Consider the following 235,225-nt stretch of genomic DNA (forward strand, 5'->3'; position numbering starts at 1 on the left):
TGAGAACTACTCTTTGGAAACAGCCAACCAGTTATTCGCCTGCCTTATAATAACCCCATGTAGGTTGTATTTCCCTAACCTGTTTATAAGAAGGTCCTGTGAGACTATATCGAATGCAGGTATGCTATATCTATCACTTTCTCCTTAGCCACAAGACTTGCTATCCTATCAAAGAAAGTTATCAGGTTGGTTTGACATGTTTTGTTCTTTACAAATCCATGTTGTTACTTATCACCTTATTATCTTCCAGATGTTGGCAAATGGATTCATTCCTTTATCCATTGTCTTTCTTGGCACAGATGTTAAAATCATTGGTTTGTAGTTTCTTAAAGTATTTATTTCCCTTTTTTTTCTTTTCATAAATGAGTACTATGTCCTTTTTAAGTTTTGTGGGATCTCTGACTTCTTCCTTGGCTTTTCAAAGATGATAGATAGTGTATCACATATTTCTGCTATCAGCTCCTTGAGTTTTCAGGCCCTGGGGACTTGAAAACATCTAAATTTTCTAAGTTATTTTAACTTGTTCTTTTCTTATTTTAGTTTCCAAACCTACTTACCTCCTTTCTTCCAGTATTCATTATGCTAGGCATCAAATCACCACCAACCTTGATGATGAAAACCAAAATAAAAGTCATTAAACATCTCCACTATTTCTACATTTACCTGAGCAAGGTCTGTGTAAGTATCGAGGGGTTAATTCTGGCACCTTTTAGTTATGTTGAATAATCTCTTGTTTATGCATGTGGTCCCATGCAGTGTATCCACAGTGTAAGCTACTACCTGCTGCAGGGAAAGGTATAAAAATAGGTACACCAGGATCAGGGTGTAATTCTCCTCTCATTTATCCCAGTTTTACACTGGTGTAATTCTGTTGATGGTGTTATTCTAGATTTACACCTGTGTAATTGAGAAAATCAAGCTCAACACTTTTAACACTCATTCACACACACTTTTGAATACTGAAACATACCTTCAGTTTTGAGATCTGGAGCTATTTGCCATGTGTGAGGAAGGACAGTCAGTGGATTGTTTGATCCTCTAGATTTGTTTTGCGTTCTTTACTTGTTCTGTACAGGCAGCTAGGGCTGTGCAGTGTATAATGTTAAGGTGTCTTTTTTCCATCACTCAGGCTATGCAGTTGTTGCCTAACTTAATTTTTACAGCTGTGCTGCATAAAATAGTTTCTAAGGTGCCATATGGCTGCTTGTTAATTATTAAAGAAGTATCTGTTGAATATTATTGACATTTTGTATCTCTATATTTTCTTTCTCTTTTGTAAATATCTCATTAACAAACATATCTCTGAATTAAGAGATGGCTGGGTATCTTAAAAAGGACTACAAAATAGGTCATCAATAAAAGAAAAGAAACATAGATAAATTGAGACATTTACCCAACCAGTGTCAGAAGATCAAAGCATATTGGCATACTACAAATAAATGAGGAAATATTGCTTAACAACAAACAGCAACATGTCAGATCAAAGCATCTCAGAATGCATATCATATTCAGATTTACTGACCATCTTTGATCAGGCATCTTCACTTTGAAATGAACTTTCCCATCTCCATCACATAGCTGTTTCGGTTTAACACCACAATTTGCATGCTGTTGCAAGGATCTTTCATCAGTTGAAAGTGGAATAATAAACTGCCCCTAAATATTATTTAAATTCTTGAGTAATGGATCAGCATGGATAGGCCTTCAAAGAAAAGGTTTGATTTTGTTTGCTTTCTGTTCAGGTCCATCACAGAGATAAATTTTGATTTATCTTCATTTTTGTTGCATGCTGTGAATACAACAGTCTTTCAAACTGGCATGTGCAGTGAGGTCTCAGATACCTGTAGCCCACATGCTTCATCTTATTAAATTCATATTGAGTTTCTTTTTAAGATGAACTAATTATTTTTATAGTGTTGTGGTCTCCTATATGCCTTGGCAAGTAGGTGTTATTATTGCCATTATTACAGGTGAGCAAACTAAGGCAAAGGTTAAGGGCTTGTTTTAAACAAATGCTGCGCCACCGGTACATCCTTTTAAATTAAACAGGAATTGCAGGTGCTCAAGAGTTCTTAGTATGTGGTCTCATGTGACTTGCCCAAGGCCTTTGGAAGTGTCAGTGTCCAAGTTCATGTCTCCCCGTTCTGTGCCTTGATCTCTGGATTATGCCTTTTTCAAAACTTTTGCTGAAATCTTTATGAAGAACTTGAAGATTTGTACAGTTCATTTTAAAGGGAAAGCAGTACATTCCATTTTTCTGCCAGTTCCTGTGTTTTCACTGAAATGGTCACTAATATCACAAAACACTTAAACCAGAAGAAGGAGCTGTTACTTCATGTGCCATCAGCATATAATGCTAGTGCCAACATAAGAATCATGAAGGCAGATCCTAGCAGGTACATAAAGAGGAAATTGATTTACGGAAATTCTGTTTGAGCTTGCATTTGTTTGTAATTTCTAAGACTACACATATATTTTGCCATTGCTGTAGGATTTTAAGCTATTATTTTTAAGCTTTGAAGTTTACCTATAACTCTTCTGCTCAGTCATTTTAGTTATCAGTCCTAATTTGTATAGGACTCACCCCCTAATGAATATAATGTTCCAGTTTGTTCTTTTACAGATACAGTAGTCCCTCGGGTTATGTGAGGGTTGCGTCCCCACACACCCTCACGTAACTCAAATTTCACGTAAGTTGGGGCTGGGGGAGGGCTTTTCTTCCCCAGTGGAATGCACATTCTGCAGCCGGGGAAGCAGGAGCACCTGTAGCTCCTTTTGAAAGGTAAGTCTTGGGGTTGCAGCGGGGGTGGTGGGAGGGGCAGTTAGGGAGGATTAAGCCTAGCGGTGGGTTGGAGCCATAGGTGGGGGCTGGCGCTGCGCAGCCCTCTGGGGCGTTGAGCCGGAGCCATGCACAGGGGGTGGGGTGTTGAACTGGTGCTGCCAGGGGTCGTGAGGGGTATTTGAACTGGGGCCGCGGGGGAGTAGGATTTTGAATTGCGCTTAAGTCGTGTTAATGTAAATTAAGCACAGCTCAAAATCTTGCATTTTGAGGGATTACTGGCACATGGGAGTGCTTTGGAGCTTAACAAACTATTGGGAAGGTGCCCTGTTTTCCTATTATGGATGCTACTGTGCATTGGCTAGAAAGAAAACTGCAATAGGTGCCCCTGAAAGTAGCACCATAACTCTATGTAGCTACAGTAAATGTGTTTCAAGGCATGAACCAGTTATTTTCTGTCTGGGATGATAGAGAAATTTCACCTGTGGGTAGGTTATTCTGTGATTGTCCATTATAAGCTTTTTTCACCTTTCTCTGAAATATCTAGCACCGTCCACTGTCTGATATCTCCATTCTTCACAGCCATGTTCGAGGACACAAGCCTAACTCCGACCATAACTAATTTAAGATTTGGGAGGCATACTGTTATTTTAAAAGTCTAGCCCAACAGGTGAGGTGTAAGAGGGTAGAGTGTCCTTCTGTAACTGGGGGACTGGATGTGTGCATCATGATGCACTGTATCCTGGCACTGAAGGAGGGTTTATTGTACAGATGACACATATATAACTATTTGGGTATAGTGGGGTTTGGTTGGTAACGTGAATTGTTGTTGTCTTGGGTATCAATTTTGCCTTACCTGGTGGTAATCTTTTCCTTTAAGGCTTAAATAACCTTTTACTCCAGTGTAAGGTTTGGTGAGGGGGAGAAGGTATGAGTTGAAAAGAATAAAATACCCCAGTTCTCCCTGTACATAAAGCAGTGTTGAGAAAATTCTGAACCTTTGTGACACAGGCCTGATTTTTGTATGTTTCTGCCTCAATGTGCTGCTCTGTACATGACTGCTGTTATGGCAAACAAAGAGAAAAGAGTGTAAACCTGTACTGACTCTATAGAAGTTCAGCTTCAGCAATGGAAATACCATCTGCAGCGAGTACTCTTCTATTGCACAAAGTGCTTTACAATGTCTTTGTTTCTCTGGGAGCCTGTCTCCATTTTATCTTTGGAGTGGTCTCAGAGGGTCTTGGAAAAGCAGATTGTTCCAATGGGGTTGGGCTAATGTAGCTACTATGTGTGGTGATGCTTCTGCAAAAACATGCAATAGTGCCAGAGGGTCACCTTTTTACCCCAGAACTGTGCAGTAAGATCAACATTATAAATTCAATCCTAAATTTAAGATTCTCTCTCTCTCTCTCTCTCTCTCTCTCTCTCAAAAGCTTGTATTTGGCAGTATTGCATGCTGGGATGTTTTTGCAGCAGCATCCTCACATACGAAGTTGTTTTTTTCTCTTTGTAAGCTTGGTCACGTGCTGTAAGTAGCTTAAATCTAGATAGATAATGCCTATGTAATATTAGGTGATAGGCATACTGAAACATATACATGGTAATACATATGCACACAAACACACAATCATGTGGAAATTGTATACATAATACAGTAAACCCTTGATTTAACAGACCCCAATATAACATACTTCAGAAATAATGAATACTGTCTGCCAGCCCCCACTCCCCACCTGCAAATAAATGCTGGAGACTCACCAGAGCCATGGCTGGGGCTCGAGGGGCCACTGCAGCAGCTGAGGCCACAGGGGCCAGAGGAACTGGGGGAAGGGGGAGTCTGTAGCAGGCCTCAGGAGCTCTCCTCCCCCCAGCCCTGTACGTGTGGAGCATGTCAGCACCCAGCCACCACTGCCTGCAATGACGCTGAGCAACAGCCATGGTGTTGGAGGCTGCTGCCCACTGGCCGGCTGGGGCCAGCCATGCTCTACATTCACATGGGCAGCTCGGAGCCAGGAGTTGGAGGAGCCACGGTGCTGAGAGCTGCAGGAAATGGAAGGAGACGGGCCAACATTCAGCTCCTCACCTGGTAATAGGGAGATGGCGGTGTGAGGGGAAGAATGGAGAAGGAGGCGGGAAGGGGAAAGCGGAGGCCGTTGGGCAGGAGTGAGTGATGGGCTGGGAAGGTCAGTGCATCATGATACAGTGTAACCATTCGGCTATAACAGACTTTCAGCATTAACAGACATGCCTTCCCCCTACTAGTCAGTTAAATCGGGGGTTTACTGTAGTAGGAAATCATAGAATTCTAGAACTGGAAGGGACCTAGTTAGTCACTAACACCTCCTTTTTAAAAATGCTTTTAACAGAGAGGCATTGCAGATGAAAGAATCAGAGCAGACTTCATCTTCTCTCGAGTAACAGACAGGGCTATCCTTAGCCATATATAGAATATGCAGCCACCTAGGGCACCCCAGAAGTTTGGGGCACCACTGGAGCTTAATGTCCATCCATCCACTTCTTCATATACCTGTTCTGTGTCTCTGCTTCCTCCAGAGAAGGTCTAGTTAACTTAAAAGTGAAGAAGCCTTGCCAGAGCTGTTAGCAGAGATTGCCAAGTGGTACTGATGCTATTTAACAGACATTTGCCAACCCCCGGTATATACTGTCAGTTTCTGAATTTCCTTAAGTTAATCAACAGGATCTTTGTTTAAAATTTGCTTTAAAATATTTCATTGGTGTGTTGCTGAAGTTTATAAAATCACATCTCAAAAATATCACCACTTCACCAGCTGCCTTTGGGCATAGGGGCACTAGCAGGGCACATAAATCTTAAGGATGATCCTTGTAACAGTTCTAAACACAAGAGGCCAGTAACTGCATATTGATGGCACTTGGGAAGTGGAGGAGAAATACCTTTACATGGGATAAAACAATGTGTACAACAGACTAGCAGAGGCAGCACTGGGCCATAGATTGGAATGTATACAAAAAGGAGTAAGACAAACACCTCTTAGTAAAGAGGTGTCAACTCTATATGACAGACAGATAAGATTACATCAGAGTTACTGCCTTCCAGCTGCAAATAGTACTCTCATGATAGTAATCCACTAGGTGTCAGATTTGCTTCACATTTATAGATCTCAATTAGCAGAAGCAATTGCTTCTTTGTACAAGGCTGTAGGTCCAGTTCCAGGCAATTCACTGTGTGATATGCCTGTGGTCAAAGAGGAACATTTACAAGCTTCATGCAGTTTCCATTCACCAACCTGTGGACACTCAGGAAAATAAAGTATCTGGCACCTTAACCCTGGTGAACCAGGTCTGGCCCGTGTGCCACTTATTGCCCACCCTTGCTTTGAAATCTAAATTGAGACAATAGATACAGGATGGTGTAGTGAGGCATATACCACATGTTGGCAAATAAAGAATTAACAAGGAATTTGAGGGGCCCAACTAACCCTTTCAGTGGCTTGCGCGGTGAGGTCTCCAAAGGCAGGAAAGATGTTCAGGGGCTTGCTACCACCAGGGGGAAGTCTCTCCCAGTGCCAAGAATTTCAGGGGCTTGCTGCCGCCTGGGGGAAGTCTTCCCCTGTGGCTAGGATTTTTGGGGGCTTCCTCCCCACCCACTTGAACAACACTGAAGGGACCAGCTGAACTGGCCCTTCATCCACTCATTCCCCAAAACCATGCCCAAATGGGAAGGAGGGGGCAGACAGTCAGTCGGGGCTGGCCCCTGCCTGAGCAACTCCGCTTGTTGAAATTTGGCGAGCCTCATCCCCCTTGTTGGACAAATCTGTGTATTGTAGTGGGAAGCCAAAAATCTTTTTTCCTAACCTTTTCTATCCTTCTCTTTCCTCAAGTTTTGGCAAATTCCTTAAGGCAAGGGAAAGTGGCTGGAGGGCCAGTTGAGAAGACACAGACACCTGCTGCTTTTTGTAAAATCTCTGATATTTCAGTTATGAAAACAAGAAATTTCAGTTAATTTGGCAGTCGTTGATGCTTTCCTTCCAATCTTCGTTTCTTTTGGCAAATTTCTTTTCAAATGGCCCCCTTAAGACAGGGAAAAGTGGCTGGAGAGCCAGTTGAAGAAACACAGACACCTGCTGTTTTTTGTAAAATCTTTGATATTTCAATTTATTAAAAGCAATTCAGCTATAGACACAAGAAATTTCAGTTAATATGATGATCTTTCTTGATGCCCTCCTTTTCCTTTTTTCCTTCTGGAAAAATGGCTGTTTGCTTTCCACAGGAGGGCAATGCAATATGGGAAGGTGACATTACATAACCACAACCACTTGTGGGGGGCATTTTTTTCCCATGCCCACCAGCAAAAATATCCAGAATGCTACGGGGCTGAAGGAACAGTGGGATAGGTTCCCACAATGCACTGCTGCAGCATTTGATGATTGAGTGTGGCAGCAATAAGTTGAGTTTGTGGGGAGGTGAGAATACTCAAATTCGAATTTATAAAACCCAGTGTTACAAAATTAATTTTAATAAATTCAAATTTATCTCATAGTGTAGACACAGCCTAGGATAGGAGGAGGTTTTTATGAACAACCAATTGTGTGGGGCACAGAAAATCCATTTAAAAACTGGAGAATATACTTCTAGTGTCTGTGGGTCCCTGCAGGTATGTCTACAAAGCAGCCTTATTCCAGCATAGCTATTTTGAAAAAAAGCTGCTACACGCAGAAATGCATTTTGAAATAGCACTTAGCAGTTGGAAAATGCATTGTCTGCACACATAGTACCTATTTCGAAATATCTATTTCTAAATAGGCTCTGTTAAAACAGGGAATAGCACTTATTTTGAATTAGCTATTTCAAATAGGTGCTATCCATCATGGAATAAGAGTTACCAATTTCAAAATAACTCAACTGCTATTTTGAAACTATTTCAAAATACTGGTTGTGTCATGTAGATGCTAGGATAGTTGTTTCGAAGTAACAGCTCTTTTTTCAAAATAACTATGCTATGTAGACATAGTCTGCATGACCTGTTTTGTGCTGGCTAGCATAGTCATCCCAAGCCAAAGACGCCAATCTCTTGTGTGCCACTGGTATCTTATGATAACAGGATATGGCCAAAATACATCTTTCATTCTAACCTCCCTCTACCACCCCATTTATCAGTTGCTCAGAACTTCCTCAACAACGTTCCTTTAAGGCTGAAATTTTTCACACTTAAACTGAACTCTCACTGAAGGTGAATTTTGGAAACCTCGTTGATATTTTCCATGGTTGATCAGAACTGACAAGGCATCTTTCAACTTCCATCAGCCTTTGTTTGAGTTCTGCATGTGTATACAAATAATAGGAAAAGCACCTAGTCCAAAGGGGATGTAATCTGGTGTAGCTGCTAATGCAAAGTAGGAGTTTGTGCATGGCAATAAGGAGAAGGAAAGGCTGGTTTACAGCAGTTGAGGATCTGGCTTACAGTTTAAACTTGGCTTCTTCGTGACCTGTCTGTCTCCCATTTTGAGTGTCACAATACAGCACCTGCAGAGTAGTGGTACTGCTCCTCAGACGGTTTGATTAGATGAATGATGATAACTTACCACTCACTAACACTCTGCCTGAGTGACTTCATGTCAATAGCTACTGGTACTTCCACAGCCAAGGTACATAAATCCAGCCACTTCTAGTGTCTCAGCCATCCCCAGGGGAAAGATTGCCACATTGGTAGCTTAATGGTCTCTTTGAAGGGTCGAGGAAGGGGCTAGAGTACTTTGGAAAGAGGAAACATCTGTGCTTTGCAAACTGTGTAGCCAGATGGCAAGAAAAACTTTATTTAGCAACTGGAGGTAGGTCCTTTGCAGAAGAAATTGATATAATAGCGGTACGCTTTGTTATAGCTGCTTGCTTCCTTTCTGAAACACAGGACTGCTGTCCGGTCACATTCGCACACTTGCTGTGCACATGTGGAGTGATTTGTATTCCCTGAAAGAGCAAAAGTGTTTCTCACACTACAACCCTCATGCAGTAACTAAAAGGTGAGGAACCCACTTGGAGGCCAGGCATTGAGCAGCTCATTCCTCCCCTGACCTTCAGTGCTCCAGATGTCTTGATGTGGTTCAGTAAAAGAGGAAAGAGACAGTCCTGACACTGTAACGCTGCCAAGGACATTGTGGAACTGCTGTGGGTGTGGCAGCAGCTGGGAGCACTGTAATAGTGCGGTGGGCCTTGCATCTGCTGCTCCCATGTCTTTGCAAATCAGCAATACTGCTTGCTTCCTAGAGCTCCCTGGTTACGGGCCCCTCCTCTGTGTCAAACCCCAAAGGCTGTGTTGTTACCGCTCTGACTGCAGAGCTTTAGCTCAAGCTGTAGCAGCTCATGGCTCTTACTCTGGGGGTCCCTGGCTCTGTTCCCACTCAGCAGCTGAAACAGGTGCCCCTGGTGCAGTCACCCCCACTTAGCCATTCTGGGTATAAAAGGCTAGCAAATCAAAACGGCAGCATTTTATACCCCTCTTCATAGTCATGAGACCCAGGGGCTCTGGCATTGCAGCACTGGAACTAACAGTGCTGCTGCTCCGTCACAGCTGCCTGCACTGGAATTGATAGTCACTATTTAGAGGGTCCTTAACCGTTGTCCTTCCACTTGTACTGCAGAACCCTAGCTGCCTTGGAGGTATAATAGGTGGGGGAGGGATGAAGCAGAAGGACCTGAAGTACTTCATTGACCCCCAAATTTAGCTATCTTGTAGGTACTCTGCTTCTTTCCAAAAGACCCACTGAAACGAATAGCTCCCAGAGAGAAAATCCAAGTCACTGTAAAAGTTTCAAGCAGGAGAATAAGGTCTTAGCTAAATCACCAAGGCATCCACAAGCAATTTAGCCATGCAGAAAATACTACTCACAGCAGATAACGTCTTCATTGATGATGGAGTATTGATAACGATCAAGAAATGGGTGCCATCTCTGGTTGTTTAACTTCTTATAGCAGCAGTCATGGGTGTGACAGCACCTTCAGGGAGATGGAAATGCAGGAATAGGGTAAGAAATGCAGCTAGGTGAGGTAATGACCCGTATCTCCACTACTAGAGGAGAGAGGTGGGTGAGTCTCCCAAGGAACAGTGTGGGCTTAGTTTGGAAAAGCGCCCTGGACACAGTGTTCCCTGTAAGCTGAGTGTTTGGGTGCCTGTCCAGGAGAGATTCAGGTGCTGCCCAGCTGATTAGCAAAGCGCTCACAATGGGCAGCGTGTATTTCTATTGGTGGTGTACACTCACACACCTTGGTGCCCTCATATACCTTCAGTTTGCCCATGGATGGAAAAAATTAGAGGGAACACTGCCGGCAGGCCAGATGTTTATCCCAAATGATGTTCTTTTCTTAGCTCTGCTGTGTGCGTCAAATCCAGCTCTTGTCCAGAGCTGGGTGAAACTTTCTGAACAAAACTTTTTTCAGCAATAAGTGCAAATGTGAGTTGACTGGAATACTCTGTGAATTCATGCTGCATTTGCTGAATAGCTTTGGTTGAGGCAGAGTCTTCAAAACTATTTAGGAAAAATTGAATCATTGCACTTCAGAATGAACTGTTTTGACTTTTTTATTCAAAACTGTTTCAAAATGTCCTCTCATTCTAATTTTAGAAACCCAAAAAATGCCAAAAATAAAATCTAAACAAAACACTTAGCTCAACCTAAAAATTTTCTTTTCTTTTTAATCAGCTAAACTTTAAAATTTATTCTGGGGGAAGGCTGAATGATGGGGTCTGCATAGGTTGTTTTTGAGAGTGAGGAGGAAGTGAACCAAAAAATCCATTAGACTGAAAACTCACTGGGGAAGAGCCTGTGTTTTATTTTGTGTATGTACAGCACGTAGCACAAAAGAGCCCATTATGAACCAGGACCTTCTAAAAGTAGAAATAAATAATACTAATTACCCAGTTGTATGGGCCCTTTGAAGATTCTGGGGGTGAATCAGCCTTGTGTGCCTTCACTACAAAGGAATTTTTCCTTTCATGCTATAAACTGGAGAGTTGACACACTGCACTCCATGTTGCTAAAGGGGTTAGTGCCATTGCAATCCCAGATTTAGATGAGGGTTTTCAAGCCCAGATCATTAAATTAGTGCATTGCTAAAATTACTACTGATACCAGCCATGCATCAAAACTTACCAGTCTGTCTTATCCAACGGTTTCCCTCTCCCGCCCAGCCCACAGTGGCATCCATATCCATTGTAGGAAAGGAGCGTGCTTTTCCTAGTAATTTTCAGGATCATAAGTTTGAAGTCAAGGAGGCTACCAAGAGTCATGGTCAAAACTGCAAAAGAGCAGAGGGGACTTCTCAGGACTTTCGAAGGTGACATCTTGCTGTCATGGAGAACCATTTTCCCTAGTCCCTCCTCTGGCATATGGAGGGGAGGACACTGTCCTCTGCTCCCTGGAGCACTGCATTGCTTGGCTGAGTGAACCTGGCTGGGCCAGAGTACTCGGCTTCCCGCTACTGGAGTGAAGCAGAGCAACCTGGTTGGGAGAAGGCAGTAGAGTGGCGCAAACTTCTGGGTCACTCCACTTCCTGGTCTCCTGCCACCACAGTACCTGCAGGGGAACAGTGCACCCCTGCTGCCAGTGCTGACCCCACTAATCCTCCAGGCCATGTTGGTTGGGGGGAGAGGTGGTGAGGTGGCAGGGAGAAAGTGGAATAGGGTTGTCCTGCACCTTTCCCAGTCTCGGGGGGTCACATGGCTGGTGACCCCCTGGGTTTCCCTTGACTAGTTGCTTCTGGGTCCCTGTTTGTATCAGGGTGGTCCTAGTTCTCTCCTTCCTCACATGAAAGGACAGAGCTACCTGGATACCAGAATAATATGGGCTTTGCAAGTAGGTCCTCTGCCTTGGCCCTCTTTTGTGCCTGTGCCTGAAATATTCTCACGTGATCAAGGGGACTAGTCAGGTGCAGCTCGGAAGCTAAAATAGTTGTGGCCCAAACTGTGATGCCCCCAGATATGGGGTGGGGGGAGGCAGGGGTTGACCTGTAAATACATGGGCTTGTTTTGAGGGTCTGTGGTGCCTTCTGCTGTACACAGTACAGTCAAGTTGGCTCCATCAGCCATGACACAGTTCCCAGGCATCTGGTGATAGAAAAAAAAGCATTTATATTGATAGGCACCAGTGCAGAGTGGGGGAGGAAAAATGTAATGACAGACCACTGTCTGCAAGGTGGCACTTGAACCTTAACCACAAAGGAGGAGCTCAGCAACATTGTTTCTTCCACAGTTCATTATATGGATGGGCCAGAATCTGTTCTGAACAGCCCTGAATTGTGGACAGGTTTGAAAGCCTAATATGGATTTGGAGTTCACTACTGGGTCCAACTCATAGTGAATTTGGAACCTTCAAAATATGAACTGGTAGGTTGAGTTGACCTGCTCTGTAGCCTTTGGCAAGACAGTGGTCGGTTGATTGGTGGGTGCCACTCGGGTTTCCACTGGGAGTGGTGTTGGAGGGGACTGTGGGGCATTCCAGTACTCATTGCTGTCTGCCAGTATTGCCATTAGGAAGAGTTTCCCCATGTCCATATAGAACCTAAGGAAGAAATAGACTGGGGTCACATCTGGAGCCAAGTGGCAGTTTTCAGGTGAGTAACTTCTTTTTCCAAAAGAAATCATGTATTTGCAAATTTGATCCAAATTGAGAGAGAGGTTTGGTTTGAAATCAAAACTGAGGTGGGGACAGGAGGTCTCATTGGTTCATTTGGACATTTGCTGAACTGTAGCTAGATTGACTAAATATATATTTTTACAGTAATTTGGGGGCAAACAGCATATTTTGTGTGACCAAAAATGACTAATTTTTTTTCAATTCACTAGCCCAAAGGTGGGAAATAATCCGTTATTCACTCCACTCTAATCATGTTACAGCTACTGCAGCTGCAAAACAACCCACCATCTGCAAAGCAGAGACTGCATGATCCTGAGAAGAAGTTCCTGGAATAATTCCAGACTGAGGCTTCAAATGCACCCATTAACAGAGATAGTGCGAGCATGTCCTCAGCCACTTAGTGGTGATGTCCTTTCCTTTATGCAGATCTGATGCCTTAGGGATGCATCTCTGACAGCCCCTGCTGCAGTCAGAAAGCTGTTGACTTAAGGGAATTTTTCAGCTAAGTGTGATAATTCAGAGCATCCCTAGACCTTGTGAGTTCTTCCTCTCCCTGGAATCTACTGGGCCTGTGATGGTTGCAGTTCTGTAATGAGCAGAGGGTGTTGACAAACACTGGAACTGCCCCTGTGGAGTGGGAGGGAGGGAAAAGACAGGAACACAATTGGACATTCAAGGGGCCCCAAAAGCTGATCAGTCCCTCCTTTCTATGCTGCTTCATAAAGTGAGAACAAGGATCCTGCCAGTGAAATCAAAGGAGTGTGCATTTTGAACCTGCAAAAGGAGTGATCGTACAGCCTACAAGCGACATGTGGAACTCACTGCTGCTGGAAATCAGTAAGTGAAATGCCAAGAACAGATTTTCAAAAGGTCTGGATAACTGTGTGACCATAGTTAACGTTTGCATCTATGAAAACCAAGGCTAATGATTGTGTTTCAGGGTGCACACTGGTCTCTGACAGGGCTCAGGATAATGCAGCAAGGCACAACTGGTCATAATAAACATTCAAGGGATAGAATCACCTTTCAAGGGGAAAGTGACAGCCTGACACTACGTCAGCACAGTGAGATCCCGCATGCGGATGTGTGTGTACTTGCCCAGTAACCTCAAGGCAGCAGTTCTGAGTGGCAGTGAAGCTGGATCTCCAGTGCCACCCATCACCCCAGTGATGAAGTGCACAGCAAACAACCCAAAACCCAGCTCCCCTTCACTCCAGTCCCCCATCACCATCCCCTCCAGGGCTCAATTTCCCTTTTCCTTTCCAGTACTCCCTCATCATGACCCACCTCAGTCCCTCGCTAAAGTAATTCTCTGTCCATGTCTCCAGCCATTGTTCTCGCTGCATTCTAGCAACCTTTGCCCCCATTATTTCCCTCACCATTCCAAAGCCTCTTGTTTCTCTTCTATTCTGAACCCTATCATTCCTATAGACTCCTGCACTCTCTGCATGAGAAGGAGACACATGCATACATGCGTGTTGCTTTGCTCAAACATGAATAGAAATATCTGAACCTGGACACATTGCAGGGCTCCTGGGTGGACTGTTAGCATTGCTGTCCATGTAGCCAGCGTTTCATTCCTAAAGTTTCTCAGAATCTGAGCCAGAACCAATGGAAGTCTTCAATCAAGTCTTCAAGTCAATGGAAATACTTCAATCAGGACTTGATCTCAAAGGTTAAGTTGTTTTGCTTGTTGGCTGTAATGAGTTATATTTTTCTTGGTCTGTTCTGTTGTATTATCTTGATGAATGCATTTATCAGACCCAGGGCTTTGGATGGGCACTTTGCAGTTAGAAAACAAATATCAATAAATATTAAAATTCTGAGCATGAGTGCCAAAGAATTCATGTATGGCACAAAGCTGGAGAGAGCTGCCTTTCTACTGATTTATATATTTAAAAAAGAACGTTGTGTGTGCAGCAAGAGATCATCTTACCTGTTGGTAAATCCTTCTTGGCTAGAGCAATAATGCAGAAGAGCCCAAGAGGACACCTGTGGCAGCTACAGGAGCTGGAGTTTTGGGACAGCTGTTAATAGGTGTGGATCTTCCCTTTGAGGAAGCCAGGAGCTATGGCTAAAATGTGCAATGTGATTGACTGAAGTGTCGCTCAGACCATATCTGCATTCTGGTTGATTTCTCAAGTAAGATGATATCCCAGTCATGTAAAGGAAAGACAATCCTATCTGGGGTCTTCTCTCCAGGCACCGTCTTTCCTGCTTTGCTGAAGATCACTTTCAGCAGCATAGAAAAATAGTGCATAAAAGCAAAGAGCAAAACTATCTAGATGGTTTGTCTTGCTGCAGCAGGTAATGGGGTCATATTTTGGTTCTGTTCTTCAATTTCCCCACTCCATGGCTTCTTCCACCTCCTTATGGGGCTGGAAAGACTCACTGTGCCATAAATATCATCAGAATGTGTTAATATTTGGTGTTCAGTAGTGGGAGTGAGTCTCTTGAGGGCTGAAATGCCAAGCAAAAAAAGGCTATTTTGTCATTCCTTTTTCTTTCACGAGCAACTTTGGAGGTTGTGGAATGACATCTGAGGAACTTGACTGTATACATACATTCTCAGTGATAGGCAGTAGCTGATTGCCAAAAAGGACTTGGACAAATGAGCTGCTCAAATCTCCATCTTGGAGTATACTCTTATGCAAAGAGAAAAATGGAATTCCCTCCAAAGAGGAAAGGTATAAAGGGACCCAGGGGTTCTTCAGCCTGCCTTGGAAATTGCCTGACACACCCAAAGAAAGACAGAAAATGTTACTGGAGACCCAAATCAGGATAAGATCATTTCTGACCTGAAGATTTCACCTGGTTCTCTGCATAAGGTAGTGGTTGCTGTGTGGTAGCTCCTGCCCATGGGTCAGTGGAGGAGGGTTTGCCTAGGTCATTTCCATTTCAACTGTCCCATGTATCATCTTGCAGCTTTCCTAGGGCTACCTTTTCCATTTCTGCTCCATTTCTGATGGCGTTAAAAAACGTCAGCAGTCTGTTGCTTTGCAACAGGGGATGGCACATTTTTCCCCCTTTTGCAAGTTCCTAACAGCTATTTTCAATCAATTAAAGGAGGAAAATTTTATCTGTTTGGAATGATTGCTGCCCTTAGCACTTTCCAGTAATTTACTGACTCTGTTACTTCCTTTCTCTCTCTGATCTTTCCCATCACATGAGAGGTGGGTAGCATGGTATATTTGCTAAGACATCTCACTGCCTGTTCCATCATTTGCAAAGTTCTGTACTTTTTGCTTTTGTTACTATTCTTTAGAGCTTCAGTTTCTATCGTTGCTTTATATATGCCAGTCCAAGTTTCCCACTTTCTTTTTTAAATTCATAAGGACCTCCCTGGCTGGCAATCCAATGGGTTTATGTTTCATCAAGCTCTGTAGGGATTTTAAGGGAGGGGTTATACAGGGGATTCCCTAGCTCCAAGTTTTCTGCCATGTTAGATCATGAATCCTGTGGAGGACAGCTAGCTCACTTACCAGATCAGCAGTCAGGGTCACCAGTGTTGTTGAGCATCTTTACTGGAATGGTGCTCAGACATCCAGTCTGCTCCCTTTGATGTTAATCACTTTGGCCGCGTGCGTGTGCTCTCTTTGGACAACAGCGTAGACCCTGCAGTTAGATGACACTGTAGATCTCAGAGAGCCCCCAAGGACCGCAAATCAATGGAGGTACGAAGGCACTGGAACCATGTTTATTGTCATTGACATATTGTCTCCAACGCCCTCCTGAGTCTTCAGTGTGACTCAACAGTTTACATTGGTACAAGCATACGCTGTGACAATGGACGCAGCTCAGTTGATGGCAAGGTGGCTCCGTCATCCCCTAGATTGCTTGACACAGCCCCTGTTACACACACTTTTACACACAGGTATAAACAAGTTACATATCCTGGCACAACCCCTTCATTATAATACATCGACGCCCCCTCACTGTAATTAGATCTACCCATTAACTTGGGGAATAGTGGTGGTACCATCAAAACAACACTATCCATCATGCTGTCATTATAACCTGTTTCTGAAACTTGGGTTAGAACATACCTGGTGCTAAGCTGTTGTCTATGGGGAGCATCTGGAGAGTGCATGATACCAAGCAGGATATGTTTATGTGTATCACTAAATGCTTGGCTCTGTGTGCTTTTAGGTGGTTTTATGTACTTTTAGGCCCTGTAACTTATCAGCTCTCTCTCTCGCTGCATTCCTGTGGGCAGAATCTACCTAGTTCACAGTTTTTGGTTTAATCCGCCATTGTTCAGGCTTGAGGCCTGTAGCTTTGCTGTATGTTAACAAACCATTTACTGTTGTTCTAGGCCTTTAGTCTTACACCAAGCCTCTCATTGCTACAAAGAGCTCGTGTGAATAGAATTAGCTGTGCATTTTCTCTTTTGTTTGATTTGGTAACTCAATTTGAGCTGCTTGTTCTCATTTATAACCACTTAAATCCTACTGTTTTGCTTCATAAAAAATCTTTTACAATCATGCCCAGTGCAAATTGTTATTACTTTGTGAGAACTACCTCTGTGCTTATCTCCCTTTTGTTAATGAAGGGAGCTTATCTAATGAGCTCTTCCTGTGAAAATCTTTTGCAGAGAGAGACAAATTTATTTGGGGTTTTGATCCCTTCTGGGAGTTGATTTCCTGGGTGCTGGGCCCTAGAATTGCATCCACCCAGAGCTGTGGTTAAACAGTATCTGCATTGCTTTGCAGGGGAAGGTAACGCCAACTCTGTGCCTTGGCTGGGGGAGACCAGATGATCTGGCTCAGCAGGTCAGAGGGGTGGGGGAGCCCCAGAGGGTGAGATGGTGGGTATCAGTGGCATGATCAGCACACTGGGAAACATCCCAAGGGCTCTTCTGTGACCGCACCCTGTGACAGGAGGATCAGAGGGCTTCTGCTAATGTTTTTCTTGTCATCAGAAATTGCAGGGTTTGACCAAGCTGGAGGACCTCGGGGATTGCTGGAGACCCTGAAATGGAACATCGTGTCTACAGTCTTACCCTCAGCTAGGATTAAGTGTCTCCTCCCCACTCAACTTGGGGTTGAAGTGTCTGCACATCAGGTGTCAGCTTCCAGGTGTAATGTAAGAACATAAGCATGGCCATACTGGATCGGACCAAAGGCCCATCGGCTTCTTACAGTGGCCAATGCCAGGTGCCCCAAAGCGAAAGAACAGAACAGGTAATCATCAGGTGATCCATTTCCAGTTGTTCATTCCCAGCTTCTGACAAATAGAGGCTATGGACACCCTCCACTTCCCATCCTGCCTAATAGCCATTCATGGAGCTAACCTCAATGAATGTAGCTCTTTTTTGAGCCCTGTTATAGTCTTGAGCTTCACAAAGTATTTGCCATATTTCAGGTCCTCCCCAGATTAGCACAGGCCATCAGGGAAAACTAAGTCAGCACCAGTGTTGCTTGTAACCTGTGCGGTTGTGCATCTACTCAGGAGACATTCAGATGCCACCCAGCTGAGTAGCAGAGCACCAACAGCTAGGTCTTCATTTCTACTGGTGGGTCACACTTACACTTGCCTTGGTGCACATAAAAATTATTCCGCACATGGATGGAAAAGATTAGAGGGAATGTTGGTCAGCACCTTCTATTTCTTATGTTTAAAAAAACAGATAAAAGTTTTTGAGGCTCTCGCTGGGTATCTTAAGGCTGCACTTCTGCAAATGCTTCCAGGTGCTTAGCTTTATGACTAAAGTGGGGGTGTCCCACTGAAGTTAATGGAACGGCTCAAAAAGCAAAGCACTTGCATGATCCAGGCCTAACGGCTCAATAAAAGACAACCAAATGATTTAGCTTGGCAGTGCCCATCAATGGCATCAGAGCCATCAACACTTGTTACTGCCACAGTTCTGTTGTAACTGGACTGTGGACAGAGGGGTAGAAAGGATTTGGTAGCTGTGGCAAATAGCTATCAAAAGACTAGATGTGCAGCCCTTATTTATGGTATTGAATATTTCCTTGTGTGAGTAAAGATGCATCACATCCCTTTCAGTGGGGCTACATCTACACAAGAAGCCTCTGTTGATTGAAGTCACTGTTGGACGGGATTTCCTGGCAAAACTTCTGTTGGCAGATTGTGTCTACATATAAAAGCAGATTGAAAGAGCAATCCTCTCTGTTGACAGAGAGCAGCCAGGCTGGCCGGCCCTCTCTTGACAGAGTGGCTAACCGGAAGCTTTGCAAACAGAGCTGCCCAGTGAACCAGAAGCCCTGTCTGTCAACAAAAGGGCCCCAGAGTGTCTACACAGCTATTTTGTTGACAGAACACTGTTGAGAGAGGCATTATACCTGAATGGGGAGAGGTATAATGCTGTCAGCAGATGTGCTGGGTTTTGTCTACAAACTACGACAAAGCACATGTGTGTAGATGCTTCATGGTTTTTCCCAACAAAAGCACAGTTTTGCCAGGAAAAGCCTTTCATGTAGATGTAACCTGGAAGTTGGATTGAGATCTGACATAACAGAGCCCTGTGAAACCATCCAGAAAAGCTATCCAAAAGACCTTGTGGTCCTTTCATCATTCTTTTAATGGGGGCTCTTAGGGCATTAGAGAATTTCATGCTGAAAACTAGAATGCTGTAATCTGTCTCAACACCTACCAGAGTTGTGAGCTGTCTTCCCAATGCTGCAAAGGACTAGTTTCAGAGTTATTACACAAAGCCATCATAGTAATCGTCTTTTCTCCGGCCAAATGGATTTTACAGGTAAAGGTGCTGGGCTACATTAATTCCAGGTGTAACCGAAATGCAATCACACCATAGATAGTGTGATAGGGTATGTAAAGAGTCATCCTGGCTTGAAAAGGATGGGCCCTAGAAGCCAGTAAACCCACCTGACTGCACCTAGAAGGTTGGCGAGCCCCATTTGGGTGAGGAGCTGAGTGGTTGCTATAAAAGCAGGAAATCTGAATCACATCACTACATTAGAAAATGAAATATGAGTTGCAACTCTTTAATCTGGAACATGCTGGTCCATTAACATCCGTGATCCAGCATGATTTTCATTAGCTAGATCTCTTATTATGATGGATGTGACCAAGTTTCCCAGGGTTCCATAAAGTTTGTTTACAACCACCAAACCTGGCTGTCAGTATTGTGTGCTATTATTTAGCTCTGATTTATCCTTAAATATCTTCTAAGAGCCCAGTAAGCAATGAAAGTGTTGGTAATACTGCTAGACAATATTGACCTCCCATGGTTTGGCAAATTCTCTCATCCAGCACCAGTCAGGTCACAGGGTCATCAGACTAGAGAGGTTCAACCTATACAAACAAGTGTAAGGCACGCAAGCTTTGTGATAGCCTTCTTTCTAGATATTGAGGTGTGTGGTATGCTATGAAGGGAAGGCTTGTTCTACAAAGTAAATGCACTAGGGATAAGAGGAAGAACTAGAGTATTTCTGAGTGAAAGGACCAGTGGTGGTAGAAAAGCTATGTCAAATATATATATAATGTTTAAAATTGTATACAGGCACCAGTTATCAGCTTAACCTTGTTTAATTCTTTGCAGTTCATGTCAAAAGCATCAGATGATCTCCCCAAATGAATGAGTGGCAAGGTAGGTCTCCTTCTATTTGCAGATGATTGTGCTCTGTGGGTTAGGAGAAGGAATATTGATAGTGGCAGAAAAGAGACTCAAGTAATTGTTACAGGAGACCTCAGACTGTGGAAATATATGGGGCTTCAATTTGCTAAAGAAAGCCAAAGGATTGGTCTTTACAAGAAGGAAAGTTACAAAGAAATGTAATCTGCATCTCTATGGAGAAAAAACAGACATAGTTAAAAGGTTTAAATTCCTAAGGGATATTTGATACTAAATTACTTGGGAAAGATCATATAGACTAAGTTAAAGATAAATGTACAGGAAGGAGTAACTTGCTTAAAAGTCTTGCTGAGACTGCTTGCGGGGTGGGTAAGAAGACAATGCTCGTGGCATCCAGAGTCATGATCAGACCAGTTATCGACTATGGCTGCCAGCTTTTGGGTCAGCATCAAAATTTTAGACATTAGATTTAATACAAACCCTTGCACTATAAGTTGTGTGCATTTATTGCAATGCTTATATATGCACTACAGCTGGCTTTTAAGGAAATGCATGTTATACTACAAACAAAACTTCTGGACCAAACTTTCTGGGCTAAAATTAATGGAAATTACAATGATGAAAGTGACAAGCAAATTTATAGTTGGGAATTTGATAGGCAGACTGTAGTGCACAATGTTAGAGCTCCATTTTCCAGTTGAGTTAATGTGCACATGGAAGAGGAAAGAGAGAAAAGCTAAATGTAATCAAAATGTTTAGTCTTGGAAAAATTAGTTACGGAAGGAAAGTTGCAGTCCCAAAGGTGGACACAGGTTTATTTTGTATATTTAAAGGTGGATGGAAAAGGACAGTAGGTGTTAAAAATTAAGCATGCCTATAATTTGGACAAATGGAGTCCGTTTTATCAAATACATATAGTTGGTCTCAAATGGAAAGAGGCATATTTACATACCAACACTTGGAATTAGTTCGTCTAAAATAATATCCATTCTTCTTTGCATGATGTCCCCATGGGTGCTCCACTGTAGGTGCTGGGCTCATCCCGGCACCGCAGATCGGAGACTGTTCTAGCTGTATGCAGCTGGTCTTGGCATGCGCTGCTGCCGCGTCTCTCCATTTGTGCTCTTTTGATCACGTGCGCATACTGGCTCAAGCCAATACCTTCTCAGCTGCCCCAGGCTGCAGACAGAGCTAACTGCTTCTCCACGTTAAAGTTGTGAGAGTTAGAAAATGTCTATTTTTCTCCATAGTTCTTGTTGTTCTCTTTTCAGTTCTTTGTTGTTTTTGCTTCCCCCCCCCTCCAAAAAAAGAAAACAAAGACAATCCGTTATCACTTGAAGTTGTTCTCTAATACCCACAAAACAAAGCAGCAGAAATGTAGCACTTTAAAGACTAACAAAATGATTTATTCAGTGATGAGCTTTCATGGGACAGACCCACTCCTTCACTGACATCACAGTGAAAACTGGCACTTCTGGCACCACCTCTCTGAATTCTAAGGCAACTGGGAGTGACAAACCATCCAAGCCCATGCCGACAGCACGGAAACCTTCAGGCCCAAAGGCCCCGAACCAAGGGGGCAGACAACTTTTCCCAAGCGCCTGGTGCCTAATGTGCCCACACTGTCGGCATCCTTGGCACTGACTGGTGTCCCAGCTCTGACACCAGTGTCAGCTACAGTACTGTCACCGGGCCCCCCAACGACCACAGCTAGTGCTGGTCTTGCCATGCCAGTCTCAGGCCTGTCAGTAGGTAGACTGTCAGCACCAGAGGTCCTGCTTGACATGGCACCAAGGAAGGCACCAACCAAATCACGGCACCATAATGTTAGCCTTCGGTCGCCATTGCTGGCCTTCTCTCCGGCCCCTTCATCTTTGGACGTGTGGGCACTGAGGTCATCTCCCCCATTTCTTCACAAAGGGCAAAGTCGTAGTGAGCTACACCGGCTGCCGTCCCACTTCTGACCTCAACCTATGAATATGGGGCATGCTGCAGATACAGGTTGCCCTCCCTGTCGCTGTTATCCAGGATGTCAGCATTTTCTGCTCGTTGTAAAGACTTGTCCTGGTACTGGCATAGGTGACCATGTGACTCACCACGCTAGCTACTCTCGCTATCAAGACCATCACTATTATTACTCCTCCTGTAAATAGTCTCCTAGGAAGGGGTCTCCCAGCAAGTCTCAATCACAGGCCCCTTCCATGGTGGGTTACACCTCTTCCCAAATGTCATCAGCTCTGATCCTGTCCCCGCCAATGCAATCCCCATCACCCCAGCATCTGGAATCGGGGATTGCACTGTCAGATGCAGAGGACCCAGAGTCCCAATCTTCCTCATCCCCGATGATGCAGTTATCCCTCTCTGGATGACTTAAAGACTTTTAATGACCTGTTTAAGAGGGTGGCTATCAGCCAGGACATTCATCTGGCTGAAGGGCAGGAGAAAAGACATAGGCTTTTAAAGACGCTGCTCATTCATCCAGGTTAGCCATCCCAATGGAAGACACATTATGGAGGCAGCTGATGATATCTGACAGACCTCTGCCTCTGTTCCCCCACCCATAAGAGGCTCGACATGAAATACTTTATCCCTCCTAAGGGAATGGAGTTCTTGTTTACACACCTTACAACCAAATTCACAGGTGGCGGATGCCACATTGCATAGATCACCCCCTACCCCCCACGATAAGGGAGCAACATCGGATAAAGAGGCTAAACACTTAGATATTTTTAGCAGAAAATTGTACTCCTTGACGACCTTGCTTCTTTGCATAGTGAACGTGCAGCTCTGCTCTGCAACCACAATTTTGATATCTACGCCAAGTTGATGCCACTTTTAGACTATCAGAGTCTAAGAGGCCGATTCCAAAGCTGGTAATTAAGGAGGGCTACACCATAACCAGAACAGCGGTCAAGCTGGCCTTAGACATAGTGGATACAGTAGCAAGGACCACAGCCACCACAGTGGTTCTGCTGCAGGCCTCATACCTACAAGCATCTGCTATACCCAAAGAGCTACAGGCAAAGGTCGAAAATCTACCCTTTGATAAAAACAAACTATTTGCTGAAAATACCGATGTGCTCCTTCACTCAAGCAAGGATTCACAGACTGCTCTAAGCACCCTGGGCATGTATACCCCTCCCTATAGGAGGTGTCATTACCACCCATACCAGAGGTGTTATGATGCAGGCTTTTACAGGCCAGAATTTCAACAATCCTCCAGACCCGTAAAATCAGTCCCACCCTCAACAGTGACACATGCCTCAAACTCATGGGCCATATGGCAGCCACAAGATTTGTTGTGCAACATGCCAGACTCCACCTATGATCCCTACAGCATTGGGTGGCGACAATTTACGACAATGCACACTGCAGTCTCCACCGCTCAGTGACACTTCCACGTGCGGTCCTCTCCTCTCTTCACTGGTGGCAGAGCGACTAGAATCTGTTATCTGGGGTCCCATTTCACCCCAGGCAACCCTCTCAACTCATCACTACAGAAGCTTCCCTACTGGGTTGGGGAGCCCACATGGATACTCTGTCCAGGGGCATTGGTCCACCCAGGAGCACCTCTTACGCATTAACTTGTTGCAGCTCAGAGCCATCCTTTGGGCTTGCCAACATTTGCAACGGAATATCTAGGGTTGCACAGTCAAAATACTGACAGAGAATATGGCAACAATGTACTATATCAATCTCCAGGGAGGAATCCAATCACACTCCCTCTGTGTGGAGTCAGTCCTACTCTGGAACTAGTGCATTTGCAATGACACCACCAGTGTGGCATCTTACTTACCTGGATTCATCAATGTATCTGCAGATTCCTTGAGCAAACACTTTGCACTAAATCACAAATGGGAGTTACACAACAGAGTGGTCTGTTCCCTGTTCCATCATTGGGGCATCCCCCTTGTCAATCTCTTTGCTACCTGTCACAACAAGAAGTGTTGTCAATATTGTTCCAGGGCAGGAGTCAGGTGCGGATCATTGGGCAACGCGTTCTTGCTAACATGGAAGGGCCCTCTGTTCTTTGCCTTTCTCACCAAGGTGCTCATCCCCAAAGTGCTGCACAAAGTCAAGACCAATGACACCACCATGATTCTGGTGTTCCCTGCATGGGCTTGACAACATTGGTTCCCTCTCCTACAGTGAATGTCGCCTTACACCCCGGTTCCCCTGCTCCTCCTGCCAGATCATCTTACTCAGAACCAAGGAACCCTGCAGCACCCGCAGGCACAGATATTACGCCTCACAGCCTGGTTCCTGATTGGTTCCATGGGCATGAACTCAGGACTCTGTGCAAGTCAGAGACATCTTAATGTGCAGTAGAAGACAAACTACCAGAGTCACTTACCTTCCAAGTGGTGCAGGTTTAAGGTCTGGTGCTCCTGGGCATCGTATGGACCCACCGTTATCTCTCCTCAAGACCATCCAAGATTTCATGGTACATCTAAGAGACTAGGGATTAGTGTTACCTTCCCAGTGAGTGCATCTGGCAGCCATTACGCCATTTAGGGGTCATGTTGAGGGGTTTTCAGTATTCACCCATCCAGTTACCAAAAGATTTCTCAAAGGGCTTATGAATATGTATCCCCCACATAAACCAACTCCTCCTTCTTGCAATCTGGATGTAGTCCTCCAGGTCTTAATGAAGCCACCCTTCGAACCACTGGCCACCACGTCTCTTAAGTTCCTTACCACAAAGGTAGCACTCATGTTTGCAATAATGTCTGCCCATCGAGAGAGCGAGTTGTCAGCGCTCATGGTGGGGCCTTTTTACGCTATCTTCATTAAGGACGGAGTGACCCTCAGATATCACCCGATTTTCATCCTGAAAGTTTGTTCGGACTTTCATGTTAACGAACCAGTCCTACTTGCCTTCTATCCCACGCAACACACATCGCCATAGGATGTGGCGCTGCATACGTTGGACGTGTGCAGGGCATTTGCCTTTTACATTGACCGAACCAAACTTTGGCAAAAAACAGACTAACTGCTAGTCTCCCTAGCAGAATACTCCAAGGATGAATGCTACTTATCCCAACGCATAGCATGTATCATCACGGCGTGCAATGTCCAGTTCTACGCTTCCAGTGGGGCGCCACTCCCAATTCAGCCCCGAGCCGACTCCATGAGAGCAGTGGCAGCTGCTACAGCCTTCTTGCAGGGAGTTCCCCGAGAGACCTCTGCAGAACGGCCACCTGGGCATCCCACATCACATTTGTGAGGCATTATGCGATCCAGACCCGATGGGCCGTGGACACCTCCCTGGCCTCAGCGGTCCTCTCCGTGTCAATTGCACAGTGACTCCTTCACCCCCTCCTAGTCAGTGGGGAACTGCTTGTCAGTGACCTACAGTGGAGCAGCCCCGGGGACATCACTCAAAGAAAAAAGCGAAGTTACTCACCTTGGTGCAACAACTGTCATTCTTCGAGATGTGTGTCCCCGTGGATGCTCCAGTACCTGCCTTCCTCCCTGCTTCAGAGTCTGCCTTACCGTCTATTTTTCAGATTCTGGAGCAGTTCTGAGGAACGGGCTTGAGCCAGTCTACATATGTGATCAAAAGAGCATGAACGGAGAGATGCAGCAGCAGCAGCACATACATAGGCTGGCTGGATACAGCTAGAAAAGTCTCTGATCTGTGGCGCCGGTACGAAACTAGCACCTAGAGTGGAGCACCCGTGGAGACACACATCTCAAAGAACGATAATTACTGTGCCAAGGTGAGTAACTTCACTATTTCATAGCAGTTATGGCAGCCAAACTAGTCGCAGTAATGCTAGCATGAAATTTTTATCCAGGATGTACATCCAACAGCAGTGTTCATTTAAAAAATAACCAAAACAATCTCAGGCCTTATGGCAATACAAAATGGTGTCTTACTTTGCAGAAGTGGTGTAATTAATGATATTATATTTCTTAGACCAGAGTTAGAACAGTGGGGATACATGTAGCACTAACGCAGATCCCTGTGATTACTGGGTTAATAAAGAGCAAAAAGGAGAGCTAAGTAGTAGTAGCATCCTTCAGCCTACGTAGATTATGGATCACGCCCTCCGTAGTTCCATTTGGGATCATCATTTGCAGCGTCGACTGTGACTGTGAAGGCCCACACGAGAGCAACAGTCCTTGCTGCATCTGTTGCATGTATAGTGGGTGTCTGGCAGGCCCTTACTGTGCTTTCTGCGCGCTCGCTTTTCCTCTGCCAGCTGTCTGATCCTCATCTCAGCCTTCTGAAGGCCCTTGTGTAGTTCCTGCCTCCATCTGCTGCAATCGTCTGCCAGCTCCTCCCAGCTGTCTGGCTCGATGTCTACCTCCCTGAGGTCCCTCTTGCAAACATCTTTATAGCGCAACTGGGGGCATCCGGGAGGTCTTTTGCCAGAGGCTAGCTCGCCATACAGGATGTCTTTTGGGATCCTTCCATCATTCATCCTGTGGACGTGGCCGAGCCAGCGGAGCCACCACTGCCTGAGGAGGGTGTGCATGGTTGGGATTCCAGCTTGCTCAAGGACGACGGTGTTAGGCACTCTGTCCTTCCATGATATTCCAAGGATGCGCCTGAGTCAGCGCAAACGGAAGACGTTCAGCCTCTTTTCCTGGCAGGCATACAGGGTCGAAGACTCGCTGCCATAAAGGAGGGTGCTGAGGATGCAGGCTCTGTAGACTTGCATTTTAGCGTGGGTGTACAACTTGACGTTATTCCACACTCTCTCGCTGAGTCTGGACAGAGTTGTGGCTGCTTTTCTGATCCTCCTATTTAGCTCAGTCTCCAATGACAGGGTGTCAGTGATGGTGGACCCGAGGTAAACGAACTCGTGGACGACCTCTAACGAATAGTTCTCAGTGCTGATTGATGGAGGTTCAGCAACGTCCTGACCAAGTACGTTTGTCTTCTTTAGGCTGGTGGAAAGCCCGAAGTCCTTGCATGTTTTGGAGAACTGATCCAGCAGTTTCTGAAGCTGGTCTTCTGTGTGTGACACTACAGCAGTGTCATCTGCAAACAGCATATCTATGATGAGGACTTCCCACACCTTAGACTTAGCTTTCAGCCTTGCAAGATTAAACAGTTTCCCATCACATCTTGTGTGCAAAAGGATGCCCTCTGTTGAAGATCCAAAGGCATGCTTCAGGAGGAGTGCGAAGAAGATCCCGAACAATGTCGGAGCAAGGACGCACCCTTGTTTGACACCACTCCTGATGCTGAAAACATCCGATAATGTGCCTCCATATTGGATGGTTCCTCTCATGTCTTCGTGGAAAGACTGGATCATCTTGAGTCGAAGGCCTTGGTCAGGTCGATGAAGGCAATATAGAGTGGCTTCCCCTGCTCCCTGCTTTTCTCCTGCAGCTGCCTCAGAGAGAAGACCATAGAATCATAGAAGAGTAGGACTGGAAGGGACCTCGAGAGGCCATCAAGTCCAGCCCCCTGCCCTCATGGCAGGACCAAGCATTTTCTAGACCATCCCTGAAAGCCATCTATCTAACCTCTTCTTAAATAGCTCCAGTGATGGAGATTCTACCACCTCCCTTGGCAATTTGTTCCAGTGTTTGATCACCCTGACAGTTAGGAACTTTTTCCTAATGTCCAACCTGAACCTCCCTTGCTGCAATTTCAGTCCATTGCCTCTTGTTCTATCCTCAGAGGCAAGGAAGAACAAGTTCCCTCCCTCTGCCTTATGACACCCTTTTAAATACCTAAAAACTGCTATCATGTCCCCCCTCAATCTTCTCTTTTCCAAACTAAACAAGCCCAGTTCTTTCAGCCTTTCTTCATAGGTCATGTTCTCTAGACCTTTGATCATTCTCGTTGCTCTCTTCTGGACCCTCTCCAATTTCTCCACATCCTTCCTGAACTGCGGTGCCCAGAACTGGACACAATACTCCAGCTGAGGCCTAACCAGCGCAGAGTAGAGTGGGAGAATGACTTCTCATGTCTTGTTCATGACACACCTGTTAATGCATCCTAGAATCATGTTTGCCTTTTTCGCAACAGCATCACACTGTTGGCTCATATTTAGCTTGTGGTCCACTATAACCCCCAGATCCCTTTCTGCTGTACTCCTTCCTTTGCAGTCCTTTCCCATTCTGTATGTGTGGCACTGATTATTTCTTCCTAAGTGGAGCACTTTGCATTTGTCCTTATTAAACTTCATCCTGTTTGCCTCAGACCATTTCTCCAGTTTATCCAGATCCTTTTGAATTATGACCCTGTCCTCCAAAGAAGTTGCAACCTCTCCCAGCTTGGTATCAACTGCAAACTTAATAAGTGTACTTTCTATGTCAGTATCTAAATCGTTAATGAAGATATTGAACAGAACCGGTCCTAAAACAGACCCCTGCGGAACCCCACTAGTTACACTTTTCCAGCCTGATTGAAAACCATTAATAACTACTCTCTGGGTACGGTTATCCAGCCAGTTGTTCACCCACCTTATAGTAGCCCCATCTAAGTTGTATTTGCATAGTTTATTGATAAGTATATTATGTGAGACCGTGTCAAATGCTTTACTGAAGTCTAGGTATACCACATCCACCGCTTCTCCCTTATCCACAAGACTCATTATTCTATCAAAGAAAGCTATTAGATTGGTTTGACATGATCTGTTTTTAACAAAGCCATGCTGGCTGTTCCCTAGCACCTTACCACCTTCCAAATGCTTGCAGATGATTTCTTTAATTACCTGCTCCATTATTTTTCCTGGCACAGAAGTTAAGCTGACTGGCCTGTAGTTTCCCGGGTTATTCTTGTTCCCCTTTTTATAAATGGGTACTATATTTGCCCTTTTCCAGTCTTCTGGAATCTCTCCCGTCTCCCACGATTTACCAAAAATGATTGCTAAAGGTTCAGATACCTCTTCTATAAGCTCCTTGAGGATTCTAGGATGCATTTCATCAGGCCCTGGTGATTTGCAGACATCTAATTTTTCTAAGTAAATTTTAATTTGTTCTTTTCTTATTTCAACTTCTAAGCCTACCCTTTTTCACTAGCATTCTCTATGTCAGGCATTCCTTCAGATTTCTCAGTGAAGACCGAAACAAAGAAATCATTAAACATTTCTGCCATTTCCAAATTCCCTGTAACTGTTCCTCCCTCCTCACTGACCAATGGCCCTACCCTCTCCTTAGTCTTCCTCTTGTTACCAATGTATTTGTAAAAAGCCTTCTTGTTTCCCTTTATGCTTGTAGCTAGCTTGAGCTCATTTTGTGCCTTAGCCTTTCTAATCTTGCTCCTGCACGCTCGTGTTGTTTGCCTATATTCATCCTTTGTAATTTGTCCTAGTTTCCATTTCTTATAAGATTCCTTGTTTATTTTGAGATCATGCCAGATCTCCTGGTTAAGCCAAGGCAGTCTTTTGCCATGTTTACTATCTTTCCTACGCAGCGGGATAGCTTGCTTTTGGGCCTTTAATAATGTCCCTTTGAAAAACTGCCAACTTTCCTCAGCCGTTTTTCCCCTCAGTTTAGCTTCCCATGGGACCTTACCTACCAGCTGTCTGAGTTTACCAAAATCTGCCTTCCTGAAATCCATTATCTCTATTGTACTGTTTTCCCTTCTACCCTTCCTTAGAATTGTGAACTCTATGATTTCATGATCCTTTCACCCAAGCATCCTTCCACTTTCAAATTCTCAATAATTTCCTATTTGTTAAAATTAAATCTAGAACAGCTTCTCCTCTGGTAGCTTTTTCAACCTTTTGGAATAAAAAGTTGTCTGCAATGCAATCCAAGAATTTGTTGGACAGTCTGTCCCCTGCTGTATTAGTTTCCCAACATATACCTGGATAGTTGAAGTCCCCCATCACCACCAAATTCTGGGCCCTGGATGATTTTGTTAGCTGTTTAAAGAAAGCCTCATCCACCTCTTCCACCTGGCTAGGGGGCCTGTAGTAGACTCCTAGTAGGACCTCATCCTTGTTTTTTACTCCTCTTAGTCTAACCCAGAGACTTTCAACCCGTCCATCTCCTTCGTCCATCTCCACCTCTGTCCAAGTGTGTATACTTTTAATATACAAGGCAACACCTCCTCCCTGCTTTCTCTGTCTGTCCTTCCTAAGCAGGCTGTACCCTTCAATACCAACATTCCAATCATGAGTATTATCCCACCAAGTTTCTGTGATGCCAATGATATCATAGCTGTATTCATTTATTAGTACTTCCAATTCTTCTTGCTTATTTCCCATACTTCTTGCATTTGTATATAGGCATCTCAGACATTGATTTGGTCTTGCCTCCCAGTTTTGCCCTGGCCCTATTTTTACTCTCCCAGTGTAGCCCATACTCCCTCCCATTTCAAATTCATCTCCCATGTAGTCATGCTGTCCACTTACCTGCAGGCTTTGCTCCCCTGCCCCCGTTGAACCTAGTTTTGTCAATGGTAGATCTATCTGCGCGGAATCTGCACCGTGATTCAGGATACACCCTCTCATCAATCTTCTGGAGTCTGCTGAGGATGACGCGAGCGAACAGTTTACCAGTGATGCTTAGGAGGGAGATTCCACGGTAGTTGTTGCAGTCGCTTCTGTCTCCTTTGTTCTTATACAAGGTTACGATGTTAGCATCACACATATCCTGTGGAAACTCTCCCTCTCTCCAGCACAGGCACAGTAGCTCATGTAGGGGTTCCAGGAGGGTGTCTCTGGCACACTTGATTACCTCTGGTGGTATACCATCCTGGCCTGGGGCCTTTCCTATCGCAATGCTGTCGATGGCTTTCTTCAGTTCATCCACAGTTGGTTCCTGATCCAGTTCATCCATTACTGGTAGGAGCTCGACGGCATTGAGGGCTGTATCAACCACAGTGTTCTCGCGTGAGTACAGCTCAGAGCAGTGCTTGAGCCAGCACTCCACCTGTTTGGCTTTGTCAGTGATGACTTCACCAGATTTGGATTTCTGAGGTGCCATCTTGTTCTGGGTGGGTCCTAATGCCTTCTTGATGCCCTTGCACATTCCCCTGAGATTACCAGAGTCAACACTGGTTTGGATGCTGCTGCATAGCTCGAGCCAGTAGTAGTTGGCACAGCGCCTGGCTGTCTGCTGTACTGTTTCTCTGGCTGCTCTGAGTGCTTGCAGGGTACTCTGGCTCGGTGAGTGTTTGTGCTCCAGGAGTGCAGCGTGCTTCTTTTCAATGGCTGGAATCATCTCATAGGAGTTAGCTTCGAACCAGTCATTTGTGTTTCTAGCTCTTCTTCCAAACACCGACAAGGCCGAGTTGTAAATTGTATCCCTCAGATGCTGCCATCTGGATGTCACATCGGCACCCCCAGGGCTCCTGCGCAGATTCTCCTCAAGGGTCTCTCTGAACTTTTCTGCTCTCTCTGAGTTTGCTGTCCTTCTAGCATCAGTGCGGGGCCTTCCAGTTGGTTTAGAGCGATACAGCTTTCTGGGTCTCACCTTGATTTTGGAGCAAACTAGCGAGTGATCTGTATCGCAGTCAGCACTATGATAGCCGCGTGTCAGAAGGTTTTCACATCTAGTGATGGCCACGTCTAGTTGATGCTAGTTTTTCGAGTGTGGGTGTCTCCATGACACTCTGTGCTGTGGCTTGGTTTGGAAAAATGTGTTTGTGATGCACAGATTGTGGCACGTGCAAAGTTCGAGAAGACGCTGTCCATTTTCATTCATTTTTCCCACACCGAAGTGGCCTAAGCAGGAAGGCCATGAGTCACGATCGGCTCCAACTCTTGCACTGAAGTCACCCAAAATGTACAATTGTTCGCAAGCAGGTATTTGCACTATGGCAGCACTAAGCACATCATAGAACTTGTCTTTTTCTTCTGGTGTGGCGTACAGGGTTGGAGCGTAAGCACTGATCAGGTGGACAGGACCGGTGCAAGTTTGAAGTATGACCTGAAGGAGTCTTTCTGATCTGCCCATGACTAATTCCACCGTTTGTAGAAGGGTGTTTCTGATGGCAAAGCCAACACGATGCTCCCTGGGTTCTTCTTGGGCTTTACCCTGCCAGAAAAAGGTGTAGTCCTTTTCCTTTAGGGATCCCGAATCTGCGAGTTGCATCTCTTGCAGAGCAGCAATGTCAACTTGGACCCTCTTCAGTTCCTCATTGATGACAGCGGTCTTTCGGGTGTCGCTGATGTCCTGAAGATCTTCAGTCAAACCGGTCAGCATGGTCCACACATTCCAGCAAGCAAGCTTAAAACTTTGATGGTTTCCTTTTCCTGTTGATTTTCTTATTGGTTTGCCTGGTGCTCAAATTTCAGTCATTTGTCAGGTTTGGGAGCCTTAAGCCTCACGCACCCTGTGAGGTAGGTGAACTGTGGCGGGACAGTACCCGACTGGCTGGGGGCTGCCCAGCTTGAGGCGGGCGGTGACTGTCCAGTGAGATGCGATGATCTCTCCCACCGTCGAAGGCAACCCCTGGCGCTCGCTCTCTACGCCAGTTGAGCAAGAGCTTATAACCGGTATCTGTTACCTCCCGTATTGGTTCAACGCTGTTAAGCGATGCTGGAGTACCTCTCCAGGCATGAGCCTGGGCAGTTTTTTTTTTTTGGAACCCTGGGCTGCCCAGATGCCAGTGTCTCCCTCTCAGCTTTACTGATATAGTCCAAAGGAGAGGATAACCTCTACGTCTGGTACCAGCTCAGCTGCAGGAGTTGCCGGGTCAATGCCAGAAGTTGGCACAGAACCGCCTTAGGACTCCCCTCTGGATTTTCTGTCAGGGTTTACTCCCTTAGCCTTGCTCCTTCCCAGGATGACCCACAAGGCAGTGGGGCGGAGAACTAAGACTGCTCTCAGAAATGAGGATGTTGAAATAGAAGTATCCCAAGCAAACAGGAACTCAGTGGTAATGACTAACTTTGGATTAACCAAAAAGAAAATAGGGAAGATGGTATTTTGTTTTGAATTGTGCCCTAGAGATAATGATAGCAACATACTTCTGGGCCTGATCAGGAAAAGTGAAGTCATTTTGTTTCAAGAACTGACCATTTGCTGCTTAATCAAAAATATTTCTTAGAATAAATTACAACCCAGATGGCCTATGTTAGCCCTGTTAGCCCAGTTGATCACCTTTCTCTGGGTGTCTAGGAGCTTTGATTTAAAAAAATGGAAGAGCTTTCCAATGAATTCAAATGTCTTAAGATAGCAAAAGTAATGTTACTTAATAAAAAGTATCCAGGATGTGCGGTGTGATGGGTTGAATCACAGAAATCCCCTTGAGACTGTCACACAATGTGCTGATCATACAACTGAGACCATCTCCCCATTCTCTGGGGTGCCTGTACCTCCCTGTCCCTTTGGGTCAGAAGCTCTGGTCTCCCCCAGCAAAGGTACAGAGTTGGGTAACAGCCCTGCTTAGAGCAACACAGATGCTGATAACAGCTCAGCTTTGGGAGGCCTCAGCAAGAGGACTTGTCAGCACCCAGGAGCACAGCCCCAAATAAGACCCAAATCCCAAATAAATCCATCTTACTCTGTTGAATAGTAACAGAGAGTAAGTCGTGCTAGTCTGTACACTATCAAAACAAAAAGCAGTCAAGCGGGTCTGTCCCACGAAAGCTCACCTAATAAACTATTTTGCTAGTCTTTAAAGTGCTACTTGACTGCTTTTTATCTTACTCTGTGTAATAGTTTTTCATGGAGAAAGCTTGTAAATTCTCTCTATCAAAGAAAGACCAGCTGACTTGGTCACATGCTTTTGTAGGCCCAACCACAGTTTAGGCTTAGAGAAAAAACAAAACGTGAGTCTAGGTAAGAGGATTTCGTTATTTTAGTCCACTTCCTGATAACAAATTCATCCTGTAGACAGTGGATTCTGTCTCTTGTTCTGTGCTACCCAGGTGTGTGGTGTTTACTTCAGTACAAATGTACATTCACATCGCCCAGGCTGGAATTTCCCAGACCAGGGAAACAATGCTGCTATGGGAGTGAACATCAGGGGAAAGCCAACACAGAGGAATCAAAGAAAGAGACAGATGCACAGTTGTTATTCTCCCCTCCCCTCAGCCTGCAGGTAACAATTATTTACACTGGGTTTGATACTAAAACAAAAGTGATTTTATTTAGCATAGAAGATAGGCTTTAAATGGTTGCAAGTGGTGACGGAGAGATCAAAGTAAGTTACCCAGCTAAACTAAACAAAACGCAGCAGCTAATCCTAATACACTAAAGCTACATCTGCACTAGAGAGTTTTTTTGTCAACAAAACTTGCGGAGTGTCCACACTAAAAATGTGTTCTGTCAATTGCAACTCGACAGAATGCGTCACTTCTGTCGACAGCCTTTCGCCTCTCCCCCACGAGGTAGAATGCCTTATTTGCCAGAGTCTTTGACAAGAAAGCTGTGTGGATGCTCTCTGGGGCCCTCCGTTAACAGACAAGGCTTCTGGGTCACCGGGCAGCCCTGTCTGCTGTGCTTCCAGTTGGCCATCCTGTTGTGAGAGCAGCCGGGCTGTCTGCCAACAGAGCATATAGCTTTTGCGATCCGCTCTGCTCTCTGGCTGCAATCTGTCAACAGAAGTTTTGTCAGAAGTTATCTTCCATCAGTAACTTCTGTTGACAGATTGCTCTAGTGTAGACATAGCCTAAAAGAAAATGTTGCAAAACACAATTTCTCACCATAATCGTTATTTCAGGTAAAATTCTTCCCTGAGCCCAGCATTGCACCTCCACCTCGTTACAGTTCTCTTCCCCCCCAACATCCCCAGATGTTCTTGTGTATCCTCTTAGTTGAGGATGCAGTTTCAAAAGTCAGCTGAAATGATCATTCTTTGTTTCCCATCCCTTAAATAGAATTTTTTTGGGGCAAGAATACTTTGTTCAGTTCCCCTCATCCATCTCCGGAAACATACCAAATTCAAGATGGCTTCCAGCACTAGCTGACTTGGTCACATGCTTTTGTAGGCCCAACCACAGTTTAGGCTTAGAGGAAAAACAAAACGTGAGTCTGGGTAAGAGGATTTCATTATTTTAGTCCACTTCCTGATTACAAATTCATCCTGTAGACAGTGGATTCTGTCTCTTGTTCTGTGCTACCCAGGTGTGTGGTGTTTACTTCAGTACAAATGTACATTCACATCACCCAGGCTGGAATTTCCCAGACCAGGGAAACAATGCTGCTTTGGGAGTGAACATCAGGGGAAAGCCAACATGGAGGAATCTAAACTGAAGATTGGGGAAACAGCCAAGTGCTGAAACCTATGTCTCTGTGGTAAAGTTCCCAACCCAGGGAGATTGTGCTTCTGCTTGAAGATGGGCAAAACGCTCTTGGTTCCACAGCAAAGAGCCCAATCTGACTCCCATTGGGAGTCTTGATTTTGACTGTATTAGAAGCTGGATTGGGTGGTAGCACATCCTTCTAAAACAAAAGCTCTGTAACCTAGGCCAGGAGGGGCTGTGACCTGGGGCAGGTGACTGGGGTGCAGGATTTGGGAGATGAAATGGTTGCAGGAAAGGGTCCAATCTGGAGGAGAGGTGCAGGGTCTGGGAGGGGGTTGTGACCTGGGGCCAGGCATACAGGAGAGGGTGCATGGATTTGGATTGTGACCTGGGGCAGGGGACTAGGGTGCAAGGTTTGGGAGGGGTTAGAGGGCTTGGGTTATGTGGGTAGAGATGCAGGGGGGATTGGAGAGACAGAGGAGGTGGGGTGCCATAGGCAGGCCATGGTGGGGAAGCACTTACTTAGGTGGCTCCTAGCCAGCAGCCCAGCAAGTGCTTCAGGCAGGCTCCCTGCTTTCCGTGACTGTGCACACTACTCCAAGTGGCCGGCTGTGGGGGCCATGTGCTCTCCGCATCCTGCAGCCTGGGGGATGGGGGTACTTGGTGCACTGCCTGCCCTGCTAACGCTGCAAGACTGTGCTGGGGTCCAGGGCAGCCCAAGAAGCCTCTTCCTCAACACCCCTCCAGGCTCATGGCACTCAAAAAAGCACGTGGCCCTCACTAATGGCTGCTCTGGGGCAGGACCTCTGCCTGAGTCTCCCACTGGGCCGCAGGACAGATCCAGCAGCTTGGTGGTCTGGACCTGGGCTGCAGGCCATCTTTTGCCTGCTCTTGCTGTACGTACCGTAGCAGGCTTGTGGCTTTTTTGATCTGTGGCCCATTGTTGGCCCATTCTGTGTTTGGAATGGGCTGTAGGGAGTTTGTTCTGCTCCTTCTGGGGGTGTAGGGGGGATTTACCTGATTTCTGACTATTATGCTTGGAGTTGTTCTGTAGTAAGGAAGGCTGATCTTGAGTTGAAAGCACTGAACTGGGCTCAGGAGATCTGGCTTTTGTTCCCTGTTGTGCAGCCTCCCTGTGTGACTTTGGAGAAAAATCTTGAAAATCTGGATCTGATTCTTTGAGACTCCCTTTCCCATCTGGGGCTGAAGTACTTCCGTGTCTGTTTTTGGGCAGAAAGTCTCTTACTAGATATTTGTACAGCAGGTAGCATAAGGTTGTTACTGTGAATGACAGAATGCAAGTCTGGATGCTTGGGCATTCAAATGTAGTTGTATACACACATTCCAACTCGCCTACCGCTTTTATCCAAGCTGTTCTGGAAAGGGGAGCTGCAGCCCCATCCCATGTTTCCTATAGTAGGACACTGTCTCCTGCCTTTCCTTTAGCCAGGAGTGAGCAGAACACAGGCAGCTTTCTTTACTTACACCTCTCTCTCTGCCCCCTTTTGCTCACCAGAAGGAAAGGAACAATGGTTCATCTGACAGAGCAAAAGGCCCAAGTACCTGTGCTAAACTGCTGCTTGGCTTTTGTCTGAAATCAGGAGCAGCTGGGTTAGACTCAGCACTCCTGAGATACTGGCTGCATTATTGTCAAGAATAGGACTGCAGCTGCAAGCACAAACCACAAAAATCACACTGATGGCTTGCCTCCCTCTCATTCTCCTCCCCTCACTAGCCAGCCAAATGCTACCTGTGCTGCTGTTCCTCCACAGGCTCTTACCGAAACACTGAGCCACATGGACTGAAAAGGTGATTCAACTCTTTTCTCCTACCACCCTCCTCCAGCTCACCCCAGCTGCCTATTCGTTGCTCTATCAACAGGAATGCCAAGGTGTATCTGGTGGATCCAATAGTGGGGCTGGGAGCTGTGCAGCACTTTTTTCAAATTCATGGAGCCCAGCAGGCTGAGGAGTGATGGCTGGGGAAGGAGTCTCTGCAGATGATTGCTGCAGATTTCATAAGGATCTGTCCTCAGGTTGCTATATTAAAAAGACTGGGAAGAGCAAGCCCCTTTTGATGTCAGCAGACGCAGAGCTGCTCAGGCAGGGGTGGGGGCTACTGTCTCAGGCACATTGAAGTTAGCCCAGCTTTGGATGTTTCAGTGCTTCATTGCAAGAGCCGCAGAGCTAAAGAAGGGTCACCTGGGATCTTTCCCTGATGTCAATACACAGACGTGAGCTGTCAGACCACACACATTGATTAAATTACACTGAAAACTTCCCATTTTATTTCCAGTTTTGGAGGGAATGGCAATACCCCAGAGTGGCCATTTCTTCTTCCATTTAGTCCCACTTGTTTACAAGGATCTTCCTTTGACAACAACTAGAAGTCCTGTGGTACCGTATAGACTAACAGATATTTTGGAGCATAAGCTTTCATGGGCAAAGACCCACGAAGATACAGGCTAACTCAGCTACCCCTCTGATACTCGTTTCTTTTGACTGTACGGGTTACCAAGTGGAGCCCATACAGCCTGTTACATGCAAATGCTTCTCGGCAGAGTTGCAATTGCGCTTTTTAACTCTAGGAGTTTTCCCCAAAACACCTGCTGGTCTTTTATATGTGCAGATACAAAGCAAATACCCTAAGCAGCCAGATGCGTTATAACTGTGTATCTTCTGATTTTACTCTATTTCCTTTTTTTCAGCTGCATGGAAAGCTTAGAAATTGCAATAACTCCTCCTACCCTTAGCAGCATAGATATCCTGCCATTTAATTATACTCTTGATAGTGGTTCGTGGGCAAAAAAAATTTAAACATCTGATGAAGCGGGTCTTTGTAGATACTCCTCCTACCCTTGTTTGGTAAAAAGAGGCCAAATAATGATAGTTATAAAAAAATGAGGGTGGGAGAAAGTATAGTAATTTCTGAGTTTTCCATGTAATTGGGGAAAAAAAGGAAATAAGGTAAAATCAGTTACCCACTGTTTTATTTTTTTCTTCATACTGGTCAGATTATTTTTGTTTCATTAATTGCATGAGTACTCACTGTCTCATTGAATGGTACTACAGTGTTGCCTTAGAAAAATATTTAAAGTAATGCAAATATAGCAATAAAAGAAAATTTACACTTTTCCTTTTATGTCTCTTTAATTGGGATTAGTTATTGTTTTCTTTATATGAAAATTAGGAGCACTGTTCCTATCAGTTAATATCAATATTATCAACATGCAAAAAATCCAGGAGTTTTCAGGTGCCTAAGTAGCCCTGAATCATGGTTAAAGCTCCTTTCACACACACCCCCAAATCTGAAACGGTGCTGTTGCATTCTGGGCCATAGGGTGCTTTCCACTGTTCAGTTTTGTCTGCCTTCAATTTACCCATCCAGCACAGCAAAAGGGAAGTCTGAACTTTGTACCAGGCCAAGGGATACTTCCGCAGCCCAACATATCTGCAATAGAGCTTTTAAACATTTCTCTAAGTCTGGGAACCCCCTGGCTTGTCTGTAACCACACAGAGAATGGGAAGCCTTTTGTGTTACCAGAAATTACATACTTTTGCCGACTCAGCTACTTGAGCTCAATTACCCAGGACTCCATGTACCTCCACAGAAGTCTTCTCCTGATAGCACCTGTGTGAGATGTAAAGTTTTCAACATAAAGGCCTACAGAGAACAACTCTTAAAAACCAATAGCCCCTGGAGGTGAGTGCATAATACCATCATCACAAAGATATGCTAATGAGGTGCTGCATATTCATGATTGCGGTTCATTAACATCTGCCTAAGTGCCTCATTACCATGCCCCCTCTGAAAGGAGGGGGCTAGTGTGGCCACAGCCTCAGGGAGAAATCAAATGTCATGTTTTAGGGCATAAGCTGGAAAAAAGGAGAATGAAGAAGGAATTATGCCACATTTCTTGCAAAAGTACCATGTGATTCACGGATGAGTATGGGATTTGCAAGTGAAAAGTAGAAGCAATAGAAGCCTAACATTACTAGCAAGACAGCTATTCATGATCTACCCTTTTCAGGTTCAGGTTCAGCTTTTTATATCTTGAGAGATCTGACAAAACTGCCTTTCAAGCCCATGGTCAGACTCTGACACCAGCTAGTGTTAGTTTAGGTGCTAGGTGAACTCAGAATTATGCATGTATTCATCCATTATGCCTGATTACTGATTATCAACATCCTGTTTGCAGCATGGCCTCATCAGTGACCCAGCCCTTCGTGGGAAATATTCTTCATGCCTTAAAGTGGGGAAGAACAGAAACTTCATGTGACAGAGAAACCACACAGTAGAAGTTCTGGAAACTCTGAATATTTGACCACGCCTGTGCTGACTCTGTTATCTGTGAGTTCCAAAGGGAGGTACAATGTCCTATATAACATAAATATGTCACCGTCAGAGATTAGGAGTCAGTCCTGAGCTGCAGATACTTTTCCAAGCCCAGAAAAGGTAAGTTGAGACCAATCCATGATATTTTAATCATTATTATGTCCAACAGTTAAACCATCCACAAGGCCATGATGGAGATTGGAAGACACGTGCATTGCTAGTGGCCTTGAGCCAGCCTCATCCCTTGTTTAGCCCAGGGTGAAGGTCAATGGGGATAAGCCTAGAATGTGTCTGATCTGATGTATCGAACACATGGCCATGGACAAAAGCGCATAATTAACAGGGCTCCCTTCCCAGTGGCTGCATCTGCTGTGTGTGTGACCCAAGATTCCATCTGGAGCCCTTGGGATTCCCACTTGCATCACTATCTCAGGGGCATGTGATTATGCCACATGTTGCTTCTGGGCTGAGGAGCAGCAGCAGCAGTGTGAGGCACACCAGGGCAGAGGTGAGTGAGCATCTCAAGGGGGGACTGTCATGGCACCTGGGATCTGCAGATAGTACTGGCTCCAGGGAGCATCTCTGGCTGGTGCCAGGCTCAGGCAGGAGTGCATCAGGGCCCAGCGCAGAGCTCAGAGCTGTGCTGCCCATCTTCCTTGGGGAGAACTCATCTCTGCAGAGGCAAGACAAGGAGGGCAGGCAGGCAGTGCCCCAAATCCCACAGTATGGTGAGCCAGGGGCCTGACAGGTCCAGACAGCTCCTACCAGCTTTCAACCCATCAGCTCCTGGCAGCAGATAAAGATTTTCAAAGCACAGGGCACATCCTCTCTTAGGGTGCAAGCCCCCAAATTTGAAAACTGCTGTGCTAAACAGAACCCAAAAATCTACTGGGGGAGGGAACGCTGCCCCGTTTCCCCAATTCCATGGCTTTGCATCCTGGGCAGCTGCTCTGCTTTGGTTATGGCCCTGGTCCTTGCTGCAAACGGAGTGAAAGTGAGGTGAACATTGCCCTTTCCCTGCTCCAAGACAGAGTAGCAGATGAGGATCTGGGGCAAGAAGTCTCCCTGCTGATCCACAGTTGTTACTGAGCAGCAGTTCCCATCTCCTGGTTTGCAGATAAGGGTTACTGACCTGTAGCAAGCCACCTGGCTCCCTGCTGAGCTATTCTTTAGGTATGCAGAGTACCAAGCCCCAGCTGATCGTGGGGTGGTAGCTACTTCTCTCAGAGAGCTTCAGGATGGAAGAGAACTGATCAGTACAACTCAGGCTACTAACCACTCCCCAGCCACCCCAACCCCATGCCTCACAATCAGAACCAGCCCAAAGTAAAACAGCTCTTAGGAGACTAAATTACTCTGTGCCTCAGGCAGATAACAGGAGGGACCGAGATGCACAAATACCCCAGGCTTCTGCAGTGCAAGGAATTGCCTGAGAGATCTTCCGTTTCAGTGCTCTCCCTCTCTGCTTTCCTTCCCTGTCCCCTTCTCTGGTTGCTGCTCTGCCCCCTCTGTTTCTTTTCAGTGGCTCTTGTTTGAGCCACAAACCAAAACAACCCTGCTGGGCATCTTTGGTGGCTAGAAGAGCTGACCGACCTGTTTCCGTTGCTAGTCGGTTGTGAACAACTGCAGCCTGTGACCCTGACGGAGCAGTCTGCTTCCAAGTCCTCGCCTCTGCCAGGTGTTCTGTGCCCCCAGGTGAAACAAATGCTGTATGTGGGAACAAGGCAGAGAAACCACTTGTTGTGACTAGGGTCCTTCAAACTGAGGTCAGACACTAACTCCCATTGCCAGTGAAATCTCACTGGAGTCACTAGTGTTAGAGTGCATGAAGCAGGATGAATTGTGCCCCCTTTCTGAAGGAGGCATCAGTCTCTGAGCTCTGGTGTTGGCTTCCTACCAGCCAATACAACAATGCACAATGAGCAGATGGGGGAGAACAGAGTCTGACCCAGTTAGAATTGCAGGATGAAATTCAGCCCTGTGCAGAGCCTAAAATATGCCCAGGAGCTAGAGAGGACTTCAGTGATGCAGTGGCTTCCAGGGGTATGCCTGCACGATGCTGAGTCCAAGCCCAAGCACAGATGGATTTGTGCTAGCAGGACTTGGGTTTGCACACTTAAAACTAGCAGTGTGGATGGAGAAGCTCTTGGGGAGACTTCGTCTGGGTGTGCTTGAGCCCAAAATACAACCTCCGCAGAGATATTCTTAGCACGCTAGCTTGCTCCTGCTAACATGAATCTGCCTCCCTAGCCTGAAAGGGTCACTCCCAGCTGCAGTGTAGGCATGTGGCTAGGGCCCTGCCGCACATAGCTGGATTTCACCCATGTTCTCATTTTTTTGTTTCCAGACCTGGCAAGAAGATGAAGAATCTGTTGGTATTTGCTGTGCTGTTTGCTTGTGGTAAGTGCAGTACATTCACTGATCTTACTGACACTTCTGAGTCTATCAGTATGAATAATACAAGGGCATTAAACTAGTGTATCAGAACCAGACTCATTAATTCCCTAATTTTTTCCAATTACTTGGGCTGGGAGGTGTAAACTGGCTTGACCAGTGTGCTGATAACTTGCTACAAAACTTGCCTCCAAATTCCACACATCTGGATCTCCTTCACTTTCCAGCTGCATCAGTACAATGTCATTAAAATCAATGGGGATGCACCAGTTTAAAGGCAGGGAGAGTTGGACTGACAAGCTGAAATTTGTGGGTCTGGCTGCAAGGGAATTCACACCTGTGTCCTTGGAGAAGATCCACAAGAGATCTGCAAGGTCCATAAATGGGGATTTGGCCTCAACCAATCGCGGGAAAAGTCAGTGCAAAAGTAGGATGACTGACATAAGTTACTACAGAAGTAACAAGCAGCCCTGTAGGACCTTAGAGACTAATAATTTTATTAGATCATCAGCTTTTGTGGGTAAGACCCAACTTCTTCCAATGACTGGAGCAGAAAAATAGAATCCAGGGTTTATAGTCTATTTTTATTCTCCAATCTCCAGAAGAAGTTGGGGTCTTAACCACAAAAGTCCACAACATAATAAATTTGCTAGTCTGTAAGGTGCTGCAGGACTGCTTGTTGTTTGTGAAGCTACAGACCAACACAGCTACCCCTCTGAGATAAGTTACTATAAGAAACAAATCACAAGCTGGTGTGCGTGTGAGCAGAATTAACACTCAGCAAAAACCTGCATGTCAGGAGGATGAGAGAGAAATTAGAGCTGGTTAAAATGTCTCAAAGTTTGAAATTTGAAGCGAAATTTGGAAAATAGTGATGAGACTTTTGCATTATTGTTATCCCTGTGTGCATATAGGGGGCTTGTTTGGGTTGTTGTTTTTTGTAACCAACTAAAGAGCTGGCTGCAATGTTTGGAGATCCCGAACCATTTAGAAAAATTCCAAAAGTCCAATTTTATTTAAAGAGGGGAAGAAAATTTTATTCCTCCACACCTACTTCTTAAAAGCAGTGGTAATACAGTCCTGCCAGTAGCTGCCTAACCACTGAAGGATCATCCCTTCTATTAGTGGTTCTATATACATGCCTCTTGTCAGTAATAAGCTTCTTATCTCTGAATCACTCCATGGCATGATATATAAGACCTCATTTATCTGGGATTACCAGTACACGCTTGAATATCTGAATTGTTCCTGCACATCTCTTCTGTATATATTAGAGTTTTTACCAACATGCTACACTTAGGGCTTAGGGCTCTGCCTGCATTTACAAGACTATATTCATGCAGTATCCCAACATTTCCAAACTGCAATAAACAGTCTGAGATACACACCTCACATATCATCTTATGTGTTCCATGACGTATTTGTTATCTCCCCTTGTACTTTCCTCCTGGTATTTCAGGCAAAATGTTTCTAGTCACCACTTGTCATTGTACTTCCACACCCGAGGTTTCAGACAAAGTATCACTATTCCTCACTTTTGTCAAACTATTTTATCTTGGGCTAGTTTGGGGTGTCCTTGGGCTGTGCTGGTGGAATGTGTTGATGTGCTCTGTGAGTTTCAACGGTGCGAAAAATACTGATAACAAGTTGGTGTCCCAAATATCAACTTACAGGCAAACATCTGCTTTTGACAGACCCTGCATGTTACTCATAGCAAGGCTTGTGGTGTCTTGGTTCAGGCATCTAGCCCAGGCTTCAGGCTCTTTCTGCTACAACATCTGGTTACTCTACAGGACAAGTGCACAAAAGCATCTTCCTAAAAGCACAGGAATAAGTGTAATTTCTCCCAGAGTTGGATTCCCTTTGGCTGTTTTCCAGGTGCAGCTCTGACACAGGGGAGTCTCTGGGAGCTTCAAACGATGATTAAGAAAGTAACCCGGAAAAATGCCATACCGAATTATTACAACTACGGCTGTTACTGCGGCTGGGGTGGTGCGGGGACACCAAAGGATGGCACTGATGAGTAAGTTGCTGTCTTAAAAAACCTGCCAGCAATATCAGTCAGGTAACGCTTGAAAAGAGCCTGAAGGGCAGATTTTCAAAAGCATGTAAGTTCCCACAGAGGCACCTCTAGTGGAATTTTAAAAGGTTCCACTGCCTAATTCCTATGGAAATCAATCAGATTTAAGCACAAGGGTATCTGAGGATTTTCGGAAGTCCTTTCTGCTTCTTTAGGCACCCAAATACTTCAGAAAATCTGGTGCTCTGGGCCTAACTTGCTTTTGAAAATAGAACGTGAGCTCCTGAGGCCCTGAAGCACCTCTGAAAATTTTGCCCCAAGTCCCTATTTACCCAGGAAGCTCTCCACCAAGTAAGGCCAGTTGGCCAGCAAATCAGCATGTGTAAACTGGCGTTGCTCTCTCCGAGTCTAACCAAATGCACAAAAGAGGTGGATATGAGTTATGAAGGAGCCAGGATTCCTAAAGAGAGCTTCTTTCACCCGTCCATCCAAGAAGGTAGCTGAATCTACCCATCCATATTTCCTAGAAAGGGGTGCCCAAGCTGTTTTGGACTTAGGAGGAACACTACCACCTTTCTTTAGGCTTAAACACAGAGACACTTTCCCCCCTCTGGGATTGAAGAGGTGAGTAATCTGAGCCATACCACACCACTGGAGGTGGGTTCAAGAGGAGCCTCCCATTGTTCTGAGATATTTCTGTTTAAGGGTGAATGGCACAACACAGTCCCTAAGAAATGTACCTATGGAAAAGGCCTATTAGATCACATAGATCAATAGCAGGTGAGATACGGCTTGCGGGCGGCATCTGGCCCACCAAGCCTTTTAATCCAGCCAGCCTCTGCAGCACAAAGTAACACCTCTTACAGGTGCTGGCTGCTCCCTGTGCTGCAAGGGAGCAAGAGGGTACTTCACGCACTGCCCCTACCCCTAGCAAAAAGGTTTTGCTGGGAGCGAGGGAGTGCGGCACAATTTCTCAGGTCTGGTTGCTGGTTTCTGGCCAATAGGCTTTGAGAGATTTAGTTGGCAGAGGCCGGGGGGTGGGTATCACGCACAGCCTCCCCCCATACAGCATAGAGAGCCACGTGGAACAGCTAGCTGCTTTGAGCCATCTGGGGCTTCTGACAAGCAGGGAAGCCTGCTTGAGAGTGCTGCTGGCCCGGTAGCTGCTTAGGGTAAGTGCCTCCCAGCCTGAGCCTGCCTCTGGCAACTCAGTGTCTTCTGTACCCCAGCTCCCTCCCAGACTCTGCACCCCCTCCAGCCCCCTTCCCAAGTCAGAATGCTTTCCTGCACCCTTAACCCCACTTAATCCGCTGCCCCAGGTAACAACCTCTTCCTTCACCCAAAATCTCTCTGACCATACACCATCTCCTGCACCCCAGTCCCACACCCCAATTTCCTTTCTACAGCCAGTCCCCATCCCAGACCCTGCACCTCCTCCATACAAAAGGGCAGCCCTTGACCTCTCAGTGAAAATCTTGCAGTGCCCCCCATCAAAAATTATTGCCCACCCATGCCAAAGGTCCTGAGAGCATAGCTGTTTCCCATTTTGAATGTAATTACATGCCATCCCGTGGAGTTTTAAATCTCTCCCTGGCTGGACTAGGAAGAATAGAGCTTGTGGCATCTTTTTCATCCCAACCACAGAATGAAGAATTAAGAGAATGCTGCAAACATTAGGAAAATCTGGCTCCAGCTGCTACCCTGTCTTTGTGAAACTTGTTTTATGTGTTGAGGTCAGAGTCCCGTGAGCTGTTCCAACCATGACTTTCAAGAGCTTCCTGTGCAGACCAGAGAAGATGCTTGAAAGCTGCTCATTGGCTTGTCTGAAGGCCAGTAAAGGAAGCAAACTTGCCACCTATGCTTTCTCCAGGCTGCTTAGATCAGTTACCCGCTGCCTTCTACCCACCCACCATGTAATCTGTATAGATGGAAAACAAACGGAGCGCCTCTCTCCCTGATATGGCCAGTGGTATGACTCCTGATTTACACCAGTGTAAGTTAGAGGAAAGTCTGGTCCACAGTGTCTCTCTGATGTGCACTAGTAAAGTGTTGATGGGGATTTATCTGCTTGTGTTTTACACCTCCAATATGTGTTTCACTGCTGAGTTCTTCCTTTCCCCCAAGGTGCTGCCGCATGCATGACTGCTGCTATGCCAGGCTTGAGGAGCTTGGCTGTAATGCCATAATAAACACGTACACCTACTTCTACCTGGGTGGAGAGATATACTGTGGTGAGTCAGCTCGCGGACAGCGGGACAGGGATTGGGTTTGATTTCTGCTGAATCGGCAGAGTGTTTTTCCTCTGGGCTTTTAACAGCTGTCCCCTGAGCCCAGTCCACTGGAGTTTTTGTTCTTAGAGTACATCTACACTCATGGGAAAAGCGATCCCTAGAGGCAACGTGCTAAATCCAACTGTCACGCCGCCGCCGCCATCAGGCTGGCTACTCCTGGCAGTTGCGAGGCATAAGGGAAGTTGACAAGAGAGTTTTCTCCCACTGACCTCCCGCTGTAGAGACAGTGGCAAAAATTGATTTTGGGGCAATTCTCGTCACTGGAGTTGTGTGTCTAAAATTGATTTTTTTCCTCCTGCGGTAGGCCAGGCCTCAGACATAAGAGACAGGACAGGAGACCCAGAGTCTCTGGCAGAACCTGGGGTTCTGGGCCCTGAATCCTGCAAACACTTAAGTATGTGCTTATATGCTGTTCAAAACGGTAATTTTTTCCCCGACCCTAGGCTTCACAGATTACAAAGAGATGTTGTCTTAGCTCCTACTTTCAGCTAGGGGTCCTCAGCACCAGTGGGCAAGGCTGGGAGTGAAAGGCCAACCAGCCCCCGAGCTCCATCTCCAACAGGAAGAGGGCAGATGTGGGGGAAACCAAAAGGAATTTCATTTGCTTCCCATTGTGACAGAGGTGGAGAGCTGAGAAATTAACAGGGTGAATTCAGAGGGGAGACTAATTGGAGTGATGTGGCAGTGACTCATGCCCAGTTACTCCTATAAGCATACGCTAGCGTCATTTAGATCTTCAAGGCCTTTTCGGGTGTGCTGTGCCATCTGGGATTTCTTGGCACTCATTAGATTCATGTCTCTTACTAACATATAACTTACACACCCATTTCTGACTCAGTAACTTTACTGAATCATTGTCAGAGATGGGCCCTTGCAGAAGAGATGATTGGCTACAGCAGGTGCTGCTGCCTTTAAGTAGATTAACACCAAGTTATAAGAGTCACAGTGCTCAAGCCTACAGACTGGGGCTCATGATACAATGCTAAAAATAGCTTGTAGGGTTGGGCTCTGAAACCCACCCCACTTCAGAGTCTCAGGACATGTCTATACTTATGCGAAAATTGATGTTTCAGAGGTTGATCTTCTGGGGATTGATTTAGCACGTTTAAGAGAGATAAGCTAAACTGAATGTTGAGGATGCTCCTGCTGACTCTGGTACGCCTCACAGTTGTGAGGAGTAAGGGACGTCGACAGGAGAGTTTCTCCCCACAGCAGGGCTGTGCCAGAAATTTGAATTAAGATACGTCAACTCCAGCTACACGCTTGTCATCGCTGGAGTTGCATATCTTAAGTTGAATTTCTTTTGTAATGTAGACCTGTCTTCGGCTCCATCCTGAGCCTGAACATCCAACACAGCTACTCTTAGTGCCATAGCACAAGCCTCACAAGGCAGGGGATGTAGGTCCATGCCCCAACATACGTGGCCATGGGTTCTCTTTGCCTTGCAGGCAGGGTTACCATATAAACAGGAGGACATCCGGAAGAGGGAATGTATCTGTATCAGTATCCACCAACTGATGTTGTATTAATGTGTTATAGTCTATATAGCAAAGGAGTACAGCAGGAGTTAATAGATACTAATACAGATACACTCCCTCTCAAGAGCGTCCTCTGTTTCGAAAAGACATATATGGTAACTCTACCTGCAGGCCTACCCTAATGTACTTAAGGCTCAGTCCTAGTCAGCAACAACAAGCACGCAATACTGACAGACAACAAACTATGGTTGGGTAAAAGAAAGAAAACCCCTGACATTCTAATGGGAATCCTTTATGTGGAAAGAACAAGCAGGCTACTGGGTGAGGCTCTTCCTTCATCCCCAGAACAGAATATGGGATCCATTCAAGGTGAATCCTTTTACCCATTTTATTATTCGTAGAACACTAGAACTAGAAGGGACCCCAAGAGGTCATTGAATCCAGTCCCCTGCTCTCGCAGCAGGACCAAGCACCATCTAGACCATTGCTGATAGATGTCTGTCTAACCTGCTCTTAAATATCTCCAGTGATGGGAGATTCCACAATCTCCGTAGGAAATTTATTCCACTGTTTAACCACTTTGACAGTTAGGAAGCTTTTACTAATGTCCAACCTAAACCTCCCTTGCGGCAGTTAAGCTCACTGCTTCTTGTCCTATCCTCAGACTCAAAAGAGAACACTTCTTCTCCCTGCTCCTTATAACACTCTGTTAGGTACTTGAAAACTGCGATCATGTCCCTTCTAAGTCTCCTCTTCTCTAAACTAAACAAGCCCAGTTCTTTCAGTCTTCCCTTATAGTTGCTCTTCTCTGGACCTTCTCCAGTTCCTTCACATCTTTCTTGAAGTGTGGTGCCCAGAACTGGACACAGTACTCCAACTGAAGCCTAATGAGCACTGAGTAGAGCAGAAGAATGACTTCTTGTGTCTTGCATCCCAGAATCATGTTTCCTTTTTTTTCAACAGCAGCACACTGTTGATTCATATTTAGCTTATGGTCCACTATGACTATTTCTTGTTTGTGTTATGGCAACAAGCAGAGGGCAGGCAATGTAAAGATATAACTTGGTATTTACAATGCAGAGGAACCTTACTGGCTGGCTGAAGGGTTGGATGCAGCTGTGCTGCTGTCTTCTAGACGTGGGGCTATCCTGTGTCTGTGTGTCATGACCATTTGCTTTATTAGGTGCTTCCCTGTTCATGCGTCTCAATCCCCTATGCTAGGAAGCTGGTTGCTGGGCTGAGAGCTACTCTGTAAGGCTGTGGTGTCCAACGTGCTGCCACTAGTTACAGGCTGGTTGAGAGTGGCTGGCTGGCTTGAGCAATAAATATATTTTCAGAATCATGTGACTATTTTGCTATTTGCTTCAGAAATGTTAGCCACCGTGGCTCTAAGGCATTGTCTGATGGGGAAATTCTATTGTGTTAGAACACCCGCCCTGTGGAGTGGATAAATAAATGGTCTGTGCGGTGAGTGCTAGATCATGTCTGACACTGCATCAGTTACCAGTGTGCCACAAGGCCGAGTTATAACATGATGGAGTGTCACACTGTAGACCAGCTCTTAGGTGTCAGCATGTGCTATGTGGGGGTAGACTACACTGCATTCACGAGGAGCGACTGCAGGTCATGTAGACATACGTGAGATAGCAGTTATCTAGTTAACTCAGGCCCTGAGAGCACTAATATTACATCCATGTGCACTTCAGTGCAGGATTCTTGTATGGCCCATGCTGAAGTGTTACTCTTTGGCTTCACTTCTTCAGGACCAAGTGAGCTAGGTTAAAGCTATCTTGGGTGGTTCACAGCCTGGCATTATAATCTAGTCATGTGGTCCCCATCACCATCTTAGCAGCCCATGTCATTGGTCTTTCTTCTTCTCCCCAGTGTCCTCTTCTCAAACGCACACCCTGTTACTCTTTCTCCTCAGGCTTGGGGAGCAGCTGCCAAAAGAAGAGCTGCCAGTGTGACAAGGAGTTTGTGCTCTGCTTAAAGAAACACTTGAGGAGCTACAACAAGGCTTATCGCTCCTATCCCAAGAGCAGCTGTGGGAATAAAAAGCCCACATGTAGAAAAGTTGCACAGAGATTTGCTGTACTTTCTATTAGCCCAAGGTAAAAGTAATACAATGTGCTTTTTGATTAGAATGTCTGTTTATTACCTACATAAATTTACAGAGAAAGAAATTTGCATGGAAGGATTAACTCTGCAGAGCGTAATGTATTTTCATAATGGTTTAGGCTTGGATCGTTTTCATGCTGATCCCATTTATATGCAACAATGTTTTTTGCTGAATTTATTTAAAAAAAATAAAATGAAAACCAAAGATATTGCATGCCTGATTGGCAAATCAAATGATTTTGTGATTTCATTACTGCTTTTGACAGAAATCTCAAGAACTGCTTGTGAATACCAACGCGATTTAAGCCACATCATGAACTGGGGACTTAACAAGCCTGATTTAACTACATTATACATCAAGAGTAACTCCATGGAAGTCCATGGAGTTACTGGGCCAAAGTGTCCTCTTACACCAGGGCAAATCTGGCATAAATGTAGTGATGAAGTGCTTTGCATTTACACTGGTGTAAATGGTAGCAGAATGTATTCCACTGTAGTAATAACAGTAAAATCAAGTTCCTGAATTATCTGCTTTCTTATTTGCATATAAGTCCCCCTCTTGCAATATTGGATAGTGTAATCTTAGTTGAAACTTCCCATCTCAGCTTCTCTGATGCCCTGTGGTTTCTTGCCTAGTTGTCAGTACAATTCACAAACTTCTCCAAAAAGGCACAGGCACCCCGCTGTGCAGTTTGTATTAGCCAGGTGTTGAAAGATATAGAGTATTTGGGGTAAGGAGAAGTTGAAGGTGGAGAGTTATGGATTAATATTAAAAATTGAGATGGAAGAGTAACAGAACAGCTCCCCTGAGGAGAAACTGGATTTTCTGCCAGATCACTGGAAAAGTGGAGAATTCTCTCTTTCTAGTATATTGTGAAACTCAGCTGTGTGTAGTAGCAGTCTCCTGGGAGCAGGCAAGTGGGCGACCAACAGAAGTCACAGCACAAGGAACTGTTCCAGCTGTGGAGACATTCCCAAGCCCAGTGACAATGAGAATTACTGGTCATCTACACTGTCCTCCTATTCTTGCACTATTTTACCAAGCTGTATCTGAGGAGCAGCTGATGTCTGAGTTAAAAGCTGGTGTGTCTCTCTCATCTGGGGGGTGGACAGAGTGAATGCATGAGGAGTCTTCTAAAACAGGAGTGTGCAAAGTGGGGAATGGGCCCCCTTGGAGAGCATGAGATTTTGTAAGGGGGGCACAGCATGATTGGCTGCTGGGTCTCAGGCTCATCCGTCTCGTTAAAATGTTGAAATCTGTTACTGTTTTTATGTCTGTGCATTCACATTTACATACTGATTACTCAACGTTCTGGACTCATTTTCTTACGTGTGCCAATGGTTTGTTTGGTTTTTTTCATATGAGCATAACCGAAAAGTCCATTGGTTTGGATTACGTTAGACAGGTTGGAGTGGGGGGCCCTGCTAACTGCAGAGATGAAAAGTGGGGCCCGACATGAAAAGTTTGCTGACCCCTGCTCTAGAAGGCGTAAGGTTTTTTATTATTATACTATTACGCCTTGTCTACACATAAAACTTCGGCTTTCCCTCTCTGATGTTAGTTACCTAAACAGCTTTACCAGGGTGTCTTATTGCCACACAGGAAGTGGACCAATCTTCTGTTACCTTATACCGTAGAACCCTAAGATACGTGCACTCAAGCTGCACATTTCATGGTTTAACATGACTCAAGGTGGTGAGGAGCTGGCGTCAGGCTCCAGCTCCCACCACTCACAGGAGCGGGGAAACTGACTAGCTCTGCTGCGCTGGTTGGTTTCCTGGCTCCCCTGAGTAACATGAAATTTGACTTACATTGGGTTGTGCAAGAATGCAAACTCCATGTAAGTCGGGAGTCTACTGTTCATACATTAGTGCTTATCCTGGTATAACTATTTCAGTAAATAGCATTCACATAGGCCCTTTGTTGGGCTTTGTTTGGTCACTGAGGAGGAGTTTTTGGGCAGCTAGATCCAGTGGTCTTGATTTTCCTCCCCTTTACCCAAATGTACACTGTCAACAACTGGACTGGCTGCGCTCCCTTGAATTTTAGGCAGTTGTGGAAAGAAGAAGTTACATGGCACATTAGAAATGTCCAGGCCTGTGTCTTGTTTTATGCAAAGGCTGCTTTGCCCCATAGGTGCTGGAACTAGGGCATGGAAGGGGCCACAGTGCCCCCTGGCTTCAACTGGGTTCCATTACACACACTACCAATTTGATACAACACCTGTCAGCACCTCCACTCTAAAAATTGCTCCAGCCCCCCCAGCTGTGTAAAAACCCTGACTGGAACTTGTTATATTTAAAATTAAATTCAGATGTGATTTACTCCTACTTTTTCCCATCCTGAGACATGCCAAGCAGTCATATGGTACGTCTGCACCAGAGTCATTCCCTCCAGCTGACTGCTAAGCAACTCCAGGTAGGAAGCGCATTGCAAATGCTCATATGAAGTCTTTTGAACCATGTGCTCCCTGCTGCCCACATTTGAGTGTAAACTAAAAGCTTATGTAGTCTAGAACACAGGGCTCGGCAGCGTCCAGGTGACTTACATACTTAAAGCCTTATACTCCGGGTGGAGCATAGGTCTACAAGTCTCCTCCACTTCACTCTGTCTCGGGACAAACTTCTAGCAGACTGCAGGAGTAGCCCAGGTGTTGTCCTTAAGTCTCAGTAGAGCTTCTTCACATTGTCTGAGGCCTTCCTCTTCTGCCTTTCCTTGCGGGTTTCATGTGAGAGCTTGACGGACAATGCTTTATGATGGTTTTCTGAGATTGTAGACTATAGACCACCGCACAGTAACTCTAAACCTGGAACCAGTCCCAGCAACAAACCACGCTGCCAACTCTTCTCACATATCTACACCAGCGACATCATCACAGGCCCTAACATCAACCATACCATCCGGGGCTCATTCACCTGCACATCCACTAATATAATATATGCTATCATGTGCCAGCAATGCTGCACTACAATTTACATTGGCCAAACTGGACAGTCTCTATGTAAAAGAATAAATGGACAGAAATCAAACATCAGGAACAGTAACATACAAAAACCTGTAGGAGAACATATCAATCTCCCTGGACACTCAGTAACAGATTTACAAGTAGCAGTCCTACAACAAAAAATTTCAAAAATAAAATGGAGAGAGAAATTTCTGAGCTGCAATTCATTTGCAAATTTGACTCCATCAACCAAGGATTAAGCAGAGACTGTGTGTGGTTGGCCCGTTACAAAAGCAGTTTCTGTGCTCTTGATGTTCACAACTCCACAAGGGGCCACATCCCCCTTGACTGAACTGACTCGTTTTCTCCTTTCTTGATGTTCACTACTCCACATTAACTACCAATAATGGGCCATTTCCACCCTGATTGAATAGACCTTGTCAGTTCTGGCCCTCCCCTTTACTGAGACCCCCCCTCTTTAAATCCTCCTCTGAACTCCCACCCCCTGCCCCCACTCATGCATCTGATGGAAGCAGGTCTTTGCCCACGAAAGCTTATGCTCCAAAATATCTGTTAGTCTATAAGGTGCCACAGGACTTCTTTTTGGCCACATCAGCACTGGAATGTCACTTCAGCTGCCTCAGTGAAGCTGGTGTAGATGCTGTCTCTTTGCAGGTAGCACGCTTTTGATTTCTGAATGTGTCCACTGACCAGGGTTGGATACTCCAGGAGAACGTTCTTCCAGGAGGCTTGGAGTGGAGCCAGGGTTTGCAGCAAGCCAAAGTGAAGAGTTGGCTGATCCCGGAGAAGGTTGTCTGGGGCAGCTAACAGACGGGTGACGGCTCCTGGTCACTCAACTTTGCATCAGTAAGTCTCTTGCTGACGCAGAAGGGTGACGCCAACTACTCACTCTCTTTCACTAGTGCAGTGCCCGGGAAGTAGGCAGCAGAGATGCTTACATGCCTGGTTGTGGGAGACGCCAGTGTTGGTTCTCTGTCTCCATACTCCATCCATTGTGTTGTCAAAGGGATTCCTGTCGGGAGAAGGGAAGCTAGCTAAATCTGGAGCCAATCAACTCTTCTCCAATCACAGACAGTGCATTGGACAAGATGCAATGGCCAGCTGGCCCTGAGGAAGGGCTAGAACAGAAAACAGAGATGGGGAGAGGAGAAACGAGGATGAATTGTGTCCCAATGCACAGGTGGCAAAGGCTTCTTCTTTTGAACCCCACTATTGTCCATTAGCTCTACCAGAGCAGTACAACTCCATATCAGTGCTTGCAAACTGGCTATTTAAACTAACAGGCTTCTCTGAAGATACCCCTGATTTAATCACGGAGTTCGTTGACAATACCCTGTGCAGAATGGCTCTCATGAATTCCTGCTAGAAAACCCAGCTTCTATTTGCTCTCTGCTTAACAGAAGGTGAATCTTCAGGGTATACCAGGCCAAACTCCTGGGAATGCGTGAAAGAAGATATTTAACTAGACCAATGCAATGTTACTAGTGGGAAGAGCTAAAGTGAACTATTTAACACAGCAACATATGGCAATGTTATGGAAATGACAAGTCCTGTGGCACCTTATAGACTAACAGATTTATTTGAGTATAAACTTTAGGGGGCAAAGACCCACTTTGTGCATCTGACAAAGTGTGTCTTTGCCCACAAAAGCTTATGCTCCAATAAATCTGTTAGTCTATAAGGTGCCACAGGACTTCTCGTTGTTTTAGTGGATACAGACTAACACGACTCCCCTTCTGACACTTGTTATAGAAATGGAGATCCTCATGAAACATAGCAGAGGAAGTTGAGAGATGCTTTGTAAGACTAGAAGGCTTCACATGAATGTCATTGCCAGGCAGCAAAGCTGTTAGCCAGGAAACTTCAACCTGTGAAGGAAATGAGGTTGTACAAAATTAATCAAAGAGGTTACATCATCCTGAAATCTTCATAAAGACCACAGAGCCATGTATGGCAAAATAAGGAAGTTCTGGGTAGGTGTACCTCAATTGCTTAAACTTTTGACATTTTGAAAGCAGAACTTAGACTTCAAGTGTAAGTGTCTTGAGACATCTGCCGTCTTTTGTGATAAAACCACAATAACAACATGCAATTACAACTGGGAAATTGCCAGTACAAGGCACCTGGAATGTACAAAAGCAGTGAATACAGCACTGTCTCTATACTGAGTGGTCATCACTGTTTTTTTTCAAAATGGAACCAATCAAATTACTGTTCAGAGAGCATGTCCAAACATGGACTCATCCCTCCCCACGCTTCCTCTCCTCGCTCCAGAATAAGTATGCTTACTCATCCGTTTGCTTCCCCAAAGCCAACAAGTCTTGGACAGGTACGCTGGACCCATAGGCTGGTTCCTAAGGACAGGTAAAAAGCTAAGACTTACAGATAAAAGGCAGAGTTAATAATATTTTTAAGACAGCAATGTTAGTAGAATAAGTCTTGCAGTACTACTGGCTGAGATCCACTGGCCCACGGCACGCAGGAGGTCAGACTAGAGAACAACAAGAAGTCTTGTGGCACCTTATAGACTGACAGATATTTTGGAGCAGAACAGACTAGGTCGTCACAGTGATCCCTTCTTTGGGTAAAATCTGTGACTACTACTTCTTCTTCAACTCTTGTACTCCTACTTGACTTACTTGACTTAAACCCTTGTACTCTGAATGGAGCATAGATCATTTACAGGTCTTCTCCGCTTCACTGTCTTGGGACAAAACTTCTAGCTGACTACAGGAGTAGCCCAGTTATTGTCTTGCAATCTCAGTAGATCTTCTCCACATTGTCTGAGGTCTTTCTCTTTTGGGGTTTCCTTGTGGGTTCCATTTGAAAGCTTGATGGACTCTGCGGGATGATGGCTTTCTAAGTGTGGCCTAGCCATCCCCACTTTCTTCTCTTGATTTTAATGTCATGGTTTCTTGGCCTGCTCTGTTCCAAAGCTCCTCATTTGTGATGAAGTCTTGCCATTTGACGCAAAGGATGTACCTCAGATTGACATTGAACCAGGCTGCTGGTGAACTGACGAGTTCACTTTCATTGTCTCCATTTGACAAATAACAAGGACTTTTATGTGTATGTTTCTCTTCAGCTACATGGATGTTTGGCTAGTCTAAGTTCAGTGTTTGAGCTGTAAAGCTTGTAAATAGTTTACTTATCTGCTGCCATGGAGGGGCAATTTGTACAATTTTTATAATGGGGGTGCTGAGAGATATTGACCCAAAGTGTAAACCCTGTATGTGATGAAAACCACTTGTTCCAGCACCTATGGCCTGTCTTGATCCTGTTGAACTCAAGGGAAGTTTTGCCACTGATTTCAATGGGGTGAGATTTCGGCATTGGTCCATTATGGGTGTTGTGTTGTGTCCCTAACAAGTTTCATCCTAGATGCAGTGATTTCTGTGGTTTGTTTTTTGTTGTTGTTGTTTTTGGGGGTTTTTTGTTTGTTTGTTTTTGTTTTTGTTTTTTAAAAAAAGGAGCCAGTACTCAGTTGGCTGTCCTCCATCCCCTTCTGCCAGGGTTCCCACGGCTAGGGCTGCCAAGGTGCCAGTACTCAGAACCAGCAAGTACCAACAGAAAAAAAGCACTGCCTACATGTCTGGTGATTTGAAGTCCTTTTGTTTTATTTGAACTCCCTAAGCCAGATCCTTAGCTAGCATCAATCAGCATTGTTCCATTCAATTCAGTGGTGCTCCACTGATATAGACTCACTAAAGTTATGGCCCCCGGGATAAATTTATGCATTTCAGCTCTCTACGGGCTACAGTATGACCAGGTATATTGTACTGCCAGTAAGTGCTCACTTCACTTTAAGTTCTTTTTGGATTAGTTCCTGAAACCACACTTTAAGCACAAAAGCTCATGGGAAACTCACTGTGGATAACTGGCTACTTACAGTTGTTTAACCCCTGTGCGCTTTATACTGTATCTGTCTTTTCAAAGGGCACCCACCCCTGATTAACAAAGGGTCTCACGTGCCTATGGTGGAAACATTCATGAAATTTGCTTCTTTTTCCATGGGCCTGGATCTGCACTGCAGTAGAAAGCTCCTTCAGTGCAATTGGAGTTTGCCTGACTCCTTGGCAATGATTCCAGCATGGAGCCATATGGAGTAGCCTATTTTTTAAGCCTACTGGACTGATGGGCTGCTCCTCTTGAATAGAAGACCCAGGTGGGTTTCTTTCTTTTTCAGGTCCTGATGAGAAGAAGATGAAGCTCCTCTTGGGATTGGTTGTGCTGTTCTCCTGCAGTAAGTGCAACCATTTTGCAAACCCTCTCACATATGGTAATGATCCCGGGCCTGAGGCTGATCTTGTTTCCATTGGAATAGATTACATGTGCCTCTGTTGAAGTCAGGGGAGTTCTCTCAGTGTAAACCTAGTGTGAGTGTGGAACCCAGGGATGCTGCATGGCTGGTGCTGCCAGCTGGGTGAGGATTGCCACATGACATGAGAACTGTGGCAGTCTCCTGCTAGCTGTTGATGTATGCTACCAGCCTTCTGACCTTCTATTTCAGACCCTTGTTAGAGTAGCTGGGGGACCATCCTTGACTGCAGCCAGCCTAGGAGTGGGTGAGGTCTGAAGGTGTTTGCATCTTCCATTGCACACACGCCTTCCAGGGCCATGCTGTGCTCTCATTAACTGCTGTTTAGTATTGGGGTGTGGTGTCTGGGGGAGCATCCACACTAGTGAGGGGTTCTGTCCCTGCCGCCTTGTAACTTGGGTGCCTGAATCAGGCTTACTGTGGTTCAGAGTCATGGCCGCAAACATAAAGGTCTCACCCTGGCTTCCACGTAGCTATTTATTCCTCCAATAGTCTTTACCTTCCCACATCTCCCCAGATCCATCCAAGTCCTCAAATACTACTGGGTCATCCTGCTGAAGGTGTGAAAACAGACCCCATTTCTCCCCTCTCTTTGGCATAGAGCTTCCATGCCATTTGCACCTCAGAGACTGGCATGGGGTACAAAATAAAAACAAAAAAATGTATTTAACAGAGAAAAATCACAGCTTTGAAGATGACATAGACCAGAAAAGCAACACCTACAAGTTGCACAGAAAACAAACCCGAAGACACAGCTTCAGGTGTTGCACTTCTATATTAAATCCCATTTCAAATCTAAGTTAACTGTTGTCTCTGAACAGTCTCCCAGCGCGCCTCCTTTTGCAGAGGGGATCCAGCATTTCGTGGACAGCTTCCCACTTAGAGACTGACCTTCTGTTTTTGGAGGAAAACTGTAGTTGCAATTTTCTCTTGTCAACCTCCTCCCCCATCGCCCCCATACACATAATCTCAAAAAACTAGGTGTCTGGGCAACAAAATTAATAGGTAGCAAGTTTAAAAGTAAAAAGCAAGTATTTCTTCACGCAATACCCAGTCAACCTGCAGAACTCCCTGCCAGAGGATGTTACAAGGTTCAAGATTATAACAAGATTCAAAAAAGAGCTAGATAAAGTCACAGGCTACAGCTACACTACAACAATCTGTCAACAGAAGTTACTGTTGGAAGAGATTTTTTTCGGCAAAACTGTTGATGGATCTCGTCTACATGCAAAAGTGGTTTGAAAAAGCTATCCACTCCATGGGCAGAGAGCAGCCAGGATGCCCGGCCGCTCTGTCTCGACAGAACAGCCAACCGGAAGCGCAGCAGACAGGGCTGCCCAGTGACCCGGAAGCCCTGTCTGTCGCCAGGGAGGGCCCCTGGGGCATTCACATGGCCTTTCTGTTGACAGATTCTGTCAAGAAAAGGGTTCTGCCTCCTGGGGGAGAGGCAGGGCACTGTCAGCAGAAGTGCTGAGTTTTGGCGACAGACTGTTGACAAAACGCATTTTGTGTGTCGACACTCCACAAGTTCTGTTGACAAAACCACATGCTCGTGTAGACGTAGCCACAGAGGCTAGACTCATCAGTGGCTATGAGCCAGGATGGGCAGGAACGGCGTCCCTGGCCCCTGTTTGTGAGAAACTGGGAATGAGTGACAAGGGATAAATCACTGGATGACTGCCTGTTCTGTTCATTCCCTCTGAGGCACTTGGCATTGGCCACTGTCAGAAGACAGGATGCTGGGCTAGGTGGGCCTTTTGCCCGACCCAGTCTGGCTGTTTTTATGTTTGTTCCTGGCATGGCTGGATTACAGGCACCGAGAGCCTGAACTATGAGGTAACTCTCTGCTCTTATTTTGCAGGTGAATTCATGGCACATGGGAGTCTCTGGGAGTTTCAAAAGATGATCAAACAAGTAACTGGGAAAAGTGCACTGCCGAGTTATGCCTTCTATGGGTGCCACTGTGGTGTGGGAGGCAGAGGGATGCCTAAGGATGCAACTGATTGGTACAGCACTTATTGATTCTGCTATTCTAAATGCTCCAGCAACACTAGTGAATTCCTCTTCAATAATTCATGCTCTAGGTGCCATGCGATGAGCGTGCTGAATGTCAGCGATCCCCATGCCCACTGACAGGGGTTGCAAAGGGGACAATTGCCCTGGGGCCCAGCAATTCAAAGAGGCCCTGAGCTCCCAGACACTGTCACTGCTAGTGCGGCAGCAGTAGTGGCCAGAGCGCTGGGCCCTTTAAATTGCCACCAGAGCCCCAGCACTGGGCAGGTGTGGTGGGGGAGTGATGGGATCCTGGCAGTGCTGAGGGCCAGCTGCTCTGGCCCTGCCCCTTCTTCCTGAGGTCCCCCTCTTCCAGGAGCACAGAACTGGTCTCCCCACACCTTGCCCAGGAGCCCAGGTGCATCCCAATAAGCTTCACAGAGTGAAACACAGGTACAGGAAATAGAAAGGTTTCAGAGGTAGCTGTGTTAGTCTGTTTTGGAAAAATCCACAAAGAATCCAGTGGCACCTTAAAAACTGACAATTTTATTATGGTCCAAGTTTTCATGAGCTCATTTCCTCAGAGGAAATAGAAATCAAAAGCAGAAGGACAAAGCACCAAAAAAAGTTTAAGCCAGGGAAAAAGGGTGGGATCTAATTCCTCCTTACTATAACTCTGGTGAAGTCAACTGAGTTATTTATGGATGCATTTAGCCTGATATGTGCTTGTGTGAGTTTTGAAAGAAGACTGTGCTCCAGACCCCCAACTGAGATAAATGAAAATAACTCTGTCAAGCTACCCTGATTGACAGGAGCTGCGGACCAGGCCCTAAGAATGGAAGAATTGCAAAGGAACAGTGAATCTGTTCCAGATGCCAGGAGATGCAGGAGAGAAGGTTCTCACACAAAAATCAGAGAAGGATGTTAGTAGAGGGGAACGCAGAAAGTAGAGGAAACACAGAAAGTAGTAAAATATCATGATATCCTAAATGGGCTTAAACTGCAGCAAGAGAGTTTAGGCTGGATATTAGGAAATCTTCCTCACTGTCAAGATAGTTAAACACCGGAATAAATTGCCTAGGGATGTTGTGTTGTTTCCATCACTGGAGATATTTAAGAGCAGGTTAGACAGACACCTCTCAGGGATGGTCTAGATCAGTGTTTCCCAATTTTATTTGGCTACAGAGCCCCTTTAAACTTGAAAGAAGTTTGCAGAACCCCATTCCCAGGCTTTACCCCCTTGTCCCCCAAACCTGCCCGCCATCTCCAGACTTTGCCCATCTCAGCATCCAAATCCAACCCCCATCTCCAGCTTTGCCCCCGCCACCTCACAAGCCTTCCCCCGCATCCCCAGGCTTAACCCCTCAGTCTCAAACCCACCCCTCAACACAAGGATTAACTTGCCTCAGCCCCAAACTGGCCCTCAAGTCGAACCCATCTGTAGCACCGGCTGGGGAGCCCATGCCAGGCAGCCACATGCGCCCAGCAGAAGGAAGGCTGGCGTGGAGGTTTTCCACTAGTGGGAGTGAGTTGAGCCATGCCCACCGGAGGGGTGTGGCCACTCAGATAGTGGAGTGAGTAAGGGGCTCTCTGCAGCTCCCTGTCCTGCCACCACTGAAATAACGAAACTAAATTCAGTTGGTTTAACAACTGGATCCCTCCCAATGCCCTGCCAGCTGTTAAACCAATTCAATTTAGTTCTACTGTCTGAAGAAGGGAAGCAGTATAGACTAATTATGAACATAAATAAAACAACAACAATGGCATTTGGAGATAAGGAAATAGGAAGGAAGATCAGCGTAGACAGGATCGAACTAGAGAACGTAGAAAAGTTCACATATCTGGGGAGCAACATAACGTATGCGCTAGACTGTAAGAAGAAAATAGTGACTAGAATAGCGAAAGCAAGAGCAAGTTTGAAGGTGATGGATAAGATCTGGAAAAGCAAAGCAATTAACTTAGGACTGAAGCTGAGCATCTAGAAAATGTGTGTGTTCAGCAGCATATTGTATGGATGTGAGACGTGGGTGGTAACGAAAGATTCTAAGAGAAGAATACTGGTGTTTGAGAGGAGTTGTTATAGAAAAATCCTGAGAATAGGATGGATGCAGAAGGTCACCAATGAGGAATTACATAGGAAGATGCAGCCAAAAGAGAACCTACTGAAGAAGGTTTTACAACGGAAGTTAAAGCTATTCGGCCATAGTTGCAGAATGAGTGACAAATGAAAATTCAAGGCCCTGGTATTCGGCATAATGGACAGTTCAGATAGGAGAGGCAGATCCCACAGAGAATGGGTACATGATATAGCAGATTGGTGCACAGCTAGTCCACAGAAACTAAGCAACTCCACACTGGACAGAGAAAGATGGAAGGAAATAGAGAGGCATCAGACGTCAATGGGCGCTGAGCCCATTGTTGATGCTGATGATGATGTGTGGTGGCAGGGCAGAGAGCCGCAGAGGAATTTTCTTGTGGAACTCTTATTTTCACTTCACAGAACCCCGGGGGTTCCACAGAACACCATTTGGGAAACACTGGTCTAGATGGTAATTGGTCCTGCCTCTTGAGGTCCCTTCCAGTTCTAGTGTTCTATGATTCTATGAAAGAGTACGTCCATGGAAGATTTAGTGAGAGGAGATTTAAGTCCATTGACTTCAGTGAGACTATTTGTCTGAGTAAGTTTTCCTAACTGCTTAAGTCTGCTTAGTTATGAGGCTGTAGGATCTGCTTGTCTTACATAATTCAGAAACCCCTTGTTTTGTTTTTCCACATATATACTATGCGCCTGCTTCAGTCTTATTCTCTCTACAGGTGCTGCCTGCATCATGACTGCTGTTACTCACGGCTGATGGCCAGCAAATGTCGCGTCATAACCAACAAATACTACTATACCTACAGGAGAGGCGTTGTAACATGTGGTGAGTATCCCTGCACACAGAAAGATGGGCCCTTCCTTTCACTCTGCTCCCAAATCAGCTCATTGCTTTGCTGTGCCACTTCTAAAAAAGTTTGTGAGGTCAGAAACACAGATGGAGAGCTTGGAGTTCAGTTGTGCTAGGCCAGCTTCCCTCAACAGAGCCAAAGGAAAATAAGGTAAATAAAATGGAAGTGATAGGCCTCATCTGCTACTGATGAGGTGGTGAGCAAGACATGAGAAGTCATTCTTCCAGTCCACTCAGCACTGATTAGGCCTCAATTGGAGTATTGTGTCCAGTTCTGGGCACCACGTTTCAAGAAAGATATGGAGAAATCAGAAAAGGTCCAGAGAACAGCAACAAGACTGATTAAAGGTCTAGAGAACATGAGCTATGAGGAAAGACTGAAAGAACTGGGCTTGTTTCGTTTAGGAAAGAGGAGACTTGGAGAGGACATGATAGCAGTGTTCACATACCTAAAAGTGTGTTATAAGGAACGGGGAGAAAAAATTGTTCTTCTTGGCCTCTGAGGACAGGACAAGGAGCAATGAGCTTAAACTGCAGCAAGGAAGGTTTAGATTAGACGTTAGGAAAAACTTCCTAACTGTCAGGGTGGTCAAACACTGGAATAAATTGCCTAGGGAGGTTGTGGAATCTCCATCACTGAAAATTTTTACAAGCTGGTGAGATAGCTATCAGGGATGGTCTAGAGACACTTGGACGGGGCTTGGTCCTGCTGTGAAGACAGGGGAGTTGACCTGATGACCTCTCAAGATCCCTTCCAGTTCTAGTGTTCTGTGGTTCTGTGATTCTATCTGTACTGGAATTTCAGACCAGCAGAGAGAAGGAGAGACAAATTCATCCTGCTAGTGTCTGCAACCCCTTTTCTCTGCATTCTGCAAACAGCTTCCTGTGCTGAAGTGCTGTTTGCATGGATGTCTGCAGAAAAGGAAGGTGTCACAATTACTCATGAGCATGTACTGTGGCCAGGATTTTGCACCAGTGTTCACTATGGGAATGTTTGCATGCCATCTCAAGCTTTCTGTAGCTGTAGGCTCCCCCCAGTTGGAGCAGAAACAACACTGGGCCAGGTAGATGGCCCATGAGAATTGGGAACAGTAAATACAGGCACCCAACGTTATATCCAATTGGTAGGGAGCAGACCCTGGGTTGGAATGTGTTGAAGAAACAACTCGCTAGCTACTCTGGAACAATGAATATCTAAACCTTGTGGACAAAAGGGGGTGGGCTGGAGATGGGCTTTTCAATAGCCCCCGGGATCGGTCTACAACACTGCCCACTGACGCCATTGAGCAGAATTAATCCAATGCTGAATGCTTTTGGAAATAATGTCTCAGTGGCTGGCTGGCTGCAAACTAGTCCCCCAGCTATGATTCTCATGGAGTTCATGCTTCTTCCCAGGCCCAGGCCACTCATGTCAAAGGAGCATCTGTGAGTGTGACAAGGCCGCGGTGTTGTGCATGAAGCAAAATTTAAGGAGCTACAATGAGAAGTATCGTTTCTACCCCAACATCAAGTGCAGAGGGAGAAAGCCAAGTTGCTAAGCAACGGCTCCCAGACCATCAGGCTTCTTAGAAATGATCCTTAAGCCATCACCTGGTCTCTTGCATTCAACACTTCCATGCTGTTATGCAATCAAGTGCTTGAACTGGGATTGGGAGTTGCTCTTATCCAGCAATTCTTGGCAGCTCTTTCCCTAGACTCTTGTAAGGCAGAAGCCAAGGAACTGCTCTTAAATGGCATCGTTACACACAGGGTCAGAAGAGAAATGCTTTGGGGGGAGAAAGCAACACGGGTCACATTTTTTGCTAGAAATACTAGGGACAACTGGCCCGTGTCCTCTGCCATAGTTCAGTAATGGTGGGTGTCAGGGAGTCTCTCTTGTCTCCAGTAGTCTTTGGCTCTGGGCCTAAGACAGGGGTCAGCAACCAAAATAGCAAGAAGAGCCATTTTATTTTCAAATTTGGTCAAAACTCAACAATTCAAGACCTGCAATGCATTCAAATACGAGATGGTCCTTAATAAATAACATCAAACCACACTTTTTGTAACCCCTCTTTTAAGAGCAGTGCACACACAATGGTTTGTAATGCAGTACATATGTACTGCAGGACGTTCACAAACATCTTACATCTTCTACTATTTCCTCACACTTCAAATGTGTGTGTTTGTACCCCTGTCTTCCTGACTTTCACTCCCAATCTCACTTTAATTATGCCCAGGAGACAGGTTGCCTTTTGTGGATTTCTGGCAGCTTGGACTTGGGCACCTCCCTCTAGCAGAGGGGCAGAGGATAAGGCACATCCCTATCATAGAATAAAAGAACTGGAAGAGACCTTGAGGGGTCATCAAGTCCAGTCCTCTGCACTCCCAGCAGGACCAAGCACCATCTAGATCATCCATGAGAGGTGTTTGTCCAACCTGCTCCTGAATATCTCCAGTGATGGAAATTCTACAACCACTCTAGGCAACTTACTTCTGCACTAAACCACCCTGACAGTTCAGAAGTTTTTCCTAAAGTACAACCTAACCTCCCTTGCTGTGAGTTAAGCCCATTGCTCCTCATCCTGCCCTCAGAGGTTAAGGGGAATAATTTTTCTCCTTCTTCTTAGTAACACCCTTTTAGGTACTTGAAAACCATTATCATGTCCTCTCTCCATCTTCTCTTTTCAAAACTAAACAAGCCTGTTCTTTCATTTGTCCCTCATAGCTCATGTTTTCTGGATCTTTAATCATTTTTGTTGCTTTTCTCTAGCCCTCCTCCAGTTTTTCCATGCCTTTCCTGAAACGTGCATCAGCATTTCTCCTTGCCATGCTGACGTGCACTGGTTTTGAGGCATCACCATTTAAGGTGCCTATTTCTGCCCACACCCAGTCTAGGACCCTAGGCGCCTCACTCAGGTTTGGTAGCCTGCAGTGTTGCTCCTATGAGTTTCTAGGCACTACGATGGTAAGTACTGCAGCACCTCAGTCCCTTTGTGGAGCCCAACACCACACAAGAACTCTGGGACAGAATAGGGAGCTGAACCCAAGTGTCCAAGCCTGGCTGACACCTTTAAGAGGGATTGGTGATCAAGTGCACCTGTGACTGATCAGCTGCTGCCCCACTCATCTTAAGGGAAGGCACCTGGACCTTTTAAAGGGGGAAACAGCTGCAGGAGGAGGCAGATAATCCCCTGGCCTCTTTCAGCATGAAGTATGGGGCAGAGGAGAGAACATGAATGAATCAGGGTGTCGGCAGAGACTGCTGTGAGCAGGAGATCCTAAGTAACCAGGAGTGCAGCAGAGGGGCTTTGCCTCCTGGCCTTTCAGAGCCAGAGAGAGCTGAAGAAAACTGAGCCCCCTGGGGAACAGGGCTAGGAGTGTCTGCTTGGTGGAAAGCTGCCTAGTACAGGAGAACAGTGCTTTGAGCGTTGGCCTGCTGAACTCATTCTGAGCTCATTCCTTGAGGGGGCCATTTAGCAATCGGGGGCAAGTAGATTTTTTTTTAAAAGGGAGGGTGCTTGGTCCTGCCAAGAGGTCAGGGGACTAGACTTGATAACCTCCTGAGGTCCCTTCCAGCTCTATGAGATGTACTCCAGGAGTGGGTCAAGATAATGGAGTTGAATAGGGAGTTTTTCCATAGCGGTGATGAACTTGGGTCGGGGGGCACCTCTTAGGGTTGACTTGAACTGTTTCCTGTGCTTAACTAGCCCATGACAACAAGCCTGGCATTGGCCTGGAGAGATCCTCTGCTGAGTTTATTAAGGAGCCTTGAGAGAAGGCCAGCCTAAAGCCAGCCTCCATAGAGCTACCTGTGGCAGGGTGAGGGGGGCTACAAGGCCAGCAGACTCTTAACACCACCTTTTGGAAGTCCTAAGTCAGTGTCCTAGGTGGCCTTCATACAGCAGAGAGCACCAGGTCAACATGCACCTGCCACTTCCTTCTCCTCCTCCAGCCTCTGGAGTGGTGTTTTATATATACATTTTTTTAATTAAAGAACAAGTGGCACATGTTCAGCTGACCTCTCTAACTGCATCTGTAAAATTGCTTTCAAAGCTTGTCCGTTTACATGCAACTGCCCATTCAGCTGCATTATCTCCTGCCTAATAAGACTGTCCATCACACAGGTCCTCTGTGGGTTCAGTGAGAAGGAAGTAACAGCTTTAGTAGTGAGTTTAAGGCTTCCTATATCCTGCAACAAGGGGCTAATGTGTCAGCTCCTCAGCGGTGGGGCACCTGGCTCTAGGTGCCTGGAGATGTAAGTTAGTGCAGTTAGTGTAAATTAGTTAGATCCTTATCAGAGCCAAATCTTTAGCAGCATGAGATTAGTCTCAGAATAACTCCAGTGTTCTGGGATGGCACAGGGCTGTTGTCAATCTGCCCTTGATAACCTGGAAAAGAGCCTTGGCTGAGATTCTTTCGCTTCTCTCTGGGCTAGCTGGGGAGATTTGTCAACTGTTTGTGCTTGTGTACAATGAACAACCGCCACTCAGTATAGTCAGGCTAACTCTGAGGGACATGCAGCCTCAGTCAAGACTCTCAGAGAGCAGCACTGCCCCCAAACAAAGCAAAACACATAGCTTCCAGCTAATAGGCTGCACTAATCACTGACATGCCTAAATACCCACCATCTACGCCAACACCGCACCTGCATCGTAGATCCCTGGCCTCTGAGCACAAAACTAACACCTAGTCACTCACCTGCACCTGTAGCAAGGCAATCAAAGGTGGGGAAGCTGAGGGAGGCCTCCCCCTCCTTCTGTAGCTTTTAAATACCAGGTGCAATTTTTCCTGCCCTATAGAGGATTTCAGACTCAGGCTGAATCAAAATGAACCGGGTAACCTATATGCAGGGCTGCCAGCAGTGGCATGAGGGAGGCATTGGGGGAAGTTGCCCCGGGGCCTGCTGATTTAAAAAGGCCTGGGGCTTTGGGCTGCCACTACTTCAGTGGAGGATGGGGTCTGGGACCCTTTAAATCACCACTGGAGCCCCACAAAGCATTTTCCAGGCAGCACTGGGGGCTGACTGTCTCTAGCCTTGCCTCTGCCACCTGAGGGCCCCAGAGCCAAGCCCTGCTCCCCATGACACTTTCCAAGGCTCAGCAAGGTCTGTTGCTAGCCCTGCTCACGTGCTGTTGGTGGTGAGTCGTAACTGGTTAACAGATTCCATTCCAAAGATGCATGTAGCAAAACCTCACAGCCTCAGTCTAACCAGGGCTGTCCCAGACCCTGGGCCTCTCCATGCCCCCATCTCTGGACAGACACCTGCCCTCCAGGCCCAATGGTGAGAGGAGGGGACAGAGGGGGTAGTTGCCCCGGGGTCTGGCCTGTCCAGGGGGCCCAGAACTCCAGCCATGGCTGCTGGTACCCTCCGAAGCGCCGGTAGTGCTGCTCTGCTGCTCTACGTGGCCGTGGGGGCCCAGCAGCACTAAGGGCCACCGCCTTTAGCCCCTCCCCTTCTGGGGCGTGGAGCGAGCCCCCACTCCTGCATTTGCCCCTGGGCCTGCAGTGGCTGTCAGCCCAGCTGCTCCCCTCACCCTGATTTGCCCCACAAATGACCAACATGAGTTACACCCCTCCCTGCATCAGGGTGCTGAGAGCCATGAAACCGCACTGCAGGGAACGGAAACCCCTTCAAGCCAGGACAGCACACCTGAGCGCGTGCCCTTTTCCTTCCCGAATGCTCTGCCCCGTGCGGCCTTCACCGTCTCCCTTCTGCCTGCCCGAAGCTCCCTCTGCTTTCCCTCCCGTTTCTCCTCCTCACCCCCTCGGGCCCATCTTTAGATAGCCCTAGGACCTGAGCCAAGGCTTGCCAGTCCTAGTGCAACCCACACAGCTGCTGGGTGTAGGCCACTGACCCATACAGGGGCATCTAGACCACTTACAGTGGGCAGGAACAAATCTCCTCTACAGCCTTAGCTGAGAGCTTGTTGCTCACACTGTGGTGGCTCCTGCACTGAGCTCCACAGGGCCCAGGTTCCAGGCTGCCTATGGGTTACACTGGGGAGCAGGCAGCTGTGATCAAACCTGTCCTAAGCTATTATGGGTATGGCTGCTACTGCACAACTGATGGCAGAGGGGAACCAAAGGATGCAACCGACTGGTAAATTGCCAATGGATTTTTTAAAAATATCACTCCTCCAGCAGCACTGCCATTTCCCTGGGACTGGTCAAATGCACCTTTGCAAAACTGCCACCAAATAAAACACTCCCAAGCAGCCAAGGATATGGGCTCAGCCTATGTTGAGTACTGGGGGGGCAGCCATGGAGTTCTGAGCAAGAGCCTAAGTTTGTGGAAGCTCCTGGGCTCTTTGTCCTTTTCCAGCCTCCATGTTCTGCCTTCTTCCCCTCGTCTGCTCCCCATTATCTTCTACTCACCCAAAAAGTTGTTTTTCTCTCTCTTGCTGCCTCGTCTTGCAGCCCCCTGGGAATTCTCACTTGTCCTCCCCATATTTTTTTCCCCTTTCTCCTCTACCCTCCATTTCCCACCCCACCACTTCTAGCCAATGAGTCCATCCTTACCCACCATGGTGCCACTTCTCAGAGCCTGATTTTCCAGGGCCTCTCCTGTAAGCCGCCCTTGGCGATGCAACGAAAGAGGCTGCACTTGCTGCTGGCTCTCTTGATTGCATTCGATGGCAGTGTATTTTTGCTGGAAGCTGAGTCTGTAAACGGAGGTGCAGTTAGTGTCTCAGTCATGTTTGTTCTAAAAACCAGCTGAGGTGTGTGTGGGGGGGTAGGTGTAATATAATCTGGCAGCTCAGGTTCAAACACAAACCCTCACACCACCCCCAGCACCCAGCCAAGCAGCTGTGATAGAGCAGGTCTAATACTACCCCTAGGAGCACAGAGTTCTTTCGTTCCTTCACGTGGCAGGTTGGCTGGAAATCTTTGTCTAACCGTCGCTGCCTCAAAGGAGTTCCAGGCCTTCTATCACAAGGGAAGTGCACATGGAACCTCTCCTGGATCCTGGGAAAACTCCATTCCCAGAGAAAGTAGATGGTAAAATTAGCTCTCCTGTCCCCAACTGGGTCAGTGTTCCCCGTAAGCTGAGCGCATGGGCAGCTTCCCACTAGAGATTCAGTTGCTGCCCAGCTGATTAGCAGAGTGCCCATCTACAGTGGTGCTCTTGGTGGTGCACATCCAGACATGATTTGGTGCACCTCACAAAATGTATTCTACTCATGGATGGAAAAACTGGAACACTGAGCTGGGTGTTTGTGCTGGGTGGGCAACTTCAGATCACAATAGAGGCACTAAAAGAGCCATGTTGGGAAGCGGCTACTCATTGGATACTCTCAACTGACACCTCACCTGGTCCCATCCCGTTCCAAAAGGTACCACTTTCTTTCTACCCAGCTTCCCAGCACAAGAGAAGTCCTGGGCACTTTGTTACATCACCTTACCCAGCCTGTCTGCCTTAGAGGCCGTTCCACATCGTGTTCCATGTGCCTGATGGACACAAGAGCAGTGCTCCCCCGCTCGCTGCAGTGAAAGTGTGAACTCTTGGACCTACTTTAATTGTACGGTTAGCCCCAAGCATTGTTAACAAGCACTGAAGCAAAAAACCTGGGGGACAGAAAGGCTGAGTGACTGGGTTCTCCAGCTGGCAACATATCCTGATGCATGCTTATGCCATTCTCATTTAATTAGTGAACGCTACTAGCATGCTCTGCAGTTCCCAGACGTAAAAGCTGACCTATACCCACTTCATGGAGCTTGCTTTCTATACAAGACAATGTTGCTTGTGCGCCCAGCACCTGTGCTGCAGGGTTTTACCCACGAAAGCTGATGACCTAATCAATGCGTTCGGCTGTTAGGTGTACCTAGGACTGCTTGTTATTGGTGAAGCTACAGACAAACCCAGCTACCCCTCTGAGACTGCCAGACTGAAGGTGGAGGAGAGTTTTGTTGGTTTTTAATGACAGCTGCGCAATATCTGAGGCGGAAAATTCTGGATCTGATCCAAACAACTCAAATCATCACCACTGGGAAGCGCCAGCCACACAGTTCTGCCCAGACTGTGAGTCCAGCTCCAGGTCTCACGGACGTCAAGGGGAATTTGATGGCACCAAGAATTGTTACAAAGGGCATTCAATGTATAATATTTCCATCCAGTGCCAGCAAAACCCCAGATTTACATCCAACCTTAATCTCAGTTACAAGCATTGTTGGGACCCACCAGAGCTGAGCGACCTTGAGAATGAAGTTTGAAAGAGCTGCTGATCCCTTGCAGCTCACCTGTGGTGTGATGCAGCTAAATCAGGACTCAGGACGGGCTTGCACCAGAGCTTACAGATGTTGGCACCTAACTATTGACCTGAACTCTTCTCAATTTGTCTGCTCAGAAGTTGTCGGCAGGTACTTGCTGCCAGGGCTTCCTAGTGTCCATTAGGATAGGATTCTCCATCCCAGGTTGTGTGCTCAGTTAGCATAGTCAGCAGCAAAAATCAGGAGTTGTCATAGGCATGGGAACGGATGATGAAAACACTCTCAGAATTCGGGCATGAAAAAGTTAACAATAGCACCATGTGAAAGAGCTAAATCTTGTATGAGCAGGTTTGTGTTACTGTAATGCCCGTATCCTCTGAGGAAGTGCATCTGACCCACGAAAGCTTACGATCTAATACATGGGTTAATCTCTAAGAAGCTACAGGACTGCTTGTTATTTGGGAAGCTACAGACTGACACGGCTACCCTGCTAAGACTAGGAGCCCAAGTCGTGGCTCAAGACTTGACTCCTTTAGGGTATTTAAATGCCCACCTCCCACCCAACTCAATAAGTTAGGCACCTAACTACTTTTAAGGACCTGAGTCCAGGATGGTACACTCTAATTTGGAATAACTGCAGAGGGAGGGTATTTTTGCTGTGCTAATCCCTCACACAGCTTGGCCCGTGCTTGTGATACTTCCACCATTTATCTGTGGTAAAACATAAGCCCGCAGTCGTCACATGGGCCAAACTTCTGGCCCTTTTCACTGGTTGTTCCCTTGGACAACACTCGTAAAGACATGGGGTGAAATCTTGGCCCCCACCGACATCAATGGCAAAACGCCTGGAACCTTCAGAGGGGCCGCGATCAGTCTTCATTGTTCTGAGGGGGAAAAAAAATAGTGTTTCTTGCCAAATTGGCATCAGAACACAGAGACGCTGCCAAAGGGGTGTGAACTCCAGCCTGAGCATTCATAGCCCAGTGGAGGATTCAGAAAGGAGCAGTGTGAAATTGCCAGCGACCGGAGTCTACGGGAGGTCTTCAGCATGATCGCTCATCCCTGCTCAAAGACAATGGACAAGTCCTTCAGACCCAGCCAGACAAGGGAAACAGATGACACCTTCTATTACAGCCCTGACCACTCACCTGGGTCACCCTGAATAATGGACCTCGGAGAACAAGATCCACCTGGCTGGGGGAGCAGTGGGAGGGACGGAGTGGAGAATATAAGAGAAACCAGCGGCTAGCACACATCAGCAGTTACTCCATCTGCAAAGGCTTCTCCCAAGCCCAGAGGAGGTGAGTGCTTTACAAGAGAGAGTGCCTGCTAATAGGGACGTTGCTCCACTGACCTAATTCGCCTGCGAAGTGGGAGTTAAGTACTACCGTAATTGGTGTGACAGATGCTATTTACTGCATTAGGGTATTTAGCAGCTGTCTGACAAGTTATAGCTTCTGCTTGCATGTCAGTGTGGGTTATTCCTCTTCACCTGGGTAGGCAGACAGGAAAGCAGATGTTTTGTTCTCTGTTCTGGGGATAGATTTCTTCTGTGCATTGAATCTTACCCTTCACTGCAGCTGAGATTGGCTTTGGGGTTCACTCACACATGCCTACACTGCAGCTGTAGGGGTAATTTCCAGCCGGGTAGACATGCCTGTGCTAGTCCAGATTGAGCCAGATCTCTAAAGCTAGTAGCCTAGTCACAGCTGCACAGGCAGCAGAACATTGTTGTCCCAGCTGTGTACCTTGGGTCTTGGACAGCGTTGTACTCGAGACTGCTAACCGGTCCCAAGCAGCCACGGCGACATGGCTTTTAGCATGATTGCTCAATTGGCATGATTATGTGTGCTCACACCGCAAATTCCACCTGCTGCTCCACAGCAGACTGGATTGCTACGTTCTGCCTCACCTGGAAGGAGCGGAGCTGTCTTAGTGCTTGCAGGTTGGCTTTTTAAGGCCCCTCCTTTCCAAAAAGGACCTGAGAAGGACAGAGACCATTTAGCTGAGTTCCCTCTGACAGCCACATGGACTAGGACAGAAGTCATGACCCTTTCTCTGTCCCACCCTCCTGTGTTCTGTGTCCCCTCATACCACAGGGCAAGTCAGCTAAGAAGTAAATAACATTAGACTCCTGTGCTAAGACTCTGACTCCGCATGTCACTGGGAGTTTTGCCTTGGAGCCCAAGGCGGCTGGGTTATCACCCTTGGGGAGACAGCTGCTGAGTGGCGACCATACAGCAGGAGGGGGCAGCAGTAAATGCAGGGTGAGACTGTGGTAGATTCTGAGAGGAGCATCAGCCTCTTTAATTTCAGCACTGATGGGACGGACTCTGCTGGCCTGCACAATAACTGCAACAAGAGGGAAAGGCGGGGAAAACCGGTGCTGACAACCGCATCATTGCCACGGATCGGTCCATTGTATCTCCTTACTGTGCCAGACAGGCCTCAGCCTCGTCATCACAAGTGGACTTGTGGTCCAGAAGTTTGGACTTGCCACTCCATTCCCTCAGCGGCTTCCTGTGCGGCAGCCACCTCTCCAAAGCCTGCTTGAGCAGCTCCAGAGACCGATACCACTGATTTGCCTGCCTGAGTGCAAGATCAGGGCATTTGGGTTTCTTCTTCTGGGTCTTGCACAAAGATGAGGAATCTCTTTGCAGTCACCTTGCTGATTGCCTGCAGTAAGTACTGCAAACTAGACCCTCCCCAGCCAGTGCTGATTACGCAGTCACCTCTGAACTGCAACCAGCACATCCCCTTCGAAGCGCAACGGCCAGCCCCAGAAATTCTGCTCTGCATGCAGCTGGGGGGGTCAGGACATCAGGTTTAATCAGCCCATACCTGGGCAAGGTCCACACCTGAGTGATTGAAGCCTGAGGTCCCAGCTTATGCACGGCCCCACGCAGTTGTGTAAGAGCAGGAGAAAGGGTAGGGTGGTCACTTTGCATTGCTGCACAGGGGCCTCTCACAATAACAGGCCCTGCATTCCAGGGAAGGGCTGTGCATTAGAATCACAGAATGCTAAGGACAGAAGGGAGCTCAGGAGGTCATGGAGTCCAGCCGTCTGCCCAAAGCAGGATCAACCTGAACTAAATCATCCCAGCCAGGACTTAGAAACCTCTAGTGATGGAGATTCCACCACCTCTCTCAATAATGCATTCCAGTGCTTCACCGCCCTCCTGGTGAAATATCTTTTCCTAATAGCCAACCTACACCTCTCCCTCTGTAACTAGAGACTATTCCTCCTTGTTCTGCCATCTGCCACTACTGAGAACAGCCTCTCTCCATCCTCTCTAGGGCCCCCCTTCAGGAAGTTGAAGGCTGCTATCAAATTTCCCCTCGCTCTCCTGCAAACTAAACAAGCCCAAATCCCTCAGCCTCTCCTCATAGGTCATGTGCTCCAGCCCCTTATTCATTTTAGTTGCCCCCACTGGGCTCTCTCCAATGCATCCACATCCTTTCTACACTGGGGGTGGGGGCATAAGAAAAGGCTGTGTCAGGAGTGGGATTTGAACCCACACCCCACTTTTGAGAGCAGCACACCCAGGTGAGCAGAAGACAGCATCTTAAGTCTAGCCCCTTGAGCCACTTGGCCATCCTGGTAGGAAGACATTGCTCCTTCTCCCAGAGGAGAATAAGCTAGAGGAAGGAGGCAGGGAGGAGTTGGTGTTCTGACCCTGCCTCTTCCTGTGCCAATCCGCAGAAGAAGAGCAACGCTCTTGTGGGAAGCACTTATGCCGGTCTGAAGGCTGGAATGAGCTCGTGTATCCCCTTTGCAAGAGAAACATCAGTAGACGGCACAAGCTGTTGGGGCCTCTAGTAGAGCAGAGCAGAGCAGAGCAAAGCTCCACAGTGGCCCCTAGCAAAGGAAGTTCAATTAATGCCACAGGCTAGCGCTCAGGTTCAGCCCAGTGTTCTGTAATCATGGCACAGTGCTCCCTGTGTGCACATTAAGAGGCGAGGAAGAAGTGTGTCCTTTAAAGGAAACTGACCTACTGCACTTGCTGCTTTGCAGGTCTGTCTGAGGCGCAGGGGAGTCTTCTGGAATTTCGGAAGATGATTAATCAAGCAACGCGCAAAAGTGCCCTCCTAAGCTATTATGGGTATGGCTGCTACTGCACAACTGACGGCAGAGGGGAACCAAAGGATGCTACCGACTGGTAAATGGCCAATGGATTTTTTTTAAAATATCACTCCTCCAGCAGCACTGCCATTTCCCTGGGACTGGTCAAATGCGCCTTTGCAAAACTCCCACCAAATAAACCACTCCCAAGCAGCCAAGCCCCAGGAGTCATAAAGAGAAACATCCCCCAGGCCCTGTCATGGTAAGAGAAGGGGCCAGTGCTTAAACATCCCTCTAAACTGTGGTAGAGTTTACAATCAAGAGTCCTTTGCAGGAGACTTGTAGAATGGAAATGCTCAACGGCTTCTGCAGGAAGTGCAAGTTCTTCCTTCAAGGTGTGTCCTTAGTTCTGGTCAGACATGGCTCTGCTTAACACACGAAGAACTACAGGTTAAACCTCTCTTGTCCAGCATCTTCAGGATCTGACCAGTTCTGAACCAGAGAATTTGCCATCCTAGGGGAGGTCAATAGTGTCTAGCAGCATCACCAGCACTTCCACATCTTCCTGGGCTCGTGGAAGACATTGAGGGGTGAATTAGAACTAACAGCACCAAACACTGAGAGCCAGGATGGTGGCTGTAAACAAACTTTATGGGACCATGGGAAATTTGTCCACACCCAGGATAAGTGGACATTCCGCTAACTGAAATCATTCTGGACAATAGAAGGTGCTAAACCAGAGTGTGACAGACTAGAGAAGTTCCTGTACATGTACTAGTGTGAATAGACTGGATACATACAGGGAATCTAATAGATGCTTGAGCAACAGCCAGACAAACTTGCTTAGAAAAGTTTGGCTATCCTGTATGATAGTCTCACTGTAAGCTGACCTGTGATGGTGCTTCTGCTCTTCCTTCTCCTGGCAGGTGCTGCCGAGCCCATCATTGCTGCTACAGAAAGTTAAAACCCAGTGGCTGTTATGGGAGCAGGCAGAGGTATACTTACACGTTCAAGGACGGGGACATCATATGTGGTGAGTTCTCTCCCCTTGAGCAGGTTGGGCTGTGCTTTGCTTCTGCTCTCTAATCCGCTTCCTTGACTGACTCATTCAGTGTTCTCCTTCCAAATGGCCAATGGTGATGGCCTTAACACTGAGCTGGAAGAGACATGTTGGAAGGCAAGGGCAGCCTCAGGGTCCTTGGAAGGACTTTGGCTGTCTCCCCTTGTTTCATGGACCAAAGAAGTGAATCAATAGCTATACATATTGGAGGTGCAACACCATGATTCCTTGAAAGCCCTAGTTCAGCTTCTGACCCAATGATTCTGGCCCCTCATCCAGCTGAGTGTCCAGGCAGTTGACTGTAAGAGGATGTTCGGATGTGGTCCTGAAATCTGAGCTCTTATCAGAAGTAACCTACCCCCTGTGACTGGGGAGGCTGCCACATACACAGCTCATGTGTAAGTGACTCTACGGGGCCAGCAGAGTCAGGCCCAGAGAATTAGTCACCTTCTACCTTATCACAGGGATTGTCCCCTGGGAAACACACTTTCTCTGTGTCTTGGCAGCTTTGGGGAGCTGGTGTGAAGAACAGGTTTGCCAGTGTGACAGGAGCACAGCGCTCTGCCTGGAAAGCAACCTGAAGACGTTCAACAGTCGCTACGTTCGCTACCGAGACAGCAAATGCACAGGGTTCACGCCGTCGTGCTAGGGACCACCCTGTCCCCAACCCACCATTTTACTGACCACCCAGCAGATGAGAGTTTGTCTACACTGCTGCCCCAGGACCAGTCGGCCAGGAGCAGAACTGTAGGATGGACTGTGACCTCTGATTGCTTTTCTATAGAGAACAAGGGAGAAATTCCAGGGAACTGCTTTTAAGTAGCCCAGCAATTCTACCTTAAAATGGGTCACCAGAGCACATCAGACTGGAAGAGAACCACATCAGAGTGCTAGGAGGATGGTTGAGAAATGGGACTGGGTTCAATTCCTGACTCTGGCACTGGCTTCTCATGTGATGTTGGCCAAGTGCAGATTTTTAAAGGCACTTAGGCACCTGGTGCCTATAGGAATGCATGGAAGTTACGTGCCTAAGAACCTTTAGGAATCTGGGCCAGCTGTGCTCTGTGCCTCAGTTCCCCCAACTGTAAAATGGGGATAATGATCTGTCCTTTGCCTGTGTATGTAGAGCGTATGCAACTATCTCTTTTTACGTGTCTGTACAGCACTTAGTGTGATAGAATTTGAGTCTCCGTTTGTCCCAGAGGTACTACTGGGGACGAATAATCCTATAGTCCTAGAAATGGTGACTAGGGACTATTTGATTGGAGAGGGATTCTCCTTGGGTTCCTGGCATAAGTTCCCCATTGCTTATTGTTTTGATTAGATTCATTCCCTTTACTTTCGTTACTGTGTGGGTTCATTTCCTTTGCTTCTAAATAAAGGCGAGCCAAACACCTTATGCTGCGGCATGCGATGGTGTGTGGAATCGCTTCCCCCACACCCCACCCTGTATTATTTCTGAGAGCAGAGTTTGTGCAGCACAATGGGGCTGTGCTCTGCTTGGGTGTTGCTGCGAGGGCTAGTGCAATACTAAGGCCAAAGCAACGCTGCCAGCCGTGTCCTGGCCCACTCTTACCTTCAGTTACAAGCATTGTTGGGAACCACTGGAGCCAAGAGACCTCTGGACTGGCATGCATAGAGCTGACGGGTTTCTATAGCTGACATCAACCCGCTTCTGTGGAAGTACGTCAGGCCAGGGTGGGTGAGGCTGCACCCAGAAAGCAGCTCAGTTTTAATCTTGGGCAGGTGCAAAAAGAAGATGCTGCTTAATATTTTCTCTGAGCCAGCAGAGAAATGTTCCGGGCCCAGTAGTTCCTGTTTCCTCTCTGCCATGCTGCCTTCCCGCCAGCTGTACCTCTAGCAACAGCAAAACACCACATCCCTGTGCAAAGGTGCAACTGCAGGTACAGGACGGGCCAGCGCGTGCAAAAGTTTTCTGTGTTTGTGCTCACAGGGACACCCACTGAAGGCATTAAAGCCCATCTGGGGTACAACAGTGCATGTTTTCTCATGCTGCCTTGTTCTTTAGCCCTGCAAAACACAGGAACTAGCATTTGCATATATGATCCAGGGGTACCTGTCCCTGTAAGCTGAGTGCTTGGGCAACTGCCCAGGAGCAATTCAGATGCCGTCCAGCTGATTAGCAGAGCACTCACGGTGCCCATAGGTAGCAGCATGTGTCTATTGGTGGTGCACATCCACACATGCCTTAGTGGGCATAAAATTTATTCCACACATGGGTGGAAAAAATTAGAGAGAACATTGGTTTGGGCATTGGCCTGCTAAACCCAGGGTTGTGAGTTCAATCCCTGTGGGGACCATTTAGGAATCTAAGGCAAAGACACCTTTGCAGATTGGGGGCCTAAATCCCTACAGCACCAGCATCCAGGAATCCCAGACCCACCCTTACGTCAATACATTTTGGTGGGCATTGTAACGATTTGGGCACCATTTTTTTATTTAGCTTAATAAAGAGGAGTGGAACTATGGACTGGCCATAGAACCAACAGTTCTAATGGTGTTGTTTGGACTGGGTGCTTCATGTGGGACCCTCTGTAATGGTCAGTGCTTTCTACAGCTGAATCATTAGTTATTTTCTTCTCAGATGTCCCTCAACTGAAATGAAGCAGCTGCCTGCCACCCTTTACCTCCAGTGGAGGGAAATGAAAATGAGGAGGAGGCTGGAGCACATGACCTACAAGAAGAGGCTGAGGGATTTGGGCTTATCTAGTTTGTATAAGAGGATAGTGATGGCAGAACAAGGAGCAATGGTCTGAAGTTAAAGAGGGAGAGGCGTAGGTTGGCTATTAGGAAAAACTATCTCACCAGCAGGATGGTGAAGCACTGGAATGCGTTGCCTAGAGAGATGGTGGAATCTCCATCCCTAGAGGTTTTTAAGTCCCAACTTGACAAGGTCCTGGCTGGGATGATTTAGTTGGGGTTGGTCCTGCTTTAGGCTGGCAGCTGGACTTGACCTCCTGAGGTCTTTTCCAGCTCCTCAGCCTGCTCCCACATAGATCTCTATTCCACCTACACCACTCCCCACCCAGCTCCTGCCCCCTCCCTCCCAGATCCCCCCACCTGACTCTTCTCTCCATACCCTAAACCCCTCCTACACCCCCTCCTGCCCAGACCGCTCACCATACTCCTGCCTCCTCCCTCCCAGACCCCTCTTCCCCTCCAGACCCCACATCCCAAACCCCTCCTACACACCCCTCCCACCTAGATTCCCTACTCACAGCCTTGTCCTTCGCCCAACTCCAGTCCAGATCATTCACCACCCACCCACTCCTGGCCAGATTGTTTGTCCCCAGCCCACACACCCCAATTCCCAGCCTGCTCCTGCAAGACCCCACAGCTCTCGCCCCCCTACAGTCCAGGGACCATTTGCACTTCTCACTTGTATGGCCCCTGACCCAAAAACAATTCCCCACCCCGATGTAAGCACTTGCTGTAGGTGAGATTCATAAGTAGAAAATTACTGCAAAAGAAAGAATTTACTCCCCATTCTAAATTAGGGTGATTGTGGCCATGCAATGTAGCTGATAGGGGAGGGAAGTAGCCTCTGTAGAGTGTTAACCAATTAAGATCTTTATTGAATCGTAATTTTAAATGCTGAATTTGCAAATGAGCTCCAATTCAGCTGTTTCCTTGTGCAATCAACTTGTGAAGGGTTTTTTGTGGAGAAGGACGGCTACATTTAAATCCTGAGCTGAACGTCCAAGGCAGTTAAAGTGTTGCCTTAGTCTCTAAACTGCTAGAAGACTTTTTTTTTAACCCCATAAGGAGAGCAAAGGACTATTGAGTGGCAGCAGGTGTAGCAAAGACAACAAAGGGAGTCTTCATATCTCAGTTTTGTGTCCTCACTGACTATATGTCCAAGCAAGATGATGTGACTCCTCACCAACTGATACTTGTTTAAACTCTGGCTTCTTAAAAAGTTCTAGCACCCATTCTGGGAGCTCCTAACAGACATTCCGCCCAAGTTTTGTGGAAACAAATGATATCAAAGTATGTGAGGATGTCCTTGGTTCTCGAAACTCAGGTGAGGCCAGTTACTAGCCTGACATGCCCTGGTGCAGAAGCCCAAAAGTCAGTCTGAAGAATTAGGTCAACCCAATGCATGTCACAAAGGCAGCTTTTTCTCAGTCCCCAATTGCCCCTTTAATCTGATGGTATCCAGGTACTAAACAAAAACTACACACATCATAGGCTCTGGCTCTTTTATCCATTGTGCTTCCTTGGCTCTTGGGGTGGGCAGGAGTTGCTCACTAGCTTGAACTGTCTGTGAATTAAGGCTCCTCTGGTCATCATATATCAAGTCTCCCCTCTAGCTAAGGATGCCTGCGGTGATGCACACTGCTCTACTCAGCAAGTGAATGTAGTCATGCTGGTGTGCCAAATAAAGCATAGGCCTCAGACTAGCGAGGCAATTGCTCCTGAGAACACCTAGTTAATGACTCAGGCACTAGGCATTAGTTACAGCAGAGGATCAGGAAATCAATCAAAGCAAATTCTGCACTGTTGTGAGGCCAACAAGAAGTCACATTTACTCATCCCTTCTGTTGTAGCTCTATGGATGGAGAATGGAAAGGACCTGTGTTAACTCCACTTTCCCCAGGGTCCTGAAGGAAAATAGCTAAGATGCTCTGCAATGATCATAAGAACGGCCATTACTGGGTCAGACCAAAGGTCCATCTGGTCCAGCATCCCATCTGCCAACAGTGGCCAGTGCCAGGTGCCCCAGAGGGGGTGAACCAAAGACAATGATCCAGCGACTTGTCTCTTGCCCCCATCTCCAGCCTTTGACAAACAGAGGCCAGGGACACCTTTCGTACCCCCCTAACTAATAGCCTTTTATGGACCTAACCTCCATGAATTTATCTAGCTCTTCTTTGAACTTTCTTATAGTCCCAGCCTTCACAGCCTCCTCTGGCAAGGAGTTCCACAGGTTGACTGTGCGCTGTGTGAAAACCCTTTTTTTTTTTTTTTTATATTAGTTTTAAACTTGCTATCCATTAGTGTCATTTGGTGTCCTCTAGCTCTTACATTATGGGAACAAGTATTCACCCTCTCCCCACCGCTCATGATTTTATACACCTCTATCATATGCCCCCTCAGACTCCTCCTTTCTAAAACTGAAAAAAAAGAGTCTCTTCAACCTCTTCTCATATGGGACCTGTTCCAACCGCTGATCATTTTAGTTGCCCTTTGTTGAACCTTTTCTAATGCCAAAATATCTTTTTTGACATGAGGAGACCACATCTGTATGCAGTATTCAAGATGTAGGCTGACCATAGTTTTATAAAGGAGCAGTAAAATATTTATCTTATATTCTATCCCTTTAATTTTTTCCATGTGGAATAAATTATGTGCACTGCTGGCTGGGAGCACTATGGGCGCTCCATTCATCACGTAGGCAGCATTTGAGTCCCTCCTTGGTGACCGTCCAAGTGCTCAGCTTGGGATCACTGATGGTCTGCAAGGATCATGCACTGGAGCTTGTGAGCCTTTCAGTACAGCCTTGGTCTTGGTGCATGCTCAGCACCTACCACCAAGAGGTGCTGATCTCATGTAGGGTCCCTGTGTGCTACTGTAATCCCAGTAACAACCAGTAACATATTTCCTGCTGCCCCTAACTCTGTATTAATGTAAACTCTGTTACAAACAAGCTACACATGCAGCATCTACAAGCTCTCACTTCTTGGAATTTCTGGGCTTTAAGTTTCTGCTTCTCAGAAAGGGCAAAGAAAGTGTTTTTGTTCTGTGCGCAGATGGTGATGGATCTAGGCCAAGCACAACACAGGAATTAGTTAAGACATTGTCTTAAGACAGACACAATATATAGGAAAGGATGGAGGCAATATAGAATGGAATAGTGGAGTGGACTAGAAAGACAAAGGGAAGACATTATTCAGCTCACAGAGGTTCCTATATCCCCCCTCACTTTTGACACAGAAAAACTGTCATGATTTCTGGGTCTAAGAGACCTTATCTGGGAATATTTTGAAGAAATTCATTCCCTGGGCAAGAAAACAAAATGTATCAAGTGTTAGCAGTGCAAGAAGATAACACAGGGCCTAGTTGCAAGAATAAAACATAAGGAAAACTGACTCTTGGGAGAAAATGATGTGAATGAAGATGTGGTTATGGTTAAGTGGATGTACTGGTTAGTAACTTCAGTAATTCACTTTGCAATTCATCATTCCTCAGGATTCTCTCTGCCTTTTAGTATAAGCATAACTTGGCAAGTAAATTCCCAAGCTGTGTGTGTTGGATATTGTTGGCGGGGGGCGGCAAGGAGAATGTTTAGTTTAGCTAAGCTAATCCTTATGACATGTTTAATTGGTTAACTAGGTTTAAATCTATCACTCAAGGATACAATACAGAAAGCTGTAGTAAGAGAAACTAGAGTTCCTAGTTGCCATGGAGTGTCATTTCTTGTATTATATAATACGGGCTACTTATTTTCTAACATCCTCGCCACAGGCCATAATGGTGGTGCTGTAAGGGTATTTCTCTATGTCGCCTTCATCAACCTGACCACGGCTTTCGACTTGGTCAGTAGGGATGGACTGTTTAAATTGCTCCACAAGATAGGCTGTTCACCACGGTTACTCAAGATGATCCAGTCTTGCCACGAAGACACAAGAGCAACCATCCAATATGATGGCACATCATCAGATGCCTTCAGCATCAGGAGTGGCGTCAAACAAGGATGCGTCCTTGCTCCAACATTGTCGGGCTCTTCTTCGCACTCCCCCTGAAGCAGCCTTTGGGTCCTCAACAGAGGGCATCTTTTTGCACGCAAGATCTGACAGGAAACTGTTTAATCTTGCAAGGCTGAAGGCTAAGTCTAAGGTGCGGGAAGTGCTCATTAGAGACATGCTGTTCGCAGACGATGCTGCTGTAGTGACACACATAGAAGGCCAGCTTCAAAAACTGCTGGATCAGTTCTCCAAAGCATGCAAGGACTTCGAGCTTATCAGCCTAGAGAAGACAAACGTACTTGGTCAGGACGTTGCTGAACCTCCATCAATCAGCACTGACAACTACACACTGGAGGTCGTCCACGAGTTTACTTACCTCGGGTCCATCACCGACACCCTGTCGCTGGAGACTGAGCTAAATAGGAGGATCGGAAAAGCAGCCATAACTCTGTTCAGACTTAGCAAGAGAGTGTGGAACAACAAGCAGCTGTACACTCACACCAAAACGCAAGTCTACAGAGCCTGCATCCTCAGCACCCTCCTCTATGGCAGCAAGTCTTGGACCTTGTATGCCCACCAGGAAAAGAGGCTGAATGTCTTCCACTTGCGCTGCCTCAGGCACATTCTTGGAATATCATGGAAGGACAGAGTGCCCAACAACGCTGTCCTCGAGCAAGCTGGAATTCCAACTACGCACACCCTCCTCAGGCAGCAGCGGCTCCGCTGGCTTGGCCACGTCCAGAGGATGAATGATGGAAGGATCCCAAAAGACATCCTGTACAGCGAGCTAGCCTCTGGTAAAAGACCTCCCAGACGCCCCCAATTGCGATACAAAGACCTCTGTAAGAGGGACCTCAAGGAGGTAGACATTGACCTAAATAGTTGGGAAGAGCTGGCAGACAACTGCAGCAGCTAGAAGCAGGAACTACACAAGGGCCTTCAGAAGGGTGAGATGAAGATCAGACAGCTGGCAGAGGAGAAGCGAGCCCGTAGAAAGGATACCAGGGACCTGCCAGATACCCACTACATATGTAGTGTAGCAGATGTAGCAAGGACTGTCACTCTCGTGTGGGCCTCCACAGTCAGAGTCAACGCTGCAAATGACAATCTTAAATGGAGTTACGAAGGACGCGATCCATAGTCTACGCAGACTGAAGGATGCCTTGGAGGAGAAGGGTATTTCCGATTTTACTTCAGCATAACACAGCTTTCCCAAGAGAACCCCATTCTAGATTTGTTTTCTCAAAAAACAGACGAGCCAGTGAGTTCAATGGGGCTTACTCCAAAATTCAGTGCACTCTGAGCAGTCACGCTTAGATTTTCTGGTAACTTGATTTAAATAAATTGGTGTGATTGACATCATAATTTAAAATCAATTACTTAAATAGCCTTGATTAAAATCATCAACCCACCCAGCTTCTGAACATGAACATGAACAGCTTAACTTTTTTCCTCATGAATTCCACTGCTGCAATCTGTGTGCTGAGCAGGTGGTGCTGAACTGCAGTGAACGCTCTGCAGATGGGTGAAAGAGCTGGAGCCAGCCCCGGAGCATATAGCTGAGTAGAAGCACCAAGTGTGCCTGGCGTAGAAGCCCTCTACAGGAGAGGAGCAATGCTTCCAGGGGATTTGGAGAGAGCAGGTTGCGTGTAGCTGCGTGGAATCCCTTTGCATTGCGAAGCACAGCAGCAGGGAACTGTTCAGAGATCCAGAACACTGTAAAATCTGAACAGAAGATTGCAAAACCTGTGGCCACGTGGTTACTGCACCCCTACCCTCCTCTACCCCCTGAGGCACAGAGCCGACTGCTGAAAGAAAGCTGCTCAATAGAACCAATGGGACACTACTGCCCTAAGGTCAAAGGGAAAGGGCCTTACAGGGTGAAATGGTTTGGACTCACTGCCTTCTAGTCTTATTAAATTGTAGCTGAGTTTGAGTTGGCTGCCCTGGGTGGTTTGAGCAGGTGTGTATTGTGGGGCAGCAGTAGTTACAATTGAAAACAAACTTTTTCTTGTTTTGTACTAGATCCAAGGACTCCTCTCAGGTTTCCTAGCAGAGTAACATCCCTCTGGGGCCCTTCCCAGGCAGGTTCCCCCTCCCATCTCCAAACATCTATTCCAATCTGTTCTTTCCTGGGGTTGTAGTTACAGGATTGCTATTTTCTTTACAGTTGATTGGGGCTGGGAACAAGGCTAGCCACGCTTTGGCCTGCCTCACTCTAACATAGGTAGTTTGACAGCATACTGACACAGGCAGCAAGCAGCAGAAGCATGGGCTAACACTGGAGGGACACACTGCCTTTGCAAGCCCCTCTGCGCTACAAGAGCGCAGCAACATTCTCAGTGAACACAGGCTAGGAGCACATTCTGAGACCTGCTCGCAGGACGGCTAACAAGTAATACAGAGCTGCACTTGGGGTGCTTACAGTCTAGGTAGGGAGGAGCGCTGTGCATGAGAGGTTAACAAATGCTACCGAGCCAAGCCGCGGGCATGCAGAGCAGACAAAACTTTGCCAATGTGTGTGTTGAGGAAGTAAAAGTGAAACTGCAACTGCACCAGCTCAGCGAGTATAGTTCTCTTCCTCTAGTTACCACAGAGACCCTCTCCATGAAATATGCCCCTACTAACGTACCTCCTACCCACCTTCCCCTCCAACAAATGGAACATATTAACTTCCCCTTCTAGCCACTTATTTGCTTTTCCTTCTAATGAACAACCAAGACTCTTCTAGAGCCACTCAACGGCCTTTGCCTTCCATTGTAATTAAGGAGCAGGGCTCCTGCTATTATCATATTTACATTTCTTCTTAACGGGAATTGCAAGCAACTGTCACAAAAGAACAATTTGATGGCTCAGTTGCTAGCGCGGATTAATCCTAAACTGATTCTAGTATGACATACATGACAGAAGCCTGCAGCAATTTCATTTTAGGCACCAGCACAGCAAAACAAAAAAGGATAAATGAAAGCAAGTCCAACAAGCCGGGTTTATGGCCCAGATTCAGCAAAGTTCTCAAAAGGAATGGGATTACATACATACGGCAGCTAAGCGTCTAATGGAGACCCCAAAGGGCTAAGGAAAAGATTTTAGCTGCATATTGTAACAAATTAAAGTTGAAAAGGCAGATTAAAAAGAGGTGGTTTACCATGTTCCTGGGTGTTTGGCAGTACTTTGTATCCAGGCAGCTTCACCAGTTTGTGTGGACTTTGGCACAGCAGCAGATGAGAGAAAAACAATTTCAAAAACCCTCATGCTTTAAAAAAAAATCCCACCAGCGTGGTGCACAAAGCAGGGTTGGTACACACCACTAGGCTCCTTTGAAAACTGAGCAGTTTTACGGTGACAATGCATTTACCAGCTGGGATTCATCTACACAGCATAAATCATTTTCCCGTACATATCATCTTCAAAATGCTCCTGCTAATATTGAACTGATCATTTAAGTGTCGCTGGACCTCCGCTCTTCCGCTGTACAGTTGCACTAATCCCACTGTCCTACCAGACAGGGTGTTGAGGAGATATACACGGAATACAGAGACGCTGCAGTAATGGGGACCAGATAAATTCCAGAGTCATTGCTTGGGTGTGTTGGCTGGTATTCTTACTCAATAACATGGAGACAGCTGATCGTAATAAAAATTTTGCCTTTAATCTGTAGTTGAGCAATATACAAAAATCTATTTTCATAGTTCATGGCACATCTTTGCAGCTTCTATTGCACTTAGTATTAAATTGAGACAGACATTTGGTTTGACGGGGGCAGGAGCCCCACTGAGTGCTCTGTACTAGGAAGGAAAGAGAAGATTCCTACCAGTTTCAACAGAACCAAGGGAAATTTGGGACACCTAGAGCTTTACTATGCATACAAACACTACAGGTCGTATGACTTTTCTAATATTCAGGCACTGCAAATGAGGTACAACCTTTAGCAAGTCAACAGATGGTCTGACCACCGTCCAGGGAGGATGAGGGTATCATCAGAAAAGAACTAGAACTAGTGCACAAAATAAAGATATCGGAAGCCTCCCTGCCACTTACAGTAAAACCCAAGTTTGCTTTTGTTACCATGTACAACCTCCAGCCTGGTGTTGATTACTTCCAGTGTCACTGCCCTGCTATGGCTGTTGAAAGTATTTTCTCTTTAGAGTTACTAGGAAAAGGTATTAGACTGGTAGCCTTAAAGAAAAACTGACTGCATGCTCAGCCTGCACAATCTGGCAGTAACTGTCTACACCTACGGTGCTACAGCACACAATGAAGATGTTACCTGTGGGAGAGCTTGCCTATTGGCATCTGTACTTCATCTCCCCGAGAGACAGTAGCTGTGTTGACAGGAGAAGCCCTCCCACTAACATAGTGCCTTCTGCAGGGGGGGTTAAGTCAAAGTAAGTAGCAACAGTTACACTGACATAAGTTGGTAGCGTGAACTGAGCTTAACCTCCTCAAAGTCAGTGAGCTGTTCAAGTTTCCACCTGAGGAGCTAACTTTCCATCCAAATAGGCATCTCACAGGTAGCAGCAGTAAAAGTTTCTGATAAGATTCTCTGAACTTTTCTAGAAGGACCACCTCTCAGATTTTAGGGGTAAACAATAGTGATTCGGTCCCAGACCTCCAAGCGATAAGGATAATAGTATCTATTTAGCAGGACTCAAACCTAATCATTTCGCCTAAGCCACTGAATAATTATAATTGGAAAAGTCATATCTGCAGCCAGAGAGAACTAGAGTTGGAAGTGTCTATATGTCACTGCTTATCCTGCACTGCTTTAGTTCCCCATCTAGCATAAAACCTACTGAGTTTTGTGCAAAGTAGCCACCTTGAGAAAACCTTAGGATATTCCAGCAGAAGCTCCTTGGCATGGAGGTGATGTTTGCTACACAGGTAGCAACTGACACGAAGGTATGACTGCAAAGGGAAAAAAACTGCTGAGTTCATCACCTCAGTGCAAAAAATAATACCAGATGCTATGAAGCACAGTTGGCTCCATACCAAAAAGCTTGACAATAAAAGATGTAAGGGAATTAATCTGACTCATTTTCCTGCTGATCTTCTTCCTGTGAAGGCTAGTGACAGCTTGCCCCCTAGAGGACAGCTGCCAAATCTCCTTTAGCCCACAGGTAAGAAAGCAAGTTCCCCGAAGAATACAATACACGGAAGTCCTCTGCTAGACACGTTCTAGATCTTGAAGACAAGAGAAATTCCATCAGACAGACCAGTGCGTCTGTACTCCAGAAGTCAGGAGAGTTTGGGACTCTCAGCTGTCACAGTGTTAGATTTCTTGGCCCCAGCTGATTGGACTGAAGATGAATGCTCTAGCAAGACAATCAGACCACTGCAGTAAGAGCTTGTTGACCACTCATTTACACTTACAGATGAAAGCATTTTCATTGCATATTAAGTTTCAACACCATACGTTTGAATGTATGATCACTCTTCCCCTCCCAACTGAAGATCTGATAGCACTGCATGAAAAAGACAGCCCAATTAATCTTTCCAAGAACAATGTAGGGCTTTGCAGGGTCAGTTTTGCTGCTTATGGTAAAGGCAACTGTCATTTAGTAGCCACATTTTTCTTCCAGAAAAACTTCCTTCCCATCCCTCATCTAGAACGGAATAAACAAACAATCTTTCAATCAGCCGTAGCTCAAGAAAAAGCCATGTGATTCATAAAGACTATCAAGAATTCAAATGTTAGTCATACAGCTTGCAAATGAGCATTGCCATTTCAGTTCAGGTGTTTGTCTAGTCACTTATGGAAGCAGTCTCCCTTCCCTACATCAAAACATAGTGGGACACAGCAAGGAGGCAACCCCCTTCTGAGTAACCTGTAGATGCAACTTTGCTTGATGCGCCAGTAATTTACTTCTTGACCTGTTAGATGCAGCATCATGTCTCTTAGCAAAAGCAATTTTTCACTGGATTCACTACCGCTAACCCAAGAAAGGAACCAGGAGGTATTTTTAACACTCCAAGGCCAATTCAGTTTTACTTTTCTCCCATACCTTTTAATATTACTGGCATATAAAACAGAGCACCATTTCTTCTTGTGCTTCAACTTCTACTAGCATACGGTAAGAGATGAACAAGAACCACTAAGATTTTGGCAGCTGAGCCAAAGGACCTTTGTATGTTTCACATCTATACTTGTTCTAGGCCTGGTGTTTTGAGACATCTAGGATGATTTTTCAACGTACATTTCACTCAAACTTCATACTAAGACTATATTCTGAGTAAGGCAAAATCCTCACAATCACTCTTTCTTTAAAGCTTAGCTCCTGAAGCAGGCCCAAATACTTGAGCCATGTCCAATGCCCCACAGTATCAAATCTAAGGACTACAGAGTTTGCCCTTATTTTAGATCAAACTCCTAATCTTTGTGGAAAGCAGTACTGAGTTCAGGTTCTCGTTATCAATTATTCTGTGGTACCTGGTGACCTTCTCTGAGAAGAATGTAAGCTGAAAAGAACTTTTCTGAGGAATTAAACAGTCCCATTGCTTCTTGGAAGCTTGTTCCCAGGATTTTTTTAATCCATTTGCTACAGGTATTTAATTTGGAGACTAAAGACGATCAAGTTCCTTTTGTGGACTGTAGCCCTGAACGCTCAGAAGAACTGAGGTGGAGGATGGACCGAACACCACCGCATCTTTACTAAAAACACAACAGAAACCTTACACCTGCTTATGTTAAGACTGAATATATTTTAACCTCATCAGACTGGGTGAATCCACTCTACAGCCTCCGGAATATACTGGGGTCACCCAGTCTTATTCTTAGAGTACTACTGTCAGAAGAGGAACTCAGCTGACAGCAGACCAGATCACCAACAGACTCCTGAACAAAAATGTATCCACTCTGTGCAAGAAGCAAACATAGACCCAACCGCTCCATCTCCTCTAACAGCAGCATTTAAGCTCATGGTTTAGTGCAACAAAAGCAACAGCAGCTCTTTCTGGGCTATAATGTGCTATCAAGTTACCAGTGGGGAGGGAAATATCTTAAATGACTGGTGTAGCATTTGGCTGATTCGCTTTGGAAGGGTTTGAGAATTTTGTCCTAATCTATTTTTAATTTAAATAGAGAAAGAGTTCCTGAGTTGAGAGCAGATAAAATGCTCCTGGTAAAAGCTCTTCAGTGCTAGAGCACAGTAAAACGTCATCAGTTAAATTAAGTAATATTGCAAGGATCTCCAAGCAAAATAAGATGTGTGGGTAATGGATCAAGGTTCAACAGACTCTCCGGAATAGTAAAAATAAGTCTGTACATTTTCACTTCACTTAACCTTGACTGCCCATCCCTCAAGTTTGGCTGATGTTCTTTAGTGTTAATGAAGAGTCGTTTTTCCGCAGCTGGAGAACCAAAGATAACTTAGCATGTGCTAAGAAAACCCTATAAAACATTGTTTAAAACTTCAAGGGTGCTGGGGAATCTACTGTGAAGATGGCTTTGTCTGAAAGCTCAGTGTCCTTCCTGAACAGTCTTATTTGGCATCTACGCATCCCATCAAAGAACCCATAACTGACAGTATTATATGTTCAGAGCTGCAAGGGTCTTCACTAGGGTAACTTGCATATCTGAGTCTGTCTCACTCCTGTTGTTATCTGCATTGTTACTCCTGTTGGCTAGGACTTTCTGCCGATGTCTTTCCTCTTGACGCTTCTTCTTCTCTAGCCGCTGCTGCTCCTTTCTTTGTTTATTGGAGACCTTAAAAGGAAGAGTTCAACAATAACTACGCCTTCAAAATACCACAGGCCCTACTGAACGGGCAGGAATACGCTGTGTTCTGTAGCTTAGGGAGGCAAATAGGAAATATTAAAGCACAAAGCTGCAAAATAAAAACCCACACGTACATATGCAGTCATTCTCCCCAGGAATTTAGCATCTCTTCGTTTGGGAAAGAAAAGGCCACATGCTAATAAAACATTTTTTTCCCCATTGCCAGAAGAATACAGCTAGCAAATTCAGAGAGGTGCATTCTGTGCAGCAAAACAGCAAGCGTGTATACATTGGCAAAATGTTTCTTTGATTAACCCTTAATCAAGGAGTTCACCAGAATGTCAGAGTTCCATTGAATCTGCAAATGACCTGCTCCCACAACCCTCCCATTGGATACCTTTGGGAAATGCTCTTTCTTGGTTTGATTCTCTTCGCCTGGGCTAGCCTGTGTCTTGCTGTTTTCAGTTCCATCCTGATGTAATCCCTGATTTCCAAAGATTCTGGTGCCACTTCCATCCTCCTCCCACAAGGCTGAGCTATGCGACTTTTGACTTTTGACCTGAGTCTCACATTCTTCTTCAGAATCTGTCAAAGGAAGGGATTTCATTCAGCCACTGATACAACCCATCTTTTGGTTATCAAATGGTACTGGGTTCCCAAGGGGCTTTTTGCAAGGTTTTAATGGGTGTGGAGGGATAGGACACATGCTGCTTAAAATATTTAGCTAATTATGGGGCAGCTCAGACTAACCAATTTATGGAACCTGTGCAGGCTTTTTTTAACCCTCAAATTTCACACCAAATCCAAAAGTACAAAAAAGGACCATATGTACAATAATGCCTTCAACCCTTGTTGCTCTTCAGTAGCATGTGTTCTACCTTCATTTGCTTTTATTGACCTTGTGGGGAAGACATCCTCAGGATCAAAAAGTCATAGGTGAAGGGCAGGGGCCTGAGTGTAACAGCAAGTTTGAAACAGATTAGAATCAACTGGATCAATTAGCAAACACTGAAAATTCATTTACTCGAGGGACTGACTGGCACTGGTAACCTGAAGTGGAGCCTTGTAACTGTTATGACACCAGCACAAATCCAGCCTAGGTGGGCGGGGGTTAGGTGCTCAGTGTCCTAGATGACATTAGTTGCTGGGCTCACTCCAAGTCCTGGCAGTCAGTGAAACCAGCTTCACAGATGGCACCACACTGGAAATCTCAGCCAAGTGACCAGCATTGACTTGGAGTAGAAATTTACACTCATCACCTCAGAGGTGATCTTTCTGAGCCAGGGCAGAGGCACTCTGATGGAACAGCTGAGAAGCTAGCACTGACAGTAAGCAGTGTAATCCTTATTGTATGGACAAGGAGAGCACCTTTGTCTCCACTTGCTCTCCAGCCAGTACTTTTCAGAAACACAAAAGTCTTCAAGAAATCCTCCAATCACTTACAGATTCTTTGCACTTCGTTCACTTGGAGAATGGCAAATATCGCAGCGTCAACATCATAGTTCTTTACTTTCAGAATCTGAATGATTAAATCAAGGTCCTGTGCACAAATAGATATAACAACACACAAACCACTCAAGACCTGTTCAATCATCAGCACATGCTAGCCAAAACCAACTTTCGGGAATTCTTACAAACTTGTACATCCAGTTTTCAGTAGGACAGAATAAAGTGTCAAGCGTGAGCTTTTAATAAAAAAATTGACTTTAAATTCAACAGAATCTTGAAACTCAGTTGACTGTACAGTCATGCACAAGTGCTGATGTGCCAATGTATAGGCTGCATAATCTAAGCACTTCAGAGTACTAGAAAGTCTCTGGCCCTTTGTATATTCTGCAGCACTCAGGGGCCCAATTCTTGGTCAGCTCTTAGGAACTAATACAATACAGAAATCCACAGGGACAGTGCAGCTGCTCATTACAGCTGTTCAGCAGTGATGGTAAACATGATTAGGGATTTTGAATGCTCACTCAGATACCTTATGAGGCCTGAATTTCAGAGAAAGGGCACTCAACATGTTCTGAAAATCTACCATTTCAAGGAGCCTCAGCCAGACACCCAAAAATCACTAGTTATTCCTGAAATATACTTCATCTGTAGCTAGTGTACCTGTATTCTGAAGCATACCTTTTCCAAGTCCTGTCCAGTGAGTTGCAGCTCTTATGCCAAAACTGCTCAGCAACATTAGCCCATGAACTGATCAACTTCCATGTAATAAGAGGTGCTCTCCATTACATGCATCGCTCAGAAATGAAGATTAAATACTGACCGAACACCCAGTTGCATTGCAGACTTTTTGTACAGCATCTTCCACTTCATTCTCTAACTCCTTTTCAGATTCATCTTTCTGTGGCTTGATTTTCTCCCTCTTATTACATTCATTTTTACACATCATCTGTAGTGAGAAGGAAATAATGAAAAGTAGCAGCAGGACTCAGCTCACAGTCCCATAACATATGAAAATATTGTCATTTCACGACATGACAAAGGAAAGGAGGAAACTTATGCTAACATGAAACTCGGCTCGATAATTACATGTGTTTGCCAGGGAGGTCCTTTATTTAAAAAAAGCTCAAACTGGATAATTTTCCATTGTCATTTCCACTGCTGCCTGAGTCTTGCATTATATGGTGAAATGCTTCTGACGATTTATGTTCATGTGTAGCAAGCAGACTTGATTTTTTTTTTTTTAAGTAAAATAATTCACCTCATGGTATACAGCTGCATGAAAAGTGATTCCAGGACAGCTCATTCCACCCCTCCATGGTTAATGAGGGACTGAACAGCTGTAGGGTGAGACTTTCACTTTCATTGACCCCCTTCAGGTTTTACATTTAGAGGTACATGCACATCATGTATTTTCATGGTTCAAGGACATTTGTGGTCCCAGCACTGATTAGAAGCAGGACTAGAATTCCATAGTTCCTGGATCCCAGTCCTGTAAATGTAGAAACTTCCTCTGGGAGCTTATTCACCAACTATACAGCCTTTCCAAGGGACATTTTTATGTCCCAATGCTCAACCCCAGAGTCAATGAGTGGGACCACATTGCAACTGCACGTGTGTGTGCCGCACGCGCGCGCGCACACACACACACACACACACAAAGATAATTAGCACTTTTGACATTCAATCAAATTGAGTAGGCAGAAGCTGGTGACCCAGACTCTGGTTTGAAGCCACACCTGACAGGAGGAAGTCATTCTGTTATCACTGACCTCTGTTTGAAGATGTGCAGGAGCTTCGGAGTTGTCATTTATTCGCCGCACACTATCATAATGCTCTCCATACCGATAGGCGATGTGCAGTTCCCTCACATTGCTTTTATCTGTGCCTCGGATCTGAAGAAGATGGAGAGACTCCTGAGGATGCCTTGTAATTGCATCAACTTTACGTTTTGAAGAGCATATGATTTTTTTCAAGCAGTGCTTACAATCAGTACCAAACATTGCCCTAGGAAACTATAAAATTAGCTAAGACCTGTAAATAAGGAGGTTTTAGCCAGTAGTCCCAATGTACCAAAAATAATATCCATAATATGCAAACTGTAGTACTAGGAAGCCAAATCAGCTGCTTGATTCTTGTGACGTTAGAAATGTGGTGCTGGCCAATTTGCTCTTTAATACAAGAACAGGCCTGAAAATGTATTTTATTTTCCATGAAAAACTTTAAAGAAAATTAAGAAGTTTTCATCTGTGCCAGCCAAAGTTAGCAATAGCTGTAGAAAGACACCTATCCTAGGAATTAGCAGTTTCTACTGATGCAACAGCTGCTAGAACTAACTCCAACTCAAAGTATAGGTATGCACCTTGATATTTTAAAGTTAAGCTTTTATACAAAATGATGCTTAAGATCCTAGCCCTGAAAGGGAATGCAGAGAATCAGATCCATTTTCCTAACTAAATATTTGTATATCAGCTCCTCCCTCTGCTTACTTGCCAAACCAAATGCTCAGTTCCCAAATGCACTTCTTGCCTAGTATAACGCTTTGCTATTTCCTCCTCTCTCCAGATTTCTGAAAGCAACTAAGAGCATTTTTATGATCATCATTAAAACTGGATCCATAACTGAAATGTCTGTCCTGTTAAGGATCTGAGATCTCAAACAGGTGTCCTGCACTTATTTCTTTTAACACCTGTTCACCTTCAAGTCACCAGTTCAAGATCTTGTCATTTAGTTCTCTGTTCACATTCCATTATTTTTAAGTTGGTCAACATGCTAACTGACAATAAGTATTGTGAAACTTCACAGTCGGAACACGTGAGGACTAGCCACTGTTCAGAATTCTAAAATGTTTGTAACGCTGAACAAAACATAGACCTTTCAAAAGGCCACAACTGACCACAGACTTACTATACTTTGAGAATGTATGATTCTGAAGAATAATGCTGTTTCCCCACTCACTTGTTTTCAGTAGTTTAAATTTAACACAGTATTGTGCTGTATTTTTTAAATCTCTCAGTTACCTGATGATTTATTTACAGCTGCAAATGGTGTATGTGTTTAACTGGTCAGTTTGTATTCTGAGCTTCTCCTGTAACTGAGCATTCTTTTTGCTGGATTCATAATTTGCTAATTTAGCACAATAGAAGACCGTTTTTCTTTAAAACGCGTGGGTTAGTTACCTAACTTAAGAGGATCATCTAAATTCTACATGCACTTTTCTGGTTCTGAAATTCATCGAATGATTTACTTCACAGTACGCCACACTTAAGATGCCACTTAGAAACTTCCAATTCATAAACTGCTCTGACCTTGCAGTGGATTAAACATGTGCATTTTGTTGTGCTATTTGTAACAGAGAGCTGCTCCTTTACAGTCCCCTCACTCAAGCACTGAGAAACACAGACAAATGCTCCAGAACAGAAGATGCATGCTCAGATGCTGCTGCAATGAATACAGAGGAGAAAGGTTCAATATGGGTTCACTCGATACAAGAATCCCAACTCATTCTTCTGTCATCTCAGACTGCAGGTGAAAAGGGTAAACACATTTGCTGAATGTGCTGTTGTATTACCGAAGACTGAGGCAGACTAAGAAAGAGCTCTCTCAAACACCACAGTCCCTGCTAGTCCACATTCTTATGCTGGAGACATTTACCAGAATATCGTTCAAAATGCTGCTAGCAAACATGGTACAGACTGAAAATTTAATTGCAGTAAAACAGCAATTTAAAGCAGCTGTAGCTTTGAAAGCAGTCCAATAGTGGAGTTAAATAGGACATAAACCTTAAGAAACACATCAAGAACTGACAAAGGGGATCAACCAGACATCTGCACATCCCAGAAATTGTGTTCCATAGCAAATTTGGCCTGCAAAGTTACGGCAAGAAGTTTATGGTTTTATCCAGTCTGTATCACCCACCAAATGACTAGCTCAGTCTGCACTTCCTCAGAACACTGACTGATAGAGCTTCACACATAAAAGGCATGGGTCCCATCACAACACAGACTTCCACATGAGGTTGACTGCTTCACCCCAATGATATTTTTTCTAACTCCTAAAGCACATCAGCAACAAGAACTGATCGCAACTGAAACTCAGTATCAAAACATTCCTCCAGTACTTAGGCCTGACCCTCACATTAGGAAAGTCTAGCCTCAGTTGAGAGTTTACATCAGAGAATCTGGCTAAACATCCTTAAATTGCACATATTCAGTAGCTGTTTTTAAGCCTAAATTACAGTATCTTATCCCCTTCCTCAACTTTTGGGAGAAACTTTGTGGGGCAGAAGTAAAGAGCCACTCACCATCATAGCAAAATCCAATCCAGAGTAACAGTTAACAAAACAAAACAAACGCAAAACATCAGACATCAGCAAATTTAAACTCATCTGTTTGTGTGAGCAGGAAGCCAGGCCATGGTAGGAAAATGCAGCTCTTGATTCTTACCTGCCAGAGAGGGGCATTGAGCTGATGAATAACCACATTCATTTGATTGTTCCTTGCAAATGCAACAATAGCATCATTGCCAGCAAAGGTACCGGGCTTCGCCAAATTTGCAACTAAAAAAGAAGTTTCAGAGTGGATGAAGAGATTAGAGATTTGGGTTTGACACCTACAGAAATATGAGTGACTAAAGAGAACCACACCTCAGCAACAAGCCTGACAGGCAAATGTAGTTATTAACATTGGAATTTGACCATGAAGATTAAGAGGGTCGTTAATTACTACATAATATGCTTCTAGCACAATAGTCTCCCCTACTGCCATGTAAACACTCACGAAGAAGAATGCCATGTATTGAGTCACTAAAACAGCTCCATATATCACCTGTGTATTACTTGGGTGCTTCTGGAGGCTCTTATATCAATGTCTAGATAAGACTCCGTTTCTGCTCTCTGGAGTTAGCATGTTTTATGTCAAGTCTTCCACTTAATCTGAACCCATACTAAAACCAAGCAATTTAGGATCAGATTTTCAAAGGAATCCCATCATTCACTGAAAGTCAGTGGGAGTTGGCCACTTAACTCACTGCGACTCTTCATAGCAGCTGGATAGAGCAATTCCTTACTCAGGCAGACAAAGGCTTTGGCTAGGGGATTAACACAATAACTCCTTCCGCCAGCTTCCATACCATGTCTCTCAAAGGGAACATCATCCTCCACAAAAGGCTCAAAATCCTCCCTCTGTTTTATCATGTAATCCACTGTTTCCTGCCGGTGTTTGAGGTGGTTTCTGGAGTGCCCCTCAAGCTGGTCACCCAGGGCCCGGAATAAACAGTTGCTGTAGAAAGAAAAGACCTCTAATAAACCTATTTAACATGTATTTAACATTAGTGAAACGTACCAGATTAATGCTGAAGTCTGATTTACAGATTGAAACCATGCAGTCATGACAGCAGAAAAGCAAGCCTCCCTGAACATTGGTCCTATAGTGAAATGAGCTCAATCTCTGCTGAAACTATAACAAATAGTCCTACTAATAGCAAGAGTGTACTGCTTTTAGCGAAACAGACACCTTTACTCTTAAGAACAAGACTCAAAATCATCAGCTAGTCTCTGGTAGCCAACAACTGTCCTTGAAATCAGGGGATTTGGGGTACCTAATTCCTTTACATCTCTTCAAAAACCCAGCCAAGACAAAGGATGGGATGTTACAAAGGGCAACTTATTGAATGGTTAGTATTATCAAATACCCTTTTAGTGACTCTTCTACACACACTGAATCGTAGTAAGGGAGTAACTAAGGTACTGAGGGATAACAATAGGTACATTTTAACCAAGAGTTGAAATGGTCTCTAAAGTAATATTTTTAAGGGACTGGATCATTCAACCTGCACTCCTCAATCAAGTACACATTGGTCTTTAGCATATATGCATAAATTATAAAAAGCAGAGTATTTCATTCTGGAGTACATTCAAAATACATGTAGATTAGAGAGAGATACCTATACCTAGCTCATAGAACTGGAAGGGACCTTGAGAGGTCATCTAGTCCAGTCCCCTGCACTCACAGCAGGGCTTATCACCATCCCTGACAGATTATTTATGTCTTTAAATCTATCTGCCACAGATCCCTAAGTGGCACCCTCAAGGATTGAGCTCGCAACAAAACTGACAGGAACGTCCCAAAAACTAAAAAGTTAATGACTAATGGTCACAAGTTAATATAAAATATGAATCAGATCCACCAGTGAGAAGCTAATCTCCAGCTGCTGGAACAGAAAAGCAGGCTGGAATTCCCAACACTGATGTCTTGGACCATGTCTGGACCCTCCATCCTCCTTTTTCCTCCCTCTAGCCACTAAAAACCTGATAAATGTGAAGGCTGCACCAGACAAAGTATTCCTATGGATATCAGAGGGATGGTCTCCCAGCCTCAGCCCCACTACCTCTGATTTTGCAGTGCCTGCATATTTGTACCCCGTCTCAGTTTGAATTTGGGGCATCTCTCCCCTTTGAATCAACTCGATTCCTTGCTTCTGCTGCAGCTCAAAAGTTTTCTAAAAACCACTGTAAAACCAAGTTGGCAGGATTCTTGCCCGTTTCATAGCTGCAATAGTTTCTTGTCCCAGGATAGTCAAGTCCACAGAACATGACCCATTAGTTCTACATGTCAGCCTACAAGTACCCTCAGTGGCTGCACAATCCAACCTAAATCCATACTACATTAACGCTTCCTAAAAAGCTACAGAATGAAAGCAAGTCCATGTGATTTTTTAGAGCTGTTTGTGGAAAATACATGAAGCACAAGGTCAGTATATGTTCCTGCGGGGAAGAACACAGCAGAAAGGAAGCTGTGATTTGGTAAGCCAGAACCTAACGTGTGATGCAGAGGGGCTGGAAGCCTAAAAAAGGGGTGAGCTGGACAGCTGGGCTAGGGGTGTGATTTGGGAGCTGGTACCTGGGCGAACACTGTACAAAGGGGCTGAGGACGGCAGGAAGCAAAGGGCAGCTGCCCAGCAAAGGCGCTGGAACAGAGCAGGTAAAACGGAGCGCACAGGGAGCACAGCACAGCACGGAGGGGAAGGAGGAGGTGGTGCCAGCCACGAGGGGGAGCTGGGTGCCCAGCGCGGGAGGGAGAGGGATATGGGTGCGGAGGGGGCCAGGGCACCCAGCCCAGCGGCGGAGAGGCGCACAATGGGGGGGGGGGCAGGGCGCCCGGCAGGGGAGGGACCCTGGGTGCCCAGCAGGGGTGGGGGATGGGTGCAAGGTGCCCGGCACGGACGGGGAGAGGAGCGCCGGGGAGGGAGAGCAGCGGGGTAGTGGCTGGCACAGAGGGGAGGGGGAGGCGGGTGCCCGGCACAGACGGGACTGGACGGGACGGGGGCGGGGCCTGGCCTGGCCTCGGCGCTCACCCGTCCCCCGGCACCTCGCGCAGCTTGAGGCCCAGCGCCCGCAGCTGGTTGGCGAAGCTGACGAACTCCTGGGCCGCGCCGCCGCCCTCCGGGGGCCCCCGGTTCCTGCGCTCCTTAGCCAGCGCCCGGCGGGCCGCCCGCTCGTCCCGCTTCCGCTCCGTCTCCGCCTTCTTGCCCCCGCCGCCCGGCCGCGCCTTGGCCGCCTGCCTGCGGGACATGACGCGCCTGCGGCTACTGCCCCAAGCCCCCAACGCTCCCCTCCCCGCCGCACCGGCTGCTGCCCGCACTGCGCCTGCGCCGGAACTGCCTTCCCGGCCGGCTTCACGCCGGCTTTGTCACGTGACGGCCTCTCTACCGGTAGGGCCATAGAGCGTGCCCAAGAGAGGCCAGAGTGTCCCTCGTCCAACCCTGGGCGACGGGGTCCGCCATCTTGAGCCAGGCTGAGCCTGCAGATCGGGGAGGAGGTTGACTCTGGAGAGAGGGAGGAAGTGGAGTAGTGACGTTACGGGGGAGTGGCGGGAGCAGAGGACTCGGAAAGGGAGGATAAGCGTCTGGGGGCCCCGGAGCCTTGGGAGTAGAGGCTGGAGAAGCTCAGCTTGAGGGAATGTGGACAGAGGAAGAAGGGAAATAAGAGCCCTTGTTTGGGGAGCTGGGGAGACTGAGCCTGATTGCAGCGATAGGCATCAAGCGGCCTGTGGATAGGGTGGTCCCCCACTGCCCAAAGGGACCAGGGCAGCCTGGGGGGTTACATGGGAGGTAGTGTTGTGGGGCTGCAGCAGGGCTTTCCCACCTCCACACACACACACAGACTGTAGCAGAGGGAGCTGTGGTAAGTGGGGCAGTACAATGGCCTGCTCTGCTCTAATGCCATGCCCATGCTCAAGCCCATGTCATACAGGGAATGCTGGGCCCAGCCTACTCTGCTCCCCTAAGCAATGCAGGGCTCCAGAGAGCAGAGTGGGCTGGGGCAATCCACTTCTTGCCACCACAGTGAGCGCAAAAGGGCTGAGACCCTGCTCCAACCCTGCACCAGGACCTCAGGTAATCCCCTGAGGGGGGTGAGAAAGGGGCTCCTGCAGATTGGTGCAATGGAGGCAGAAGGGGGCAGGGTGAGGTGAGGTGGAGTGGGGCAGAGCTTGGGGAAGAGGTGGGATGGGATGGAGCAGGGGTGGGAAGAAGCAGGGCCTGGGGCAGTGTGGGCATTTGGCTTGGCCCCACATCCCTGCAATTGTGCAGACAGGACTGAGATGCTGAGCCTGGTTGGGGAAGGGTTGGGAAGGAGACTGGCAGGCAAAATTATTTAATATCATTATTCCTAAATTCCTTATCTTGCAGGAAAGAATTTCAAATATGCTGTTTTCTTTCACGCTTAGTATTGTGCTGCTTTTCACAAGAATCCATCTGCCTGGCTCTTGGGCAGTGTGCATAAGAGGCAAGGTAAGGCATTGTCTCCCTCTGGTCTTCCTATCCCTTTTCTGACCCTTCCTTCCAGGTGCCACAGCAGGTTGCTGCACCTGCTGAGGCTTCCTCAAAAGGGGAATCTAGTAACTTGAAGTGAAGAGCTTTCTAGCTTGCTAGACCTGTTAGCATAACATTGAACCTATTAAAGAGCCAGTACATGGCAATGAAGCCATTTAATGGGCATTTACCATCCTGGAGGTATAGATATACTGTCAGTTTCTGAATCTACTGACAAAAACAGTTGTGCGTTCCTGTACTATTTACTCAGAACCTGTTAGTTTACAGGCCGTTAGTTTAAAATGTGCTTTAAATATTTCATTAGTTTGTTGCTAAGGATTATGAAATCTCATCTCTCCAGAATCTTAAATAGATTTTTAGATGCACATCTAAATATTCATGTTTAGCCTTAAATACTTGGATCATCAGACATATGTTTTTAATTAAATTCTTCCAAAGGCCATGTTTATCTAAAATACACATTTTCTTTTTAATTACTGTGGTACACAGAGTCGTCCTACCCTTTCTGTCCATACCTGCTGTAATCTTTCTCTCTTCACTTCTCATTTGAAGAGAGCCCTTAAAGGGTCAACATCCCTTTTCTTCTAGATAGTTAATTAAGGAATTTCCTTTCCTTTAAATCTGAATATTTGATGGACTAATTTTAAGAGAACTTGCCACCAAAATAAATACCTTAGTAGGATATAAAATCCTGTATTTTTTCTGCCTAACATTTTTGGAAACGTTTTAACAAACAGTGGTGAAATTTCATGAATGTGTCTATTGTAATAGAGCTTGCATAAAATAAATTAGTTTCCTCTTTCTAGAAGCAGCTAACATCGTTTTGAACATGCTAAACAGAATAAGACAGAGTGTATTTTATTGCCTCTATATAAATCCGTGGTAGGCCCACATCTTGAATACTGCCTACAAATATGGTCGTGTCATCTCAAAAAAGATATAGTGACATTGGGAAAAGGTTCAGAAAAGGGCAGCAAAAATTATTGAGGATTTGGAGTGGGTGCCATATGAAAAACTTGACAAAAACTGGGACTTTTCAGCTTAGAAAAGAGGAGACTGAGGGCAGATATGATAGAGGTCTATAAAATCACAGCAGGTATGGAAAAAGTAAAGAAGGAAAAGTTATTTATTTCTTCCCATAACGTAAGAGCTAGGAGTCACCAATAAAATTAATGGATAACAGATTTAAAACTAATAAAAGGAAGCTTTTCTTTATACAGTGTACGGTAGGCCTGTGGAACTCCTTACCAGAGGATGTTGTGAAGACCAGGGTTTTAATGGGTTCGGGATGGGTAGGAAATGGTGTTCCTGGCTTCTGTTTGTCAGAACCTGGAAATGGATGACAGGAGACGGATCACTCAGTGACTTCCTGTTCTGTTCACTCACTCTGGGACATCTATCTCTAGCCGCTGTCAGAAGATAACAAGAAGTCCTGTGTCACCTTACAGATTAACAGATATTTTGAAGCATAAGCTTTCATGGGCAAAGACCTGCTTCATCAAATGCATCTGATGAAACGGGTCTTTGCCCACAAATGCTTATGCTCCAAAATATCTGTTAGTCAAGAAGGTACCACAGGACTTCTTGTTGTTTTTGAAGATACAGACTAACTTGGCTACCTCTCTAATACTGGTCAGAAGATAGGATACTAGGTTAGATGGGCCTTTGGTCTGACCCATTATGGCTGTTCTTAAGTTAAACCACTCTGACTGATCAGTTTAAAATTATGTCTTTGTTTCAGTGTGTTAAATATGTGTTAATATGGAATGATTACTTTATGAAGTCTTAAAATACATTTAAGATACAAAACTAGCTTTAAAATAGCTAAAGAAAATGTAAAACAGAGAAGAACTGCATCATGTATTCCATAGTATTTAATGCAGGACAGCTGACTTGCCCTTACTGCAAAGTTTTTGCAAATCAATTTCTGACCAACTTTAGGGTATATCAAAAATTTGTGGCTGACATTTTTTGTTTCCAAATATAGTGCTTTTAATTATGTACCTTCTGCATGTCCATTCTTCACAATCTGGCAAGCAGTGGAAAACATGCTCCATTTTCTTTAGGAAAAAATTGTAGAAGAGTGGGTTTTTCAAATGTCATTTGCTACATTTGGATTCAGGGATTTGGCTGGGAGGGAGAGAGAAGAGAGGAGGGAGACCAAGATGAGGGAGTGTGGCCTTGAGCAGAGTCGGGGTGGTGTATGGATGGGGTCACAGGCTGGATTCATCTCCAAAAAGCAGCAGCTTCACTCTGGCCAGACTGTAGATGGGACTCTTGAAGCTTCTGTCCACTGTATGTCCCTTTCCTATTTTAGGTCCTACTAAGTGCTACTTGCTCTGATAACTTCTCCTCCTGTTCTCCTTTTGCAAGTATGATAACACGAAGCACTTTGCTGACCTAGCTGTCAACATCTACTTGATACCTAAGATATTACCACAAAGTTTGCTAGATAGTTTGATATAATAACAGATTAATGAAATCCATGTGAGAGATTTAAATGCAAACTGTCCATGAGATGGCAGCAGAATACCACAGTTATGGTGTGAGCCCATGATAGTGTTGCTACCAATATAGGGCTGGTAAGAGTTTGTTCCAGCGTGTGAGATGAGATTTGTGGATTAGCTGAGTTTGTATGCTGGTAAATAAATGGTCCCACATTAAAAATTTTACTTCTACCAATAAAATGCTGTTTCTTGTTATGTTCACCTAATGGCTCATTTCATTGCATCGTCAGCATCATCTTTAGTTAACAATAATGGAACACTGCATTTTTCAAGGAGCAGTTTTATGCCTGAACAACTTTCAATACATGTACACAAGTTAGTTAAGTATGAAATTGTACCTTATGAGTTTTATAAATATTAACCAAACTTCAGAGCACCCCATAGGGCACAAGTATTTGTTATACCCACGGAGTTAGCATCATTCTGATGGCATTGATTTTGATGTACACTACTCACTAAACATTACAAAAAACGTAGCTGGAACTCTCATGCACAATTTAGTTGCAATATCCAGAGTGCCTCTTATAGTCTGAAGCAATGGGCTTGGTAACCTAACAATCCAGTTCAACATTCCATAAGCCAATTGGTAGAAATGCTTTTTTTCATAGTTAGTGGGAGCGGAGGGGTTAATTTACACACCTGAGCATCTCTCCTTCATAGATCCCCAGCAAGAAGCACCCCATTCCTCTGCCCATTTGTGAAGCCTTTACCCCTCCCTGATATGCTGTGTGGGTTGCTGTCATTTACCTGAGCTCTTACATATCTTAGTCCTCACCGGCCCACAGCAACCTGTGGCTAGGTCTGCAAGTGTTCCCCATTCAGAAGTGCTCAAGAGGGTAGGTTGAGCTGCAAAAGTCCTTTGAATGAAAGATGGTAACTGTAAACTCAACCCCTACACCTGGGGTAGACCTCACTAGTAGAAGAGGAGGCTGATAGTTGGGCCTATGATCCCTGATAGATCATATTTATAAGCCTTCCCTGTGCACTAACACTTCCTCCCAAAATTAGCAAGTGGGCCAGAAATATTAGAACAATGACTGCCAGAATTCCAGAGGTAACAGAGGATGGATTTCTCCTTTTCCTTAGAAAGCTATAACTCCATGAGGCCTCCGCAGCTAGAAAACTCAGTCTTTTCTGGAAGGAGTTTGATAAATAAGGCTTCCTGAAGTTTGACATGTAACTCTCCACGGATCATCTTGAACTTTACCACAGAACTCAAACTACAGAGTACTGTTTGTGACAGGCACTGGCTTTTTATGGCATCTCTAGAGCTTTTATAACCCCTGTTAAGAACTGTGGGTGACAGGGGCATGAGTTTTGATAGCCAATCTCCCTTATCATGCTGTAACATTCTCAGTGAAGTTCCCCAGGTGGTAATGTAGCCTTCTGTGCAGCCTTTAGCTGTTGAAAGACACAAGGGCAAAGGAAGAGGCCAAGTCAATGGAATCCCCAGGTTTCTCCTGTCTAGGAGACCAAAGAGAAACTTGTTACTCTTTTTCTTTCTCTTTTAGTTCCTAATGGACCTTCATTTACATCAAGCTCTCCAGCCCCTCTTTTCCCTCTCTTGCTTCCTTTCCTTTCTTTGTCAAATTACCTCTTCTTCTCTTTCTGCTCCTCTCCATTGTTTCTATCCCTTTAATCAAGCTTTGACCCCAGATAATGCTCCACTCTGCTAGGCTACCTGGGCCTGCTTGAAAGTCCACTGAAGCGAAGAGAAGGATTCCTGTTGACTTCCCTGCACTTTGGCTCAGGCTCCCAAATCACCCCTGCATTCTCCTTTTCCAATTCTCTGTTCGCTTTCTAGAAATGGGCAAATTTTGCCACTCATAACTTTTTTTTCCCCAGAAGATTCAGATTTGGGTCAACTAAAACTTTTCACAAATTCATACTGAAATGGAAAATAGGGAAATGTCAAAAGAACCAGTTTAACATTATTAAAATGAAACAGTTGGGTAGATTCACAGGGAAATTTGGCATAGGTCATTAAAAAAATATACAGGAGATGGAGATGCACCTGGTAACCTCTAACCTGGGTTATATCTACACTACAGAGATCCTTTGAAAGAAGTTCTTCCGGAAGCTCTCTTCCAAAAAAACTTCTTTCGAAAGAGCATGTCCACACATAAAAAAGCAGATTGAAAAAGTGATCCACTCTTTTGATGAGAGTGTCCACGCAACTCCAACTCTTTTGAAAGAACAGGCCAGGGATCAAAAAATCCAATGCCATGAGGACGGCTCTTCTGAAAAAAGGGCTCATGGACTGTCCACTCATGCTTTGTTTCGAAAGAAGCTTCCAAAAGAAGGCGCTGCTCCTGATCTGGGAGTGGAAGAGAGCTCCTGGAAGAAAAGCAGCTTTCTTTGGCAAGAGGGCTGGATTTTCTGAAAGAACCTTCTAGTGTAGATGCAGCCCTAGTGAATATGGACATGGGATACCTAGGTTCTAATCTGTGCTCTGCAGCCAGGATTTGAGCCCATGTATAAGGGCCACTGCCACCACCTCATCTTCCTTCTCCTCGGGTTCCTGTGAAGGTGGTCATTGATTTTCTTTGCTTTTGTTAAAAATACCTAAGCGAAAATTTTTCTGGTTGATCTGATTAACTGAAAATACCAAAAAAGAATTGCTTTGGGTTTGAAATAAACAATTTTATTTACATGTAAAGCTGACAATGATCCAAATAATCAGTCATTCACACCACCCTTCTGCCAATTCTCTCCATTCCTTTCTATATCCCCTTTACTCATTCTGCCTCAGGGATAGATGACCATCAAGCCTGGGGGTTCTGACATGTTTTTTCTGGGAGAAAGAATTATTATCCAATTGACAGAACTTGTGATCTTGCATTCTTGATTCCCACAGCTGTGGGAATTGACCCTGCACAGTAAGCATTATTTTATAGAAAAGTGTGATGGCATTCTGCAGAAATAGCCTCAATATAGCTTATTTGATATCTGTGACACGGCATCACTGGGGCTGTTACTGTACAATAGTGTGATGTTAGTAGTGAGTCCAGCTCCTGGTATGGTACTTGAAAGTATGGGCCAAAAGGTCAGAGGTAAGCAGGTACTGTCCTATTGCAACCCAGGTCTCTGCCAGCTCTTGATATAATTCCCTGCTGGCTTTTGTCACAGCTCAGCCAGCTGTTGCTGGAGTTGCGCACGAGGGTGCACCCACTTACTTTCACTTCTGGCAGTAAGACAAGATAATGGGTGGTGGAGGGGTAGCATGTTGGGGGTGATCCCAGAAAAATTCATGGTCTGACTTCCCCTTGATACCGTGATGTAGTCCTTGAGCCATACTAGCTGCTGTCAGAGGATCTGTGGATGGAGTCTGTGAGTGCGGGGAAGGGCGAAAAGTGATGTGAAATATGAAAGTCAAAGGGACTCTCATTTGTTATCTGTTTATCATCCTGACATAGTGTGATCAGGACCTGTTTTGCTCAACTGAGAGCAGACAGCACTCCTACCATAAAATAGCCTTACCAGCCTTGTCAGTGACAAGTAGCTTAAAGAACATCTGGCCAGTCACTACCAGTGCAATTGTGTGATGTTCCCATATCAATAACTCACATTCAATTTATTTATCACCCCTGGACTCCGCACTTTATTTATTGCTCTGTTTTCTTATTAGAACTTTGATGACCTTAGCAGAATTTGCCTGATATTTTCAGGACTGCTGCGTTTCAGCTGACTTCATAGCTGATTAATTGTTGGTTCCCTTTGGGAAGTTGATTAAAGTGACATTGTCTGACAGACCCCAGGGAAATGCTCAGGACGGCAGAAAAGGACATTGAGGAACTAAAACTGGAATAAGCATTACAAATTAGCAGCAAGCACTCAGCCATGTACTCCTGGCCCTGAGCAGGACTGATGTGGCACACTAAGGTTGCCACTTGTGGTTGTGTGCCACGAGGTAGCTGATCTTTGTCAGTAAAACTGGACCTAGCTGAAGGTGAGCCAAATCCAGCCAGTGAAAGGAAGCTCAGCCACACCTAGGAGTATAGAAGCCACCAGGCTGGAAATAGGAGGTGGAAGGGAATGACTGGGACAGGCTGGTTTGGGTTTGAGGGAACAAGGAGCTACAGAGGAATTGCACTGAGCACTGTGGTGATTGTCTTGTCTAGCAAGTTGAATAAATGTGAACATCAGTTATGAGGTCACTTCTAGCATGAGTCTGATAGATTGTGGCTTTATTTCTGTGCTGATCTCCATCACCAATACCTTCTTTTTCATTGTAAAAAATTCCTTGGCTTTTGAGAGTAGCCTAAAAGTTCAGCCATGACAACAAGCAACACATGGAACTGTTGGAGGTGGGGAGTCTCATGAAAGTCCTAGTAACTCATGACCTAGTTTCACCACTCCCAGATCTCCACCAATAGGGGTCAAAGGGGGCATGTGTCATGCTTTTGGAGGCTTTGTGAGATTGTTGTTTGGGATCCTACAACTGATGATGGTATCTCCAGTAGTCTAGAAGACAGAAGAAAGGAATTATGCTACACTCTGTTCTCTCTGCTGAAAATCAGGAGTAACTCCATTGAGATCAGTGAAGTTACACCAGTGTAAAACTTGTGTATGGAAGGAGAGACAGTTCTGATGTCTCTGCCTGTCTGTAAATATCTCTATTTCCTCTTTTTTTCTGCGTTATTGCATTGTAAGTTGTGTTAAAATTATGAAGATGACTTTACATTTGCAGAACAGAACACCACTGGCCATCAGCTACAGCCCCCAGCTTAAACCTTTCCAGCACATGATCAGTGATCTACAACTCATCCTGGACAACGATCCCTCACTCTTACAGACCTTGGGAGGCAAGCCAGTCCTTGCCTACAGACAGCTGGCCAACCTGAAGCAAAAGCTCACCAACAACTATACACCACTCCACAGTAACCCTAACTCAGGAACCAATCCCTGTAACACACCTCAGTGCCAACTTTGTCGATATATCTACACCAGTGGCACCTTCACAGTACCTAACCACATCAACCACATCATCAGGGGCTAATTCACCTGCACATCTACTAATGTAATATATGCCATCATGTGCCAGCAGTGCCTCTCTGCCATGTCCATTGGCCAAACTGGACAGTCTCTATGTAAAAGAATAAATGGATACAAATAAGATATTAGGAACGGTAACATACAAAAGCCTGTAAGAGAACACTTCACTCTCCTTGACACTCAGTAGCAAATTTAAAAGTAGCCATCGTGCAACAAAAAAACTTCAGAAACAGACTTCAAAGAGAAACAGAAGAGCTGCAATTCATTTGCAAATTAGACACCATCATTTCAGGATTGAACAGAAACCAGGAATGGCTGGCCAACTACAAAGCAGTTTCCCCTCTTTTGGTGTTCAGCCCTCCACATCAGCTGCTGGAAGTGGGTCACATCCTCCCTGACTGAATTGACCTCATCAGCTCTGACCTTCCTCTTGATTGGTACTCCCTTCTTTTCACATGCCTGCATATTTATACCTGCCTCTGGAATTTTCACTACATGCATCGATGAAGCGGTCCTTTGCCCACAAAAGCTTATGCTCCGAAAAATCGGCTAATCTATAAGGTGCCAAGGACTTCTTGTTTTTACATTCACTGAAGCATGCTGCTTTATTCATACGGTATTTACTTGGGTGATGGGCAACACATCAAGAGTCTCTGCATATGAATGGACTTTACACACTGAATTTTAATCGGTATTGCTGGAGTGGCAAATAAAGGAGTACTTATGTGCTCTAGTAATCATTTTACTCTAAAAATGCTGCTTAATATGAACTCTGAGGCATGTTGAAGAATCAAAAAACAACTGATATTCATTCTTATGCTAGTGACTCTCTTCACTCAAAGAAAATCTTTTTTTCCCCCCGAAACATACAAGTTTGCAAGATCTGGGGAATATCTTAGGCTGCATCTACACTAGCAAATTTTTCTAAAAAAAAAAAACGAGCCTTTTCCAAAAGAACCCACACACCATCCACACACAAAATGCACTCTTTTGATCTGAAATTGAAAGAATGCAGCACTTTTTATGGCAGCCCTCTTCCTCTCCCAGGTGAGGAAAAGCGCCTTTTTCTGAAAGATTGTTTAAAAAAAAAGCATATGTAGATGATCCATGGGCCCTTCTTTCGAAAGAAGAGTCCTCATGGCACGGGATTTTTCAATCCACGTCCCATTCTTTCGAAAGAGCAGGGGCTGTATGGATGCTGTCTATCAAAAGAGCAGATTGATCTTTCAATCCGCTTTTTTATGTGCGGATGTGATCTTTTGAAAGAAGTTTTTTCAGAAGACCTCTTCCAGAAGAACTTCTTTTGAAAGATCACTGTAGTGTAGACTCAGCCTTCGGGTTGAGGAAAGAACATAAGAACAGCCATACGGGGTCAGATCAAAGTTCCATCTAGCCCAGTATTCTGTCTTCTGACAGATGTCTGAGAGAGAATGAACAAAACAGGTAATCATCAAGTGATCCATCCTCTTCAGTCCATTCCCAGCTGCTGGGAAACAAACGCTAGGGATACCATTCTGGCCCATCCAGGCTAATAGCTCACCTGGCTACTTGTCAATAGAGAACACACTCTCTCTGGGTTTAACCTTTCACAGGCATTCATTCATGACACCTGTTGTACAACTAGGGAAAAAATCTAGATGAGTTGATGTATCTGGCAGATCTCTGTATAACCCTAGGGGTACATGTACTCCAGTTGAGAACGACTGTCCTAGTGATGTGTCACTGACCTTCCTCCTCACATCACCAGGAGCTTTCTACTGACAAATTTTCTGTATCTTACAAAATCCCAGCATACAACTTGCACAGAGGAATTATGGAGGAAGAAGGATTTAGTTCAGAGATTTAGGTGCTGGAGGATCGGCACATTTGTAAATCTACCATGCGGAGTATTTCTGTAACTAAATGAGCGTTTTCTACTACCCCCAACAGGGAAGCAGCGGAGCGTCATGATTAACACACTGGATAGGGGCTGAGATGTGGGTTTCTTTTCCAGCTGTGACTCAGGATTTCCTGTATGATCTTGGGCAAATCACTTCTTCTCCCGTACATCAGTTCTCTATCTGTAAAGGGGTGATAATAATTAACAGATCATAACACTTCACTGACTCACATGGATTTTGCCAGGATAAATGTCAGGGAGGTGCTCAGATGCTAGCGTAACAGAGGCCATATAAGTAGATTGACTATTAAGCCTCAGTGCTGTTTGGTTTTTCCTCATTTGTTCTTTGTGTTGGGTCATAGGCATGGGCATGCCTTTACATTAGATCCAGGGTGAGCAAACTTTTTACGTTGGGCCCCACTTTATGTCCCTGCAATTAGCAGCACACCCCCGCCCCACCACCTCCAACCTGTCTAATGTAATCCAAACCAATGGAAATTTTGATTATGTTCATATGAAAAAAATTTGGGGGATGTGTAAGAAAATAAGTCTGCAGAATGTAAACACTTTATTAATTGGTATATAAATGTGAATGCACATACATTAAAACAAAAAGCAGTCAAGTAGCACTTTAAAGACTAGCAAAATAGTTTATTACGTGAGCTTTCGTGGGACAGACCCACTTCTTCAGGCCATATCCAGACCAGAACAGACTCAATATTTAAGACACAGAGAACCAAAAACAGTAAGCAAGGAGGACAAATCAGAAAAAGATAATCAAGGTGAGCAAATCAGAGAGTGGAGGGGTGGGGGGGAAGATCAAGAATTAGATTGAGTTAAGTATGCAGACAGTCCCCTATAGTGACTCAGAAAGTTCACATCACGATTTAAACCATGTGTTAATGTTCCGAATTTGAATATAAATGTCAGTTCATCCACTTCCCTTTCTACAAAGGAGCGATAATTTCTTTTCAGTAACACACATACCTTTAGGTCATCGACAGAAAGCCCCATTCCATTAAAATGTTGACTAACTGGTTTGTGGATCTCGAGTGTTTTGATGTCTGTTTTGTGCCCGTTGACCCTTTGTCTAAGAGAGTTAGAAGTCTGTCCAATATACAAAGCATCTGGGCATTGTTGGCACATGATGGCATATATGATGTTAGTAGAGGAGCATGAGAAAGTGCCCGTGATTCTGTGAGTAACCTGGTTAGGTCCAGTGATGGTATTTCCAGAGAAGATATGTGGACAAAGCTGGCAGCAGGCTTTGTTGCAGGGAAGGGTTCCAGGACTGGTGTTCCTGGGGTATAGACTGTGGCTGTTAGTAAGGATCCTCATGAGGTTGGGAGGTTGTCTGTAGGAGAGAACAGGCATGTCACCCAGGGCCTTCTGGAGTAACACATTTCAACATTTTTAATGAGGATGGGCCTGAGACCCAGCAGCCAATTTGCTGCACCCCCATTTACAAAATAACGTGTCCCCTGGCCTTTCCCTTTGTTCATCCCTGCTTTAAATGAGCAGTGCCAAAGAAAGAGTAAGTCTCTGGCAGAGAGCTCACAAAGGGTTCTGATACAGTAAAATGCCATGCAAATCCAATGTTTAAATGAGTAGAGGATGGGGACTTGGCAAACATACATCTTTCCATGTATCCTCTTTTTAGAAATATATTAAAGGCGATTACATATTCCTCAGAGCAATGTTTTTAATTTCTATTGTACCTTTCATCTGAGGATCTAGAAAAAGTGCTTCTGGGTGGCAGGTCTAGAACACATTCTATACTCCAGTTTTATATGAAAAAACCTGAGGCATAGAGAACTTAAACAACTAACCCAGACCACCCAGCACACCAATGTAAGACATGGAAGTAGAACACACTTCTGACTTCTTGTCTCTTGCTTTATTGAAAAGACTGTGCTATCTAGGGTGCATCTACACTTGCATTCCTCTTTCGAAAGAGGTATGCAAATGATGTAAATTGAAAATGCAAATGGTGCATAAATTTGCATATTTGACACCTCATTTGTATATTCTAATTTTGAAAGAGCTTCTTTCAAAAAAAGGAAGCCAGTGTAGACGCTGCTCTTTCGAAAGTAAAACCATCTTCGAAAAAATCCTTCTTCCCTTTATTTAATGGGAAGAAGGATTCTTTCGAAGATGGTTTTACTTTCAAAAGAGCAGTGTCTACACTGGCTTTCTTCTTTCGAAAGAAGCTCTTTCAAAATTAGAATATGCAAATGAGGTGTCAAATATGCAAATTTGTGACATTTGCATTTTCAATTTGCCTCATTTGCATATCTCTTTCGAAAGAGGAATGCACGTGTAGACACACCCCTAGGCCATGTCTACACTAGCCAAAAACTTCAAAGTGGCCATACAAATGGCCATTTCGAAGTTTACTAATGAAGCGCTGAAATACATATTCAGCGCCTCATTAGCATGCGGGCGGCCGCAGCACTTCGAAATTGACGCGGCTCGCTGCCGCGCCGCTTGTCCAGACGGGGCTCCTTTTCGAAAGGACCCCAGCAACTTTGAAATCCCCTTATCCCTATGAGCAGATAGGAACAGGTCCTTTTAAAAAGATAGCTCCTTTCAAAAAGGAGCCCCGTCTGGATGAGCCACGCGACAGCGAGCCGTGTCAATTATGAAGTGCCGTGGCCGCCCGCATTCTAATGAGGCACTGAATATGTATTTCAGCTCTTCATTAGTAAACTTCAAAATGGTCATTTGCATGGCCATTTCAAAGTTTTTGGCTACTGTAGACATGGCCTTAGAAACTTTTTTTGCAAGGGGAATGCCATCACGTGTATTTTTTTTTTCCTCCATACAAACTCTTACCATTCACTATGTTTTAACAGAAAAGAATTACAGTAAATTTGGTTTCCAATCACATTTTCTTCTGGTTTACAAACCTTATATATTGATTTAGCCGTGGCAAAACAGAGCACTACTCCAAATTTCTGTTTTATCTTTTTTTCTTTAAGGTTTCTTGAGATGCAGTCCTATTCCAAGTTCACCCTCTTTTTCTTGGTCATCTCAGTTGAGTCTCTTTCAATATGCACTCAGTTTTGAGGACTGTACTGGCCTTGATGATCTGTCTCTTTTCTGTGTGGTTTTATGAGAACCATTCTAGGCACATCCTATTTTCGTGGCACAATTAAACCCTTATAGTACTCTAAGTTGTGGGAAGAGAAAGCTATATAGGGAATTTGGTGCTCCTGGTTCTTACCGTTTAGTTGTTCTTGGTCAAACAAACTCAAATATATGGTAGATAATTCCATCAATCTAATAACATAGTATTTCTCCAACTCTGTCTCACTCCAACATAGTGGCATTTCAGAACTAGTTGAAGTTGCTTTTATGATTGCCATAGTCAGATCACCATCAGGCCCACTGACACTAATTCTGGGCCCTGGGGCAGAACAGTCAAGGATCCCCAAGCAGGTGCAATCTGTGATGCACGGATGCAGTCCACTTGATATTTGGGCAGTGTTGTGCCTGCCCTGGCTGGTGCCTAGTGGGCTGCCAGCTGCATTGCTGGTACCCAGAGCACTGCGAGTTACACAACTGGGAATGCTCTTTTAGCATGACCAAGGTTTCTACATCCCCACCCAGTGGGGTTGCCAAATGTCTAATCAAGCAAATCCAAAAATCTTTGTGCCACCCTCTGCCCAGCCCTTTCATGAGGCCATGCTCCCATCCTGCCCCTTCTCTGAGGTCACAAGCCCTGGCTTACGCTCTTTCCCACCCTCATTCACTTTCTCCAGGCGGGGGCAGTGGGTTGGTGTGTGAGAGGGGCATGGCTGCAGGTTCTGGATGAGAGTTTAAGTGCAGGAGGGGGTGTGAGCTCTGGGAGAGTGTTTGGGTGCAGGAGGGTGTATAGGATGTGGGATGGAGTTTGGGTGCAGTCTCAGGGCTGGAGCAGAGGATTTGCATGCAGGAGGAAGTCAGGTGGCACTGCTTATCTTGGGTGGCTTCCAAAAGCAATCAGCATATCCCTCCATCAGTGGCCCCTAGGCAGGGGAGCCAGGGGTCTCCATGGCTGTGTCTACACGTGCCCCAAACTTCGAAATGGCCATGCAAATGGCCATTTCGAAGTTTACTAATGAAGCGCTGAAATGCATATTCAGCGTTTCATTACCATGCGGGCGGCAGCGGCGCTTCGAAATTGACGCGCCTTGCCGCCGCACGGCGCGTCCAGACGGGGCTCCTTTTCGAAAGGACGCCACCTTCTTCGAAGTCCCCTAAGGGCACGTGTAGACGTAGCCCATGTGCCGCTGCTCACTGGCATCACCTCAACAGCTCCCCTCAGCCAACAGGAGTTGCAGAGTTGGACCTCAGGGCTGGGGCAAGCCTGTACAGACCCACCCCTTGAGGGGCCAAAAGTGTGGTGCCAGTCATGTCTGGGAAGCAGCATGGAGCAGCCTTATTAATGCCACAAGGTCTGCTGCTGGGACAGAATTGCTCTGTGATCGTATCAGGCATTATAAAATATCTTAGCTGTTAAGTTACTGATTAACACAGATTCTCTTCTCATAAAAACTTCATTGTTGTCAGAGTGTACAACGTGCTTAAAGCCAACAGTCATTATTCAAACACACATAACAAGAATAAAGCAGCCTATAAAGAGAGCCGCAGAATCAGCAAACACTTGAACTGGGCAAAGCAAAACGGCCTCAAGATCTTTCTCCATGGAGAGATCAACTGATGAGCTACATGCTGAAAATGAAGTAAGTTCTCTTGGACCATCATATTCAAACATAAAGAGACTGGTGTCCACTACAGATGAAGTTGCCAACAAGGATTGTCCAGGTTCCTCGTCATCATCAGCCACAGTCCTGGACAAGCTGGATGCCGTTGCACCACCACCTTCAGAAATGAACTGTCCAAACTCAATTAAGCCTCCAGTCACAGTGAGAGACTCTCCAGACTCCTCTAAAGTATTTGTGTCAGGCATGAACCACTGGTGTTCATCCAAAGCGTCAGTTGCAGATATGGACTGCCTGATCTGCTTCAACAGGTACAACATTTCCCGGAGGCCTAAGCTCCTGGCTTGCCAACATGCCTTCTGTGAAGTCTGTCTCAAGCTCATCCTCCAGAATAAGGACAATACCTGGATGATCACCTGCCCTCTGTGCAGAAAACCCACTGTTGTATTTGGAGGGCTTATCTGCAGTCTCCTTGATAAAGACAGTATTGTAGGCCATTTGGAAAGACCTTGTCCACATGCTGAGAGAAGCCTCTTTCCTAAAGGGCTGACTGGCTGCGGGGATACAGAGTGCAGCCATGCCACTGCCTATGAAAACCAGGACATTCACAGCAGCAGTCAAACAGCTGTCCAAAGACTTATGCTGCTCTTGTTGTTCATAGTGATCCTGATCATCCTTGTACTGCCATTTGTGTACACCGAAATGATTAAATGGGTCCTCTGCTTTATGCTTATGCTGGGGTTGATCATGTCTTTGGTGCTTTGCTGCAACCCTAACTTCAACTGCAGATCTTCTGGGATTTCAATTCCATTATTTGACAAGAAAGAAAGCCACATTGTATCCATTGCCTGAAAAAGACTGGTGCGTATTATAGGAGAGTGGCTTGGTGTTATTTGCAAGTTACCAAATGGGAAATGATGGCTGGTCATCACAATGTAAATCTTTAGGCACTACTGTTCAGAAAGTAAATTCAAAACACATCCTTAAAGTATCCTAGTAGGGCATAGCCACAAAACATAATATTGCTTAATTTTATTATCTGACATAGTGAAATATTTACATTTAATATTTTTGATATGTAGAACAATTTAGGATTTTCCTTGATTCCTTTTGACTTGTACTGCAGAATGTTTATTATATGAAATGCTTATCAGCTGGTTTCCTGGGATGACTAATACAACAGCTGCCTGAGTGTTTGTAGTATCCTTCTTAGCTTGTGTACGTTTGTTCTTGGTAAAGTCTTGGGCTAAAGATAAGTGAGCACATTGAGTCTGTTTTTAAGTGGGCCTTCTCTTATGTAGAATTTCTCGGTCTCCATGGAAGCTCTGCTGTGTTCCTTACCAAGCAAATATTCCACTTACTCGAACAAAGAACCCTAACCTGTTTATAAGTTTCTTATTGTTCAATCCTGTGCCTGCCCCACCTCTCTGCTCTTGCCCTCTTCACACAAACTCTAGAGCATGAAATCTTACTTTGAGATGTGTCGTTCCCTATGCAGGGATCAAATACTAATCACTAAAATACACCTTGTGTTATTTCTATATGCAATGTGTCTATTAAAGTTGAATGGCATTAGTAGCTCTTTGGTTTCTGCGTCTCATTGAGTTTCACACATAAATTAGCTGTCTGAACACTTCCAAGCTCTCTTCAAGGGAACAGGAGTGGATAAAAAAGCCTAAGAAATGTAGTGAATAAGAATCAGCAATTAAAACTGAGAGACAATCGGCATCCTCTATTGGTGCGAGGGAAACAGGAGTTGAATAGATATGAAGAGACACTGCATAACCCAGCTAAAATCATTGATCAATATTAAACTGGGGGAATAACATTTTCACTACCCAGTTATACTTTTGGGAAGATTTCCAATTATGTCAATGGGGCCTCTGGTAACTATTAATTTGTTAAGGTCAAAATGCTAAAAAGGGAAACTAAAGTACTATAGGTGCAAGTGTCTGATTGATAGACAAACAGATTAGAGGCAGCTTGACTAAAATAGATGATACCTTTCTAAAGGCAGCACCCTTGGCATACTATTGTTCTCTAGGATGAGGCACAAATCTTTCTTCTGGCTTAAATTCTTTGGAGTGGACAAGATATCTTCCTATACATTTGGGCACTGTTGTAATATTAATGATAATTAGCTACCATTATGATTGTGATTAGCAATAATCACAAAAAGAATGATGATCTCCGCTGACTCTAAGAAATGTAGCTGTAGATTTGGGGCCCAGTGTTAACAGACGAAACTACTTCAGTAGATGCTGAAAACCCATTTAGTGGGAATAGGGACTTTTCTTATGTTTTGAATGTTAGACGGGATTGAACAGTCAGAGACAGACAGCACTGAAGAACGTTGTTCTTTATGGAGCTACAGAACGTGATCACAGTCAGAGGCCGTACTCCTGCCTTGTGTCAGTCATGAACTTCAAGGTTGACCTGAAGAGGCTAGAGAGCTATGGAATAAGGGATAGTCCAGCTGAGCTGTCTCTTTAATTTTTTAAAAGATGGCTGAGTGGGTCTGATCACAGGCCTGTTTGAAGGGAATGGGCATCATTCAACCGATTTCAATGGGAGGTGGATTGGGCCCTAGGAATTTGACTCATTTCACAACAGCCACTAAACCACACCTAAAGAAACAAGTTTCAATGTGAAAATAAATATTCGCAACAGTGAACAAGCAAGTTTATCAAGCAAAGGACAAATCATTTTTCTATTCATGCTGTATAAGATAATAGGCTTCTCTTGCACTCATTATTTATCGTAACATTTTTTCCTTTTAGGAGAATTTCAGCTCTTCTCAGTTAGAATTCCTGAGAATGTTTTGCATTTCCTAGCGTTTAGTCTGTCTTGTTTCTGAATTCACATAATGATTAGGCAACAGGGTTCAGCGTGGCAGAGAGAGAGGTTATTAATGAGAAAAGTGTTGAGGTGGTAACAATAAAGTGCAAATTACACACAGAATAAATATATTGCAATTGTGACTTCAGCACTCAAATCCCATCAAAAGATTCCAAGGGCATGATAAGGCTTGACAGTGAAGTTTAAGTAGTTTGTGTAGGCAGCAGAATCTTGAGCTTGAAAATTCAAATTTGCCTCGTTGATATTTCATATCATTATCCAGTTTTAATTTGCAATTCTTTCTTCCTTCCACAACTCTTCTCCACTCCTTTCTTCTTCTACCTCAGTTCCTCCTTTCTTCCCTATCTATTTTTAATTTCTCTCCTACTTCTTATTTTCTCTCCCTATCTATGTTTCTTTTCTCATCTCTTGCCTCATCTTCTGTTCTTTTTACTCTCCCCATTCTCCACTCCTTCCCCCTTTTTCCTCTTTAAACTGAGTCTGGAGTCCGGAGCTTTCACAGTTGTTGCAACATCTATTTTAGCATCCAACCAGATGAAGAATCAAATGTCCTATAATTGTAAACATCATGGAGCTGGTCTTCAGCTTGTATGAATACATGTAGCTCCAGTAACTTCAGTGCTGATTTGCACCATCTGAAGCTCTGATCTGTTGTTCTGATTAATTGATTTTGACAATTGCCTGTCATGCCATTCTTGTGAATTATAAGAATGTTTCCTACCTGAGTTAAAATGTTTCTCACTGCCTTTCTTTGTATGTCATCTTAATTACACGGCTGTTTTTATGTTGTTTTAGTAACAAACCGGTTGCTTTGCAATCCACCAGTGATCAACAGGGATGACCTTGTGTCAGACTCCTAAAACAATTTGCCTTTGTAACCATCAACGGATCACATCTCTGCATTTTGCAAACTGTGCTTTGGACCGCTAGAGTCAAGTTATTTGTAGAAGGATTACTGTAGCATAAATCCACATGACATCAGCCTGTTCTCTTGCCAACTCTAGTAGGGTTGTAAAGCACTGCTAGTACAGAAGCCTCATGTAACTTTAACAAATTTCAAATCATCTTGTCATAATGTTGGTTTTCCTTATTTTGTAACCATAAAGCCATGTTATAATATCCCTAAACTTTATAACAGCTGATAATACTTAATCAGTCCACCAATCAGTCCATTCTGTTTTCTTCATTTATAACACCCCCAGCTATAATTTATGGCTACGATCAGATCTGAGTGGCCCTTTACTCAGTTGAAGGCTGTGGAACTCATTGACAGGTTGCCAACTTCCCGTAACCAGCCCAACTGAGAGAATGGGAGCGCAATGATGTGTTTCCCTTGAGGCTTTTCCCTACTGCTCCCAAAGCGACAGGGCAGTGCCTAGAAAGAGCTGAGGGCAGAACCACATGTGCTCTTGGGAGGAGGATGCCAGGTTAGTACTCCATCCCCCTCATGCCCACACTCTGCAGCACCCTCTGCGGCTCAGCAAATTCTTTATTCTGGCATAGCTTCTTGACTGGGGCTGCTGCATTAAAGGGGTGCAAGTGCATATGATCTTGCCCAGAGATGATCCCAACCCAAAATCTCAGCGCAGGACACTCTTAAGTTTGGTGAATTACAAATTCTCTTTTTTTTCAACTTGCCTCAAGTTATATAATGAACTGAACCAAACTGCTCATTCTGAATGCTTCAGGTTTTTGGTTCTGGACCAAACTTTGCACTTGGGCCTATTTTTTTAAAAGGCTTCAACTGTTTGTTCAGTTTTAAGGGCAAATTTTGAATTAGCCAAATTCATTGGCTAGCTGACTCCTGGGATCCCTTTCAGCCTGTCATTTCTGTGATCTGCTTGTTGTCACTTCTTACTGCCCTATGTTTTGTGAGCACAAATGCACATAATGAATACATGTTAAGCCTGAATGTTCTATATTCACCAAAAGTGACACATATGAGTTTAAAATACACAATTCATTCTGTGTTGGTTAATTATCTGATACAGCTAGTCAAGGAACACAAAACATGTGATTTACCATGTGCATTGTGTAATTACCTAACATAGACTGCTTAAAAGTTCAGGATATTCATCAGTGGTGCTAAAACAATATTTAGGATGGGAGTGCTGTTCTGTGCCCCGTTATCTCTCTCCACACCCCTTGCCACCCCAGGCTGGGCCCACAGCTGGGGGCAGCTATGGTGGCCAGAAGCAGAACCCAGTAGCTGGGACCCTAGGGCCAGTGGCAGGGCAGGTGATCAGGACCTTGAATCCAGCTACTAGGGCTGGTAGTGGAGCCCTCAGGTGTGGGGCTGGCATCCAGAACTCCAAGTGGCAATGGGGGCCCTGGGTGGGGTCCACACTGGGTACAAAGTTTTACATTTTTTTATCCTATGCTAAGCTCAAGAATAATGACTGTACAAAGGCCTTGAGCCGTATAAGAAATTATCTCTATCTTAGTCATCTCTGATTTCAAGTTTGCAATCACAGTACAGAAACACAGGAAATGTGGGGCAGCACTGAGCAGTATGTATCTCCTCACTCCCTTTCGCCATGGCTACACTAGCCCCCACCTTTCAAAAGGGGAATGCTAATGAGGCACTTCATGAATATGCAGCACCTCATTATCATAATGGCGGTTGCACATGTTTTGAAAGTGCTGCTTTCAAAACACACACTGTTTGTGTAGACAGGAGCCTTTCAAAAGGACCCCCAGACTTTGAAAGCCCCTTCTTCCCATTTGGTTTTGGAACCTTTCGAAAGGTCCCTGTCTACACAAGAAGCATGCATTTCATAGACAGCACTTTCGAAATGCATGCGGCTGCCATTATGCTAATGAGGCACTGCATATTCATGGCAGCGCCTCATTAGCGTATGAGGAAGTGGCTCATTAGCATACCCCTTTTGAAAGGCGGGAGCTAGTGTAGCCATGGCCTTTTTCTTTCTCAGAGGATGTTAACATTTGCCAACCCCAGCAATATGTGTCACACTGATAACAAAATAATATTTTATAATGAGCATTGCAGGAGTTCAAAGCCACAGAACCGCAGCACAGTGAAATCCCACAGTCAGAGCAGGAACCAGTGCTATGGAGAAGAAAGTACAAATAATTGAACAATGGTAAAAATAGAAAGATCAGCAGTGGTGTCCAAGCTCTGCAAAGGACAGGACAGGTGATAGAAATCAGGAGGCATGGTCATTTACATAGTTATTTTCATCTTCACCACTTACAAACTGCTGAATCCTTACAACACATCCATGAGATAGCCAAATAAATACAATCATCACTTTATCAACAAGGAATGGAGGAAGCGATCTTAAAATTGACTTAACAGCAACCATAGAATGAGTCAGTGACACAAAAGGAAGTAGACCTAGAGAACACATGGATTCTTATACTGTACTCTGGCAGTATGTGTATGTATATATACTATACTCTGGCATAGGAGTTAAACCCTTGGGATGCATGTCACAGAAACACTTTAGGCATGTGGCCCTGTACGGCAATACTGACCAATCAGAATCAGTCAGGAATGCTTGGTTGAGTGGATTCATTAGAATCCCGTGAGTTTTAATAAAGCCAAACGCAAGATCTTACATCTAGGACTAAAAATGATGGAGAACTGTATCTTGTAATGCAGTGACACCAAAAAAGACTGGGGATCATGGCAGTTGAACCTGAGCTCCCAGTAGATGTCATAACTAAGAGGATTTATGTAATCCTTGGATGGATTAAAAGACAAACACCAATCAGGAGTGGGGAAGATGGTATCTCTGTATACTGCATTAGTGAGCCTACTTTAGGAATACTTCTGATGTCCACATGCCAAAAAGAAGGTTGAAAAATTATAAAGGGATCAGAAAAGAGCTGCAAGAAGGTTTTCTGGTCTGAAAATATGCTCAGTAATGAAAGACTTAATAAATGCTACCTCTTTCATTTATCCAACCAAAGATTAAGGAATGACTTGACCATGGTCAGGTATAACCAATAAGAACTTTTCCAGCAAAACTACCAATTCCCTGTGGTGCACTGCTTCATCAAATCTATCACTGATTCAACAAAACTTTCCTTAAAACAGAGTGCATAATCTACAGCAAAAGCCAGGCGGCAGGAGTCCCAGCTGAATAGCAGTGGTGGAACTGACAAGAATGTCAATGTCATATTTTTTTCTTTTGGGAATATAATGTTTAGATGCTTCTGAAATGAAAAGGGTGGGGGAATTCCAGTTTGCTGAGACATTTCAAGAAATGTACTTTCATTCTGAGTAAAAACAAATGGAGATTCCAAAGTATAAAAAGGTCTTGTAAACCAAAGGCCCTGAGTTGTAACCAGTTCTCTCCACAAATACCTACAGGGGAAGAGATTTCTTCAGGTAGTCAGCTGTTTAATCCAGTGGAATAAGGCAGAATGAGATAAAATGGTTGGAATCTGAAATTAGAAAAATTCAGACTCAAAATAAGGTGCAAATTTTTAAGTGAAGGCAACCAATTAGAACAACTTACTGAGGGATGCGGTGGATTCCCTATTATTTGAAATCAGGATGGAGTGTCTTTGTAAAAGAGTCATTGTAACTCAATGAATCTACAATTTCAATGCACAAATTACAAAGTAAGTTTCCCTGGTCTGTGTAATGCAGAATCACTTCTGGTCCCTTCTGATTTTGAAATCTAGCTGCTATATATTTGAGAGAGTTTACCTGTCTGTTCGAGAACTCCTCCTAAACAATAAGAGCTAGGGCCATAGAAGTCAGTATACAGCCTCTTTTTATAATAACTTCACAGGCCTGTATGCAGGAATTTCTGGGGTATGCTTTTTTTGGAAATGTGGACCACCACCACAGCGGTCTCTGAGCTTCTTCCCCCACCCCTGGCTCTCCAGCTGGCCCTGCCCCTGCTGTGGCCATCCCCGGTTTGGCCACTCCACTCCTGCCAGGCCTGAAGAATCCCCAACCCCCACTCAGCCCAAGGACCCCACCCACCCCTCCTCAGACTGAAGCACCCCCTGCAGGGCCCCAGCATCCCCTTGCCCCAGCTTGAACACACCTCCTCAGCCCAACCACCCCACCCCTCCCCCCACTCAGCCTGAAACACCCCCCACACGGCCCAAGCACCCCATCCCCCAGTCAGCCCAAAGATACCCCCCACCCACCCCTACAAGGCCTGAAGATACCCTTCCCTGCCACAAGGCCATAACACCCCCAACCCTTAGCTCACAGACCCAGAGGAAGGAGGGAGCAGCTAGGATGGGGTGACCATCCGTCCCATTTTTAGTGGGACAGCCCTGTCTTTTGGGAGCCATTCTGGCGTCCTGATTTATTTTGCAAAAGGGGCCAATTGCCTCCTATTTCACAGTGGTTCACCAGCTTCCACCATACCAGTGTCACCCCGCTTCCCAGGAGCTGGGAGCCAGACCACACAGCAGCTCACCTGTCACCCAGCTTCCCCCAGCAGGAGCTGGAGCTGAGCCGGGGCCACAGGAGTTGCAGCAGGCTCCTGGGGTGGGGACTGGTTGAGCAGGGCCACGGGGTTGGGACCGGAGCTGTGGGGGTGAACCAGGGCTTCAGTGGGGTTGGATTCAGGGCCTGGGGGGGTGGAGGCTGGAGCCTTAGGGGGTTGAGCCAGGCCGTGGAGGTTGGAGTGGGAGCCAGGGCTGGGGTGGGTGTTGGAGCAGGGCTGCTGGAGCCAGAGCCGGGGCTGCAGGGGGCTGGAGCTGGAGGTGCGTGGGATGGGGTGAGCGAGGGTGAACCATGGCCGCAGTGGGGTTGGAGCCGGAGTGGGGCAGCTGGGAACAGGACCTGTGTAGCAGTGCAGGCTGCCACCCACAGCTCGAGGAAGCCAGGAGCTTTGCTGGCGGGGTGGCAGCCCTGTTCCTGGCACCCCAGATAGGGTGACCACCCCTCCCGTTTTGGCCAAGATGGGGGTCATTCCCCATGTCCCATATTTGGCCAGGGGAGATATGGTCACCCTAGACAAGACAGGCTCAGGACATGCTGGGAACCATGCAGGCTGTTTGTGTGTTGGATGTACTCAGAGCTCCACAATCACACAGCCTTCCCAGCCCCAGATAACTGCCACATGGGGGATAGCAGGCAGGTGCTGCAGGGATCACCTCCCCTTGGCTTCCCTCCCCCAGCACTCACCACACAGCGCTCCATCTTGGCCTCCCAGACTGCAAGTCCTGCTTCTGCATGGGAGGCTGGAAGGCCTCCAGCTACCCAGGAGGGCTCAGTGGGCCCAGAAGACACAGCAGAGCACCCACAGTGAGTGCAGAGGAAGGGAGGCTGTGGTAAGATGATGCCCTGAGGCTGGCTTGGCCCCTGCCCAAGGTAATTCTGGACCAGGCTAGTCTGGGAGAAGTCCAGAGGTCAGGGTGAGGGCAGAGTGGGGAGGAGGCAAGGTGGCCCATTGGGGGGCAGTGCATTCATACCCCTTGCAGTCCCCCGTGCATGGGCCTGACTTAGCGCAAGGTAAGGGTTTGGTTGTGCCAGGAACATGGTATGTGCCTGGAATGAGATTGCTTCTCATAAAAACATATAGAAAATAGAACCACCAGGCAGCTGAAAGGAGCTGGCTAGGGCCATCTCCCTGCATCCAGGACTGGCTCAGCCCCAAGCCTCACACTCCCCCCAGACACCTTTTATGTAGGGTGAAGGGGGCTGAAATTCCCCTCTACATACACCCAATTTGTAAGGGGACATTGCTGGCTCTCCCCTTCATCAGGTAGTGAGGGGAAAGCACACAATTTGCTGGGAAGCACAAGGAGCAGGTGAACCTGGACTTGCCCTAGCTTGGGAACATGCACCCCTTCCCTGACTGTGCTCACTGTATCTGCATCAGCCATAGACACATGCTTCCCTCTTGGCCCCAAGCTGCTACAATGAGAGAGGGCCGGAGAAAGCCCCATGCGGCAGCCTGCATTCTGAACCTCTCATCCCCAGTCCCAGCCCTGAGCAAAGACTTCAACAAAGCATGTGCATTTTCATTTTATTGTCCAAAAAACAAAAATTTGTCGAGTTAAGGACCCAACTAATGTTGGGTAAATCATCTAGTTAATCTGTAACTTGGAAAGTGTACACCCCTTGTCACCTCAAAATTGCTCAAACAAACTGTTATTAAATGTACTGTTCACAGTACTCCGATGCCCTAGGACTGTATGTGTACTATATACATGCCAGAGCAGATTTCATTTCACAGCTTCCTCCTCTTTGCCTCCTCCACACTAGCAAAGCAAAGCAGCCCTTGCATTTCGCATAGGCTTAGAGCAACGACTCGGGTAGGGTATCCAAAAGGTACCATTGCAGCAGCACTCTTCTCCCGGGGACAACTCATTGTCAGTGGTTCTGCACCACAGTCCATGAAAGTGTCTACAGCATCAACCGTTAGAACTTCAGAAGGCCATGCTGGGTCAGATGAAAGGTACATCTATCCTGGCATCCTGCCTTCATACAGTGGCCGATGTCAGATGCCTCAGGGGAAACAAACAGAATAGATAACCATCAGTGTTCTTCCCTCTGATTTTTTTCCCATCCATAGGCAGAATAATTTTTGTTATGTGCACCAAGGCATGTGCAGATATGCACCACCCGTGCCTTTTTTTTTTCTGCCAGTACCTGCCGGTACTGAGTACCAGCACCTGGGCAGCCCCAGCACACGGAACTGGCCACGGTGGAGGGCAGAAAGGCAGCTGCATAGCGGCACCTCCTTTTACAAAAAAAGCACCTTGAAAACACACCGTCCAATCGGGCGCACTGCTCATCAGTTGGGTGGCACCCGAATTTCTCCCAGGTGGCTGCCCAAGCGCTCAGCTGACAGGGAACACTGGTAAGCCCAAGTGATCCACCCCATGTTGGAGGCCCCACACATCTGGAAGGGTGTGAAATGCCCTTCGCCAAACCCAGCTCTGCATGAAGCTGTTCTGCTCTCCTGAGGCCCGAACCCATTGAGCCCCGGGTTCTGTCCTGAACCGGCAGGGGTGCAGGAGAGCTGTGGGCTGCCCCGTGCTCTCGTGCAATGGGCCCGGCCTGGGGCAAGCCCCGCTCGCGCCAGTGGCCGAGCTGGAGCCCGGGCTCCGTGTGCAGCCAGCGCCCCTCCACCCCCTACGCACCTGGCGTAGCTCTCCCGCTCCCGCGCGCCGGCTACTTAAGACAACCGCCGCATTCCCGCTTCGGCAATCGTTCTTCTTACGCGATTTGCGTAACCTGGGCCCTGCCGGCCTCCTCGAGCCTCGGGGTGTGGGTGAGCGCCGAGCCCGGCCCAGGAGACGGGAAGGCGGCGGCGGCGGATCAGCGCGGGGCCTCCCCGTCCTCCCCCAGACTCGCGGGCGGAGACGCAGGGTAGGAAGAAGGGGGAGGGTCCGTTTCTGCGGGCTCTGGCCTGGACGTGGGGGGTCGGTTCCCCAGCCCGGAGCCCAGGGGAGCCCCCTCATGGGGGAGCAGCGCCCCTCGCCGGGGAGGGGGTTTCCCTCGCGAGCCCACATCCAGCGGGGCTCCCCCCAGGGGAGGGGGCCTTGGGCCGGGCAGGGCTTCGCTGCCCCCCGGCCTACCCGCGGGCGGTGGGGCGGCCGGAGCCTGCTCCGAGGCGCTAGTGGGCAATCGGGGCTGAACGGGGTTTGGGTGGGGTACTCGGGACTCCCGCTCCGCATCAGCGCCAGGGTCGCATCTGTTCCGGGAATGGTAGCAGGTCACATGCGCGCCAGAGCCTGCCTGCCTCCGGATCTGGTTTCTCGCCCTGGGGTTAAGCTGTCTTGCCCTTCTGGTGGTTTAGGAGTCTGGGGCCGTGTCTACACTGTCCAAAACCTTCGAAATGGCCATTTTGAAGTTTACTAATGAAGCGTTGAAATACATATTCCCATCTGCTCATAGGAATAAGGGGACTTCGAAATAGGCGGGGTCCTTTAGAAAAGGAGCCCTATCTGGACGAGCCGTGTAAATTTTGAAGTGCTGAGGCCGCCTGCATACTAATGAGGTGCTGAATATGTATTTCAGTGCTTCAGTAGTAAACTTTGAAAGGGTTTTGCTGAGTGTAGACATAGCCTGGGAGTAAAATAATCGTGATGTATTCCTTCCAAACATGTCAGCGCCCCCCCAGAAATCCAGCCCCCGCTTTACTTGCTTCGTTTCACAAACATGACCCCACATGTCAGACCCCTTCTTTGTGGGCTAAGAAGTGCTTTCTGCCCTGAGTCTTACAGAAACACCCCATTGCCTCTTGCTCCCTGCTGCTTTCCTTATAAAGATGCCTTACAGGCCCAAGCACTGCTGCTCTCATCTCCCTTTGCTCTGCCCAATCCTCATAGCTAACCACTCCTTATTCATCTGTTAATGCTTCTCTCCCCCTTCTTCTGTAGCAGGAATTCTCTCTCTCTGTCTCTCAGGCACTCACACACTTTTTTTCCTTTCATGTCAATTTCCTCTTCAAGAAAGTGCTGTGTTTTCTTTTTAAAGTATCTTTTTATTTTGTAACTAAAGTCGTACCTAAAACAACATTTACAGTTTTTGCTGAAATAAAAAGCTTAGTCAAAGTTACACAGGAAATGCTATAATAGATTATATCCAATTTAGCATCACATAAGGGTCTCATCATCTTAAATATGTCAGGTGAATCTCTGAAAGTGAAATTCACACTGTGGAAAGGACCTACACAAGGCTGAAGGTAGACAAATTGAGACTTGGAATGAGGCATACATCTTTAACAGAGAGGTTCATTAATTATTGGTATAATTTGCCAAGGGATGTAGAAGATTTTTCAGTCATTACATTTTTTTAAATCAAGATTGGCCATCTTTCTAAAACTTTGATCTAGCTTCAACAAGCAGTTATGGGTATTCATTGGGTGAAGTACTCTGGCCTGAGCTATGCAAGAGGTCAGACTAGATCATCGGAGCAGTCTCTTTAGCCCTTAAAACCTAGGAAAGGTCTATACACCACGTAAATCCCACTTGATCCTTATTCTGAGGGTATAAGTTGGACATAAATGTTCATTGGCCTTTTGCTGGCCCTTTATGCGCCCTGAGTGCAAGGAAAGGGCTCTGAGAACAGTGGAAAGATTCCTGTTGATTTCAGTGAGCTTTGGATGAAACCCTAATAAAATAATGCCAATACCGTCAACCCCAAGTGTTCTAATTTTGAGAGTCAGGCTCCAAAAATCATGAGCTTGCCTGTAAAATTATCATTTTTAAATTAACTATACTTGTTTTATTTGCCTTCTGTTTTTTCACCCTTAGAGCTGCTTAGGTGTGGGCAGATGAAGGGGCGCAATGAGATGCGAACAGAGACAGTAGGAGCTGAGTGGTACACAGCCTTGAAGGTGAATAGTCAGGGAAGACAGTGGAGGGTTTTAGGCACAGTGTCAGGCTGCAGTAGTGTTTCAGGAAGACTCTGGGAAGCAAGGACTTCTTCAAAAGCCACAAGGAGGGAGTCTCTAGAGTGTTTTAAGTTTGTCTCCCCAATCATAAGTAATAGCAAAAAAATCATTTTAAAAAAAGAAAGCTGAGATTTTCCAGGTATTGGCTTGATTCCAGTAGCTGGACTTTTATGCCAAAACCCCAGTTCAAGGGCTCATACTCCAATCACAGTAGTTGGTGACACTGAAATGCCTTCTGATTGAATACATGTGTTTTATTCTCATGGTACATTCTGATATTGAAGGTACGGAATCCTTTATTGATAGTTTAATTATGCATGTTCTTGCTTACTGATGATATTTCTCCTCTGGATATGCTTTGATTTCTGCATGAGGTAAGCTCTTCCTCTCAATAATTTATAACAAACATCTGAATTAAACAAACCAAATACTCCCATCAAATCTTGTGAATAATCTCCACCATTTGGGTTTTTCTACACTACCAAACCCCACACACACAAAACTGTCACTGTATGCATTAAGTATGCAGCTCTGCAGCAGAATTCTATGTTAGGTTTGTATGTTTTGTGACAATGTATACTCCATTCTGAACAGTAAATATTTGTGCTGTGTGCTTGTGTTTAGTACTTATCAGTAAAAAAGTTGGGCCCAGATTCTGCAAACATTTGAACGTGTGTGTGACTTCACTCTATGGACTAATAGATATTGGAGAGGTATCCGAGTTAGTCTTTATCTTCAAAAACAACAAGAAGTCCTGTGGCACCGTATATACTAATAGATATTTTGGAGCATAAGCTTTCGTGGGCAAAGACCCGCTTCATCAGCTGCAGCCCACGGAAGCTTATGCTCCAAAATATCTATTAGTATATATGGTGCCACAGGACTTCTTGTTGTTTTTGAAGATAAAGACTAACTCGGCTACCTCCAGTGGAAATTCGTAAGAGAATTCATGTGCACAAAGCTTCTTATGTTCATAAATGTTTTCAAGACTGTGGCTTTAAGCATATTTTCCAGAAGAAAGGTGGTCTAGTGGTTAGGGCACTGACTTGAGAGACCGAGGTTCAATTCCCTTGTTGGCCACAGATTTCTGTATGACCTTAGGCAACTCATTTAGCCTGTATACACCTTAGTTTACAAATTAATATCATGACACTTCCTTGCCATGCAGGAATGCTGTGAGGGTAAAAAAATACATTAAAAGGGTTGAGAGATTTTTGAGAGCTACTGGTGGAAAATAAGAGCAAATTGCAATCTCCTCTGGAATAAGCTGTTTTCAATGTCGCAGTGCATTTTCCTGTTAGTGTCTAAAATAATTCTTATGGCTGCCATTCTAAAAGCTGTATGGATTAGACTTTCCAAAACACCCATTTTGAAGTTCCTTTAATTCGTTTGCGCAAATTGCATTTACGGGAGTAAGACGTTCGTATGAATACGAAGAAAATCAACAATTACATTAAGTAAGATTAGAAAATACAAAGGATCCAACCCACATGCTTCAAAATACAAGCCAATCACCAGCTGCCTGAGGTTATGAAGAAATTTTTCGGAATGGCAATTTATTCTGTAGTTGCCAATTTCTGAATTTTTTTCACTTTCCCGTGATGCATCAGGTACTTGTGAAAAGAGAGTAGTGGATGGACTGAATGGTTTGTTGATCTCACATAGTGTCTTTACATTCCTACACATAAGTAATAACTGAGTGAGACAGCGACAGCAGTGCTTTTATTTTATCATTGTCAAAGCCATAAGTATTCCCTGTCAAAGAAATCCTTGAACCTTATTGTGCCTTTCCTCAAAAAGATTAAATCAGGGAAATCTAAATAAAATCTCCCTCAATGTGTTGACACCAGGAGAACTCTTTTATTGCCACGTTTCAGGACAGCCCCCCAGTATTCAGCCCCATTAATGTGTACTCCACCTTAAAGTTGCAAATGTACTTAAATAGTACCTAAATTGGAAGGGATTTACACACGTTAAAAGTGCATTCCTGAATTGGGACCAATGTGATTAAAGATTACTTAATCTGCCTAAAGTTTCACGGAGTCAAGCCCAATGCTACGCATTCTGGTGCTATTATTTAATGGTCATAATACAGAAAATATTATCTGGTTTAAATTTAGTTGTTTTTTTTTTTAATTAATCTGCTCTCTTATTATGCACTGAATCCATAATAGAACATGTTGTGCTCTATGGGTCTATAATAGTGTTTAATGTACGTCTTTTACACAGGTCTCCTGGCTGGAGGACAGTTGCCCTGGGGCCCTGCGATTCAAAGCGGCCAGGGGCTTTGGCCACCACTGCTGGTGTGGTGGCTGCTGAAGCCAGGGGCCCTTTAAATCATTGCCAGAGCACTGCATCAAGGCCTGCTAGGGGGGCAGGGAAGTGCCATGCTCCAGGCAGCTTGAAGTGCTGAGATAGGCCGACATGGTGGGCTGTGTGCCCAGTGCTGAGGGCTGGCTGCCCTTTGCCCTGCCCCTTCCTCCCTCAGCCCCATCCTTCCTGGGAGTGCAAAGCCAGCACTTCCTCCTCATATTGCGCAGGGGCCCACGGAGGCTGTTGCCCCCCATGCTGTTACATCCCAGTCGAACAACGGGATCCTTGTGGGCAGATCTTTCTTGTCACGTACACCATGGTGATTTTAGTGAATCTCCACGTGGTCAGAAAGTCTGCCCCAGCCAGTCCAGTTGCAGGCTTTGAGCCCTGATACTATAAACTGCTGTGGATTTCCTCCATGAGCTGTGTAGCTCTGAGCATGCTGTCAGCTCTTAACAAATAACACAGTCAGAAATAATACAGAGCCCCTCAGTGCCACTCAGTTAATGTTGTGTGATTCTAGACAGTCCATCCCTGCAGCACCCAATGTCTCTGTTTCCTACTTGTTAATCATTCCTGCTCATTTTTTCTTGACGATGGAGACTCAGTAAAGAGTAAATTGTCTTCCTTTGCACCAATGCAAACCCACTGTGTCAATGAGGTGGCATGGGTGTGTTTTGAGGATTCCAAGGATTTAACCTGTGCTGTTGGTTGGCAGTTCCAAGCATCTATATCATACCATAGGCACGAATGTGAAGCTAGTTTTTGCTTTTCCATAGACAGGGAATACTCTAGTATTTTACAGCTGCGAGGGTTTAATGCGGGATTATTATTTTACCTTTTTAAAAGGATTGCTGAAGTCATTAGCTAAAATACAGTACCTGTCAAGACAACAAAAGGCACTTTATATGAAAAGCTGCTGATAAAAATTTCTTTCAAGTGATAGCTCAGATTATGGAAATACTTTGGACAGCTGGGTTACATTGCTTGAAACAGGGAAGCCTACTTCAGTGAAATAAGGCAAATATAATCCTCAGGATCTAAGCTTGCCTGGTGAATCAATTTTCTCTTGTTCAGGTCAGTGGCCAAATACCCAGGCCAAATTTTTCAAACCTAGCACCAAACTCAATGGCCCAGAAGTGCCCAGTTCTTGCAGTTCTCAACTGATAGAGCCCTGTGCTGGTACAAAATTTGCAACTGCATCCAGTCCATGAACTGTGCACCTGGCCCATGCATACTTGCAGATTTGCAGGGGTCTAACAATTTATTTCAATAGCAGTGAGATATAATGGTTTATCACAGGCCAGTATGTCAAATCTGATAAAATCGGATGTTGTTTGTGATGCTGCACTTCAAAAAATCTAGATGCTTATTCAAGGTATCGATAGATACTTCAATACCTAACTGTAGACACCCATATTGGAATATTAGTGACCATAATATCACCTCAAAGCTCTGAGTTGTGGGAGGGAGAACAGAGAGAATAGAAATTCTCTTAGAACTCGAATAACTTTTCGGCAAATTCTAGGTAACTGGTGGGGAAACTCCTAAATCCTGCATTTCATGAGCTGTTCAGTTTTATGGACTAAGGTTACATACAAAGAAGCTGTTGTAGTGTCCTTTCTACGGTTGGTTATATTGTTTACAATTGCAGGAAATAAAGATTAGATCTTACAGATAACTGTACTACATGCCAGAGTCAAGAATGGGGTTGATCATAAAACAATGTTTAGAAACTTCCTTAACAAAGTCTCCCTGCATAGATGAGAAAGCGACTTACAGTAATTGAGAGAGAGCCAGTGAACTTGTTTCAAAATGGGAGAATTCATGTTCCTGGACCATACATTCAGTCAAAAAATTAGTAGACACATTATAGCTGGATAGTAACAGAGAGGAAGCCGTGCTAGTCTATACACTATCAAAACAAAAAGCAGTCAAGTAGCACTTTAAAGACTAGCAAAATAGTTTATTAGGTGAGCTTTCGTGGGACAGACCCACTTCCTCAGACCATAGCCAGACCAGAACAGACTCAATATTTTGTTTTGATTATAGCTGGAGTTAGCTGTGAAGGTAAAAGCACTGACACTGCACTCACTCTGAGCTTCTGTAGGTAATGTTTCTCTCAGGATTGTCTAGACCTTGCTCAGCTGGTCCTTTGGTCTCAAGCCTATGGAAAATAGGTACCCTAGAAATGAGACTCCCTGCTCCCTTCTAGTGGCTGGAAGGAAGAAGAGCTTTTTATCTCTTCAGATACACCTGGATGCTGTCTCCTTTCCACCCCCCACAGTGATTTTGTGATTCTTAGGGTCAGTTTCTTGTAATACACAGCATTATAGTATCATAAGGGCCTCTTAAGAAAACTAGGTCTGTATTTAACTCTCCAGTTTTTGCTAATTTGGGACCCTTCATGGGCTAAGATCTTTGCTCTTGCTGGGAGCAAGTGGACTTTTCCAGTCACATGTCTGTTGTTGTAATATGCTCACTTATTCAAGTGTAGAGCTGATAAGAGAAATGCCGAACTGTGGTTTGCAAAATTGCTGGCATTTGTAATATGAGATCTCCATTAAGTTGGCGTCTGGATGACATTTCAGGGGGCACAAACACTAGCTAATGCTGTAAAACTGCTGCACGTATACAAAATGGGAAATGACTGCCTTGGAAGGAGCACTGCACAAAGGGACCTGAGAGTCATAGCGGACAACAAGCTAAATGTGAGCCTAAAATGTAACTCCTGTTTTTTTGTTTGTTTGTTTTTTAAATGCTCAGTCTGGGTTGGGTTAGTGGGAGTGTTGTAAGCAACATGTGAGAAGGAGCAATGGGCTTCAATAGCATCAAGGAAGGTTTAGATTAGATATTAGGAAAAACTTCCTAACTGTCAGGGTAGTTAAACATTGGAATAAATTACCTAGGGAGGTTGTGGAATCTCCATCACTGGAGGTCTTGAAGAGCAAGTTAGATAGACATCTATCGGGGATGGTCTAGAGATTCATGATGGTGCTTGGTCATGCCAAGAGGGCAGGGAACTAGACTTGATGACTCTCCAGGTTCCTTCCAGTTCTAGTGTTCTATGAATTCTTCTGTTCTACTCTGCTCTGATTAGGTCTCAACTGGAATATTGTTTTCCATTCTGGGCACCACATTTCAGGAAAGGTGCGCACAAATTGGAGAAGGTCCAGAGAAGAGGAACAAAAATGACTAAAGGTCTAGCAAACATTATCTATGAGAAAAGGTTGAAAAAACATGGAGAAAAGAAGACAGAGAGGACATCACAGTTTTCAGGTACATAAATGGTTGTAACAAGAAGGGGAGAGAAAAACTGTTCTTAAACTCGGAAAGGACAAGAAGCAATGAGCTTAAATGGCAGCAAGGAAGGTTTAGGTGGGACATCAGCAGGAACATTCTTTCTGGGTGGCTAAACACTGGAATAAATTACCTAGGGAGATCATGGAATCTTCATCATTGGAGATTTTTAAGAGGAAGGTTAGACAAACACCTGTCAGGAATGGTCTAGAATACCTCATCCTACCATGAGTGCAGGGGACTGGACTAGATGATATCTCAAGGTCCTTTCCAATCCTACAATTTTACAGTTCTGTGGCTCTGTGACAGTAAATTTCTTTGCCCAAAAGTAGAGCTTTGTGATTAGGTATGCGATCTGAAGTGTGCAGGCTTTGCCAAACCATGCGCTAAATGGTGCTAGTGTTGTGGAGATCTACAAGTTACATGTCCATCTTTGAAAGCCATGACAGAACACACTGCCTGAGATGATGGACTGCCAGAACTGGTAGATAGGAACAAATAAGGAGAAGGACATGAAGCAGTGAGAAAACTCTTTGCAAGTAGGGAAGATCTAGTTCCCTTTTGCCACATTACAGCATAACATAAGTGCTGATTCTGTATGGTTCCAACCCTTCACGTGCCTGAGGTGAAAGCTCTTACCAGGCCAGGACTGGAGCGGCAGAGTCTTCTCAGTCCTTGAAGCATGTCTCAGCTCCTGCCGTTCTCATGAGAGTTAATACAGTTTTATTATTTTGTTCGTTCATGGACTTTGGGTTCCTGGCTTGATTAAATAGGTTTCCATGGGAATGCACTGAGACACCTCAGATCTACATGGTTATGTCACAGAAACAGGAGATGTACCTGGGAGGAGCCTGGTTCCTGCAAAGAGAGGGGCATGACTCATGGCGATCACCAGCCTTTGATGAGAGCGATGGATTTTTATGGAATTTAAACAGTATCAATTATACGCGCTAGGACTAGAAATTGCTTATTTCTGAAGTATCAGAGAGGCAGCCGTGTCAATCTGTATCTTCAGAAACAACAAGAAGTCCTGTGGCACGTTATTGATTAGCAGATATTTTGGAGCATAAGTTTTTGTGGGCAAAGACCTGCTAAATCAACCCCCAGTGCATCTGATGAAGTGGATCTTTGCCCATGGAAGCTTATGCTCCAAAATATCTGTTAATCTGTAAGGTGCCACAGGACTTCTTGTTCTTATTTCTGAAATAACTTTCAGGCAATTCTCAATCAGGAGGAACAAACTCAGGCTGCCTTGGGATACTGATTGATCCATATCAGAGAGGTAGCCGTGTTAGTCTGTAGCTTCGAGAACAACAAGGGCACTTTCTCATGCTCCTCTACTAACATCGTATATGCCATCATGTGCCAACAATGCCCAGATGCTTTGTATATTGGACAGACTTCTAACTCCCTTAGACAAAGGGTCAATGGGCACAAAACAGACATCAAAACACTCCAGATCCACAAATCAGTTAGTCAACATTTTAATGGAATGGGGCATTCTGTCAATGACCTAAAGGTATGTGTGTTACTGAAGAAGAACTATCACACCGTTCTGGAAAGGGAAACAGCCGAGCTGGCTTTTATATTCAAATTCGGCACATTAACACATGGTTTAAATCGTGGTGGGAACTTTGAGTCACTATAGGGGCTCGTCTGCATACTTGGCTCAATCTAATTCTTGACCTCCCCCCCCCCCCCCCCCGGCACCCCTCCACTCTCTGATTTGCTCACCTTGATTATCTTTTTCTGATTTGTCCTCCTTGCTTACTGTTTTTGGTTCTCTGTGCCTTAAATATTGAGTCTGGTCTGGTCTGGCTGTGGTCTGAAAAAGTGGGTCTGTCCCACGAAGCTCACCTAATAAACTATTTTGCTAGTCTTTAAAGTGCTACTTGACTGCTTTTTGTTTTCCAAAATATCTGTTAGTCTATAAGGTGCCACAAGACTTCTTGTTGTTCTGACTGATCAATGATTCTTTTTAAGCAGAGCATTTGTCGGAAGTGACCACCAGATCATCATGTTACACCAGTATATCACAGGTCTCTATACACTCAGCCACCCACTCACTGAACCCAACATCTGGAATTAGACCAAAGTGCCACAGCGCTTAAGAGACTGAACTACTGTGTACAACAGATGTTAGTTGAATTGAGGTGCACTATTACCTGTGGCCCTTCAATGGCAGATAATTGATTAGGAGAGATATACCATTATGATCCTAACAAATGACTTGTACACAGCAGCAAAAGGTGAATAGCCCCCCAAGATTGTTAGTCTACCCTGTAGAAAAATTCCTTTCCTGTCCCATTCATGGTGATTAGTCCCGTTCTGCACTCCCTGATGGAAAATTGTCACATGGACACTGTCTGTGCACATCTGTCCCCTCTGACACTCCTAATCTGATTAAAGCCAGCCACAGCAGACTGCCTTAAGGCTTGCCCATGCCCGTTTAGCTCTTCACCCAAAGCCCAGGAATGTCAATGGGAGTCTCTCTGTTGTCTCTTGGGAACTTTGAATCAGGCCCTTTATGCTTTGCTCAGCGCACACTCAAATCAGCATAGCTTAAATCTACTTTTCACCGGGTCACACTATAGGGGATTGACAGAAAAAACTCTTCTGTCAGCTCCCCTTTCTCAGTTTGTTCTGTTGGAGAACCAAAGTCAATGGGAGGGTGATTGGTGATCGATTCAGTAGGTCTTTAGTAGACGTGCTAAATCAACCACCAGTGGATTGATCACTGGGGCATTGATCTACCCAGTAGTTGAGCCAAGCCCTAAGTGTCCTAAATGTTTGAAAATCTACCCTGCTCTATGATTTCCTTTGATCAAGCCTTCTTACTCCAGCACTGAGATGTGCCTAAATTATTACAGTATCAGCGTCACAGGTGTGTATATATAAAAACAAAAGAAATCTTTCTGCTCCCACAACTCTTTTGAACTCTGACCTGATATCACTGCTGATGAAATTGATAGCAGAATCCACATCAATGTAATTGGGTACAGGATTGGTCCTGAAAAGCGAAAATGGGTATGTTATGATCAGTTCATGTGGTGCGCAGCAGGGGGCAGGGAACACACACACAAACACTTTGTGGCACAGGTTGTTGGTGGCAGGGTTGGTGGTAGTAGTGGGGCAATGGATAGGGGATTTGAAAGAGGGGCTAGAAAGAAATTCATCCCTGTGCAGAGGGCCAGCACAAAAACTATACAACTTTTTTGGAGAAACGTCCTGGGAGGTTGTGGCATGCAGAGGTGGCCATGGGCAAAGGATGCAAGTGGAGCAGTGAAGAGTCTCGAGCAGAAGCAGAATGGGATGAAGAAAATTCAGTAGTCACAACAGAAAAGTCCAGTAAACAGCAAAAGTCTTCCCTTTAATCAGAGGCTGAACCTGAACTGGACTTTGTGAAGTGAATAAAATGTTTCCAACATTATGAACAGAGGGTTTATTTGATTTTTGGGGTGCATCAGGTATACAGACTCCCAGACTTCAATAAATTAGTCACTGTGGTAGCTGGCTGGGTATTTGTACCACGTGTTTAATTTCATGCTCTGCATGTGTGAAACATATGCTTCATGAGTTTACAATCTAGCCCAGATCCTTTGCAGCTTGGATTTCAGATCTATTGTGTAAATAATTACCTGTATTGTGAAAACACTTGGTGCATGTTGAAGGTGAAGACAAGGTGAAGCCTGAAGTCAACTAGAGTGTGTTTTGTACAATATTGCACCATTGGGTAGACACACACTGGCAGACTCGATCATACACAGACACAGCAAATGCAATCACTGGAAAAGCATATCTATTGGTCACTTTTGTCACTACTTTCAAATGCCATCTTTTTTCGTTATTTTGACTTGCAGGTGTGGGAATGGTGGAGAAACAGAAGTGGAGCCAGCAGGGTTGGAGATAACTGCAGATGACTGGACAGATGGATGCAAAGGAGCCATGTGAACTTGTGGGCAAACAGCTGGGGGAACCAGGAAGGTTTGCATATGCGGCACTCTGTGGGATATCTCTGGCTTGCTTGTTTCCTGAAAAGGAGCAAAGGTAGGATGGTGCAGGTTTTGTGCAGTAGCTGAGATAATAGATTCTGATAACAGGGCAGTTATGTATGGTGTAGATTAGATTAATTGAAAAATTGAGCACCAAGCAGGCAGTAATGGCTGCATGAGGCTATCCTTCCAAAGGCCAAGGAGGAGGACCCTTAACCATGCAGCAGGGGTAGGCTGGTTTAATCAGAGTTTTTAGGACCAATCCTTAGAAGTGCTGAAGTTTATGGGAACTGAGGTTCCACATGGGATCGCATCCTATGCTTCTGAAGGTGCATCCCTGATTCAGAAAAGGCCTCAGTGTATGGTCTCAGTGAACTCTTACAAAGAGAAGCTTTCTTGTGAGCTTTCCCCTGTGAAATCTTGCAGGAATTTGGGTAACAATGTCCTGTACTTTTTCTGATCAAAGAGGTTGCATTTACCTGAACCCTGCGACATGCCTATAGATATTCTCAAAATGAAGAAAATATGCCTCAACTAGGCACCCGTAAAGATTTGAGGTAGACTTTTTGGAAGCGCCCAAGCAATTTAGGAGTTTAAATCTCAGGACTAGTCTACACTGAGGAAATTTACTGGCATAACTGTTGCAGCACATGGCTTCTCTGTGTTTAGGTGACTAATGTTCAGCTTTGTTGAATTCAATATCAACAGATGAGCCAAACTGGACACTAGTAAAACCAGGTCCAGCAAGGCTGCTTGATGCAGCTAACTCGAGTATTTTATACCCTTGCACAAGCAAGCCCAGTGTCAGAGACAATTAGTTAGAGAATCGTAAATCACTTTCCAAAGAGAAACTGTTATCGGCAAAGAAGAACAGGTACAAGGGAGCTGGATCCCCAACTCCAAACAGTTCATTAACGCGTTCCGTAGAGCTCATCCTCCCAGCCATTCGCAGACAGGTCAAGGAAGGACAGGCTGTTGTGTGCGTGCAGAAGTAAGGGATGTGAAATGGCTTCTGTACAAGATGGCTTCCACATAACTATATTACTAAGGTTATATTGCTATAGCTATAGGTGTAACTCCTACTGTGGGGAGACTTTTGTTATAACTATGTATACATGGGGCATTATACCTGTATAACTAAAGCAGTATAGTTATGCTCATAAATTTCTCCACAGAGACAAGTCCTCCTAAGGCATTTTATGAGGCTTATTATGTTCCTGGATCTCTTTTGAAAGTGGGACTGAGGTACAAGTCATATAGTCACTTTTGACAATTTTGCCTTTCCCCCTTCGAATGTTGCATACACTGTGAAACCAAGGATAAAACGTGGAAGGAAATCTTCGCTTAATCCCTTGGGCTGTCAAGCTGTCTGTTTCATCTCTTCAGATTCTGAGTCAGGACAGTGGGGATTGCATTCTGATGGTGTTGAGGCAGAGGATGACTGTTCTTCCCCCTGAGCAAGCCGGTTACTCCCATCAGCATCCCATTCCCACCCCCCCACACACAGGGACCTCATCTCCAAGAATGCCAATGTAGATAGAGCCTACATACAGAAATGCTTATGACCTGTATGTTGATACAGGGTGGCTTGTTGGTCTAGGGGCATAGTTCTCACGTAGAGTGTGAGAGGTTCTGGCTTCAGGTCCAAGACAAGCCTTGAGGGGGAGAATCCCAAGCATTGTCATAGGCTGGGGACTGATTGGCTAAGCAGCAGTACAGTGGAAAGGGACCTAGGGGTTACGGTAGATGACAGGCTGGATATGAGTAAACAGTGTGCCCTGGTAGCCAAGAAGGCTAACGGCATATTAGGGTGCATTGGGGGAGTATTTCGAGTGGATCTAGAGAAGTGGTTGTTCCCCTCTGTTTGGCAGTGGTGAGGCCACATCTGGAGTATCGTATCCAGTTTTGGACCCCCGACGATAAAAAGGATGTGGATGTGTTGGAGCAGATTCAGCAGAGGGCAACAAAAAATGATGAAGGGGCTGGAGCACAAGACCTACAAAGATAGGCTGAGGGATTTGGGCTTGTTTAGTTTACAGAAGAGAAGACTTAGAGGTGATTTAATAGCAGCCTTCAACTTCCTGACGGGCAGCTCTAAAGAGGATTGTGAGAAACTGTTCTCAGTGGTGTCAGATGGCAGAATAAGGAGTAATGGTCTGAAGTTAAAGAGGGAGAGGTGTAGGTTGGCTATTAGGAAAAACTACTTCACCAGGAGGGTGGTGAAGCACTGGAATGCGTTGCCTAGGGAGGTGGTGGATTCTCCATCTCTAGAGGTTTTTAAGTCCCAGCTTGACAAGGTCCTGTCTGGGGTGACTTAGTGGCAGTTGATCCTGCTTGAAGCAGGGGGCTGGACTAGATGTCTTCCTGAGGCCCCTTCCAGCCCTAGGATTCTGTCATGCCTTGATAATGTTCATTTATGGAAGGGAAGAAAATAAAGGGCTTGACTTGTATTTTCAGCTGTCTTAAAAGCATTTGCTCTGTGATTCCTGCAGTCAGAGGCTCTGATATTTAGCAGCAGTATTTGTATAAGTTTTTGCTTCCATGGTGCATTAGAACATTCACAAGAGAGATATGGGCTGAGACTTATATTAGCTGTTTTTCTAGGTTATTTGCCTGACCGCATGCTTTCCTTTACATCTAAAATTTTGTAATGCTTCATTACAAAGTGAGTTACTTACCATTAGTCTGAGGCTTAATGTGACAGGTGTTAATATCCAGTCCAAGCTACTTCCTTGCCTACACAAAAGGCTGGTAGTACATTAAACACTTTTGTATCTGGCAGCCCCAGGACCGGAAGGTTGCCTGATATGCAAATATTCCACTTAACTGAGAGTAGCTGGAGGGAGGCACAGGCAGGGGTCAGTGCCCCCCCGATAAGAAAGTTCACTTTCTCCTGCCATCCCCCCCAGCGCCAGCTCCCCCACAACTGCTGCCCTGTTTACTTTTTGGTGGGGATAGCGAGAGCTGCTGGTGGGGCTTGCAGTTGCCATGTGGCACAGGGAGCCACTGGCAGAGCTCAGAGATCGCTGTGTGGCAAGGGGAGCTGCTGGGGGGGCTCGCACATTGCCACACAGATCGGGGAGCTCCTGACTGCCACCCTGCAGCCAACCCCCAGCCTGGACACCAGGCACATGTGAGCGCCCAGCCACAGTGCAGTGGGATTTGCCTGGCAGCTCTGAGCAAAGAGCTGTCAATAAACCCACTCAGCCTGAGGGGCCTTGCGCAGCACCCCAAGACTATACGGGAGGAAACAAGGGGGAGCTGCATCATGGCTTAGGGTTTGCCAGCGTTATGCCAGTTGTCTGAGAGTTCCAGTTGAACAAATAATGGATGAACAGAAGTTTCCTGTATTCACATATTCTGCTGGGCTTTTTAGAGGTGGCTTGATTCTTGTGTGAACAACTATAGATCTTTAGAAGTTGAAAGTAAGGCCTGGTCGAAGGCCAAAGAAGTGTTCTGAAGCGCTTTACATTTCATTAACACCTTTGTGAAGTATCTAAGTGTTATGATGCCCTCCTATAGAGAGGGGTACAGACAGGTGAAGCGCCTTGTCGTAGGTGACATAAATCAACATTTCAACTCCTGAAGTCTAAAATGAAGGTGATTTAAGAAAGAGACAATGATGAATGTTTAACTCATGATGCTTGTGTTGTTGTGCAGCTCCTTTAGGGTGGAATTTATTGAGGGCCTGGTGAAATGGCTAGAGTTGTCAGATGCCGTCTTGCCTGCTATGACTGCGTTCACCAACGGTTTGGGTGGCGAGGGCACAGAAACCTTTGCTCAGATTTTACTGAAGGATCCTGTCTTGGAAAATAATCCAGTCATCATTACGCAAGTAAGTTCATCCCTTCCCCTCTTCCACTTGGCTTGTGGATAAAGTCCCTGTTAGAGCAGCCTGTCTGTTGTTGAAGTTCTCTTTCTGTACAATTGGGTTTAGTAAACCCTAATTCAATATGCATTTAAAACATCCAGTTCCCTTCTTTTTAAAAAAAATTAAAAAGGGCATGGAGATGTTGGGAGGATAGAATGACTGACTGACTTTTCATCCATCCATCCCTATAGCGTGTGAGTGTTACACATCTGACTTGGCTAGTTTCAACTGAATAAGTAATTCCTAGAGTCTTTGATACCTTCTCTTCTTCAAAAAGCACTGTACACCCAACCCATAGAGCCCTTACACTATGTCTGTACTAACAAAGTTAGTTACACTAAGTTACACTACTCCAGCTACATGAATAATAGTGTTGGAGTCCATGTAGCTTAGGTTGACTTTCTGCAGTGTCTGCACCATGCTGGGTGTGATGGGGTTCGGGGTCCCCCAAGCTCTGCATCCCGTCCGCAGGCAGGAGTGACTCTCACTCAGCAGAACAGCGGGTTTTTTAGCCAACAGGGCACAGCATCGTACAGAGGAGTCAGTACAGCAGGCGGAGACAGCCAGTCCAATCCATGCTGGGGAGAGGAGGCCCCAGAGCCGGGGCCTTGCCCCCTCCTTGGTCTCACACTCTCTCAGCCCAGACTAACTGCTTCCCAACTCCCAGCTCCAATTCAAACCCCTCAGGCTCTACCTCCTCCTTTGTCTCCAGTACAAAGATGTTACCTGGTCATCAAGGTTACCCTCAGCAGGAGACCCACACCCTCTGTGACACACACACACACACACACACACACACACACACACACACACACACACACACACACACACTCCATCACACTGGGTCAACCAGCTTCTATTCAAACTAAGATCAGCATTTACTTGTGACTTGAAAGTAAACAATGTAAGAGACAGATGCTTTCCCATTCACTTACCCTAGTCTTGTTCTGGGCTGGGTACTGAGGTGGAGTGGAAAGAGCTCAGTAGTTGATTCGTTGGGTCTTCACTAGGCCCACTAAATCAACACCTGGTCATTGGTCACTGGAGTGTCAACCAGGCTATAGCATTGACATAGCCTTAGTTCTAATGGGAGAACTATTCACCTTTTCTCTGCTCCCATGCTACTGCTGCTCTGTTATTCTCCTTCCCGTGTATGTCTGATTGAATTCAGCGGAACACTTAAGGCAGGTCTACACTTAGAAAGCTGCAGCAGTGCAGATGCACTACTGTAGCACTTTAGTAAAGATGCAACTACACTGACAGGAGAGCCCCTGTCATTGACCTAGTTAGTCCATCTCTGCAATCTAGTTATACTGACATAAGTTTGTTGTGTAGCCCTGACCTTACACACAATGGGCCTGATTGTCATTTACCCTGAGTCCCCTTTACACAGCTAAGGCAGCTTAAAGGGCCATGAAGTAAGAATAAATTACAGTTACAGCCAATATCATTATGACTTAGGTCATTCAGGGATGTAAATTGTGTCATTCAGGGATATACAACAGAGACTCTTCCTGATCCTCCAGGAGCTTTCTATAGTTGTCTTTGGGTCAAACAGGACAGTAGAACATAGGAGTCTTAGCTACTGATTCAGTTTTTTCTGTGACAGGGTTTAGAGCAGTTGCATTTCTTGCTGAAGGAGTAACTGAAGTTCTTGAAGTAGCTCACAGGAAGAATTGTATGAGGAAAAGATCACTGTATTTTGTTGCACCCAAGGCTTTTTCTGATGTAACTGGCAAAACATTTTGGTTAGTGGGAACCAGCTTCTATTCAAACTAAGATCAGCATTTCCTTGTGACTTGGAGGTAAACAATGTAAGAGACAGAACTTAGACTGTGCTTACTCCCAGTCATTCTCTGCTTTCCTGTTCTCTTGTTTCCCGCACATATTCACTTCACTTTTATGGTTTGTTTGCTTGCACTCCAATTACCATAGACTTCTGGAATTCGGTGAAAAGTTCCTGTTAGTGCTACAGAGTGAACTGTTTTTTTTGTCGCTTGATACGTGTTCTTTCTACTATGATGCTGAATGGATGATTCATGAAGGCAGGTAACTGAGTAGCCTATGGGGAAGTATAGAAGTAATTCTTTTTACTTTCTGTTACACATTGAGCACACTCTCTGCTCTTATTCTTGGGCTAAGTTTTCTTTTCTTTGTTGGAAAGTCATAGGGAGGACAAAACATAAGTCAGATCTTGAAGCTTGTAAAGGCACATGTCCTTGTGGACATTACAGATTAAATGCAGTCTTCTGCTTTTGGTTGTGAATGCTGCATTTGTCTCCCTTGTCTAATTTTCTTATGGTTCTGCATTCAAATTCCCAACCCTCTGTCTCTCCAGATCCCTTGACTCTCAGAAAAAATAACAAGAAATCCTGTGGCACCTTATAGACTAACAGATATTTTGGAGTATAAGCTTCCGTGTGCAGATTTGACAAAGGGCATCTTTGTCCACGAAAGTTTATGCTCAAAATATCTGTTAGTCTGTAAGGTGCCACAAGACTTCTTGTTGTTTTTGCAGATACAAACTAACATGGCTACCCTCTGAAACTTGAATCTCGGAGAGAGGCTGCTTTTTATCAGTCTCATTAGTGCTCCCTGCTAAAGATACACCCCAAAGATGGGGAAATCTGTTGTTTGAGTGAAACCTTGAGGATTGTGGGTATCGATTTAGTTTATTTTGGGTAACTAATGCTGTTGAGTCTTGATAAGCAGAATTGTTTAAGGACAGTTAGCTCTGGCAAATAAGACAGCAGTGATCCATGAATGGAGGTTGCTTTGCACATATGAAGCAGCCTGATAAAAATAAACCTTCAATGAAAACTAGTGAACTTGCACTTGGAATGTGTTTAAATGACCTTGTCAAGGTAAGGAGCTAAGCTTTTAGTAAATGTTTTAGGGAGGAAATTATTAAAGATGACCTGAAGAAAGGGCAAAATTGGAGTTGTGCCCTTTTGTTTCTTTTTGGTACAAGAAGAGCTGAAAGGTTGTAACTTCTGCTTGGTTTTTGGCTCCCTTGACTTACTTGACTTAAACCCTTGTACTCCAGGTGCAGCATAGGTCATTTACTAGTCTCCTCTGCCTCCCTCTGTCTCAGGACATAACTTCTAGATGACCCCAGGAATACTCTAGTTGTCCTTCAATCTTAGCAGATCTTCTCTGTGTTTTTGCTTGTGGGTTCCATTTGAGAGCTTGACGGACTATGCAGGATGATGTGTGGCCTAGCTATTCCCACTTTCTTCTCTTGAACATCAAGTCATTCTTGTCCTGCTCTGTTCCAAAGCTCCTCATTTGTGACCATGCCTTGCCCTTTGATGCAAAGGATGTACCTCAAGCATCTGTTTATGAATTTCTGTAGCTTGTGATTTGAAGATTTTTTTAGTAACGCCATGTCTTGCGTACATGCAAGAGTGCACACTACACATTCACGTAGAAGATCCATAGTTTCATCGTCGCAAATATTATTTATGATCTCCATATGGGACGAAGAGTCTTGAATGCAACTGTTGCTTTTTCCTATTCTGACACTGATATCATTGTCTGTTCCTCTGTCTCTGTCCATAATACTCCGCAGGTAAGTAAACTGCTCCACATCTTCCAGGTCATCCCCTCCCACCATGATGGTGGTCTTGTTGGACTGGTTGATCGTCATTGCCTTGATCTTTCCCTTGCTGATATTCAGTCCAGTCACTGAGGCAGTGTTGTCCAGTGTTGAGACTTTTTCTTCCATACATTCATGTTGGTGTGAAAGGACGGTGATATGAGCAAAATCAGTGTCTTCTGAGTGTCCACTGAACGTACCGTTGATGGCCGTCTATTTTTTTTGCTCATAATCCAGTCCATTGGAATCAATAGGTGACAACAGGCATCCTTGTTGCACTTCTGAGATTATGCTGAAGGATTCTGCTAGGACACCATTGTGAACAACTTGGCATGCCGAGGATTCATATGTTGAATGGATCAGGTTAATAATTTTGGATGGGATGCCACAGTGTTGCTGCAGTTTCCACAAAGTGTTTCTATCAGTGCTGTTAAAGGCTTTTTTGAAGTCTATGAAGGTTATGTACGGGGGACGTTTCACTCAAGCGATTGTTCTATGGTCACTCTGAGAGTAGCTATTTGGTCAGTACAAGGTCTCTTGTTACGGAACCCTGCCTGTTCTTCCCTGAGCTGTCTGTCAACTTCTGTCTTCCTTCTCTCCAAGAGAATCCTATGGAACACTTTTCCTGGAATAGACAGTAACGTGATGCCCCTCCAGTTGTTGCATTCCTTCGGCTTACCTTTCTTTGGAAGCTTGATAAGGTAGCTGTGTTTCCAGTCTTTATGGGATCTCCTCTGTGTCCCAAATTTTCCAAAATAGATTATACATTATGTTGAATGAGGTCACTACCTGCCTTGATTGTTTCTGTGGGGATGTTGTCTGGGCCAGCTGCTTTTCTGCTTTTCAGTTAGACAATGACTTTTCTGATTTCTTCTTTTGTAGGCCTGTTGCTGTTAATTTGCAGAGGCGTATTTGCAGGTGGTAACTCTGGAGGTTCCATGTGGGTGAGGTGATTCACTAGCTCTTCAAAGTGTTCCTTTTCTACTGAGCTGTTCACTTGGCTCTTTTAGCACACACACCTACTTGTCCTGTATTGGCTGATCCGTTGTACACCATGGCCCAGCTCACTTCCTTGGCTGACCCTGAAATGTAGAAGCTCTCTCATGATGGGGAAAGGGTGATGAATTTTTAACAAAATAGCTTCTCTTCCAGCTGTTCATTGGGTGTTTTGGGTTATACAAGTATAAACAAAAACTATACAAAATCCGAAGAGTCTGAATAAAAATCACTTCCCTTTCTCGGTCTGATTTCACAAGTTTGGTGTCTGGTGTCATAAAGCTACTAATTCTGTAACTCATTGGTTCTCAGTCAGAAGTACACGTACCTATTGGGGTACAAAGAGCTCTTCCAGGTTAACATGAGCTCCCTAGTTTTACACCAGGTGACATAAAAAGCACCATTAACATTTTGTTTGGTGTTTGTACTGCTCTATACCTCAAAAGTAGTAGGTACAGTCATCCCTCATTTAAAGAGTACTTTATTTACGAGTGCTTGTAAAAATGAGGGACACGTATACCCACTTATGTTCACTATATGAGTGAAATTTCCCTGCTAATATGAGCCTGGCCGGGGAGTGAGGAGACCTGTACCCCCCACCCCCAGCAGCCCCGCACTGCCCCCAGCCGTAGAACCCCCTGCAGCCCCAAACTTCCCCCAGTCTTAGACACCCCCACATCGCTAACCTGCCCCAGCCTTAGATTCTACCCCCCACCCCACTGCATCCCTAAACAGCCCCCACCTTAAACACTCCTCCTCCTCCCCCCGCAGCCTCTCCACTGGGGCTGCTAGGCTGGGTGGTTCCCCCAGCCCTCCTGCTCCCAGCAGGTAACACTCGTTAAAACCAATTAACTCAAGTGTTAAGCTTTCAACACCTAGGCATAAGATAATTGCTATCTCTAGTGATAGATATCTGCGTGAGGCAGCAGTGTTAAGAAACTGCAAAAGGCTTCTTTAACAGCCACATGCAGCTCAGAACTGCCCAGCTGGCGACCCTTAACAAATCCAATGGTGACTCATAGGCTGGGAATCCCTGTGCTACATACACACACTACCTCCTATTTCTGGTGCCAGACTATTCAAATACATCAGAAAAGTACCTAAACTCAACTGGTTTATGTCAAGTTACAAGCACTTGGCACAAATCAGAGACTTTTATATGTACTATAATGGGAATTTAGTGTTGCTCTTATGAGTTTTCACCTATGAGCAGAAATTTGGGAACTAGTTTTGCTCATATAGTAAGGGATGAGTGTACAATATTCATACCCTAACTGATTTATTTTATTATAATATGGTAAAATGGGACAGTAATTTTTCAGTAACTAGTGTGCAGTGGCACTTCTGTATTTTTATGTCTGATTTTGTATGCACTTAGTTTTTAAGCAAGGTGGAATTTGGGGATATGCAAGACAAATCAAACCCTTGACAGGAATCTAGTAGTCTGGAAAGATTGAGAGCCACTGCTCTCGTTGCCCACAGAATTTTACAGAAGAAGCAGGATGTGAATTTCAAATGTAAAAACCAAGCAGTTAGAAGACTGCTTAAAAGAGCCTCTAATGCCAACTTCATACCTCATAAAGAAGCAAACAAGGGCCCAAAGCCAATTTCATTTTTCTTTTGTAGGTCAGCTTAACATACCTATTGCTGAGATAGGGAGAGAAAGAACAGACTATTATTTTTTATCTTAAATAATCAGTACTTGTTTTGTTCCAGCTGACAACACACACAAGTGTAGTTCAAAGTCTGAGACAATTAGCATGCAGCCCTGTAGTATCTGAAATAAGCATTAGCCTCAGTTTGTCACTCAGTCCATAAAACACTCTGCACCCACCTTTCAGCTTTTGAAACATACTTCAGTCCTCTGTGCTCACAGACCAACTGTTTAAAAATGCCTGCCTGGAGTTAGCTCCATTTTTAGCAGCCTAATTAAGGGGCCTGAATTTAACAGTGCTCAGCCTGCCACAGCTCTCATTGAAGCCACTTTTGCCAATCAAATGTGCTTCCCATCAAGGTCAAACCTATTAAGAATTGTTACAGGATAACAATCACCCCAGGGGTTTACTGTCCAAGTCTTCTTTTTTCTGGGTCAGCAGGTAACATCCAGTTAGAAAGGAGGACTGGGAACAATGTTGATCATTCACTTCTCTTACGTGTAAAGATTCTAAAGTAAATAGAATCCTGTTTCTTTGTTTTTCAATGCAATACTTTTTTCTCTAATCTCTTTATTCCAGCAGGGGTGGAAGAATTGAGGGAGGGGTTCCTAGCACCCCGGACTGGAAGCACTGGGAGGGGCTCCACTTCTGTATAAACTCATGCATGTTGCACATTTGGAGTAGGGAGAAGATGAGAGTATCAATCCAGAGGGATTAGTGTGGCTGTTTTGGGGGCTGGGAGCATGGGGGGGACCTCATAGATATGGACCATCCCAGAAACAGGTATGAACACCTGGGATCTTCCTTCCAAGCCTGATGCCGGCTGCTCTTCACCCCAGCCAAATCTCAATGCCTCTCCTCATTCCCTTCGTGTCCTTCAAGACACCCTATTGGTAAGAAGCTCCTTTCACCATCTGTATTCATGTAACAGTCACACTTCTGAATTATTTAGCAGAACTCTCTCCATCTGAGAATACTATTACAGAGTCCAGGGCATTGCATTTGGTTTGGGTGTAGCTGTATTTTTCCTCTCTGACATTAGTAGTTGGCTAAGAGCAGCTCAGTCACCATTTCAGATTTCCCATACTAGAGGGTGGAAAGAGGGTTGGAAGAGTTTTTACGACACAAATTATGCTAAGGCTCAGGGGAACTAATAATCATAAACTCCCTGGCATGTGCTTTGGCTGTGCACTTCCTTTCCAAAGATATCAGAATTTTCCTTATAAAAATGCACAACTGGCTTTTCTTCACACTGTCTTGCTGGTAGGTGAGAAAGACACATGTAGGCTGAATCAGTGCTGTATGCTGTGTCTGTGCACAACCATAAACTTTGTGAGTGATGAAACAAAAGGAGAACATAGGAATAACAACAGCATTTTGTCCTTCATTAGTACCCTCCATCTAAGCTTATAGTTAATATTTGCAGCTTATATGTTAAGGCCTGTTACGACTCTTCCCATTTTCCAGGTAGGAAAACTGAGGTTCAGATAAATTTTAAACGTGTTTAGAATTGATCATCCATTCTGGAGCTCAGACCAAGGGAATGTCAACACTGCAGTTAAAAACCTGTGACTGGACTATGCCAACTGATTGAGGATCACGGGGCTCAGGCTAAGGAGCTGTTTGACTGTAGTGTAAATATTCAGGCTCACGCTGGAGCCCAAGCTTTGAAACCCAAGCCCAAAAGTCTGTGTCACAATTAAACAACCATGTGTTTTAACTACAGTGTAAACATGCCTTGAGAGGAATTGATTTTTCAGGTATGCTGAGCGCCCATACTACCATTGACTTCATCTAGTGTTATGAAAGCTCAGGGCTTCAGAAAATCAGGCCTAAGGTGTTTCAGTTTAGATATCGAAAACTTGGAGATCATTTTTAAAAATACAGACTTAAATGAGCTGACCAAAGCTACACAGCATGTCTGTGACAGAGACAGAAGCCATATCTCCAGATTCACAACCCCTGTGTAATTGGCTGATGCTGTCACTCAGTTATAGCGTACGTCTAATTCATAATTTTATTTAAGATTTGTGGATAAAATGCCATCAAATTTAACTTTTCATTTTTTTTGTTTTAGGATCTCGTGTCCTTCTCTCTTAAGGACGGTGAGTGTTGTTATTTTTAACGAGCTTTCTAATATACAATTATAGCCATCACATGTTATTTAAAAAAAAAAAGGTATTCCAAAAGTGAATACAGTAAGTCCCTGATATGCACGATTTTGACTTGCGCTTAACTTGCATTAACGTGAGTTAAACGCAAGTTGAAATCCTTGGGTTCCCAGAGGCTAAAGCTGGGGGCTGGCGGGACCACAGCTCCTCCACCAGTTCCCTGCTCCAGCCCCTGGCTCCCCCAGCTGGGGAAAGCCAGGGAGAAGCCACTTGCCACAGTTGTCTGCCTGCCCAGCTCCCCCAGCTGTGGGGAGGTGGGCGAACAGACAGCTGCGCTGCTACAGCTTCTCCTCAGCTTCCTCCACCTGGTACGCTGGTTAGTTTCCCAGCTCCTGCAAGCCACAGCGAGCTGGGAACTTGCCGCCTGGTTCCCAGCTCCCCACCGCTCTGGGGCTGTGTCTACACTGAAACAAAACTTCAAAATGGCCATGCAAATGGCCATTTCGAAGATTACTGCTGAGGCGCTGAAATGCATATTTAACACCTCGTTTGCATGCCGCCAGCCGCAGCTCTTCGAAATTGCCATGTTTTGCTGCCACATGGCTCGACCAGATGGGGGTCTTTTTCAAAAGGACCTCACACATTTTGAAATCTCCTTATTCCTATCAGCAGATAGGAATAAGGGGATTTTGAAGTTGGCAAGATCCTTTCAAAAAGGACCCCCATCTGGTCGAGCCACACAGAGGCGAAACACGGCAATTTCGAAGAGCCGCAGAGAGTGGCATGCTAATAAGGTGCTGAACATGCATTTCAGCGCCTCATTAGTAATCTTCGAAATGACCATTTGCATGGCCATTTTGAAGTATTGTTTCCATGTGGACGTAGCCCGGGACCCAGAAAACTGAGCAGTTCTGTTGCACTGGTCAGTTTCCTGTCTCCCACAAGCCCAGGGGAACTGGGAGCCAGGCTGCCACCTGGTTCCCAGCTCCCCCCTAACTTGCTCAAAATTTGAGATACGTGAGGGGGTCTACTGTGTACCAACGTAATCAGTGTGTTATTTCCACATTTTTAATGCCAGCAGCAAACTGTTTCTTTGCTTTAACTTCAAGAAATCCAACTTTTGTTCTGTAATATAAATAGTCACCTACTGTTAATCTCTCCTGCTTGTTGATCTTCTGGTCTCTCTAATTTATAGACCTTTTTACGTCATGGTTTAACAAACAAACGTGTCTGATACCTGAAAAGTTGTGCAGCTAAATAGCAAAAGAGCATTTTTTTTTTTTCCAAAGAGGGCAATGAAAAGCAAATGCTGAACTCCTACTGAAAGTCAGTCAGTCCATTTTGAAAATCCCAGCCTAAACTATTTGTTCTTCCAGTTATTTCAAGAACAGGCTAAAATGAAGACTTAACAAGGGAATAAATTCCTGATCTCCCATGAAGACTTTTTTGAACAAATATATATAATTTAGTCAAGTGAATGTTTTGTTGTCAATTCCAGGAGGTGGATTAAATTACTGGAATTAAATTATTAATGACATAAAGAATGCCTGACTGTAGCAAAGTCTCCATGTCAGATTAATGGTTGCGCTTTACAACAGTGATTTCAATATACCTTTGCACAGGATTGACGTTAATTTATTATTATTAAATCTTGTCTACATGAGGACAAAGTGGCTTTTCTTTTCATTGGCTTTCTGTTCGTTTTTTAATGGGAAAGTGGTAAGTTAAGCAGCTACAACAATAAAGTTCTTCTGAACTAATACAAAATAATATTTTCATGTCATCACCTCACAAGTTTATTTATCCAAGTCCTGGGAAATCAGAAGCCAAGCTGAGAGGCAGGATGGCACCAGAATTCTAGCACTAGCATAGAACTTGGGCTCAGTTCCCTGCTTTCCCACAGCCTTCCCAGGTAACCTGAGCAAGTCACTTAGCCCCAGATTTTCAGAAATAAATAGGTATCTAATCCCAGTGAATCCCCGGTCAGGCAACTGAGCCTGTGTAACTACAGATGTTATATCTGCTCATAACACTATCCAGCTCTTTAGACTTTCTGTGCCTTAGGTTCTCATCTATGAAAAGAAGACTGCTACCTCTTCCTTACCGCACACAGATATTGTGTGAATAAATACATTAGACTGTGACATGCTTAGATACTATAGTGATTGGGGTTAGATAAATGCCTAACCTAAAGAGATAGGTAGGTTAACCACTGTCTGTGAAGTGCTATCTGTGTATCATGTTTCTCTCAGACTTGCCACGTGTTTCTGGCTGGTATCATCACATGCACACCTTTTATAGTATACTGTCACTTTTCATGCCAGAGTGCACCCAGAATGCATTCTGAAAACAAGAGGCAGATGCTGTGCAGATGTGCATGGGGAGAGGAATAGCTCTAGCACAAGGTGTTTAAAATATAATATGCTTAAGTGCCTTTTTCTTTAGCTCTTCTGCTTCCCAGCTCCAGAGTAACTCTTTTTATCACTGAATGCTGTCAGATTGCCTCATCCAATCCTTCTCCTCATGCTGTGAAGAATAAGTGCAAACAGCTGTCAGGAATATGCAGATACCAAAGCTACCTTGTAGCTGGAACTGTTTTTATTTTTCAACTCCAGTCTCCCTGTTGTAAGATATGAAAAGCACTGAAAGAGTCGTATTTAGACACGGTAATAAATCTCGCTTTGTCACACAGATATAGGGAGCAGTCTTATTTTCCCTACAAGTCTATTTCACTTTGTTTTTGGCACTAGTCACGCTGCAGCCCCTCCCAGCTGGGAATGAAGTTATGACCCTCCTTTCCACAATTGCCAGTGCTTTCTGCCAGCCATGAGAGGATGAGGAGAGGTCCTGCCACAATTCCTGCAGTGAAAGGGTCAGAGATCCTTTGCCACATAGGCATTCAACTGGTACAGTCCATCTCTGCTGACTGACTTTTGTAGACAAAGATTATTTCACTGTAAAGTAACTTAGGCACATTGGTACTGATCCTCAGTTGGTGTAAATCAGTGCTGGTCTGTTGACTTCAAAGAAGCTAATAAATTCATAGTCCTGGGTTTTACTGTGTACTAATGGGAAATGTTCCCTTTCAATTTTTTCCGTACATGTACAGAATAAATTTTATGTGCACTAAGGCATGTGCACCCCCAATAGAAACATGCTATTGCATGTGGACAGTCGTAGACCCTCTGCCAGTTAGCTGGGCGGTACCTGAATTTCTCCTGGGCGGTCACCCAAGCGCTTAGAACCCTCATTGCTCCCAAAGTGTGCAAATATGCTGGCATAAGTTGAAAGGACAGACAATGCTATCTCAACATTTAACATAATCACCACCAAGAGCAGAGTGCCACATTTGCTGTTTGATCTCTTTTGATTCAAACTGATCAGTTCTCTGTGTTCCCATCTATTTAAGGCTATTATGATGCCCGAGCGAGAGTGCTGATCTGCCACATCACTTGGCTGCTGAGAATCCCTGTAGAGGAGCTGGAAATCTTGGAGGAGTCTCTCCTTGAGAGCCTGAAGGAACAGAAGGAGGAAGAGTCAGAGTAAGAATGTTTGCAGTGGTTATGGGTTTAAAACAGCTCCCTTTCAGAGTATGAAAGCTCATAGAATCATAGAAGACTAGAACTGGAAGGGACCTCGAGAGATCACTGAGTCCAGTTCCCTGCCCTCTTGGCAGGACCAAATACCATCTACATCATCCCCAATAGGTGTCTATCTAACCTGCTCTTAAATATCTTCAGTGATGGAGATTCCACAACCTTCCTAGATAACTTATTCCAGGGTTTAACCACCCTGACACTTAGGAAATTTTTCCTAATGTCTAATCTAAACCTCCATTGCTGCAGTTTAAGCCCATTGCTCCTTGTCCTTTCCTCAGAGGCCAAGGAGAACAATTTTTCTCCCTCCTCCTTGTAACCCTCTTTGAGGTGCTATCATGTCCCCTCTAAATCTTCTTTTTTCTAAACTAAACAAGCCCCGTTCTTTCAGTCTTCCCTCATAGCTCATGTTCTCTAGACCTTTAATCATTCGTGTTGCTCTTCTCTGGACCCTTTCCAGTTTCTCCACATCTTTCTTGAAATGTGGTGCCCAGAACTGGACACAATACTCCAATTGAGGCCTAATGAGTGCTGAGTAGAGCAGAAGAATCACTCGCATTCCAACCCAATCTGTCATTCCTTCCTGTAAGCCTTTGCTAGTCAATTATGGCTTGATTTATTTTTTCCAGCAGTGCTCACAGTGCCAGTTGAAATTGTTTGGAGTTGTGAATACTTGACTTTCTGAAAATATGGGCCGTGGGGCCCAACCCTGCAAAATATTGAAGGCCTCCCAGCACCTCCCAAGATTGGGCCCTTACCTCTCTGCTTCTGTTTCCCAGTCTGTAAAACATGGATGACAACTTTTAACAGATCTGAGGAGGAGCATTGACCAAGTGTTCCATTGTCATTGGAGCTGAACCAGTTTGGTTCAGGCTGAGAATGTTAGTAAAGTGCACAGATGCTGAAAACCATTAAGGGCTAGATTCCGCCATCCTTCCTTACAGCGTGTAGCACCCTAGTTTGCAGACAGTTTTGGTTATTGCAACTGGAATACTCACTAAAGGTGAAAGAGTGATGGTCCGTGTAAGTGCTGAATATTATCATCATTGTTCTTCCATCCCAGTCTAATCCCCATCTCTACAATAATGCCTCTATCAATCTGATGTTACTACACACTTTGAACTTCAGATCCTTCTCTGGTGACTTCAGTGGCGCTAATCTGCTTTACACTTGCTAAGGATCTGGGACCAGGTTCAGAAGTGTTTAAGTGCCTAAGGATGCAAATGGGTGCCTGGTAGCATTTGTCTTTAATGGGCATTGAGTGCTAATCACTTTAGGCAGTTCTGTAAATCTTGCTAAGCATCTTAATCTTATGATGCCCAACTACCTTTGCAAACCTGGCCCTGTCGTCTTTATAGTTAAGATAATTAATGTCACTGTTATAGTAAGGGCCTTCATTGTGAAACTGCCAAAGCCTTACTGCCCATGGATTGGGCAGGTATGGGGATAGAGTAGACTGTACTTTAGTTATCCCAGGCAATATGGTGAATGGTAAGTGTATTTTAGTTCCTTTGCAGGAGATCTGTTTAAACACAACTAATTTATTAGCTTAATCTAATCAAGTGCTAATAAACGCATTAGTCAGTATTTGTGACCCAGAGTTGCTTAGATGTTATGGCTTTCTGAAAAGTTGTCTCAACAATTTCTCGTTAATGACTTGATTGTAAAAATGAGGAGTCCAGGTAATCTCAAAGGTTGTATATAGCTGATGAGGAGGGGTTTTCACTGAAACCCAGGAGCAAGGGTCACTATCGATGGATTTTATTTTTTTTTTTTTTTTTTTTTGTGCTGTGGCTGATAGAAATGGACTCAGTCCCAGGTGCTAGAATGTGAGAATGCACGTAATGGGGGTGATGCGTTTTGATTAGCTTGCAAAATTCTTTACCCTGAGAGATGGTGTTAAAATAGTGGCTAATTATGTTTTATTTAGGCTGGGACTTAGTTTCCAGGTTCCTATCATTAGAGAAAACATAACCTAGCCAAATGGGCACTGCACAAGTCCATCAGTTCTTAGGTCAGTGATTACTGCAGAATTGCATTATATACTTTGGAAGCTTTGCTTTAAAAACTTTCCTATGGATACTAACAAACAGATCATGGGGCAGAAGACCTTTAAGCATTATTACTGGGGGAGTGGATGGCTTAACAGTGGTTCCCAAACTTTGGAGAGGGGGACCAATTTTGACAATTCAATAAGACTTTGTGACCCAAGGCAATTCAAAACGGGGGAAGGGATCTCCTCTGGGAAAAACACCACCCCCCACCCGCTCTCCTGGCTTAAACCCCTCTCAGCCCCAAAACATCCCCCCCACCAGCTTAAACCTCTGTCAGCCCTAAGCCGCCCTCCGCACCTATTTCACATGAGCTCCGTGCACTGCCATTGCTGCTCCTTAGCTGGGCTGCCGTCATCTCTTCTGCACAGCTCCCCCCAGCCCTCAGACTTTCTTTCCCCACCTGCAGCATGGACATTTCCCTCCCTGCCTGCTGAAATGGGACTCAGTTTAATTGGTTTACTGGCCAGCCATTAAATCAATTAAATTGAGTTCCATTTCAATGCAGCAAGGCAGGGACTGGAAGCCAGAGGAATGAGTGGCGCTGTATATGGTCACAACCCATAGGCTGGGAATCCCTGTTTTAGGAGAATGAAAATTAGGATATGGAGTCTTCCAAGTTCACCTAATAGTCATTGGTTCAAATCCAGCATGGTCAGTCATAACTGGCCATTATTACCATTTGAAGCTTTTTGGGTAAGACTGTGAAACAATCTGGTATCCATATAACAAAATCTGCTGCCACCATTTGGCCCTTTGTTGGCAGTCTCTATAGAGAGACCCCAGAGACTAAAGACATGGATGCGGAAACCGACCACAACTTTCATTCCTAGAGGGACCTCACAGGTCTGGGCTGAGGAATATTGGCAAGGGACAAGAATAAGGAAAATGGTATTTCCTGTGTCCTACTCTGACTTTCAATAAATAGAATATAGTTTTACTAACACTCAAGAAGAGGAGAGCATGGCTTTGCTATGCAGAGAAAAAGAGAAGTCCATCTCTCCACTGTATCTATTGCAGGAGATCCCTTTGGCCAACCATAGCTTTGATATCTCCAGTCTTTCAGGGATTCCTGGTGGCTTGAGTCAGCAAAAGATCATGCCTTTTCTGCAATACACCCTATAGGATAGAAATTGCTTCTGGCTGTCATACGTGCTGTTTCTCACTTCTCAACAGCTAAAAGTTGTCTTCTCCCGAAAGTGTGCTTTGGTGTCCTCATGGTCAGCTCCATACTTATAACCTGCCTTTCCCCCTTGTCTTTTATCTCTATATCTCGTTTCTTCCTCTCTGTTCAGATGGAATAAGTTTGGCCATCAACCCCACTATCTGCCAGGTTGTCTTTATGACATTTTAAGCAACGTGTCTTGGTCTTATTATGGTGATGATTCTTTCTGGGGTGGTCTTATGCAGCCCTTCACACGCCATATCACAGAGCCATATTGTGCCCAAAGGTCCAAGCATGGATCTCTCTTTTCCTGTCCACTTCCTATATGTAAGTTCAGCTACTCCAATGTCAGTGCCCACAGAGAGCTCTTTGCAGCAGGGAGTATGTGGCACTGTTTTGGTTGTGGGAAGAGCAAGATGGGAGTGGAAAATACAAAATCATCCCCCACTATAACCTCACAGAGTTTCCCTAAGAAAAGGGGTCCAACTTGAAGTTGCTCTGCCTTCTGCCTTTTAAAAGGGTCTGTAGGACAGCCTGAGCCAGCCAAGATTTTGGCAGCCTCTGCATATGCAGTTTTATCCTATACTTGTCACAAAAAAGGTTTGCCTGTCTCTTGTGATTCAGAAACTTTCACCCATGGCTCAATATATGCGCAGATAGATTGTGAGTATGGGCAGCTATGACATAGCCAGGGCACAATTTAGAGGAATAAGTAGCTTTGTCACCCCTGCCTTCTTAACTGGGGTCCGTCTTATATTGCTCGGCTGATTTAGCCTCCTGTCTGAATTGTTCACAAATAGCCTTCAGCATGCAGGTCACTGCGAGCTATCTCTGGATCCATGCTGCAACCAGCCAGCCAAACTTTGGCTCTTACCAGCCAGGGTCATAGTGCATCCGAGTGTGACCTGAATGGTATTACATGAATATAGGTAATGAAGCATGAAAGTCAGAAATGGTTACAAGAAGAATAAGCATAAAATTCAACTAATGCCTAACTTGGCAAACTAATGTTAAAGTCAAAGCAAAATTTTTCTCATCACATACTTTCAAAGTCCTGCTGACTCAGGTTCATAGGCAAGGACCTCTTCTCCTGTTCAGTAGCTACTTCCTTTGTCCCTTTGCATGATGTGAAACAACAGACAGAGAAGGCCTCCTTTTCATGGTGTCAGTCCCTCTGTTAGAAAACATTCCTGGCTGAGATTCAGGAGACAGAGTGTCTGTGTGTCAGTCAGGCTTTTCCTTGCTGGTTTTCCTGCCGGTTTTTGCTCCCTTTTTACAGGACACTGTGGACTAGCATACTGAGTCTTCAGTGATACCTTACGTGACATATTTTATACAAATATTATTTCAATAGTATGTAGCGGATGGGTGGACAAACTATGGCTTGCGGGGCACATCCAGTCCGTCCCTCAAGCACCTGCTGAGGAGCAAGGCCAGGAATTTGCCATGTTTTGCAGGTACTGTGATTCTGCATGCCTCCTGGAAGTATCAGCACATCCCCCCGCTCCTGTTCCTAGGTGGAGGGGCAGCCAGAAGTTTGTGTGCTGCCTCCCTCAGCTCCCATTTGCTGGGAACTGAGGCCAATGGGAGGTGCATGGGTGTACCCTAGTGTCTGGGGGACAGCACACAGAGCCACCTGGTTGCACCTCCACATAGGAGCTGACGGTGGACATGCTGCCACTTCTGGGAGCCGCTTGAGATAAGTACCACCCAGAGTCTGCTCCTCTGACCCCATCCTCTGCCCCAGCCACCCTCTGCCTCATCCCAGACCCGCCTTCCACTCTTTCAGACTCCTTGATCCCAGCCCACTGCACTTCCTGGACCACTAACCCCACATCCACAGCCCCACCTCAGAGTCTCTAGCCAGAGCCCTCACCCCCATGTACCCCAACCGTCTTTGCCAGTCCAGAGCCCCCTCCCCCACTCTGAACTTCTCATTTTTTACTCCAACCCTGTGTCTGCACCCCGAGCCACATTCCTCGCCCCTGCCTGCACCCCAGCCTCAAGTACGTGAGCCCCCATGGCCCACCGTACAACTTCCATACACCGATGTGGTCCTCAGGCCAAAATGTTTGCCCACCCTGATGTAGAGGTTGGACAAAGGGGTACATTCTGTCATAGCTTCTGCATAGCAGTGTTCCAAATATTTGAATCAATGGTGTTGATATCTGACAGGTCTGAATGACAGATGTGACCTTCTCTGTTGTAGCATGGAATGTTAAACTCTGTGGTACGAAAACATGACAGGAGTTAGGTCAAATGCCTAATAAAACCTACTTGTTTCCTTTCATCACTGAAGAATCAGCTTATAAAGTCTGGTTGAACTCAATTTATGGTCCAAGAGAAGCAGCTGTAAATCTGAAGTCACTGAGGATGTAGAAAAAACAAGAGGCAGTTAATTACCCTTATGGAAAAAACCAGCCTTACAACCCAACTGAGAACCTTAAAGTTCAGTTCACTAGGTGAAATACCAGAAATGTGGGAACTTTCACAAGCAGTTCATACCTGTCATGACCAGTCTGCAATGAAGATTAAAGTTCTGCTGATAGCTTTACGATATTGTATTTATGGGCAGGATTCAGCAACCAGTCGTCCCTGAACCTACCTCCAGCTCCCAGTGCTGAGCGTAAAAGCCACCTAGCTGCATTCCTGTCTTCTCAATGTCCTTCAGTTTCTGGTGAGGCAAACAAGAGGAAGGTGTCTGTCTGTTTTGCAGAAGACCTGCTGGTACCACCACCATTTCTACTCTTTTCCATCCATAGATGATAAAGCACAGCATTTCAGAAAGCTACAAATGCCTCACAACCGGATCATCCAAACACTTGTGATTATGAAACATGAAAGGTCCTGCAGCAAGGAGCATTGAAAAAGTCATCTGTAACTCTTGGGCAGCTGCCCAGTTTGTCCTCAGCAAAATCTGATCATGTTCATTAATCCACACAGGAGAAAATATCATCTAGCACTGCTGAGAATGAAGGATTTCCATTACACAGTGAAAGTTACAGTCCTGTTGGAGAAGGTACATTATCTCAGAAGAATATAAGCTAATGTTACTTTGGCATGGGGCACATGAAATCTAAGTGCTACTTGGCAACGTGTCAAAAAATAATGGTATATTAAATGTAAATATGAAATACGACAAGCAAAGGGAAGGGGATTCTGTACTCCTCCCCGAACTCTGCCACAGAGCTTTTGTGTGACATTAAACACGTCATTTCCCCATCTGTAAAACAGTTGTAAAATATACTTGCCTTTGTAAAACACTTAGAGATCCTCAACTGATGAGCACTGTCAAAGTGCAAAGTATTCATCTTACCATTGCCGTGATAATACTAACCTCTTCAGACATTTCTGTAACTTGTAAGCTCTTTGGGGCAGGGAGTGTGTGTATTTGTTCCATATTTACAGTGTCTAGCATAAAGGCTCCGGACCCATGGCCTGGGTTTATAAGCGCTACTGCCAACTAAATCACAGTGGGCATGTCTTTTTTTTCTTGGTCGTCCATCATGTCCAACAATGACATCTTGAGCTTGCACAGGCTCATTGGTTGTGGACTCACATGCGGCTGAGGAGTCCAAGCCTTGAACGACATGGGTGTTCACAGTAGGGGCAAAGGAATTGTCCTTGCTCTCTCGGTGCAGGTGCTGCTCTTGCTTTCCTCCTCTCACGAGCATCAATCAGGTGTATTCATCGCTGCTCTTCAAGATTGTCGTACGTGTCATACGAGAGCGTGCCAGCTTGTTTGTTCTTTTGCATGCTGCTCTAGCTGCTTTGGCTTTAATCCAGCATGAGCAATGCTGGCCTTCATGCAGTGTTTATGTGTCTTGGGAGGCCTGCCTCGATTCCTTTTGCCCTGGGAGAGCTCACCATAGAGGAGTTGCTTAGGGATTCTTGACTCCTCCATTCGTATGACGTGCCCTGTCCAGTGAAGTTGGGCTTTCAGAATCATGGCTTCAATGCTTGTGGTTCCTGCTCTTTCAAGGACTGCCAGGTTTGTGACTCTATCCTGCCATCGAATGTGCAGTATTGACCTCAGGCTGCATGTGTGGAAGCTCTCCACTGTGGAAGTATAACATTGTATAAGTATAACGTTGTATAAGGGGACATGCTGGATACATTGTATATGAGAGGGCATGCCAAAACATGTTACAAAGTATCTGAGGGAGCACACATAGGGACAGTTAGCTTTTGAATGGAGAAGCAATTAAGATGGAGCCAGCGCGTCTAAGAAGCAGGCATCAGCATGGAAGGTGTGAAGGGCAATTAGTTAAGTTAACTGGAAGCTGTTAAAGGAGATTAAGGGTGGCAGGTAATTGAAGATACGTGACTGGTCTCAGGGATCTCGAAGGGTGGTGACTAAACTCTTTTTCTTCTTTTGTCTGTAACTTGTCTGTAACTTGTTCTCCAAAAAACTGTATAAATTAAGAGACACAAGCCCCACTTGGGGGGCTCACTTCTAAATGTATTAGCAGAGCGGCTTTGCTAATAAAACAGAGTGGTCTGATAAATTGTGAGTCTGAGTCAAACTTTGACACCACCCAGTTTCACATGTTTTCTGTGCAAGGTCCAGGTTTCACATCTGTACAAGAGACTTGTCAGGACTACAGCCTTGTACACTTTCAGTTTAGTGGACTGTCGGATATTGTGCTGATTCAACACTTGTGCTCTCAGACATCCTAGTGCCTGGTTGGCCTTGCAGATCCTGGCATTGATTTCTTTGTCAAGGGAGCCATCGTTGGCTATCACACTGACGAGGTATTTGAACTCGTCCACTGTTTTTAACTCTGTTCTTTCGATAGAGATTGAAGTGGGGAGAGCATCAGACTGGAGCAGTACCTTAATCTTTCCTAGGCTGATGGTCAAACCAAAGAGACGAGTGGCTTCAGCAAACTTGTTAACAATACACTGCAATTAAAAACCCAGACTGGCTAATACCAGCTGACTCAAGGCTGAGGCTAAGGGGCTGTTTATGTGCTATGCAGATGTTCAGGCTCTGGCTGTAGCCTAAACTGTGGGAGCCTGCAAGCGGGGAGGGTTAACTGGATAATTGGATAACTGCATGTGTGATAGACGAAGTGTCAGAATATCCCTGTGTCTATGGAATCGTGGCACGTGCACTTTTTCGCACTGACATTAAGGGTGTAGCCCTTGGTGGCAGCACAGATGTTCTCAACTTCCAGAGGTTTTTTGTCACATTATATGCAAAATGAGGAAAATATGGAATGTTTTTAAAAGGCTATGTATGCTGTATTGGGGAATGCTTCTCCCTGTTGTTGTCAAAGAGAGTTTTGCCATTGACTTCAGTAGTGCCAGGATTTCGCACACTGTTTCTGTCTGTCTGTCTGTCATATTTCAGCAAAACTGCATTGTATGAGAGTTGGGTGCTTGCTCTAAAGTTGTCTCCATCAGCCATACAGAGTGCTTAGATGGATCCCAAATGGATTAGATAACGGCATATATAATGAAAGTGTCCATAGTTATGTTAGCTGGAATATTTAAAAAAATCCAAGTAGGGAAAGGAAATAAATTTCCATGCTTCAGGGTTTAATGATGGGTTAGGAAGAAACTTAATCTTCAGGTCATTCCATAATTAATTGTCCTTTGTACGTGCAGTAAACTTCTGATATACATGATTTCAACTCGTACTTCACTTGCATTAACATGAGTCAAAATCCTGGGGTTCCTGGGGGCTGATGAGAGTGCAGCTCCTCTGCCAGCTCTCCACTCCAGCCCACAGCTCCACCAGCTGGGGGAAGCAGGGGAAAAGCTGCTCTGCCTGGCTGTCTGCTCACCCAGCTGCCCCAGCTGGGGAAAGGTGTGAGGGCAGAGAACCACATCAGTGAGGCTTCTCCCCATCTTCCCTCAGCTGAGGGAGCTGGTGGACAGACAGCTGCACTGCGCTAGCTTACCCCCTGGCTTCCCCCATTTGGGTGAACTGGGAGACAGCCAGCCCACATGGCACGGCTTCTCCCTGGCTTCCCCCAGCTTGGGGAGCTGCAGACGGACAGCCACAGTGGCATGGCTTCTCCCCAGCTTCCCCCAGCTGGGGGAGCCAGGGGACAGACAGCCGTGAGGGTGCTGCTTCTCCCCAGCTTCCCACAGCTATGGGAGCCAGGAAACTGACCAGCAGTTGTGTGCTGGTCAGTTTCCCAGCTCCTGCAAGACCAGGGGAGCAAGGAACCAGGCAACAGCCTAGCTTCTGGATCCCTTGGGCTTGTGAGAGCTGGGAAACTGACCAGCGCACCAACCACCAGAGGGGAGCCAGGAGCCAGCTTGCAGCCTGGTTCCTACCTCTCCCTGACTTGTGCGAAATTTGAGGTTGCCCAGGAACTCGACCCTCGTGTAACTCAGGAGTCTACTGCATTACCACTTCTTAAGGTGCTGGGGTCAGAAACAGGTCAGTGGGCCTGTTTGGCAGTTCCTATGCACCTATTTCCTCAAGTGCTGTGATGTGAACCTATTGACAGTGACTAACAAAACTGATATGGTTCCTTATGTCCAAGGTCTGGTTTATGATTAATTTACAGCTTAAATGTACACAATAAAGGGCAATAATGGCTGTATTTTCAAAGTAACATGTCACAGTTCTGGGCATATGCATCAGTATTTCCCCCTTATGAGTCACCAGGGGCACTTATTCTAGTCTCCTGACTCCTCAGCCATCACCATTCTTGGGTGGAGAACTGAATATCCATACCTCCTGATTTATTCATAAACAACTGTTCAGCCTTCTGTTATTGTAGACAAGCACAGCACCTAACCTTGCCAGTGTCTGTGCTTTGAATATTCTGCAAAGACTATGAACAAGGTGATTGCCAGCAGCTGTGAGTTACCACACAGCTCTTTCTAAGCAAGTACATTTATTCTTCAGGTGAAAGCATTAGAGAGAAAACACCATTAAAAGAATGCTAGTAAGCTTACCAAAAACCATACCTCATCACCAATGTCAGTGGGACTCTGACAGGAGTCAGTCCTTGAAATCCTACCAACAGGTTTTTCTGTGGTTACTAGTTTGTAATTGCCTGAGCTCAGAAAAAGCACGCAGACTGCAAAGATCAGCCTGTTTCTTGGGTCCTATATTATCAGTCTTTGAGAATAAATAATCGGCAGACAGTGGTTCCCTCCTTGGTGCATAGCTTCAAAAGTCTGGTTCTTGTGTAACCAAGGGGAAGGGATTTGCATTCACCTCCCCTTTGATATTTCCCAGGAAATCTGCTTCATATATATTGTCCCAAAAGACCATTCTGGTCTGCTGTATTGTTCAGTATAGTGTTTTGATGATCCAGTTGCACAATAATACATAATCTTTGCATTTAATATAATGGATTCCAAAGATACCAAACTTAAATCAAGAAGGTTTCTGTGGATATTTTAGGAAATTACCATTTCTGTCACAATAGGCTTTTCATGTGATTTGTAATTCAAATGCTATTGACTTACATGTCACTGTCAGAAAATATAGTTTAACATTTGAACTTCTCTACACAGTGCTTTAGTCAGTACCAGAGGAGTGTAAATTTTAGTCTGCGCTATCATGTCACTCACAAAGCGGCCCGTGTGAACCCTGCTGTGACACACCCAAAGTTCCATAATGCAAATTAATGTAGTCCGGTACAGTACTACTACTGCCCTCATCCACACCAGTGGAGACTGAAACTTACAGCCCTCTGGGTGTGATCTAAAGTGGTACGTAAATAAGCCCTTCCCCGTCTGTAGCCAAGTTTTACTTTTATTGTGGTGTTTTCCCCCTGTTCTTCTCAAAGTAACATCTCAGATTGTGACAACTTTCTTCTGTATTCTGGTGTGCTGGGTTATTTTCCTTCCTCGTTCCTTCAGGTGATTGTCATGCTGTATTTTTCAGCAAAGTTTGACAAAGTTGAGCTCTTTACACATTCAGAGACGTGACTTATTGTTTTTGAAAGACACACCCCAGGTATCATTTATGGAAATGGTCATATCTTAAGTTGGTGTACGTTAATGTGGTTGCATTGAATTCAGTGCCAGAAGGCTTTCAAAGCACATTACAAACTATGTATGTAAGCATCCCCTTAACTTATCACTGAAATGCAACCACCTCTGCCACAGGACAGGTCCAGATAACTTAACCAGTGCTGTCCATGTGAGTCTCTCAGACTTCTTTAACATCGTTGAATTCATCTAACAGCACCTCTCTGAGCCAAAGTGTGGGTAGGTGACTTCACAAGGTCATCTAGGAAATCTAATTGTCAACATCAATGCCTGGGTTTTCTTTGAAGGTCTGCTATCCAAGTACTAATAAACTCACTCCTCTCTGTGTGACCTAGTAGTGAGATCAGAGGACTGGGAATCAATGCCTGATGTCTGTTTGCAATCCTTCCGCTTACTCCCTTTGACCTTCAGACAAGCCTATCTCAGTTTCTTCTGAAAAAGGGATACAGTAAACTCTTTTATGTGCAGCATTCTGTCATCCGGAACGTTTAGGGTGACCTTATCTCCCTATTCTTAATATGGGACAGGGAAGGGAAGGGGTTGGGAGGGGGGTGGCTCCCCAGCTGTGGCTGCCAAGGGCTACTGCCCTGTGGGACCTCCCTGGCTGTCCTATGCCTTGGGGCACCGGGAATGGGGCGGCAGCCACGCCAGTGCACTCCCCGCTCCACCCAAGGTGCAGGAAGCTTGGAACTGGGTGGTAGCTGCACAGGAGTGCTCCCAGCTTCCCTAAGCCATAGGGAGATGGGATCCGGGTGGCAGCTGTGCTGGTGCACTTCCGGCTCCTCCGAGGCATGGGGAGCCAAGAACCAGATGGCAGGTACTTCACCCCACGCCCCATCATACCCCTAACTCCATTGGGCCCCCTGCTGGCTCCCTCTGGTGTGGTCAGAGTGAAGGTGAGTATGTGCTCTCCAGAGGCCTGCAGCTGCGCTTGCGCTTGTTGGGGAAAAGGTCAGCCAGTATGGGGCCCAAATATAGGTCAATTAGCCTCTTCATGAAAAGAAATTGGGATGCCTTCCTGGCGCCTGAACTATGAGGCTGTCCCACCGAAAACAGGATGGATGGTCTCCTTAGGAACTCTCAAATAACAGCATTTTAACCACAAGTAAATTTTAGTTATGTTTTCCATAAGTACAGTGTAGTGAAAGTAAATCCAAATAAATAGAGCAAATAGTAAAAAAAAAAAAAAAAAAAAAAAAAAAAAAGTATTCTGAACATATTTTTTATGTTTCTTGATATCTAACCCTGTTTTTCTTTAGTGTTATGCATTGCTAGGTATACCTCTCTCTTATCCAGAATATTTGAATATCCAGCAACCTCCCAGGCCTGGAGCTGCTGGATATTAAAGAGTTTACTATGTAATGAAATATACCCTAACCAATTCTCATTTGTTTAGCTAAGCTTTGCAGAGCTTGCTGAGGTCTCCAGATGAAAAGCTGCGTTGTAAGTGCATACTATGTTAAGATCTGATGAACTCATGATCTGAGGCAACATAGCAGCTGATTGTGCCCTGTAACACGAGGCTTGAAAAGCCCTGTCAGTTTTCCTCTTAACTAATATTATTGCTAGCTTCATGCTCATTCAGGTATGTTTCATCATTTTAAAATCTTGTTGGAACTTCTTGTTCTGGTAATGTCCCATAGCCATGACTTGCTACTGCTTGACTGCTTTTTGTTTTGGTAGTGTATAGACTAGCACGGCTTACTCTCTGTTACTATGACTTGCTACTGTGTGAGTTTTACACAAGTCAATAGCAAGAGCAGCTTATGCATAGCACAGTAGATTCACAAACTGACTTCATTCTCTGGAAATGAAGATCAGCAGTAACCTCCCTTTTCCACTTTGGTCCTGAGCACTTTGCTGGCAAGCTCAGTGTTTTGCTTCAGGATCAGACATGAGATGACAGGGCTCCTGCTGGAAAGAGTGAGTTAGTTGTGAAGCCAGACAGTTAGGGATTGTTATGGGCTAAGGGGTGAGGAGGAGGATCCCCTGTGGCTTGAATATAAGCAACAATGTAACATCATTGTGCAACTAGTGAATGAGCAGAGCACATACCTTTCCCCAACCGATAAAATTTGAGCCTGACTCGTGTCTGGGGATATTTGGAAGGGGCGGTGAGCAGGACCCTGCTGGAGTGCTGTATTTCCCAGAGTGATCCCAATGCTAGAACTTTAGGTTCCTCCTGCTCATGTTAAAGCTGAGCATCCGAGTGGTGCCACTGGCTTGCCTTTCGACTGGCCCTTTGTCATAAATCTGTCAGAACAGCATAACGAAACTGTAACTGAGAAAACCAAACTTTACATCAGCCTGTGATCCATTGCTCATTACAGTGGGCCCAGTTAAACAGGAGCCAAGGAGCACTGGCTGGCTCGGTCTAGGTCTTACTTAACTACACTGACATGATTGCCTGACACAGTTTAGAACCTCTCTAGTACAATAGAAGAGGTTGCTTCCTGCCTGAATTTTGACCGTGTTTATCAGACCTAAGAACAGAAAGGAAGCCTTCTGCTGACATCTCTTCCACAATACAGAGAAAGGGAATTATTTGTTTTCCACAGTCATTTATTCTTCAGTAGTCTTTTCTATCCCTCACATTGCAGTCCGCCCCAGTGAGGGTCTGTCACCTCGGTAGCTGTTAACTAGTGGAGAGTTTAAAGCAGTCACAAAACAATATCAGGAAGCAAAGCCCCATCTTACTTCCAACAGCGACTCCAGCTTTCTGCTGTTAATTTGGTTTGTGGTTCTCGGAGCCCAGCAGTCAAGTAGCACTTTTTTTCCTCTATGTGTAGCTTTCATAAAAGTGGCTGCTAAATAGGATTGACGTACAGCCAGTACCTAGGAAGAAGTTGAAATGAGATTGCAAATGTGGAGCTTGCCTCATTGGGTTTTTTGTTTGTTTCTTTGTTTGGGGGTAGAGGGTGTTTGTTTGCTTTCTGCAGAGGGGTTTAAGTCCAATTCCAGCTCCAACTCCAGACATAACCTTTAAAATGTCATTCACTGAGCCACAACATTCCCTGGAATCCTTGTTCATTTCTGGTTTCTCCTTGGTGTCTGACAGTCTTGGTCCAAAAATTAGTATTTTGAGTCAGTGCCCTTAACATGAAAGGGACATGTCTACCTGGCAGAACCTACCCTTCATCGGTGAATCTCACAGCCCAGGTTTACAGACAAGCTTGCAAGGCTTATGCTGTTGCACTAAAAATAGTAGTGTAGACATTTGGACTTGGACCAAAGCTTGGGCTCTGAAAACTGTCTTGGGATTTAAGGTTGGGAGCCTGAGCTTGACCATCTACACCATTGTTTTTAGCACTATAATGCAAGACTAACTCTGCAGAGCTGACAAGTGAAGCTTACTGACTAGACAGGGGTCTGCAACCTGTGGCTTCAGAGCCATATGCAGCTCTTTAAGGAGGTCTTTGTGGCACCTGACACTACAATCGCAAAGTTTAAAAAAAAAAATCTGATTATTTTTGATAAATGGTGAACATCCTGCAGCAAACATGTATTGCATTACAAATTATTGTGTGCACTGCGTTCTTAAAATAGGGGTTACAAAAAGTACCATTTGACATTATTTATTAAGGGCCATCTCACATTCACGTGCATTGCAGCTCTGAGATTTTTACTGAATTAAAAAAAAAAATGGCTCTTCTTGCTGTTTTGGTTGCTGACCCCTGGACTAGGGGGTTGGTTTGTTTCCCATGAAGATATACCCTGGATTGCTTGTAACGGTGTCGGATTTGCAGCCCTATACACTATTTATTCGCAGGCTGAGTCTTAGAAATGTTCTGCGAGCTCCCAGCTGGAGGGTTCACGTGCAGAGATGAGAACAGTTCAGTCTTTGATGTCTGCAGAGCCAGCCAGCGAGGGTTCTAGGTAGTGCAATCTTTTGTGTGGACACTTGCCTACTGAGAAAGGGATCTACACCACCTACTCAATAGCTGGCAAATGACTGTCTATCCAAACTGGGCTGGATTCAAACCAGTGGCCAGAAGCAGGCCTGGCTTTAGGGCAAGGTGAGTAAGGCAGTTGCTGAGGGCCCCATACTCCAGCCAGCCAGATGTCACTAACAGTGTGCTGGCTTGGGCCCTGCAAACTGTATAAGCACAGCTAACCGGAAGCAAAAGGCTCTCTGGTCCATAATACCAACTCCCAAGCTATCCAACCTCATGTTTCACGTGTAGATCACCATCCTTCTCAGTGAGACACTTTTGAATGGCATGTTCTGCATAGTAATATAAAAAAGCGTTGAGTATTCTGCAGACTTCAAGACATTTTGTTTGATTATTGTTACATGTACGTAATCTGTACATGGATGCTAAAACATTTGCTTTTTTTTCATTGCACAAGCTGCAGTCCTGTGTTGGGATGGGTTTTCTAGGTGAGTCGCTTCTGTTGGGTTTTGTTGTCTGTTGTTTGTGTCAGTTTAAATCTGTGGCTTTATTTTTGAAGTAACAAATCTAAAAGTGTTGTTGAAATGCACAACTGCCTGACAGTGCAAACTGGTCCCAGTAGTAAAATTCTATGCTGTGAATCAAGAGAGGATAATCATCTCTAGCTGTTGTGGTGTTGTCTGTCAGACTTCCATGTCAGCTGTCATGATTTTTATTCCCACCCAGAACTGCGGAAGCATCAAGAAGAAAGAAAGAAAGGAAGAGGAAATGGAGGAGATACCTGATGATTGGCCTGGCTACAGTCGGAGGCGGAACAGTGATAGGTGAGACCGCCCTACAGTTTCTGGGGCTTGCCTGAGTTCCACAGATGGTGGCAAGAGCAGAGTGGGAGTATTCTGAAATGATTCATTGAGCAACATCAGCTGTGCTTACATCTTCGCCTTAGCTCGCATTTTAACACATTCATTGCTTATAATGGTGTCACGTTCCAGGTAATAGTTAAAATTGTTTACAAGGAAAATGCCAAAAGTCAGGAAACTTTGAATAGGCTTTGTAAAACCAAAGCCTCAAGGATTAAGGGCATTGGAGCTTCATTTTTCTTCTCAGGCCAGTGCTAGAGTTATGTAACTCTGTTGGTTTCTAGGAAGCAACTGTTGATTTACAAGATGCTGAAGATGGGAGTAAATGTACTTTTCAGCCTTCTGAGTTGATTTTCCAGGACAAACTTGAGCTGAATCACTCAGCTGATCTCTTAAGCAGAACTTTTCAGTGATTCAAATGTATTAAAACATAGGGCCAGTTCCTCAGCTGATGTAAAATTGACATCCCTTCCTTGAGCTGAGGATCTGCTTCTTTAAAGATTTTTTTCTCCTTTACCCTTGTATTAGAGAGATTCAAGCACATCATCTTTTTGAGACATTCCAAAATCAGTATAATGTGGGATTAGCCTGGGGTTTTCTACTAAGAGATGGCTGAAATCTATTTTAACTTACACCAGTGTTTCTCCTTTGAGTTTAGTGAGGTCAGTCCCAATTTATACTGATGATAGCAAGGGGAGAATCCAGGCTGGAGACTCAGCAAGTAGAGGGGGTCTCTGAGCATCTGGGTTGTGTTGACAAAGCAGTGTGGACAAGGTCATACTGTATTTCTCAGGGGAAGGGGGAGATCCCTTCCCACTTCAAGTTCCTCTGTGGGAGGCTGGTGGCTTCACCGTGTTGTGCATTAGCTAGTCTCACAATAGGAGGTTATCCCAGCTGCTGACACAGCACACAGACAGGAAAATCTGTTTCTCTTCTGCAATGATCATGCACTAGAGTTCTCGCTTTTTTCAACTTTTAGGTTTGACAGGGGGTCTTGCTGCCCCTCTTGTTGCAGCTGGTGCTGCAACTATCATTGGAAGTGCCGGGGCAGCAGCTTTAGGGTCAACGGCTGGAATCGCTGTCATGGCATCGCTATTTGGAGCAGCAGGAGCTGGCCTTACTGGTGAGATAAGAGATTTAGATTCTGAACCCCCAAACCACATGCTAATGTGTGCAAAGTCGGGTGTTTAATGACTTGTCTCTGGAGTGAGAGGTCTGCACAAGATACTGTAGACTAAGCAATCTCTTCCTACAGCAGCAGAACTCAGCCTCTGGTTCTCCGCCTGCCACTGATCTTCAGGGCCCTGCACTGGCCCTCTTCCCAAGGCTAAATAAGATACTGTGCCACACTCTGATGACAAGAAGTCCTGTGGTACCTTATAGACTAACAGATATTTTGGAGCGTAAGCTTTCGTGGGCAAAGACCTGCATCATCAGATGCAAAAAATGCCCATGAACGCTTATGCTCCAAAATATCTGTTAGTCTCTATAAGGTGCCACAGGACTTCTTGTTGTTTTTGAAGATACAGACTAACTCGTCTACCTCTCTGATACTCTGACAGTGTAGCAATTTTCCCTGGGTTAGAGGCAATTCAGATTAGACCAGGGTCTGTAATCTGTGGCTCAGGAGCCACGTGTCTCTTTAAGGACTTCTTCGTGGCTCCTGACACTATAATTGCAAAGTAAAAACAAAAAAAACCCCTTATGATTATTTTCGATAAAGGATGAAAGTCTTGCATCTAAATAGCAAACAATATGTGGTCTCAAAACGTTGGATAATTTCCCCCTTTAATACATGCAGCGAGTTGTGGGATATGATACTGTATCTGTGTTTTCCTTGTGTTCCTAATAGTCTTGATTTTGAAAAGGAAAAGGAAATCTGTGGCATTCCTGCTGTGAAGGGCAATACGCATTTTAAGAAAGAAAACTGAAATTAAACATGAAGTAAAATTGGCATAGTTAAAACAGGTTTGAGAGTGAAAGTCAGGAAGATAGTCGTACAAACAAACACATTTAGAGTGTGAGGAAATAGAATATGTAAAAAAATTGTGAATGTCCTACATTAAACACGTATCACATTACAAATCATTGGATATGTGCTGTTCTTAACATAGGGGTTGCAAAAAATATGGTTTAACGTTATTTATTAATGGCCATCTCATATTCACATGCACTGCAGCTCTTGAATTAGTGAGGTTTTACCAAATTCAAAAAAAGTGGTTCTTCTTGCCCTTGGTTGATGACCCCTGGATTAAACACTGTATGCCCCAGATTGGGAGACCATTTTTCTTTCATGGGCCATTGACCCACAGAAAAAAAAAACAATCATGAGCAACTCACCCGCCTGAGGGTTTTGTGAGGCTCAGGGCTTTTCCCCAGAGTAAGGTAAGCTGACACTCATGGCTTCAACTCTTGTGGGGGGAGACACAGAGCCATGAGGCTTCCCCCACAGCAGGACAAGCTGGCATGTACAGCTTCAGCCCTGTGAGAGGGCTCCATAGCCTGAAAGAAGTTAAGCATCTGGCTGGATATGGCCCTCTAGCCACAGGTTCTCTGGCCCTCTTGTAGACAGATTCATAGACCAGTTTCATTTAGCATTTAGCTAACTACAGGAAGTAGAATCCTCCATTTTGGCTTTAAGAACAATGGTTTAATAGCAGACAGTTGTTAACTGTATCAGATAATGGCTCCTGCTGCCATCCCATCTGGTCAGCCTAGCAAAGAGCTAAAAATTTGTTATTAATTTCTTGCTGTTGGCAGCCCCTGCAATTACTCTGCGATTTCTATACATGTAGGCTACAAGATGAAGAAACGAGTGGGAGCCATCGAGGAGTTTGAATTCCTCCCTTTAACTGAAGGGAAACAACTTCATATCACCATAGCCATCACTGGCTGGTTATGTACTGGCAAATATGGTAAGAGCAAGACAAAAAGTCCTAAACAGAATTTTGGAAGATGGGAAATAGTGTTACGTGACTCATGAAATGTAGCAGGGCCAACCTGATGTGTTAGGACTCAACCAGTTCCTTTAAATCCCCATCTGCTTAGGATAATGTGAATAGGCGCGTTATATAAGAGGCAGCACTGGAGACCACTGAAAGTTTGTAATCAAATTTGTAGAGTCTTTCGCTCCTGGTCAGGATGTCATGTCCATCCAGTATGGGTGGCAACTGAAAACTGGGACAGTGTGATGGCTGTTGAGTAGCTTGATGAGAGTGATGTGTTCAGTGCAATGTACAGTGAGTCTGGAGACCTCAATCCACTTTCTCTGGTGAGATTTCCACATTACAAAAGCTATCGGAAGAGTAGACATTCTTTGGATCCTGAAGCAGCACAGGGTGACAGAGGAGAAGAATTTGCTAGAGAGGGTTAAATAAAAGTCTCCCTTTCTAGATAGGCCTTTATATCTAGACTTCTGGTTTAATCCAAAGTGATGCCTTCTGTGAATGATTGTGGATACCAGCTGTAAATTGTAAAATAGGGCTTTCCCTTCTGCCTTCCCTCAACAGAGTTTAGTCACCTGTTAAAAAGTTTTCTCCATCAAATGTTGAATGTGGTTTGGGCAAGCATTCTGAAAGGGGAACAGTGTTTAATGTGGGGTGGAGGTTACCCCAGCTCTTTTCCTAGTTCCTTCAGGCTTTACACCTGTAAATTAGATTGCATGAAGTTCATTGGGGTTATGGCATCTTTTCAGCTGGTCACATGTGCCCATACTGGCAAAGGTGAGATTTAAACAGTCTAAGGGTTTTACCCCTTTAAAATTCAGACTATAGCCTCTCTCAGAAAAGAGAGAGGGTAAAACACAGCAAACTGTTAGTAGAACTGGTTACAGAAAAGGGAAGTGTTTCTATTAATAAAGTCTGTGCGTTTGCTAGAGATGATCTGTCTTGCATGTATGATGCCTAATACCTGGCACGATGTGCTTTTGCCAATTATTTTAACTTTTTTCATGCCTCACATTTATCCCCAGGCAATTAATAGAATGGAGTTTCTTCTTCTCTCCCAGTCTCTGCCAGCTAATGAGGTTTATTGGCAAGAAGGCTTAGTCAAGTAACCTATGTTACGTACAGTGCAGGGGGCAGAGCTAATAGCCTGCAACTTCTGAAATTGTGTAATGCTATATTGTAATTTCAGATACAGTCACAGTTGTAACTTGTCAATGTAAAATATGTCAACCATCTGCTAATATGTTCAGCAACCCTATTGAATGGCTGCCAGTGCATTCCATTCAGAAATATCATAATAATAAATGTTCTGTATCATTAATACTATAAGAACATTTTCTGTGAGAGATTGCTGGTTAAATCCAAGAAGTTACACTAGATTGTTTACAGTATAAAAGGTACCTCATCATACACTTTATACAGTGCTTGGATCTCCGTCAACAGCTTTTGCGTGGTCAGTATGAAATGCTCTCTTTAGAGGTCAGCATGGCCTACATGATAAACAATTTCACTTTACATTATTTGCCCTTTTCTGACTGAGCAGAGAAGCCCAGGAGCGAACAGGCCATTAAGACTCATTTAAAGTAGAATTACTGAGTTACGAACACTGCAGGAGGTTGTTCATAACTTGGAAGTGTTCATCACTGCAACAAAACATTATAGTTTTGTACTTTCAAAAGTTTACAACTGAACATTGCCTTAATCCAGCTTTGAAATTTTATTATGCAGAAGAAAATAACCACTTTGAACCATCTTAATATAAACAGTTTCCTCGCCTTATCAAAACTTTTTTTAAACAAAAAAATTCTCTTTGCTTTCTTAGCAGTTTACATTTAATACAGTACTACAGCACTGTACTGCATTTGCTCTCTTTTGCGAGTTTTTTTTTCCGGTCTCTTCTGCTGCCTGATTTCATACTTCCAGTTCCAAATGGAGTGTGGATTGACCAGTTCAAAACTCTTGTGCCTGTAATTTTTGAGGATCTGCTATACCTCTGTCACATGTAGGTGTGGTCCCAAAATTCTGGTCAAGACTGAAGCACAGTGGCAAGTATGATAAAACTCCTCTTCAGTCTTGACAGGTCCTGCACTTTCAGGTGGATTGCTTGCCTCAGAGGCTCACAGCAGCCTTCAGTTCAGGCACTCTCTCTAGGGCACAGCTTGCTGTTTGTTGAGCTATGCCCATTATTAGCCAGCATGGGGAAAAGTGGGGAAACCAAATTCCATAATCTCTGTGGCCCCTTAAATTGCTACAGGGCAGGACAACCCCTTTACCAAAACTGGTCTTGTTCCTGTGCTGCAATGTCCCACCCTCTTCTCTGGCTCCAGCTCAGGGACCCTGTGAAAGCAGCTGCCTACAAAAGTCTCCAGTAACAGCTATGTGACAGCTACGATTCCTTGGGCTGCTTCCCCATGGTCTTTCCCAACACCTTCCTTAGTCACAGATTCTTCTTTCCAGTTCCTGCTTGTGCTTGTGCTTGTGCTTGTGCTTGTGCTTGTGCTTGTGCTTGTGCTTGTGCTTGTGCTTGTGCTTGTGCTTCCAGATCCTCCACAGCACCTTTCCTCATCTCCTTGCATGTAGTGAGCTACCAGCAGAGAAGCCCTTTTTAATCCATCTCAACTGGTTCTTAATTGGTCCCAGCTGCTCTGATTAGCCTGACTCACTTGCCTCTGCAAACCTCCTAATTGGCTCCAGGTGCTTTAATTTGGCTTGATTGCCCTGATTGATTCTGGTTCCTGCTAGTTCTAGACTAGCCTGTTATTTTACCCTGGGAACAGTGACCTTATTAATCTGGGGCTAATATATTTCACTTCTACTGCTGTTTCTGTAGAGTGCCCACATCCTGGACCTCAGTAGGGCTACTCTCCTGTAGACGTCTGGCCTGACTCTGTCACATAGGCTATTGTGGTCAACGCATACCTGTCTTTTGCTAATACCATAGTTATCATATGCTGCCTCAGTGTGCTATGTATTGTTCTGTAAGTAAACAAGGAGTAAGGTGTCTTCATATTTTGGGAGGCTGAATTATATTATAGCTCTTCACAATTAGTAGGTATATATTAGTGTTACTGGCATCCCCTCCTTACCAATAAGCCCACCTACCAGAGAGGATCGCACAGTATTTGTTTTACAGCAAAAAAATTCTGCTGTCAGCAGTTGCTGCTGCTCTTCATTAGTGTTTGAGAAAAACTAAGCCAAGGGAAAAAGGGGTAGTAAACACACAGCTGGGTCTCTAAATGGTCTTCCTTTGCGCTTTGAGATAGCTCCATAAATTCAGTGTAAGTCTGCAAAATCCAAGTGCCAATACGACAATATACCACAGCACTTAGGACATTCACAGAGAAGTGGCAGATTTGAATCAGTTTTTGAAAATAATTAGAGCCCCAGAATTACAACAAAAATGGTTAGGAATATGGAAAAGGATCAGACAAGATCCTTAGCTACGTTCTGCAACATATTGAACTCCCTCTGTCTTCATCATAGAATTTTAGAACTGGAAGGAACCCTAAAGGATCATTAAGTCCAGTCCCCTGATCTCATGGCAGGATCAAGCACTATCTAGATCATCCCTGAGAGATCTGTTCTTTGATTAAACAAAAGTTTTCAGTCTCCAGTGGTATCAATCCATTTCTTCCCAGCAAGAAATCCAATTGAAATGAAGGACTTATGAAGACTTGTCCGCTATTCATTGCATTTCACAATATGATCCCTGAATAGCTGAGCAGATTAAAGTATTCTACAGCTTGACATTATCACTTGCTACTTTATTGGATTCTTATTTGTCTCTGGTGGCCAATCAGCAGGTGATGTTCCTCCTGTGAAAGTGAATTGTTTTTGTTCCCATCCATTCTTAGGGAGTTTCACGGCTCCATGGAACAGCATGTTGCAGTCCAGTGAGCAGTACTGCCTGGCCTGGGAATCCAAGTACTTGATGGAATTGGGCAATGCTCTGGATTCACTGCTGAATGGTTTGGTTAATATGATGGCTCAGGAAGCCCTGAAGTACACTGTATTATCAGGTAAGAAAGAAAATTGTGCCACACGTGCTTGGGTTCTGATTCTGCTGTTTTCAGTGTTTGTTCAAACATAACTTTCCCAGATCAGATGAATCTTTCCTGTCTGTCTGATCGTCTGGAAAGCACTGTCTCTTGCAAACCTTAAAAGTGCTGCAAAAACTTAACACACCTGCTTTATTTTACATTCTGTCGTTGTCCTGTTGATTTCCAAGGAATGCTCCATGTGGGTAAACTTAAGCACATCCCTAAGCAGGCTGAGCACAGTATTAGGGTGACCATCCATCCCATATTGGGCGGAACGGTCTTGTACTTGGGATGCCAAAAAGGCATCCTTACTTATTTTGCAAAAGAGACAAATAGTCCCGTATTTAGGCCCTCGGAGACTCGGGGTGGGAATGGGAGTGCTCATGGCGCTGCTTTCCCGGGGCTTTGGGCAGAGAGCGCCTATGGCTGCCAGTTCCCCAGGGCTGGAAGGTGGGGGCAGCTCCCCAGGGCTAGAAGGTAGGGGCAGCTCCCCAGGTCTTGGTGCAGCTGGAAGGAGGCTCCCCCCACCCCACACCACTGCCACGCCGTATCTCCCTATCCCATATTTGGGACAGGGAGATATGGTTGCCCTACACAGTATTCAAGAGCAACCCACCTTTATTTCAAACAATCTCACTGTGGTCAGTGTGAGAGCCTGCCCTTTAACAGCTCCTGTCATTCCACCTCATCACTTTGGCATATCTCAAATCTCAGCTGAAAACACCTTTCTTCCCTTACCTGTGTGCCTCAGAGTTTCTTTCCCACTGTTTGTTATTGTAACTCTTATTTATGCTGTTTCTCTCTCTCTCTCTCTCTCAAGTGTGTTAGGATACACAGTGCACAAAATACCATCCATATTCCATTGCATGCTTCTTCCACATGCACACAGTGATCCAGGCTGTATGCCTGTTCCATTACATCTGTCCCTACACACGAAAGCGTTGAGTGCACATGCTCTGCTTGTGCACAGTGTGTCTTGCATGGTACCTGAACGCACTGTGTTGTCTGTGTTCTGCATTTGCACATGTCATCCATGCACTGTATCTGAACACATCATGTCCAGCATTCCTGTGCAAATTACATTAAAGCATTGTAAACTCATGCACTGTGCAATTTACATCTGAATACATTAGATGTCTCCTGTTTTGCTTGTGCGCGTTACATCCATGGATTACACCTGAGTGCAGTGTGTCTTCGTTTAGGGTTGCCAGATGTCTTGCAATATGCGGGCAGTTCCCAATTTCCATGAAAAGTCCCTGTCCCCCATTTACGCAGAAACGTTCTGCAGGGACTTTCTGTGTAAATGCAGGCCTGCAGACTTGTCATGGAAATTCGAGGACCTGGACGGAGTTCCCACGGCTGGGGCTGCAGAACCCCACCCAGCTCCCAGCCACAGGAGCCCTGGTTGGGGTGTGGGGGGACCCCAGCCATTATGGCAGGGGAACCCCATCTGGGAGGGCAGGAAGACCCCAGCAGCCCTGTGACTGGGAGCCATCTGGGGCTACGGAACCTCACCCAGCTCCCACCCACAGGAACCCCAGTCAGGGTGCAGGGGGACCCCAGCCAGTATGGCGAGGGGACCCCATAAGCCAGCTGAGGTGCAGAGCTGTGCCAGCAGCCCCAGCTGTGGGAACCCCAGCCGGGTGTTGGGAGACCCTGGCAGCCCCATATCTGGGAGTCAGCTGGGGCACAGAGCCCCGCCGGCAGCCCCAGCCGCAGACACATTGGCCAGGAGGTGGGGGGACTCCAGCAGCCCCATCGCTGGAAGTCAGCTGGGATGCGAGTTGCCCTGGCCCAGCAGCAGCCTCCCAGCTGCGGGGCTGCCAGATCTCCCCATCCCCCCAGCCGGGGATCCCATGGCTGGGGCTGCCTGTCCCACAAACCCTCCCCAAAAATCTGGCAACCCTAGTTTTCCTGTTCACACGATGCACAACAGATTTGATCTTATTTTTAATCTTGCAAAACACACCTCTCCTCATTCTTGGGGAAGAAAAGTTGAGAGTGATAAAAGACACGGTGATTTTTCTCCAGCAAACCATCTGACTTTTGAAGTTGTCCCAAATCTGCCCAGATTTGTAACTTTGATTTTCTGTTTGCTTTGTGCCTCTAAGGCATAGTGACAGCCCTAACATGGCCAGCTTCGCTTCTTACTGTTTCCAGTGTCATTGACAACCCATGGGGAGTGTGCTTACATCGATCAGCTGAAGTCGGCAAACATCTGGCGCGGATATTGCTCAGTCGACAGCAGGTAATTGGCTGATGGTACAAAAAATGGCTCTTGTCATTATATCTGGAAGGGACTGACATCTTGGGGAATCCCCAAGGGTCTGATGTTTTCAGCCTTCTGGTCAAACAGCAGGTGGTATTAGTGCAAGGGGAAGAAATGAATGACAAGCTCAAGAATGCAAATTAAAAGCATGAGGGAGATCAGCATATACCTCACTCTTCCATGCAGGTAGTGGAGGACGACATTGGTTGATGGGAGGCTGCCTGTAAACGATGGTTTAATTTAAGCCAAACCTTGTCTAAATGCAGAAGAGGTCAGGCAAGAGACCTCAGCTAGCAAAAGATTGTGGTGGTCATTTGAAATGGATGTACAAAGGGTGAAAGTAAAATGATTTTCTTCCTGATCCGGAGGGGAAGGCACACCAGCTAACCGGGGAGCCACATGACCAGTGTACCCTCTAATTTTTTTTTCCATTCATGGGCGGAACAAATTTTATGTACACTAAGGCACGTGCAGATATAGGCCATCAACAGAAATACATGCTGCCCGCTGGGGATGGCTGTGGGCGCTCTGCTAATCTGCTGGGTGACACCTCAGTCTCTCCTGGATGGCAGCCCAAGTGCTCAGCTTACAGTAAATACTGCACGTGACCTACCCACGTAACTCTATCCTGCCCCCAGCTTGGCACCCCCATGCTCTTCCCTCCCGCATCCCAGGGTACCTCTGCGGAGGCGTGGCTGGGGGAGGTGCAGCAGCTGGAGGAGCTACATGCTGCTCTGCCCCTGCCAGCAGAGAAGGAAGCAGAATGTCAGCACCTCCTTCAGGGGTTCCATTTCCTCGCAGCCTCTCCCTACCAGCTGCTCACATGTGAGGCTGCTGCTGTACAGAGGGACTGGGGGAAGATGCAGCTCCATGGAGGGGCTGAGGGCTGTACGTTATCTTTCCAATACACCATACCAGATCTTGCTGGCCAGTGGCTTGGTGGTGTGACATACCAGGCCCTACCACCTTTCTTTCCCCCTTGTTTATACACCATTCCTTGCAAACGGGCTTACTGGCAGAGCCCAATACTGAAGGGCAACAAACAAAATCCTGACAGGGAAGGTTTAACATGAGAAACACATCTATTGTCAAGCACCCATGTAATCCAGGAAGCTTGGTGACAAACTGGAGTAATAATAGATGTAGCTTTTCACTGCCCAAGACTTGAATTCAAGTCTGATCCAAGTCAGAAATGCAAACTCATGTGATTTGTCCACTTCACAAAATTGCCATGCCACTTGGCTCAATCTTGACAGTGGAGGAGTGAAAGCAGAGGACAAGAAGGGGCTGAAAGTAAGATAAGAGACAGCTGAAATACCCTGCGAGAGGCAAGAAGCATCAGCAGAGTGGAGTGAGGGAAGATCATTTCACACCTTCTTCACTAAGGATAAAATTCTGCTCTGAGATATGTTGGTATGACTCCAGATACATTTCCGTGAAGATGCTGGGTCTTACTAGTTGTCACAAGCCCAGAAATTCACCAGTCCTTATTCTAAAATAATTTTTTGTAAAACTAGCTGTGGAACAAAGTGAGAGAGAAAAGAACTAGCTTATTCTGGAGGCAACTGCCTTCTGCCAAGAGGAATTAAATTGGGCATAGGTCCTGTTATCCTGAATTCTACACTCATAATCATTTCTGTTGAGCACCCAAGCAGAAAGTTCTCATGCGATGATCCCTGGTTCCGTGTGGCACTGAAGCAGTGTCATACAGCTGGCTAGGATTGCATGGTATTACTCAGATTCAAGTGGAGCTTGCTTCCTGCAGGAAAGGGCTTGGTAGGTACAGGCCTGACAGCCAGGGCAGAGGGGAGACAAGCGGGTAATTACACCAGGTCCCAGCAATTCAAAGGGGCCCAGACACACCTTGCTCTATCATCCTGGCTGGGTAGGAGCCAGTACACAGTTATGTTGAGTGACTGTCTGCTCCTACTCAATGCCCCTGAAATAAAAGCCAGGGGGAAAGAGTGAAATAAAATAGGAGGCGGAGAGGGAAAGAATCAGAAAGGCATACACAAAATGGAGGATGGGAGTAGTGGAAGAAACAACAGGTTGTGAAGGAATAAGATTCAGAACATAAATCGAGAATAAACTAGAAGGAAAGAAAAAGGAGCCAAATAGACACATGGGATGGATTGGCACTGAAAGAAACAGCTCAGTCAAAACCAGTCTTCCTGCCAAGTCTTCCTCCTCAGCCCCGCTGACAAACCTGAAATGAAACTTCTGTTCAGGGTCCTGCCTTTGTTTGCTATACGTGCAGGCTGATCGCTGTGTTCATATTACAGCTACACTTATCCAGTATTGTAGAGGAGCTATTTAGGGCCAAGAGGTAATGGGAGACATAGCCAGATGCCTGAATGGCATAGATAACTTTGTGAAACAGAAGTGTAAGCCAGCAATGCTGATTTTTAATACACACACAGTGCCCAACAGGTAATAAAAGCCTGTTTTGAAGTAAAGATTTGCCCAAGGGCATGTGACCTTGTGTTTTTACTTTAGTTATGGTTAAAGCAAAATCCTGTAGTGTTGGAGAATGTAAAACTAATTAGCAGGATGTTTCTGAACCCTATTATACCTGATGTGTGTTTAGCCCAAAGAGAAGGCATTTGTAACTGTTAAAATTCCTCCCTGTTTGATGTGATAGAAAATACTTTTAAATTTGTTTAAAATGGCATCTTGCTAGTTGAAGTAGGAGGCCCACGTCACATTTTCAAGATGACCCCATGAGTAGTAACCGAACAGCCATCCAACTAATGCTGCTTGAAATCATGTTTGACCTCAAAATTTCATGCCCAAAAACCAGGCTTAATCAAAAACCATTTATTTTTTAGGAAGGTGTTGCTGTTGGCATAACTTCCCAATGAGAAATTTGAAAGCAAACCAAACTGAAAAATTTTCATCAAATTTCCATTTGAAATTTTTATTTCATTTTGTGAGTTTTGCAAATGGTTGTCATAACAAATTGCAATTAATCATGAGATTAAAAATAGTTAAAGCTAATCACAGTTTTAATCACTGTTAATTATAGAATGCCAATTTAAATTTATTGTATTTAATGTTTTTCTACATTTTCAAATATGTCGTTTTCAATCGCAACATAGAATCAAACTGTTCAGTGCTCATTTTATAATATTTTGCTCATTTTATAATAATATTTTGATACAAATATATGCTCTGTAAAAACGAGAGTTTTTCAGTTCACCTCATACAAGTACTGTTGTGCAATCTCTTGATCATGAAATATGTAGAAGTTTTTTTACATTACTACACTTAAAAACAAAACAGTGTAAACACTGAGAGCCTGAAAGTCCACTCAGTCTGACTTCATATTCACCCAGTCTTTAAGACAAACAAGTTTGTTTACATTTATGGGAAATAATTTTGCTCACTTGTTGTTTACTGTCACCTTAAAAAAAAAAAAAAAAAGGGGGAAAAAAAAAGAAAATAAGCTCCCAGCTGTTACTTCTCTTGACAGAGATCCACCTCTCTCTCTCTCTCTCGGCCAGGGTTTTGCCAGATTGCACAGCTTCCTGCCTATACTTAATTGCCAGCAAGCTGCATGCCTAAACAAGCCAGCTTCTGCTCTTTGCTTTCTCTCAAGAGACTATGAATAACATGATGGCCCGCAGTAATAAGTTACTACACAACTTCTTTATAAGCATCCACATTTATTCTTAAGATGAAAGCATTGCAGAGAAAATATATGAAAACTGTAAAAGAAGATATATGCGTGGTATTCAGAAGTCACCATTGTGATGTCATGACAGGTTTCTTGCTCTGTCAGTTACAATAAACATTGTTATTTGCGTATGATCTTTCTGTATATCACACCTACACAGGTGGCTAATGTAGTGGAATGTAACGTAGAGAGCCCCCAAAGACCATAAAATCAGATAAGGATGGAAGGCACGAAAGCCAGGCTTATTGTCAGAGTACAGTAATAATAGTCAGCAGACTCTACTGAACCACTATACATATGTACCCCATGACAATGAAGTGAGCTCAGTCAACAGTAGGATCATTCATTGCCATCAAGCCAGACAAAGACAACTCCTTTGTGGTACGTTTTTGTACACAGGTACAAACAAGTTACACATCATTCCTGGGGGATCAGGTTGCCAGCCTCTGACGTTACCTAGTTCCCACCCATTACCTTGTACTTGAGGGTTCAGTCGCTATCTATCATGCTGTCAGTTTAAAACCTGTCCTGAACCTGGGATGATACGTTCCCGTTACCTTGAGGGTGTGTATTGGTACTGAGAAATTTCTTAAAAAGGTTCTGTTACAACCCCTCAGGAAACCACTTCCAGTCTGTGTCTAGTACCAATCAGGTGTGAATGTTTCTGCATGTCAGCCCTGTGCATGCCAAGTGCTGTGAGCTGCGGCCTGCCTTTTGCTCACAATTTCACTTTGCTGTATATTAACAAAGTCCTGACTATTCTTGTTCAGGCCAGTATTTCTTAAACTATGTTCCACAGAACACTGGTGTTCTATGAACAACTCGCAGGTGTGTCGTGAGCATCTGATGCTTTTTTGATATCATACGCTGATGGTCTGTATTTTCTGTTATCAAAATGAGATACAATGTTACTTCTTCATTTCTATGATACCTGGTTAATTACTTCATTTTGGTTTTGCTGTATATGTTGCTGTTTGGGAATTTTTATTTTATTTTATTTTATTTTTTTTGTCTGACAATTTTGGAAGAAAATTTTCATAGGTGTTCCACATAAAAAAATATTATTGTTCGGTGTTCCATGGGCTTAAAAACTCTAAGAAACACTGCTCTAGGCCTCAGGCCTAACACCAGGCCTATGATACATGGGGTAATGCTTTAGGCTCTCATTGTACTACATTCATCTTCATTCAACATGAATGCTGAAAAGCTTACCAAAGTAATTTCATCTCCAGCCTTGACTTTGGTACATGTCAGTCCTTCAAAACCCACACAGGGGTTTCTTCCATGACTGCATGTTCATAGCGGTCTCAGATTCAGAACCAGAATCGCCACAAAGTTCTGTCTTCCCTTTATACATCTTGGGCCTTTGATCTTGGCCTTTTGTAATGCATGACTTCAAAAGGTGGAGGCTTTGCATAACTAGAGGTGGGGAATTTGTATTCAACTCTCCTTGTTAGGTATTCCCCAGGTAAACCCCTTAAACGTTTTCTGTTCCAAAAGACCATTCTTGTCTGGGACATTGTTCACAATAGTCCTTTGAACCCCGACATCTGTCATTTGTCACATCACGCCCCTCGAGATGTTATATAGAATCACAGTTCACAACAATATAACGTTCGTTTAATACAATGGACCCCAGGAACACTTTAATTTTGACATGGTCTGCAAAAGATTTTGCAGTAAATAACCATATCTGTCAATTTCCCAATTTCCCTCAATTTCCCACATCCAAGGTTTAGAACCCCATTAACAGATATCCAACACGTGTTCAGTTGGAGTTGAATCCTCTAAATAGTTTGTCATCAAACCAGCATAAGCTCTGTCTGGTCTGGATTAGTAAATTATTATGGTTATTTATAAAATACATAATTATTAATATTATAGAAATATATAATTTATTATAAATTATTATTGGATTATCTCCTTCCTCCTCCTTCTTTCTTCCTCCCTCCATTCTTTATATTTATCCTGTTTGCTCATTTCTGCTCCAGAATCTGAAGAAGTGGATCTTACCCATGAAATCTCATTGTCTAATCAATAAATTTTTGAGCCTTTAAGGTGCTACAGGACTCCTTTGTGGGTTTTTTTTTTTAAATCTGGACTAAGTTCAAACCAACTTGCTCACATCCAGTTCTCCTTTTGGTGATTGGTGGCAAAGCATCTGTTAATGAAGGTTATATATGCATACATGCCACAGTTTGCCTTTTCATGGAAAATTGGCTGGCAGTGTTACAAGCCATAGGTTCCTATTTCACTTGCCAGGTCTATTAATCCAGTAGACAATGGAAAGCCATAGCGCACTGCCTTTTTGTATTTGTCTCTCCCAAAGATGTCATTACATTTAATTTCTTGGTGGTTGGAAGCCCTGAGAAAGATAATGCTTTTATAAAGTGGAAACAAGTTACTCTTCTAGGAAATTGACTGCAGTTTCTCTGGTATTTTTGCAGATCTGAAGTTAAGTGTTTGGGGTTGATCTTGATTTTCTGCCTTGAAAGGTGTAGGAGGGTTTGCATTCTTTGAAATTAAAATAGTGGTAATAATGTGCAGTGAATAGCAAATGGACCCATTCAGTGAAAAGGAGCATCCTTAGACAATATGTTGGAAATTTGATATTAACAAAACAGAAAGAAAACAGCAGTCATGTAGCACTTTTGAAGACTAAGACAATGATTTATTAGGTGATGAGATTTCATGGGACAGACCAACTTCTGTCCCACAAAAGCTCATCGCCTAATAAATCATTTTGTTAGTCTTTAAAGTGCTGCAAGACTGCTGCTTTGTTTTGTTAGAATACAGACTGACATGGCTATTTCTCCGTTACTAGGAAGCAGAGAGGACATTTTAGATTCTTATCCAGCAAATGCTTAATTTTGAGTAAATTTAACTGTGCTTGACCTTAAGAGCATCAGTTAGACCATCAAAGTCACTGGGACTGCTCATATACTCAAAATTCACCACATGCTTGTGATTTGCTGGATCAGAGCCTTAGCCCACACACACTGACCCAGCCCTTTCTGTCCAAGTCTAGCAGAATGTTTGACAGCCATGCATCCTCATTTGTTCCTATGTCTTTATATTCCCTAGGGCAAACGACCTGTCACTTTGATTGGCTTCAGTCTGGGAGCAAGAGTTATTTACTTCTGCCTGAAAGAGATGGCTCAAGAAAAAGGTAAAGGCCACCATCTAACTCTCTCTTCTAATTTATTATTTCCATCACAATTTTTTTATTGCTTTAATGCTGGTAAAAGCTATCAGACCAACAGCTTTGGAGATGAAGGTCCTCTAGATCAGTTCTCATCCAGGGGTTCCTGTACCGCTTAAGAGTGCACAGAGGTCTTTCAGGCAGTACATCAACTCATCTAGGTATTTGCCTAGTTTTATGACAGGCTATGTAAAAAGCATCAGTGAAGTCCATACAAACTAAGATTTCACACAGTCAGTGACTTGTTTATACTGCTCTATATTCTATACACTGAAATGTAAGTACAATATTTACATTCCAATTGATTTAATAAAATGTTACAAGTGAAAGAGCATGCAATTTTTCAGTCACAGCATGGTGCAACACCACATATTTTTATATCTGCTTTTGTAAGCAAGTGGTTTTTATGTGAGGTGAAACTTGGGAGTGCGTAAGACAAGTCAGACTTCTGGAAGGGATACAAGTGACTGGAAAAGTTGAGAGCTACTACTCTAGTATAGTCACAGAAGAGTAACGGTACAGCCACATGGCATGGCGATGGTACTTCACAGCCTGATCTGGAGGGACAGCCTCTAGGGTTAAGTGAGCAGTTTAGTCCCCCGAGGTCATTCAGACCTTAGGCTCTTTGCTGAGACAGTCGACAAAGATGCTAGTTTGGGATGGTGCACAGCTCCACAAGAAAGATCAAAGGGTTCTCATTGTGTTAAGATGGAGAATAGATAAGTCTGTCTTGTCTGCAGTTACAAGTTGTACATTGGCCAACCTAATCACAAATGGAACACTCTAACTGAGCTACCTCTGCTCATGCAGCTAACAGGGCACCCTAACTGGGCCACCCCAATAGAGAGGCCTCATTCAGGCTACAGGCACAAAGCTCACATTACTTGGGCTTCAGTGGAGTACACACTAACATTAAAAGGCAACATATTGTTCCGTTCCTTGAGCTCACAATACAGACTACTCCTGTCAACAGCAGAAATAACCTGTAAGGGGTATGTGGAATAACAGAATGATGTAGACATGCTGAAATGTCACCACATCACCAGGTTTTGGGCCCTGCCAGGGGTACCCTTCCCCAACTCTGTCTGCAGAGAGCCTGTCAACCAACCTCTGTGGGTTTGGAGGGAAGCAAGAATCCATATGGGTAGTTTCTACCCCATTGATCCCACCCTGGCCACTGACTTGGATTTAGGTGCTTTCCAATCCAGTACATGGCTGAGGGTATTTACTTCAGGATGTGCAACCTACATAGGGAGGTATTGCAACTGTTTTGAAGGATAGGTTCATAATTCAGAATGATCTGGACAAATTGGAGAAATGATCGTAGGTAAACAGGATGAAGTTAAATAAGGACAAATGCAAAGTACGCCACTTAGGAAGAAACAATCAGCTTCATACATACAGAATGGGAAGCGACTATCTAGGAAGGAGTACTGCAGAAAGGGATTTAGGGGTCATAGTGGACCACAAGCTAAATGTGAGTCAGCAGTGTGATGCTTTTGCGAAAAAAGCAAACCTGATTCTGTGGTACCTTAACAGGAGTGTTGTGAGCAAGACACAAGACGTCATTCTTCCACTCTACTCAGCGCTCATTAGGCCTCAATTGGAGTATTGTGTCCAGTTCTGGGCACCACATTTCAAGAAAGATTTGGAGAAGGTCCCGAGACCAGCAACAAGAATGATTAAAGGTCTAGAAAACATGAACTATGAGGGAAGACTGAAAGAACTGAGCTTGTTTAGTTTAGAAAAGAGAAGGCTTAGAGGGGACATGATAGTGGTTTTCAAGTACCTCAAAGAGGGCTGCAAAGAGCAGGGAGAAAAGTTGTTGTCCATGGCCTCTGAGGATAGGACAAAGAGCAATGGGCTTAAACTGCAGCAAGGTAGATTTAGATTAGACATTAGGAAAAACTTCCTAAGTTTCAGGGTGGTTAAATACTGGAATAAGTTACCTAGGGAGGTTGTGGAATCTCAATCGCTGGAGGTATTTAAGAGCAGATTAGACAGACACCTGCTGGGGATGATCTAGATGGTGTTTGGTCTTGCCAAGAAGGCAGGGAACTGGATTCAGTGACCTCTTGAGGTCCTTTCCAGGTCTAGTGTTCTGTGATTCTGTAGGAACCTAAAATGTTTTGAAATATGTTCCTACTGTCTCCAGTGTAACTTGTCTTCATTGGTTACTTTATATTTACACCAGCATAATTGGGAGCAGAATTTGTCCCTCCATCTGCATACAGCACTCTTGACGTTCTATGACATTTGTCTGGTGACTCGGTCTATGAGCAACCCACGCTTTGCTGTGAACTTGGCAGAAGATGCTATGCTGTGAACTTTGGCAGAAGATGCTATGCCTTTATTGGAAGCTCTCTGTAGCTATTGTATCCCATCCCATGTGTCGTCGCTCCTATTTAAGTCATTGAAATGCCACTGTCATCAGCTATTTTCATGGTTATTTTCCCTAAAGTTGAGCGTAAAACCATCTGTCAATTTATTACCAGTTGTGCTTTTGTTTATTAATAGGGTCTGTTCTTAATTTAGAAAAGGAATCAAGTCATTACGATCATTTGATGTAAATTGCATGTTGGAGTTGAATCAGTAGTGTGTGCGTTGCTTTTCCTTCCCTCTGCATAGTCAGTTTTATTAACATTTGCCCTGTCTGAATGTAGCTAATATGTAAGGCACTTTATACTGGCAAACATTCATTAGTAGGCGTTGGCAAGTGGGAACAGATTAAACCAGCATGAGAGGAGGAGGTCAGCTTGCTTTCCGTTTACAGCTGTGTGCCGAGGTTTTGGTTTAAGGTTCACAGCCCCAGAGAGTGAAGTATCCCAGAAATACAAGACTTCAAATTCTAGTCTCTTTAGCTACGGACTGTATCCAAGTGACTTGATACAAATGACAGTGCATTTCCCCTGGCCAAACTGAGTTCCAAATCCAGCCCCAGATTTACTCTTTCTCCTCAGTATCCTGAAAGTGCTGGAGCTGTAATATTTTGAGCCTTTCATTAGCCGTTAATAGCCCTGCAGCCGCTCTCTGTGGATTTGCAGAACACTATAGCTAAGTAACATGTGAAAGGGAATCATTAGGGCCTGGTTAGCTAGCTGCCATTCTAATGAAATCTGAAATCATAAATACACATTGTAGCAGCCCCCTGTAGCACACTAATTTTCAGGCCTTTAATTGAATTATGAAAGTTGAGCTGTTTTGGGGACAAAAAGCAGCTTGTTTAGTGCAGAGTGCCAATTCATCCTTCCAAGGCACATTCTGGTGGCAAGCCACAGAAAGAATGGAGCAGCCACCTGAGATATCTGGTCTGGACTCTGAAGACGCATACATAAGATACAAGCCTTTTTGTATACAGTCTTAGTGGCAGTTTTATGAAAGTATAAAAACAGAATGTGCTTGAAGGGTTGTAAAGAGCTTCAGAGGATAGTGGTGAAAATTCCTGGATGCGTTGAAAGACTTCCATAACAGGAGAAATTAAAAATGGTTGTGACAGCTCTACAGAGGGAGTTAATGAGATGAGACATGGGGAAGTATATTAAAATGACCTGCACAGGCAGGCAGGAGATTCTAATAATCGTTTTCTCCGTTTACAAGATTAACAGGCTCTCCAATGAGACAAAAAGACAAACAAAAATTGAGAAGGGAAATACTTAGGTACAGAATGTTTCTTTAATTTGTGGAACTGCCATACAACCTTGAAGCCAGTAGCTTTATGGAAAGATTATGCATCTATACCTTGTCCTGGCCACTGTCAGTGACAGGATACTGGACTTAAATGACCACAGTCTGATCTTCTATGGTGGTTCTTATGTTCCCAGATGATTAATAAATATATCCACAGTTAAACTAGGGAGGTTAAAAATTAATAGTGGATCTTAGCCTTAATGCTTTAGAACAACATTTCTCAGATGGGGGTCTGTGGGCCCCTGACAGTCCATGTGAAAACTCCTGGTCCATGGGTCCCACTGATCAGATCCTCCCCCACCTACCAGGCAGGCTCCCTCCCTGCACTCTTTCTGCCTGGCTCCCAGAAGTGTCCAGCAGGTCCCACCCAGATGCCCACAGTGAACTTTACAAGCTCTAAGTAAGAACAACATTGCAGTGCAGCCACCCAGTGTTCCATACAGTGAATACCTTTGGGTGATGAGGGTGAACACTGCCTAAAGATACCCTGTCAAAGCAAAACCTTTAAGGGCATGGGATTAAGGCACCAGGGAGCAAATAGGACCTTGGTTTCTAAGATGTCATGAGAAAGTGAATCATGTGCCAGACATGCAGGCCACATCTACACTAGCCCCTTCCTTTCTGAAGGGGCATGGTAACAAGCCACATTGGCAGATCCTAGTGAGGTGCTGCCATGAATATGCAGTGTCTCATTAGCATAATGCTGGCCTCACGTGGTTCGAAAGTGCCACTTGCAAATCATGCATCGCCTGTGTAGATGGGGCCTTTTGAAAGGACCCCCTAAACTTCAAAAGCCCATCTTCCTGTTTGGGTTTAGGAAGACGGGGCTTTCGAAGTCTGCAGATCCTACACGGGTGGTGTGCAATTCGAAAGTGGCACTTTCGAATCGCGCATGGCCAGCATTATGCCAATGAGATGCTGCATATTCATGGCAGCACCTCACTAGCATCTGCCAGTGTGGCTCATTACCATGCCCCTTCTGAAAGGAAGGGGCTAGTGTAGATGTAGCCCCAGTGTTGACACTGTTTGGCCCAGTTCATCTACACCTCAGTTCAGGACAGCGCTTACTTATGTGCTTGGCTTAAATCCCGCTGAAGAGCTTAAATCCCACCCAAGTCTATAGATATGTCTACATGGCCCACAGGAGTGAACCTCCCAGCCCAGGTCAAAAGACTCGGGATAGTGTTCTAAAAATAGATGTGTCGTCAGGACTTTGAAGTTGAGATTCAGCCCAGAGCTCAAGCTTTGAAGCCTACAAAGGTAGATGGGCTTCAAAGCCTGATCTTAAGCCCTCTGTTTTCAGGTTTTAAGTAGCACTTAACTGATGCATATGTCTTGAACATGCTCATCTACAAAGAAGTGAAGAGGCATGTATAACACTTCCAGACCTGGGAATAAGGCAGTATCTCTGCCTGCTCCCAGAGACTGTTTATGGCCAGATTTAGTGTGTATTGCATGGGCCTTTTCCAAGATGATTTGCCTGTTAACTGATAATTATTGCCTCAGAGCAAGCAAATATCGCCACTTTCATAGCAAAAACCCATTTTAGTGGTTAGCAAGTACTGGGAATTGCCAGTCCCTGTCCCATTACACTCCTATCAAATCCCAATATAAAAATATGTCTTATCTCCTAAGAAGTTGGCCAAGTGGAATAAAGCTTTTATTTTTTTGCTTTTTACACATCCTGCCAGAATTAATGATGTTCATGAGTCAGAGGCGGAAGGAGGCTGTGAAATGTATGAATCCCAAAAGAGAGTGACCTGAGGTAGAATCTTTTCTTTTTTCATATAATCTAGAATCATGATTTTTTTTTTTCTTTTCCTGGTGCACACAGGCTTTATTGTTCCTTATGGTATAAACAATTTGTAGCCCATGGGATAGATAAAATTAACTAGCATGGTAGTAACTATGCAGATTACTGATTTATATTCTTAGGCTTCCCTCTTCATCCATAATCTTTGAGAAGAAATTAATACATTGCCAAGGGGGAACAATTCCAAACAGAAACTGAATAGAGCAAAGGAGGGGAAGAAAACTGACTGATTCCAATCATCTGAAGAAATAGGTCTTAGCTTTTTTGATGAGGTAACTGGCTCTGTGGACATGGGGAAGTCAATGGATGGGATATACCTTGACTTTAGCAAAGTTTTTGATAAGTCTCCCACAGTATTCTTGCCTGCAAGTTAAGGAAATATGGATTGGATTGAATAAATGGTAGATAGAAAGCTGGCTAGATGATCGGGCCCAGTGGGTAGTGATCAATGGCTCGATGTCTGGTTGGTGGCCAGTTTCAAGTGGAGTGCCCCAAGGATCAGTTCTAGGGCCAGTATTGTTCAACATCTTTGTTAATTACCTGGATGAGAGGCTGGAGTGACACTCAACGAATTTGCAGATTACACTAAGCTGTGGGAGAGCTAAATACCTTGCAGAGTCAGGGTAGGGTCCAGAGTGACCTCGACAAATTGGAGGACTGGGCCAAAAGAATTATGATGAGGTTCAACAAGGGCAAGTGCAGAGTCCTGCACTTGTGATGGAAGAATCCCAAGCATCGTTACAGTCTGGATACTGACTGGCTAAGTAGCAGTGCAGCAGAAATGGCCCTGAGCGTTACAGTGGATGAGAAGCTGGACATGAATCAACAGTGTGCACTTGTGGTGAAGAAGGCTAACCGCATATTGGGGTGCAATAGGAGGAGCATTTCCAGCAAATCTTGCGAAGTTATTATTCCCCTTTATTTATCACTGGTGAGGCCACATCTGGAGGATCGCATCCAGTTCTGGGTCCCCCAGTAGAGAAACAATGTGGATGTATTGGAGAGAGTCCAGCAGAGGGCAACCAAAATTATTAGGGGGCTGGAGCTCATGACGTATGAGGAGAGGCTGAGAGATTTGAGCTTATTTAGTTTGCAGAAGAATGAATGGCAATTTGATAGCAGCCTTCAAGTTCCTGAAGGAAGGCTCTTAAGAGGATGGAGAGAGGCTGTTCTCAGTAGGGATGGATGGCAGAACAAGTAACAATGGTCTCAAGGTACAGTGCAAGAGGTCTAGGTTGGGTATTAGGAAAAACTATTTCACTAGAAGGGTGGTGCAACACTGGGGTGGGTTACCTAGAGAGGTGGTGGAATCTCCATCTCTTGAGGTTTTTAAGTCCAAGAGTCCCAGCTTGACAAAGTCCTGGCTGGGATGATTTATTTAGGATTGATCCTGCTTTGGGTGGAGGGGGGTTGGACCTGTTGACTTCCTGAGGTCCATTCCAGCCCCTGTAATTCTATGACTAAAGCTCATGATCTAATAAATGTATTAGTCTTTTGAGATACAGGACTCCTTGTTATTGGTGACCTTCTAATAGTTTGCTCCAGTCTACAGGGGCCTGATGTAAGAGCTGCTTTCTCTTGGTTTTTCAGTTGACTTTATACTAAAGATGTGGACTTTATTGTCCTGTCTGGAATTATGTCCATGTCCTCATGGCTCTCTTTTTTTTTTTTTTTTTTTCATTATCCGTTGACTGTGGAAGAAGTAATTTTATTGCCCATAGGTTTAAGCTAACAAAATCAAATGACTGATCTGTTTTTTTAATTTATGTGCTATTTGCTTCATAATTAAGAGAGTAAACCAACAGAACTCATTTCAGATTGTCATCAGGGCTGGAATTTGCATCATAGTGAAACAGTGTAGAATAATGCTTCTCTGCAGGGAGTGCTGGGTTATTACTGCTGTTAGAGAAAATCAATTGCATTGATGAAAAAATCTATCCAGGTAGTATCTCCTTGGGCATGACTTGATGTGGTATATAATTGCTTTCACATTTATTTCCTCATAATCTGAGTCACCTATTATACAAAGCAGGTGCACTTTCCTGAAAATGACCACGACCCACATATGGCAAGGTGTGTGCTCAAAAAATAAAGATTCTGGTGTGGACAGAATAAGCTCTTGAGGGCACGGGCTGTGGTTTTGTTCTGTGTTTGTAGAGCACCTAGCATAATAGGGTTTTGGTCCGTGATGGCATCTCCTAAGTGCTACCACAGTACAAATGAATAATAATATATATGGGAGTCTAGTAGACTGATGGAATTCAAAGTAATACCAACATGCAGTTAATATATTGGAAGGCACTTTACTGGTTTTTTTCCACAACTTTACATAAACAGAGTAAATTTTTACAGCTGCACCTCTTTTTTTACACATACTTTATAATTCAACGTTTATGTCTTTTGTTTCTATAATATGCACATACAGGGGGCCAATAGCCACTGCAGTTCCCAGGCCAAAGTGGTAGGGTGAGCTCCACACCCTAGGAGGGGTGGAGCCTTTCGTGGAAGAGGATGGGGTCAAGGCAGTCAGCCCTTAGCACCTCCCAGAGCAGGCTGCTGGATCCCCCCGCAGTCCTCAGAAGCTGCATGGAGTGGCAGAGTGATGCTCCTGCAGTTTTTCAAAGAGCCCTGGAGCTCCCAACTGCTGCTGAAGCTACTGTGGCAGCAGCAGTGGCTGGAACCTCTAGGCCCCTTTCAAACATCTAGCCCTTATGTAGTTGTCCCCATAACCCCAACCCCTATTGTCAGGCCTATGCTCACATGCAAAAACGTTTGGATTTTAGCTTGATATTAGGAATTTATTTCAGTTTGATCTAACTCCTGGTGCTTGGAAGGCCAACTAAAACCAGAATCTTTGAATCCCACCCCCAGCATGAGACTGTCATGTGGAGCTCTGTCCGGGCAATAGTTAATATATTGTAGCCCCTATTTTTGGAAACATTTGTATTGAAAAGCACAGGAGTGCCACCCAATATGTTTCATTCAATCACTTCCTTCTACTGGGATTTCTTAGCTGCAGTTTGGTCATTAAAAATAAAAGAGGAGCATGAATTTTGATTAAACTCATCTCATCTTTTGAGAGATTGTATGCGGGTAGTATTCAGAGCTAAACTACCCTTCAGGAGACTTAGACTGGATTGACAAATTATTCCTAAGCGTAGGAGTAGATGACTGTGAATTACCACAAGGAATTCTCTTGTGCTGGTCTTGGCTCTCTTGTCATGTATTCAGTGGATGGATGTATTAGCAGTTTCCAGGACTGGTCAGGTGGAAGGGTTTACTGAAATTAATTATACATCTGCTTAAGTGGTCTCACTCAGCTCCTCATTCCATATATTGTGAAACAAGACCAGTCTCATATTGACCCTACTGATCGGCAGTGTGAGAGGAACGTTCCACACTGCTGCACGCACGGTGCCTGCTCTGTCAAGAGAAAGCTTTGCTGTCCATTCACACCTTTCACAATCGCCAGGGCCCTGATGTTCATTGATAGCGTGCTCCCATTGGGTTCAGCTGGGGCTGTGGATTCTCTGTGCTTCTGCAGCTCGGACCCGAGAGCTTTTTTAATTTATCCTTAGAAATGAATCAACAGAAATGAAGACTTTCTGCAGCGTAAGGGAATTACTCTAAATATACCATCCTCTCTCGGACAGCAAGGCTCCCTTGTCTGTATTGTACGTACATAGATACGTTTTCTCAGTTGCCTTCCAAATCCAAGTAACACCACTTGTCTTGTGGGGCGGGTGCTTCTGTCTTTATAGATTGTGAGGGCATCATCGAGGATGTGGTCCTGCTGGGAGCTCCAGTGGAAGGAGAAGCCAAGTACTGGAGACCTTTCTCAAAGGTGGTGTCGGGCAGGATCATAAACGGCTATTGCAGGTGTGTATGTGCAAAGCCCCTCCATCTAATTGTGGCTGGGTCACCATCAGGAGATGTTTCATCCATTGTTTTTTGAATGTTTTGAAAGCCACAAAGATTGGCGTATTAGGGAGCTTTCACTAGAGAACCATCTTCTTTAGAAATCATTGAGTCCATTACTTGGATGTCATTAGAAATCACTGAGTCCAGTACTTGTATGTGAAAGTCTTCAGGAGGCAACAGAAGGCTGTTCTGTTTTGGGCTTTGATTAACTATTTGCTAGTTATAGTGAACCTTACACTGGACGCCTGCACACATGAAGGATTTGGTATTTAAGGACTGTATTTCATTTACACTTGACTGTTTTATGACACTCTGGCAGAGTTAAGGGGCCTCAGACAAGGTATAAATGTAACTTATCCACTCTTGGGCCCCTTAACACTGTCAGAGTGATACAAAAATGTAAATGAGAATCCAGCTCTTAAATTCACAGACAGTCTGTGTTACAGCAGCACTGGTACGGGACTGTACTTGTGCCACAGTAGCATTGTGGTGTAGATACTTCCTGTATTGCCCAAACGAGTTTTTCCATCAATTTATATGTAATCTACCTTCTCGAGAGGCAGTACCTCAGTCAATAGAAGAATTGTTCCATCAGCCTGTCTGCGTCTATAATGATGGCTGGGTCAATGGTCTTGTATGATATAGCTTAGGCCAGGGTTCGGCGACCAAAGGAGCAAGAAGAGCTAATTTTTTTTGAATTTGGTAAAAAAAAACAAAAAAACAAAAAAAAAAAAAACCCTCAATAATTCAAGAGCTGCAATGCATGTGAATACTTAAGATGGTCCTTATTAAATGAAGTCAAACCATACTTTTTCTTGTAACTCCTATTTTAAGAACAGCGTGCACACATACCCCGCAATGGGCTACACATATTAAAGGGGGAGTTATCCAACATTTTGAGATCACATATTATTTGCTGTTTAGATATGAGTTGTTCGTTGTTGGGTTTTTAGATGTTCACTGAAATATCAAAAATAATCAGGAGGGTTTTTTTTTTTTATTTTGCAATTACAGCATCAGGAGCCACAAAGAGGTGCTTAAGGAGCCACAGGTTGTAGACCCTTGGCTTAGGTCAATCTAATGTTTAGGTGTCATAGAATTTTAGAACTGGAAGGGACCACGGGAGATCATCAGTCAAGTTGCATGCACTCGTGACAGCACCAAGCACTAGCTAGACTGTCTCTAAGAGATGTTTGTCTAACCTGCTCTAAAAAAAAAAACCCACCAATTATGGAGATTCCTCAAGCTCCATGGGCAATTTATTCCAATATCTAGCCATCCCGACAGTCCGCAAATTTTTCCTAATGTCCAGCCTAAACTGTCGTTGCTGTAATTTAAGGCCATAGCTTCTTATCCTATCATCAGATGTTAAGGAGAATAATTTTTCTCCCTCCTCCTTAAAACAACCTTTTATATACTTAAAAATAGTTATCATGACCCCTCTGTCTTCTCTCTTCTAGAATAACCAATCCCAATTCTTTCAGTCTTCACTTATAGGTCATGTTTTCAAGACCTTTAATAATTTTTGTTACTCTTCTTTGGACCTTCTCTAATTTGTCCATGTCTTTCCTGAAATGTGGTATGCATAGTGAACACAGTACTCCTGTTGAGGCCTAGTCATCGCAGAGTAAAGTAGAAGAATTATTGCCCATGTCTTGCTTACAGCACTCCTGTAGTATGTCCCAGAATGATGTTTGCTTTTTTGCAATATTGTCACATTGGTGACACATATTTAGCTTGTGATCCCCTATTGCCCTGGATCTCTTTCCACAGTTCTCCTTGCTAAACAGCCATGTCCAATGTTTTGTGTGTGAAAGTGATTGCTCCTTCCTGAGTGAAGCAGTTTGCATTTGTCAGCCAGTTCTGTGAGCTAATTAATGAAATTATTTGTTTTTAATATACAATAAAGCACCTAATTGTCAAAACCTTAATGATGATGCATATTTGTCTACAAATAAATATACACAGAGATTAATGTGTTAATATGCATATATATATATAATCTATTATTTTACGTACTTTAAACAGTCAGAAGAGAGAAGTTAAAATCACAAACACTTGAGAGTAAAACAAGAAATCTTCATTACTCTCATCTATATCGCTGAGCTGAGAGATGCCACTTTTCTTAATTTTATATTGCTGAGGTTTTATACATGCAGGACATGTATGCAAATTGCTGGATTTCTTTATATAATATAATGGAAAAAGCAACTGCTGCCTCCTGTGGAGTAGTTTCTGGGGGAAGTGAGAGTGTTTCTGTTGTCTTCCAGGAAGCCATCAATGATTTGCAATTTACATGTGTAACTGAATTTGCTGTACGACTATTGATCATCCCAATACTGCAAAACAACCTCTACTTATTTCGGTGCAGATAACATAATGTATTCATTTCCTGTCATGTAAGAGAAATGATTTTGCTATAGTTTCAAAGCTTGACTCTGCTACTGAACTAAAATAGGCTGCTTGTGTGTAATTCAAGCTAGTCTCTTTACTTTGGCAGACCATATTCAATAAGCAGCAACTAATAAATCACAGCTCAGTTGCACACAAACCAGTGAGCAGGGAATGAGATTCTAGAGGAATAACCTACTACAGTGGTTCCCAATCTGGGGTCAGTGGGTGCCTGGGGATCTGCAAGGGTATGGCAGGGGGTCTGTGGAAAAAATAAAAATGATGATAGAAAACAAGTTTAAAATAAATTGCAATGTTACAATCAATTATTATTTTTAAATTAAATATCTTCCAATAATGTTAATTGTTGTCCAAAAATCGATGTTGTGGTTTCCGTTTTTATTGAATGAAGGGTACATAGCAGCTAGGATTGGCTTTGACTGGGGTCCATGAACAATTTTGGCGGGTGGTTGGGGGCCTGCATTAGTGAAAAGTTTGGGAACCACTGGCTTAATACATTTAATCTCTAAAATCCCGTTGGATGCTGCAGCTGAGATGCACTAGGCCCACGTGAAGGGTGATGTGAGGTGCTAACTGAAGAGCTTAGAGGGAGGCTCTCTACTGAGAGTATCTGAACCATGAATCAGGGGAATATTTTATTTCCCGATAAGAAATTCGCATGGTTCCCTCCCTTGCATAAATTTTGAACCACATTGTGGTGGATCAGAAGTAACCTTCACAGAAACTCATGAACCTACAGTGATATCAAACTAGTATGAGGTCAGAATCAAGCTCATTTACTTGCATTCAGTTCACAGTAGTTCACCCCTCTCAGTGTTGAAGTTTGAATGAACCCAACGTCTCCAAGTGAAAGCCAGTTGGTACTGCTACGTGGGGGTTCTCATCAACTAAACTACCATTGTCCTGTGTACTACCATAAGTCGTCATGTTTGCATTACTAAACCTTTCAGCCAACCTAGTCTGAGTAAAGAATTAGCAACAAATATGAAACCAGGTGAATGTCATGGGACCTCCGATGTATTACACACATTTTCCATAGCTCCTGCTGGGCTTTATTAACAGCTGGTGGTCAAGGGCAGTGGTGAAAAAGAACAGGAACAGCTGGAAGCAGCAGGTTTTAGAGTTAAACTCACCTGTGCAAAACGCCAGCACAAGGTTCTGTGTATCACTGCAGTGCTACTTAACTGTCGTCATAGAGCTTAGTTGGAATTAAGTGATGTGCAGGCTTTGTGTCAGCTCTCTTCACTGGGGAGTGTTTCACCTCTCCCGAGTGCCCAATGGTACAGTGTGTTGTCATTTCTCTAATCTTAACACTACCCATGCCATCACTGTCGCATCTCTCAAGAATGGAAGCATGATTTTGCTACTTCTCCTGTTTAAAACCTTGCATTTTTACAACACCTTTAGTCCAGAGGGATCCCAAAGCACTTTATAATTTGCACGTATGTCAACAGCCACAGTACTTGCGCTCATCATGTTTACTGATGCTCCAGGCTGGCAAACTTTTTTGTATGTTGGCATATTACAAGGAGATTGTTCAGTAGTTGGATGCAACGCTGTCTCCCTGTGAATCTGAAATACATTAGAAGGGCTTGATCTTGAAGCCTATACTGAAGGGAGTAGTCCTGGTGAACTCACTGAGGTTACTCATGTGAGTCAGGATTACTTCATGAGTAAGATTTTCACAGTTGTATCCCAATTATTCTTTCCAGCATGATATTCCAGTCTTGTTCCACGATGGATGAAGCTGCACCAGGCATTGGTACAGACTGAACTGGGCTGCCCGGTGCCATCTCTGCCATTTCGTAGATTCCCTGACTGTCTTTGTACATTTTGTCAATCTTCCAACCAGGCTTATCAATACCCCTGTTTCATTATTCTTCTAGGGGAGACTGGCTGCTGAGTTTTGTCTACCGGACCTCCTCTGCTCAGCTCAACGTTGCAGGCCTTCAGCCAGTCAGTCTGGATGACCGGAGGATGGTTAATGTCGATCTTTCATCTGTAGTGAGTAGCTCTCTTCGTTTTCCTTGTACTTCACTCTGTCCTTATCTCATGCCATCATAACTTTGTGCTCATCTTCAATCTGCCCCGCTGTGTGTATAGCAGAGGACTTAGGGCATGACATTTTTCACTGCTGTGGGTTATATAGCTAGAGCAAACTGATTTTTAAGTGTAGGTCAGGCCTAGAAAGGGTGAGTATCTCTGTATGGTCTCTGATCTTCGCTGTGTGTGCACAAACTTCGTGACCTCACATCTTTTATCATAAATGCTGTGTCACTGGAGTAGGGAACTTAGCAGAAAAGATTGAGCTGCAGTTTCAGTTCCTTTTATGCAGCCAACGTTACTTAAGATGAAGATGCCAGATGTTCCTTAAAACAACGTGGTGCCTGTTTCAGTGGAACAGGCTGCTTATTTCAACCTGCAGTGGCACCATCTCCTCACAGTCGTAATCGATTTTTAGCTTGAGTGACTTGAAAATAAATAGACCCATTTGAGAGAAATCAGGAAATAATAAAACACTTTATTGCAGCCCAGACCATCAGAGTGTTTGCCAGTGCTGCTAGGAACTTGGCCTCTGAGGTGATTGCAGAGCCCACTATCATGGGTCCTGAAAGGATAGTTGATCCTCATCATCACAGTATGTTAAGCATCAAAGAAACTGGTTGAACTTTAATATTAAGCTCTCACTGCTCTAGAGGAGAGTAATGATGCACTCCCTCATTGCCTGTTTTCTAGCATGTTGAGCAGGTTCTGTGCTGAGCCTTTCAGACAGTTGGTCATTTCACATTTTTGTACCTCCCTCTCGCAGAGCACCTCAGGGTCCTGCGTAGAGAAATGATGTGAAAATACAAATGACAGCATTCTGGAACAGGCTGGTAGTGCTGTGCAGTGAGGGCAGGAGATTGCTGTGCAGCGCCAACAACAACTTCCTCGACTGCAGCATAGGTGCAGCATTGGCCGGGTTCAGAACAGATTTCTAGTTGGTGTGCCACACGGCCATGGGACAGGACAGGAGGGAAGGTCATCCTGGAGAAAATCATGGATGTCAGGAAGGTGCTTCATGCAAAATTCATTTTAGCACCCTCTGTGTTCAAGCTGTCTCACCCTGTCCATGCTTTCAGACTTTGGAACCGAGCACATTAGTTACTATTCCTTTCAGTCTGGGTGGGGGCTGGAGGCCAAGACACCTGATTCTTGCAGGTTAAGGAGTCTCAAAGTGGGTGGGATACAAGGAACATAAGGAGCCTTTGCATAAATGAGAATCAGGGCCCAAGGTATTTATCCTGTGTCTCTTTTGATTAGTAAGGTCTGTTATTAGCATGGTGTGCAGTTTCCGTTAGTCATGTAAGTGCCATCTCCTTTCATTCTCCTCCAAACTTTTAAGGCCACATTTCTGTAAATCTGTCAGTGAGGAAGCTAACAAAATGTCCTCCCACTCAGCAAATACCGTTATAAAAGCTTCCCTAGCGCTTACAATGAGACTGATTGGTTCGGCGGATTTATTTGACAGCAACTGTAACCGAAACTGGGGAAGTAATTGAGTTGTAACATATTAGGCTGATTGCTGTTTGTTCAAGTGGGTTGCTGGAGATTGTTTTTCATTAGCATCTGAATATCGAAGAAATGTTGTTAAGAGTTGGAATATAGGCAAAATACTTTGTGTGGGGGGTTGGAAATTACAGGCATTTGCTAAGGTTTCTTCAGGCAACTTTCATGTAATCAAAATCTAAGGTGAACTTACCAGCATGAAAGTAGATGTGGAGGTCTGTGTCTGTATGTCTAGTGATGAACTTCATGAAAGATTCCAGGAGTTAGTACTGCCATATTGTTAAAGGTGGGAAAAGGCCTCAGGATCTCTGCGTCCATATACCACCCCAATAAAGGAATCACAGTTATTCAGGGCCACAGAGTTTAATTTCTCCTTTATATACTCTGTGGCAAAGCTTCTACTCAATCTTGGCGGTCCTGCACTTTCTGTTCATGGTAGTCCTCAGTTTAGACACTTTCTCTAGGGCATCAGCTTGCTGTTTGTTAAGCTATTCTCATCATTGGCCAGCATGGGGAAAACTGGGGAAACCAAATTCCATTGTCTCTGTGGCCTCCCCAAGTGGTCTCGGACAGGATAACCCATTTACCAAGATCAGTCCTATTCCCATGCTGTAATGGGGAGTGGGTGGTGAGTAAAACCTGGGTCCACTCTCTTCTCTGGGCTCCAACCCAAGGATCCTGTGAAAACAGCTTCCTGCAAACATTGCCAGTAACAACTGTGTGTCAGCTATAATTCCCTGGGCCACTTCATAGAATACTAGAGCTGGAAGGGACCTCAAGAGGTCGAGTCCAATCTCCTGCACTCAGGCAGGACCAAGAGCCACATATATAATTTCTGTTAGGTATTTATCCAACCAGTTCTTAAATATCTCCAATGATGGAGATTCTGCAACCATCCTAGGCAGTTTATTCCGGTACAGTAGACCCCTGACTCACGCATAGGTTGTGTTTCTGGGCAACCATGCATAAGTCAAATTTTGCGTAAGTCAGGAAGGGTGTGGAGGAGGCGTCCTACCACCTTCAGGTTCGCCCGGCTGGGGCTGCAAGTGGTGGAGGGGCTCAGCAGCCATGGCAAAGATGGTGGCGGCTCCGTGCCTGCTCACAGCGCTCAGCCTGCTGCCTGACTCCTAGCTCCCATCCGCTTGCGGGAGCCAGGAAACTGACCGGCACTGCTGTGCCTGGCTCCAGGCTCCCCGCCACTCATGGGAGTCAGGAGCCAGGCACAGCAGTGCCAGTCAGTTTCCTGGCTCCCGCAAGCAGAGGAGAGCCTGGAGCCAGGCGCAGCTCCTGGGAACTGGGAGTGCAAGAGCCTGGCTGCCACCTGGTTTCTGGCTCCCCACCACTTGCAGGAACCAGGAAACTAGCTGGTGCAGCAGCGCTGGTTGATTTTTGACTCGCATTATTCCAAGAATCGTGCAAGTTGATATCATGTAAGTCAAGGGTCTACTGTACTTAACCACCCTGACAGGAGATTTTTCCTAATATCCAACCTAAGCCTCCCTTTCTGTAATTTAAGCCCTATTGCATCTTGTCCTACCATCAGAGTGTCAGGGGAATAACTTTTCTCCCACCGCCTTGTAACACCCCTTTAGGTACTTGAAAGCTGCTATCATGTCCCCTCTCAGCCTTCTCTTTTCCAAACTAAACAAACCCAAATCTTCTCACATAGGTCATACTTCCTAGATCTTCAATTGTTTTAGTTGCTTTTCGCTGGACCCTCTTCAGTTTATCCACCTGTGTCCTGAAGACCGGGTGCCCAGAACTAGACACAGTACTTCAGTTGAGGCCTACTCAGTGCAGATCTGGGAGTAGCAAGAGAGGAATCCACTGCACTTTTTCTCCAGATTCTTGCATGCACTGAGCTAGCAGAAGAGGAGCCCTTTCCAACCAGTCTCAACTGGTTCTTAATTGGTCCAAGGTGTTCTGATTAGTCTGACTCACTTGCCTCAGAACTCCACCACGAAGTCTCTAGAGGTTCCATGCAAGTAGAAAGAGCAGTGAAACCACTAAAGAACAAGAGCCCTGGAAATGATACAATCATGGGAGAGATGATTAAATGTGGCGGAGAAAGTATGATTCAGGAAATACACCAACTAGGTAATATAGCATGGAAAGAAGGGAGGGCACCTAAGGAATGAACAAGATCTGTGCTACTGACAATACACAAGAAAAGAAGTGCATTAGAATGCAAGACCTACAGAACGATTGCCCTAATGAGTCATCTAGGCAAAGTGCTGATGACACTGTTGGAGAGACTAAGATCACAGATAGAAGAACATCAAGCGGATGAGCAAGTGGGGTCCAGGAAAGACAGAAGTATCATACAGCAGATATTCGCACTAAGATTGATAGCAGAGAAAGCGCAATGAAAGAACAAGAACATCTGCACTTGTTTCATCGATTTTTCAGAAGGCATTTGAAAATGTAGAGCAGAGGGTGACTTGGGCAGCGTTGGAGTTGTGTGGAGTGGATAGCAGACTGATATGATTGTTGAAGGATATCAGTGACAATGCCGAGGCAGCGATGAGAACGTGCGGAGAATTGGGAAGTTGGATTAGAACAAGTAGAGGTCCGAGACAAGGAGATCCGATATCACAGAATATCTTCATCACACATCTACAGAGAGTGATGGACAATGGGATAAGAATTAACAGCTTGAACTTCTCGGATGATATAGTTATCATTGAGGAAGATGAGGAAAAGCTAGCAGGAATGGTGCAGGTGCTAAATGAGGAAGGGAAGTGGTATGGACCGATTTTGAATATCGATAAAACAAAAACAATGGTATTTGGAAATAGGAAGGAAGATCAGTGTAGGTGGGATGAAACTAGAGAATCTTGAGAAGTTCACATATCTGGGGAGCAACAGAACATGATCTTGACTGTAAGAAGGAAATAGCGGCTAAAACAGTGAAAGCAAGAGTGAGTTTGAAGGCGATGGATAAAATCTGGAAAAACAAAGCGATTCGGTTAGGAATGAAGCTGAGTGTCTTGACAACATGTATATTCAGCATCATGTTGTACAGGTGTGAGACATGGGTGAAAACGAAAGATTTGAAGACAAAAATATTATCATTCAAGAGGAGTTGTTATAGAAATATCCTGAGAATAGGATGGATGCAGAAGGTCACCAACAAGGAATTATACAGGACGATACAGCCAAAAGAGAACCTACTGGAGAAGGTTATACAACGCAGGTTACAGCTATATGGGCATATCAGCAGGATGAACGACGAACGAAAAATCAAGACCCTGGTATATGGCATAATGGACTGTTCGAATAGGAGAGGCAGACCCCACAGAGAATGAATAGATGATATAGTAGATTGGTGCAGTGCTAGTCTACAGAAACTAAGCCGCTCCGCACTGGACACGGAAGATGGAAGGAAATAGTGAGAGGCATCAAACACCAATGGGCACTGAGCCCATGGTTATTAATGATGATGATGATGATGATTTGCCTTGGGTAACCTCCTAATTGGCTGCAGGTCTTGATTGCCCTGTTTGTTGTAGCAAATTCCTGCTAGTTCTGGATTAGCCTCTGTTAGTTCACCCTGGAACTAATATATTTCCCTTCTACTACCACTCTTGTACTCCTGGATATGGCCAAGGTGGCAATTTATAAAACGAGAGGGCAGGTTGGCTGGTGGACAGGTCTGCAATTCTGAGGCCTATTTCCATTCCGACATCTGTTCACACAGCCATGTAGCGTTCCTCCGAGTCGCATCTGCTGGCTCCCTGGAGGCTTTTGAAGAGCAGAGGCGCTGTCCAGGGCTCTGCTCAGCATCTGCCACCCATTGCCTCATTTTTGCCTTTTTATCTTCACACCTTTTTTTTTTTTCTGTTCCCCATAATTATTTGATTTCCCAGGCTCAGTGGATTCTCCCTGTAGGCCATGTGGGGATCCTTTTGCTGTGCTTTCCAGATTCCAAGAGCACTGACTTATATAAGCAAACCCCAATTTCCACTTTGGGCCCATTGTAAAATATCTGTAATATAAAGTTTGAAGACCTCTAGCCACAGTTAGGATTTACATTGACCTTAAAATTCCCTGTTTTTCCCAGGAATTCAAATGGCAGCTGAATTTTCCTACTCCCACACTTTATCAGTCAGATATTACCTGGATTATGTTAATTATTATTAATATCTCTTAAGGTGTCAGGACCCCATTGTACTAAACACTGTACATACTTGGGAATAGAGGTGGCTCGTACCCTGAGGAGTTGAAAGGGTTAATAGACACGGCTAAGGGTATGAGAGGAAAATGAAGCACAAAATGGTGATGTGATTTTGCCTATGGGTATATAGCAGGTCAGTGGCAGAACCAGTAATAAACCCACATCTCCCAATCCAGTGTGCTGTCTCCAGTACTGTGCCTCTGTTTGTTCAATATTGTTAAGGACAGGATTTTGTTACACTAAAATTATGCAAAATTCATGGAATCATCATAATAAAAATATACAAAATCAGAGCGTGGTCTGGGTGCCAAAAAAGTGTAACAGTTTAACAGTACAGTATCGTGTAACACAGAGGTGTTGACACTGACCTGGGTGACCCTCTGCCATGAGTTGGAGTATGGAGGTGGTCTACCTCCCTGTGTCCTGCCCCCAGGGCTGATACTGAAGCTATGTTGCTGCTGCAAACAGATGAAAAGACTGAGTAGTTTAAAATTAGTCTAAGGATTTGGTGCCTGTGTGATTCAGGCTTTTCCTCAAAGGTTCATTAAATTGTGGTCTCATCATATGCCTGAAACTTGCAGCAAAAAATAAATTCTGTTACTGAAATGCAGGTTCATTCAGGACCCTGAGATTTGAGCATAGAAATAGGTTACCTGGGTCTCATTGCTCGCAGATCGAATGACTTGCTTCAGATGAACAGTGCACCTTTGGGTAGGTCTGACAGAAATTAACGCAATCCAAAGAAGAAAAGCTCAGTCAGAAGCTAAATGTTTCCTTGTGTTGTACCTTCTGGAGATTTTGTTATGCTACAATAAGGAAAAGCAGCACTTTTTTGGTGATGCTGGGTAGGGTGATATAGGAGGGGGCATCTCCGGGAGCCGGGAAGTGAGCAGCAGCTGCTGGTGCTCCTCCTGCCTTCCCCAAGGTGTGGGAAAGCAGGAGGCAGCCAGGTGCCAATCTACCCTCAATTTTTCAGGGCTCTCTGCTGGCTGCCAGGCCCCTCTCTGGTATGGCTGGAGAGCACGTGGGCTTTTGCTGGTGTGGCCGGAGAGCAGATATGTACGGGCTCTCTGACCATCAGCTGCACCTGCCTGCCAGCAGGGGGCCAAATATGGGGCAATTAGCCCCTTTTTAAAAATAAATTGGGACACTTTCCTGGCTCCTGAAATATGAGGCTGTCCTGCCCAAAATGGGATGCATGGTCACCGAATGCTGGAGAGTGGGTGGGACCAGGGGAAAAACTGTCACCAGGAAAATTAAATCCCTGTAATGTCTGCTTCCAGTCCAGCTTCAGCTCTCTTTCAAGGGACTGCCAGCTCTTTCAGGTTCTCAAGAGAAAGAGGCATATGGGTGTTTTTCACAAGAATAGGTCTAAGTAGCCCTTTCCCTGCCCCTCCCCTGCCCCAGCATCCACTCTCAGGACTGCACAGATGGGTTTTTGGAGGGTGGAGCTGGAGCAGTATCTGAAACTAAGCAACCCCCACTTCCAAAATGGGAGGGAGGCTCCTGGTGGAGAGGAGTTGGAGAGCGAGCCTGCCCACACTCACCTGGCAGTAGCAGCTGCTTCCCCATAGGGCTGGGCCTGGCTTCCCACTCTTGGCATTGCAATTTAGCACATGGCGTTGCAGTGCCACTCCAGTCTGGCCCATAGGAAGTTATTTGAGCCAACCCCCAGCAGTGCAGTGTCCCTGCAGGCCACATCACAACGGCTCTCGCTTTTGTTCAGGGGGGCTCAGGACAAATTGCCCCTATCATCTCCTCTTCCTCTGCTAAGGGGCCCTTCCTCCCACTCGGCTCTCCGTTTTTGTGAGCTCTGCTTTTTAGATGGTCAAAACCTGGAGCTTCTACAGACAGACAGGCAGAGATGCACGTGCCCAATACCGTCTGCAGATGTACCCTCTTCAGACTATTTTGTATAAAAATCCACCCCATCCTGTCACTCTTCCCTCTTCCTTCCCACCACCTGGAGCTAACTGCTTCAGGCAGCACCCAGACTTACCACCGCAGCAGCCAGCAGCTGAAGCTACCAGATAACTGGCACTAAAGGAGCAAAGCAAGCCAGCCTCTCGAATAACTTGTGAACGAAGGTGGTTAGCTTCACAGCTTCAAGTCAAGCCTGCAGGGAGTTGGCCTTTCTAAGCATTTTTTATCTGTTGAGCAACTCGCTGTAGCTCTAATTTTCTACTTGATTAAGCTCTTGGAAATAAAAAAAAAAAAATTCTTTACCAACAGTCATCACACCACTGACTCTCATTCCTTTGTCAAGCTGCAGAATAGAGAAATACTGTACAGATTTCCTTAGAGGCTTTTTAATGCAACAGCAGGCAAGCTAATAACTAGGAGCTCTCAACCTACAAGATTCTTAAGCAGTTCAGTAGCCACTAACATGCAACCACCTCTGGGATAGGAGGTAGAAGCTGTTTAACAAGCATTTCACAGCATTGTAGGATGGAAAGTGAAAGGTAATAGTGCATCCTGTTGAAAATGTTGAGAGAATTTAGGGAGGCATAATGCAACTACTAGCCTCAGGTTTTGGTTGGACCTTGCTCTTGTACAAAGTGCTTTGGCATGTTTAATTTATCAGGATCTTGCACTAAACCTGAGTTATAGTACTTTACTAGGTAATTATTGATCCATGTGTAGGCAATGGGGTTTTCCCTTTTTAAATTTTTTTTATAGCAAGACGCACTTCCAAGCATTTTCTGAATCTGCCCATCGCCTTCTGGAAACGAGAATTGTTCTTCATCAGAACTTGTTAGACTAGAGAGAGATCCACAGCCATGGCTTTTACATTTCATGTCAAAGGAGACCCCAACACGTTAACAGCAACGAAGGGTCCTGTGGCACCTTATAGACTAACAGAAAAGTTTTGAGCATGAGCTTTCGTGAGCACAGACTCACTTCATCAGATGCCGGTCTTGGAAGTCTGCAGGGCCAGGTATAAATAAGCCAGAGCAAGGGTGGGGATAACAAGGGTAGCTCAGTCAGCAAGGGTGAGGCTTACTACCAGCAGTTGACCTGGAGGTGTGAACACCAAGGGAGGGGAAGCTGCTTTTGTATTTAGCCAGCCATTCGCAGTCTTTGTTTAAGCCTGAGCTGAGGGCGTCGAATTTGCAGATGAATTGTAGCTCAGAAATTTCTCTTTGGAGTCTGGTCCTGAAATTTCTTTGCTGTAGGGTAGCTACTTTTAAGTCTGCTACTGTGTGGCCTGGGAGATTGAAGTGCTCTCCTACGGGTTTTTGGATATGGCCATTTCTGATATCTGATTTGTGTGCGTTTATTCTTTTACGTAGAGACTGTCCAGTTTGTCTGATGTATATAGCAGAGGGGCATTGCTGGCACATGATGGCATAAATTATATTGGTAGATGTGCAGCTGAATGAACCCACGATGGCGCGGCTGATCTGGTTAGGTCCTGTAATGGTGTTGCTGGTGTAGATATGTGGGCAGAGCTGGCAATGAGGTTTGTTGCATGGATGGGTCCCTGAGTTAGAGTGACTGTGGTGCAGTGTATAGTTGCTGGTTAGGATTTGCTTCAGGTTGGCAGGTTGTCTGGGCGTCAGCGGAAGCATTCTATTTATCTGTCTGGACCCATATATAGAATGCTTCTGCCGACACGCACCGGCAGAAATTATGGAGAGAGAGCATCATTTGCTTCACAACCTCAGTCGTGCAGAACTCAGTGCCATCCACAGCCTCAGAAACAACCCGGACATTATAATCAAAGAGGCAGATAAAGGAGGAGCTACTGTCATCATGAACAGGTCTGACTACCAGAAGGAGGCTTCCAGACAACTCTCCAATACCAAATTTTACAGGCTACTTTCCTCAGATCCCACTGAGGAATACACTAAGAAACTACACCATCTGCTCAGGACACTCCCTGCACAAGCACAAGAACAGATTTATACCAACACACCTCTGGAGCCCTGTCCAGGGCTATTTTACCTGCTACCCAAGATCCACAAACCTGGAAATCCTGGACACCCCATCATCTCGGGCATTGGCACTCTCACTGAAGGACTGTCTGGTTATGTGGACTCTCTCCTCAGACCCAATGCCACCAGCACTCCCAGCTATCTCTGAGACACCACTGACTTCCTGAGAAAACTGCAGTACATTGATGACCTACCAGAAAACACTATCCTAGCCACCATGGATGTAGAGGCTCTCTATACCAACGTCCCACACAAAGATGGAATAAATGCTGTCCGGAACAGTATCCCTGATAATGCTACAGCACATCTGATGGCTGAGCTCTGTAACTTTATCGTCACACACAACTATTTCAGATTTGGCGACAATATATACCTTCAAATCAGCAGCACAGCTATGGGTACCCACATGGCCCCTCAATATGCCGATATTTTCATGGCTGACCTGGAACAGCGCTTCCTTAGCTCTTGTCCACTAACACCCCGTCTCTACTTACGCTACATTGATGACATCTTCATCATCTGGACCCATGGGAAGGAGACTCTGGAGGAATTCCACTGGGACTTCAACAACTTTCACCCCACCATCAGCCTCAGCCTGGAACAGTCCACACAGGAGATCCACTTCCTGGACACCACGGTGCTAACACATGATGGCCACATTAATACCACCCTGTACGGTAAACCCACTGACCTCTACGCCTACCTTCATGCCTCCAGCTTCCATCCCAGGCACACCACACGATCCATTGTCTACAGCCAAGCACTAAGATATAACCGCAGTTGCTCCAACCCCTCCGACAGAGACAGACACCTACAGGATCTCTACCAAGCATTCTTGAAACTGCAGTACCCACCTGAGGAAGTGGAAAAAACAGATCAACAGAGCCAGATGTGTGCCACGAAGCCTCTTACTACAGGACAAGCCCAAGAGAGAAACCAACAGAACACCACTAGCCATCACCTACAGTCCTCAGCTAAAACCTCTACAGCGCATCATCAGGGATTTACAACCCATCCTGGACAATGATCCCCCCACTTTCACAGGCCTTGGGAGGCAGACCAGTCCTTGCCCACAGACAACCTGCCAACCTGAAGCAAATCCTAACCAGCAACTATACACTGCACCACAGTCACTCTAACTCAGGGACCCATCCATGCAACAAACCTCGTTGCCAGCTCTGCCCACATATCTACACCAGCAACGCCATTACAGGACCTAACCAGATCAGCCACACCATCGTGGGTTCATTCAGCTGCACATCTACCAATATAATTTATGCCATCATGTGCCAGCAATGCCCCTCTGCATATACATCAGACAAACTGGACAGTCTCTACGTAAAAGAATAAATGCACACAAATCAGATATCAGAAATGGCAATATACAAAAACCCATAGGAGAGCACTTCAATCTCCCAGGCCACACAGTAGCAGACTTAAAAGTAGCTATCCTACAGCAAAAAAATTTCAGGACCAGACTCCAAAGAGAAATTTCTGAGCTACAATTCATCTGCAAATTCGACGCCCTCAGCTCAGGCTTAAACAAAGACTGCGAATGGCTGGCTAAATGCAGAAGCAGCTTCCCCTCCCTTGGTGTTCACACCTCCAGATCAACTGCTGGTAGTAAGCCTCACCCTTGCTGACTGAGCTAACCTTGTTATCCCCACCCTTGCTCTGGCTTATTTATACCTAGCCCTGCAGATTTCCAAGACCAGCATCTGATGAAGTGAGTCTGTGCTCACGAAAGCTCATGCTCAAAACTTTTCTGTTAGTCTATAATGTGCCACAGGACCCTTCGTTGCTGTTACAGGTCCAGACTAACACGGCTACCCCTCCAATACCCAACACATTAAGCATCTTTGTTCACTTGCATAGGTTTGATAAAAAATTAGAATAACTAAGGCTATGTGTATGATACCCTGGAAGATCAACCCGCTCAGGGTCGATCATCTGGGGTTCAATTTCCCACATCTAGAATGGAACACACGAAATCAACCTCTCAGGGGTCGCAGTCGACCCCTGTACTCCTTGCATGATGTGAGGAGTAAGGGATGTCAAAGGGGGAAACTCTTCCCATCAACCTCCCCCTGTATAGACAGCCAAGTTAGCTGAACGTAGATATATTGATTTTAACTATGCAATTGCCATAGCTAGAACTACATATCTGTAGTCGACTTACTTTGCCTCGTGTATTTGTAGCCTAATAGACATAAGGAGCCCAAATTGTACACTGAGAACTGACTAACCTTAACTAAAACTGTTCAGAGTGCGTTAGTGCTCCTCAGGAATAAGATTTCCTATAGGAAGAAACTCCATCAAAATTCCTAGCATCCCCAGTGGATAGGCCAAAGATTTATTGGGAATTGGAATTTAGTTACCCCTTTTTGCTCCTTATAGGTGATCCGTGCAGTTCGTGAGTAATGTACGTTGGTTGGTGTAGATCGTGGTTGAGAATTTAAGGGAAGGTTCCAGTGCTCCTGCCCACAATCTGTGCATAAAGAGGTTGCCAGATTCTAGGGCTGTTAGCTTGGCACTAGACACAAAAAGCTATGGAAATTATTTTGAAAGAGAGAATGGTGGGGCTTTGGAAACATCATAGTTTAAATATATAACGTAATCCCAAGTGGTGTTCCCTGTAAAATAAACACATGCATGGACACGTTGGAGAGATTCAGGTGTTGCCCACCTGATTAGCAGAGCACACCCCACAGCTGGCAACATGTGTTTCTGTTGGTGGTGCACATCCACACAGGCTTTGGTGCATATAATAAACTTTATTCTGCCCACAATTGGCAAAATTAGAGGGAACGCTCATCCCAAGTATACAGTTTACCACCTAAGATTCTCAGCTAGGTAACCAGGAAAGGTATCAATGTGATTCAAGAACATGTCGTCTTTTCCCTGAAGCATGACAGTTTGCATCATTTCAGTCACCCACTGGAGATGTTTTAAATTTTAGAGAACATTGCATTTGAGGCAGACCATCCTAGTATATCCTGAAGGCTTCGCTCCATTCCTGACTGGGCTCACAATATAAAAGAATAACTCAGATTATCACATAGTTATTAACGTTACAAACAATTGTCCAGCGCTTGAAGTCTGTGATCGTGATGGTCCCTTCTGATCTGCAAGTCTGAGTCTATTCAGGCAAAACTCGCAGTGAAATTAAAGGATTTCGAGATCAGGCTCCATAAGAGGCACAGAAAGATGAGTATGAACATAGAGCACTAGATTGTGTGTTGCCTGACTATTTTTGCTATGGGTTTATCATTAACAGTACTTCCGCAAAGTATATATGTTTGGATGTTATTTCCTTTCTATTTTAAGCCAACATATAAAAGAAAATTCAGATTTTAAAGCCAGTTAAAATTGTAATGAGGTAGAAAAATGACTTCACTGACACAGTGAGTTTGCAAAGTATTTCACCTTTTGCACAGTTTCCAGCTGTGTTTGAGGTTTTACCATAATGTGGTGTTGACGCTCTTAATGTAGATAAAGTACCATAAAAAGTTAGCACTTCCTGTTATCATCTGAATTCCAGCTACCTCCTCAGAGGTGTTGTGGGTGCCAACAATTTAGTTTCAAGAGAGATTTTGGACAAATTTATGGGTAGGTTTGTATGACAAGATTGCTGATGATGATAGAGAGCAGGGCTCAGCAATTCCAGTTTCTTATGTTCCTGAAATCTCAGGCTTTAGGGTTTCAGCCAGTACCAGCATGAATCAGGAAGGGATTCACAAACTCCATCACAACCATGTATTCTGATGTGTTTCTTTGATGTCCTTTTTCTGAAGAGTCGGGGTGGCCATGGCTAGTGATGAGACATGGGGTGGGGACAAAAGGTCTCTGAGGTGACACTTAGCATTCTCATTTGGGTGCTTAGCTCATGGTCAGGGTCTAATAGGCGGCACAGGGAAGGAATGTTCCCTATTTCAGACTGGCAGTGACACTGGGGCGGTTTTAACTTCCTCCACAACATGTGGGGGCATGTTACTGCCAGGGTTAGCAGGGTGCATCTCAATTTTGTCCTGATCATTGGGGGGCCTCAGACACTAGTGCACAACAGTCCTTCCAGTTGTCTCTCCTGTGGCACGTTACAGTTGTAGTCTTCACTGGGCTCCAATACTTAAGCCAAACAAAACTGGACCGGTTTCACAGGTTCTAGGTGACCACAAGAAGTCCTGTGGCACCTTATAGACTAACAGGTGGTGTTGGTGACCTGTGATACACAGGGGGCCAGAGCAGATTATCTAGTGATCCCTTGCAGCCTTAAACTCTATGACTGTGTGATCACAAGTGCTGTGTGCAGATGCTGATATGCTGTCTTTCACTCCAGAGGTGGGGGCAGATCAGGGATGGACATAGTGTACACACAGTATAAAATTTATAACACCATAAGGAATTCATTTTGATGACAGGCACTAGAAAAAGAAAAGCTCATTTGTGCTGATAATTACAACAGCACTTACTGGCCATTGCAAAAAGCACCAGTTCGCACCAAGGGCTAAGCAGCAACATATATGAAATAAAATGAAGCTAGCTTTAGTGCACAGTGATTTTTCTCTCAGCCCCTCAAGCTATTCATTCTTTGCCTTGCAGAGCTGGACTGCTTTTAGCTGGGTAGAAAAACTGTGGTATTCAGGCTGACCATTTGCTCTCCAGGTTTTAGCTTGGTGCAAGTTTAAGCCCGGCAAGTTCCAAGCCCATTTAAATGGAGAGATTGTGAAAAGAGCAAGTTCAGTATTAATCTGCTGTCAAGAACTTTCTGCTGAAATAACAGAGCTGATTTGCGGAGGTGCTCACTAGTATAAAGAGGGGCATGCAAAGAGAGCAGTTTGGAATGTCTGATGTCTTCAAAGAGTGTTTGTGCATGACCCTACTAGAACTCCAATAACTTTCTCTAAAAGCCACTGGCAAACTGGCAACCACCATCTGTTTTCCTCTTATCATTGTCTGCAATCATTTCTATCTTCATAATTTTCCTTGATATACTGGAAGTCCAGGAAAATGCAATGCAGGGCCCTTGCAAAGGTATTTGGTACAAGCAGATGTGATAGTAGAATGATGAATCTCCTCTTGAACAGAATTTAGGATGCTGGCAGAGTGGCAGAGGCTGTGAAGCTGGTTATTATGATGCAGCTGCAAATGAAAAGACTGAAGGAGGCTGCTTCAAATAGACCCTTCTGAAGTTGCCAATTTCCCCTTCTTTCATGGTGTCTGAATATGAGTCATAGTTTGATTTGTGGAAAGTTATGATCTCAGAGTTAACAGATCATTGCTGGTCCCTGTGCTAGAGACAGAAATAGCTAGGGCTCTCTACACTAGAAGCATCTGTCTACAGAAGTTACTGTCGGAAGAAATGTTCCAACAAAATTACTGTCGACCGATCATGGCTACACATAAAAGCGGATCATCTTTTGACCCTCCCTGTCAACAAAAGGGCTCCCCAGAGTGTCTGCACAACTTTTTTGTCAACATTTTCTGTTGATGAAACACATTTTGTATGTAGATGCTCCATGAGTTTTGTCCACAAAACTCTCTGGTGTAGACATAATCTAGGAGGTTATGAGAGAAGGATGAATTGGCACTTGCATCACAATCTGAAAAATCTTATGTACTTTCTCCTCCATGGGGCTAGATCCTCAGCTAGTGTAGTTGGCGTGGCTCCGTGAAAGTCAGTGGGGCAGTTCTGATTTAAAACAGTTGAAGATCAGATGCAGAAGGCTGCCAAATTGACGATATTCAGATGCCAAATCATGTATGCTTCTGAAACAGGAGCACAATGAGAGACAGAGTTTATCAAGATTGTTGTGAGAGAGGCAGTCAGTCCCCTTCGTGATGACCAAAAAGTCTTTCTCTGAGGTAGCTCTTTTCAGGCGTCAGAGGTGCTTGGTAGTATTATTGCGCCTGAAGTGTTGTTGCTATCCCCGAGATTTACAGAAGCTCCCAGAAAGTGTGCTGTAGATAGATGTTTTGCAGCTCAGAGCATGGGAGATCCTGCCTTACAAGTTCATGGGACAAGCTTTCCAAAAAGCTCACGGTCAAATTTTCAGTTGCTCAGCACGCATAGTCCAGGCTGGGTTTTCAGAAGAGCTCAGCTCCTATCCAGCCATATAAAAAAGAGCCAGATTTACAACAGAATGTGTTTAGAGTTGGCCTAAGCATCTCTATCTCTGCCTCAGTGGGAACTGGTAGATTCTGTGCAGTTTGAAAATCTGGTTTTGTGGAGGTTTAACTCTCTTTAAAGCTGTCTCTTAATATCTCTTTTGAAAAGAGACCCCAATCAATCCAATAGATTTATTAACAAAGACCTGATGCTTTGGGTCACTCGTGGGACATCGTAGTCCAGGGGTGAGCAACCTTTCCAAGGTAGAGTGCCAAAATTTGACTTTTTTGACCTCTGTTTAAGGTCGTAGTGCCAGTGATACTTGTTAAAGTCACTAATAGGTCTACTTGCAATAGCTGCATTAATTAATAAATGAAGATGCAGAGCTTTGCTGTTTAGGTGTTGGTCGGTACCATTAGCTGGTCTTTTGTTAATACACAGGTTTAGCACCCAGCTGCATGGGGGAGGAGGTGGCAGAACTGAGATTCCCCCTTGCGTGCTGATGAAAATTGGCTTGTGTGCCACTCCTGGCACCCATACTGGGGGTGGCTGACCCCTCCCATAGTCAATGATGGAAGTAAGCTCTGCTTTCCTAAAGGACTTCCCAGGGAACTCTGGCCAGGTACTCCCACTTCACACTCAAACTACTTCTTCCATCAGCACTCAGTGGGGCATGCTTCAGTACCATGCGTGGTCCTTTGCTGAGTCTTTTTAACACTCTTTGGATCATTTAAATTAAGGAACACCAAGTTGGATTAGCATTCACAGCCACGTATTTGATGATAGCCACCTTAGAGAAAAACTCTGAGTGCTTAAGGGCCAAAGAAGAGAGCCCATTTCAGCTCCTGGTATTAAGAGTCTCAGCAAAAAGAGGCAACAACCTCTCTCCATACTCTTGAAACGTGTACAGGCCACTTTCAGTCTGATTGCCTGGTACATGTAGTACACTGTCTGACAGCAGGAAGGGCAGCAGGGTCTTCCCTCTCAAAAGACTCTCTGGATCCCTCTGTTTAATTTTTAGTTCCTGGGGTTCCTTCCTTTCCTCTTGTTACCTCCCCACAGGTTTCAGAATTCATGAGTAGTTTGGAAAGATATAGATTATCAGTGGATAAAAGTCAATTTCACTAAACACACAAACTGAAAAAAAAAATGATCCATCGTAATCAAAATGTGAAGGTAGGAAAAGTAAGAAAAATTATGAAAAAGTAAGAATAAAAGAAAAAAGATTTGAGGCTATATTTGAAGAATGATAAAGCTTTAACTTTTTGAATCTCAACATTTGGGCTGTGTCTACACTCACAAGTTTTTTCAGAAAAGTCGGGCCTTTTTCAAAAAACAAACTGTGGATCATCTACACACAAAATGTGCTCTTTCGATCTGAAATCAAAAGAACGTGGCCCCTTTTCCAGCAGCCCTCTTTGTCTCCCAGATAAGAAAGAGTGCCTTTTTCCGAAATACTCTTTCAAAAAAAAAAGCACGTGTAGGCACTCAGCAGGCCCTTCTTTTGAAAAAGAAGTCCTCGTGGTGCCAGATTTTTCGATCCTGGTACCTTCTTTCAAAAGGGCGGGGCCTATGTTGCCACTCTCTATCAAAAGAGCAGGTCAGTCTTTTTATCCTCTTCTTTTGTGTGTGGACGCAATCTTTGGAAAGAAGTTTTTTCAGAAGATCTCTTCCAGAAGAACTTCTCTCGAAAGATCACTATAGTGTAGATGCAGCCTTGATGTCATTCAGTAATTAGTGCCCTTACCCCCATTACCTGAGAGAACATCTGTTTGTGGACCAACTTCTGTTAGGCGATGTCGAGTCTGCAGGCCTCTGGCAAGAGACTGGAGGTCTCTCAGCAGAAGCCTGCAGCATCAGAAGCGTTCTGCTGACTCCCTGTCTTCCTCATTCCACGAGGGAGAAGGGATGCCTCGGCAGAGGGATGAGCCAAATGCTGGAAAAGCCTCTCCTGACAGAACTGTCACCAAGAGATATGCAAATATGGTGTGCAGTTTGGTGTCTTTTGCCGACAGTTCTTAGCAATCTAAACACAGTCTTAATGAGAGAGACAACCTTTGGAGCTAAACAAAGCTCTTAGATCTGAAGAAGAGTTCTGAGTTGCTTGAAAGCTTGTCTCTCTCACCAACAGGTATTGGTCCAATACAATTATCCTACTCCCCTCATCTCTTAATACCTAGAATTAGCATAACTACAACACCCCTGTTAAAGGGCAGCCCTCCAAAAAGGCCAGAATGAAGGGCAGCATACACATCCATCTTTTGTTCTCTCTTGAGCACAAATATTCCGCCACAAATGTTTACCCTCCCTTGGGCATTTCCACTGTGGCCATCAAACACCGTTTCAAATGAGATCTCCTTGTGGTTTCCACTATTCCGTGTCAGGTGATTGATTCATGCAGAAAGGCTAGAATTAAAGCTAGTAATCTCAGGGCTGGATCAGTGTCCCACTTACTCTTAACTAAAATCCACTAAGCCAGTCTGGTTACAACTGTATGCAAGCGCTGTAAGTGAAAGAAACTCAGCCCACAAGTAACATAAAAGAGTGAGCAAGAGGCTGGAAGACAGAAGTTCGCTTTGTATGAATATTGTTATGCAACAACAGCCCCGTGTTTAAAGGTCCACTTTTGTCTTCTGCAGGGCAATGTGTGCCACAGAATGAACGGTAGCAAATTTGAATTTGCACACCCACTATTAGTTTTGTGAGCATAAAATTGCAAGTTCACTTGCCAAAAAGCAGGTGCAGGCCTCAGCCCTCGGGAAGAATCAACTCCTAATTAGCAGTCATATGGGACACTGAGATGAGAGGTACAAACCTCTGAGGTGTGGGGATGGGATTGCTTGTTGACCTTTCTGTCTGTTTCTATGGAAGGGTGCTTTAGATTGCACACGTGAAATTTACCTGATTTGCATTTGGTGATAACATCCATCAGTTAGCTTCTACGGGTAAAAATGACTTTCTCAATAAGCTTTGGGTCAGAAAAATGATTGCATATAATGATTACACTCTCCTCCTTTTCCACCTACACCAGAAATGTCACAATAATTAAGGGCCATTTTTACTGACAATTCAACCTGCTTTTAAATTAGAAGAAATATGGACTGAGTGGTTTACTTAATTCAAAAGAAATATATCCCTGGGAGAGCAGAATTCAGAAAAGAAAATAGACCCATGGGGCAGAAGTCATCTTTAAGTTAGCCCCATTGACTTCAGATGAGTCACACTACAGATTAATTCAAGCCCCTGATTTTCACTCTATTAGCTTTTGTGGCAGGCAGTGAAACAATAACAGGGAATCATGTTATTAACTTCAGTGTTTTAAAAATAACTTTAACTCTATGGCATCCCTATATGTGAGCTTTTGAATATAGAGTCTGTTCTCCTGAAAGTTTGAATTTTTAAAATTAGTCATTTTTAAGTGAGAAAAATTTAGATGCCAGATCTCCATTTTTAAAAAATGGCAATCTACAATTAATTCCAGCTGATGACCTGCAGAAGAGATTTACTTGCCATTTTGTCAGAAAATCACTTCATGTCCTAACAATAAGTGATGTGATCTAGATTGCAATCAACATTTGCTTTCATGCCTAACAGAAGGACTTTAACTCTGCTTTAACTACACTCAGCCTTAACTATGAAGTCATTGCCAGAAACTCCATAGTATGTTATATGCAACTCTACCAGGGCACCATGATCCTGGCGTGCTGGAACTCTGCCTTTTTATGGATGGGATCTGTGTAGCTCAATGTTGCTCTGGCTGTTTATCTTCTAGGTCTGTTAATGTAAGGGTTCAGAGTACAGGATTCTGAACCTTTTCTTGGACAAGATGCATATCTTTTACTTCCATCTTCCAGGAAATACTCAACACCCTGCAGGATCAGGCCTGTAGACAAATGTAGTTTTGTGACCAGAGTAATCTGCCCATGCTCAGAATGTTGGTGCTGGAAAGGCTGATGCAGGCTGACCCTCCCTAGTCCAGCACTCTCTTGTCTGGCAACATCCACAATCCAGCATGATTGTACTTAGCCGGACAACCACTTATCATGGGTCTCACCACGTTTCCTGTGGTCCCATAAAGTTTGTTTACAGCCACCAGTCCTGGCAGTCAGTGTTGTATACTGTTATTTAGCTGTAATTTACCCCTCAATGTCTTCTCAGAGCCCAGTAAACAGTGAAAGTGTTGGTAATGTTCTAGACAATATTGACCTCCCATGGTCTGGCAAATTCTCTCATCCAGCACCAGTCAGGTCCAGAGGCTGCCAGATTAGAGAAGTTCGACCTGTATGACCTACAGCCAACCCCTTCCTGCCTTCTGCTGGAAGTGCAGAACTGCATTGATACTAAAGTGGTACTGACAATAGTTTAGGAATTTTAGGAGGTGAGCATTAGAGTAGTTTTGGATTTCCTTCCCTCCATTAGCAGCAGCAGCAGCAAACCTCTTGCAGCTCAACTCATACTGACTTCAGACTCCAGAGGTTTGATTGTTGTCACGAATAATAGATTTAGTGACACAGTTTGAAAAGGACAATAACTGAAAATAAACTACACACATGAATTCACAATAACTGAAGATGCTTATTTATTCCCTCAGGTGAGCTGTTCTGTGCCAGTGGTGGTTGCATTGTATTAGTATTGTGTATACAAATAGAACAGTTGATGGTCCTTGGGGACAAACGTTGCTTTATAAAAGTAAGAGGTGATGATTATATGTGCTCCAGCTGCCCACCTCCCATAGACGTAAAGCTAAAAATTATTTAACAGGAAGGAAGGGAGAAAGGAAGGAAGGCCTGATTGGCGGTGGGGGAAGGTGCAACAAGGGAAGGCAAGCCTCAGCCCCACCTCTTCCACGCCGAAGCCTCACCCTTTCTGCCCCCAAAGCCCCACCTCTTCTACAACCTCCTCTCCCTGCAACAGCCAGAGCAACCAAGTCACGGATGAGGGCTGGGCAGCCCAGCCCTCCCAGCCAAGTTGCCACACCATGGTTCCAGCCTTTCTGGGGAGGCAGGAAGTATAGGCAATTTTGGGAAGGCAGTTCCTTCCCATGTCAACATTAACCACCTCCCAAGATAAGCCCTATAATGAAGTAAAAACACAGTCCTGTAGCACTTTAAAGACTAACAAAATGATTTATTAGGTGATGGGCTTTCATGGGACAGACCCACTTCTTCAGATCTGGAAATTCTCATACAAGTAAACTGGCATGATGAGAATTTAACAGAAAGATAGGAAAAAAATGAAATGAAAACTGACCAATCACCTATATAGGATAGAAGGAGGGACAAAGAGGGGGAAAGAGAGAAAAGAAAATTATTTACTGCAAGTGTCTATTAAGTTAAGTGAGTTGCCCGAGGTCACTATGGATATCAAAGATGGGGAAACTGTCCTTGTAATGCATAAGGTAATTGCTATCTTTATTGAGACCAAGGCGTAAACTGTAAAGTGTCGAATTAGAGAATAAACTCCAATTCAGATGTCTCCCTTTGTAATCTGGTCTTAAAGTCTCCTCATTTTAGGATTCAGCTTTTCAGGTCTTGGATGCTATGGCCTGGCTCCTTAGAAATGCTCATTGACGGGTTTATGTGTATTCAGATTCCTAATGGCTGATTTGTGTCCATTCATTCTTTGACAAAGTGATTGTTCGGTCTGTTTAGTATACATAGTAGAGGACCATTGCTGGTACATGAATAATATTATATTGGTGGAGGTACAGGAATATGAGCCCCTGATTGTGTAACTGACATGGTTAGGTCCAGTGATGGTGTCTCTAGAGTAAATATGTGGACAGAGTTGGCAACGGGATTTGTTGCAGGGAAAAGTTCCAGGGTTAGTATTTCTGTGGCGTGACATGTGGTTGCTAGTGAGAATTTTCCTGAGGTTAGGTGGTTGTCTATAGGAGAGGGCAAGTTTCTCACCCAGGGCCTCTAGAGTGTAGCATCATGTTCCAGTGTAGGTTGTAGATTGTTGATAATGCAGTGGAGCGGTTTGAGTTGGGGGTATAGGTGTTCTGTTGTTAACCTTCTTGGGCGTGTCTGGGTGTTCGTCTGGCTCTGTCAATCTGTTGGGGTTTTTTTTTGTTTTGTTTTTGTTTTGTTTTGTTTTGTTTTTTGCTTCTCCTGGTGGATAATTAAGATTTATGAATGCCTGGTAGAGATCTTGAAGTTTTTGGTCTCTGTCAGTAGGATTGGAGCAGATGCAGTTGCATCTAAGGCCATGGTTGCAATACGCTCCCCATTCGCCGTGCACATGGGGCACTGCGGTGTGGCGAAATGCGGCTCAGCAGAGCTGAACATGTGGTGCGCCCCTCTGCCTGCTCCCTGTATGTGCCCCACCGCTTGTTGGGATGCATGCATGGCAGCAGTGGTGGAGGCGGCCCCTGCAGCAGTTTCCTGACTGTGCAGCTGCTGCATTTCCAGCCAGGAGTTGTGCAGCCCCAGCAGCCTGACACAGTCCCAGTGGCTGCAGTTCCTGCTGCCTCGGTGTGCCCGTGGAATCCCCAGTCTGGAGCAGCATGGGGGCTCTGCTGAGTGATCAGAATATCCAGTTGGTGGATGGGGGAGGGCTGGGGGTGCCTGTCTCTGAGGGGAGGAGGAAGGCTTAATGGGGGGGTGCTATGGCAAATACAGAAGGCTCATAATCATTAGTGTGGTGATCCCTGAATTATTATTGGACTCCACTGATCTAAGGGCTTGACTATAAACGATGGATTGTGTGATGTGTCCTGCATGGAAGCTGGAGGGATGTAAGTAAGCATTTGTGGGTTTCCGGTAAAGGGTAGCATTGATTTGGCCATCAGCGCACCTCATGCACTCTCTTCAATTGCCTGTTAGTGCTTCATCTGCACCCATGGATGTCTGCAGTGTATCTCCCATCACAGTCAGCTAGTCTGGATCAGTTGGCTTAAGCCTTACCCACGGCTTAGAAAGCTTTGTGCTCAATTTTAAGAAGCTCTGAGTGAGCAGGAACCCACTGCACCACATTCTCTTTAACCGGAAGTCATTTAGTGCAGGAAGAACCTAGCTCCTCAGCTCCCATGTGGCTGTTATCCCTGGTTTGAACTTAACCATCAGCTGGGAGAAGCCCCAGATGGTCCTTAGTCACTTCTTCCATTCTTTGTCTTCCCATTTCTTATCTGGTAGTTGGTCTTCTTGGTGGGCCTTCTTCCTTCTCGTTGGCATTGGATGCTGCCACCAGAAAGTGACCCATAGTGTGCTACTTATTCTCTGGCTTAAGTTTCTTCAGGGTATGTCCTGGCAGACCCATTCCTCCTCTCCATTTAGTGGCGAGTTAGTCTGGTCTAAAGCCATAAGACCTGGCAACTTTTCTATTGGGTCCCTCTGCAGCTTCTTTACAGTTGAAAAGTCTGTTCATATCCTTCCTTACTGCCATTTCCTTGAGGAAATATCCACCTTTTTCTATATCACCATGTTATCTATGGTCTAGGTCCACGGCTCACTGAAGTCATTGGGAAGACTTCACTTGAATTCAAAGTGGGTTTTATGTTATGGCCTAAGAGCACTGAATTATCATCTCTCCCAGATTCGTTCTGCTTCTTCCCAATGGATGAGCCAGGATCAAGATCAGATGCAGCCCAACCTATGTTACTAGAATGACTGAGAATTCCATTTCTTCAGTTTCTGCCTGTAATACTTACTGGAGACCAAGCAGATTCCAAGGGTTTTGCAATTTTCTCATCAATATTTCTACCAACTGTGGAGGGATTCAGCCTCTGTACCCACACAGCAAGATAGACGTGTGTGTCTTTTGGGAGGAGGTTAAAGAAACTACAGTGGCATAATATTACATTTGCAGCTGGTCAGAAAATATGGGATTTTCTTGTCATAAAAGCAGGCAACAAAAATCTCAGAATAAAATCTTTTCATTAGGGAATTTTGTAACTGTGGGAAAGTGTTTTGTTTTTTTTTCCCCAGCCTGTTTACCACATTCTTAATGTTTCTTAGATTTGTCCAGGTGGGAGACACTAAAAAGTTTAAGACGATGAGGGAAAAGCATTTTACATTTAAAATGGAAGGTATGGCCTGTAGAAATGTTAACACATACAAAAAACAGAGCTGCTTTCTTTCCCATTATGCTCCCATTGTACTATGCTCTCTAGGGCTACGTCTACACAAACCAAAAACTTTGAAATGGCCATTTCAAAGTTTACTAATGAAGGACTGAAATACATATTCAGCACCTCATTAGCACGTGGGCGGCCACGACCCTTCAAAATTGATGCAGCTCGCCGCCGTGCGGCTCATCCAGACGGGGCTCCTTTTCAAAAGGACCCCGGCTACTTCGAAGTCCCCTTATTCCTATCTGCTCATGGGAATAAGGGGACGTCGAAGTAGGCAGGGTCATTTCGAAAAGGAGCCTGGTCTGGACGAGCCGCGTGGCGGCGAGCCGCATCAATTTTGAAGTGCTGCGGCCGCCCACATGCTAATGAGGCACTGAATATGTGTTTCAGCGCTTCATTAGTAAACTTTGAAATGGCCATTTGCATGGCCATTTCAAAGGTTTTGGCTAGTGCAGACACGGCCTAGAAGTAATATTCCCAGAGAGGGTGTTTCTACGCAGCCAAATTATTTTGAAATCATAGAATACTAGAACTGGAAGGGACCTTGAGAGGTCATTGAGTCCAGCCCCCTGCCCTCATGGCAGGACCAAGTACTGTCTAGACCATCCCTGACAGACATTTATCTAACCTCTTCTTAAATATCTCCAGAGATAGAGATTCCACAACCTCCCTAGGCAATTTATTCCAGTGTTTGGAATAACACCTGCTATTTTGAAATAACTTCCCTAGCATCTACACACTGCAACCACTATTTCAAAAATTTCAAAATAGCAGAGGGCTTATTTTGAAATATGTAAACCTCATTGTATAAGGAATAGCACCTATTTCAAAATAAGCCACAATGCGTCCAATAGCTCTGTTTCAAAATAGGCTCTATTGTGTGTGGGTGCTCTATTTCAGAATATTTGAGTGCTGCTTCAAAACGCATTGCGTACATAGCTGTGCTATTTCAAAATAAGCTATTCCTGAAAATCTCTTCTGGAAGGGCTTATTTCGAAATAACGCTGCTGTGTGGACACACAGAGAAATTAACTTTTTAAAGTGAAAATAACACTTTCCACAATCCTTCAGAATGGAAACTTTGAGGGGGAAAAAATCATTCTGGACAAAACACTAGTTTCTAATGGAAGAACAAAATTTTCAACCAGCTTTAGCCATGCTGTGTGTGTGTGATGTTTAAGAATGATTACATGAATAAAAATTTTGGGTCTCATTCTGATCTTTCTTAAAGCAGTATGATTGAGAAGTAAATCTTCTGAAAGAACTGGAATGGCACCAGTGGGTGTAATAAACTTCTAAAATGCAGAGCTGCACTTTCCAGGTTACATCTGTCTGGCTGTCAGACTGGGTATTTCAGCAGGCCCTGCTGACATGAAGGCATTTAACTTATCTAAATAATTTAACTTGTTCTTTCCCTCTTTTAGCTTCAGATCCTACTTCATTTTCCTCCGTGACTGAACTGATCTTGTCAGCTCTGGCCCTCCTCTTGACTGGGACACCCTCCTTTTCATGAGCCTATACATTTAGACCCTCCTCTGGAACCCCCACTTATGCATCTGACAAAGCGGGTCTTTGCCCACAAAAGCTTATGCTCCAAAATATCTGTTAGTCTATAAGGTCCCACCAGACTTCTTGTTGTTTCATTTTCACTAGCATTCACCATGTTAGACATCCAATCACTATTCACTTTTTTAGTGAAAACTGATACAAAAATATCATTTAGCACATTTGCCATCTCCACATTTTCTGTTATTGTCTTTCCTTTCACTGAGTAATGGACTTACTCTTTGGCCACAAAAACTAAGCAATGTTTATGGACTTAATTAAGACAGCTGTTTCCAGCGCTTGTCCCAGAGGGTCAAACAATTGCACATTCAGTGCTCCAACCAGCTCTTGATACTATTGTCACAGCTGCTTGAGCCACAGCCACTGTGATAGTCATGATGTGAGGCAGGCCTCCTGGTGCCACTCCACCACATTTCCCAAAGAGCGAACCAGCTTCCCTGGAACCTGAATCTAGTTCCCACGGCTCTCACTTGCAAACCATTTGAGGCACTAGCCACCTGCTCATTAGTGCATCTGTCTATGAAAGTCTCCTTCCTCATGGCCATCACTTCCACCAGCCACGCTGGAGAGCTGGGAACACTTATGGCAGACCCACTATATTCCAGATTATTCAAGAACAGAGTTACCCTGAGAACCCACCCTGAGTTTCTACCGAAGGTTTGCGCTTCCTTTCACATTAACTAGCCCATACATCGCTCAGTATTCTTCCCACAACCATGTGCCAGTGCATTACAAACCACCCTGCATGCCCTTGATGTCAGATGAGCATTGCCATTCTATTTGGAAAGAACTAAACCGTTCCAAACCTCACCGCAACTTTTTGTCTCAATAACTGAACATTTCTAGGGCAACCAGATATCCACACAAAGACATTGCAGTTGGATATCACGATCCATCAGGTTCACCACTGATGATATGCACATATTACCAGAGCGGTGGCCATATCAGTAGCATTACTGCACAATGTGCCCTTGACTGACGTAAGTAAGACAGTGACAATGGGCATCCCCACCTGGCACTATGCCATCAACCAAACTTCTCAGGCAGACAAGTCTCTGGGCACAGCAGTACTCTCAACAGCCATTCTGCTGACTCCAAAGTACCTTCCGTCCTAAGGGACAGTGCCACTAAGTCATCTGGACTGGAGCATTCACAGAGACATCTCTCAAGGAAGAAATGAAGGTTACTCACCAGTAACTGAGGTTTGTCAAGATGAGTGTCCCGATGGGTACTCCACCGCCTGCCTTTCCTCCCTCCCCTCTACTTCTCTCTGCAATAGAAAGGGAGCTAAAGGCTCCAAGTCCCACATGTGGCTCTTCAAACAAAGGAGGGGTCATGAGACGAGCCCCAGGCAGGCAGCCTGGAGGGGGACTGTTGCAGATATCTCCATGCAAAGGCACAGAGATGCAGCAATGCCTAGAGTGGAGCTCCTGTTGGGGATACTCAACTTGAAGAACCTCAGTTACTGCACAGATGAATAAGCTTCACTTGTGAGATGGGAGAACAGGCAAGCTCCATCATCCTGGCACCCACCCCCTCCATTACCCTCCATTTCCACGTTGATACTGCTGGACCTTTGTCATCCTGAGAGGTTCTGATCTGACCGGCCCACAGACAGTGCAAGGCTTTGTAATACACACATACACACTCAAGTGTCCTTCCCTACCTTATTTCTTCTCTTTCCTATCCCTCTTTCTTTTTCTTCTGTCTCATAAATGTCTGGCTTAGCTGGCCAGGACTGTATGTTTTCCAGCGCTGCTTTAAGGCTGTAACCATGGTGTAGGCAACTAAAAGCAATACAAATCAATGCCCTGAATAGCCTAATGCAATTATGGGTTAGCCAAGTTGTAGTGTGGCTAAGAACAGGTGCAAAGCTTGGTCTTCTCCAGCAGTGACATTGCAAATGAAAGTCAACACCAGAGACAGAAATTGCACGGTCAGTCTTTTTCTATTCTTTTCTTTCCTTTCTTGTGTGTTTGTCTCATTTTGTCTTTTAGGAAACAAGGTTGGACTTCAACAGTAATACCAACTGCTCCAGCCCATCACAGCTAAGATTTTCACCGAAAAGGACAGTTATTACCATCTAAAAGCTGTGGGCAGGGTCCTTCTAAAAACTCTGTCCAGCTGAAGGGAAAGGGAACAAAATATTGCTCTTAAAATGAAAGATTTTCTTGATCCTTTACATTTCAGTAACTTTCACTGGTTTTCCTTCTTTTTCTGTATCTTTAAGGGAAGCTTGCAAAGAAGTTAACTGGTATATTGCCATAGTACCCTAAGTAGGCTGAGGTACCTGGGTATGAAACCCCAACCTTTGCTTAACAGTTTTTCATGTTGGATGGTGATAGGGTTATAGTAACACTTTTGAGTCTCTGGGCTCATATCTTCCAATTGAATTGATACAATAGTTCTGTTCCTGGCTCTGACACGGAAGTGCCGAGTGAGTCACTTCCCATCTCTGGTTCCTCTCTCATCATCTGTCTTGTTTGTGTGGAATACAAACTCTTCTAGATACTGACTTTTTCTGGCTCTGTGTTACCATGTGCAGTGACTAATGCAACAAGGAGGCTGTTGGGGTCCTTAGCTGCTACTAATAATTAATGAGAGACAATCTAACTTAAGGGTATTGGAATCTGTTCCATAACCATAGTGAGTCAATGACAAAGCCAAAATTACAGCTGTGGTTGCCTACTTCTTAGGCCATTTCCTGTCCACTTTGCCATACATCCTCTCAGAAAGTCGTATCTAGGTTGTAGGAGGTCACACTTTGCATTCATATAGCCAAAAATGCTTCAGCTTGTGATTCTCCCTTCCCCATTCTCAAAGGCTGATCATTAGGCAGCGATCCTCTCTGTTGCTTAATCTGTTCCTTCTCAAAGCTCAAATATGCCCAGTCAGTTGAGCAAAGCTGTGGGAGCAGCCACAGCTTACAACCAACAGATGGCCATGTGATAACACCAAACGGATTCCATTATCGTCGCTTTTCAGACACCCTTTTCTGTATCTCCCTCTCCTCTCCACCTGGAATTGCTATCATTAATCCAGTCAACAACAGCCAGGGCAGACAATTCATCACTTGTCTCCAGACAGACTGTCAGTGTTTTTTGGTTTCAGATGTGGGACAATATTTTCTTTTGTTTTTAAAGCTCCTGGAAATTTAAGTGTGTTTTTGTGCATTTGTTACACTGAGCAGAAATAATTCATCCTGAATTTATTAGGGACAGCTGAGAACGTAGAAGGACATTTCTGATGCTCTTGGCTCGGTCTGAATTTTAAAACATTTCCAAAATGTCTGTGACGATGGGAAGCTACACCCGCATCTTTCTGCACCCTTTTTCTGTGATATGCTGGCTGAATTACTGATACAGTCCATTAGCATTGTGCCATTCTGATGAGGCAAAGCAACTTAAACACCGCTTCTGCAGGCTCAGACCACCAGCGCACACCAGTGAATCTGGGTCAAGATTTTTATTGTCCTGCCACAAGCTATAAAGTAATCACTTTGGTTAGAAAATCACTTTTTAATTACATTTCTTTTTACAGTTCTTACTGCAGCTGGCCAGGAGGAAAAAGCAAACAGATGGTTTTATTTTACACTCTCTATTCTTCCATTAAAGCTTGAAGGCTTGTGGAATCATAGATTCATAGAGTTTGAAGAGACCTCAGGAGATCATCAAGTCCAACCCCTCGCTTAAAGCAGGACCAATCCCAACTAAATCATCCCAACCAGGGCTTTGTCAAGCCAGGACTTAAAAACCTCCAGGGATGGAGATTCCACCACCCTCTCTAGGTGATGTATTCCAGTGCTTGACTACCCTCATAGTGAAATAGTTTTTCTTAATATCCAGCCTAGACCTCCCCCGCTGTAACTTGAGATCATTGCTCCTTATTCTCTCATCCACCACCACAGAGGACAGCCTCTCTCCATCCTTTTTGTAACCCCCCTCCTTTTTGAAAAGCTCCCCTTAGATTCCCCTCTTCACCTATTTCCAAGGCTCTACTTGTGCTACACCTGAGGTGCAACCACCAAGAATTCAGAGGGATGGACTGCTTTTAACAAGAGCCTAGAAAGGCAGTACTTCCCAGTCAGATAGCAGAGTTCACCTGAAACCCTGGCATCTTCTATTTTGCTAATAATTTTGCTGGAAATTCTTTGATCAGCTTTACAGTATGTAGTGCACTTTTGGGAGAGGGTCCTGGCTTTAACTCTGTACAGCACTTCCATGCATCTCACAGCAGAGTCCTGTCAGTCGTTTCCAGTTCTGTATAATGCTTCATGGTGGCACGTGTCCAAAGGGACTATCTCTTGTCTTTAAGGCTCAGGTCCACAGCCCACTGAGCTAAATGTAAATCCAATCATTGACTCAGTGGGCTGTTGTATACACCTTTGTTGCCAATCTCATGGACTGTCATACTATATTATTTTAACACTTTCTTTCGATCAATCCAGGTTTCTCACATTTACCTCTGTCTCCCCTAAGAATGTCAATTCACAGCACAGGTTTGTACAGTTCTGTAGGTGGAGAACAGTAAGAATTCATGTGCCCGTAGGCCCTGAGTTCTGTAGCAGATGGAATCAGCTGAGCAGTCATGCCCAACTAGAGGAACACATCTCAGGATGGAAATGGAGCCAAACAGTAGGTTTCTAGTAAATGCAGTACCTGTTCTTCTCCACTTAACCCATCTCTCAACTAACTTCCTTTGTTTCTCTGCTTCCTAAGCCCCCATACTGATGAATGAAGAATTCAGACTTTTTCTGAGAACAATGTGCATATATGAACAGTCAGTCCACTAGGCCTTTGGTGGTAATTTTAATAAAAGCACTGATCTACTCAAAATATAATCAGCCAGTTGAGCCATCTGGGCTGATTAAAGTTGCATATTGCATTATTAATGGGCTGAGTAAATCCTTCAGTTTGCTCCAAGTTCTAAGTGCAGCCAAATGTTACCACTCAAAAGCTGCTTTATACAAATGGTTAGGTTGGAGCTTTAATTTACATAAAATAATTCTGGGTTGAGGTAGCATCTGCAGACTCCACTCACTTTGCCAGTAATTAGGCCAGATCTTTGACTCAGATTAAATCTCCTTTGCAACACTTAAGTGTCCTAAGGATGCAGCTGGAGATCTTCCCTTCCAAAGGGAATTTCCTGGTGGCTATATGCCACCCCCTGTACCTCTGCATAGACTTAGCTGATGAGACACAATGCCACATTATTTGAGTGGGCCAAATACCTTAGAAAATCCAGTACAGTAGGGTCTCGATATTTGTGAACCTGAGGTTCACAGATTCAATTATTCATGAGCAGCCACTTCCTTGGGGCTCCAGGGCACAGAGTTCTGGCAGCTGCCACTTCCCCAGGGCTCCAGGCAGAAAGAGCTGGTAGCCAGGGGGTGCCATATTTGCAAAATTTCAGCATTCAGGGGGGTTCTCAACATGGAACCCTCACAAATGTTGAGACCCTATTGTATTTAGGCATATTTATTCAAATAACAAGGCTGTTAGTGTACATGCTTCAGGGTGTTGCTGATTACCACCTGTGGTCAGGAAGGAATTTCTGTCACGTGCATTTTGAGTCAGCTGCTGGAGAGAGGATTTGGGCTGCAAGATGCTAAGGATCCCTAGGATTGAAAATCATGCATCTTTAGTCTCTGATAAAACCTCTAGTGAACGCTGAACTGAACTGTAGACCATGGAAGCAGCCACAGTGCCAGCTAATGGCATTTTCATTTCAATGGAGAAACTCACTGGTAATTACAGTCTGTTTCTTTTCAACTTGCAGTTTCATCCACACATTTGCCTAAAAGTAATATAGAAAAGGATATTTAAAGACAAGTCTTTTCTGTTGAGGTTCTTAGCTGTGCTAATTCAAAAGCTTTATTCAGCCAATGCTGCACCTTGGACTGAAAAGGCAGCTGGCTGCCATTAGAGTGGTGGGTTAGAATCCTTAATGTTCCCTTATTCCTTTTAAACTAATTATACTTAAACATAATTATTATAATTAAACAGAAGGAAATTACTCTTTTCTCTCTCTTGTTTGCACTGATTTAAGGAGGAATGGAATATGCCTCTCAGAAGGTAGTTATCTTATAATCACATGGGATCACAATGTAAGAGAGAATCCTGCCTGATTTCAGCTAGAGACATAGGCTTAACTCAATATGCTCTTAAGGCTAAAAGAGTGTTGCAGTAATGTCTTATCACAGGTTCCATCCAACAGCTTAAAACTCTTAATACATTTTAATGCTCCCGACACGCCACCGATGCAGATGCAGTTGTCTGCATTTTACAGCTGGAGAAACTGAGGTGAAATTGAAGAAAGGTAAGGGCTTGTCCCCATCAAATCAGTGGCAGAGCCAGGAGATGAACCCCAACCTCCAGACTCCCAGCACTGAACTTTAACCACTACAGACCGTGACCTCTCTCAGCCTGACAAGCCTCTAATCATGCATTATAAATAGTGCGTGTGGAGCAAACGTGATGCAGTATGTGGAGTGATGCAAGAAGTGAGCAGCCAATAGGAATCTGCTTGTGGCTGGGGCAGCGATTAATCATGGGTGTTTGGGGGACACTGAATTTTTCACACAATTCTCTGTGTTTTTCAAGGCCAAGGGTGAACCTCCCTGTGACAGGACTTTGTTGTTCCTTGCAGGTGAATGGCCACCTGGACTACATGAAGCAGATGGACACTATCCTGAAGGCTGTGGGCATTAAAACCAAGGAATGTCACCTGGAAGAGAAGAGGAATCCCAGCCTTCTCTCCAACCAGGGTGAGAAAAGGCAGCAGCCAGTGGAGGATGGGAGTCAGAAAGAGGAAGGTACCTTGGGAAATCATGATTCCGTCAGCCATGATCACTGGTCCTGGCAGCCTGTACCCAGTGAAGGGCTGCACCCTAGTGACCAAAACTCAGATCTTGCACATTTGGGGGTTTCTGAATTTCCAGGCTCTCTGGATGCCAGCCAAGACCTCAACCCAGATGGGCTGGAAGAACCTTCCCCAGCCAACCCTCAGCCCAACACTGATTCTGCTACTCGTGTCCTGGGAGGAACCTTCCTTCCTTGCCCAGGCTGTTCAGAAAATGACTTAAAAAACCAGGCAGCACACCAAGGTCTGGACTGAGTCTCTGCCTCTTCATGCATCACAGGCTCTTCTCTGACCACCCCACACAGTCTGTCCAGCACTCCGGGGCAGAAGCTCTCCTCTCTTCGAAACAGGACTGTTGCCATTGACCTATTATAGGCTTACTCAGTACCAAACGTTCATTCCAGGGGAATCCCAGGACATACGGCGCTATAGGACACTCTAGCAAACAGATGTGACATGCTGGTGGTTAGCAAAGGTGCAAGCATCAGAGAGGTATTAGACCCACTGAATAAGCCCGAGTTCTCTGTCTTGAATGGAAGGCAATCAAGGACCCCTCTGAGTGTGTTCCGTTGGGAGGATGCGCTACGAGGATGAAAACCTCTCGCGTGCGTCTGCACGACGCACTGAGCTTCCCAGGGGCCAGGGGGGAACGCCGGAGCAGCGACCAATGCTGCTCTGTGCTTGGTTGCTGCTTGCTCCCATTCCTTGCAGGCACGTTGCCTCACGTTACATAGTGGAGAGCACCAGCAGGTGGTATGGAAAGGCCAGACGGTGGCCGTTACAGGCCATGGAGCAAGCGGTTCGATCTCATGGGGGGAGCAGCGGTCTGCTTCCCAGAGGGGAACGTTGATTGCTGTGACAGGCGGTGCTGAAAGATCACAGCTGCTCCCGCAGCCTCTTACTGCTACCCATGAAAAATTCATGACTGAGTGGGAGTTTGCCATGAGATGCAGGGCTCCTGGCCTCCTTTCTCTAGCTCTAGGAGCCGCTCAGACCCAGGTGGGGCTGTGGTATCAGGGGAGAGCCTCCTGCTCCTCTTCTCCCCTCGGGGTTTTGGCGCACGACCTAGCACAGAGACTGACGTATCAAGGTACTGACCACATAGAGGTGCTTTAACAAGGCATTGCTGCCTCCCTACCCTGGACCAAGAGCTGCAGCTTTCAAAACCAACAGAAACTGGAGTACCGCGGAGGGGCACTACTGGATCAAACCCTTCAGAGCTACTGATGATGGGCTCTCCCGGAGCCAGAGGAGAAGATCCCAGGGCATATTCTCAGCTGCTGTAAATCAGCATCGTATCCCTCAGTTCAGTTATACACACTAGCTGAGGCACTGGCCTGTATTCTGTGGGGGAACAACTGTCTCCTTTACAGGGCTATTTGTACTGCTGCGTCTTCGGAGTCTTAGGGAATCATTGAAAGCCTATATTGGAGACCTAGAGCTCACCTTGTTTGGTATTGTATCACTAGGACATTAAAAGGGTTAATTTGTTTTGTATTGTTGGGGGTTTTTTGTTTTTGGGTTTTTTTTAATGTGTCCAGGTATGTTTGGAGATTTACATGTACTATTGGGCTTGATTCACCTCTGTCTGTGCATCTCAGATCTGTGAACCAACCTTTTGTACGGGGGTAGTGAATAGAAGGGGGATATCTGGGTTCATTCCTGCTTCTGCTAATGTCTGGGTCTGAGACATTGCACAAGACTTTTGGTAAACACCCTGCCTGGGTTTCCTCATATGTTAAAGAGGAGGCGTGGTCCTTAGCGCATCTGTGGTGGGGATTGAGACCAAGTCTGCAAAAGGCGTGGAGCGCCCTGAATGAAAGGCGCTAAGGAAGAAAAAAAGTGGGATTCTCCTGATTTTCCCTGTTGATTTGGAGTCACCAGCTTGAACTCTGCAGTTTCCACGGAAACTCTGATGGGCTGTAACCAAACAGTGCTTTTCTTTCCTGTCCCTTCCACATAAACAAGGGAATCTGTATTTGCAGTTTCCAAAATGCCACACATGGCCCCTCCTGTGCCTACACAAGGAGACCGTTCGTGGGCTTTCACTCCTCTCTTTCCCCAGAATCATAGGTGGTGGGGAACCATGTACAGACATCAGAACCTCCTGGAGGCCAGGTCTACACTACAGGAAAAAAAAATCAGTGTAACATATGTAACTCCACCGAAAAGAATTGCATAGCTGGAGTCAATGTACCTTCAATCAATTTTTGCTGCATTCCCCACAATGGCAAAAAGTTTCCCTTTGACTTCCCGTACTCCTTGTGACAATGAGTATCGGGGTTGATGACGGCACCCTGATCATTTGATTTAGCATGGCCCCCCCAGGCGTGCTAAATCGAACCCTGTAGTACCGACTGCCAGCGCATCAATTTTCTGGTAAGTGTTGATGTGCCCTAGCAGAGGTGTTCTCTGGAGAAAACAGGTCACCTTCTGGCTCATGGAGTCAGCCTGCTCCATAGAGAACCCACACGCTGCTTTGGCAAGTTTGTCTTGAAGCTATGTTGGATGTTAATTGTGATCTTGGCTTAGTGGTCACCAAAGACCTCAGCATACCCTGACTCTTAGAGTCTTGACCATCATGCCTTCTTGGCCTCAGGAGCAGTAATTCATCTCCATGGCTACAGTTCAGAGGTCTAAGCAAGGATTCCCGTGAGATTGCTGTCCTTGTGCGGGGGCTCCAAGTGGGCCATGCTCCAGCACAGTCTCTGGGTGATTACTGGCCCCCTCAGCTAGAGTTCCTCCTTGGAGCTGCCACAAGATGCATGCTGCTGCAGCTCCACCATACCTTTGCAGGCTGTGAAATACTCACCCCTTCACTGTGGGCTGCTGCTGCAAGATTCAGTCCTGTGGCCAGCAAAAGGCTTACACCCCATTCTAATTGCATGTAAATCAATATCTGTTAGTAAAACCTTGCTCTACATGTCGGCTTAGGAGGACACACTGGTGTGTTGAGTGTGGGAGGGTGAGTGTACAGGGGTGGTGCTCTGCTGACACACAATTTTCCCTTTCTCTCCTTCACGGACAGGCCATTGAGTGAGTACTAGTAATGTTGACTATTTTTTATTGCCATGTTTTTTACACACCTTCCACACCAATCACTTCTCCCTCTTCTGCAATGCAGCAGCCTTTTGGTTGGTGCACCACAGCTGCTCGATGGGGTGCTGGTGTGTTAGAATGAGGATTTTGTACTTGGAACAACATGGTATCGTGTATCCAAAGGGCCAGGACAGTCCACAGTAGGAAAGCTGCACTTGTCCATTTGTCCTCCTCAGCATCTGACCAAGCCATCCCCCTCCTGCTCTTGGGGCAACCGGGCCTCAGGCACACCAAGGTGACAGCAGCAGCAATGCCAGAATGGAGAGAAAATCTGACCATTTGCCTTGTCAAAGCATTTTCCCCTGACTTCTTCATAGCATAAATGCCATGCAGGTAGCAACCCTGACTCTGGTCCCTTCCCTACAGCAGCAGCCACAATGATGACACCATGTTGCCATCAGCCATGTTTAATCTGAGGGGCCCAACACATTTACAAAGTGGTGTGGGCGTTCTTATCCCTCCTCTTACAAATGGAGAAACTGAGGCAGGGATGGTGTCCGATTTTTCAGGTGTGGAAGGCACATGCCTCCCGCCCTCACGGGCAGTTATGGTTGCTCAGCTTCTCTGAAAATGCCTGAGTCTCCAATTCCACCCCATGGGCTAAGATGGCTGCTGGGCATTGCTGGAGCAGCGTGGCACACAACCCCTCATACGCTTTCCAGCCCCCACCACCATGCACCCCATACTGGGGGTGGGGAGCAGCTCCCATCGGAATATGCGAGAGCTGCAGTCAGGGGTTTCATGGCACAAGGAGAACTGGCTCTTTATGCCTGTATTAAAGGGACTGGATTATTGTGCCAGCTTTGAAAAGCTATTTGTAATTAAATGGATGGGGGGGCAGGGCAGGGCATCAGCATGGTAATTCCATTGGGGTGGGGGAGGTTACCCCTTAGCCTGAGCAAAGCAAGCCCTCCAGGCCAGTCTCAGTACCAGACTTATGAGTTCTGGCCAGTTGGTGGAGAGGGTAGTGCATGGGATTTCTGATCAGCCTGTCCCAGCACGAGCAAACCCTACTGCTCTCTGGCCTGGGGCAAGCACTTGGGCCTCAGTCACAGGGCTGATGTCAGTTCCCCAGGACGCTGACTGGGCACTTCTGGGATCTGGCAGCATCACTCACTGCCCCTCATCTCCCATCAGCCTCTGCAGCGGGATTGTAAAAGCAAAAACATGTCATGTCAGAAGCTCCTGACGGGCGTCCCTTTTCCCCTTTGTTGGGCAAGACACACTCCCAATGAACCCTTTGACATGCGGCTGCTCTGCTCAGCCAACAAAACCTCAGGAACATAGAATCAGAGAACACTCGAACTG

At 44.9% G+C, this 235,225-nt stretch overlaps 7 protein-coding genes across 14 annotated transcripts; 5 read left to right on the forward strand and 2 right to left on the reverse strand.

The window, feature by feature from the left end:
• Positions 1–8,573: 8,573 nt before the first annotated feature.
• Positions 8,574–11,039, reverse strand: LOC142025540 (group IIF secretory phospholipase A2-like). The gene is made up of 3 exons (XM_075017966.1): positions 10,903–11,039; positions 9,642–9,748; positions 8,574–8,722 (listed from the first exon to the last, which is right to left on the reverse strand). The coding sequence occupies exons 1-3, from the start codon at positions 11,037–11,039 to the stop codon at positions 8,574–8,576; spliced, it is 393 nt and encodes a 130-aa protein (XP_074874067.1).
• Positions 11,040–39,495: 28,456 nt separating this feature from the next.
• Positions 39,496–50,034, forward strand: LOC142025624 (phospholipase A2 group V-like). The gene is made up of 5 exons (XM_075018159.1): positions 39,496–39,507; positions 41,735–41,787; positions 43,660–43,804; positions 45,926–46,032; positions 49,498–50,034. Exons 2-5 carry the CDS (start codon positions 41,748–41,750, stop codon positions 49,683–49,685), a joined length of 480 nt encoding a protein of 159 aa, XP_074874260.1. The 5' UTR covers positions 39,496–39,507; positions 41,735–41,747; the 3' UTR covers positions 49,686–50,034.
• A 6,823-nt stretch (positions 50,035–56,857) lies between these two features.
• Positions 56,858–63,936, forward strand: LOC142025625 (phospholipase A2, membrane associated-like). The gene is made up of 4 exons (XM_075018161.1): positions 56,858–56,897; positions 58,834–58,978; positions 61,779–61,885; positions 63,305–63,936. Exons 1-4 carry the CDS (start codon positions 56,858–56,860, stop codon positions 63,445–63,447), a joined length of 435 nt encoding a protein of 144 aa, XP_074874262.1. The 3' UTR covers positions 63,448–63,936.
• Positions 63,937–74,152: 10,216 nt separating this feature from the next.
• On the forward strand, positions 74,153–76,643 carry LOC142025541 (group IID secretory phospholipase A2-like). The gene is made up of 3 exons (XM_075017967.1): positions 74,153–74,256; positions 75,086–75,192; positions 75,726–76,643. The coding sequence occupies exons 1-3, from the start codon at positions 74,153–74,155 to the stop codon at positions 75,866–75,868; spliced, it is 354 nt and encodes a 117-aa protein (XP_074874068.1). The 3' UTR covers positions 75,869–76,643.
• An 8,913-nt stretch (positions 76,644–85,556) lies between these two features.
• On the reverse strand, positions 85,557–98,685 carry OTUD3 (OTU deubiquitinase 3). The gene is made up of 8 exons (XM_074975829.1): positions 98,443–98,685; positions 96,220–96,368; positions 95,535–95,647; positions 92,862–92,984; positions 91,913–92,038; positions 91,087–91,183; positions 90,041–90,228; positions 85,557–89,631 (listed from the first exon to the last, which is right to left on the reverse strand). Exons 1-8 carry the CDS (start codon positions 98,658–98,660, stop codon positions 89,455–89,457), a joined length of 1,191 nt encoding a protein of 396 aa, XP_074831930.1. The 5' UTR covers positions 98,661–98,685; the 3' UTR covers positions 85,557–89,454.
• A 15,159-nt stretch (positions 98,686–113,844) lies between these two features.
• On the forward strand, positions 113,845–115,586 carry RNF186 (ring finger protein 186). The gene has a single exon (XM_074975639.1). The coding sequence runs from the start codon at positions 113,991–113,993 to the stop codon at positions 114,858–114,860; it is 870 nt and encodes a 289-aa protein (XP_074831740.1). The 5' UTR covers positions 113,845–113,990; the 3' UTR covers positions 114,861–115,586.
• A 9,470-nt stretch (positions 115,587–125,056) lies between these two features.
• Positions 125,057–232,316, forward strand: TMCO4 (transmembrane and coiled-coil domains 4). 8 transcript variants are annotated; one of them, XM_074975570.1, is made up of 15 exons: positions 125,057–125,184; positions 136,687–136,873; positions 140,479–140,653; positions 145,170–145,231; positions 149,016–149,043; positions 152,459–152,591; positions 168,449–168,546; positions 169,562–169,705; positions 171,378–171,497; positions 175,382–175,546; positions 177,679–177,815; positions 184,597–184,681; positions 193,976–194,093; positions 198,434–198,551; positions 230,606–232,316. In XM_074975570.1, exons 4-15 carry the CDS (start codon positions 145,226–145,228, stop codon positions 231,071–231,073), a joined length of 1,620 nt encoding a protein of 539 aa, XP_074831671.1. In that variant the 5' UTR covers positions 125,057–125,184; positions 136,687–136,873; positions 140,479–140,653; positions 145,170–145,225; the 3' UTR covers positions 231,074–232,316. The 8 variants fall into 8 exon arrangements, with proteins under 8 accessions (XP_074831671.1, XP_074831665.1, XP_074831668.1 ...); XM_074975566.1 differs by lacking the exon at positions 145,170–145,231 and adding an exon at positions 132,627–132,805 and having other exon boundaries at positions 125,060–125,184; XM_074975565.1 differs by lacking the exons at positions 125,057–125,184; positions 145,170–145,231 and adding exons at positions 132,102–132,237; positions 132,627–132,805.
• The last annotated feature ends 2,909 nt before the right edge of the window (positions 232,317–235,225 follow it).

The sequence above is a fragment of the Carettochelys insculpta genome, chromosome 23 (genome assembly GCF_033958435.1).
Source record: "Carettochelys insculpta isolate YL-2023 chromosome 23, ASM3395843v1, whole genome shotgun sequence".
Classification (NCBI taxonomy): Eukaryota; Metazoa; Chordata; order Testudines; family Carettochelyidae; genus Carettochelys; species Carettochelys insculpta.

Bases quoted from the DNA above. Each gene is read 5' to 3' on its own strand.
- LOC142025540 (XM_075017966.1), bottom strand. From the start codon at position 11,039: ATGACTCTTGGTAGCCTCCTTGACTTCAAACTTATGATCCTGAAAATT. The intron at 9,749-10,902 runs GTAAGTTTTGAT...ATCTCCCTGAAG, and splicing joins CCGTTGGATAAGACAGACTG to GTGCTGTCACACCCATGACT. The intron at 8,723-9,641 runs GTGAGTAGTATT...TTGCTCTTTCAG, and splicing joins CAATGAAGACGTTATCTGCT to GGAATACAAATCACTCCACA.
- LOC142025624 (XM_075018159.1), top strand. From the start codon at position 41,748: ATGAAGAATCTGTTGGTATTTGCTGTGCTGTTTGCTTGTG. The intron at 41,788-43,659 runs GTAAGTGCAGTA...GCTGTTTTCCAG, and splicing joins TGCTGTGCTGTTTGCTTGTG to GTGCAGCTCTGACACAGGGG. The intron at 43,805-45,925 runs GTAAGTTGCTGT...CTTTCCCCCAAG, and splicing joins CCAAAGGATGGCACTGATGA to GTGCTGCCGCATGCATGACT.
- LOC142025625 (XM_075018161.1), top strand. From the start codon at position 56,858: ATGAAGCTCCTCTTGGGATTGGTTGTGCTGTTCTCCTGCA. The intron at 56,898-58,833 runs GTAAGTGCAACC...CTTATTTTGCAG, and splicing joins GGTTGTGCTGTTCTCCTGCA to GTGAATTCATGGCACATGGG. The intron at 61,886-63,304 runs GTGAGTATCCCT...GCTTCTTCCCAG, and splicing joins GAGAGGCGTTGTAACATGTG to GCCCAGGCCACTCATGTCAA.
- LOC142025541 (XM_075017967.1), top strand. From the start codon at position 74,153: ATGATTAATCAAGCAACGCGCAAAAGTGCCCTCCTAAGCTATTATGGG. The intron at 74,257-75,085 runs GTAAATGGCCAA...TTCTCCTGGCAG, and splicing joins CCAAAGGATGCTACCGACTG to GTGCTGCCGAGCCCATCATT. The intron at 75,193-75,725 runs GTGAGTTCTCTC...GTGTCTTGGCAG, and splicing joins GGACGGGGACATCATATGTG to CTTTGGGGAGCTGGTGTGAA.
- OTUD3 (XM_074975829.1), bottom strand. From the start codon at position 98,660: ATGTCCCGCAGGCAGGCGGCCAAGGCGCGGCCGGGCGGCGGGGGCAAG. The intron at 92,985-95,534 runs GTAAGAATCAAG...CATCTTCTTCAG, and splicing joins TCAATGCCCCTCTCTGGCAG to ATCCGAGGCACAGATAAAAG. The intron at 89,632-90,040 runs GTATCCAATGGG...CTTCCTTTTAAG, and splicing joins AGAAAGAGCATTTCCCAAAG to GTCTCCAATAAACAAAGAAA.
- RNF186 (XM_074975639.1), top strand. From the start codon at position 113,991: ATGGAGAGATCAACTGATGAGCTACATGCTGAAAATGAAGTAAGTTCT.
- TMCO4 (XM_074975564.1), top strand. From the start codon at position 136,743: ATGACTGGACAGATGGATGCAAAGGAGCCATGTGAACTTGTGGGCAAA. The intron at 136,874-140,478 runs GTAGGATGGTGC...GTTGTTGTGCAG, and splicing joins TTTCCTGAAAAGGAGCAAAG to CTCCTTTAGGGTGGAATTTA. The intron at 175,547-177,678 runs GTAAGAAAGAAA...TGTGCCTCTAAG, and splicing joins GAAGTACACTGTATTATCAG to GCATAGTGACAGCCCTAACA.